We start from the raw sequence: 251,357 nt of genomic DNA, 5'->3' as shown, positions 1-251,357 counted from the left end.
CGCTCGAGAAAAGGCAAAACAGCCAAAGCTGCTGCTGCAGCCACTGCCCCCCCAACCGCGGCGTCACAGGCTGAAGCTACAGCTCCTCCGCAGAGCTCCTCTGCCAAGGTCGCTGCAGATAACGTTACCTCTCCAGCCTCCAAGGCTAACAAGGCAGCCCCCCCGTCTTCACACACTGGGCACTGTTGCTGCTGTAAACACAGCAATCACTGTGACAGTCATTCAGACTCTGAAAATGAATCAAATGATGGTGAACCCATATCAGCATCAGTTGCTGGCTGTAAGAAAGTCACTAGAAAGACTACCCGTGCAGCAGGTGATGGCACAGGGCCAACATCAACCCAAGACGCATCATCAGGACAGGGTGGAGATGAAGTGACCACCACTCGGTCCTTTTCTCCAGGTGAGCTGAGAGATCTGCGAAAAGACTTTAGTCGTCGTGAAGGCGAGAATATTTTAACCTGGCTGCTGCGATGCTGGGACAATGGGGCAGAAACAATTGAATTAGAAGGTGGTGAAGCCAGGCAGCTGGGATCTCTGTCAAAAGATTCCACCATTGATAGGGCAATTTCAAGAGAGTCTAATGCCGCTACTCTCTGGACCCGACTCCTGGCAGCTATGAAAGTCAGATTTCCCTACAAGGAAGATTGTATATCCAAGTTAGGGAAATGGAATACTATGGAGAGAGGTATCCAGTTCCTGAGAGAATTAGCTGTGCGAGAGATCATCTATCTAGGACCAAACAGCCAAGAGGGGACAGACCCAGATAGAATCAATTGTACAAAATCTATGTGGTGCAGATTTGTACAAAGTGCACCACCTGCATATGCTAAGTCATTGGCAGGAATGGTCTGGTCAGCTAGAGGTATACAAGAAATTAATGAAGTGATTGAGCAGCTCCGGTACTTTGAGGACAGCCTTGCTGGTTCTCTACGGGCTTGTGTCTCCGCTGTGGAGAAACTGTGTGAAAAATCTGATGACCGGTTTGAAAAGCTGTTGCAAGAAATCAAAGAGCTCAGAGAAGACTCATACCGTTCACGACCTGCACAAACCTATGTTTCAGCTGTTAGGAGAAGGCGTTTCCAATCTCGAGAGAGAGGGCAGAGACAGCCCACAAAAAGAGGTTCACTGTGGTTCTTTCTGCATGAGCAGGGAGAAAACATGAATAAGTGGCATGGAAGGCCTACCTCAGAACTTCAAGAACGAGTACGTGAGATAAAAGGAAAAACTCCTAGGAAGGTGGCTGCTCCAGTTTACAAAAGGAGCAGAAGAGATTCTGATGCTCTTGAAGGAACCTCTAATTCACACCCAGAGACTGTGCAAAACAGGAATTAGAGGTGCCCTGCCTCCAACCAGGTGGAGGAAAGGGATAACAGAGTTTATTGGACTGTACAAATACTATGGCCTGGTACAACACAACCCCAGGAGTACAAAGCTTTAGTGGACACTGGTGCTCAGTGCACAATAATTCCTTCTAATTATAAAGGAACACAATCCATCAATATTGTTGGAGTGACTGGGGGATCCCAGGAACTGACTGTTGTAGAGGCTGAAATGAGCCTAACTGGAAAAAACTGGCAAAAGCATCCCATTGTGACTGGTCCAGATGCTCCATGCATCCTTGGTATAGACTACCTCAGGAGAGGGTATTTTAAGGACCCAAAAGGGTATAGGTGGGCATTTGGTATAGCAGCTGTGGACACTGAGAAAATTGAACAGCTGTCTGATTTGCCTGGTCTTTCAGATGACCCTTCTGTTGTAGGACTGCTGAGGGTTGACGATCAGCAGGTGCCAATTGCTACCACGACGGTGCATCGCCGGCAGTATCGCACCAATCGAGACTCTTTGATTCCTATCCAGAAGCTGATCCGTCAATTGGAAAGCCAGGGTGTGATCAGTAAGACTCGCTCACCTTTTAACAGCCCAATCTGGCCAGTGCGTAAGTCTAGTGACGAGTGGAGACTAACTGCAGACTATCGTGGCCTGAATGAAGTTACACCACCACTGAGTGCTGCTGTGCCTGACATGCTAGACCTGCAATTTGAACTGGAGTCAAAGGCAGCCAAGTGGTATGCTACAATTGACATTGCTAATGCATTTTTCTCTATTCCTGTAGCAGCAGAGTGCAGGCCGCAGTTTGCTTTCACCTGGAGGGGCATCCAGTATACATGGAATCGCTTGCCCCAGGGGTGGAAACACAGTCCTACCATCTGCCATGGACTGATCCAGACCACGCTGGAGCAAGGTGAAGCTCCAGAACACTTGCAATATATTGATGACATCATCGTATGGGGCGACACAGCAAAAGAAGTCTTCGAGAAAGGTGAGAGAATAATTCATATTCTTTTGGATGCTGGTTTTGCCATAAAACGAAGCAAGGTCAAGGGACCTGCACGAGAGATCCAGTTTTTAGGAATAAAATGGCAAGATGGCCGTCGTCAAATCCCAATGGAGGTGATCAACAAAATTGCAGCAATGTCTCCACCTACTAATAAAAAGGAGACACAGACTTTCTTGGGCGTTGTAGGTTTTTGGAGAATGCATATTCCTGACTACAGCCACATTGTGAGCCCTCTCTATCGAGTGACTCGTAAAAAGAACCAATTTGAGTGGGGCCCTGAACAACGACAAGCCTTTGAACAAATTAAGCGTGAGATAACTCATGCGGTGGCCCTTGGACCAGTCCGAACTGGACTAGATGTTAAAAATGTGCTCTACACCGCAGCCGGAGATAATGGACTTACCTGGAGCCTCTGGCAGAAAGCACCAGGAGAAACCCGAGGTCGACCCTTAGGTTTTTGGAGCCGAGGATACAAAGGATCTGAGGCCAACTATACTCCAACTGAAAAGGAGATACTAGCAGCATATGAAGGAGTTCGAGCTGCTTCAGAAGTGATCGGCACTGAAGCACAGCTCCTCCTGGCACCTCGACTGCCGGTGCTGAGCTGGATGTTCAAAGGGACGGTTCCCTCTCCACATCATGCAACCGAAGTTACATGGAGTAAATGGATTGCACTGATCACACAACGAGCTCGAATTGGAAGTCCCAACCGTCCAGGGATATTAGAAGTGATTACAGACTGGCCAGAAAGCAAAGATTTTGGGATGTCTCCAGATGAGGAGGAAGTAAAACGTGCTGAAGAAGCAACACCATATAATACGCTTTCAGAGACTGATAAGCAGTATGCACTGTTCACAGATGGATCCTGTCGTCTTGTAGGAAAACATCGAAGGTGGAAAGCTGCTGTGTGGAGTCCCACACGACAAGTTACAGAAGCCACTGAAGGACAAGGTGAATCCAGTCAGTTTGCAGAAGTGAAAGCCATCCAGCTGGCTTTGGACATTGCTGAACGAGAGAAGTGGCCAATACTTTATGTCTATACTGACTCATGGATGGTAGCAAATGCCTTGTGGGGGTGGCTACAGCAATGGAAGAAAAGCAACTGGCAACGCAGAGGTAAACCCATTTGGGCTGCCACACTGTGGCAAGACATTGCTGCTCGGCTAGAGAGCCTGCCTGTGAAAGTTCGTCATGTAGATGCTCATGTGCCTAAAAGTCGAGCCACCGAGGAACATCTAAACAACCAACAAGCAGATCAAGCTGCTAAGATTAAAGTAGCTGAGGTGGACTTGGACTGGCAACATAAAGGTGAACTTTTCCTAGCTCGGTGGGCCCATGATGCTTCAGGGCATCAAGGTAGAGATGCAACATACAAAAGGGCTCGTGATCGAGGGGTGGATTTAACTATGGACACTATTTCACAGGTTATTCATGAATGTGAAACTTGCGCCGAAATCAAACAAGCGAAACGGTTAAAACCTGTATGGTATGGGGGGCGATGGTTAAAGTATAAGTATGGAGAAGCTTGGCAGATTGATTATATTACACTTCCACAAACACGTCAAGGTAAGCGTTATGTACTTACAATGGTGGAAGCAACCACTGGATGGTTGGAAACATATGCCGTACCTCATGCTACAGCCCGAAATACTATCTTGGGCCTTGAGAAGCAAGTCCTTTGGCGGCACGGTACGCCAGAAAGAATTGAATCAGACAATGGTACTCATTTCAAAAACAGTATTATAGACAATTGGGCCAAAGAACATGGTATTGAGTGGGTATATCATATTCCATATCATGCACCAGCCTCTGGGAAAATTGAAAGGTACAATGGTTTGTTAAAAACTACATTAAAGGCACTTGGTGGTGGAACCTTTAAAAACTGGGATTCACATTTAGCAAAAGCCACTTGGTTGGTCAACACTAGGGGATCAACCAATCGAGCCGGGCCTGCCCAATCAGAAATTCTACGGACTGTAGAAGGAGATAAAGTCCCTGTAGTACACATGAAAAATATCTTAGGAAAGGCAGTCTGGGTTACTCCTGCCTCAGGCAAAGGCAAACCTATTCGTGGGATTGTTTTTGCCCAGGGACCTGGCAGCACCTGGTGGGTGATGCTTAAGGATGGAGAAGTTCGGTGTGTACCTCAAGGGGATTTGATTTTAGGTGAAAATATGCAATGCTGAACTGTATGATGTGAATTGCTGCACTAACAATGTTTAATAAGTGTCTTTCAGATCAAGACAATGGTGATGAAACTAGAGCTAGCTTCTTCGAGTGGCGCCCGACACCTTCTTGGAAGTTGGTGTCCTTAACCCACAAACAGTGGTCATGAGATGCACTTGTACGATTTTTCCTGCCCTGGGAGACTGTTGTGACAAAATGAACTTAATGAACTTTTCAAAGGATGGTCCACTGATTAATTACTCCTGTGTATATATGTACATATATATATATATATAGTAGTAGTGATTAATTAGATTGTATTGATAGATTGTATTGATAAGGTTTAAGTATTCAGTGAATGTCATATTATAAGGGGTGGAATGTCCTGGTTTTGTTAAAAACAAGTTTCTCTTTTAGCGAATTTTTGCCTGTCAGCTAAAGCCTTCATATTAGCTGCATTTTCCTGGAGAACCCGACACATGTTTTGGTTAAACCTAGCAATGGAATGCAAACTTGTTGATAAGCACGGATGGACATCTCGCGAGAGGGGCAACGAGAAACTGGTGATCGAGAGACTGACCAACGGTGTGTAACATTCCATTCACATGAATACTTCATACAAAAGTGGGAGATCACGAGGATCTCATCCCTTTGCCTTTTTGTCTTTTTTCCCTTTTTCCTCATGGCTGACATTAGGAGAGGACCTTGCTGGTCGTCCCTGCGAACTGAGGCCTAGTGAGAGACTGAATCCAGCTCCGGTTGGCTACAGAGTCTAATCCAGGACTTTGGGTGCTGGCTCTGCAGTTGCTGAGACTTACAAGATTGGTTTTGTATATTTTGTATTATTTTCTCTATTCTTATTAGTAGCATTAGTAAAACATCTTTAACTTTTCCAACTCTCTTCTCTCTGTCCTTCTTTCCCTCCCGATCGCCTGTCCTGAGTGGGAAGGGGGGAGAGGGAGGGGCAAAAGGGGGAAGTGGGGGGGAGAGGAGGTTAACAGTACATCTGCCAGGGTTTTATTGTCACCCCGCAATCCTAACCCTCGACACAGTGTTGGGTTAATGATTGGACTCGATGATCCTGAGGGTCCCTTCCAACCAAAATGATTCCATGATTCTATGATTATTAGTTATCAGGGTCTTTTCCAGGTCTGTGGTTAGCTGCTCACCCTGCATACTAGTTGCATTCTCTATTACCAGTTGCTGAATGCTTGCCTGAGGGACAGCTGTATAAACTAGCAAATATTAATGCAGTAGGCAGCCACTTCCCAAAGCATTCAGGAAGTCTGCTCCTGACTTGCTGTATTTTCTCCAACACAAAGAGAAGAGCAGCAGGATGTGCCTCATCGCTGTCACCAAAATGGGCTGGATTCCCTGGAGATGCCCAAAGTCATGATCTAGTCCCTGCCCTGCACTTCGGGGTCTGCCGTGATGTGCCCCGAGCCCTGCTGTCCCACGCTACCCAGCGGATATCCCTCTAGAAGTGCAGCCTCATGCTGCCAGGAAACACAATTCGTGCTGACCTCTGCTGAGCCGGGACATTGCCCCAGTGAGCGGCAGCAGGGACAGCTTTCATTATGTGCCTTCCTTTATTTGCTGCGCCTCTCAGCTCAGGAAAGGAGGGTGGCGAGATTGCATCTCTTTCCTGCCCAGGTGCTGCTGGCCTTCTGCCATCCCCTGGCCATGCACCTCTGGTTTGTGGCTCTGAGACCTTGTCCTACAGGGAGAGGGGCTCCCCTCGCATGGGGTGCTCATTTTCCAGTTTTCCTCCCAGGCTGCAAGTCCCTCTGGGAGCTGCAGCCTCCCTCCCTGGGATGTGCTGGAGGGAAGAAGAGTACGTGCGTGCTGTCCTGGCCCGTGGAGCAGGCCTTGAGCAAGGGCTGGAGCTCCTCCTTGAGTCCGCCTTGCTTCCTCACAGCACATCAGCTGAGCCCCTCTGTTGTTTTATCAAAGCACCTTCCAGGCAGGGGTTAGTCTGGCTGCAAAATACACAAGAACACAAACCTCTGCTGTGGGAGCCAGCACCCTGCACTGCAAACCAGCCCACCCTGCGCTGCTGTCAGGCTGCATCCCCAGGCTCCAGGTGCCCTTCATCTTCCTGTTCGGACAAAGAGCCCTTTCACACACAGACTCTTCCCCATTTGCTGCTCCTGCCTCCTGGTTTGGACCTGTCCATTTAACTTAACCATTCACACCCTGCTGCAAGGGCCTTTTTTTATTTATTCCCTCTGAACTTTCTGTGGTTTGGCAGTGAGATCCTGGATGCCACTCCAGTGTGATGCTCTGCCCCAAAAACTGGAGGTGATAATGTCACAGTTCAGGAGAGCTTCACATTTTGTCTATCATCCCACCCATCCCCTTCCCCTGGTGACCCTGAAGAAAGATGGAGCTGGGAGAAGCTCCAAGAGACCAGGCACAGTGGAGCTGCTGGCAGAGGGTTCAACTTGGAGACAGGTCTCCCACATGCATCAATCAGACCCATGCTGAAGATGTCTGAGCCTGTCCCCTCCTCTCTCCCTCCCCTTGCACATCTCCCGTTGAATTTCAACCTCTGGATTTGTTTTTCTTGGCCTGACAGACTGAAGATCTCCCCAATGAGCTTTTAGCTCTGGCGTGGGCTGCTGCCCCATTGATAAACCACATTAACCTCCAGCAGCCTCTCACCTCTGCTCTCTTCTCCAGCTTTCTCATCATTCTGGTATCTCATCTCCAAATCCTTCCTGTTCAATGCCCTTAAGCTACATGTTTGAGAGGAAGGACCACACAAAGATCATGGCAGAGATACCTCGATGAGACAGGCACAGACCACCACCATGCTGCAGTCTCTGCCTGCATTTACAGTCCCATACATTTGGGTGGGGATGGGAAGAGCCACTTTGCCCATCTGTGTGGGTTTTACAGGGCTCTGGGTGATTTCAGAAGAGGTCAGGCCACCTAAAGTCAAGTGCTGCACAAAGCTCCCAGTCTCCAAATCAGTATTACTGATGTGTCCATCCCACCAGAGAACAAGGCAGCTGGAGGAAAATGTGCATGGTCATAAACACGTGGTGCTGCCTCATTTCTGCACAAGTTACATAAACAGCCCCTCGTGCTGTGCCTCACATCAGGGTTGCGCTACCTGAGCTAGGAGTGCAGAGCAGACACTGCAAGGGTGTGGGGCAAGGGGGTCAGGGGAAACGAGGCCCTCTGCAGTGACACAAACCACTGGTGGGGTGACAGGCAGCTGGGGACCCTCAGAGATGGCCACCACATCGAATCACAGAATAGTTTGGGTTGGAAAGGACCTTCAAAGTTCATCTACTCCAACCCCCCTGCAATGAGCAGGGACACCTTCAATCAGATCAGGTTGCTCAGAGCCCCATCCAGCCTGGTCTTGAATGTCTCCATGGATGGGGCATAGACTGCCGCTCTGGGCAATCTGGGCCAGTGTGTCACCACCATCAGTGTAAAAAATGTCTTCCTAATGTCTACACTGAATTTCCCCTCTTTTAGTTTAAAACCATCATCCCTCATCCTACCACAACAGGCCCTGCTAAAAAGTCTGTTCCCATCTTTCTTATAGGCCCCTTTTAAGCACTAATAGGCCACAATAAGGTCTCCCTGGAGCCCTTTCTTCTCCATGCTGAACAACCCCCACTCTCTCAGCCTGTCCTCACAGCAGAGCTGTTCCAGCCCTCGGATCAATTCTGTGGCTCCTCTGGCCCCTCTCCAACAGGTCCATGTCTGTCCTGTGCTGAGGGCTCCGGAGCTGGACACAGGACTCCAGGTGGGGTCTCACCAGAGCGGAGCAGAGGGGCAGAATCACCTCCCTCCACCTGCTGGACACGCTCCTTGTGACGCAGCCCAAGATACCATTGGCTTTTGGGTTGTGAGTGCACATTGCTGGCTCATGTCCAGTACTTCATCCACCAGCACCCACAAGTCTTTCTCAGCAGGGCAGGTCTCCATCCCTTCATCCCCCAGCCTGTGTTGATACCGGGGGTTGCCCTGATGCAGGTGCAGGACCCTGCACTTGAGTCTCGCCCGAGCCTCGGCAGCCTCACCTGGCCCACGCCCCATCCGGGCAGCAGCAGCAGCGCCGGGCTCCCGGCAGCGCAGGCTGCGCTCCCTCGCTGCAGGGCTCACACCCCGGCTGAGGGCACCAGCCGGACCCGCCCGCCACACGCCCCACCCCCTCGCTGGCCACGCCCCCTCCGCGACACACCCTACCCCGCCCCGCCCCCGCCCATCGCGCCACTTCCGGCGGCGCGCGCAGGCGGCTCGTGACGTCAGGCGGCCCCGGAAGGGCGGGGAGGGGGAGGGGGGACGCGGGACCGGTCCGGCCGAGTCTGTGGGTCCCGTGCCCGCTCCCGTGTCCCGGGCCCCGCCGCCATGACGCTCGCCGTCTTCTTCGGGTGCACCTTCATCGCCTTCGGGCCGGCCTTCGGCCTCTTCGTCTTCACTATCGCCCGCGACCCCCTCCGCATCATCATCCTCATCGCCGGGTCGGTCCCGCGCCGGCACCGAGAGGGGCATGGGTGTGGGCGTGGAGGGGGTACCGGGACTGGTATCGGTGCTGTTGTTGCGCCAGTATGGCTGCTTGTACCAGTATGGCCGTGACAGGCGCTGGTACCAGCTTCAGTACTGGTACCAGTATGGGTGGGACAAAGGCACTGGTACCAGTGCTGGTACTGGTACCAGTATGGGCGTGGTGGGACTCTGGTACCAGGGCTGGTGGTGATACCAGTATGAACACGATGGGGACACTGGTACCAGTGGTGGGGGTGTGGGTGTGACAGGAGCACTGGTAGCAGCTTCAGTACTGGTACCAGTGTGGGTGTGATCAGGTGCTGGTACCGGTGCTGGTGGTGGTACCAGTGTGGGTGTGACAGGAGTGCTGGTAGCAGCTTCAGTACTGGTACCAATATGGACATGATGGGGCGCTGGTACCGGTACTGGTACCAGTATGGGTGTGACAGGGTGCTGGTACCAGCTTCAATACTGGTACCTTTATGGGTATGATGGGGCACTGGTACCAGCTTCAGTAATGGTACCAGTATGGGCGTGATGGGGCACTGGTACTAGGCCCAGTACTGGTACCAGTATGTGTATGATGGGGGCTTTGGTACCAGCTTCAGTATTTGTATCGTTATGGGTGTGATAGGGCTCTAGCACCAGTGCTGGTACTGGTGCCAGTATGGACGTGATTGGGGCACTAGTACCAGTGCTGGTACCAGTATGGGTGTGACAGGGGCACTGGTACCAGTGTTGGTGCTGGTACCAGTAAGGGTGCGACGAAGGCACTGGTACGTGTGGTGGTACCAGTATGGGTGTGACGACCCTGGTGCCAGCATGGGTGTCACAGGGACATTACTGGTGCTGGCAGAGGCACGATGGTGGGACCAGTACCGGTGCTGCTGTGTGTATGGCAGCAGGACCAGTACCCATACCAGTACTCACACTGGTGGCTGTGGTTATGACAGCAGCACCAGTACTGGTGCTCACACCTTGTTGAGTGTGGCAGGGGAACTGGTACCCATACTTGTACTGGTACCATTGTGGACACTACAAGGGTACCACTACTGGGGTAATTCTTTACACTGGTGTCATTATGGTCGCTGCACGATGTGGGCACAAGAGAGAGGACACTGATATCAGAAATGGCGTGGGATCAGTGGATCACTGGTACCAGTACAGAACTTGTGCATGCATACAGGAGGGGCACTGGTACCAGTACCAGTGTGGGATCAGTAGAGTATGGTACCAAAACTGGGGCGCTGCCATAGTATGATGGGCATGGTACCAGTACCAGTCCTGGCACAGCACTGGTGCCAGCAGCGCTCTCTCACTTGCAGGGCTTTCTTCTGGCTTGTGTCGCTGCTGCTCTCCTCCCTCATCTGGTTCATCGCAGTCAAAGCCAGTGACCCACGGGATGAGTCCTTGCAGAAGGGGCTCCTGATATTCGGGGTGATGTTCTCTGTGCTGCTGCAGGAGGCCTTCCGCTTCCTCTACTACAAGCTCCTCAGGTAAGGGCATCTCCCACCCTGCTCCAGCACTGCCAGATGGTCCTCCAGGCTGTGGTGGGTGCTGGATTTTGGCTGGGAGCCCCTGGGCTTTGGGGGATGCCAGGTGTGGCACCAAGCCACCTCAGGCCTCACTAGGAGCACACGGGTGGTACCTGTGTTGGAATGTTGACCTCGAGTGGATCCTAGGTGGTGGAGCAGAAGGACTGGAAGACCCATGGCTGAAGTGGGTGGTAGTGTCTCCCTGAATTTGGGACGGGTAGACTGTGGGTTTGGGCTGCTGCAGGACATGCCACATCCTGTCTGCCATGGTAAATAGCACCAGCAGTGCCCCCACAGTTTGGGGGGACACCAGGGGGATGCCGGGCACTGGGAAATGCCCACTTTGCTGCATGTGGGACAGAGAAGGGTTAAGGATCTGCCCTTGCCTCTTGGCAGGTCTTGTTCGTTTCTGAGGGAGGGCTTTGTGTGAATGGGGACAGCCTGAAGGAGGTTTTGGCACTCCCAGGGCTGGCACATCACTGCTGGCGCCATGCTTGGTGCCCTGGCCAGCCCAGGGCAAAGTCTGGGCGCAGCCTCTACAGCTCCCGGTCTCTCTGGCACTGCCAGCCTGGAGCGTGGGGCTTGTGCCGCCTGCAGGTGAGCACACGCTGCACGCTGTCCTACGATCGGACAGACAGACAGACACTGTGCCGGGGCTGGGCAGTGCAGGCAAATGAGGGAAGGTGATGCAGGGGTCGGCCTCCCTCATACCACCAAACTGGGCTGGCAAGGGGCTGGAGGGAGACTGGATGGCCAGGTCCAGGGCTCGCACCGCTCCCTGCGGCTGGGCACTGCTCGGGGCAGGCAGGCAGGGGGTAGCAGAGCTCCATGGAGCAGCCTCTAACAGCAGCCACTGAGTTTCCTTTCACCCTGTGGATGTCTGGCTGCAAGCTCTGCTCTCCTCCCCAGGCCCAGGAGCCATCTGGTGTCCTCCTCACCTACCACAACTCTAGCGGATAAGAATTATCAAGCCTACCTCTCTCAGTTTCTGCAGGCAAATAATTTTTCTAGCTCTTTGAGCTCTTCTCTGCACTTTCTCCATTTTTCTTCTGACATCTTCTGAGAGTATAAATGTGAAGATCATGTACGCCCTCATGTCACACACCTCCCACACTGGTGCTGGGGCTGTTTTCACTGCAAGGGTGCTGCTATTTTTGCTCCTGATGTCCCGTTCGCCCCAGCGAGGGGCTGGCTGGCACTCATGTCTCTTTGTGGAAAATCTGTCTATGTGGCTTTGTGTGGTTTTCACGTGCACGGTTTGTCTGGTGGTGCAGGCCAGTTGTGGTTTCATGATGGGGTGGTTACCAGGAGGGTGGGATGGTGCAGAGACCTCAGTTCCTGTCTGCTGGATCCCAGTGCTGTGCCGTGCCCTGGGAGGTGGCCAGGCTGTGTCAGGCTCCAGCATGCTCTCACCCCACAGGAAGGCTATCGAGGGGCTGGTGGCCCTCAGCGAGGATGGCTGCTCCCCCATTTCCATCCAGCAAATGGCGTATGGTGAGTTCCTTGCAGAGCAGGACACCCGAACTGCAGGGTTGGGGTGATCCTGGGCAGGCCTGGGCATGGTGCTGTGGGGAAGGGGAGGTTTCTCACCCTGAAGCTGTCTGGGAGGTGCCTGGGGTGTCCCTGGGTGGCTCATGGCCTGACGGTGTGCCTCTCCTGGCAGTGGCTGGTGTGGGCTTTGGGCTCATGAGTGGCGCCTTCTCAATGATCAATCTCCTGGCTGATGCGTTGGGGCCCGGCACTGTGGGGATCTATGGGGACTCGCAGCTCTACTTCCTTACCTCAGGTGAGTGACCGGCACCCTCTGCCCCACCAAGGAAGCACACCTGAGAGGCTGTGGTCTCCTCTCCATGCAATTCCCTCCATGCTGCACTTGTACCCATCCAAGCCTCTTACAGTCCCCTGTCACAAGCCTCTGTGCCAAGTCCTTCTCTCTGTCCCCTGTGACTCTACCTGCTCCTCTCCCACACCCATCACACACTTGGGGTTTGCCCCAGTGCCTCCCAGTCCGGCCCAGCAGTGTTCCTACTCCCCCAGCTCCTCTGCATCCCTCCCTGAGCCTCTGGGCCAGGTCAGGGCAGGTGGTTCTCTGGTGACACTCCTCTGCCACTCCCTGTAGCTTTTATGACCATGGTGCTGATTTTCCTTCACACCTTCTGGGGGATCCTCTTCTTCCATGGCTGTGAGCATCGGCGCTGGTGGGAGATCACAGCAGTTGTTGTCATGCACCTTGCTGTTTCGGGGTCGGTGAGTATCTGGGAGCAGAGCTCTGCACTGGGACCTATATTTGGGGACAGCAGTGGTGTGTGCTGGTCCGTGTGCTGGGTTTAGGGAAACAGCCTTCAGCACTAGCAAAGCAGTTGGGTTTGGAAGTCTTGCACCTGGCCCTTTACAAACTGAATCCCAGAGCTGGTGTCCCCTCTCTGGCTCCACTTGTCGAGCTAGTGACGCTGCCACCCATCCTGTCCCTGTCCTCTCCTTCCTCTCTCTCCAGACATTTTTCAACCCCCTATACGTGGGCAGCCTGGTGCCCTCCTACCTGCTGATGGCCGCTGCTGCCACCTGGGCTTACATGCTCTCAGGGGGATCTGCCCAGAACCTGCGACGCTTCCTGCTCTGTAAGTCCTGCTGCATAAAAGGGATGGGGGATGCTCTGGGTTCTTCTGGGTACCAGGACTGTTGACAGGGTGGGGTGAGGGTGTCCCTGGGTCTGGAGCATGGGCATCATCCCCTTTGCTGCCAGACTGGAGGTGAAACTGGGTTTTGGGGCTGTGGTCAGGTTGTTGCCTCTCCTGGGAGAAGTGGGTGGAGTAAGGAGTCTAGTGAAAACTAACACGCTCTCCTCTTGGTTTCTACAGGTCTACGTAGTGGAGCCAGCCCCCAGCCAGGATCCTGAGGGATCCCTGTGGGATGCTCTTGTCCCCATCACCCCTGCCCTCCCATCCATCCTGGCGGCAAGAGTGGCTGTCACCTTCTCTGCAATATCTTTTCTCCTGCACCGGGGGACCCTGGCCAGCACATACTGGGGTCTGGCTGTGGCAGCCAGCTGACCAGTGTAACTGGGGCTGGCTCGCTCTGACGTCCCTTTGGGAGCCCCCAGAAAACAACCCAGTTTTGGGGGACTTGGCTTTGCTGGCCTCACTGTGAGCGGAGCCCCAGTTTTCCTGCCTGGGAAGGAGGCTACCTTGGACTGCTGGAGGCCTGAGCCCAAAGAAACCCATCGCTTCTCCCCCCGCTGCATAAGATGCACCATCCCCTGTGCTGGGGAGGGGAACCCGCATTGCCTCCTCACCGCAGGTGGAGGAATCAGCTTTGCAAAGTGCCTGCCATGCTCTGAGTGAGGGCTGACCGCTGTGATGTTACTTTCACCACCTCTTTGCCCAGCCTGGCTGCTCTGGGAACTGTAGTCCCAGTGCTGGACTGTGGTGGCTGCAGCAAGCTGGTACCCTGATGCAGGGACGATGGTGCTGGGGAACTGGGATGGGAGGAGGGTGGGCCCTAAGGGCCAAGCAGATGTGGATGGTGGTGGAGGGCTCAGGAGATGCAACCTTGCAGCAGATGCCAGCACAGCTTGGGGAGGAGGTTCAAGGGACCATTCCAGGGGATTATTGCTCTTTCCTGCACTCAGATGGGGATTTTTAGGCAGGCACTAGCCCTGATGCCCAGCCACATGGCTTAAAGGGAGAAGCTGCCATTGGGCTCAGGGCTGAGAAGGCTGTTTTATCCGCAGCGGGCTTTTATACCAATAAAAAGTACCACAGACAAGTGTGGCTGTGTGCAGCCAGAGCACTGCCATCATGGTGAGGGTGTGAGCACCCCTCAGCGGTGGTGACAGTGGCTTGTGCTGGTGTGACTGGGGAAGGGTCTGGCAGTTGTAGACCCCAGCTGCCTGTAGGCCTTGCTCCTGCTTTGTCCATCCTAGCAAAGGCTGGGCTCTAGTGTTACTACTTTGGGGTGGAGGCTGCTGGGAGCTGGAGAACTCTGGGTTATTCCACTCTCTCAGACCTGGTATGTTTCTCTCTGTTTTCATGTGGCCATAGAGCTCCCTGGGGCTTGTCTCCAGTAGCACAGGCACCACCAGGAAAGGTGGGAGGCAGCTGTGGGTCTGGGACTGCTCCTGCTGTGGGAGAAGTGGAAGGGTGCTGGGTGGGGGGCATCCAGCGAGGCAGCAATGACTCTGCCATCTTTAGTTCTGCCTTTCTCAAGCCCTGCCAAGCCACAGCTTATGTTTTTCCAACACTTTGCACAAATAAGAGGAGGAAGAAGTCCCAGGGTGATTGAGGGCAGGGCTGGGCTGTGTGAGGAGCCCTGTGCTGCTTGCTCTGGAGCTCTGCCCAACACATGGAGGCCAATTCTGTATCTATGAGTTGGGTAGGGGTCCCCGTGCAACCCGCTCCACTGTGAGTCCAGCTCTACTGGTGCCCTTTCCTGCCCCACAGCTTTGTACATGGATGGCAGAGAGGGCTGGCACCATGGAAGGCTTTTGCTTTTACTTTTTTTTTAAAAAAAAAATTATTTTTTTTTAAATACATTTTTAACCATTTTTTATAACAAAAATACCTGCCCCAGGCAAACAGTCCATGTGGGCAGCCCATGCAGTCGAGGGATGCTGGAGCTGCTGGCCGTCCCTCGGCCCAGGGTGGGAGTGAGGGGAGAGGGGGTGACAGGCTGAGCCATTGAGGCTGGGACCACCACAGAGGCATGGGGCTCAGGCAGTGTTCTCAGTGGCAGCTGCTGTATAGATGACCTTGGATTTGGTTGGCGAGTCCAGCCTGGTCAGGGAAGAAGAGGGCAGAGTGTTAGAGCAGGCGGGGGAACCTACTAACCCATCTTGCTGCCCAAAAGACGCCCCTTAACTCTCATTCTTATGCCCCAGACCTGTATTACTCCTGCATCACTCACCGTGCGTTCTGGCTGCGGTGCTTGTAGATGTACAGCAGGAAGGCCAGTGCCGTGGCAGCAAAGAGCACTCCGAAGAGTACAGCCAGCACATCCCCTGCAAGCCAAACACAGGCACGTTACACTGGAGATTGTCCCCATGGCTACTGGGCAAGGCTGGAGCAGGCCTATAGCCCAGAGACAGAGGGGACATGAAGGCAGCAGCCTTGTGTGAGCATGCTTACCTGGGTGAAATGAAGAGTGTCCTGCAACAGAGACAAAGAGGAGAGGATGAGAGCTGGCTGCAGGGATGCTAAGGCAGCACTGCAGACCCACCATGGCTACCAGCCCCCCAGCTCAGCACACAGCTGTTGGGACCCTCTTTCCCAGGGAGGAACAGCCCCCCAGCCACCTTGCCCTCCCCCAGGTGAGCCCTTCACCTACCTGCTGCTGCAGAGTCGTCACTATCTGGAAGAGAGACAGCACAGTCAAGAGGTTGCCCGAGGTTTTTGGGAAGTGTCCAACATACAGGGATTCAAGCCACAGCCCACAAGAATCCCCATCAGCAGGCATGAGAGACCTGCCTGCTTGATACCCAGCAGCTCACAACGTCTTGCTGCAGGAAGACCAGCCCTGACACCCTGCCATAAGCATCGAGGGAAGGGGTAAAAACATAATTTTATAAAAGGACCCCTAAAACACAGCTCAGTCAGAAACTCCCTCATTGCTGCTGCCACCACTGGGGAAGCAGGCAGGCAAGGTGCCAAGCACTGTAGCACCCCACGACTGCACCAAGCCCCACAGGAGACCCCGGAGAGGGGCATGGGGTGAGCCCAGCAGGCAGCGATGGTGGGGACAGCTGCCTGCAGGGAGATGGTGAGCAGCTCCTCAGGAGGCCATTGCTGGCAGGGCACCCTGCACGGGGATGGCTTGGCAGCCCTATATGCTGGGAAGGGGCTGTACCAGGCAAATATTTACCAGGTGTGACAGCATTGCTTTTAAACAGCTGCATTATCATCTGTACATGGTTCAGTTATTGCTCACAGAGTGGCACTATCGGCAGACCATACCCAACTGCATGGCTGCTGCAGGGAAGTTGCCGCCTTCAGCCAGCAGCCGGGGTCAGGAATGGCCCTCCTGAACTGGGGGTGACTGGGGAAAGATCAACAAGTGTGGGAACAAGAGGTGCAGGTGCAAGCAAAGCGAGAGGTGACCCCAAAACACTCCATCTCAGCTGCCCCAGGGCTAAATACGCCCTTATCAGCATCAAGGTGGGGAGAAAACCCCAACAAGCCCAGGCACACAAGTCAGGGGACCAGTAACCACATCTGGGAGTCCTGGGACGTGGTCCTGGCTCTCCAGGAACAAGGGCTTCATGGCTTTGTTAGAGTGGGGGTTGTTGAAAAGAAATAGCAAATAGAATAAAAAGGTGAGCTGGGTAACTCCCCCCTCACCCCAGCCTCAGCAACTGGAGGCTTTGGAACAGCTTCTGCAAGAAAGTGGTAAAAGAAAAGCTTAGAGATAAGTGGAAAATATGATAAAGTATCTAACAGGTTTACCAAAGATAGAGCATGCCAGCCTAACCTGATATCCTTCTTTGATAAGTGATATTCTAGACAAAGAAAATGTGGTAGATTTTATCTCTCCTGACTTCAGCAAAGCATTTGATGTGGTGCCTCATGGGAAAGTGCTAGCCAGGTTGAAGACCATGGTGATTAAAAGCTTGCAGCTGCTAACAGACTGACTGCAGGTGGGATGGTGAAGGGAAGTGCCTTGCACCGTGGTGTGTAGTTACTAAGGCATTGCCCAAGGGCCTGGGAACAAGCCCATGTGCTGTCTCTGTTAGTCACCTTGACAAAAGGTGTAACGCATGCCATCAAAATAGAAAAGGAACAGGATGTTGGACAGAAAAACCCCAGTGATCTCAGAGAGCAGCAACAGGCAAGAATTCCATGATGCAGAGTGATAGTCACACCTGAGAATTAACAGGAATTTCTACTCATCACTGGAAGCCACCAATGCAAGAAAGGTTTTCAAGGACAAACTGAGGACGGACAGGTAGGGATGTGCTGGGCAGGGGACCATGCACCCGGCCACAATGGCAGTACAGCCCCACTGGCTGAGCACAGCCTTGGGGAGGGGGTTTGTCAGTGGGGTGCTCACTGCAGCTTCTACTGATTTTAACTATTATGTTTGGGGACAAAGAGGCTATTTGGGGTGCTAGTACCTGGCTGTTTGCCCTTGAACATATATTCCCTAGTCCCACTACTGTTATCTCTGCAAGACGAAGGATAAAATAGTTCCTAGAAACTAATATTCCCCATGTAAGGCAAAGCAAGTACAGAAATGGTGGAGAGCAGGACCCCAAGACCAGCATTGCTGGGCAGGGCTAGCCCATGCAATTGCTGCATTTCCAGAAGAGACATGAAGCCATGACTCCTGCTCTTCGTCCCATCCCTGCATCCCCACAGCCGGGTGCAGCCCGAACACGCTCACAAGCGCCTTACCAGAAGGCAGGTGCTTTGTTGAAGGGAGGGTGGTCTGGAAACTCGCCAGCACTTGTCGCCCATGCAGGTCCTGGGCCAGCCGGTAATTGTTCTGCAGAGGTTCGCTGCCATCATATTTCAGGGCTGTCACCAGCATTGACATCTGGAAGGAGAATGGTGTGAGCAGAGGGGTGCATCCGATGTTTGGGAGCCAGATGAGCTCCAGGGAACCAGCACGGATGGTGCAGGCTTGCAGTGAGATGCTGGGCAAGACAGAACACAGAACTCATTGCCTTGACAGACCTGGGCATTAGAGATCATCATGGTCTGGTTGAAGACCGTCCACTTCACCGACTGGTAGCAGGGAGGGGTGGTCAGAGAGCCATTGTAGTGGAAGTAGAGTTTCAGGTTGTCAGGCAGCAGACCTGCAATGTTAAATCCAGGCACCAAGACTTCCTCATCTGGCAGAAAAAAAAAAAAACAAAGCATCACAGGTGTGAGACTGGGCAACCCCTTGGAGAGCAATAGACAGGACTGCCATGGAGATCACGGGCAGCCTGGCACTGTGTGTGCCAGGTTCCACACTGCTGCTGCTGGTGAGCTGGAGACAGAGCAGTGGGTTTGAGCTGGAGAAAGGGCAAAGCATGTGTAAGCAGAAGGCAGCTTAGACAGCTGTTTCCGTACAAGCCATGCAATGCTCCCCTACTCTTGCACATATGGCAAATGCCTACTGCAGCCTCTTTCTGCCATGCAGCGGGTTTCTCTGCTGGGCTGCAGCCTCTGAGAGAAGTACTAGTTGGAAGAGGACCTTACCTTCTCTTTCGATATTGTACAGATGCTCAAGTATTTCTTGATAGTATGGGTTCTCCCTTGGCCCAACCTGCAACACAGAGACTGCACAGTAATGACAAGCACAGGGCTGAACAGAGACTGACCAGCAGAGAGGAATCACTCCCTGTGAGGGCACCCTGTCCCAGTGACACCTTCCTCCAATTGGGCCTGCCCTGCCTTCTCTCTCCCCTTCTCCCCAGGAGCACTTGTGCCTTTGCCTGTCCCCAAAACTTTGTCCAGCTCTGCTCACCCCAAATCCCCCCACCCCCCATGCTCCTATCCCTTCTCACTCAGGGCTGAGCCATGGGACTTACCTCCAGGAAGGCTCCCAGTACAGCCAGGCCATCTGGCTGTTTGATTGCCTCCTGAATGCTGGCATACTTGGTGTTGTAGTGGACAACATGGATCTGGAAGGAAGATATGCAACCTGGATGCAAGAAAGGCACCTCCAGGAGGTACTCAACCCCATGGGGCTCCAGCCTGCTGGAGCAAGCGCTGGGAGAGACATGCACCAGTGCTGAGCACCCCTCCAAGGAGGGGAATCATGGAATCATTTTCACTGAAAGAGACACTAAAGATCATTGAGTTCAACCATAACCTAACACTGGCACCTAAGCATGTCCCTAAGAACCTCATCTCTATGTATTGTAAACACCTGCAGGGATGATTACTCAAGCACTACCATAGGCAGCCTGTTCCAATGCCTGACAACCCTTTCTGTGAAGACATTTTTACCTAATATCCAATCTGAACCTCCCTTGGTACAACCTGAGACAATTTCCTCTCATCCTATCACTTGTTACTGGGGAGAAGAGACCAACACCCTTCATACTACAACCCCCTTTCAGATATCAATAAGGTCTCCCTTCAGCCTCCTTTTCTCCAGGCTGAACAGCCCCAGTTCCCTCAGCTGCTCCTCATCAGACTTGTGCTCCACACCCTTCACCAGCTTCATTCCCTTCTCTGAACTCTCTCCAGCACCTCAATGTCTTTCTTGTAGTGAGGGACCCAACACTGAACACAGGATTCAAGGTGCAGTTTCACCAGCGCCCAGTACAGGGGAACAATCACTGCCCTGGTCCTGCTGATTCCTGATACAAACCAGGATGCTCTTGGCCTTTTTGGCCACCTGGGTACACTGCTGGCTCATGTTCATCATGAACATGTGTTCCACGCTGATGGGACTTAGAAAGCATGATACTGTGAAGTAGGAAGCATGAAGGTGTGCCCACAGGAACTTCCCTGGTCAAGCTCAGCACACCACCACTCTGCCACAGATACCAGGGGTTTGCACTGCAGAGCTGGGCTCGCTTTGAGGACAGCAGCTAGAGAAGGAGAGATAAAACCAGATGGGAGCTGGCAGAGCCAGAGGACGGTGTGTACAGAGTAAACAGTCCCTGCAGCTCCCAAAGCAGGCTGCTCACAGCCACCTAGGGAGCTGGCTCCCCCAACCCAGACACTGCCATGAATCCTGCTCCATCAGCCCAGGACTGGCCTGCAACATGGGGACAGGCTGCACCACTTGCACCTGGCCAGCCTCAGCCCACAGAATAGTTGGGGCTGGAAGGGACCTCTGGAGATCATCTAGTTCAGGTTCACCAGAGCAGATCGCACAGGAATGTGTCCAGACAGGTTCTGAATGCCTCCAGAGAAGGAGACTCCACAACCTCTCTGGGCAGCCTGTTCCAGTGCTCTGGCACCCCCAGAGTAAAGAATTTTCTCCTCATGTTCAGATGGAACCTCCTATATTTCAGTTTGTGTCCATTGCCCCTCATCCTGTCATTGAGCACCACTGAAAAGAGTCTGGTTGCATTCTCTTGACACCCACCCTTGAGATATTTACAAGCATAAATAAGATCCACCTGTGGGCAGAGCATCCTGGAAGGTGGTCTCCTCCTCATCTCTGCACTGCAGGCTGTGGCATGAGCCTGGCTCTTTTTTTAGGTGCTCAGCACGGAAGCATAGGCTCCTGCAGTGAACTCCACTGCTCCAGAGCTCCTTGGGCAATGGGTATCATGGCCAGCATTCATCCAGTGACAACCAAGGCCATGAGTTAGGAGCAAGACAGCACTCCAGCACGTTCCCTGCCCAGGACTGGGAGAAGAGAGGATGCATCCATCATCACGAGGGTCTCCTTACCTCTGCGGCAAAGCGGTGCCCATTGACCGTGTGCTCCGAGCCAGGTCCTGACTGGGACCCCCAGTGCAGGTGCAGCTGTGCGGCTCGATACTGCTGGGCATAACCTCCAGTGATGGCCAGAGACCCAGGCAGATCCAGGAGAACTGCAGGGGCAGAAGGAAGAGGTCAGTCAGTAAAACACAAAGCCCAGTCCATCACGCAGGTACACAGAGGAGGTGTCTCAGTGGAATGAGTCACCCCGGGCTTGTGGAAATGGGCCACTACAAACTTGCTTTCCATCTATAGTGGCACTATGGGTGGGTCGATGCCCAGAGTTATGCCAACGCAGCAGGGTTCAACTTCAATTTCAGGTAATAGGACATCCAGCAGATAAGTCAGCTTCAAAAATAGCTGCTATGAAAAGGCTGAAAAGTGAAGACCCCATCTGCAGAGGCTCCCAGGGGCCAGCTCTGAGCTAACTGTTATCCAACAATTTCTTCAGTAAGTGAAAGTAATATAAAGAGGTTGTGGACAAAGTTCATGGAGAAAGATTGGCAGAGTGTTGAATACCTACAAGAGCAGGGCAGCTGGACGGAATGAGCTGCAGCACTTGATGAGGTGGGACCTTTCAAGTAAAGCAACCCGTGAGTGTCTGACAGCACTGGAGCTGGTGGCATGGAAGCATTAAACCTTTTGAAAGCACTTCGAGCTAATATTTTGCCTCTTTGGGTACGGTAAACCCATACTTGGCTTTTCCTTTTACTTTAATGTAGTTTAGCTATCTATCTTGGACTCATGCAGCAGCATGGCAAATCTAAAAGCTGAGTTACCTGGACACATGGCAAAAATTTCAGCAGCAACCCTGGACCCTGAGAAATGCTGTTCTAGCTTCTCAGTAACTTTTCTTAATTTTTAAAATCAACTCTTTTCCTTCCTCCTCCTCTGTAGGTGAAGTGTCCCTTCGCCACATCAGGGAGCTAGTGTACATACCGAAGACTAACCACGTAACAGGGCTGTGATGAGTCATTTGTCCTCTCCTGTGTTCCCTGCCACTGGGTTCAGAGATACAAAACTCAAACATGGGAAGTGGGAGACTGCTCCCTCCCCATCAATTTATCTGCTTTTACGTTTCTTTTGTATATCTTGATATCTATATCTTCTGCTAGCTACCTGAGTAATTTTCAGGACCTTGCAAATGCTTATACAGTGTATACACTTTATACTACAAAAAGGAGTAACCGTACAAATACCTTACTGGACTTGCAACTTTTTATTTATTTATGGCTTGTCATAAAGCAGACCTGTAGTTGCCAGAATAAAAAAAAAAAAGAGTCATCTTATATGCATGTGAGAAACTACCACCCCCCGAAATGAAAATGCTCTGACTGCTTTTCTGAACACCAAGCAACACCAAATGCCAGGGTGTCCAAAATAGCAACTACTGAGCTCAACTAGTTTAACTCTACAGGCATGCTAGGGCAGGAGGCCATAGTATAAAGCTCTGTACATGCCCTGCGTGGTTGTTCTGACCATGCACGGCAAGTCTGACCTGTTGAGTTTGCTGTATACATAGGTCAGCTCCATCTCATTAGCTACCAGGGCAAAGAGGTGCCTTATCACACCGTCAACAAGTTTTAAAGTCCCTTTCTGCACCACCTTTTCTTAACTCAGGGACTGGCAGACACCAGCATGCACAAAACACTTGGCTTGCTCCCAGAAAAAGCTGGTAGCAACCAGGACTCACCATCCCCAGCTGTGGGGTGTTGACCAGGAAGAAAACGGGTTTTTCCTCCATATCTGGCATGGTGAGGCTAATACTAAAATAGTAAGTTGTGTCCAGGCTTTCTAAAAATATTCTAAAATTGGAGAAGGGAAACAAAAGACCTATACAATTTTCTTAAGGTCTTGAGATACCTTGTTTCCCCCAAAATAAGACAGGGTCTTATATTAATTTTTGCTCCAAAACGTATTACTTTTTTTACACATTAGCTGCATGGACACTATTTAAATTGACTTTTTAAAAAATGAACTGTAACTAGCGCTTATTTTTTGAGTGGGGCTTGTATTTTGAGCATCCTCAAAAATCCTGAAAAATCATGCTATGGCTTATTTTTGGGGTAGGTCTTGTTTTCTGGGAAACATCTGGTAGCATCCCAAAGCACAGACTTAAAGAAGTCAACCACTGCTTTGTCCTGAAAGACTTGAAGGGTAGGTACCTTAAAGGCTAAGTCACATTGGAGACTGCCTAGTCCTTTGAAAGTAAAATGCAGGAGAGAAACCAGTGGCTGCAAACCTGCATCAGGAATACCAGGGACACACGGATTATAATATATTCGTGGAGCCAGCTACGAAAGGCATTAAGTGTGTAGGAAGTTCTCCATCTCCTGGTTTCTCCCCTCCAGCCACAAAAACCTGTAAAGGCTCAACAGCTCAATGCTTCCCTTTTGGCCTTGAAGGCAACACAACTGCAACCTGCAGGAGAATCCCCTTTCCAGAGCCCAGGGGAAGGGCATCAGAGACTGGTCCTGCTGGGAGAGGCAGATTGGGCTCTGCCTGTGCCTTTGCACCCACCTGTGTGCCCATTGTTCTTCAGCCTGAGCTTCTCGTTGGCGGGCAGGCTGTAGCCAGAGAGCTGGATTGGCCGCAGCTGGGGGCTGAAGATGGTCTTGGATGTGTCAATGTTGATGGGTGACTGTGCAGTGCCATCACAGTTCACGTAGTCCATGCCCCAGTGATCCTTGTCTGGTATGAGGAGGAAGGGATGGAGTGTCAGTGAGACCACCTGGGCTAGGACCCCTCCAGAAAGGAAGTTTGGTGAATGGTGGGGAAGGGGATGGACACGGGCCAGGGAATAAACCATGCATGAAGGGTTAGTTTCCATCATGTTAGCTTGGGAGCAGCTCTGTGCCACCATGTGACCACATGCAGCTGTATCAGGAAAGGTCTTGGAGCGTGGTGAGCTGCCAGGAAAGTCTATTTTTGGGGTGTTTGGGAAGAGTGCAAGAAGATCATTTACAAGTGGACTTGGCAAGCCAAGGAGCTGCTGCTCTGCAGCTCATCAAACGCTTGCTGTCTTGCACAGCCTGGCCTCTGGCAGGTATCAAGCCACCACTTTACCCATGCTGCTCAAGTGAGGTACCACAGTGCTGCTGGGATCCCATGAGACCACAGCCACAGGTCTGACGGGTTCCCAACTGTTAACTGCACCGGTACAGCCCTGCAATGGGCCAGCTTACATGGTTGGGGTCGCGGATTAAACTGCCACCTCTCCCCAAAGCCATTGCTGGGATAAGCATGGCTGATGCCCCAGAAACCTCCCCTTGCAGTGCTTTCGTGCAAACCAAGGTTTGTCCCCAGCTCAGCCCCTCACAGGACTCCTGTAAAGATGGACCTGGGCATTAGCAGGTCCAAAACAGCCCCTGGTCCTGAACAGAGTGGTGATGCTGGGGCTTGGCCCACCACAGCAGCAGGAAGGGATATGTTGGTGCTAGCACTGCAGCGATGCCCATCATGGGTCCTGTGGAGAAGCCGCCCAAGCCATGATGGGAGGGCAGGGCAAGGCAGGATGGGGAGGGAAGGTGACAGAGCACAGGGATGAGAACACAAGCTAATCCCTGGCCAGGCCAAAGTTCCAGCATGGGCTGCAGGTCGAGCCTGGAGAGACCAGCCTGTTTCCCTTGCTTAGCACAGGATAAGGGGACCTCCAACTCAGGGAGGAGCCCTGCCCCCAGGGCATCCCCCCACACCCACGAGGATGGGGGAACCCTCAGCAGAGCTGCTGCTTCCTACTCAAATCAGAACCACCCCCGGCTATTCAGCCCATCCATGCGCAGGTCTGGGCACTGCTGAAGCATCAGGGTCGGGCAGGAGGGAAGGGTGAGCTGAGGAGTGCGCACAGGAGCCCTGTAATCATTAACCACTGCTGGCTCCGGCCCAGGCTCTGCTGGGTGGTAGGAAAGAAAGCAGGAGTAAGTGCAGGGTATTTACCTTCATAGCTCCAGTGGCTGCGGCCAGGACCTTGAAAAAAAGAGAAAAAAAACCTATGTGAATGGAAGGGAAAGGTTGTCAGCAAACACACCTCTGCCAGGCAGCACGCACAGCCCCAGCAGCAGGTCTCTGGGCTCCCCACTGCCTTCAGTCTTTCTCCTTGCCTTTGCTTTCCCACTCCTCCCCCTGCCCTGGTGAAGGGGATGTTCCCAGATGGCACTGCCTCCTCTGAGCAGAGCCAGGTCTCCTGCACACATCGTCCAGAGAGAAAATCCCAGAGCTTGACATTTCGTCATCATCTTTATAATGGAAAAATCAGAGATATTGGCTTCCGTCACTGATCAGCTGTACCAGCGCTCTTGCAGTTACTCTGGCGTAGCCAAAACCTTCCTCTGTCCCAAGACAAAGCACTTAAGGAGCCAGGTCCGCAGCTTCCCTGCTCAGGCTCTGGAAGCAAGAGCAGCCAGGGAAGCAGCTGTCCTGATGGCACTCCTGCAATGCCAAAATACTGGAGGGGATGTGGGGAAGACCAGCTTTGACACCACTAAAATTTTGGGCAGCAAGCGGCGCTGCACAAATGCCCTCCTCCCAGCAGGGAAAGCAGTCCCAGGACTCACAGCAGAAGCAGCAAATGAGCGCCAAAACCTCATCTTCCTCAGTAGCAAGTGCCCCTACCATGGGAGCAGACTGCCACAGAAAAATGTGCCAGATAAACACACACCCCCACTCCCATGCTGGCAGCTCCCTGCCCCAGCTCACCTGACCACCCAAATTTCCATGCAGAGCTGCATAAGAGTCCTACCACACACAAACCCTTTCCCTACGAAAAGTGGGAGAGAGGATGGTAGAGCCCATGCCAGGACCTCTGCATGCCCCATGTCACCCACGGGGCACACATGTCCCCATGACAGGGCAGGGTGCACCATGGTGTGGGACATCTTGTTATGCCCTGAGCCTCCCATGGCTGGGTCCTCAGTCTGCAGACCTAGAGGGAGCAAAGCCCTCCTGGGGCAGGTCCTGAGGGTAAGGCAGTGCTCCACACACCAGCCCTCACACCATCGCTCTCCTCCAGAACTGCCAGCAAAGCCCATGCTCCTGGCACACCACTGGAGCTCGATTTAGAGCTGCTCCAGAGCCTGTTCTCAGATGTCCCCAACCAAACACCTTGTCTATCACCAGCTCTTCTGCATGCAGCCAGCTCCAGGCAAAGGGACGCAGGGCCTGGATTTGCCCCAAGCAGAGAAACATGGCCCACAAGGATTATTCTCCTGCCCTGACTGGTACAACGGGTAATTAGTGGGTTCCTCCTCTGACTTCTCCTTTCTAGTGCGCTTGTCAGTGCAGACAGGCTGTTGACACATCCCAGCCCACAAGGGCAGGAGCAGAGGGTGATGGGGTGCAACAGGCTTGGGTTGAAGGTGCTGCATGCATCCGGCAGTGAGAAGCAGCATCAGCGCTCACTTCCATCAGCTCCACCAGGTGCAAGGACATGGGGAACCATTTAGCAGGTGTTGTCCAGCCCCGAGACCAACTCTGTCCCCTGGCATGGGGAAACACCTGCCAGGCTGACTGGAACACAGGAGGGGCTCAGCAGGCATTGCTCTGGTCTCCATCCCTGCTGCTAACAGCTATCGGCAGACACTTGCTATTAATAGGAGCAGATTCCAGCTCAGGGGTGAGAAAGGAAAAGGCATGATTTCCCAGGCCCAGATGTCCTATGCAAGGTCCCAAGCCCAGCAGGATCCTGCCCTCTTCTCAGTGAGGATCCAAGCATGGGCGCTGCTGGGGACCTTTGGTGCAGCTGCCGCCCTGGCGAGTGGATGATCACGGCAAAACTGGGCTGGGAAGGGCTGGAGGGTGCTTAGGGGCACCAAGAGTCACAGAGATAGGGACAGCCCACAAGGCTTCCTCCAGCATCCCCAGTGACTCATCTCTGCAGTGATTCTGATGCTCAGGAGTCACTTGCCTAGGCATGGAGTACTCCTGAAGGCATATGAAGAAGCAGCAGCAAGCAGAGGGTTAGGCAAGCCAAAAAACATGTGCCCCAGGACAGGCTCCAGTGCCCTCTCCATGCCTGCCTTCATGCCACTACTCTGGGATGCACACAGCTCTGCTGCAGCAAGCTGAGATTCATTCTGCCAGCCTTGCTGACACAAAGGTTACCTGCATCCTGGACACTGATTATGCACCAAAATCAACAGTACACCCACCCTCCTCTGGAAACACCATATATCTTCCCCCACCCTGTCTCTGTTCTCCTGTCCCACCTGACTCTACCATCTGCATGAGATGGTCATGGCTTGCATGTGAGAACCACGTTTGCTGCTTCCAAGGCAGGATTCCCCTCCTGTAGTGTGAGGGTACCTATCTGCATGGGGGTGCCCTGTGAGGGGTACTCGCATTGGGGTAGTCCCGCCACAGCTAAGGGATAGCAGCCCAAGGATGGCACATGGTGCTTCAGTTCGCTGCACATGCCTCAACCAGCATGGCCTGCCCTGGCACCCTGCTTTCTGCTCACCTCCAGGGACTCTGCCTCGACAGAAAGCAACCCAAACATCCTATTGTAGATTGAGAAATAGCACCATGCTGGCACTTGCCCTGCTGTGTCATTACTGTGCCACTCACCCCAGACTCCCATGTCCCCCACACACCCATCTGTTCCCACAGCTCTGGACCCTCCTTGCAGCCTCCTGCCAGATCAGTTCAGCAGCTTTGAACACCCTGAAGGCATCAGCTACATCCAAGAATCAGTCTGATCCATCCCAACACATTCCCTGGGTGTCTTTTGGTATCTGAGCCAAGAGGACACACAAGCACTTATCCACATACTGAAACTGCCTGACTGCATTTCCCTATCCCATGGATCTGGGTGCAGCTGTGGGACAGCTAGGCCACCCACTCGGGGAGGCATCTTGCAAGCCCAGCTGTGCAGGGATGGACTGCAAGCTCACCAGGAGCTGCAAACGAGCACCAAGGTGAGCCCAGCCCGGGCACTAGACCTGGGTCTCGGCATCTGCCCTTGCCTCACAGTGGTTCGGAGGAGCCCTGCAATACTCCGGTCCCTTCCACATGGGGGCATTTGCAATCTCGCAGCCCTTTGCCATGAACATTAACCCACTGCCCTGCCCAAATGTTGATTTGCATAATTTCAGCTCACCTCCCATGCTCCCCGCCAGAGCATGTCTTCTTCTGAAAGCTGTATGGTGCCAGGTCTCCTTTCTGCTGAACTGCTGCCACTCACCACAACAGACGTGGCTGCACCTCAGCAGTGGGTGCTGCAGTTCTTTTTATGCCCTGCCCTAACTCTGAGCACCCACAAAGCACTCCAAAAAAATGTGGGAGGAAACAACTTTGCTGCTGTGATGAGCACACAGGGAGATAACATGCAAGAAGAAGACTCCGTGTAGGGGTCCCTGCAGGGAAGCACAGTAGGATACCAACAGGAGCTGCCTGCCCTTACAGGCATGGAAGCCTCTGTGCTCAGCCACACAGAGCCCCGCCGGTCCAGCTGAGCACTAAGCACCACCCCAGTTCCCCCAGCAGACTCCGATCCAGCAGTTTCCCCCTTTCACTTGCTCCCTCCTTTGTCCTTTCTCCAGGTTGCTCGCTCCCTCTTGGCCCTCCCATTTTGGGTTATTGCCGCTGCTGCAAGCTCCGGCTCCCTTCCCTCCTTGACATCCAACACCATCCAACAACACTTTCCTGCCGAGTTCAGGCAGACACTGCCATTAGCAGCGTGCTGCTCGGCATGTCCCGCAGCCCGCGAGGAAGGGTAGGAGCAGCTTTTGGCAGCACATCCATGCGCTGCTACTAATCCCACATCGGAAAAGCACCATTGCAGGAGGCTGCTCCTAGGAGACCTCACCACAGGCACATAGGGATGGACCATGAACCCGAGGGACTTAGGATCATTTGCACAGAGGAAAAGGCACCGCTCAGCAAAGCCAAGCAACGAGAGAGACCAGAGAGGGCCCTGTGTGTCTGCCCTCTCCATCCTTAGCTTTTAACATTTTAGAGGCTACACAGCCTGAAGCTGCTGCAAGGCACCCAACAACACTGAACTGTGTGCCATTCACAGCACGTATGCTGCCTGGCAGCAACATGGCCATCAGTGCTGCCTGCCTGCCTTGAACTCCAGCAATGAGTTCAATGGCTTGTGTGAGGCAGGCAGGGCAGTGGGCTCGCTTCTAGCTTGGACATCCTGCTCTCTTACCAGCTGGGCACGATGCCCTGTGCTTGGCCACGGGGAGCACTGAGATCCTGCCAGACCCTCCTTTTCCCACTGGGACTCAGCCCTGCGCCACTCCTGGGTCAAAGCCCTCTGGGACATGGCGCATTTTCAGGGCATGCCAGGGCAGGACTACCTCACTGTGGCCTTGAGGAAGAAGCTCCTGCCTGCAGATCAGTCCCAGGCTGTGGGGGGACCAGTGGAGCTCATGGCCCAGGGAAGGGAGGAAGCAGGGTCTTTATCCTGATGCTCAGTGAACCAGGAGGTACCAGGTTGTGCAGAGATCCACAGAGTACAGATCCCAAAGCAGGGACCAGCCACAATAGCCCGGTCCTAGTCTACAAAACACATATGAGCACCATGTTCCCTGAAATCAGTAACCTGACCACGGTGTCCATGCTGTGCCACTGTGCTCATGCTGCCCACAGTCAGCTCCCTAGGCCAGTCTGTGGCAAGCATGGTCTGGGAAGTGGGGCACACAACCCCAGCGTGCTTCTGCCAAGCCCCATGAGGAACCTCTCTACAGGAGGACTGTGCCATTCTAGCCCTACCTCTGCCAGCACAGACCTGGTTTCTCCATCCAGACACAAATCCTGTGCAGCATCCATGTCTTTTCAGCCCAGGACACCACCCCGTGCCCTGCCTATGGGGGCACTGATCCCCCGCCAGCCCAGCTGCATTAAAGCCCCTTTGTGTTTATAAAATCTGACCCACTGCCAGCCTTTGGGATCAGTCTTTAATCTGCAACTGGTAGCACAGGTCACCACAGGGATTGTTCTTTGTGCTCCTGGAGGAGGACTGCTCAGGCCAGCTCCCCCCCGAGAGGGGCAAGGGTTTGGGTGGAGGAAGGCATAGGGCAGGCTTTACTCCAGGGCACATTCCTGCTTCCTGTGAACCCAACTGCTCCAGCAAGTGCTGGGATAAAGAGGAAACAATCGCCGAGTGCTCCAGAGAAAGGGCCATCACAGCAGAAGGGATAAAAATGGGGAAATCCCAGGGGATAAATCAGTGCTTGGAGCTGGGGAATGAGATGAATAAGGGGTATTAAGAAAGAAAAATGGGCTCAGCTGGAAGAAAAGGGCATTAGGGAATGAACAAGAAGAGGACTTGGAGAGCAGGACATGTCTGAATAAGAAGGAGAGACAAAACAGGCTGCAGTGGGAAGGGGAGTTACTGTTTCCCAAAGACACCCATAATACAGCACTCTGGTCTCTGGGCAAACCAGAGGCTTCTCAGAGAACAACCCCATGACAAAGCCTCAGTGACAAATCCTCCAGCTTGTGTCAAGTCCCCAGGCCTGGGGGACCACCAGCCCTACATCAAGCACAGGCCTTGATGAAAAGGGAGCCAGCACATTGCCCAGCAGTGGTGCTGAGACAGATGGCATCCAGCACCTGGCAAGAGCCTTGTTGAGTCCCAGCTGAAACCTGCTCCCTCATGGGACTCCAGCTGCATCTTCATGCAGCATGGATCAGGCTGGCTGCTCCTTACCTACCTCCATGCTACCTCTCACCTCCTTTTCCCATCTCCATCCAAATCTCCCCACCCACTCATCCCAAACCCCAAGCCGTGCCCAGTCGCTTGCTGCCAGCACACCATACCAGTATGCTGAATGCCTGACACCATCCCACCCTGTGGCCTGGGTTACTTCATCTCTGTGGCAAGGACCATGTGTGTCCTCATCTCTGTCCAGTGCTCAGCCCAGCAAGAGCAGCTCTGGTAAAAAATGTGATTCATTGCAATAACAAAGACAGCTCCTGGCACCAAACAATTGCTGGTCCGTACCACAGCGCAGCTGTCCTGGCACAGGTCAGGACAACTCCTTACCAGAGGCAAAAACAAGGACACACTGTGAAGGTGAGCCCAAGAAACAAACCTGTGGGAAAAGCTGGGACAGAAGAGTGTAGCCAGGGGCATGAACATCGCAGTGCAGCAGTCAGCCACATGCAAGAAAATACATGGCACTGCCCCAAAAATCCCTGCTGAGCACTGGCTGCACCACAGTCCCCCGTCAGAAAAGTCACCAAGAGCAAAGACTCAGGACTTTTCCCCCAAAACAGTGAGCCAAAAATCTGAAAGCCACCTTACTACCAGTAAGACAGTTCTTGGGATGGGGGGCACACAACACCACCCAGCCCTGAGTTCAGGCATGTCCCCTGTTTTCCATCATCAGTCATGGGGCAGATGCCCACCAACTCCACAGCAGGGCTGGACCCCATCCTTGCCAGATTGTGAGGGTACAACATGGATGCAGGGTCAGGCACAGCGGACCCTGCTGTGGAGAGACCATGCTGCAGGACAAAGGGGACAGGCCGCCATCCTGCCACGCTGGGGTCCATGGCTGGACCCTCCGTGGGGTCCTAGTAAAGCACTGCTTGTTGCACAGCCCTGGCTACCCCAATATCAGCAGCCGTGAGTGCCTCAAAAGTGACTTAGTAGCGGGAAAAGGGCTGCACATAAAGCAGGGGCCCCCAGCCCGTGGGCAGGGGTCGGGCTGCACAGGAGTTGGCGGGAGCAAGGACAAAGGCAGGGAAGTGCTGGGGAAAGGGGGCGGGGGGCAGTGCCTGCGGCTGGGCGATGCTGGGAGCGGCACAGCCCCATAGGGGCACCCCACACTTGGGAACACTTGGGCGCCTAACAGGGGTGCTGCAGGAGACACAGCAGCCCCCGCAAGCCAAGCAAAGAGAGAGCTCCCCAGCACTGGGGACCCCCAAAACATTAGGCATCCCAAATTCAGCACCCCGTGCATCAGAGTGCCCCATGCATCCAGAATCCCAAGAGCCAAGCGAGGAACCCTGTGCTAACAGAGAGCCCAAACTCAGAGTTGGGGTGCATCATGCATCGGGGTGCCCAGGCACCAGGGACCCCAAACCCAGCACCTGGGTGTACCATGCATCAGAGTGCCCCGTGCACAAGGCATGCCAAACCACGCAGCTGGGTGCCCCATGCATCGGGGACGTTTCACGCACGGGGGACCCCCTGCTCACCTTTCTGCCGGGGGTGCGGGGAGTCCTCGCCACCGTGCTCGTGCTCCTGGTCCTGGTCCTGCTCACTACCGGCGCCGGCGCGGCCCAGGGCGGCCAGGAGCAGGAGGGAGACCCGCAGCACGGCGCGGCTCATCTTCGGCAAGTGCGCGGGTGCGGGACGGCCGGCAGCGGCTCCGTGCCTGCCTGCCTGCCCGCCCGCCCGCCCGGCCGCGCGTACGTGAGAGCGGGCGGGGAGGAGGCGGTGGCTCTGACTCACGCCGCCGTTACCTTTTATAGAGGCGGGAGGCAAAGTCTGCCGCCGCACAGCCCGGCCCGGGCCGGCCAGGTGAGCCGTCCGACGAGGGACTCGAACCCGCTACAACCTCGGGAGCTGCCCGTACCCCATGCCAGCCTCCCGCTGGCACATGCGTGGGGTCCCTGTGCGGGATACAGGGGACCCCGTTGGCTCCTTGTGCCTTTCAGCTATGGGTGTTCTCTCTCCTCAGCAATGGGTGAGGGACCCGTTAGTGGTGGGTGTTTGCTCTCGTCAGTGGTGCATGAGGGACTCTCAACGATGCGTGTCCCCTCTTCTCAGTAGTGGGTGAGGGACCTTGAGTGTCCCCTCAGTGCTGGGTGAGGGACCTCTCAGCAATGGCCGTCCCCTCTCCTCAGTAATGGGTGAAGGATCCCTCACTGGTGGATGTCCTGTCTTCTCAGTGTTGGGTGAGGGACCCCTCAACAGTGGGTGTCCACCCCCCTCAGCAATGGGATGTCCCCTCTCTTCAGAAATGGGGGAAGGATCCCTCAGAGGAGGATGTCACCACTACTCCTCAGTGTTGGGTGAGGGACCTCTCAGCAGTGGGTGTCCCCTTTCCTCAGCAATGGGTGAGGGACCCTCTGTGGTGAGTGTCCCGTCTTCTTAGTAATGTACAGTTAAGAAATGCATTTCTTCCTGCTGATGCTAGAGGATGACACACCTCTACTCTGGGCAGAAGTCTTCCCTTTCTGCTGGTTCTCAGAGGTGGTGGGAAGCGTGTGGGTGCAGCTCAGTATATGTATATAGAATAACTGGACCCCAAAAAGCTTTGAACAAAGTCCTGCACCGAATTTCCTTAGTCCATCTCATGCTAGAAGATGCTGGTCTCCATGATTAAGCAGACAAGCAATGGAAGGTACAATGGCAGGTCAGTTTTCAAGGAAGTGGGGGATACCAGAGATGCCTTCCCCAAAGCTGTACTGGGGCTTGTGGTTTTCAGTGTTTATGCTTTTTGGCATCTTTATAAATGGCCTGGAAAAGCACATAAGCAGTGATGGGACAGAGTTAGCCATGACACTAATTTAGGGCAGTAAAGGATTGAAGCTACCTTGAAGAGTTCAAGGGGGCAATATTGATGCTGAGTGACCGAGCACATCAACAGCAGATTGTGGTTCATATTGGTAGATGCAAAGCAATGCACAGGTGGTGTAAACAAGGATGCACGGCACAAGGTTGGACTTAAATTAGCTAATGCAGTTCGCAGAAGAGATCAGAGAGCTGTGGTGATGTCAGCTCACTTCTTGCCAAGAAAAAAGTGAAGTAAACATCAAGGGTTATCAAGAAAGAAACAAGGAACAAAACAACAAAATCTTGTCCTGCTGTTGTATAAACCTTGGGTCAAATCTCCTATCAAGGTTTTGTTTCTCCTTGCCCATGGTTTTGTTTCTCCCATGACAAAATTGTCAGAATCAGAAACAGCAAGGATGGGGCCTCGGGCTCTTTGGGGGTGGGGGGTTGTTTCTGTGCAAGGAGGGAGCAAAGCAGGCACTGCTGCCCAGCCTGGTGAAGTGAAGTCTGTGCCCACAGCATCCCAGCTTGTACGGGATCATGGAGCAGGGAATGAACATTTACTCTCTCGGGACAGAGCATTTATGGCAGTCAGCTGAAATCATCATTAGGAAGTTTGAGTCCAATCAGCAAAATATTTTTTCATGCGTTGCAGAAGGGAATGGAGGAACTCCTTTCCCCAAACCTGCAATTTGTGCACATGCAAGAAGATACCGGACAGGTTAATGGACTCTTAACTCTGCAGCACTTCCAGAGTCCCAGCTCTGTGCTGTGCCCCATGGGTTCCACACCTCTGCTAAACCAGTTTGCCCAGCTGTTTCCCAGCCCAAATCACTGGCCATCCCAGCACCTTCCTTTTATGAATGCGGTTGGTGTAGCGCATGTGAATACATCCACATCCACAGACTTACCACCCTTGCAAGAGGGCTTGAGACCTCTGAAGACCTGTAGAGGAGTTCCTGCTGAATCTGGGGCTGGATTTTGTGCTGAGCAGAAGCAATGTCTCCCAAAAAGCTGGCAGGTGGGAACACAAGCGGCTGATCCTTTGCAACCTGGCACGGTGGGCCCCTGCTGTTTGCTGTACTAGACACGTTCCCTCACACCTGGCTTCTCTGGAGAGCCCTGTGGTGACCTGCAGGTAGGATCAATGCACTCCCAAACTTCAGACTTGATCCTGATTCACCTTGTTTATCTCAACACCAGATAAACTGAAACATCAGATAAGAAGACATTAGTTTATCAAGGCTCAAGGAAACAGGACTGTAGGGTGAAAACAAACCATAAACCACAATCTCAATGCTCCTTCCTTCTCATGTTCCCGTGGCTTATCTTGTTAATGGTCTTTATCCTGAATGAAGAGGAAGAAGAAGGGTGGATATGGCAGAGGAAGGACAGGTTTAGTCTATCCGCTTTTCAGGAAAAGCCCCATGCTGTTCCCACCTCACACCTGGGTATATTCCTTCAGTTTGCTTCCTCAGAGAGATGATCCTGCATTCCCTGCTTTGACTATGTGCAAATGGAGTAATCGTGGAGCCATCACCTTTGCTGCCCTTTCTTAGGTTTCATTGTGCTCCCTCTTCATTACTCTTCGAGGCTGCATATATCGTATCACAGAAGCTGTAATCACACGTGTCTTCTTTCCACCCATGACCTTTTACACTTTGTCAGCTTTTCTGTAGAGATGATGCCTGGCAGCTCAGGACACAGTTAGAACGAAAGGTGACTCGATCACCATGGCACTTTGTCTGATGAGCCTTCTGAGAATGCCAGGGATTGTGGATCACGAACCTTGCAGGCCAGGTGGAAAAGCACAGCATTTGTCGTCCTTTACAAGGTCGTACCAATGTACTATCCTGTTGGATAGTTCCCTGGGATTCTCTGGTGGACTTAGGTCGGAGGAAATGTGGTCAGCTGGATTCAGGTTCCCGTAAGCAGCTCAGCTCTGTGCCATCTTTGCTATGAGGTGTCTCGAAATACACAACATCAAACCTCTGCTCAGTTCAGCACAGATCCAGTCTGAAGCACAAAGCACTGGTGTACCAGGAACCTCCTCTGATCCTCAGCAGCAGAAGGTGCACTGGGCTGAACTAGAATACATGTACTTCTGGAAACACTGCCTGATCTTGTTTTAACTCCAGTGCTGTGGGGAGGGATAACCTCTAAATGCTTGTAAAAGGGTTTATTCTCAGGGAAAAGACGTCATTCCCAGGAAAATTAACTCATGCTAAGGAAAGGCTTGGACGTCTCAAAGACTTTGGGACTCCGGGGCTGATTCAAATTTGTACCAGTAATCCTTTCCCACGGGATATACTAGTGAATTCCTGAGCTCTTTTGCAGGCTTATTGTCTGTTACTTTTAACGTAACAGCAGCGGGCACTAGTTTGTCAATGCAGTCGTTGTGCATATTCGTGATTTAGAAGTTCCCTAGTTGACTTCCAAATGAAACCAGCCTGATCTATGCTCTTCACCAAGGTGAATCCCATACCCTGGCACCTACACTTTTTATCTCATTACTCGATTTGGTTAGAATTCCCTAAATAATAATCTTCCCTTCAAGGTGATATTAGACTCTGCTTTGCAATTGCCAAAGTTGCATAAAATATCTCCTACCAATTGTTTCTGGTTTTGCCTCTATATCTGTACATTCATTGTGCTGGTACCATTGGACACCCAAGCCCTCCACCACCATAATGCATAGCTTATCTTCAGCAAATGACCACCTTGGTGTGCCTAAGAATAGGATGGCAATTAATTTTGGGAGAGGAGAGTGTAAATTAGCTTGTTTCTATCCCTTGATTTTCTAGGATAATAATTCCTAATTTCATAATAACTCCAGCACTGGTGTTATGGGGCTTTAGACTCAGTCTTGCCAGATCCTCACCTGCTTTTCTCTGTAACCAAACTGTAGGAGATAGGTAGCCAGTGGAACTAGTTGGCCTGGGAGTTCCTGGACCAGGACCACCCCTGTGGAATGGCAGCTGCTTTGGAGCTATGAGTTTTAGCAGGTCTAGTAGGGCTGATTTTGAAATACACATTTTTGTGTTTCTATGTGCAATTATAACGTATAATAGTTATACATCCAGTTTTACCTGTTGATAAACTGAATTTTAATTTAAGAGATTTGCTTCCAAATCTGAGTTTCAAAATACCAAACCTCCTGGGAACTAGAAAGTCTGACTTTAGGCAAGATCTACATAGGAGCCACTGGGTGCCTGTCAGTCTGTTCCAGGTGGGCAAGCAACCTCCCCAGCAGCTGCTGGCAAACACCAGCTATAGTGCTGTCCCAGCAGAATAAAAATGTGGAGAGTCAGAGCTGGCAAAACTTCCAAAGGCACTGAGCTGCACCATGATCTCTCTCAAGCGGTGAATAAGTCAATCTTTTTATTACAGAAAACAGAACAAGATTTTACCCATAGCTATGTGCAAATTAGGACTGACAGCCCTTGCCTGGGCGTCGAGTCTGACCCCTTTGTTAAAAAGCAAATACATGGCTTCCCTCATGACTTGATCAAGCTGTATGTGGAAAGCAGTGGTCCTCCTCCTGCTCTGTATTTCCTTGGGCTTATTATAAAATCACAGTGTTTATGAACCTTCTTTGATTTCTCCATTAAAATGTATTTATTTGTTTCTATGTGAAGTTTGCCCTTTTGGTGGCATTCGTGATGTATTTATAGGCAGCAATTCTATCCCTTCTCAAACTGTATTTTGAAAGGTTAAACAGAAGTTCAAAAGAGCTTAGCTTATCAGAAAATTAATGCCTCTTCTTCTGATCATTTTAACCCTCTGTACCACTTCAAGTTTTAATTAATCTTTTCTGAATGTACACATGCTAAATTATACATTTAACCTATAAGGAAAATACTTCTGCAACAGGTGGAACTGCTCATATTAAGAACACAATCAGGTGTTCGGCCTGCTCTTCTTTTTGTTTTCTTACAGTTCATACCAGGAGTTCTCATTAGCAGCTCATCACGCTGGGATATGAGGTTTCGTGCTGCTACAGTCTTCACAACCCACAGAATCACAGAATCCCAGAATGTCAGGGATTGGAAGGGAGCTGGAAAGCTCATCCAGTCCAATCCCCCTGCTGGAGCAGGAACACCCAGATGAGGTTACACAGGAAGGTGTCCAGGCGGGTTTGAATGTCTCCAGAGAAGGAGACTCCACAACCCCTCTGGCCAGCCGGTTCCAGTGTCTGTCACCCTCACTGTGAAGAAGTTTCTTCTCAAATTTAAGTGGAACCTTTTGTGTTCCAGTTTGTACCCATTGCCCCTTGACCTATCATTGGTTGACACCGAGAAGAGCCTGGCTCCATCCTCCTGACACTCACCCTTTATATATCTGTAAACGTTAATGATGTCACGCCTCAGTCGCCTCTTCTCCAAGCTAAAGAGACCCAGCTCCCTCAGCCTTTCCTCATAAGGGAGATGCTCTACTCCCTGCTGCAATAGCTTGATTTTCAACTACAATAGCAGTGTTTCCCAGCTTCATGTCTTGGGCACATTCTTGCACTTATTGAAGGACCTTAATGACACCATTGATGAAAATGGGTCCTACAACTCGCTTCAATGGGTTTCAGTAACATATTCTTTGCTGCACAGTGCCTCTTTTCTTGAGATGACCTATTCTTTTTCCTTGTTTTATTGAATCTTTACAGTCCTTATCCTGTGCACTTTAATTAATGCTCACATCTGAAATTGCATTAAACAACTTACTGAAAGTAGCCCGAAACACTTCCTTTGTCCAGAGAGATATTAGATTAATTTGGAACAACAACAACAAAAAAAAGCAAGTATGTATTCCATTTTATCCTTCTCCCCACTTTTTCTATAACTTGCCTTCTTCTAAAGATATCTAGATCCCTTTTCTCCACTGAAAGTGAGGTGCATATTTTTTCATCTCTCATGTGGCACCACCTCCAGCTGGACACCAGACCTGCAAGCTGGTTGTTACTTCTTTCAGCTCTCAGGTTGTGAATGCCATTCGAATACCTTTGTCTCTGAGCTTCATTCTGGATGAGGTGGCCTGTCCTTACGCTTGGTTTTTTTGGGTCTTCTGTTCCTGTTCCTATGTCTAGCAACATGGAGGTAAATACTTGCTCAGTTGTGGGGTTACACCTAATGTTTAACTTTGAATTTTTACATAGGAGCCATGTCCCCTCTGTTGTTCCCCCAATCTCCCTCAAATACTATTAAAGACCTTTTTGTGGAGTATTAGAGTTTCATCTTGAGGTTCTCAACTGGAAACAATTCTCAGGTTTTCCACGCACTTCTTCACCTCCAAGACACAGCATCCTTTGCTGATTGACCACTTTTACTACTAACAGATTCTTTGTTCATTCTCAGTATCATTCTGTGTAGCTCTACAGCTACTGAAGGCTGGAGTCACCTCCTGAAGCATTTACACATTATTCAGGATGCAGGTTTCAGGCGGCTTTTGTACTGAGTGAACAAAAAATGCCATGCCACTCTTTATTCCATGCCATGTCCTTGTGCTTCTCAATCCAGGCAACTTCATTAACTAGTTTTTGTAATTTATTTCTGTAACTCCTGACCTTGAAAGTAAGAATAATTATTTGAAACATTTTTAACTTTCTGCATTGTGTAATCAAAATATATCACTCAATATAAGGTTATTTTATGTAACCAGCTTGTGTATAATATATCCCCAGATCTAAGAGACACTGACCATTGACTCAGGCCAGTTCCCTGGATGTTTAAATTGAGCAAGCTGTGGCTGATGCAAGTGGCTCATGCTAGAAGCCACTCGCAAAATCCGATTGTGTTATAGTCACAGGAAACTACGAAGTTACTCCCGTCTGTTGCTGCAGTGTGAACCGGCACTAAGGAAAGAGAAATGACATCTCAATTAACAAGAAACGAGCAGAGTTGAGGATTTTGTCTGTAATTTACAGAAAGTTGTGAAATGCTTCCTGGTAAAGATTTCCGCAGAACTGCAAACTGCATACTCCTGGAAACCAAACATGTTTCACTACTTAGAAGGTATTTGGTGCTGGTTAGAGCTACTCGCACAGATTGTTGGCACAAGGAGTGACCTGCATGATGACTTTTTCTTTCTTAAGAACTTCCCCAAAAAGGGCAATGGACTACCCAAGCCTCTGTTGTGGCCAGAGGACCACAAGCCAGGTATCTGGAGGAAGGGGAATTAATGGGACAGCAAGTTAAAAATAACCATTCTGAATCCTTGTCACCATGTCTTACTGACCTCAAGCGGTCAAAACAAAACAGAAAGTACCTGGAATTGGGGGTAGGATACCCCTGTGGCAGAGGAAGCAGAGGAGTTTGCAATTACGGACTTAGAGCTGTGAAAAGATTCACTAGACCATTCTGCCTGGCTCTGCATCACCTTACCACATCATCCCTGGCATTGAGCCCAGTAGCTTGTGCGTGATTCAGTCTTTGCTTTCTGGGAAACACATGATTTGGCCAGAAACCTTCTAACAGTGGGGTCCAAAAACTTAGGGGGACTTAGGATTTCCCTTAGAAATCTCCTCCAATGGGTGCTGAAAGGACACATTTCGTATCTGTTTTTCCTTAGTCTCACCGTAACCCTGTGCTGCTGGCTCTCATTCTGCTGTGCTGTTAGTCCAAGATGCTGAACAGTCCTCATGTATTTCCCCATATCCTACTCAAAGAATCTTTCAATAGCCACCTTGATAAACTAATCAAGTGAAGACCTTTAACTTTTTATCTGGAAGGCATTTTCCCAGCTTTAGAGCAGTCTCACAGTAAATCCTCACTTTACCAGCCTCTAGGCACAGCTGGGATTTTACCAGAGACCCCTTCTCTGAAGCTCCAAAACAGAGACTAATTACCCCCACCTGGAACCAGTTCCTGCAGGATTCCTGACAGTCAGGCTGGCAGGGAGTTTCGCAAAGGAAGGGAACTATTCATCTGTCAAACATCTTGAGAAACTGACTTCTGGAGCTCAGATGCCCCGAGAATCTCTGGTGCTGCTTGTGTGGAAGACAGCAGACAGAAAACAGGAGGTCTTTTTAATACGTAACAGGCCAGGGTACCACAGTGTTCAGGGAGATCCAGTGCACTCTTTAATCTCTGTTCTCAGTCATCATCCTCTTCAGAGACGAGCTGGTAAAATAGGCTGAAAAAAAGGAAGTTGGATTCACAAATGACACTTGCAGAGTTGTGACACAGGCGAGGAGAGCCAAGAGCAGAGTCAGAAAGCCGCACGGAAATGCTGAGGCTCTGCCGTATGGCAAACAGACATCCTCAGGGCTAGCACAGCCAGCACAGCCAGCGCTCAGCCCCCGAGGTGCTCGGCTCCAGCCCGCCAGCACCCGTCCTCCCCGCGCCTTGGTGCCGGCTGCAGACGCACAGCCACGGGACAGGGGCTGCACCGAGGGAGCAGCCACTGGAAAGCTACATCTTCTTAAATATAGACAAGAACTCACCTTTTAAGGTCCACTTTGCTGAAACCAAGAACGCAGGGTTCCGTCTGTCCAAGGTATATGTATAAGGGTATATCGCTTTCAGTGCACACACAAGTTTCAGTTAAAATAACTAAATAGAAGAAAAAGGAAGGGAGAGATGGAAGCAAAGTAAAATTAAGTTAATGGCTTTAAACTGAAAGCTGGTAGATTTAGATTGGGTGTAAGAAAGAAATTCTTCACCATGAGGGTGGTGAGACACTGGAACAGGCTGCCCAGAGGAGCTGTGGTTGCCCCATCTCTGGAAGTGTTCAAGGCCAGGTTGGATGGGGCTCTGAGCAACTGGTCTAGTGGAAGGTTGGGGGATTGGACTAGACGATCTTCTGAGGTCCCTTCCAACCCCAAACACACTGTGATACTATGTGATTCTGTGAAGGTGTCCCTGCCCATGGCAGGGAGTTTGGAACTAGGTGATCTTTAAGGTCCCTTCCAAACCATTCTGTGATTCTATAATTGTATGATTTTGTGATCTTTCATAGAAGGGCACAGGTCAGATGCAGAGAGATGCAGCACACAAGCAGAAGAGCTTTTACTCATAGCCACCTGGCTTTATTGCCCAAATCAGACTTAAAATTAGTTACTGTGTATTAAGTCCCGTCAGCACATGCTAGCCTTGATCTTTGCCTGGCGGCCAGGCCCTCCTGCATGCAGGGGCAAGCAGCAGGAGAGCAGACAGCCAAGGATCTCAGAAGAGATTTGTAGCCAGAGCTCCCACTGGCAAGATTAACTGCAACACAGTGGTTACTGGGTGAAGCCCACACTCACGACTGGCAGGATAGTGCGGGCATAAAACAGCTGTAGACAAAACAAGCAAAATGGGTCTGTCCAGCCCCATGGAGCTGCTGGGGCAGAGCATGTCACCCATCACAACGGAGTGAAGATTTATTCATCTTGCCAGATTTAGGGGCAGGGAGAAGGGGGAGGTGACTCTGCTGATCTCAACCACAAAGCGTTGCTTTCTTCCATGCAACTCAGTGTGAGCACCACAGGTCTGCCCTGCACGTCTGTGGCCAGGTGCAGCTGGAAACTGCAGCTGGAAACAAAACCACACTGGAGAAGGGCTGGGGAAGTGCTCCCACTAGGCAGCACCCCCAGGGCCAGCCTTGCCTCCAGAGCAGCCTCGGTAATATTGCTGGGTGACAAATGCAGCTGCAAGTGGCCATCACAGAAACTAATTTATTAGAACACAAGCAGTACAGCCATAAAACGCTCTTTTGAGCTGAAAGGACCAGTGCCCTGCTTTGCAAATACTGCACCCTTGCTCATCTCCTCTTCAGACCATTCAAGACTTTACAAACCCCAGGCCAGACCTGACCAAGGCTCTGTGGAAGCCCTATAACACTGTGAAAAGCTCCCAGATGTTTCTGTTTTCTCTGTTTTCTGTCTGTTGCTAACTTCTGACACATGGCAATGCTTTGCCTCTCATCCGAAGTGATGTAGCTCTTCAGAAGACAGGAGAGCCCGGGGGATTTGGACCAGAGGGAGCTTGTGCAAACCATCCCCCCAGCATGAAGGCAGTGGCTGAAGTTTGCTGGGAGCAGAGCAGGGAGCCCAGCACCTCTGGGGTGAAGCCCCTGGCGGGCCAGCAGGACTGCACAGCCAGACCATGTCTGCATCAGTTGCATGACACTGGGGCACTGTTTTAATTTAAAATGGATTAGGCTTTGTTTTCTTTTTAGCACAATAACATTGCACGCATTGTTGGGCGATAAAACCCACAGATAACTATGCCAGCAGAGTGTTGGGGTGGACGTGATCAGCAGCACAGTATGAGCTGAGATGGCGAAGAGCCGGTGGGAAAGCCTATAGAAGTGTGCTGCTGCTTCCAGCGAAGACAGCAGCTCCTGAAGAGGACCTTGCACAACCTCTGACTAGCTGCTTGCTGAAAGAGGGCGGAGGGGCCCGCCACCCAGAATTTGGATGACAGCTGAAGCAGGACACAGGGTGCAAGGCAGCAGGGATGTGTGTGAGCCATCTATGCCTTGTGTCACTCCTACTCACAGCCATGCGACAGTGATGGCACTGATGACTCCTGGGAGGACACTGGGAAGAGGAGGTGAGGATGTCTCAATTCACCACAGCATCTATCAGTAAATTGCTGTTTTTCTCAAACTGGTTCTGCGTGTCCCTGCCTGCTCTCCTCCTGATTTTCCTGGGCTCAGGCTCTGCATTTAGGGCTGACATACACGGGAAGCACTGCCTGACCAAGGTGCTCTGGGCAAAATCATTTTGTTTCCCAGGTTTCTTGGCAGGACCTTGGTATCACATGCACCAGGTTCCTTTGCTACCCTAATCCATGCCTTTTGGCTGCCAGCAGCAGAAGGGTTGTTATTCAGCAGTGCTGACCTTGAGCTGTAGGAAAGCACTCCCTGAGCACCAGGGCTTTGGGGTGTCCCAGGGCCACACAGCTCAGTTTGGGGACACCCACCTTTATGCCACCATTGTGTCAGAGACCAGCCAGTATTTCCACTTCCTGCAGAATCAGAGGACACCTCAACAAATCCTCCTACAGCCTCACTAGCTCACCACACCAGCGTTGTCAACCAAGCCAGCCCTTGCAGGTCTCTGACCCAGTTGTGCCTGGATCTCTTCAGTCACGTTGACTCCTGGCACATGTGATGCCCGAGGAAGCTAATGCTGCCAGCAAAATGCAGTAAGAGTGCTCCTGCAATGCTTACATAGCAGCTGGGGACCTGACCCCATGCAGCTCTCTGCACAGTATTCTCCGAGTACTTTCTCAGCTGAAACACTTCTTAACATCTCATGGCTTTTTTTAGCATTAGTTTTGCTGCTGACGTGCTCCAGACCAGGCATTCCTTGCTCCAAATGCTAACAGAAGGCACCAGGCTCCACTGGGATGCTTTGTCACTGCTAGAGGGACTGCATCTCCATGCGGGCAAAGACAACAGGAGCTCCTGCGGACATGGTGTGGGTTGGGGCTCAGAGCGTGCTGTAACATACTGCAGTACACATAACCAACACTGCTGCCCCAAGCAGGGATGCAAGATGGAGGGAATCAGGAGCAGCATGGTAAAAGCCACATCCCCACACAACACCAGTGTCCATCTGTCCTGACCTGACAGGCAAGTAAAAGCCCAAACCAGCAGCACTTCAAGTCTATGCAGGCACTGTAGAAATATTCTCTCAGGAGAGAGAGGTGCACAGGTGGTATCAGCAGGCAGCTGCAGCTGCTAGGAATACAGCTGACCAGAAGAGCAGAAGTAGGGCATATGCTCTGCACAGAGCACATGGGAGCAATCAGTTCCCACTGCTGCTCAAGGGATGCCAGGACAGCTGAGGGCTACCGAGGCAGGAGACTGTCCCTGAGTGGGGAGGTGGCCCAGGGCACTTGTCATAAGCTGCTGCACCACCGAAGGCTCAAGTGAGCACTGTGAGAAGACAGAAAACGAGCTGGCAAAAGCCATCAGTCAGCAGCAGAGCCAACATTGACCTTGGGACCTCCTGTGCCCCCAAGGAGGCCTTTCAAATTGTGGTGAGGGCTGCATGGAAGTCTTCCCTCAGGCCATTTCAGAGGTCTGGCCAGGTGATCCTGTGGCCTCTTATGGGCTTCATACACTGTGAATCAACAAATCCTTTCCTCGTGGAAATTTTAATAGACCTTCTTGTTATGCAGAGCCTCTTCTCTAGCAGGTATAATTACAACAGGAATGTGGAGAGTACGGTTTTAATTCCATCAGATGCTGGTAATTCCCTCCTCCCACAATCAGTCTTCCAGCATTTTATTTGTATGACACATCAGATCCCATTTTCTTGGAGGGAAAAAGAGTAAGCAAAATATACAGCAAAAACAAATGGTCATTAACTCAAATAATCACAGGGCTGAGACTTAATGCCCTAATGTACCTAGCCCTTCCTGCAGAAGAGCTCCTTGATGCTATACCAGCTGTAACTACTGACAGGCATTATATGCATCCAACACTTCACAGCAATGGAGGCCCTTTGCATTTGATCTGTACTGGCATTTTCCCTTCCAAGAAGCTCCAGACCTTTCAGCTCCTACCAGGACAACAGAGATAGGGCTCCACTAAGCCAAAGCTCATACTAGAAATTCAAACCTAAAGACAGTCCCCAGCTGCCGAAGAAAAACCCTCTGCAAACAGTAGATTCTCCTCTCCTACTCAAGTCCAACTAGATCTGCCATCTCCTTTGGCAGCAGAGAAAGGCACACGGTTTACACAAAGGTGACAAAGGAAGAGCACCCTGGTTGTTTTGACTAGGGAGAGGCAGGGAGGGACTTGTACAAGTGCTAATTCCTCTTACACACAGTATGACAAACCAACCTGACCAGTGAGAAGATACAATTGAACAAAGATGTTAGTTACTGAAACTTAGAACACAGAGTGACTACTTTATGTATATGTATATGTGTATGTATATGAGAAGAGGAAGTAAAAAAGCTGTGCAAAACAAATCATGCTGAGTTTGGCCAGAGCAGTCAGAACACACCAGGTGTTAGGTACAAAACCCAGACGACTGCACACACTGCAGAGAAACTCAGGCCATGTATTATTAAACTGCAGACTGGCCTCTTTCTCAAACTCTACCCTCTGCAGAGGATAAAAATCTGTCTGAGAAAAACTGAGGTTAGCAAACCCCAACAAAACAGTGAAGAAACACCCCACAGAGCCAGGGCTCCGCTGTCCCCTGTGAGCCCTGTGGCAAGGCAGCCTTGCGGGCATTGCTCTCCTTGCTCTGCTGCCACTGCCAGGTTGATGCCTGTGAACAGCTGAGGGGCCCATGGAGCCCCAGCCCAGCGGAGACCCAGCCCCGGCCTCTCGGTCTTGCAGCAGCAGAACCACGAGGGGATAACAGGATCAAAAGAGCAGTAACGAGCTCTGGGAACTTGTCAGACAAATGTGTTTTTAACTGAATCCCGAATGAGCTGCTGAAGGGGAGCATTAGTGCTGTCACATGGAGCACATGATTTTGGAATTCATTAAGCCTTTGATGCAGTGTTAGCACTGCCGTCCCCTGTCCCAGCCGTTAGCCATCTGGCTGAAAAGCGGCCAAGTTTCCTTCACCCCAGGACCGGAGGAATGGCCTGTGATTGCAGCAGGTCACCGGAGCTACAGAGCTACAGGATGGGGACAGGCTTTTTAGCAAGGCCTGTTGCGACAGGACAAGGAGTGACGATTTTCAACTAAAGGAGGTGAGATTCAGGCTAGACATGAGGAAGAAATTTTTTACAATGAAGATGTTGAAACGTTGGCGTGGGTTGCCCAGAGAGGTGGTTGATGTCGCATCCCTTGCAGACATTCAAGGCCACGCTGGATGGGGCTCTGAGCAACCTGATCGAGTTGAAATGTCCCTGCTCATTGCAGGGGGATTGGAACAGATGACCTTTGAAGGTCCTTTCCAACCCAAACTGTTGCATGACTCTGTGATTCTGTGGTTCTCTAAACATGCCACTCCCTGTGTCCTATGAGGCTTCTTCAGAGAAATCAGATGCTTTCCAGAGAGGCTTCCTTTCTTCTTTATCTGAGACAGGTTACAGACCAATGAAAAATATCGTTATGGAGAAGTGAAACTGGAGCTGGAAGTCCTGAATTTAGTTACTGAGAACCAGAACAGAGACACCTTGATTTGGATGAAACCAGAAAAGAACTGCAATTGAAAGCTAAAGGCAAATGTTAGTGAATGTTGCTGGTTACGGCACAGGGTCACGTTTTGCAGCACTATCTCAAATACAAAGTCCCCTCTGAAACTCCAGCGCTATCTTGTTTGAGGGCAGTTTGTAGATTAACCATGTTGTGGATGTGAAGACACAGAAGTACCTCTGTCCATAGGCAAAACATAGTAAACACCTTTATAGTTTGCTTTCCAGGCCAGAAAAAGCTCAGCTGTTTTTCCACAAGACCTGAAGCAAGTGTCTGTGCAATCCTGTCTCAAAACCCTGGGGACTGTGCACCGAAACGCCTGTGCAGCTCCATGCAGAGGCTGTGTGGTGCATGACAGGCCTGGCCGATGTGAGCAGCGTGGTTCAGAGCTGGCTTGGAGCCAGAGCAGCGCCCGTGCTAATGCCCCCACACCTGATGCAACTTTGGGATTAAGGATGACAGTGGGTGCACCAAAACAGCTCTGCAGGAGACAGCTAGTGGTAGGTGTAATAGTTCTGGCTCAGAGGTGACCATACTGGATCTAGCTTTGCTTCTGCAGAAGCATTTCTGTTTCCTTGCACTGACTAATACTTGTCATTACTTGCCATATGGGATAACAGCAAACTTGTAGCCATACAAATACAGAAGTTATCTCTTACAGCCTTAAAATACAGTGATTACTGCCTGCTCCTAAGTGGGACCTGCATAATGTCATGGCCTCAATTCCTCCACAGGAGCCACCATGCTGCTCTTGGGCTGTGCAGAGCTCCTGCAGTACCTGCCACTTTCCTCTGCTCTCCTCCCAGTGCCTGTAGCAGGGCTTGACAGGTCCTCGCTATGTGGTTCCTGTTGTTCCAGCCCAGACAATACTTGGGTGAGATGATGCTTTTTGCAGAGGCTCAGCAGCTGTGCTGGTGCCTGCTACACCAGCCACAGCAGGGCTCAGTTGCTGGCAGACACGTCCGAGGCATGAAAGCAGCAGGAGAAAACCTTCGAAATGCTCTCCCAAGTCTCTTGACACCGTGGGTTTTCTTCCTGATTTTCCAGCATCCCAGTTTGCCAAGTGTTTTTGCTTGACTGGAAGCCAAACACAGCTTATTTTGGGAAAAAAAATCTATATCTATATGTATCTATATATCTGGGGGTTCACCGAGCTGTTAACTGCCAGGATTTGTGAAGCCAAGAGCTCAGTGCACAGACCAAAACACAAGCTGAAAACCCTCCTGCCTGGCCTGCCCTGTCCAGAAAGCTGTGATTCTCAGAAATACTCCACTTCCTCCAGGGACCGTGCTGCAAACCTGCCACTGTAGTCAGCAGCATCCCAAAATGTGATGAGAGTGGGGTCAATAACTGCCCAGAGCCTCATTTGGGTGTGGATGTACCAAAAGAAGGGGCTGAAGGCCCATCAGAACTTGCTGCTGGACTCAGGTCCATGAGGCTGCTTTGGCCTTTAATCCTGCACTTTCTTCGGATGCTTCATTTCCCAGCCTCCTTCAAAGAAGTTCCAAAAGAGCCCAAGGTGAAACTGCTGAAATCTTAGGTGGTGTGTAGCTTTCCCTGTAAAGCTGGCTGTGAGAGGTAGAAAGGTGGCTAACAGGATGAGATTTTCTTGTGGGTTTCCAGGGAACTCCAACTTCTGAAGAATCAAATCAACATGCAAAAAGAGAACATATCCCTTTGTCACATCTCAAAGCCTCCTGCAATTCTCTGAAGGAAAGTAACGTCAACAAATTAAATGCAAAACCATAACAGAGTCAGGTAGAGTGATAGACTGAAAAATAAAAACAAAACAAAACCCCAAGCCCACCAAACTACCCAAAACCAAAAAGAAAAATTCCCACACTGGAAGCTTGCTATAGAGTGAATAGATAACAGAGTTGTGGAAGGCCATTCAGAAAAGACAAGAAGCCCAGCAGAAAAACTCAAGGAGTTGTGCACACTAGCAAGGAACAAAGGGAAATTCCCATGCTGCAACCTCGTTTTGCAGGGACAAATGAAGCAACCTGCTTCGACTGGAAGCGTCAGCGGGGTATGTTTCAAAACCAATTTATAACACGAATAGTAAATTACCTAGATGGCATTTATCCCAGAGCTCTGGTGGAATCCAAACACAAGTCTCTCAGCCTGGTACAGGACATATAACATGTTGCTTAATTTACCGTGAAACCAGAGGAATGTCAGGAGGTAAATGAGATGCCAGGGTTGGGCTTTTGGTTTTTTTAAGAGCTTTGGGTAAACCTTGGGACCTATGACTTCTGAGTTCCACACTGGGAATTAGGAATGGCGTCTCTGAGCATATAGATAAATGGGATTGAAGAGGAAGGAACAACCCCACTGTGGCAGAAGAAAGTCATGTCTCACTTCTTAACTGAGTGAGGAATCCTGTTTCACGGATTTGGCTGGATAGATGGATGTACTTAGATGCCCAAAACACTTTCAGTGAAATCCCAAATGTCCTTAATTGCTCTTCTGTACAATATGTTTTTCCAATGGTTAATAACAAGGCAGGAAATAGCAAATGGAAAATGATCAGTGTTTAAGACAGAGGAATGTCTCAGTGCTGTCCCACCAGGATCTGTGCTAGAGCTTGTGGTTTTTACTGTATTCAGAAATGATACAGGAAAGGGTGTGAGCAGTGATGGGACAGAGTTTGCTGGTGAAGGCTGAGGTCTGCACTGTAGTGAAAATGAGCACTCACTGCAGAGTTCAGGAAAGATCTCACCATGAATGCCTGGATGATAAAAGGACAAATTAAAGTCACTGCTGGTCAATGTCAAGTAATCTATGAGAATATCTACCTGCACAAAGAGACAGCTCAGACCAGTTATCCCCACTCAGGGAAGCGGCCTGGGGGTCAGCTCTGTGTTTTCTCCCTTACAACTCAGAGAAGATACAGTGGAATTAAGAAGAGGTGGAAAAGGGGAAAAGGAAAATCAATTGGTGATTGGACAATTCCCTCAAACACATGGTGTGAATTTTGAGGTTGTCATATGCAGGGGACAGGAGTCAGATTCAATGGTCCCTGTGGGTCACTTCCAAGTCAGGACATTCTATGATTATATGAAATGCATAGCACAGAGAAGACAGCCAAGGGAGAGAAACATATGTATATAACATCATGTGCAGTGAGCAAAGTGTTTTTTGAAACAATTACTCGTGATGTTTGATAGTATAGAAACAAGGGCATATTGATTAAGTAATGACATAGCAGATTAAAAACCAAACAAATCTAAGTACTTCTTCACTAGGCATTATAAGTCTGAGGAATTAATTGCTGAAGGCTGTTAGGGAGGCAAAATATCTAGAATTGACCAAAAGCAATCAGATGCTTTTGTGGAAGAGGAACCCAGCAAAGACTGCTGGACAGGATACTTGTGTCAGAATAAGATTGAACTGAGTATGGTTTGAAACATGTCGCAGAGGAAGCATGGCTTTATACATACACTGCTCTTTAATCTCCCCTAAGCATACACCACTGGCTACCTTCATGGCCAGGATCCTGTGCGGGTTTCACCCCTACATCTCACACAGGAGTTTCTATACACTTGTGACACACCAGGAGGAACAAGCTGAAAAGCAAAGCAAAGTCCCGGTCAAGTAGCCTGTCCTAAATGTTGCTGTAAAGCAGCAGCACATCACACAAGTATTTGGTCTGGACAACAAAGTTAACTAGAAGATAGGAAAGGTGGTATCTCAGAGACGCTGTTACAGTACTCCACAGTCACTTGACATAAACTAGAGTGAGGTTAAGGGCAGCATGGAGAGCCTTGTCCAGGCTGAGGGCCAAATAGGTCTTTAAAACACATTTGGAGAAGGAAACATCAACATGCGCTGTAGCATTGCCCAGGATGAAAGCAAACAACATAAGGGCTGCCAGTTTTGCCAAAAGAGATTAAGAGCTGTACTGGTCCTTGGGTGATGGAATGATGTTCCTAAATCTCAACTGTACACCAAAGATAATGGTCGGACTGAGAAGAGGAAAAAGCAGAGCTGGAAAAATGGGGAACAAGCAGTGTTGAGAATGGAACACAAATGAAAATTTCTAACTTAGCCAGCCTGATAGGGAATTGACAGCCAGATACCTCAAGGGCCAAAGGCAAGCCAAAGCTTTAGTCAGAGCTATAGCCAGAGCTTTAGTCAGTAGGTCTTAGCCTAGAGGTGATTAGTCAAAAGGTAGTTTGCAGCTGAAATCATTCAGATGTAAAGCATGGAGGAAGATAAGAAAGGGACACAGAACTCTTCTGCAAAAACAAGGAGGAAGGTTAGGAAAGTTCTCTAAAGGATGCACTGAAGTACCAGCTGCAGGGATGGATTTGGGGGGATGACTAGGAAGGCACAGGTGATGAAATAAAATTCTTCCCAAGATGTCAATCCCAGAGGTCCCTCTAACACTTCCAGTTTTGCTCCTGTGGATTGCAGATCCTTCTCACTGCCCTTCCTAGATGCCAGCTCTGCCCAACTCCCTGTGCCTGGGCTTCTCTTCCTAGCCTTCCTCTCTGAGCTCAGCCGAAGTTCCAAGGGGCATGGAATGCAGTGCTCAGGGGATCTGCAGTCTGCCAGGCCCTCTTCTAGGTGCTGCCCCTGCTCTCACAACTTGATATAGGCTGATATTTGCCTTTTATGTAAGTGAATCCCATTCAGTTCATCACACGTCAGCTGAACTATAGCATGATATAACATGAACAGCCTTCACACTTAATCTTACACAGTTTGCCCTTTGTTTCTTCTAAAATATGACTTTCCAAGTGCCAGAGGGGAAACTGCTTCTGTAGGAAATGAAGTAGGGCTGCTTGCGCAGCTGCCCATTTTCAATGAGCAAGATCATCTTCAGGGAGAAGATGAAAGAAATCCATAGCACAACTCATGCTCTCACACCGAGCTGAGGTTCCAGTGCCATGAGCTGGAAGCACACAAAGACCACGCTAGAGATGTCACATCTGCACATTGTATTTTAGCAGCATATTGTACTCCTAGCTCTCCTCCCAGCTTCTCCCCAGTGCTGGCACACATTTTTCCCCATGATGGCCCAGCATTAGCCAGACTGCTCTCCAGAAGCTTGGCAAGCCCTTGCATGTAGGCAGAGCACTGAGTGTTTGCTAAAGCTCCTGCAGAGCCTTGCAGAAATCCTGCCAGTGCCTCCAAGTGCTGTATAACCTCCTCAGTCTAGCAGCGTCTCACCCTTCTCTTCCCTCGCATTCTTCTTGCCATGGCACAGATAAAGCAGAAGTAGCAGACATGGAAGAAACCTGACCTGCCAGCCTAGCATGCTGCCCAGGTCTGTGCCAGGCTCCTGGCTGCCCACATTGCGATTCTACTTCCCACCCATCAGATCAGGGGCAAAACAAATCTGCTCTGATTTGGGGAAGCTTGCCAGGAGACGTGCCATGCACAGCCACCAGAGAAGTGTCCTGATGTCGTTCCCCCCCAGCATGACTTGCAAGCTGTGCCAGCAGCAGCACCCAGGAGGTACTGGAGGCAGCTGCTGGGGAAAATCTCTTTACCACCCTCCTTGGTTCAGCATTATCCCTGCCAGGCTACAGGAGTTAACAATGTTTTGCAGCTGGATCTTAGCCCTGGGCTTACACTGTGTTCCATGGCACAGGAACTAGGAAGAAGTTACAGAGTGGCTCCGTTACTGAAATGCATTTCTCTTGAGTGTATCGGTTCTATTCATTAGCAAGTTCTTAGAAATATTTTGGCCATGAAGTGGTTCTACGTGCTACCCAGAAAGCAGGATTTCCAGCTGCCCAGCGCTGGAGAAAGCCAAGGAGAACGTTAGCACAGACACCAAGGCTGCCCAGCAAAACACTGCTGGGCTCAGCCAGGAAGACTCTGCAAACAGCAGCCTTTGACTGCCTGGACTGGTTCTGTCCTGAACAGCCTCAAAGCTGCTGCCAAAACCCAGCAGGAGGAAGAGAAAAGGTGTGTTAATGCTTGCAAGGCAATGCTGAGGAGATCCAGGACGTCAGGCTGCAACAACCAGCGCTTCCCTGTTTGGTCCCCAGCAGCGCTGCCTTGTGACCCAGCACAGCTCAGCACTGCTGGTGGGAGCAGGGGGAGGGAACAGAAACAGCCCCACAGTTAAAGCAGCGCTAAGATACTGCCACAAGCATCCCATATCACATTAGTCAGCTGCCCTGGCCGCAGCAGCTGCCTATGCAAACCTGAACTTGGCTGCACTCATGCAGGGAGGGTGAAGAGGGGTGGGCAGGGCGTCTGTGCTCCAGTGCAGAGGGGTCTGCTGGGAGCGCTGAGCCCCAGGGAGCTGGCACAGGCTGCAGAGGGGAGGTCTCGCCCACAGCATACGTGGGGAGGTGAGGTTGATGTGGGAGGAGAACACTGTGAGAGGTAGCAGTTGTACACCAGGATTACTGGCCTACGAGCCTTCAGCTTCTCCACTGAGACACTCCACACTATCCCGTCTCTACCCTCGGAAGTGTTAGCCGTTCTCTTCCATGTGCAGTCCATGGACAAACTGACTGCAGGCAACAGAAGCAAAATACTGAGCTTCTCCTTATAGAAATAGATTTATTTTAAAAGGTAGAAAATATCTAACAAGGAACATGGTCCTGTATGTTGCAAGCCCTTTACCCTCAGTGTAACAGGATGTTGCTCAGCCCAGACTTGTAGTGATTCCAACCAGGATGAACATGAGGGTTTTGCCAATAATTCCCTGACTTGAATTCTGGCTAAGGAAGCACTGGGGAGCAGTGTGCCAGCACTCTGATGCAAGCACAGGGAATTCCCTGTGCAGAAATATCCTTTTGCCCCCTGTGGAGGCTCCTGTTAAGTGCTCCTGCACTAAACAAAAAGGACATGCCAGTTTCATTCCTTAAAGCCCAAGCCAGGTTTCCCTTGGCAATGGACACACAGGACCAAAACAGAGAGAGAGGACTGGAAGAGAAACAGGTAGGAAATCAGTGCAGGTATCTGAAAGAGAACAGGTTGTTGGGAGATATCCAGTTTGTGACTATTAACAGTGCAAGGCGAGGGGTCTCCAGGCACTTTGAAAGATTGACACGCAGACTGTCAGGCACTGTGGGTCTGTGCAGAGTGGGACTGTTCCCATCCTCTCCCCTCTGTCAGGATGAGACTAGTCCAGGTACTGTAGTCTCAGCCACTGAGACCAGCTGAGTGTTGACAAAAGTTCATTTCTACAGCAGTCCTGTCTAAAGGCACAGAGCCAGCTGGGTGTAGTAGAAAAACCAAACAAACAAACAAAAAAATGCTGCTGTATGTGCTGTATGTCTGGATATGTTCACCCAGTTAGGAAAGGTCTAGCAGCATTGGAAGAGGATAGAGCAAAGCCATCTTGACCTGCAAGAAAATCAAGAAACACGAGTCAGTGGAGAATATGAAAGGAGGGCTCCATTCAGCAATCCCAGTACGACACGCTTGCAGTTACCTGTACAGATCCCACACGTTTTGTCTTTCTTCTGCCTAATCTCAGACACAAGGAGCATCCCCTGGGTACATCAATACCCATGCACATGAATGGAGCAGTTGAATCAAACACTTCAGGGAGAGGATTTTCTCAGCCATTAAGAGGAAGACAAGACAGGCCCTATCTAAAAAGCTTTGCTCCAACATGAATTCCGGGGAGGAAAACCATGCAGGGAACTTGGCAACCCCAGTACAAAGCCACAAGCCCTGCAGTGGGTCTGCAGCCAATAGCATGGTCTTCTGATCCTTCTCCACTCCCAGCTGACACAATCCAGGTTTTTCCAGAGGTGTATAACAGCACCATTACTGCTTCCTCCTGCCTTCATTAACTGAACAAGACAGGGATTTGCCCATTGGCTGCACAGGGGAGCTGTGAATCCTCTAGACCCTTCAGACAATTACTGCATGGTATGTAGCTACCCATGTCAGAAGGCTCCTCCTGGCCCACTCAATATACTCCTATAACCCACCCAGTATATTACAGTCTCAGTAACCAGCTGCGCTTCCAGCTGCTGAGACCTTGTTTAAAGTCCTCGCAGACTGCTGCCTTTTCCTATGTTCTCAGCCTTGCCTTTGGCTCATTGCCTCTGCTACCCCCCGCTTTTCTCCAGGCTCTCTGCCCAGTACTCACTTCTGATACGTGCTTCTCTCCACAACATTAAGCCGCTGCCGCTGTTCATTGTAGCGTGCAGATATGCTTTCTGATAGTACTTGTCCTTCCAGCCCCAAGCCTCTAACAAACTGTGAGCTCCCTCCAGCAGCCTTGTTATTGTACTGCAAGCACGCTGTGCACCACAGGTGCTGGGAACCCAGCCTTATGCTGATTTTTCTCATTTTTCCTGGTCTCTTTGCAGCCCTGGAAGGGAAGCCGGCCACTGCCCTCTGTTTTTCCTTCACTATTTCTAGGCAGTTGGTGGCCAAGAGATGCTCCAGGTGGAGCAGGAAGGGAAGAGCCCCTTTGCTCCTCCATTTCCTGAGGAAGCTGCAATTGCTGTCTGCCCTCCTGCGTTCTGTTCCCTCTTACCATGTCACTTGTGTTCTTCATCCTCAGTGCTGAGAGCTTGACAGCAGATCTGTAGAGAAGTGCTTGAGGAATTGGAGGAGAACTGCAGTGAGAAGCAGAGAGACGCCATTAAGGCAGCAGTGACTGTGACATTGGCCACATCCCAGCCCCTTCTGCTGTGGACTATTCTTTGGGCATCTCAGCGATCCTCTTCCAGGGTCTCCCCCAGCCAACCACTTCCAGTGAACAGAGTCTTGATCTTAAGACCACAACATAAAACTCGTGACCCAGGAGCTAGAAACCTGAGTGCTACTTGTGGGAAAAGGGCAGGGCAGCTCCTTGTGTGCCAGAGCGGCCGTGGGTGGCAAGGCTTGGCAAGAGGATACGCCCCAGCTCACCTGCTGTATTTGCTGCATCGCCAGGCGTATGGAGGAGCGGAGGCGAGGGTAAGGTCGTTGGCTGCGTCTCTCCTTGCCTGAGCTTTGTTTTGTGCTATTCTTGTCCAGGCTCTGCTGGTTTTGGCTCTTCTTGGTCCTCCTGAACCACACTTGTTTGAGAGCAGCGGTTGCTCCCGACTGAAGAGAAGGTCTGCTGGTGGGAGGTCTGGAGGGGCAGGGCTGCTCCTCTGGAGGGGTCTCATCCTTGGCTGCTGGCAGACCTGATGTGAGGCACTCCAGATCTTCATAATCCAAACTCTCACTACTTTTCTGAGGGAGGGAAGAACAGATTGAGCAGCAGCTTGCAGACCTTCCATACACCCCAAACAGTACGACGAAAAGGAATACCCAGCTGTGCCCACTGCTGACATTCTCGGGGGTGTCAAAGGGATGTCATCCACCTGCCAGGGCCTCTCCCCAACCCCAGGACTCCCCAGTGCCCAGCTGGTGCATGCAAAAGAGACCAAGTTGTTTGGCCAGAATGGGACACCCTCAACAGGAACACAAAAAAGAGATACTGCCACAGTGGCTCTGTCTGCTCAGGGCACAGTCCATGTCCCATCCCCTTTTCTGGATGCAGATCCTTGGCATTCACCTGCCCACAGGGAACACTCAGTATCTCCATGAAGGGCTGTATGCCCACAGACTGGTGGTACCGAACCAGTTCGGTGAGTGACGCGTGAGCCCGGTCTTCCCCCAGGATGACATAGCGTGCATTGGGCTGCATCTGGATCATGTAGTGTCTGCAGCGGCCTTCGCCCCTGGGGAGATGGACAGACAGAAACAGTCATAGCATGGGGCCACAGCATCTCTCCAGGATCCAGTCATTGCATTCTGCACTTGTTGTCTTGGGAGACCAGATGTGATCAGGAGCCACAGTAAGGAGTATCACAAAGATGCAGGACATGGTCTATGCTGGTGTGTCACATGCTGAGCCAGCAAGTGCTGGAGAAGTAACATTTTCCCAAAAGTCAGTGACAGAAGAACCCCAGCAGCCAGATCCAAACCCCAGCAGACTGTACGGTCTTGCACATCTGTTGTCCACATTAAAACTCTGTCCTACCACTTGCCTGAGACTGTACAAAGACCATACCCTTGTAGCGCTCTGATTACTTCTCCTCAGGCCCTCCTTCAGACTCATCTTCTTTGCTTCAGTCAATGCTGCTTCCAACCTGATTTGCCCACTCAGCCATATAGCACAGTCTAAGCATGACGGGCAGCCTTGGAGCCGCACCACCCCAACCACAAACAGATTTAGTTTTTGGCAAGTGACCCACAGTCTCCTGTCTGCTACTCTGAACTGTTTGAGGCACCCACAGCAGGAGAGGCTGAGCATCATCCTCACTGAAGTCCTCTGTGGAAGAGGTTAATTCCTCCAGCCATGAATAGCTCATTTTCATAGAATAATTTTGCTTGGAGAAGACCTTCAATATCAACAAGTCCAACCGCTAACCTAGCACTGTCAAGTCCACCTCTAAATCATGATCCTAAGAACCTCATCTACGCGTCTTTTAAACTCCTCCAGGGATGGTGACTCAACTGCTTCCCTGGGCAGCCTGTTCAATGCCCGACAACCCTTTCTGTGAAGAAATTTTTCCTAATATCCAGCCTAAACCTTCCTTGGCACAACTTGAAGCCGCTTCTCTTGTCCTATCATTTGCTACTTGGGAAAAGAAACCAACACCCACTTTGCTACAACCTCCTGTCAGGTAGTTGTAGAGAGTGATGAGATCTCCCCTCAGCCTTCTCTGCAAGGCTCATTACTTACTTGTATGTCAAGATGTAGCCCGGTCGACTCTGGCTGATCCGAACAAGGAAGCAACCCAAAGGCTTGTCAATCAGCAAGTTTTCAGCTTCCCTGGAAGCAGGAAAGAGTTTTTCAGTGGACAGTTAGCAGTTGCCTCTGTGCTGGGATTTCCATGCTATCCCATCTGCTACCATGGTATTGCCCCCAGTCCACAGGGAGTCCAGCATCTATCTGCTCCATGTCTTCCTACCTGCAGCTTCCTGACTCCGGCTTGGTGGTGCAGGGAGGCACCAGCAGGCTGAGGAGGCACAATACTCTCAGCCAAAGCCTCTCCAAGAAGGGCTGCTCCAAATCTGCTCCAGCGATCTAGCTACTGCAATAGCAACAGCTGCCTTCCCGCACAGAGCTCATTACAAAGCACTGCTGAGAGGATGAGGCTGTGCACATGTGCATTTCACAGAATCACAGAATGGTTGGGCCTGGAGGGACCTCTGGAGATCATCCAGTCCAACCCACCTGCTAAAGCAGGTTCACCAGAGCAGATCGCACAGGAAGGTGTCCAGGTGGGTTTGAATGTCTCCAGAGAAGGAGACTCCACAGCCTCTCTGGACAGCCTGTTCCAGGGCTCTGGCACCCTCAAAGTAAGGAAGCTTCTCTTAATATTCAGATCAAACCTCCTATGTTTCAGCCTGTGCCCATTGCTCCTCATCCTATCATTAGACACTGCTGAAAGGAGTCTGGTCCCATCTTCTTGACACCCACCCTTGAGATATTTATAAGCATTGATGAGAACCCATCTCAGCCTTCTCCAGGCTGAACAGACCCAGCTCTCTCAGTCTTTCCTCATAAGAAAGATGCTCCAGACCCCTCAGCATCTTTGAACCCTACTGCTGGACTCCCTCCAGTAATTTATTGTCCTTCTTAAACTGGGGAGCCCAGAACCAGACACAGAACTCCAGATGGAGCCTCCCCAGGGCAGAGGGGGAGGATAACCTCCGTTGACACACTCTTCCTAATGCACCCCAGGATACCATTGGCCTTCTTGGCCACAAGGGTACATTGCTGGCTCATGGCCAACCTGTTGTCCACCAGGACTCCCAGGTCCTTCTCTGCAATGCTGCTTTCCAGCAGGTCAACATTTCCTACGCTCCAGGGCTGATGGAAGAAGCCAGGATGCTGTGGGGCAGTGGTGCTCAGCACAAGGTAAGACCAGTGCCTTGGAAAAACACCAACTTGGATCACACCACTCTGGCTCTCTAAACTTCCTGCAAGAAGGAGGTTTTTCTCTTCTTTCAACAAAGTGTTGCTTTGTGCTTGTCATGTGCCTTGCTCCAGGCTAAAGGCGACTACAAATCACCAGTGCCATTTAGGATTGCTCTGGCTGCTCTGTTACATGAGATGATAAAACTGTTCAAACAACAGGCACGCTTGGCAGCAATGCCCACACACCAGTCCCACCATAGACAGGACACTGGCAGGTAGCAAGCACACAGCACCAGATTAATTTGCACACAGTGGAGACTATAGCCAGAAATTCTGACATCTACCTGCTGACCCCACTGTTTTGCTCCTCTCTGACCACTGGCACGATCAGCATTTCTCTAATTTCCACACTGCTTGGAAAGCAGTGCTTGGCTCAGCCAAGAGAGTGAAATGCGAGGCATGCACAGTATTGAAATTTCAAGCATTTTAATAAAGGTTTTCCTAAAAAAGCTTGAGAGTTTACAATCTCTCAAAATAGTCCATAAGAAAGCAGGACTTTGTGGATGTCTCTCCCAGCCTAAGGGGATGTAAATTCCACCTATGCTGCACCCTCCTTAGGTGGGCAAATGTATCAACAAAAAAACTTCCCTTTCCTCTGTCTGGGGACTTTTGGGGAATCTTGCTATTGAGTACTCACTAAAGCCCCTCTTAATATTTTTTTTAAATAAATGTACACTAAATTCTATATTCGCCTGCTGAAAACTGAGGTCCTCATGACCTAAGCTGAGAGAAACAAGAACAGTCATCACGAGTCAGACCAAAAGTCCACCTTCATTCCATATCATGCCTCTGCAAATGGCCCACAACAGGTTAACTGCATATGTGGATTTCCCCTTCAAGTATTTTCCAAGCCACCCTTCCCTGCACAAGATCAGTATTTAGGAACCCACAGCAGACTTCTTTCCTATGAGTTTCCACAGTCTTTCCCTGGACCCGTGCAAAGTTTGAGCGTTTGCATGCTCTGATGAGGAGCTCCAAGCTTCCCCCTAAGGGTTTGAAGCTCACAGCCTTAAAGTGAAAGGCTAAGAATGTCACTCCCATTTCTTGAGAAGGCAAATCCTGGCAAATCTAACCTGTGCAGTCCTCCAAAGGACACAGCAGCTTTTGCCTGCCTGCTACAGCCCACGCTGTGGCCACTGTGGCCAGTGTACCCACCTCCGGCTGATCATCCCATGCAGCCAGCTTGGAAAGGCCCCATCATCCTGCATGACCTTCTGTGCCTGCGTCTCTTTGAACCAGCGGAGAGTTGCTCCTCTCTTGAGTTTCCTCATTTTTGCCTCTTTTCCAGTTGCTTCCTCTGTCCCCAGAACAGGGCAAGGCACAGAACGGTCCAAGAAGTTATCAAAAGGAGTGGACTGAAAGTGGGGAGAGGGGGAAAGTGAGCATGAAAGCAAGATCAAAGGCAGGGGACCTTTGAAGGGATGCCTTTGGTACTGATCCCATTCATGAGTCCCTTAAGACAAGATCAGTGGCAAACTATCAAATGCTTTTTTCAGTTCCTCAAAGGTCCTGACCCACACTTTTTAATGCATCACAGTAGGAAAGGATGCTCTCACACCTCATAACAAGAACGACAATGTTCTCCTGTGATCACATGCAGAAGAACACCTGCATGCAGAAGGTGGAAGGAGCATGGAACCAGTGCAGCTGGCTAAGGGTCCCCAGGCAGAGCCTGTATCACTACCTCGGTTAGTTTGCTGCGTGGCCGTGGCACTGGTGGCTGTGGTGGCTTATCACGAGGATGGGGACAAGGCTGAGGGCGCCTCTTTCGTGGCATGGGGACTGGAAGAAAGATTCTTTCTGCAACAAGAGGAAAGAAGCAGATGAAATCTAGCATCCCAGATCTACGAGATCCATTCTCCATGAGCCCAGGATAGGGACAGGCTCTGCTGCACGGAGCAGCTGGGTAAAACATATCTTGGCACTCTTCCCAGCACAGCAAGGCAGACAACCTTCACCACACTTTCACATGGCAGAAAAGTTGGCACCTCCCTGCCCACCGCATCGATGGCGCCCCCAGCACGAGGAGGAGACCTGATGGCAGGACATCATCAGCTGGAGCTTACAGCGCTTCACGGTGATCATTGCATGAGTGCACAGGGGCAGTGGGAGTGGGAGCAACTCACTCTGAGCCTCTGCTTCCATTGCCAGCTGCCGGCTTCTTTCTTTCTCTGCTTCCTCCTGTAACCGCTGTGCCTGTGCTCTCAGCTCAGCCACCAGTTTTAGGTAACTCTTCCTGCACCTGAATCCCCTGAAAACTGTGCAAATAAAAGCAGAGGTTAGGGAAAAAAAAAAAAAAAAAGAAAATAAGCTGTTCTTGCCTTTGTAACTCCCTGGGGGAAGCACACTGGGTGATATTCCTTCACTTAGTGCAAAGCTCTCAACACCTGAATTACATTAATAAAGAGCAATGCAAACTCTGTGAGCAGGCAGTCAAAACCACATAAGAACTGTCATCTTCTCTCTAAGCTTCCAGATCATGGATTTAAAAAAATCAAATTACAGATTTAAGCTCTTATCTCTAATGCCAAAGCACTGAAGGGCACTGAAGGGCCTATCCATCTCCCTGGTATCCTTCAGATGCCGTGAAGGAGATGAGATATCCTCAGTATCAATCCATAAGAAAGCCTTTCCCATAAGCAGCCATCACAGGGTTCATCAGGGGCATTACAGACATTGTATTATCCTGCCTATTCTATCAGGTACTAAAGCACATGAACTGCAAGCTGCACCCTCTTATTTGCCACTACCCACACATCTTCCCCACAGATAAGAACAAGGAACAGGGTGTGACAGTCTGGTGTATGGCATACTGTATGGTGCATAGCTGGAAGCTGCTCAGATGCTTCAGCAGTGCAAGAACCCATACAGAAGCACAGCAGAGCAGGACCAGGCACGTTGCACAGTCCTCGTGGAGCCTGTGAAGAGAGAGGTACCAAACTGCCCAGAGCACCTGCTCTGGAGAAACAGGCTGGCAGCGCAGATACTAGCTAGAAAGGAAAGGGAAAAAAACCCAAACCTAAATGAAACCTCATCCCCCTCTGCCTGTCTCCAAAAGTAGGAATAAAATCCGTTTCACTCATCTTTTCTCTCTCTGCAGTGCAGCACCACTCACAAACAAGCCTTTGCTCCAGAAGAAGATTAGCCAGATCTCAGAATGCAGCCAAATCATGTGCTCAACCTGCTCAGCTCAGTTCTCAGGCGCACATCTCTCCCTTTCCAAGGCTCACACTGTCTCATGGCTCTCTCTGACCGGGGATGAGCACAGAGAAGGTTGGCATCTGCAATAAACAACCTGACTCCCCACAGGGCCTTGATGCAGAGTTGGTGCCTGGCCTGACTTTTTTGCCAGCTGCAAAGGTGCAACGGTGGAGCAGGGAGTGGAGGAAAGCTTTTCCTTGCCTTGGTCTGAGATCAGAGTTGAGGGACTCTCCTGCCATGGTGCTCACCTTTCTGTATGAAAACTGCTGCTCTTTCCAGTCGCTCCACATACTTTGCCAGCTGTTCTTGGTGCCAATATTTAAAGAAAAGTCGTGACTTTCTGTGAAGTTGTGGAGAGAAAAAAGCAGTGAGAAACACTGTTGTCTAAACCTGCCTCCATCATCCTTTGGACAGGCCTTTCCTACAGCCCTAAAGTTGTCCCTGAAGGGAACTGGAGAACAGCTTACACATATAAAGTCTCTGCAGTTCAGGTCCCCCATTCCCAGCAACAGCAATCCACACCTACCCACATATCCAGCCTGTCAGCTCTGTACTTTGCAGTATCTCCAAGCAGCTGAAAGAGAGGGGAAAAAGTGAAATAAATAATTTTCCATGCAAAGTGAACACCGTACAGCCAATGGTTTTAGGTGCATAAAGGGGGAGAAAGTGCCTCAACAATTTCACATTACATTCTGTGTCCCCTGTCAACTGATCACATTCAGTAACTGGCTGTCAATCTGTAGTGTGCCTTGAGGTACAGCTAGGATCACATTCAGAAATATCAGCAAAGGAAATCCCAGAGGCAGATTTATTTCAACTCCCTAGAGGGCAATTCTGCAGAAGCCTATTTGATTCTCAGAACTGTTTTTCCTCATTTTGTTTCCAAGCTCTTTGGAGCACATAAGTTGCAAGGTCAGCACAGCAAGACTTCTGGGAGAAAGCCTGTTTTCCAATTCCAGTTTCATTTTGCAGACTTCTGTGATAAGATGTGATCACTCAAAGGTTCCCCAACACCTGGAACTGAAAGCAATACCCTAGCTGCACCACATGGACAGCTTCCTCCCTCTGCCTGAAAATCTAACCTGTGGAACCACAGTGGCACTTTTTGCTAATATGTCACGCAGCAAAGCAGAAGCGTTTTTTCCTTCTACCTCAGACAATTTCCGCTGTGTTAGAATCTAGATCCAAGGTAATTATTTTCTCAAAAGCATCCTATGATTTTTGTGTCTGAAATACACAGAGTTGCCTGTCTACTATGGTCCTTCTCTCATCCATGAGATTCTCTCTTGAACTGGGTCTCAAATGAGTTTGCAATTCTTATTAATTCAGTATCATCAGTAACTTCAAGGAAGGTCTGTGAAGGTTGGAGGAGCTACTGCCAGGAGAAAACTTTTACAGGAAAACATTCAAATCCTTTTCTTAAAAGACAAAAAAAAAGAGAAAAAGAAAACCAGCTGGCTCCCGTACCTGCTTCATTCTCACTATCAGTCACAATTGATCATGACAGGAAAGAGGGACTAGGAAAGTGGAAGAGATAAGGTGGGGGATTTCAGCCTCAGATGCAGGAAGCAAGAAGCTGCCAGGGTAAGACTGCAGAGCTGGAGGGACATTTACGTGTTTAGGGAACAGAAAGGTTCTGAAAGTGCTGGGGGTATATTATGTCTGTACACATAAAAAATTCTTGGACCAGAAACGTCCTCCCCAGTCTGGGAGACATTCAGTCCTGGCTCAGCACTGTCTTTATCTTTTCCTTCTCCCTTGAGGCCACCATGAAAAAGCCTGGAGAAGTACCTGGCAACTGTGCTGAGCCCCTGCCATACTGAGTTCAGGGACACCCTCGATCATTATTGTGACTCCCCAAATAGAGTACATTAGCCAGTTTTTATTCCACAGGATAGCAAGGCTTTAGAGTAATTGAATTGCTACATAGCGATACGAAAAAGATTTAATCCATAATTGTACTAAATGCTTTTTAAACATTAACTGTCCTTGCCTAGGGATTTGTGTTCCACATCACCACAAAAACCCCTCCTCACTTTGTTCCTTTTACTCAGCTTGTTGTGCTACTTTGAGAGCAAAAGTCTCTGACGAACAAACTGGAATTCACATAACAAAGGAAAGGTTCCTACCTTTCTTTTGTAAGGGGAGTGTCTGGTTTAACTAGAAGAATTCCATATCTGTGAAAAACAAACCAAATCAGTAAGATAAGAGCCCCATCCTGGATGTGCTGAGGTGATCCATGCCACCCTCACAGCAAACGATAATAAATCACTGTTTTCCCCACTTGGCCTCCCACAGCAAATGACCCCATGATCTCAGGGACATGGACTTTAAAGAGGCTGTTTCACTCTCTCCCCATATCTGGTTTCCATGGTCACTTCCCTAGCAATATATAACAAAGAACATTCAGAGGTTTTAATAAACCTTTCGGCAAATTCCTCAAACGAGGGTCTCCAGGAGAAACCATCTCTTCGGATACGGATTGTTTCCAGCAGTCCATTGTACCGGAGCTGAAGCAGCACCACAAAGAGCGTCAGAGAAACAAACAAAAACAGGCCATTAGGACATCAGTTAATTCCTCTGCAGCCAGATATTCCTTTATTCAGCCCTGAACTTCCCTAGTTCAAAATGAAAAAGTTTCTTTTTGAATACATTTCCTTGGTTAAAGACTGAATTTACCACTCTGATGAATAACCACACTCCGTTAGAAGCTGGAAACCATAAAAACCAATGACAGAAATAACTTCACCTTCTAGGCATGGGTACTGCTTTGCCTCTGTCCCTTCAAGGATAGACTTTTACTTCCAAATCTGGGCAAAGAAGTACTTTGAGGCACAGATGAACTTCCTTCTTAATCCTATCCATTCCTATATACATAAAACAGGCCACAGAGCTTTCTGAGCTCTTCTAATCATTTTCAGTACTCTTTGAAGCGTCTGGACCTCAGACGTGACACAATATCCAAAGACAGTCATATCGGCACATTTCAGATCCTATCACAGTGATCCCATCTTGGCTCCTATTCAGAGTTCCCCTGGCTGATGGGTGAGAACAGTCTCCTCCGGGAAGCAGCATTTTTTCTGGAGTACTGTCTGTACCAGTCCTCATCCAGGAGATGCAAAGATGAATCCTAGTGCCTGACAAGCAGACCTCATTGCATTCATGAAAAAGAAATGGGAGAGAACTAAGACTGCAAAACCTGGACCTAGCAGTCTGTGTCACAAAAACTACCAAGTACCCAGAACCTTTACATGCATAAAACATATGCCTACTTTTTCTCTTGCAAGGGGAGACTCAGACCAGTCAGTTTCTGGCTATCTCCACATCCTTTCAGTGTGGTCTGCCTTCTTCCCTGAGATGTGGTAGAAGTACCCATGAAAGACACTGCTTTTCCTCACCTGCAGCAGCACTACTTGGCTGTCCACCATGCCTGGCTCCTTCTGGCTGTTGGGCTTTATACAGCGCACAAAGTGCGGACTGGCAGAATACATCCTCTCCATGAGCACCATCAGGGAATGCTGGTGATGGCAGAGAAAGATCAACAGTCCAGCAAGGCAAAGCGCTGCCAGAGCCCAGCATGCAATATCCCACAGCAAGAACTGTTTTCACACCCCACAGCAACTTCCAAGGCTCCCATAACAACTGGGTCACTCTCACCATGATCAGCTGTGCTTGACACCCAGAAAAACCCCTGTCGACATGCTGGATGCTTTAACTATGCTTAGCAGCTTGGAAGCTCTCACTGAAATATCACTGCACTCATCTCAAGGGCACTGCAGAGCAGCAATACTTTACCCGGAACTGAGCTCCAGCAGATTGTTTTCGTGTGCTGTTGAACTTGTCTACTCCTGGTATGATCTGAAACAAAACACAAGCAAAAGATCACCCCTGGAAGAAGTGCTTGATTGCCATCCATAGAGCTCTGCTGGAAGGCAGATGGCAAAAAGAGAGAATGGATTTTGGGGGAGGGAAGACAAGTTAAACATATCAGCAGAAGCAAGCAGAAAACCTGGCGAAAAACAAAGAAGAAATTGTTGCAAGCAGATTGCTGTCTGCTCTTATTTTCAACCAATTCCTGTCTGCTCTCATTTTCAGACAGTTTCTCAAACAATAAATATAAGGTAACTATGCCATCATTTATCAGTTGCCACGTGGACCTGAAATTCAATACCTTGGCTTTCACATGAGGCATCAGTGTCCCCGTCCTGGAGACAGTGGCTGTAAGAACAAAGACAATAGTTAATTTTGTACCTTTGCTTGCAATCAGGCATGTCTAAACATTCAAGCCTCACTACACACACAAGTCTCCTACAAATACTGAATCACAGACATGCATTAGGTTTCATCATGTGGAAACAGAAGGAAAGAGCTACAGAAAGTGGAAGAAAACACAAATACATGAAGCATACAAGGCAGGCAATATTATTTTCTGCCACTGAGAAGACAAGGCAATCAGGTTATTGACCTTCAAAAGAAAAGTCATCAACGGGCATCTAATAACACAGAAAAAAAGTACAGACAGCAAATGGGAAGCTTACCAACAGCAGTCAACACAGGACATTATAGAAAGTCAGAGGGCTTAAAACTAATTCACTGACAAGATGAAAAATTCAGGGAAGCTGAATTTACTGAAGGATCTAATGACAGTCTTGCACAACCTTGATGCAATTGTCTCATGTGAATCATAGAATCACAGATTGGCTGAGGCTGGAAGGGACCTCTGGATGTCATCTGGGCCAAACCCTTTGTTCAGTGGAGCCACCTGGAGCCAGCTGCTCAGGGCTGGACAACCAATCTGAGAACATGTTATCTCTGCTGTTTGTGAACTTTCAGAGTTGGGACTAGACTAAGCATCTTCAGTAACAGTGTGTAAGTGGTAAAGAATAAAGATACTCCTGAGCTGGAAAACACAGTGTAGAATAGGAATAGGAATAGGAATAGGAATAGGAATAGGAATAGGAATAGGAATAGGAATAGGATAGGATAGGATAGGATAGGATAGGATAGGATAGGATAGGATAGAATAGAATAGAATAGAATAGAATAGAATAGAATAGAATAGAATAGAATAGAATAGAATAGAATAGAATAGAATAGAATAGAATAGAATAGAATAGAATAGAATAGAAATTAATCAGCTACTTGTAAGTCCCAGAAAGTGGCATGGACTGTAGAGCACAAAAAAAAAATGTAACTCTGCACCAGAACCACTGTCTTCACCTATATGAATTCCAAGGAATCATCCACCTGACTGTTCTTTAAATGTTTGCTTTCATAGAAGCCTTGGAGACTCTGAGGCTTCATCAATAACTGGAAACAGGGAGTGTACTGGTGGGAAAATAAAAATGCATGACTCAGAGTTTTTTAACAAGTTGCCCCTGAAATACAAAATGTGTTTGAAAATGGTAACCTCCTCACTCATTGCTTGTGGCTTTACAGCACTCTGTTTTCAGCGTGAAGAGCCAGAAGCTATGACCTTGTCCAGCTTCATTTCTAGACAAGAACAGAGCATATGGGAACGGCCATTGGAGACAGTCCTGCACTGGCCCTGGAGAAGATGGGCTATCTGATCTGAGGGAAGACATCTGAGCAGGGAATAATTCTCTAAAAAAGGATACAACCTGCCTTGCTTTCTGGAGGGGAACAAACAGCTCGGACAGCCCAGTATATGCCAGCAGCCCCAGTCCAGGCTGCAGCTTTCCCAGAATCTTTCTGGAGCTGCCGGCTGTGAAACATCCACAGCACATGAGCCTCATCCCCACATGCAGTTCTTGCCAAGGTGGGTCTTGATTCATGTGGGATGCTTTATCATAGCAGAGGGACTTGCCTGTGAACAGGACACTGAGCAAGGGGGTGATGCTGTTGATGAAGAGCCCATGGACGTTGGCTGGCAAGGTGTCTCTGTTCTTCTCTAGAAAGCCCTCAGCAGCATATTGTACCTGGAGGAAAGGGCAGCAAGTCACTAGGGCCAGCAGTGCCCACAGGTTTGCTGTGAAAGCCACCTCCACAGCTTGCCAGGAGCAACTGTTAATACTGAATGTGCACTCGCTAGCACATGAATTTTGTACACTGTCTGCCACATGGATTTTGTAAATGCATATGCACCCCGTTCAGATGAAAATCCTGAGTAACAAAACCCTGCAAATGGCACTGAGGCATCAGAACTGCAGCATAACACTGAGATATCCACCTTTTCTTGTTCTTCTTTTCCAACCTTTTGTCATGCATCCTGTTGTTTCTCTTGCTCCCTTCCTTTCTCACCTCCAGCTTGCCACTCTCCTTGCTATGTTAGGTCTTAATTTTTGTAATAAAGAATGTCACCAGTAATAACTTAGTCCAAAATGGTGAGATTAGATTACTACATTGCATACTACAATGACCTGAACTGTCATGTCATCCCCTGCTCCAAAAATTATATTTAATCAATCCAACATATTTGGGCCAGTGTTTTCAAAATTGGTGGCAGTAAGGTTGCATGCTATAGTCCTACGCCTCAAGCTACTTAGACACCATTGAAAGTATAAATAAGCATCTCCACTTTCAAAACGTTAAGTAACTGTCTGCTCTCACTGTGTTCCCCAGTGTTTGCAATAAAATAGTGACTGCTGTGCCCTGGAACCCTGCAAGTAAAGGTAAAGACTGTCCTTTGGTTCTGCACAGTGGATGCAGGGCTTTTATTTTATAAGGGGCTATTTTAAGACTAGAGCTCCAATAGAATGACAATGAGTACAGCAGAATATTCTAATAACCTATGCTTCCCAAAGGTAGCCCCACTTCCCTCAGGGGTCCTCTTTTCCTATAGCTTCTACAGAAATCCAAGGGAATCCTTTTAGGCAAATCACTGGAAACACATCACTCTGCTACTATCATTGTTGGACCATACACTCCTTAACATCAAGGCCTTATTTATCAAACAACATAAATACCCACTCTTACATACATTACAACAGTTTTCTTCTTGTAAACAGTACATACTTTCCCAGCATAGTGAGCGATGCTGAAGCCCAAAACACGGCCTCGGCCTGGCTGGAAGTGTAAATTCCCTTTGAAGGTGTTGTTTAGTTTATCCACAAATGTCTTATCAGTTGCCTGCAAGAAAGCAGATTTCATATTGAAACAACAAAGCTGCAACAGAGACCTGTTCAGGGCACACAGAAGCAAAATAAAGCATTATAAGTATCCTTGGCTGTGCAACAGTTTAGTACTGTACTCTCTCTTTGACTCTCCACAGGGATGCCAATATCATTAGAGTGTCCCCGATCTGCCTGTCCCATCTCATTAGTCACGCATGGGGACACCTCTGTTCATCCTGCTCTTTAAAGCCACACTCCAACATAAGAGCTCTCTGTGCAGCTCATATTTACTGCTACATTCCCCTCCACTATTTTCTCTGCCCTCTAGTTCATGCATACCTGTGGGAATGCACTCTGTTCATCCAGAAGAGACAGGAGCCCAAGTGGCTTGGCCAGAAGCAGATTCTGTGGGAAAAGGGACTCATTATGCACATACAAAGCAGTACAGGGCATCCACTCCCATCTATGCCCTTTGAAGAAGTTTTTCCCAGACACATCTCCTCCCCATGATAGAAACAGCAAGACTCTTCTCTTGGCTGGGTGGAGCAATTACCTTCTGTCAGCCCTCTCACTCACCAGAACAGGTTCATTATTGTTGAATGTGATAGTCTCCCAAGGCAGCTCCTCTTCCTTATAGGTAGCCTGCTCCAGCTGGAAAATGTGCTGAAACACAGAACAGAGCAATTAGAGAACGCAGCAGACTTGTCTAGACAACCCTGAACATCTTCCTTCCCACCCTGATCAGAGGACAGTGGTGTGGGTCCCTCACTCGTGGCATGAGAGGCCCAAGATTAAACTGCTGTTCTGCATGCTCATCCTAAGCCTGTCAGTCACTGATGCTGGTGCATAAAGTAGGAACATTTACTGGAGTGTAACTGTCCCTGCTCTGCCAACTTTGGTCACTACTTGACCCTTCTACTTCTTCCTTCCCTGCTCCAGTTGCTCCCCTGCCACAGCAGAGAAGGCTGCTGCTCTCTACCCTGCTTCACTAATCACCATTTCTGTCCTTCCAGGCAATAGTTTTTCCCCAAGCTCTCCCTCACATGTCAGGTAGATCAGAGCTCTGTTTTCTCTGCCACACAAGGTGAGATCACTCACAGCAGACTTACATGGTTGAAGAAGTGCTGCAGCTGCTCATTGGCCAAGTTTATGCAAAGCTGTTCAAAACGATTCACTGCGAAGTTTTCAAACCCAAAAATATCCAAGATACCTGAAAGAAGGAAAATGAGCACACCATGGAGACTGCAGACACCCACATAACTCAACACACAACTAGATCTTCCATCACCCAGCTCTTGTGGCACAGGGAAACCCCAGTCAAGTCACCAGTCTGCAATAATTCCCCTTGGAGAACCAGTTAGGAGAAGCCCCACTTCCAGCCCTGAAAGCCAGAGTGCCCCAGAACTACAGCTTTGTGGTTGCTTCAGACCAAAAAACTGCACAGAGTTGGTCAGGTGAAATCCTACAGGCTTCATGCTGCTGACAGGTACCTCCAACATGATCATGTCTTTGAAAATGGATCCCTGCACACAACCTCTGCGAAACCTCATATTGTGCCTTGTCTTCGTTGTGGCTGAGGGGCACACATCTGAGGACAGAACAGGACCAAGGAAGCAGAACTCACCTATCTCCCCCAATTCCACCTCAGGATCCACATTCTCAGCCAGCAGCTCATTGATCTTGCAAACGATCCAGCCAAATACTCGGCCATACGCTACCTTTGCAATGGAATCCCGAGCATCTGCACAGAGAGAACATCAGCAGCTCACTGAAGGGCTACAAAGGAGAGTAGGGAACACAGCACAAAAGCTGGCTCAACACATTCACCTCCTGCAACAATGTCCAGTGGTTTATGAAGCTATTTTAAAGATCAGATAAACATTCGATATCTGCCTGACCATCCCTGCCCTCTGCATGCTCACCGGAGCTTCCATTCCAAAAACCTCACAATATTTCTACAATATTAGATGTGGCATACTAGGGCACTTGTGAGACCATCTAACATTGAAAATTTGATTTCCAAAAAGGTCCAGCTATTTTTTAGAATATTCAGGGACTTTCTTCCCCTCTGCATGTCTACTGAGTATGGATCCCCTCACTGCTAAACCAAGCAAGACGCTCCAAGCTGTACTTTGAAAATCAAATGGTTCTGTTCCTCCTAGTCCAGAGCTGCTAAGTGTTTAAATGCTGTAGGAAAGAGGAGAATGCAGTTGATGGAAAATTTGGTGATATTGAAGAAGAAGGAGACAAACTACTGTGTGATGGGAGGTATATATTTTGTTGTCTAGAGACATGCATGAGAAGACATTTGGGAAACAGAACTAGCTAATTTCCCATTTTCAGTTGTGTTTTTTTTTTTTCATTTATTTTAAGCAATATCCTAGAAATTCTGGGATTTAATGACTTTTATTTATTTTTTTAATATTTTATTCTAACTGAACCTTTTTGTGAAGATTATCTTGGATTCTTATTGAAAGTGAAAATAACACCTTGCACTCACTACTTTAACATACTGCCCTTTCGTCTCATTCCTGGCCCCAATACTGTGCTATCTCATTAATTCTCTCAGTTATTTCTCCATTTACTGCCCAGAGCTCTGCACGCTGCCAGTACTCTGTGACAGGAGCCTTCCCGTCTTTTGTACAAATACCTACAATTTCCTTTTAGGCTGAACTGAGGGAGAAAACAGAGCTAATTCCTTGGTATCTCATTTAATTGCTGCAGCCTCCTGGAGATCAAACAAAAGCAGCATTCAAGGTTCTATGTGTTTGTACGAGACTAAACAGATAAACATTGATATACTTGCCTCTGTGTAAGAGGAATGAAAGGGCACAGACAGACATCCTTGTTCCCAATGAGCTGCACATGTGTGGGGTTACGCTTCCATCAAATATGGGTCAGTCTTTCTAGCCAGCACATCTGCAATTCATTATGTTTCCTACCTTCTGCCTGCTGCTGGGTGTGAAAACGATGAATCTGCTCGCCTCGGGTCACTGACATTGTACAAATAAGGCATTTTAACAGTTCATCTTCTTGGACTCCAAACTGACCCTGGGAGAGAAGAAATAGATGAGGACAGTCAATAGCAAACCCTGATACTACTGGTGGGGATTGTATTTCCCTGTGTCTGTGCGACACCCAGTGTACTGGCGTTATGATTCAGATTAAGGCCTTTGAGCTCTGCTGTAACATAAGCATTAGTTAACATCTTGCAGCACTGAGCCAGATGCGGGCTCTGAGATCTGCGTGATGCCTGCAGTGTCCAAGCTCACTCTTGTGCTCTCTCTCAAATACTTTCTGTTTTGCTCTCCCACTGCTTCCACCTTCCAGCTTCTTGGGGATCCATGCCAGTCCCTGCTGAAGTGTTTTAACGACCTACTGAACAGCACCGCACCGAGATGACTCCAGGTGCTGAGATGTCGGAACTTCAGCAGACATCAGAGTCATACGAACCCACAAGAGACAGGAAACCATGGGAACTCAGACACAACTGAACCCCTCAGTGATCAGTTTAATGGGAATTCTCCCCCTATGGGCAAAAAAAAGGAGCTGACTTTAAGAATTAAGACAAAAAGAAGCTGGCTCTTGAACAGAGTAGTTGGTTGTTTCAGGTATGGCATATTATAGAAGGGAAACAGGGAAAAAGATGGGGTGAAACCAGAAACCAAGGGTGCTGAGATTTCAAATAGGTCAAAATAAACAGATAGAGAAAAGGCAGAAATATGTTACACTTCCCTGTTCTGTGTTGTTAACAAAACAGGGTAATATATCATCCCATATAATAAAAATGGGCTGGCCCTGGAGAATATATACTTCTTGATCTGTGATAAGTTCATGTGAAATACTAGCAAGTTTAATTCCTGATAACCAACAAAAACTGGTAGCAGTTAAGATGGTATCCTTGGACAAGATTTGCCAAAAACACAGAATTAGGGTTCAGATACTGCACACCTGAATTTCTTCAAGGCATCATCACACTTAGTAATATACAACATTTGATTTTAAAAGTATTGCGTTGTATGATATCAACAAGGCACATGTGATATTGCCATGTGCAAGACACTGGTTCTGGACACACAAGAAACAGAAGCTGGGAAGTATCTCTCTGGGCATAGCAGTGAACACGAACACAGTCATGGGGCCACACTGAGCATTTCTGGAAAAACTGCTTGTTCTTCAGGAGCCTTCACACTCTGAAGCAGGAACAGCTCCTGCAGTGGGAACCAGCACCATATCCAGAAGGTTTCTATCAGCTCTTGTCACTCACCGCTGCAGCCTGCAGCCATCCCCGTGAGGCTTCACTCACTTTTACAGACCCACTGCTCTCCTCAGGCTCAAAGGTCACATTGCCCAGAGACAACACACCAGCCAAGATTGCCTGCATGTCCACTTGCTCCTAAAACACACAAGAAGGGTGACTGGAGACCTATCAGCATGTAACATGTACAACAGGAGGTCCCAGAAGTTGGAGAGGTGAGGGAAAGGCACAGGCAGCCTCTGGGAAAACGTTCCACACGAAGTCTGACAGACTCAGGTGGTTTGGAAGCAACATGAAAAATCCAGAGAGGAGACAAATAGGACTGAGCCTCAAAAGAGCAGTCAGAAAGAAACCCTATGCCTGCAGGAAGCACAGATGGAAATTGAACGGCCCCAGAACTGACCTGTTCTTGGAAGCCCACCATGTCAAGGGCATTGCACACCTCTTGGTATTTGTGCTTCCAGCGCTGAGCTACATCCTGTGTACCAAACCGTCCACTTATGTACCTGAGAAAGTGTATATCCCATACAAAACCGTCACACAATCAGCACAGCAAGTCAGTCCTACCCCAAAGGAACAAAGCAGATCAGCAGCAGTGGAGACATGAAAGAGAAATACACTCTTCCAAGGTAATGCATCAAAGAAGAGACTCCAGACCTCCCAGCTTCCAGGATGACCCATAAGATCTTTTCATGTAGCTTCATTAAGATCCCACTCCAGTTTCCATTCATTTGTTGACCTGTGCCAGGCTCCACAGGTAGGGCCACATGGCCTCCATTATGTTGCTTTCTCCTTCCCTCCCCCATCCTGAAGACTGAACTACGGTCTGCCTTTGAAATACCTGTACAGTGAAGGATCCAATAGCCCATACATGTCCTTCTCCTCTGAAGACAGTCCAGCAAACATGTAGTAGAAGATGTGGAAATTCCTCTCCCCTGCATCCTGTTGCACTACCCGTGACTTCTCTAACAGGTACTCGCTCAGCTTTGCACCTCTCACTGCACACAAGAAAGTGACAGGGTAAACTTTGGGGACATGAAGCTGACTGAGCTGTCCTGCATCTCTTATTTGGTGATAGAAGCATGGAATTGTCTAACTTTTTATGTGCAACACCCTCTAGGCTGCCCAGCAATCTAGAGGTGGGCTTCTCCATGCTTCCCATCGTCCTAGATAAGGTGTCTGCTCACTGCTTTTAGCTGCAACCAAGGCTTCTGGCACCACAGAGTATTCCTGATGCTTCCCCTGCACTGTCACTCCCATATCCTTCCTGCACCTCCACAATGTCCAAAACCCAGGCCTTATCCTACAGTGCAAGATTTTACTTAATTGCACACATTCGCATAGGGAGTCAGGTATTAAAAATTCACCCTCCACAAGTTCTGGCTACTCGGTCCACTCCCTGCAGTGCCTAACCACCCCCCAAACTAATAATTTCAAATATTGCTCTTCACTTTACCTGTGTTATTCTGGAAACGCAGCTGTATGTATTTTCCAAAGCGGCTGCTGTTGTCATTCATCACAGTTTGGGCATTGCCAAAAGCTTCAAGCAATGGATTTACCTAAAACAAATAAACAAGTAGAACAAGCACTCCTTAAATTAAGTGATTCAACCTAACTTACCCAGAAAAGTTTAACTTTAGCGTTTACTATTTAGCATTCAGTTGGAATAGGAACCACTCCATGAATACTCAAGAGCACCTATTTTTATCATACCCTGGATAAAGGAGCTGAGAGAGGCAAATATAACAAAGACCAGGCAGCATAAGACTACTGAAAATAAGCACAATCAAACAGATTTGATCTCAGTAAAATCATTTGACTTATTTAAATATAAGGTTGGTATAACAGATTTCCACAAAGCATCTGACATGACCACTAGATAATTTGATAGCTATAATACAACAATAAGCAAGGCAAATATGGCACTCAGTAGCTACTGAAATTTGTAGACAGCATAAGGCTCAGGACAGTGAATTATAAAGAAACTAGGAGAAAAATCAGATCAGCTTGCCAAACTGGATGCAAATAAGGTCAGGTGACAGTTTTTCCATATTTGATCAAAGAATGCCAGCCGACTGGAAGAACGATTATTTAGGGTACGTCCTGGGCAGTCTGCTGAACACAGCTTTACAGCATGACACTGTAACCCCAAAAGGGCTAACTTAGCTCTTGAATGTATCTACAGGAACCAAATAAGATGACTATTATTTCTTTTGTCACCTCTACGTTTTCCAAAGGCAGCTCACCTGAAGGGAACTTTTCACAGAATGTCCTGAGTTGGAAGGGACACACAAGGACCATCAAGTTCAGCTCCTGTCCCTGCACAGGACAAGCCCAAAAATCACACCATGTGTCTGAGGGTGTTGTCCAGTCTCTTCTTCAACACTGTCAGGCTTGAGGCCGTGACACTTCCCTGGGGAGCCTGTTCTAGTGCTCCAGCACCTTCTGGCTGAAGAACCTTTTCCTAATGTCCAACCTGAACCTCCCCTGTCACATCTTCCTGCCATCCCCTCGGGCTCTGTCGTTGGTCACCAGAGAGAAGAGATCATCCCTGCCTCTCCTCCTTGAAACTTCTGTTTCCAGTGAAGGAACTGCAGGCTGGGTACAAACATTGCCAGTCAAATCTTTCAGGGTCCATTAGGCCAGGCACTACACCGAGCAAACACAGCTATCCTGCTTCCTGAACCTGCTCGGGTCGGCCTGACAGTGTGACCCACACCAGCTTCAAGCACAGCCAGCAGGCCTATCAACGCCATGTTCCCACAAGGGAGCATGGGCACTCAGCTCAGATCCACCGTGAATGATATCACACTGAAATAATATGCTATTCCAGAGCCCAAAGCATCCCACAGTGTTTACATGGTAAGGTTTTGGTAGCTGGGGGTGCTACAGGGGTGGTTTCTGTGAGAAGATGCTAGCAGGTCCTCCCACGTCTGACATGGACCCAGTTCCAGCTGGCTCCAAGGCAGAGCTGCCACCTGGCCAAAGCTGAGCCCATGAGGGGCAGTGGTAACGCCTCTGGGATAACAGATTTAAGAAGTGGAAAAAACTGCTGTGCAACAGTAGCCAGAAGATAGGAGAATGTGTGAGAGAAACAACCCTGCAGACACCAAGGTCAGTGGAGAAAGAGGGCAAGGTGCTTCAGGTGCTGGAGCAGAGGTTCCCCAGCAGCCCGTGGTGCAGACCATGGTGAGGCCGGCTGTCTGTCTGCAGGCCGTGGAGGTCCATGGTGGAGCAGATCTCCACCGGCAGCTTGGGGAGGACCCCACAATGGAGCACAGCGATGATCAAAGGAGCTGTGACGCTGTGGACAGCCTGTGCTGGAGCAGGCTCCTGGCAGGAGCTGTGGTCCCATGCAGAGAGGAGCCTGGGCAACAGCAGGTTTGCTGGCAGGACTTGTGACCCCGTGGGGGACCCAGGCTGGAGCAGTCTTTTCCTGAAGAACTACAGCCCGTGAGAAAGACCTACACTGGAGAAGTTCATGGAGGACTGCCTGCCATGGGAGGAACCCCACACTGGAGCAAGGGAAGAGGTGAGGAGGAAGGAACAGCAGAGAGAGCATGTGACAAAGTGACCACAACCTCCATTCCCCATCCAACGCAGCTGCTCGGAGGGAGGAGGTAGAGAAATCGGCAGTGAAGTTGAACACAGGAAGATGGGGGAAGTGGAGGGAAGATATTTTAAGATTTGTTCTTATTTCTCATTATCCTACTCTGTTGGATACTGGCAATAAATTAAATTAATTTTCCCCAAGTTAAGTTTGTTTTGCCTATAATAGTAAATGCTGGGTGATGACCCTGTCCTTATCTCAATCCACAGGCCTTTTGTCATATTTTTCTCCCCCTGTTCAGTTGAAAAAGGGGAGTGGTAGAGCAGCTTGGTGGATGCCTGGTGTCCAGCTTAAATTAACCCACCGCACACAGAAAGATCTCTCTGGTTCTATGGAAAACCTGAAAACACAGAGTTTAAAATGAAGTAGTCCAAGAACTCATTCTGCTTGATCTATTAATGAAATGTTAAGATACGATTTGCTCAAGAAATCCCACAACTCCTTGGGGAGCAATTCAAGTAGAAATAGTTCAAACCAAAGAGACAAATACGTCTCAAAATCAGCTAGCAAAGGTGTATGAAAATAGCAAAGACGAAGTTAGTCAGTTAGCAGGTATGTGCCTGATGGTAAGTGTAAGTAGGCAAGGAAAGATGACTGAAGGCTGTGTGGATTCTCAATCCCTGTGTACCATTAAATTAAGACCCCTTTTTCTAATAAAAGTCCTTGTTTTGTCTCAGACAGGAAATTATTCAGAAAAATGTCCTTAGTCCCTTGTCAAAGAGAACATGATAAATGATCTCAATAGTTTTCTGTCATTTAAGATACCACTACATTCCCAGCAAACAGAATTACTGACCTACCAACCTTCTAATTTGTGGTCAGCTGTTTCACCATCCTTACCCACTATATTCTTATGTATCTCATGTTTTGCTCCCTGAGTTCCAGTGGTGATTCATCAGCAGGCTTTCTGAGCCCACTGCAAGCTGCTTTCTGAGCCCATCTACGAGCACCATCCTGTAAAGACCTACCTGAAGGATCTGCTGCTCCAGCTGTGAGTTGCCTTTGCATAGGTGCATTATGTGCTGCAACAATAGCTTCGTACTCTCTGTTTTCCCTGCGCCGCTCTCTCCACTGCCAACAAAAAGCGAAGGAAATTCCAGCAGCCATAAAGTATATTTGTTCTGCCCCCTATGTCCTAGTGCCCTATTGCTTGAGAGTGCTCTCTTGCCCAAGAGTTTCACAACTTTTTCAGCTGCACTACGTATGCGAATACAAACTTGCACACAGCTTCACACAGTGGGTCCCATGAGGCCCTGGTCCCTTCCCAAGGGGAATATTTCCCCATCTTCAAGGGAGTACAGATACACCCCACGCCGTAACTTCTGGATGGGGTGAACAGGACAGGCCATTTGCTCTGTTTCTTAGGAAAAAAATATATCTAACTTCCGGAACACAACCTCCTTCAAAAGTGATCTGACACACTGATTACACCAAATATGGCAGAGTCAACAGCTTCCTTGTTCTTCAAAGAGACTTTCCCCATCCACCTTATATCCACAATGGAGTACTGATCTTGAGATACTGGGGCAATCACATATTTACGTGCCTCAGCCAGCTGAGAACACGAACACAGTGCCACAGAGCTGCCCGCAAACCCGCAGCGGTGCACGTCACTCTGCCGTCACATGTGCCCGCACCTCCGCCTTCAAGTCAAACAAGCAGCACTTGGAAAGCAGAGTTTCCCCTGCCCTGGGAGGAGGAACGTACAATCAGTGAGACAACGTGTCCTTGACTGACAACATCATACTGGCAGAGAACTTCAGAGCATGCACAGAAACACAAAAATGCAGGAAATGCCAAAGTTGTACTTGAGGGCAGGTCTCTGTTTCCACACCTGACCTTTGAGCATCTGGTGTGGATTTACTGCTTCGTAGCTCCAGGTGGCTTCACGCTTGAATCAAGTATGTGTCACAGGTGGCTAAAGATCTCAAATACTACAACTAGTACCTGATCTGAACTACAGATGAGGCCATCATCATCTTAATAGGCACAAACAAAATAAGATCGTTTTTCCAGTTGAGAACGTGCTGCTCAGACAGCACCCCTGCTCAGTATATAGGATTTTTTTTTCTTTCAGTGATTTCCTTCTTCCACAAAAGCACTATTAGTCAACACTCCCATGATTCAAGCTTGTCCTTGTACCCTCCAACAACAGCTTCACCAGAACTGCAAACACCATACAGTTGCAGATGTGTAATTGCCCCAGGCTGTGAAGAAAAGCAAAGTCATCACCAGGAGACCCAAGTGCTGTACCACAGCATATGCAGGCTGTGACTAATGTCCCCTGGGACAGGGAAGGCAAGAGGAGACAGTGGAATTCGCAGCAGAAGACAACTTGATTGCAATATCACCTGGAGGCAGATGCTGTGTTCAGTGTCAGCCTCTGAAACATGCCATCCAGATATCCCAGACTAACTTGGGGAGACAAAAGAGACCACAAAGAATAATAAAGCCTGTGCCACCCCATGCTGTTCTGATGAACTGTGGTCTAACAGGAATGACTTTCTCCTCTCCCTTCACCCCAACTTTGCTCTTGCCAGGTAATCTTATTAATGAGTGTTTCGCCACTCACAGAGAGCAAAACCATGATGGCCCTGTGACAGCAACACACAGACCAGTTAACAGGGCTGCAAGATGCACAAAAGTAGTTCAGACTCTCATCTCTGAGACCACAAACTGCTGGTGGAAAACACTCAGACTGCTGACTTCTTGGCAAACACCCACAGGTTACTCTTTCTTCTCTTCCATTTCCCAAGACAAATACTATGGCTGTTCTCCATCCCTAAGAGCCCTACCAGCAGCACCTCCTCCACCTGCTAACTCCATGGCTACCATTTCATGAGAGCACTTCAGGTAACACACAGGAACTGATGGCTTGCAGGCTAGAGAAATGAGTAGGGCTGGACGCTGAAGGTCAGCTTGCTGTCCCACCACAGCATCCAGCAATGATTCAGCAAGTTATTTGCACCCTGTGTAGACTGAAAATACTGATAAAATGATCAGAAGCCCAATGTAAAGAAAGAAATATTAAATCAAACAAGCTGGAAATTACAATTTTAACTGAAATTATATTTAAAGTGTTCTCTATGATACCAAGTACAGGCAGTTAGTATTTTGAGGCTTTCTCCTTGATGCTGTTTGAAACCCTCTGCTAGTTGATGCTGTTCGAGGTTTTTCTCTACTAGTTGATGCTATTTGCTATCCTGCACAGCTTCAGCAGAACAACAGTGACATCACGGAGTGAAATGCTCGTGACACGGGTATGCTCCTCAGTCACAAGAGGTGATTTTTTTCCACTTCTAGTGCAAAGAACTGCCCATAACAACAAGATTTTCCCTGATCAGATTCCTAGAGGTCTTAGGGCACAAAACATCTGTTTTTCATTCTCCTGCTCCTTGGTTACGCATGGGAAGTTCCACTTTGGGAAAACAGGTTCTTTTAATTATAGAATCGTAGAATAGTTTGGGTTGGAAGGTACCTTCAAAGGTCATTTAGTCCAACCCCCCTGCAATCAGCAGGGAAATCTTAACCCAGATCAGGTTGCTCTGAGCCCCATCCAGCCTGGCCCTGGATGTCTCCAGGGATGGGGCATCGATGACCTCTCTGGGCAACCTGGGCCAGTGGTTCACCACCCTCAGTGTAAAACATTTTTTCCTCATGCCCAGCCCTAATCTCCTGTTTTAGTTTAAAATCATTACTCCTTATCCTACTGTAACAGGCCATACTAACAAGGCTGTCCCCTTTATTACAGCAGTTGCAGTGGGAGTTGTTTTTCCTAAGAAGAGCACTCTATGGCTTTCCCCAGGGCTGGATAAATCTTTCCAGTGACATATCCCTTCAGCAGCAAACCAGACACATTTAGGTGCGTTACCACCATCGGCAGCTGAGCTGCTCCCCAAAATCCAGCTTTGTTTGTCACATGCCTTTGTTCCCGATGTGCTCGCTGTCCTGTCTGGAAAGCAGACAGGTCGGGCAGAGCAATGCGTTACAAGCACAGCTGGGTTCTGACTCACTGGAGAAAAGCTTCCAACGAAACTTCAGCAGCGAGAGCCTGCTGGCTGCAACCCGGACCCCCCACTTCTGCCCGGCTCCGGGGAGCCCCTAGCCCGCCCTGGCCGTCCCCCCAGCCCTCACCTGATGACGATGCACTGGTTCTGAGGCCCGCCGCCCCGGCGGCCCAGCATGGCGTGGTAGGCCCGGCTGGCCACGGCGAAGATGTGGGGCGGCAGCATGCCCGTCTGGTGGTGCCGGTACCGCTCGGCGACCTGCGGGGGAAGTGGTGGCGGAGGGGTGGGGAAGGGGTCGAGGGGCGGCGGGGCCCGGCCGGCGGGGGCCGCGGGGACTCACCTCTCGCCCGTACAGCGGCAGCGGCTGGAAGGGGTTCATGGCGATGAGGATGTCCCCGATGTCGGTCTGGCGGAGAGGGGAGAGCCCGTCAGCCAAGCTCCCACCGCCGCCCCCCGCCCCGATCCCCGGCACTCACGTAGACCAGCTGCCGCAGGAACCGCTCCCGCAGCCCGCCGAGCAGCGCCGCCTCGTCCAGCTCCGCCAGCGCCGCCAGATCCCCGGCCGCCCCGGTCGGCGGGCGAGGCTCCCCCAGCGACACCATGCCGGACCGCTCCCCTGCAGCAGCACCACCCCGCCTGTCCGCCCCGGTCCAGCCCAGCTCAGCCCAGCCCCGCTCCTGCTCCGCCCCAGGACCGCCCGCCGGGGCGGGGCCGCCGTTTGAACGCGGGGCGGCGGCGGGGACACCAGGTAACGGGCGGCGTGGCCCCACAGGGGCCCGTGGTGGGTCTCGCTGTGGGTCTGGTGGGTGCTGTGAGGTGTGAGGGGGATGCTTTAGCGCCCAGCTCGGGATGCCCGGGGGAAGCGGGTGGGGTGGCTGCGCTCCTGGAGGTCCTGCCCGGGGTCTGGTGGCCCTGGGGGGCGCCCCCGAGCAGCGGCGAGCCGCCCCCAGGTGTGAAGCCGCCCTGCTGCGGGGCTGACCGGCTCACCGCGGGCAGGAGTAAGGGGAGCGGGTCAGAGCCGCCCCGAGCGGTCCGGGGCTGAGCCTGCCCGCGGCCCCCTCCACCGCGGCCACTGGAGCTGTGCGGCTCTTGGAGCTGGCCCGGGAGGCGATTAAGGCTTCTGAGACATCCGGAGTGACGGTGCTGGGGTAATAGAGGAAGGTTTTTGGAGGATTTTCAAAATGGGAAATTTAGAAACGTTTCAGGGAATATTGCTAATGGGCACGATAAGGCCGTTGGCTGTACAGAAAGTGTTTTGGGGTTTCTGTTCCGAGACAACCAAGCCAGAGCACTCCCATCATCTTTAGGTGAAGTATTTTCTATTCTCTGCATGGGCTGCAGACAACTCTTGCCTACCGAACTGAGACAGTGAAATGTAACATATTTTGGAATAATTTGAGTATCTCTGTGTCTGTTTGAGTATCTCTGTGGCTAAGGACTTTAAATTACTGTAGGGAGCACAAGTCTGATGAGCGGTTGATGGAACTGGGGTTGTTTAGCCTGGAGTAAAGGAGGGTGAGGGGAGACTTTATTGCTGTCTACAACTACCTGAAAGGAGGTTGTAGTGAGATGGGGATCAGTCTCTTCTCCCAAGTAGCAAGTGATAGGGTGAGAGGGAATGGCCTCAAGTTGTACCTGGGGAGGTTTAGGTTGGATATTAGGAAAAAAAGGGTTGTCAGGAAGGGTTGTCAGGCACTGGAACAGGCTGCCCAGGGAAGTGGTGGAGTCACCATCCCTGGAGGGGTTTAAACGATGCATAGATGAGGTTCTTAGGACATGGATTATTTGCCAGTGTTAGGTTGTGGTTGGGCTCAATGATCTTGAGGGTCTTTTCCAACCAAAATGATTCTATGGAGCATTTGCACACCTTTATGTGTGCAGGAGAGGGTCAAACATGGTGTAATTTTTTTTTTTTTTTCCGTTATTTGTTAGAAGAAATTGAGCTGCAAAATGACAGTCATGACTGCAACCTACACTGGCTAAAGATTCCATGTGAATTTAGCTTTTTAGTCTATTATTAGTGGGTATTTTGCAGCTGCACACTAATGCTAAGCCCTTGCCTGGTATTATTTCCTGCAGTGCTGCCTCTCCATCCACAGGTGTTTCAGGTCTGCCCTGTCTGCCCAAGACCTGGCCTTGGCTAGGCCTGTTATGTCCTGAGTGAATATGGGGATAAACCTCTGGAGAAGCTCCTGCTGCTATAAAATACTACACATGTTCCTCCACTATCTGTACTTTTGCTAACTCATTGAATAAGTCTTGGTACTTATTGGATGTGAAACTTTTTTTTAGACACTGATTTGGATATTGGAAATGTCTCTGGAAGGCTGTATTTGGCAAATTCACTTCTCTGCAGTGACATATCTTTCTGTATTAGTATAGTTCGCCTGTGTGGGAGCCAGAATTCTTGTGGAACTAGCTGAGCTTCTAGACAAACTACGGCAGATGTGGTCAAAATGCAGAGCAATATTTAACTGGTGTTCCGCTGATATGTGCCTCTTTCTCTGAGAGAGGATGACAAAAGAGGGAGCATTTTCCTCTCTGGCAGAACAATGGTGCTCTTGCAGAAGATAAGAGCAGCAGCGAAGCTCGTTAATAAGTGGACAGTGTGATTCACAGCAGTTGCTCACTCTGTCATCTCTGAAACCACAAACTACTGTTAGAAAGCGATAGTACAAACCGCCTGCTTCTTGTGAACCCCCATGGGAAAACAACCAAGAGTGCTCTCTTTCTCTCTATTCCCACTCACCCCCGTCACCTCGAGACAAATCTTATGGCTGTTTTCTACATCTACCCACAGTACCTCTTCCACCCACTAACTTCCCTGAGTTTATGGAGAATTTTGCATAAAGAATGGGCAAAGCACAGGAAGCAGTGGTTTGTGAGTGGGATTGAGATTTGCTTACAGATGCATCACGATGTACGGCTGCTGCTTTCATGGTCTGGTCTTTCCAACACTGTTTCTCCGGTCTCCTGTACCCACGGGTAGGAATGCAGAAGGAAACTGTTAATAACTGTTCCTGGCAAGCTACTTTCTTTCTTTCATAGTAAAGTGTAGAGTCTGTATGTTGGAATCCTACCCTGTGGCATAAGTTATTCTTTTGTTATGTGTCCATCTCTCTTGGCTCTTCATGACCAGTCACCTTTCTGTGTATCAGCTCTTAGGCTGCCATGAGTGACTCGTCCCCGCTGTTTATGGCTGGAGCAAACACTGTGGAAGAGCAGAGGGCTCGCTGGGAGAGAAAGCGCAGCCGGACAGCCAAGGAGCTGCTGGAAACTGAACACGACTACCTTGAGCAGCTGGATTTGGTGGTCACAGTGAGTATTTCGGTCCCTTTTGTTATGTGGGTGCCTTCAGGCAGCATGTTCTTGTATTGTCATGGGGAAGGGTTAAGAGCAAGGCTTTGATACATCCCTACTGCATGGGACAACTTCTAGGGCTGAAAGGGGTTTTTTTTTGCATTTTTTTCTTTACCTCCTCTACAATACCTGGTAGCTAATGGTTTTGGTCCCTTGGCTTTGTCTGTACGCAGATATAAATCTTTAAGTTTTGATTGTATAACGAGCTCACCTTAAGATGCTTGAGATGCATAAAACACAGGAGCACAGACAAGGCAAAGATTATGAACAAGATGGTGGAAAACAGATGCATCTAGGAATGCTGAAATAGCCTCTATCAGTTGTGTAGAGCTGTTCCATGTGTGTACAGTTATGGTCACAGTTACCAAGAAGGTTTATATCTGATGATAGCTATCTTAGGTAGGCTTTCACAATATTTTATGTCCTTTGGAGCTGGAGAGTGTGTAGGCTGCAATTTCTTGCTTCTGCTGTGTGGCGTGAATAACATTTGAGTGACTCATGAATTTTACCAGTTTGAAATTCTCTCTTTATTTCCTATTTAGTTCTTTGTGACAATTTTAAAGGCCAAAGGGATGCTGAAATCTGCTGTGTTGGAAACCATATTTGGACCCCTGGAACCCATATATTCGGCCAGCCAGTAAGTGAACACATTGATGTGATTCCTGTAATTATGTGAGGAGGATGCTATATTGATGAAAAAGTAAGATTTCAGGAAATACAGCTAGCACCCTGTAAAACAGGTGTTGACTGCTACCCTTGGTGGCACTTGCAGGTGTACCCAGGAAACTACTGATCTGTACCTACATACCCAGGTGCCCAGTTGCTCACTGGATAGTGGTTTAAACCCAGTAAGTCTGCTTCGCGGTACTTTTAATGGATATTTTCTGTAGCTAAGTCTATGACCACCAAGCTTGTATTAGGCACAGAAACTGCATGTGAAATGGAGACTGACAAAGGGAGGTTGGCGTAGGAGCGAAGCAGAAGGAGCTGTGAAAATGCTATCAGTAGTGTAACCCTCATGAGTTTTTCCTCCTTGTGCACAGGGCGTTGTCACTTCACCTGGAGAGAGGGAATTTAGCACTAGGACTGGAAAACTTCTGTCAGAATTTGGAGCTTTATGGCCAATATGCTGAGAATTTGGAGCAGGCAAACAAAACCTTGAAGGTAAATATCTCCTTTATTTTTCATGTTCTTTTTCCCTTTCCTTCTACATTCTTCCCTTTTTCTTCTGTTTCTGGAATGATTAGTTTTCTTCCTTTTTCTGTGCTGCTACTCTTTTCTCAGTCTTTCTCCCATGATAGGATGCCAAAAACTTCTCTGTTTACTTAAATCTTCAAATTTCTGAAGCTTGTTTCAGGTGTTTGTATGCTAAGCACAGCTTTTTCAAACAGAGTTCTTTATTTACTCCCATTCCACCTTGTCTGGCGAGTCTGGAGAGTTTGTGGTGGGGACATTGATCTCTTTCTGGAGAATTATCAGGCCTCCTAGTCATTCCTACTACCACTAATTGTATCTTAATGATGGGATTTCCTTTTTCTTCCCATCTTTTTCCTATAGTAGAAGGAAAAATTTTCCTTCCTGCTTACCTCTCCAAATACAACGTTGTCGAGGGTTTAGATTGCGGGGTGACAATAAAACCCTGGCAGATGTACTGTTAACCTCCTCCCCCCACTTCCTCCTTTCGCCTCTCCCTCCCTCCCCCTTCCCGCTAAGGACAGGCGATCGGGAGGGAAAGAAGGACAGAGAGAAGAAAGTTGGAAAAAAATTAAAGATATTTTACTAATGCTACTAATAAGAATAGAGAAAATAATACAAAATATACAAAACCAATCTTGAAAGTCTCAACAACTGCAGAGCCAGCACCCAAAATCCTGGATTGGACTCTGCAGCCAACCGGAGCTGGATTCAGTCTGTCTCTAGGCCTCAGTTTGCAGGGACAACTAGCAAGGTCCTCTCCTAATGTCGGCCATAAGCAGAAGGGAAAAAAGGTGAAAAGGGATGAGAACCTCTTGATCTCCCACTTTTATATGAAGTATTCACATGAATGGGATGTTACACACCGTTGGTCAGTTTCTTGGTGACTTGTTTCTCCTCTTCCCTCTTGCGAGATGTCCATCCATGCTTATCAATAACTTCGCATTCCATTGCTATGTATGTTTACCAAAACATGTGTCTGGTTCTCCAGGAAAATGCAGCTAATATGAAGGCTTTAGCTGACAGGCAAATTCACTAAAAGAGAAACTTGTTTTTTAACAAAACCAGGACAAACGTGTTTTCCAAGAAATTTCAGAATAATGTATTTTATTTTGACGTTCTGAGAGCTGTATCTGGAATTTGAAAAACCCAGCTTCCAGTTTTTGTCTGTGCTTTTTTTCAGCTGCAGGATGTACTGGGATTCTTCCCTTCTGTTCTGTTTGCATGCATATTTTCACACTTTTAATTTCCTAAAAGAAAAAGCCATTTTGGATACTTGCCTTGAGGTGATAGGAATGAGGGGGCTGCATTGCTTTGTCTTGAACTGAGTGGCAAAAAGCCACAGGTGAACTTCTTGTTTTCCTGAGTCAACCTTCCTTTTTTTCTTCATTTTGATTTGCTGAGTATACTAGCTTTATACCGCTCTGAATGTATAAAGAGGATATATCACTTCCATTACCTGCTAGGAAGTGGTTGTCAGGAGAAAGGGAATTGCCTGCCCATGACAACAAAAGAAGTTGCTGATGCTTGTGTTTAGGACTGGAATCTAAACTCTAAGTTTAAGAGTTTTAAGAGTTTCAAGCTTTGGTGCAGCTTAGAGCATCTATTTCTTTCCCTAGTTTCAAAGCTATATGCCTTTTCTGCTGCCCACAGGAGCAACTGAGGAAAAATAAGTCATTCCGACGTTTTAAGAAACTCCAGGAGTCTCGACCCCAGTTTCAAGGGAGGAAACTAGAGGATCTGCTTCCTTTGCCCCTGCAGAGGCTGCACCAGTAAGTAAGCAATTCTGCATCTTCAAGGTGTTACTAGGAGAGAGGTAAAATGAACATAAGTGTCTTGGGTGCTATGGGAGGTCAATTTGCTTAATGTGTCTCAAAATTGGAGCATATAGGCAGCAATGAAACAGACCTGAAGACATGTCTGTAGGGTGGAATCAATGTATGTGGATGGCAGATGATGTAGAGAGGGAGCTGTGTTTACCCCTGGCTTCTAAGCCCTTCATCTAGCTCTCCAGTAGAACTGGAGGCTTTCCGTTATCTCGGTAGGATACTGAAGTTAGACCCTGAACAAAAGGAAGCTGTCTGAAGTGCTGCAAAAGTGGTGATCTCTGCCAGAGATGGTCTCGCTCTGCTTTTGTGCAGTTTGCTGAGCGAGTGCATTGCATCTCCCCTCTCTTGTATGTGGTTGCTTTTGGAGAGAGATTAACGGGCACAGGGGAGCTTTTCTCCCCTCTCTGGTTATCAGGGCTATATGCTTTCCTCAGGTTTGGTGCCTATCGCAGTTGTCTGAGCCTGGACAGGTCCAGCCTGGATTGCTGCGTGCCCCCTTGAGGCATCACCTCCCCTTTGCAGAGCCAGGCTGGCTGCCCCAGGCGAGTGCCCTTTCTTGCATAGGGTGTGTGTGTAATACCGGGCACGGGCAGTTTGCTGGGAACCCGGCTACTGCTGCTATAGGTCAAGCAGCTGCTCTTCAACCATGTTCTTATCCATGCTAATGCAAATTTGGGAGATTGAGAGCCTCACTTCTTTGAAAATACTTCAGAGTGAGCATACCACAGTCTTTCGGCTGCCTTTATGTAGCCTTTTTAATCAGCTTGACAGGTATAAATGTAAGCTTTCTTTTTACTGTAATTCTTTTAATCATTCGTTTAAATTTGTAAAATAACAGTATATTTGTTGCTGTCCAGCTGCTTGGAAAAATGATGGCTTTTTAACAGAAGGTCTAATTTTTTTCATAAATCAGCTTCTTGTTCAAATTTCTCCAAAACTCTGTTTCATATATTGCAGGTCATATGACTTCTGCCATTTTGTGAATCTACTCAATGCGATGTTTATTCTGTCCTTTCAGAATGAAAATAGTTTGACCTTATTGGTAGAATGCATTTGCAGAGAACTAATCCTTTCCAGAAAGTACTGGAGAGGAAAAAAAGAAAAAAGCAGCTCCTAGGTCTTATGGAAATGCCTTTACTTTCTTGTGTGGGCAGGAAATGTATGGTATGAATGCTACCATTCAGATATTAAAAAAAAAAAATAGTTCAAAGAGAAATTTGTCTATTACTGAATGCATTTTTATGTGAAAGCTAAGAGAGTCTTATGAACTTAAGTAATATGTGAGGTTGCTTTTATCAGATACCCAGAAAATGCCAAAGGCTTGAAAATGTATAAAATACTTGGGTTAACTTAGTTGATAAATTTGAAGATAAAATCGATGTAATTGAAGAATTGTGACCAAAAGCTGCTTGGTTAGGCTTAGGGGTCAGTACTCCCTCTTCTGGTGGGATGTTGTTAATAGTTCTGTCACTAGTAGGAGATATTGCTGTTCGTGGTGTCTTTTTGTGAAATGAATCTTCTCTCTTTGCCTTAGGTACAAGCATTTCTTCAGAGACCTGCTGGAGAACACCAGCCCAGACAGTGCTGAGTGCCAGAAACTTGCAAGTATGATTCTGCCAGTAGATGCTGGTATTTTGATCAATGTTAGCCTACTTGCTAATAATGTTTGTATTCTTGTCTTCTGTCTACTTTGACAGAAAGAAGAATCTCATTTTCCCTCGGGTTCTGATGCATAACTATTTCCCATCAACATCTTGATCAAGATGTGTCGGAGAACACACTGGGAATAAAAATGTAGAGTGACTGACCGGGAAAGTGTCCTTGGGGTTAGGTCAGAGAAATAGCAGCTCTGTTTTTTACGATGAGGGTGGTGAGACACTGGAACAGGTTGACCAGAGTTGTGGATACCCATCCCTGAAGTATTCAAGGTCAGGCTGGACAGGGCTTTGAGCAATCTTATCTAGTAAAAAATATTTCTCCCCATGGTGGGGGGATTTGAACTAGATGATCTTTAAAGGTTCCTTCCAACCCAAACCATACTGTGACTCTATTGGTCGCATGCCTCAGTTTTCTAGGATAATTTATGTCCTTCATTCCATATTTACTAGCAGTTAACGCCACTTGTGGGGCATTTTTCCTGTTTTTGCTTTCAAATACAGGAAATTATTCCTCTAATGTTTTGTTGGCAAATAAAAGTTTTTGAGAACTGCAGAAGTGTTGGTTGGAGAGAGGCCTCTGGAGGCCATCTAGTCCAATCTCCTGCTGAAATTACTGTTGTTGATACCTGTTTTAAAACATTTCCTTCTAATTTCATCTTACATTTTCACAGCAAGATAGATAAGATGTAATATATACTCATTTGTGTTAACCTCAGAACATGCTAATCTAATTTCAGAGGCTGTAAAATCAGTTTCCAAGGTATCTTGGTGGGTCCAAGACATCATTCGTAAGAGAGAGAACTCCTTGCAGCTACTTCGGGTTCAGAAACTGCTCAAAGGACAGAAGACCCAGGTGTTGACTCCAGGTCAGTCTCATTTAATTTAGAATGTTTTAGTGAGGATAAAGAGCAGGTTAATTGCTTGACATTCAGATAGGAGGAGCTGATGACATGTAGTTGGAAAGCTAGTGGTGGGAACCCAAGGAGGTCAGGAGTGTATGTCCTGGGTAAGAAAGAAAGACAATAAATAATTTTGGAACAGCATAAGTAACGGTGTTGTCCCTACTCTATTGCAGAAACCATAGATTTCTGAGTGTCAAGGGCTGAAGGACTGTATTGTTTTTTACCTTAAGCTACAAGCTTCATAGACTTCTGCTCGCACCCTGTACATGAGGAACCTGTAGCAGATAAAACAAAAGCAAACAAAACAAAATCAGGAATTCATTCAGTGCTTCCCATTGTTGGGAAAATGTTTAGAGCCATCTCCAGGAAAGCTGGTCTCCATCACGCACAACAGTTACTTAGGAAGACAAACACCATCACTCCAAACATCCCTTCTTTCTCCTGCCAGCTGAGTGTGATATGATACGGTGTGGAATATCCCTGACCTGGGGTCAGCTGTCCTGGCTGTGCTGCCTCCCATCTTCTTGTGTACTCCCAACCCACTTGCTAGTGGGGTGGTGTGAGAAGCAGAAGAGAATGCTATGTAAGCACTGCTCAGCAGTAACTAAAACATCCCTGTATTGTCAGTGCTGGTTTTGGCACTAATCATAAACATAGCCCCATACCAGCTGCTATGAAGAAAGTTAACTCTTTCCCAGCCAAACCAGCACAGGTAGAAAAAGAGGTTATTTATCAGAGGTTATCATTCTTGAAAATGCTCAGTTAAGGGGCAGATTAATTTACACTTCTCTTTCCCATCCTTAGAATCCTTTCGGTGATGTTAGCAGAAACGGAGCTAACACAGGTGTGCTCTGCTTATATTGAGCATGAGCATGTGTGGGGGTCCCTGGACACATTGGGGTAGTGCATAAGTAAAAAAAGTAAATAGGTTATCCTGAATGACAGAACTAATAAGATAACCCCATGCCAAAGAAAAACCCCAAACAAACAATAGTATAGCGAGACCAGAGGTTGCTGTTGTTTAAAAGTGTAGGGTCCACCTTTTTGTTTATCTCCAAATATTCTGAGACGTGTAGTTGGAAAAGTGTTGCAGGTCTACAGACACCTTTCCATTTTCTAGGACAGAGAATTATGATGGTTGTATTTTCCATTACCTGGAGAAAATAGGTACTACTGCATGTGAGAAGCAGAAAAGTAACAGACAGCTGGGGCTTGCTAGTTTTGGTCCACCTTTCTAGAAATAAGAGAGCTTTTGCAGAACTGTTAAGACTGTGTCCTGTTACTAGAAGGGAGGAGGTGACAAACATAATGCTATAGATTCAGGGAAAATGGGCAGTTTTGGGGTTGGGTATGTCACGTTTGGCAGTGTCTCTGAGATGAGCTGCTCCAAGAGACCCTGCTTTTCTTGTTGCCTTCCATATACAGGGCAAGTGCCATTTTAGCCAGAACTACCTCCTTAACATAGCACACTGTTCTGTCATCTCTATCTTTCCTAGGGATATTTCCTTGCCCTCAAAAAATTTCCTAAATCATATGCCCCACGAAATCCTGAACACAGACCTATATCCCAAGACTTCCAGCATGGTCCAGTTCAAACATTATGCCGGGGAGCCTGATCACAGCTTAGCCTGAGGGAAATAGTTCCCAGTCCAGCCCCATGCTGCTGGCACCTCCCTTCCATTTGTTTTTTAAAGTTGGACTGATTCCTGCACCTCACCTTTCTCTTTCTCAGTTCTTTATTCAGATAAGAGGAGTTGCTCCTGTGGAGTAAGCTAAGCAGGAATTCACTTACCTCTATGTTTTGTGAATGTAGCATACTAAGTAAGACACAATCCGTAATTAAAGTTGTGGTGTTTTTAAAACATACATATTAGCTCAGCAGGAAGCCAGGGCACAAAGAACAGTGGCTGAAATTCTCTGGCAGGTGTTTCTCAGATCAGGCCAGAGGGCAGTACCTTACTATGCCTTTAAATTTATGTAAATAAACTTACTTCAGTTGTCCTCATAATTCCCATGAGTTGATGGCTATCTTGTACAATAATCCTTCTAGTTAGAGGGACTGCTTTAATTATTCCATTTTGTGTAGGTGCCATTTTTTAATTGCTGCTTGCAGCTACGTTTGTCAGATTGTTTTTATTTTTCCCTGCTGATTTCTGTGCCACTTGTTCTGTTGCAATTCACTTCACGGGTAGGTAATACTGGACCCTATTCTGTAAGCAAAGGTTGATAAGGTTGACTATTCAGGCCTTCCTTTTGATATGTTGTTTTATATCTCCTTTGCTATCTTCTCATTAGAACAGTAATCTCCATTCTGTAATCTGTTAACTACTGGAAGTCCATATACTGTTAGATGAACTGTGAAATGTGTGTGTTTGTTTTTCTTAATTGGAACACACAAGCAAATAAAACAGGGGAAAATAATAAACATTCAAAGCTTAGGCTAACTTCTATTCACCACGAATGACAAACAACGCAGCAGCACCATTTAAGATAGTTCATAGTGCATTTTCTGAAGGCTTATATTAATTTAAAGCTATGTATACCATTTTCAAATTGTGCATTTGTTCTGGTCTCTTTAAAAGGACTTGCATATAATAATATCCTCTTAACACAGTAGATCTATAACAACTTCAGCCTGCTCTTCACATACTAAAAGTTTTGGGCTGATTACTGCTTCTGCATGGGCACTATCAGTGCTGGTGAGCTGGACCCAGTTGATACTCAGTGCCTTTTACCCTGTTTCCCCAAAAATAAGACAGGGTCTTATATTAATCTTTGCTTCAAAACTTATTACTTTTTGTATTTATTTACTTATTTACTTTAGTATTACTTTTATATGTATAGCTGCTTGGACACTATTTAAATGGACTTTTAAAATGGACTGTAACTAGGGCTTTTTTTGTTGTAGGGCTTATATTTCGAGCATCCTCAAACATCCTGAAAAATCATGCTAGGGCTTATTTTCAGAGTAGGTGCTATTTTGGGGGGAACAGGGTAGTGGCTGGAGCTGATGTTTTGCCCCCTGGTAACCTACAAGAGTGGCTTGCAGTATTCCTGTTTGTCTCATTATGTCAATTTTGTTGCCAATGATGATCTGACAACTGTCTCTGTTTCCCTTGCATGCCTAGGGCGGTGGTATATCCGGGAAGGCTGGCTTCTGGTGGTGCCTTCAAAGGGAGAAGAACTGAAGCACAGGATGTTCTTCCTCTTTTCTGATATCTTTATTGCCACAAAGCCCTGCCACCCACTGCACCTGCTGAACTCAAAAAAATTGGTGTGCCAGGCTGTCTACCCGCTTCACCAGTGCATAGTGGATAAGGTGTTCGGCCACACAAAGAGCCAGGGAGGGCTCCTCAGTGTAAGTCTTCCTATTCCTGCCAGCAGACACATCAGTGGGGTAAGACTTGTGAAGCAGGTCTCTAGCTGCCTCAGCAGCAGCGGGGCAGAGATGAAGAGAGTGTTGACAACAGTAAAGGCAATGAACTAGTCTGAGTTAAGGCAACCTTTTTCTTCTTGGACTGATGCCTTAGGTAGGGGTTCAAGTTCAGGTCTTCCTAGGCTGCAGCAGCTGTGGGCTGCGTCAGCTCATTCCTGGTGAGCTGTGGCCGGGAAGACTCTTTGGGCAAGCTGTGATCTGTAGATGATGGTAGTGGAAGGACCCCTAGAGGCAGCTTGGAATATGGGAGAAAACTGAATTAGAAGCTGCTGAGAACTCTAATTGCCCACTTCCAAACACCACATTAAGTCCAAGTGAGCTTTCATCTGTGGCTGGAAGGAATGGACAAGACTGTTGCTTGCTCTGTACTGTCCAGCCTCTGGCCTCTCTCAGTACTAATGCTGAATTTTTCTATCTGGGAAAGAAAATGGTGGGAGGCAGCACACAGGGCTGAGTTCAGTTCAGTGGTGGCAGCTCTCCTTTTGTTGGAGTTGCTGTTTTGGTAAGGAATGCCACAGAGTGGACCAGATACTGTTTGCCTTTCAGCTCTCCTTTCCACACAAGACACTGTTGTTGATGTCCAGCGACCAAGAAGATATTGATGACTGGTATCGGAGTCTCACAGCTGCAATCAGGTAGGCATCTATTTTCCAGAGGTAGAAGGGGCTGAAGGAAGAGGGCAAAACATAAAAATTATGATGTGGACCTGTGCATTTCCATGTATTATGTGATTTTAAGGCTGACAGAGAATACCTGACTCTGGCAGCCAGGATACAAGAAAATAGCAAGAGCAGGTTTCTTGGATTAACAGTGAACTTCCCCTTTGTTCTCCTCTACAGGCAGCTGAAAGCCTGACCCACCTGAGTGGCAGGACAACCACCCCTCTTGGTAGCAGCCGACACAATCTTAGGAAATGTTCAAGGACGTGTAGTAGGAGAATTGCATTTAGAGGGACTACACACTGTACTTGTGATATTAGGAATGCTTTGTCAGATGTCCTAATCTTAATACAGATATTGCAAAAAATAGGTATGCACACTAAGGATTTGTATATAAAAAAAGTATGTATCAAGACTTTCCCCAAACTTAGCTTAGAAGTGTCCTGCTTTTCTACATTTTTTTGTTCCTCAGATTATTAATTTAAGGACAAGCAGAAGTGAACCTGACTTGCTTTCCCTCATTAAATAATTGTACCCAACTGTCTTTCTAAATCAGTGTTTCCACATCTACTTGTATACATATATGGGTACCTGTTCTTGCTTCTGGGTCTGTAAATCAAAACAGATGTTTTGGAGTAATATGGTCATAGCACTGTGTTTTAAGCTAGTGCTATGGGGCCACAGTCATCTTCCTGCCTTGACATATATTAACCTTTCATATCCTTGAGTTTTCTACAAAAATAGTTTGACAGTTGTTGTCCCTTTTCTGCTAAGAAAGTGACAGTAGGTAGATCAAGGGATGTGTTTAAAATCCTGCCTCTCTCTTTCTCATCAGTCTCACAGAAAAGTTAATCTACTGAATTATCTGAAATAAACTGGTAGGTAACATAAATTTGTGCTTATCAAACAGCATTCACATTTCTATTCTGAATCCTAAGAGATTATGCAGGTGAAACAGTGCGTGCCTTGGCCTTCAGGGAGTGGGTAGCCTGATTGCTTTGAGATGCTCCAGTGAAAACCTCAGGCAGCACCTCTGCTGCTGAAGCACAGTGAAAATCTCCAGAGGGCTTCAGTCAGCGTTCTGGGTCATCAATCACTGGTAATGCACTAGAGTTCAGTTTACTAGGGTGAAAGACCAGTTTAAGAAGAAATATAGATCAGGTGGTATTCTTGAACATTTAACATTAAAGTCTTAACATCAACATTTAATAATGTGGAAGCTCTACAGCAATAGCGGTTTGGTTTGTCTGTTCAAAGGGAGAAACATCTGTTTGAACAAAATATTATGTCAACTCCAAGGAGGGAAATGACTTTTTAGTAGTTTGATGTTTTTTTCTTTTTCCTTACGTAGTACCATGTCTCTTTATTTTCTAACTGGAATACATTCACAAGTCTATGGGACTGCATGGGATCTACCCAAGGGTACTAAGGGAGCTGGCAGAGGTGATGACCAAGCCACTTCACGTCATTTATCAGCAGTCCTGGCTGACTGGGGAGGTCCCAGTTAACTGGAAGTTGGCAAATGTGGCATCCATCTACGAGAAGGTCCAGAAGGAGGATCCAGGGAATTACAGGCCTGTCAGCCTGACCTTGGTGCCAGGGAAGGTTGTGCAACAGATCATCCTGAGTGCCATCTCACAGCACATATGGGACAACCAAGCAATCAGGTTCAGTCAGCATGGGTTTGTGAAAGGCAGATCCTGCTTGACCAACCTGATCTCCTTCTGCACAAGATGACCTGCTTAGGGGATGAGGGAAAGGTGTCTACCTGGACTTGAGTAGAGCCTTTTACACCGTATCCCACAGCATTCACCTAGAGAAGCTGGCAGCTCAGGGCCTGGATGGGTGTACTCCACTGGATGAAAAACTGGCTGGATGGCCTGGCCCAAACAATTGTGGTGAACAGAGTCAAATCCAGTTGGTGGCCAGTCATGAGTCGTCTTCCCTGGGGATCAGTATTGGGGCCAGTTCTGTAATATCTTTGTAAATTATCTAGATGAAGGGATTGAGTGCACTCTCAATAAGTTTGCAGATGACACCAAGTGGTGTGGGAGTGTTGATCTGCTCAAGGGTAGGAAGGCTCTACAGAGGGATCTGGACCAACTGGATCATTGGGCTGAGGCCAATTGTATGAGGTTCAACAAGGCCAAGGGCTGGATCCTGCACTTGGGTCACGACAACCCCAGGCAGCCCTACAGGCTTGGGGAAGAATGGCTGGAAAATTGCCTGGCAGAGAGGGATCTGGGGGTGTTGAATGACAGGTGGCTGAACGTGAGCCAGTGTGTGCCCAGGTGGCCAAGAAGGCCAACAGCATCCTGGCTTGTATCACACAATATGTTTGGGATTGGAAGGGACTTCAGAAGATCATCTAGTCCAATCCCCGTGCCAGAGCAGGAACACCTAGATGAGGTCACACAGGAAGGTGTCCAGGTGGGTTTTGAATGTCTCCAGGGAAGGAGACTCCGCAACCTCCCTGAGCAGCCTCTTCCAGTGGGCCGTCACGCTCACTGAGAAGAAGTTTCTTCTCAAATTTAAGTGGAACCTCTTGTGTTCCAGCTTGACCCCATTACCCCTTGTCCTATCATTGTTTGCCACCGAGAAAAGCCTGGCTCCATCCTCATGGCACTCACCTTTTATATACTTATGGACATCAATAAGGTCCCCTCTCAGTCTCCTCTTCAAACTAAAGAGCCCCAGCTCCCTCAGCCTTTCTTCATAAGGGAGATGTTCCACTCCCTTAATCATCTTTGTTGGACTCTCTCCAGCAGTTCCCTGTCCTTCTGGAACTAAGAGGCCCAGAACTGGACACAATATTCCAGATGGGGTCTCACCAGAGCGGAGTAGAGGGGAAGGAGAACCTCTCTCGATCTGCTAACCACCCCCTTCTTATACGCCCCAGGATGCCATTGGCCTTCCTGGCCACAAGGGCGCAGTGCTGGCTCATGGTCATCCTGTTGTCCACCAGGACCCGCAGGTGCCTTTCCCCTACACTGCTCTCTAATAGGTCATTTCCCAGCCTATACTGGAACCTGGGGTTGTTCCTGCCCAGATGCAGGACTCTACACTTTCCCTTGTTAAATTTCATCAGGTTATTGCCCCCACAACTCTCCAGCGTGTCCAGGTCCCGCTGGATGGCAGCACAGCCTTCTGGCGTGTCAGCCACTCCTCCCAGCTTAGTGCCATCAGCAAACTTGCTGATAGTACACTCAACTCCCTCGTCTAAATCGTTAATGAATATATTGAATAATATTGGCCCCAGTACTGACCCCTGAGGCACTCCACTAGATACTGGCCTCCAACTAGACTCTGCACCATTGACTACCACTCTCTGGCTGCTCTCCTTAAGCCAGTTTGCAATCCATGTCACTACTCTATTGTCTAGACCACACCTCCTCAACTTAGCAACTAGGATGCTATGGGAGACTGTGTCAAACGCTTTTCTGAAGGTAAGGTAGACCACATCCACCGCTCTGCTATCATCCATCCACCTTGTTACATTCTCATAAAAGGCTATGAGGTTGGTCAAGCATGACTTACCCTTAGTAAAGCCATGCTGACTGCCCTGGCCAGCAGGACCAGGGCAATGATTGTCCCCCTGTACTCAGTGCTGGTGAGGCTGCACCTTGAATCCTATGTTCAGTGTTGGGCCCCTCACTACAAGAAAGACATTGAGGTGCTGGAGAGAGTTCAGAGAAGGGCAATGAAGCTGGTGAGGGGTCTGGAGCACAAGTCTGATGAGGAGCAGCTGAGCGAACTGGGGCTGTTCAGCCTGGAGAAAAGGAGGCTGAGGGGAGACCTTATTGCTCTCTACAACTGCCTAAAAGGAGGTTGTAGCATGGAGGGTGTTGGTCTCTTCTCCACAGAAACAAGTGATAGGATGAGAGGAAATTGTCTCAAGTTGTGCCAGTGGAGGTTTAGATCGGATGTTAGGAAAAATTCCTTCCCAGAAAGGGTTGTCAGACACTGGAAAAGGCTGCCCAGGGAAGCGGTTGAGTCACAACATCTGGAAAGGTTTAAAAGACGTGTAGATGTGCTACTTAGGGACATGGTTTAGTGATGGTCTTGGCAGTGTGAGGCTAATGGTTGGACTTGATAATCTTGAATGTATTTTCCAACCCAAACAATTCTGTGATTCTATTATTAAAACAGAATGGGTACTGTGTGAGGTAAGTGTCCTGAGGAGAGAACTATAAAATTTTAAAGTTAACATTGATTTTTGTTGTTGTTTTGTGTGGTTGGTTTTTTGTATGTGTGCATGTGTGTTTGTTGTTGGTTAATTGGTTGGGTTTGTTTGTTTTTTTTTTTTTTTTTAAATTTCCATACAGCTAATTCACTATATAGTATTACTCATTTGTTTTAACTTTGTGAAACTAGGAAGGAAGGAGTTCAACAGGTTTGGTGTTTCGTTTTGGTTTTGCTTTTTTTCACTCTGAAGCTACAGCTAGGACTTTCCAGTACTAGCAATCAAAGACAAAAACAGCAACTTGAGTTTCATATCTCTGAGTAGTTCAGAGAGTTTCACTCTCTGAAAAAAGTTCTGCTATTATCCCTTCTTGTTCTAATAGGGTCTTGCTATCCTACAGCAGAGGGTGAGATGTCTACCAAGCTCTTGGTAGAGAACTATTATTCATGCCCATGTTGCCACATTGCTTCCTTAACACAAGTCCCTTTGGTACTGCCTCTCTTAAGACTTATCTCAGTGCTGCCATCCTGTTTGCATTCAGCACTTGTGGAACAGCAAAACTAACTTGATTTTTTCATGGAATGTCCTGCCCCGAAAGGCTGCACACTGGCACGGGTGACCCTGGCAACTACAGTCCTGTCAGCCTCACATCTGTGCCTGGCAAAGTCATGGAGATTGTTCTGGGAGTTACTGAAAAAGCTGTATGAGGTGTGGCTAAAGTCACTTGTTTTTTTCAGCCCGGAGGAGACTGAGGGGAGACCTCATTATGGTCTACAGCTTCCTCGCAAGGGGAGGAGGAGCAGGCACTGAACTCTTCTCTTTAGTGACCAATGACAGAATCTGAGGGAATGGCAAGATGTGCCAGGGGAGGTTTAGGCTGGACATTAGGAAAAGGTTCTTCACTGAAGCACTGGAACAGGCTCCCCAAGGTGTCACAGTCCCTAGCCTGACAGTGTTCAAGAAGAGACTGGACAATGCCCTCAGACACATGGTATGAACTGTGGGGTTGTCATATGCAGAGACAGGAGCTGGACTTGGTGATCCTTGTGGGTTCCTTCCAAACCAGGACATTCTATGATCCTAGAAAACACTGTAGCTATGTTACAGTGAAGACACTGCTCCAGAGAGTAGGGCTGTTGGACTAGAAGCTGTAACAAACCCAGTCTTTTCTAAAATGTTACTAACTCATGCACAGGAATATAATCCAAATAAAAGCAAACTCACTTTCTGAACAGTTTATTTACACAGAGAATATCAACCATTAGGGCTCCCAGCTTGATTTCCTTCTCTTGCTGAGTCTCTATTCAAACCACAGGAAAAAGCAAGTAAGCCTTGAGCTTGTGCTCGTGTCATGGCAACTCAAGGTTAGTAATTAACCTTCAGACCTCCTGGGACACCTTCCACTTCTGTGCTACAGCACAGAAACAAGCTGGGGTGTGCATGGGGAGCCCAGACCAAGCCCTGTCCCTGTGCACACACAGGGCCTCCATCAGGGCAGACGGCGCTGCCTAGACAGGGGTGCCCTCTGGGGCCCGTGGGGCTGCTGCTTGCTGCATGTCTTCCCGGTAGCCCTTCAGGAGCTGGTTGAGCAGTGTCTTCTCAGTGTCACGCTGCGGGCGGATGAGCGGTGGGAAAGGGTTCCCCTTCAGCTCGATGACCGCCATCTTGGCGCGGTCGAAGCTATCCCGGTTGGGGATCTGCAGCAGGCGAGTGTAGCTGCCCGGGTGGGGCTGGAACCGGGGCGCCAGCACCTTGAACAGCTTGTGGATGAGGTCCTTCTCCTGCAGGGCAGCACGTTCAGCTCCAGCGCGAGAAGGCAACAAGGGATTTGGTGGGGGGAACTGGGGGTATACTTACCGTCAGCCAGAAATTTGCCATGCGCATTGCGCGCTCATTGGTGTCGCCCAGCTTGGCATACTCGATGAGCTGCAGGGAGGAATCACAGAACAGTTCAGGTTGGAAGTGACCTTCAAAGGTTATCCATTTCAAACCCCCTGCAATAACCAGGGACACCTTCACACAGAATCACACAGAATATCAGGGATTGGAAGGGACCTCGAAAGATCATCCAGTCCAAACCCCTGCCAGAGCAGGAACACCCGGATGAGGTTACATAGCAATGTGTCCAGGCAGGTGCTGAATGTCTCCAGAGAAGGAGACTCCACAACCTCCCTGGGCAGCCTGTTCCAGTGTCTGTCATCCTGTGAACAAGTTTCCTTTCACATTTAGGTTGAACTTCCTGTGTTCCAGTTTGTACCCACTGCTCCTTGTGCTACCATTGGTTGTCACTGAGAAGAGTCTGGCTCCATCCTCGTAACAGTCACCCTTTACATATCTATAAACATTAATAAGGTCACCCCTCAGTCTCCTCTTCTCCAAACTAAAGAGCCCCAGCTCCCTCAGCCTTTCCTCATAAGGGAGATCCTCCACTCAGATAAGGTCGCTCAGAGCCCCGTCCAGCCTGGCCTCGAATGCTTCCAGGGATGGGGCATCTATCACCTCTCCAGAAAACCTGTGCCAGCGTGTCAGCACTCTCAGTGTAAAAAATCCCTTCCTCAGAGCCGTCAGGTTGGCTGGGTGCCCGCTGCCCGCCCCCCCCCCACCCCGGCCAGGCCCGGCGGTCGCTCACCCGCTCGGCGTAGCCCCGCATCTCGTCGGCGCGGGCCCAGGGCGCCTCGATGCGCTCATGTCGCACCAGCGCCGTCACCAGGTTGCGCAGCAGGTCGAGGCGCGAGCGCGGGCCCAGTCCCAGCCGCCGGTGCACGCGCCCGTGCGAGATCGCGGCCGCCACCGACAGCCGCATCGCGCCGCCCGCCGGCCCCGCCGCCGCCGCGGGGCACCATGGGACGCGCCTCCCGGCAGCCCCCGCGCGCCGCGCGGCACGCCGGGAGGTGCGGTTCCCTCCCGCCCGCCAGCACGACGCACGGCGGCTGCAGAAAGCGGAGCAAGGGGCTTCCGCCGGGAGGCCGGAGCAGTGTACCGAGAGGTCTGAACGGAGCAAGGGAGCCGGGTCCGGCCCGGCACGAATGGCCTAACGTGTCCCCTGCCCTGGGGGGTTGCTCGCCACACGGCATTGACGCCACAGTGCGCAGGCGCAGAGGAGCGGGCCTCCCTGCGCGGGGGCTCCTGGGCGCGGAGGGGCCGCGCGGCATGCTGGGAGTTGTAGTTCCGAGCCCCGGCGAGACCGGCAGCCATCTCCCGCCGCCGTGGGGCTCTGCCCCGCCGCGGCCTGCCCGGCGGTGTTACAGCCCTGTCCCGGGGACAGGCCGCGGAGGCGGGCAGGCAGGGTGCGCTCTGAGGGGTGGAAGGAGAGTAGCCGTCCTGGTGCCTCTCAGCGCAGCGGGGGCGGGTTGGTGGGACACCCTCCTCACAGCTGCTCCTGCGGGAGGAGCTCAGGCAGCCTCCAAAGGCAGGAGAGGCCTGCCAAAGGCTTTACCTTGTTGCCTGTTATTTCCCCATGGGGTAGTTGCAAATCCCCTGATGTGATCCGGAGCCTTCAATAGGGCAGTTGATGGCCCTCCAGCACCTTTGTGCCCACTGTGCCTGTCCCCGCTCACACACCTATGGTGGTGCTGACAGTCACATCCTCCCCACCCCAGGGGGTAGGGTGGCTTCACCTCCCTCCGGCTGAGGGTCAGGAGGGGTCGGACCGTCAGTCAGTTGACAGGGTCCTCAACAAAGGAGGTGCCCAGAGAACATTCTGGACCATGTTGTAATGCCCACAGCCAGATCTGAACAAGAAAGGACCACCTTGGAGTGGTCTTCTCATAGCAGCGTGTCTGTGCACTGGAGCCTTCCCCTTAGAGTGGAATGCTGTCTGAGGAGACTTCCCAGGATTGAGAGCGCCTCACCTCCTTGTTTGGTGACCGATTGTCTTTCTCTGCTGGATATACCCTTGAGTGAGCACTCGCCTATCCCAGGCAAGTGATTATTTCTTCTGGGTACCCTTGAGTGAGAGGCCTCTAGCTTTGTTTCTTGTCATTGAATGCGTGCATGCTGTGGATCCTCATTATTCTTGTGTAGTCCTACCCCAATAATCTTGAACTGGTATCTGAATCTGTGCTTTATGTTGTCAGAGTACTAATTTTGTATAAATCCTGTTTCTAGTCGTTTATTGGCTGTACTTTTTACAGCTAGAATAAAGTCTGGTTTGGAACTTGCTGTCTGTCTGAATTAACTTTTGGGATGCCTCTGTGACACCCCGATACCAGTGCTGGGATGCCGGAGGAGCCTTGGATCCCTGTATCACATTCCCTGGGCTCCGTTCGCCGACAAGATGGGGTGAGGCTGCTGGAGCCAGCCCCATATAGTCCTGACCAGTCTCTGGAGCCGCCATCCGAATAGTGGAGGTAGGTCCTGCCTTATTTCTGCAAAGGCAGAAATGCCCCCAGCAAGAGGTGGTGCCCCACAGCCCTCCTAGCAGTGTGTGTAATTCAGCTGCGAGAAAAATGCCAAAAGGCAGCATAAGGAGGTTTCCTGCTACTTGTCTTTTGCAGCCAACATTTCTGTATTTCAGAGTAAGGATGTGTAATAAAAGCAGCTACCAACAGCGTAAGAAAAAATATCTTTGTTATTACGAATACATCATAAAATCACAATCATTTTATACACATTTTTGTATTTCTTATATAAATAAAGTGAACAGTATAGTTACTGGAATGTGTAATAGGAACAAACATACGGATTTTAATGTGTAATTAACAAATTTTTGGATCCCATCCCCATCTTTTGTTACTCCTCTAGGGCTTAGTGTATTAACTCTGAAATAATTCTAGGAAGAAGGTTACTAAAGCTGTGATGCCAACAATAACTCCAGGTGATACCTTAATTCCATTTGTAATAGTATTCCTCTCCTTTTCCTGATTTAGTCTGACTATATAGGAATTATTCTGTGTCAGCATTCCAGCTTTGCAAGAAAGACTAATCCTGTATGTACTTGGCACAGTCTTGAAAGAAAACATTTTCCAAGCTTTTTGATTTTGTTAAACCCATTAACAATCAGCATTTTTACTACACACTCTTGCAAATGTTTCCATTAAATATATTTCTAATATTAATAAAATAACAGACTCTGTATTATACTTCTGCTTATAACTTGATGTCTTAACATCAAAATAATATTTCTTTCTAATAAAATTATACATAGTATTTGTATGAAAAAACTTGTCATGTGCATGAGCTTAGTAATGAAACTAGACATGAGTGTAGATGTTTCTACATTCTTATTTTGGATTCTTGAGGGGGGTGTTATTTTGAGGGCCACATAGTAATAAATAATTTACAAGGTAATGGCTTCCCTGGCTTTCCAGTAATGAAGCTTAAAAGTGGAAATTATTCCTCTGGTCTGGCTTTTTAAAACTTTGGGTGTGCTGGAGAAAATGTCACTTTTGTATCTTCGAGTCTGTGTTTATCCAGAACTCTTAATGAAACATTTCTGATACAATGTGTTATGAATATCATCATACAATTAATAAGAAGTAAACAGAGGAGGGTTCATGCAAAGATCTTTGCTGGGTGCAGAGAAAGCTCAACCTTCCCCACCAGCCATGCTCAGAGGGGCTCTCTGTGCCGGATGAATTCCCGTGTCATCTCAGACGGACTTGTCTTTGCCACAGTGTCCCCTACTTACTGTTGGGACTCAGACAACAGCTTTAGGGCAGGGAGTCTGCAAAGAGGAGGGTGAAGCACAAGGACAAGCCCAAGGAGCACTTTCCTTCACCTTTTTTATGGCTTAAGCACATCTGTTGGAAAACCAGCTCTAGGCTATGAAAACCAGGGATGCAGACTCCAGAAAGGGAAGTTATTGATGTTTCCATTCAGAAAGGCACATAAACTTATGCCATATTTTATGTTTGTGAATCTGTAGGACAGCTTTCAGTACTTGCAGCGAGGCACATATATTATCTGCTTTTCTGGTCCAGTCTCAGAGCTTCTCTTCCCTGGATACTCAGGCACAGCAGGGTAAATTGTCACTTGCCCCTGAATTTCATGGTCAAACTGTACGAACTTCTTGTTTGGCAATTGTCTACACTTGGAATAGCAAAGCTTAGAACTAAAATAAGTGCCTATTTTAGAAGACATCTTGTGGGCAAGGGGACAATAGAATTTAGGTGGTCTGTAGGAAGCAACTCATCTAACTCATTATTCAGTATCTGATGGTCAGAAAACCTGCAGCTACTTATTCTCTAAGGGGGAATCAACCTGATCCAGCAGGTGATGGGGCATGGTGCTAAACATATGAAAGAGTTCCATGATTTGCAGGAGTTACAAATATAACATTTGACATTTAACAAGTTTACTTAAAATTGCATATTCATGACGGATGTTACTTAGACCTAGCTGCCTGCTTGAAATGAAGAAAAATAAGACAGAAATGCCTCAGTTCATGCTGTCTTAGAGGTTTCTTTCAGCCTGCTGCCTTTAAGACCATCCCTCTTTTGGCCACAAGTTCCTTCCGCAGATCTCGGTGATTTCCTTATTACCTATTTCACAAGACTACTTGGATCTGGAGCTGCTGGGGGAGCTTCTTCCAGAGGAGAGCCCAAAGACCACAGAGGGACACCACTATCATTTCTTCTATGCTATCCCTGTGACTTAGTCATTGCTTTGTAAATATTGATATACATATAACGTGAAGAGGAATACAGAATGTTAATGTTCTTAAAGCTAATGCCCTTGCTTGTGGCATAGTGACAGCAAGCAGTTGGGAAACAATTACAGGAATGAACACACCCTGTTAACAAAATGCATAAAAGGCACAAAAGGTCTAGACAGCCAGCTGTTTATACAACATGACCTGTTCTGGTGGTGTAGGGATTATACCAACTATCTTTTGGCCCAGGGAATGTGGAAGGGAATCCAAACATTTACAGGTTATCTGAAAAGGGCCTGCTCATATTTTTACCTGTATTTATTTTATCATAACATGCGAGCCCTGAAATACGTGGCAAAATAAGAAGTTTTTCTTTGCATTTGTAACATGGGCATGACTAAACATACTCTAGAAATAGCAGCTACACTGATACAACATCGAAATTTTGTGCTTAATATACTCCTTTATCTTCTAAGCGTGGCAAAGTCCTCAGCAGCTGCCGTAGCCAAAATAATTGTTAACATACATCATCCATGAGGTATGGTCTAACTTGTGCATCCAATTTTCCAGTGTAAAAAAAGTCACTCCCTTTTATCCCCCATCACAAATATAGGATCCCCATGTGGAGCACCTCACCAACCTCGTACCAGTTAAAATGTTTTGTCACGTGCACTCCTGCACCTACTCATACTCCTCATATACCCAGCCAAATACGCTGCAACTCTGTGTTTCCATTCTGTGATGCCATTTAGGTTGCTCATGCAGCAGAGGAACAAAACAAATGGAAGCTCTTCGCCTCTCTCTGGTCTGAGTTTCACGTGGACTTCAGCATTTCACCAGGGAATACCTGCACCTACCGGAGGCCAGAATCCAACTCTTTCTGCAAGGCTGGGATTGATTTTGTGCTTGCCAGTGAGCCTAGTTGATGCACTTATGTTTGGTTTTCCTGCTTTATATATCCCCATTTCTCTTGCTTGTCTTTGTGTAATGTTTCAGCATGAATCTGTTGAGGAAGGGAACTGGCCTTCACAGTGTGCAGTGGGAGAATGGTAAGGGAAGTTAGTTTAGGACAAACGCATATTTTCCACTCTCTTTGAACCATACTCTAGCAATACAAAGCCAAATAATTTCCAGATCGAGAAACAGCACCCTTGTATCGCTGCTTCACCGTATTTTTTTTTCTATTTTTCTGCCATGGTGGGACATAATAGAAGACGTTTCACTTACAGCTGGCCTCTGCTGTGAAAGAGGGATCCACTTTTCACACTGTCCTAAGCCCGGGGACAGTAGCTGGAGACTTGAGTTCAGTGGTGTAATACATTTACATGTATAAAGTAACTGTGGACCAATGTTTTCACTGTCAATGTCATTCAGGAATGATGTTCAGCCATGCCTCTACCCCTGGCGAAATTTGGGTACTGGACACAGAATGCAAGGTAGGCAGATGAAATGCTGTGGTCTGTGCCATTAGCTAGAGCATGCCGTAATTGTATTACATACTAATAAGGTTTTCTTGATAGTCTGGGTACAACGCACAGTGCAGGCTTGACAGTATGGAATTGCTGCAAGGAGGCTACCAGGAGGCTACCATGAACAAGGAAAGCTACAGTACAGGCAGCATGATTGGGGAAAAGCAGAGAGAAAACGGGAAAAAACATATTTTACATTGTCAGTGCATTTTTATATTGAAGAACTCTAAAGGGGCTCTATTTGTCAGTAGGCATAGCTAAGGATGGGCTGCCTTCTGTATCCTGGAGTCTCTGGGTGCCGCCCGTGGTTTGTATTCTTCTCCAGATCCAAAATCTACTGTGTCATGATAGTTTGTAAATTCCTGAGGTAATGGAAATTCCTCTGTTGATGAATGAGTCCTGTGTCCAAACACTCTCTCTTGCAGCTCAGCGATGTCATTTCTGATGTCTGCCATCATCAGCAACAGGAAATCAAATGAGCCTGGTGGGCCCTGCAGTCACAAGGCATGGTCATTAGTAATAATCCACTTTGCTCCTACACTTTTCAAACAGGCTGATATAATTACTCTTGGAGGGGTACCTTGGTAAAATACTGCTTCATATCAATTGCCAAAAGTTAAACATCTCTCTTTGAATCAAGCTGCTGAAGAAACAATTTTAAAAATGAGCCGAATGTTTTTGCAGACAGAGCCTACATTTACAAGATGCTTAGCTGTTTTGTTGCTTACCAATTTTTTTGATATATCTCCCTCATAGGAGTACCTTCTCACCTCATGGGAACAGGAGAGATAAATGTTGGTTCCCTGTGTTCCTTCTTATTAAATTGATAGAAACTGCATTCTTAGAATAACTAATCAATCAATAATGATTATTTATCTAAAAAAAAAACCCTCAAGAATGCTGATATTCTGAGGGTTTTTTTTCAATATGGTAATCCTGCTCCTGTCCATCACTAAATATACTGGTAATTACAAAGCAGAGATTATCCATCTAGTTTTATCTGATTTTAGAAAACCATAACTTCTTTTTAGCCAACTTCACACAGTAAAGTACACTTTTTAATATCGAGGGCACCCTGCTGGCCACACTCTTACAAATCAATTCCACTAATGAGAAAACACCACAAGAGATAATTTTTTAAACAATGTCATCTGAAAACAGATTGTAAATACTCATCCTTCTCCTGATGACTTGCTCAAATCCTATAGCTTCCAAAATCCCCCAGGGAGATGAGGGGCAGGATTTTTAAAGGTTCCAGGGATCCAACTCCCACCAGGAGTGGTGTCTGAACTGTACTAACTAGCACAGTGTGTGGGATCTCATGCTCTGCCTTCTCAGCCTGTCCCACCACTGTCATGGGGAAGAGGGGCACTGACTGCCTCAGTGTCACACCCAGCAAGGGATGAGGTGTATAGGCAAAAAAACTTGGATGAAAACAGGGAATTATTTTATTTCCAACATTTTCTGTGCATGCAAAGAAGAGGGTTTGTTTGTTGTGTTTGTTGATTTTTGTTGTTGCTGTTTGTTTGGGGTTTTTTTCCTCCTTTTTGGCTGATATGTTGTTAGTAGTCATCATTTTGCTGTGGAAAAGCTTGCTGTGAGCAATACTTACAGGTATCCCCTTTGGTCCTGGTGCACCTCGCTCCCCCTGTAATCAATACAACCTCAGTTAGTTTGCTGTGACTAAAGAAAATAAGCAAAAAAAAGTCACAGTTTGCCTCTGCAGACTTCTTTACTGTCCCCAGATCAAGAATCACCAGCTTAATGCTTGCTTGGGAATAGAAAATTGAAGGATGAACACAAGGAAATTGCTGCTGATTCTAGTGGGATCACAGTTTCATATTCCTGATATATCTCATAGACAGTAATAAGCAAATAAGTTAACAGGAGAGATTAACAAAAAAGCAGTTTAATGAAATGGGCTAAAGCATCAACATTTCTTCATGGAAAAGCCCAAAGAGCTGCAGAGAAAGGAAAGGAGGCGGCTTGACAGTGCTATTTGCAAGACTCAAAGAACTGGCAAGCACAATATTGCGGAAGGAAGACATGGAGAGGTGGGACAGCAGGACATTTTCAGTTTAGCAAAGGAATTAAGCTTAAAGAGTGTGACTACAGGTGTGTAGACAGTCTCTCTAGGAAGCTTGTACTTCTCATGTGCCCATGGTATGGAAAACAAGTACCTCTCCTCACCTTGCTACCATCTCTCCCTGGCGCTCCTGGTGGGCCCTGCAAGAGAAAATAAAATGTTCACGAAGATGTGAGAAGTTGTGTTGCTAAGCCCAGCCATGAAATGCTTGATGAGAGGTGAGAATACTGACCACGGGGCCCCGTCTGCCCTGCTTAATATGTGATATGTCTGGAGATGGGCCCATAGGTCCCATTGATCCACGAGGGCCCGGCTGTCCGGGAGGTCCAGGTGACCCAGGAACTCCTTGACTCCCTTTTGGTCCTGGAGCCCCTGCAATTGACAGCAAAGGTTACCTGCCAGGGAAAGCCTTCGCGACATTTCATCAGTGCAGGCAGTGGGGACTGACCAGTTTTTAACTGCTCAACGGACTGGTTGCCTTAACACACTTGAATCCACAACAACAGAACCAACACGGCAGTCATCTGAGACAACATTACTCCTTGTGACAGTAGCTACAAGAGATGTTCACTAAACAATTAAACTTTGTGTATACAAAGAAGCCAAGACTGCCACTGCCAGGTGGTTATGGACGCAGACTGGGAATGAAAAGTGGAAATGCCTCATTTTCACTCAAAAAAGAAAAGGAAAAAGCAAGTCAAATTTGAGGAACATCTCATAAAAAGAAAGCCTCTGAAAATTCATAGGAGTGTTGGGTCAAAGGCGTCTACATGACTGGCACAGGAGCAAGCCCTTTTCAGTGGTGGGTTGCACCTCTCTTTTGCCCAGTATGGTAGCCAGTGTGTTAGGGGCCAGAAAGGCTTTGTTCTTCCATTTTGCTTTATATTCTTTTCAGTTTCTGCTGGTTCAGCAGAGAATGGTAGTTTTTAGGAAGCACCCAGGCAACAAAGCATGTGTTTATCTCAAGAGAAAACTATGAAAAGCAAAACAGAAAATCAGGCACCTGAAACAACATTTGCACGAAATAAAGAACATTTAAGCGTCACTAGCTGAACTGCTTTATAACTAGAGGGGAAATCACTTTTATTTATACCGTAGGCATGTGAAAGACACAGAAAAGGAAAGGCAGAGAATAAAAAGGGTTCAGCAGGACAGAATACATACACTTAGGGTTTTCAAAAGGAGTAAAACTAAACTCACTGGTGAACCTCTCGGACTCCTCCTGCAGACCCAGCCGCGCTGCTGCTAACGGCAGGGCAGAGGAGGAGGTGAGCAGGGGTGGTTTTCAAGCGGAACAGATAATTCTACGGTACCTTGGACAGCTCAGCCATGGGGAAACCAGATGGAAGACCTGCAGGGTCAGGCCTACGTTAGAGAGATTGCAAGGCGGCACACTGCACAGTTCAGAGTCTGGCGCAGAATCTGTAACCACATTGTCCTTGCACTCATGATATAGTGAAGACTGAAGATACTCATCCTCCAAGAAAATGAGATAAAGGCTCAAAAAGACAAAGCGAGACTTCAAACGTGGGGATAAGTGGGGGGCAGTTCAGCAGGGAGTAAATTGAACCTGGTTAGGAGTATCTGCTAGTCCTCTGTAAGAATCTTGCAGAAACCCAGCACAATGCCAAAATTCCTTGGGTTTATCCCCAGCCCAAAATTAGATCTCCAGTCAACAGGCTTGGCAAAATTTTTAGCATCATTTGCTACAGGTTGCAAGGTGTCTGGCTTAAATTAGAGTTTTAGGAACTTTCTGCTTTTCTAATTGTTTCAAGCTATACCTTAGCAAAGAAGGTGTGAGTGGAGTTTTACTTTTCTTTTCAGATTCCTTTGAATCTGGGACACAACGTAAAACCAACAAATGAATCCTTGCAAAACCAGATGAGGAAAAATAAAACAGTTGGCACAAACCACTGCAAACTGAAAGCACATTTTCTGTTCTAATGACAACAGTGAACTAAAGCAAAAGGTATTCCTGAAATGAAATGGAAGTGTTTTAAGACAGAGTTAAAATACAGGAAATGACAACTGAGGCAGGTGAGATATTCCAGGGAGAGGGAGAAATTTAACACTTAGAGGACAAACACAGCTTGCATGCCAAGAAACACATGGAGACTAAGACACAATGGATTATATTAGACAGTTGACAAAGCCTGACCATAATGACCAGAGAGCTTTTCTTTTTAAATTCAGCACAAATGCAAATATAATAATAACAATCAAACACATGAAATCATATCATACTGAAGGACTGAAGCTTATTAATTTTATCCATGGCACCACTGCACATTCGCATCCGTCTGGTCTGTATCTTACCTGGAGGACCTTGTTGGCCGGGCTGGCCTGGGGGGCCAGGGATATATGCATTTGATGCAAGCACTTTTTCACCAGTGATTTGCTTGCTAAGATCAGCAGCATTATTTGGTAGCAAAGCAACCTGTCAAAACCAAAAATCAATGTAAGCCCTTCATTGTTCAGCTGGATAAATTACATTCGTGGTTAAGCTTTCATATGGACAAATAGCATATATAGATACTTCAGGAAAACATAAAATGTTTAATCATATCCTTCACTGAAATAATCAGAAAAAGATGTTACTGTGTGAAGCTGTTTACTTTTCAAGTCACAATGGAAATACTGCAAGTCAATCCAAATGGAGGGCAGGAGAAAGTCAGGAGAGATACAGCAAGAAGTTGTCAAAAACTTAAGTCTCATAACTATTTGTATCTTCTCAGGGAAACTTTTTTTCCTTATTTGAGGTTTTCTCTATGCATTTACTACTGTTGCTCAGGGCAACGTTTGCTCAGATATTTAGGTTCTCAGTTGCTGCACAAGCCCCTAACTTTTCGTAGGTTTTGATGGGAGCCCCAAATGCTTTGTGGATCCAGCCCTGTAACCATACTCTTTAACCCAACACACGTCTGGATCTGCCCTGTTTAGAGACACAAAGCTCAGGTAAGTGAGAATCGAAGGACAACTGCACACTATAGTTTAAAATGTTATTATCTATTACATCAGATGTTTAATTATCTGTTAAGCATTAATCTGACCAGATTGAATATATTTAGTAATGAAACCTATTTGGAAGCATTCTTCAAATTCTGGGAAGAGTGGCTGACATGCCAGAAGGCTGTGCCGCCATCCAGCAAGACCTGGACAGGCTGGAGAGTTGGGCGGGGAAAATTTAAATGAAATATAACAAAGGAAAGTGTAGAGTCTTGCATCTGGGTAGGAACAACCCCAGGTTCCAGTATAAGTTGGGGAGTCACCTGTTAGAGACCAGTGTAGTGGAAAGGGATCTGCTGGTCCTCGTGGACAGCAGGATGACCATGAGCCAGCACTGTGCCCTTGTGGCCAGGAAGGCCAATGGTACCTGGGGTGTATTAGAAGGGGGGTGGTTAGTAGGTCAAGAGAGGTTCTCCTCCCCCTCTACTCTGCCCTGGTGAGACCACATCTGGAATATTGTGTCCAGTTCTGGGCCTCTCAGTTCCAGAAGGACACGGAACTGCTGGAGAGTCCAGTGTAGGGCAACAAAGATGATTAAGGGAGTGGAGATCCCATGTGAGGAAAGGCTGAAGGAGCTGGGTTTCTTTAGCTTGGAGGAGAGGAGACTGAGGGGTGACCTCATTAATGTTTATAAACATGCAAAGGATGAGTGTCACGAGTATGGAGCCAGGCTCTTCTTAGTGACAACCAATGGTAAGACAAAGGGTAATGGGTATAAACTGAAACACAAGAGGTTCCACCTATATTTGAGAAGAAACTTCTTCTCAGTGAGAGTGACAGACACTGGACCAGGCTGCCCAGGGAGGTTGTGGAGTCTCCTTCTCTGGAGACATTCAAAACCTTCCTGGATGCCTTCCTGTGTAACCTCATCTGGGTGTTCCTTCTCCAGCAGGGGGAATGGACTGGATGAGCTTTTGTGGTCCCTTCCAATCCCTGACATTCTGTGATTCTGTGATTCAAATGTTTAGTCTCTCCAGAGGCAGCTGAAGGGAGAGGATGAGCCAGAAGGCTGGTCTGCAGCGAAGAAATAGGTTTATTAGTGGCAAGTGGCTGCTTGTAGAACTGGGAATTTTCCTCTGCTGCGCAGAACTGGAGAGCTATTTCAGCAACACCAGGGAGATCTATTCCTGGGTCAGCTTTGTTGCTGCCCTGAACTTATTTGGCTCACTTGATAATTTGATGTTGGATTCTGCAACATTTGCATGGGAGAACTGCATTAAATAAAATACATGATGACTCTGGCTATCTGACAATGCTTTTAATCAGCTCTTTGGAATTCCCTGCAGTGAACTGTTCTTGAAGACTACTATTTGTTTCCCCTGTATTATCTGATATGCACCCTCCTGCCCTTACTGCAAACCCAATGTTTGTAAAGCACAGAAAATAAATAATTGTGTGCAGTTGCAGTTCATGTGATAACTGGGCAAACTTCTGGCAAACAAGTTATTAATTATGGAATGCACTTTGAGGGCAGCCAGTGCTGCTTGCCGCTTGGGGTTGGATGCACAGAACAGTTCTGAAGGAAGCAAAAGTGAGAAAAAAAAGTTCAGAAATGCAGAGACAGTTCCTGGTGGCATTTCCGAAATGCTGCTTTGAATTTTCAGACAGGAATTCAAAATGTGATGACAGGAATACAAAGATTTATCAGCCATTTGTGACTCAGGTTTTGGAGAACATTGCTGTTCCAAAGACAAGATGATTGCACTAAAGGCAAATTAAGCGACATGATGTAAGTCTTACAAGAATTCGGTAGATTCACTCCACTCCCACAGAAACCAGTGGCTGGATGAGGTCAGCACTTCACAGAAGCTCCACAGGGTGTTTCTTATGTGCTTACTCCTATGAATCTATTCACATAGAAAGTGGGGATCCAGCATATGTACTAGCGTGTTCTTTGCACTGTTGTCTTCTGTTTTCTGAAGAAAAATGTCTGCTTTGTTTACCAATGACCCTGTAGCTTTCTCAGCAAGCATCCCAGCTACTGAAGCACACAGAGTGTGGGACGGCTGGACATAAACGGCTGCTCCATGGGTCACAGCACCTCACACCTGGGGCTGATGAGGGAAATTCAGTGTCTGGGGGCTCTCATAGCCACATTGGCCAGTGACCAGCATGAGGACATCAAGTGGCTGGCTTTGGTCAGCACATGGCAAAGTTTTATCTCCTGGAGGTGCGTCCACCCTGTCCAGAGCAGTGTCCTGGCTGGATACGAATGGAAGCCTGCAAGGACCGTCATACTGCAAAACTTCCATTATGTGACACAAATCAACTGAGGGCTCTGCAGTGCCAACACCACCATGCTAAAACCTAGACATGGAGTTCAATCCTGCGACTACCTGAGACCGTTATATTTTTCAGGCAGTTTTTGTGAGAGCATTTTCAGTGTCATCAGTGAGTGTTTCTCCTTAGGGGTGGCCACAGTTGAGTGACAGATTATTTGATGTCCTCATTAGAGATTGTACTTAAATTTCTGTCCAGATCTTATTTTAGGCATCTATTGCTACCCCAACTGGCAGTAATAACTTAGTATAGTCCCTGGCATGATTACTCTTCAGGTTATATTGCAAATGGCCATGCTGGAGTAAAAACTTGCAAAGATTCATCATGAGAAGGATTTGGAAGTGCATTCTTTTCTGTTGCTTAAATATTGACTTGTTCCTGCCAGCAAGGCTATTGTAACAACTTCGTAAACAAAAAAAACAAAAAAAAAACCCCGAAAAAACAAAACGCAACAAAACCACACATAGCTGCTGTGAAAGCATCTACACATGCTTCCCCACTGAGTCAGCTGGACTTGAGGCATACACAAGGAGTGCCAAAATACCCAGGCTCTGGTCTAGCTCACTGCTTTTTGATATCTTCTGGCCTGAAAGTGGTTGTTACATACACTGGGGCCAAACCATTTGGTTTTGATGTTGACTCACATCCTCTTAGGGATTAGCTATACTCACTGGCCTAATTTCTATTTCACCTTTTAACTGAACCAGGATTCTGGTCCAGAGCGACCTTGGTTTTCTTCATCCACAGCTCAAAATCTTATTTTTTTTTTCCATGTGATTGAAAATGTTACTGAGGGTAAATTTTAAGTAAAGACAGTACTAGAAACAAGACCCACATATGTTGTGTTGCATGCTGCATCTGGAGTTTTGGGCAGTTGCTAGGAGACCTGTGGTTTAGATGACTTTGACAGTGCTTGATGGGAGTGATGTGGAACATGACTTTCTAATTAAGATGTTTAAATATGTCTGTGCAATACGATCCAGCTTACTTCATTTTTTAAAAATTGTTGGCTGTGTATCAGCATGTTTGGTATCTTTCCACCAGTTTTTCAGCTTTCCACTCTTCTTCCTTCTGACAAGGTCTGAGATGAACCTAGGACTGCCCACACACTCTAGTATCTTGGGACAGTGCATCCCACTGGATGACCACGCAAGGTGACTTTCTGTTCCTGATCCTGGAACTACTCTGTCCTGGATCTGGAATGGATGTTGCAATCCTGTAAAAAGGTATTTGTGCTATCACCAGAGGTAGCAAGACTTGAGTTCACCCCTGCCCTTTTCTAAACAGACACAGAACCACAACTCTCACTTCCAGAAGCACACCCCAGTTCCCAGTTGTAGGGTTTGCTTGATTGGATCCTTCACAGGCTCCTCTGCTAAACATAATTTTACATAAAGGTCAAAAAATCTGAAAGCCTTAACCACAAGACTGAAGACTCATTCCCATAAACTGTCTCTCTGGCAGAGATAAATTAGTTTTTTGTGTAAAACAGAACAGCTTCAACCACAGATATTGAGAGATGTCCTCCCAGAAGAGCTTGACCATTAGGAGTGGCTGATGAAATGCAAGGGTTCATGTCTTCCTGGGCAGAGAAGCAGCAGGAGGCCAGATTTCCTCTCAGCATGGACAAAAGCTCCTTCTCTGGGGGCTAGAAAATACTGAGGGTATTGGGGCCATTGCTTCCAGCTCAGTCTGTACGAGGCACAACCCAGTGAGCCCCTTCTGAGAATGCCAAATAGATCAGATCCTACTAGGAAGATACTTGTGGAAAATTTAGGCTATGGACCATGAGAAGACTCAGCTATGAGGCAAGAGTGGCTTAGTTTGGCTTCTGAACAAGGGCCCACAGCAACAGGTATCGACAGTGTTAGTTTTCCAGGGGTGAGTTTCGACCACAAGCACCTAACAGTGGAATTTGAACACAGAAAACTTTCCATTAATTCAGGCCATTTGTTTCCACCAATTCCTGCAGCAAACAAGTTGGCCAACAGTGTGACCCCAGGCCCCTCCACGGGGATTGTACGAGACTGCTCAGCATCACAGACTGCGGCTGGACAAGCAGCCGCCCAAAAGCATGGATAATTTTTTAACCAGTTTGCCAGCGTTTGAAAACCACAGTTTCCATCAGGCATATGTCGCCATGCTAATTCAGAAGGTAAACATGATATTATGGGATTTTTGTCATAAAGAGTACCTCAAAGCTCGGTGTATTTTGTTTTAGTGGAGCAGATTTTTTTCTTCCTAATATAAATGACATTGAATGAATAGTATTAAATGCAACAAATGAACATTCCAAAGTATGTTTTGACACAATGATGGTAAATGAGCACCCTTGGTGAAATAATTACAGCCTGTCAACATGCATTGCTAATAATATTTCTGCAGAACATTTCCATTTGAGAGAACTTGAATGTTCAAAGGAGATGCAACCAGAAAAAGTATTACACCTGTACCCCTGTACTTGGCTCTCCAAGTCCTGAGCTGGATCTCTGGATTATTTCAATCCTACCTAAGTGGAAAAGGAGGCCACATATTGGAACAATTAACGTTAAAGGCCAGGGGGATTTTTTAAGAACATTATCTTCTACTTATAAGGGGACAGGTGGAAACAAAAAAGGTTGGCGTTGAGGGTTTTTATTTTTAAAAAAGTCAAAGCTAATGTATCTGCTAGTGATGTGTTTGTTTAGCCACACACCTCCTGTTTGGCAAGAATCCTATATCAGCACCCTATTAATGCAAAATCATGTTCTCCCACCTTCCCATGTCTGCAGAATGTCTTGCACTCGCATACACTAAAGGTGGATCAAGTCCAAAATCCTGTGCATTCAGCATGAATGAAAAGCTGAGGCCAGCACAGATTGCCAATAAACCTGAGCTCAGAGTGGGACGGGTGTTTGCCAGACTCTCTTACCACGAGCTTGGTAACCCATCTCCATGAGCTCGGTTAGCAGTCTGTTTAAAGCAATATAGAAGCACAAGGAAGCGATGCCGTTCCTAGAAAATTTTAAAATATGTTGCCATCATCTTTATGGGCACAAGAGCCACATGGCAGTGACAGCTCCAAACACTTCAATTTTACCTCAGTTGTCATAAAACATGCAGGTCTGGTAAAGACATCGCTGATCAGTGTTCATACCTTTTGCTTCAGTTGTAAAACTGTCTGCTTTATTTGATTAAATTCCTTACAAGAGGCACAGCATGTCCCCGGTTTTGCCGCATTTTCAGATTTCTCAGGAAGCCCAGCTGAAAGAAAGCAGTTTCCAAAACAAATATAAATATCCAAAGGAAAGAAATTCATAAAGCGATTGCAAAAGCAACTTGAAGGATGTTACATTTCCTCAGACTGTGAAAAACAGAGAGAATCTTGCCATTATTAATGCTTTGACTGTGCATTGCTATTGAAGGCTTAGAAAAGTTGCAGGGACGGCTCTAAGCTCATTTTAAAAGCAGCTGTTTCCAGTTAACAGTCCCCAAAGAATATATTTTTTTAATACCTGAAAAAGTTTACACCCCTTCTTTTATCTTTGTGTGTAGGATAGAATAACCCTATAGGTCTGAACTGATTTATAGTCCCCCAAAGGGCAAATTTTCATATGCTATAAATTACAGTAAGATCCCTCACAATACAGTCATTTAATTTACTTTGCTCAAACTCCTCCTTATCATTGCCAGTTATTCCTCCATGTAATGGAATCAGCCTGAGCAGAGATGGGGATTGAGATTAATGACAGGGATTTAAATCCACGCAAGAGAAAGGGTCACACCTGTTGATACTACGTATGAATGGAATCTTTTCAGGAATCCATTAAACGATTCAAACTGTAAGAGATATTGCAAATGTTATTTTTTATCCTTTTCCCATTCTTACATGCAGTGAGGCATTTTTGCACTGCAAAAAATCAAGCATTGTTTTAACAGCTGCCTGCCTGAAGAGTAATGTGGTTTCCAAAACACAGGGTGACGCATACTGGCAAACTCCAGGTCAGCTTTTTTCTTTTGCATATAATTCTTAAGAAGCGTCAAGTGTATTGAGACCCTGTATATGATGTGTGGCCTTGCACTATGTTACCTGGAAGGGTTATTGGACGTATTTGACCTTTCAGAGCATATCCCATCATGGAAAAACGCCGCAGGTGCTTCTGGTTAAAGCCAAAATCATCAAAAAGGATCAACTACAATGTGTTTAGCTATTGTATTGTACTTCTCACTTGAACATACACTTCAATGTCCTTCATCTTTCAGAAATGTGTATTGATTTTGAAAACATCTGCATAATTTTAAATAAAAATGGAATTTTCCAATACTAAAGATAATGTGTGATATTTTTCTTGAAATGTTTGCAGGCTCCAATCAGGAACATTGCCATCTGTGGCAATGTTGCACAAATCAGATGGCTGTCTGTGGACCAATGTTGCACAAATTTAGGAAAAACTGGTTTTCAGTACGTTTAGTCCATTGGATATAATGCCACATCAGGTATGCTTGCTTTCAGAAAACAATCCAGGAGTGCAGCACAGGCTGGGATCTACCTGTCTGGGGACTGGCCCTGTGGAAAGAGACCTGGGGGTCCTGATGGACAACAAGCTCAATATGAGTGAACTATGGGCTGCTGCAGCACAAAAAGCCAACAGGATGCTGGGCTGCATCACCAAGGGCATCACCAGCAGAGACAAGGAAGTCGTTGTTCCACTCTACTCAGTACTTGTCAGACCACACTTGGAATACTGTGTTCAGTTTTGGTCCCTGCTATACAAAAAGGATGTGAACATGCTGGAGAGGGTCCAGAGCAGGGCCACAGAGATGATCAAAGGGCTGGGAAGTTGCCATGTGAGGAAAGGCTGAGAGAATTGGGCTTGTTCAGCCTTGAGAAAAGAAGCCTTGGGGACACCTCCTCACCATGTTCCAGTATTTAAAGGGTGGCTACAAAGAAGATGGAAACTCCCTTTTTACAAGGAGTCACATGGAAAAGACAAGGGACAATGGGTATAAGTTGCTCCTGGGGACACTCCAATTGGGCACAAGAGGGAAATTTTATACCATGAGAACAATCAGCCATTGGAATATTCTCCCCAGGGAAGCGGTGGATTCCCTAACATTGGACACTTTTGAGATTCATCTGGACAGAATACGGGGCTGTCTTGTCTAGACCATACTTTTGCCAAGAAATGTTGGACCAGATGATCCTTGAGGTCCCTTTCAACCTGGTATTCTGTGATTCTGTGATTCTGTGAAAAGTTTATACCTCTTATCTCCTAGTCAGGTAGGTGAAGGTTGCAAGGGCAAGATGCTGGAATGACCAGCAGCAATAAGACATTGACATTAGTGCTGAACTGATTGTAACATTAGGAGGCAAAGGCTTTGGGGTTTTCCCCACTCACCAACTCCCTGTTCCTACAGCTGCAGTTCTTTGCACTACAATAACCCATGATATTCCTCTTTACAGTATTTAGCATTTTTATGGCAGCAAGCACTCTGATCTTCCCTGCTGTTTCTGATAGCACTCAGCTTGGTGATACCCAAACACCTTTCTGTGCAATGTTCCGATGGCTCAAATATTTAACGCCAAAAGGTAATAGTTGGGGGTTTCTGATGAACTCAACATAACATATGATAGAATTTCACCAAATTGCAGCTGTGCTGCCTCCAAGACTATTTGTCCACAACACCTCCCAGAGAGACTCCAGCCTTTGTGTGAAGATACTTGACTATGCAGCATCCACTGGTTTCCTCACTACTGTATTTCTAATGCTAATAGTTTAACCTTTGACTTCTTCCAAAGCTTCTTTGCCCACAAGTCTTTCTCTGATAGAACAAAGAATCTGCAGCACAGAGGGTTTTATTTCCCTTAACAAGGAACTGATGTGCTGTAATCAAGACAGCTCTTGATACTTCTGTAAGGTAAGCCTTCTCTTGACCACAAGTAAATATTGTGGCTTCCTTATAGAGTTCTTCCTTTCCGAGCAATTTTTCTGTTTCCTTTAAAAAAACCAGTGTCTTGACATGTCCATTTTTGGATCTGTGTAGGATTTACAGGTGCACATATGTAGAACCATTAGAAAAGATGCCTTTGTCTTTTCAAACTCCAGCAAAGTCTTGGTTTGGTACTAGTCTTAACCAGAATTTCTTTTAATAGATATCTTACCAGATGAATTCCCTCATAACATGCACACATTGTGTTAAGAAATGTTGCTGAAAGCAACATACAGTCATAGTGAGAAACTGTCAGAGCCTCTGCTATTTGAAACCTAATGCTATCCCACTAGAACCAGTGGAATTATGTGAAGATTAAGAAGCAGTGAGTTTGGCCTTGGGTTTCATTATAAAATCCAGTTCATCTTCCAGAAGGATGTGGTACACGGGGCTGACAAGTATAGATGAAACAGGGCTGTAAAAATCCATGGAGATGAATGCTGGGGGGGTCAGCTAATGTTTGGGAAATACCATACCAGTGAGATTTCTGCAAATCCACTTAGATTGACTTGTCAGAGGAAGAAGTCCAACAGTGTCACATAAGCAAGCACGAGCTGTGTCCCAGGAGAGAGGTGGAATCCCCCTAACTCGCACCAGACAGAGGTGATGATTTGCCCAGGGAAGGAGTCATCCATCAAACATTCGCCCTACCCCCATCTGATCCTGTATCAGGACCAAACTGTGAATAAAGCCAGAATAAAGCACGCATAAAGCCAGAAGCCACCTAGGGCAGGCCAGAAGAGACAGGAAGCAATTAGACAGAGCCACCCACACGTGGTGCAGATACGAAGGTCACCTACTAGGGTCAGTTTGGCCAGCCCTGAGCAAGGCACTCACATAGCCTGTTTTCATTGCACAGACCTGCACCAGGAAACTGAAATTATTTCCAAGAAGGCTTAAAGCAGCCCCGTTTTGTGAAGTCTTTCCAAAGCATGAAGTGTAGCTCACGCGTGACGTTGCTGTCCTGAAAAGGGTCCTTTTATCTCAGTGAGATGCCGGTGAGCCCCGCGGTACCTATCGATAAGAGATCTGCTCGGCAGAGCGATGTGTTTTCTTTGCGTGTTCTCTGTGTTGCTGATGCTGGACAAGAAGGCGATGCTGGCAGGGGAGAGCTCTGCGGGGAGCTGTGCCGTGGGCGGTCTTTGCATGGAGACTGTTCAGTTGATCATCTGTGTTGTATTATCTGGGCTCAGCCTGCTGAGATGATTTCATTTGCCTACTTCTGCGCGGGTAGTTGTATTGTCTCCATCAACTGCAACACGACTGCGGATGCAGGAAAAATGCTCCCTATTCTTGTGCCCCCTAATAAACCCGAAGCTCTCGGTCAGGCCCACTTATAGGGCTAAAAAAGAGCCTGGATTACAGCCTTAAGACATGACACAATGAAAACGTGAATAGTATCTCCTAGAAAACATGCAACATGGTTAGAGCTGGTGAATAGTACGTGTGTTTTCGTGACTCTCAGATGGAGTTTTAAAGTAAAATTTAAGCGTTCCAGCTACCATGAGAAGCAAATAATGTCTTTACTGGGAAGCAATTCCAGCATGGAAGTGGTGCTCTCCGGGGCCTGCAGGGCTGGGGCTGACCACGGGGTGGTGCGAAGCTGCAGCCAGTTCCTTGCAGCTGCCGAAAACCTTTATCTTCTTCGAGACCAGTATACGGATGCAAGCCCTGCGAAATAGCAGTGGCCAGCTCCTCTTTCATTTGCACCAGAGGTCTGGCAATTAGTAACATTAACCTGAAGTACAGGTACAGAGAGCAGAAAGTCCTTCCCTGCTTCGTGCAACTGATTTGGGACATGTCTTGAGAGATGGTGGGTATTTCATTCCAGATGAACTACTAAAACTAACGTTTTTATGTGCTGTCTACTTTCAGTGTAAAATTGGTGCTTTTCAAATATTAGAATTATTTCCACAACCTTGAATATTTTGAATGGTTGTTATCCTGAGTACTTTTGGCATTACCCTGTCAGGAAATATGAATTAGCCAGAGGAAAAGTTAACAAAAAAAAACATTTGCAAGGCGATTATATATGTTACATCTCTTTCCTTTACGACCTCTCTCCACTTAAAAGAAAAGAAACAAAAAGGCACTTGAAAACTACAAGGAACAATTAAATTTAATGAAGTGGCTCCAGTTGCATATTTGCAGAGAAAAATCAAAATTATAAATTGCTCTGGCTGTTCAGCAGGCTTTGGAACACCCAATGACACATGTGTCCAGGCATTAACTGATGAACTTATGGTAAGTCACCATTCATCAAAGGAGGGTTTGTTTTGTTTTGTTTTTTTTCCAGAGCACAGGTTGTTCTCTTCTTATTTTCTTTTAAAATTGTCTTATCAGTATTTAATCTGCAGTACTCTAAATGCTGTAATTTAATAACTGGGATGAGGTCAAAAACTTTAAAATAATTTATACACAGCATACATATATACTTTGAAACCAGCAGTGAAAACCAAGAACAAGCCCTCACTTTTACACGTATTATTTTTGTAAAAATACAAAAACCACCTGGCTGCAGTCATGAGACATACAAGCTAATTTCAGATCAGCAGAAGTCAGTGTTACTCAATGTAATCTAGCAACTGCTTTAAGCAATGCCTAAAGAGTGTGTGGAATTCCCAGGCACACAGTTTCTGAGCCTGAGTACCCAGAGGCACTGACCACCTAACCCAGGGCCATTTGCTAAGCTCAAATGTGGGCGTGTAAATACAAACTAAAGTTAATGAAATTAATTTAATTAACAGAATAAATCAATGAAGGATGATAAAGGTCAGCATTTGGGCATTTTTTTTTTTCCTGTGCCTCCTGAGCTCTGGACCACAAACTAGGCATAATCCAGGTTGGTACAGGAACAAAACACAGCTTTTAGCCGATGGATCCAGCAGAAATGGTCTAACTGAAGCTGTAACGGTGAGTTTCACCATTCAGCCACTCTGCCCCTCCAGGGGAAGATGCTTTCAACATCCTCCAGTGCATTTGTGGTCTTTCTTTATAGATGTGACTACTGATTTACTGCTGCGTGTGTGTGGGCTATGAACTGGGGAGGATGAGGGCATGTGGTAGGACACTCGAGTGCCCAGTGAACAACCCGCATTCTCCAGAGGCATCGGCTGCATCCCAGTTTCAGACCCCCAGATCCAAATGTAGCACAGGGAGCATTTTCTCTTTACAACTGATCAACCTTTCAAAAGCCCAAAACCATTACCCACTCACGAGTATGTACCTTTGTCTCCCTTGGTGCATGTCTTGCCGTCCTCCTCCCGGGTGTAGCCTTCGTGACACTCACACCTGTAGCTGCCCATGGTGTTGACACAGATCTGAGAGCACAGTGTCCCATTGCTTGTGGCACACTCATCAATATCTGCAGAGGAGTAAGAGTTCAAAATGCCCTAAAGCCAGACGTTGCAGACCTCAAATATAATAAAAGACTTCCTTTAAAGGTACCAGGAGATTTTGTGGTTAAATAAATAATTGCAGCTCCACTGGTGCTTTGGGCAGGAGCTCTGTGCCATGTGCACTATTATTATTAACACCTGGAATTTTACCAGTGAATGTTGCTTAACCATTTCTTTGCATTGAAAAGCTCACAAGCAAAGATTGATCGTGTGAACCTTGGCTCTCTGGCACAGCAAACACCACAGGGCAGGGCAGGACTAGCCACAAAAGCACCACAGTCCTGAATTACATACTGACAATCTGAATCAAACCTCATGGATTTATTCTCATAATTAGGCCTGGTTATAGTGCTTTGAGTGTTACTGTTAGTATCATGTCCTTCATTTCAGGCCAAACCCCCAAATATGGCTCAAAACCTGCAGGAGGAATTAATAAAGGGGAAATTACATCATCCCAACACTTCAAAGTGTTTGGGTGCATGTGTCTTGTTTTAGGTACTGCCTCCTAATAATTTCAGGGGCATTTAGATCTCTTAGTTCTGGGAACCATTCCTTAACGTATTTAAAAACCACATTTCCTCTGTAACAGTCACAAGAATAAGAAAGGTTTCAGATCTAAACTGACTCCTAGAAGACCTGAGGGAGCAGGATACATCATGAACCAGAGATGAGCTCAGCACACACTTGTACCCACCCAGGCAATAAGGCTTCTCCCTGTTCCTGTGCCTCTCCCGATCATAGCGGTACCCGGGGTAGCAAGTGCATAAGACTCGCCCAAAGTTGTCTGTGCACTGCTGTTCACAAGGAGCTTCCGCACAGACGTCATAGTCTGGGGAGAGAAGAACATGGTTAGGAAAACACCAATGGGAGTAGCTGGATGATACCTTCACAGCAAGTATTTCGCTTCTCTGCTAATTAATGAAGTTCAGTTACACTGTTTTTAAGGACTGAAGGAACCTAGAAATAAAACATTCATAAGACATGAGCAAAGAATTATATTAAAATTGTAATTGCTAATCACATCTTTACAGTAGTTACGCTATTTCTTAAAGTTGGATTTTAAGCAAGGGTCACTTTCCCGGTTTGCAGAATGTAAGAATTCTTGTCACAGAAATATTAAATTCCATAGAAGTTTATTGCTGTTTTGCTGTTTTCTCCCACAAAATTTTAAGTGCTGATAGCAGAAGAGTACTGTGAAACACCGTGAAGCTAACTGCCAAATCTGGGCAGAAAGTATAGCATAAGGAAAAGTTAATTAAAATCGCACAGTAATTGTCCAAAGCCAGATATTACCTGTCTAGCAAAGAACACATTGTTACAAAACTATCAGCACTCTTAATAATAGCAACGTGCAGGTAGGGATGACAAATCACTGGCCAGTGAAATCCCAAAAGGCTGAAGTCCCTTTTTGAAACCCAAAGGAGGGTGAATCTGTTTCTGATTTCACTGCTGTGTGGCAGCAGAGCTGAAGTCCAGGGAATGGACACCAGGGCGAAACAGGTTCTGACCTACATCCCCGCCCTGCCAGGGGCTGGATTTGGCCCCTGGCATGAGGGCTGGGGGGAGATGGGCAGCCCTTGGCCGCAGGTGTAAGTGCTTTGCAGTGCCATGTGGAATATTTTACAGGAGAAGAAAGGAGCTGGAGCAGCATCTAGTCTCAAAACCAGCTCAGGCAAACCCTGCTGTAGGTCGGCTTTTATGTCCAAGCAAGCGGCAGTTTCTGTGATCTTTTCAGAGGAACATCATCCTGCACATAGCATTCACGCGGTTGTCACCGTGACCCTCTGGTAACTGGCTACTTGGGTGCCACAGCAGAAATGTCCTGTCTCTGCTCCAGACCAAATACATCTAAGCCAAACCTAAGCGTCTAGACTGAGTTCCCAGCAAAGTACTGTGTTTCCATATATATACCGTATAAAACAATTAACCCCCAAACTCATTATTGACTCACAGTAATGACTAGCAGACATCTCTGCGTATGATGATTTTTCCAGACAATTAAAATGAACTAATACATGGTAAAGCAAGTGAAACCACATTTGCTGTACAGAGTAGCACTGACCATAAAAGTGACACTGTGCCAGGGTACAGAAAAGTGCCAAGCAAGACTTAACAATCTGCTGTATATCACATGAGAGATGCCAAAAAATACTATTGTAATGGTGCCAAGCATTCCCTCCCTTGTGCTTGTCACCTTTTAAATAGCAGGCATCCCTTCTTTCTTTCCTACTGCACAACTGTGTTGATTTTAACTCTTGAAGTCTTCCCGCAGAGCTGTGGTGGTGAATGACAGTGCCAGGACCCCCAGCAGGAACCTGGGTCAAGAAGCACAGAGCCCTGCACCAGTGTGGAAGAAAAACATGGCCCTTGCCTTCAAACACAGCCAGCCTGGGAGCTAGTTTGGGCTTTTTAGATGATGCTGGGGTTGTAAACTCCTGTTACATTTGGCACTACTAGACAGTCCCAAATATAAAGCATTAGTAGTGTTTTTCCTGAGCACAGTTGCGATTTCCATTTTCCACTGAAATAAAATCAGATGGAGAACAGGCTAGTATGCCCAGCACTGAGGTGAACGTGCCTGCTCCTTATCCAGTGTGCCTACACAAACTGGGCTTGTGCCATGTCCAGCCTCTTCAGAGCAGAGGCAAAATGAGCTCTGTCCTTATGCTTCCATGAATAGATGTACTCCAATAAAATAATAAAAAACAGTGCTGGAAGGGACCATCTTCCATCACAAGCAGGATTAGCTCTGCATAAACCTTTCCCAGTAGACATTCATCTAACTTGTACCTAGAAATCCCTGAGAGATGGAGGTGCCCCACCATCATGCAGTCTATTCCCAACATTAAATATCCTTACAGATACAAAGCTTTTTGCTCATATCTAATCCAAACTCTTCTTATAGCCATTTAAACCCATTATTTTTGTCCTCTTCTTCTTGGCCATGAATAATTGTTTACTTTCCCCCTTGCAGCAAGTTTTCACATACCTAAAAACTGTTATCACATCTCCCCTCAGCCTCCTTTTCTCTAGACTAAACAATGCCAGGCCTTTTTAAATGTCTCTGTTTTGCTATATTTCATGTATCTAGTCTTTAAATATGGTTTTCACATCCACTTTAGCAGATATGGTCATTGCTTCATTTAATTTTATACAGAGCTAGAAGAGTGTCCAGGAGGTGGAAATCTCCCTGCTGGTGTTTCCCACAGAGTCAACCGAAATCACTGTGGGCAGGTCCCACATCACCGACCTGTGCATTCCTGGGGCTTTGGTTCCAACTAGCATGTTCCGTCAGGAACAGTCCTCACAACAGGGATGAAATTGGGCAAAAGTTGCTGCGTGTTCTCTGCGTGCTCTGCAGAACTGAGGAAGGACGAGCACCCCCACATTCAAGACCCCTGTCTGACAGCCCAGCCTAAAAAATGCAGTTTGGAGATGAATCAAAGCAACATGGTGAGGATTGGGCTGTTCCAGACTTTAGGAAAATATGAAAAAATGAAGCAGAATAACAAATGTCTCCATGAGTATTTCAATGCACTCAATAATGACAACACAGCATGGAAAGTTCCGTCAAGGAAATTTCTGAGATAGCATTAGTGAGGATAGAGCAGATCTGATTAGTGTTTGCCTGTCATACAGTATTTTGCTCTGAATTAATCCACAGCCAAGAAAGTCAGGTAAGAAAAAAACAGTGGTAGGGAGGGTACTCTCCAAAATAAGCCATTTCAGATGACAGCGGTTCCTGCTTTACTCTTGATGATGCTCTGAGGCAGGACCCGGTTGGATATGCGAGTCTCCAAAACAAAGAAGGAGCTAATTGAGGAGAAAAGGGTGAGAAGCTCTTTTTTGACCTGCTTTACTGGTCAGGAAGAGATGCTACAGAGGGAATCATACACACAAAGCAAACTACTCTCGAAGTTTCTTCAGGATCATAGCTTGCTGCAGCTGAAACCCGGCGCAAGAAGGTGAGTCCAAAGCAAATGAAAAGTAGAACCTGGGGTATGGACTTACTGGAATGCACTAGTTTCTGTTGCTCTTCAAGGTCAGATGGGAAATAACAGGACAGAAACCAAAGATGGACATGGACAAAGACACAACCCTTTGGGGAAAATGTTTAAAAAATGTCTGTTTGAGAAGGAGATCAGTGTCTTTCTGAGGAAATCATATGAGGGTGGACAAGGGAGGGTCTGTCCCTCTCCCAACCCTCCTCCCTGCAGCCACTGCCAAATCATGGAGAAGACAGGACTTGAACTACTTCTCACGGCTTTGACATGCCAGTACTGGATTAAAAGGTACAGATGTGCTCTAATAACTCACATCTGTAATGTATTTATATGCCTGTGTCCAGATATGCATTTCATACAGCTACTCTGTCAAGATTATGCCAAAACAATGTGTGAAGAGCCAAGTGATGTCTTGCAACAGAGTAAGTGAAACAAACGCTTTGCTGAATCATGTTTCTCGTCCTTACACCAATGGCCCAAAATCATCTCAGATGTTATAACAGTTGCTGTGGCCTCTGAAGGTCAAGGCAAAATATGAAACAAGCTGAAAAAGTGGGAGTGGAGATGCAAAGGGAGAGAAGCCACAGCCAGCAGAGGAATTATATTAGTGACAGAAACTCTCAGGTTACTGAGATATCATTAATAGACAGCATTAAGCAAATTAGGTGGGCATATAATCTGCTTTTGTAATCACCTAAAACCTCAAGAGGTGAAAATTAGGAGCCTAAAATAATATATTGCCATGGCTTTCATTTTATTTGTGCTTCTATTACTTCTCCTGCTGTATCCATTATATTTAGTGAATACCAGTATATAAAATTGTTACAATCCATAGGAAAGCTGTACGCCAGACTGCAAAGTCCTGGTTTCTTTCCATCCTGAAAGGATTCAGGGTTTCTGCCTCCTACACACACAGCAGGCTTATACAACACAGCACAACCTCGTCCTCCAAGTGTCCATCTTGCACTGGAGATGCCATCTCATGCCACACACACCCAGATCTCCTCTCCCTCTCCTCTCCCTCTCCTTCTTTTTATTATTGTTTTATTTTTTTTTTTTTTAAACCAGTCTTCTAGTGTTTCCAGACAGCAACAAAAGAGATATTAATACTTTTTAAAAGCAGCACGATCAGAGTTTGAGTTATAATCCCTGTTGTCTGGAGACTGTAGCTCAAAAACCAGCTGACTCTCTCAAGCATGTTAATTTGTCACTTTTCCTTTCAAAACATCACCATCTCAAACTGGGAAAACTCTCAGGTCAACTTGACACTTTCCATATGTCATCAAATAGAAGGATGTGGTACCATAAACCAACTTTTTAACCTGCCTTTTGGAGAAAACAAGGTTTATTCACTTGTCTCTGGCCATTTACTTTGTCCTGACAGTTCCTCTTCTGTAACTTCAGAGCCAATTTCATCCGAATTGGACAAAGTGTTATTGAAGAGGTCACATTGCTACTGGTCACATGAAGCCATTGGCTGGGCAGACCCTACAGAGGTGTCCACCAGGGTTAAGGCAGGCAGAGCTCAGTTTTTCCTGAATAAGATCTCACTGCAGCAGCCTCTGAGCACTGCGACCCCAATCCTGCCTTTGCAAAGTGTATGGGTGGTTTCCCTCCGCCAGGAGAGGAAAGTTCCATTTTCACTACTGCATGAGGTACCCCAAGTAATTCCTTGTCTCCTCTGCTCCTGGTGACAAGGAAGTTGTGCCCATGATCAGGAGAGATGCTAGAAGAGAGACATCATTTGGTGATGCTCTCCGCTTGCTGACATCTTTGGGAAATATCTACCTAAAGGCAGGACTAACTCACCAAGTTATGCACTCCCCATGCACTTACAAGCCAATCCAGCTGTGCCAGACCCAAGGGGTACATGGCGAAAGTCAGAAGCCTGGAAAAGTGTGCTCCTGGGTGCACAGAGGACTCCTGCATGCCTAGCTGAGAGCAGAGTATGTCCCTTCATTTACAGTGGGTCATGGTACAAGATCAGTGCAGCCACGTGGACTTAGGGTAGGATCAGGGCTTGGCATGCTAAGCAAAACTTTTGGAACACACTGATCTCTTTATTTTCTGAACAGCTTATTGGAAACTGTTCCCTCACTGACACATGAGATACAGCTGAGCCTGTGATTCTATCAGGATGCTCTCCCGACCCAGCAGTGTGGAGAACAGAGCAAATGGAGAAAGAAAAATGCACAGGGGACATGAGGGGTAAGAACAGTGAAATCACATACCTTCAGGGATGCACTGTCCAAGAACAAACTTATAACCCTTACAGCATTTTTTCCTGAAAAACAATAAAATAAATAAATGAATAAATAAATATATTCTCTAAAGGTTGGTGCTGCCTTGAAAAACAGATACAGACAGATCATGGATGTGATGAACCAAACAAGATGACGATCCAGAACTTTGTAGTTGGTATCTCAGCATTAAATAATGCAACATGGAAACCCACCACTCAGTCCATGAAGCATTTTAAATGACAGCATGGCCAGCTGCCTCAGCAGCCTGGGTACCCCAGTGCTGACTCTACATCCCAAGGAGTTTCTTAAAACCCAGCTCCCTTGTGTTGAAAGATGCAGCACACCTCAGGACTGTCCATATACACAACTCAGGTCATAATTTTCATGATACAGTGAAGGGTGCTTTCAAACATCTGTCATTACAATGTAAACTTGCAGAAGGGGCTAAGTCTCAGTGAGGAGTATCACAAGATAAATGTTATCACTCATTTCTCATCTTTTAATAAACCTGGAAGGTGATAAGTGACATATATTGGGTATTTCAACTGGAGCAAAGTTATCTTATATAGGTAGAAGGACAAAACTGCAGTGACGAGTCAACAGGATCAGATACTTTTTAGGTGCCTATGATAAAATATGAACAAAGTCTGAGTGCTGAGAAATTAATGTTTCTTACACACTGGCCTGAAATGACATTTAGGCATTTGGCCACATCTGCTTGTTTGCTTTCTAGGTAGCAAACCACATCAAGTCACCAGGACTCCCAGCAGCACTGAGGAGCCTTTACAAATGACCGTGTGCCTTATCACCCTGAGAGCTACTTGCTGCAGGGACGTGATGACCTTCAAAGGGTTCCATGTTGGTGGCTACTAGGACTGCTGCAAGAGAAGCAAACTGCCGTTCAGTCCACTATTTTATCAAACCTACGTAAATCTGAAGGTGGAAAAATCCTGCATTTTACATATTCACAGTTTCTCATGCCTTGTGGACATGCTGCAGTATCTGCAAAATTGGGAAAACATCCATTTAAGTCTTATCCTTGAATTCAACAACTGACGTAGGAGAGTGCTAAAGCCATGGCAGTCAATGACACAACACTCCTCTAGACAACACACAGCCATCACAAATCATCATTATGTTGAATATAAATCAACTATCAGTTGCAACTGACCACTTAAAACAAACAATGCATTACTGCAAAACAAACTTTGGTTCCATATTTTACCCTCTTCCAAAGATTATCTGAAATATAAATTGTGCTTAATGAAGGTTGAACATCTGAAGAGGAAGCCCTTGCTTTGTTATGCAAACAGTGGTCCCTCATTAAACTTTTCTCCAAACACTGCTGTGAAGTTTTATCTAAAAGACAAACAAATGCAGGAGGAATGAGTTCAAAGGTGCATCGGGGAGGCTGTTCATATGCTGCAAGCATGCTGATGTCTTTCCAAGTGCACATTCATCTCCTCCTGTCTGCAAAAGAAGGGAAGCTGATAAAGGTTTGCTTGTATCTCCTCTTCAGAGTGAGATACAGTTTGGCTTGAGCGGGGGCTGAGAGGTGGGAAAGCAGAGAAAAGCATCCCTGCCATGAGATGCTGACCTGCAGGGTTGTGCCAGCCAGAACTAATGAGAAAGAGGGAGCAGCAGCTTTAATCATTTCTACGCTTCTCTCTGGGAATTCCCACCTGATTTTCAGACTTAGAACCCTTAGAAATCCCACGTGGAGCAGCTTGTGGCAGCAGATGCAAACCTCAGCTGGCACAACCTGCTCACGGGCAAGGGCTCACCTGCTGGGAATGTTGCAGTAGCTCCCTCTCTCTTCTCAATTTGGATGGCAATGGCTTTTGGCTGGACTTGTTGGCTTTCTTGTGAGTAAAAATGACTGTGGTTTTATCTGCCTTCCTGGCTTCACCTGATAGCCAAACTACTTGCCCTGATCAAACCGCCCTCCCACAGCCACACGCTGAGAACCCACCACGTACTAAATCACAGCCATTAAATACACCCTGGCACCCTGAAACAAGCACAGCCTTGCGCAGCCTCACCAGGGGATGCTCCAGTTAAATCAACTGGAAAATCACACTGCCCTGGCAGATACCCAAGCCTGAAATCCCCAGCTTCAACAGCATGTTGCAGCAATGAGTTCCACAAGGGGATGAGATGCTTTTGAGAAAGTATTTCCTTGGTTTCAGGCTCCCTTTTAATTTTTGTTGAATTTTCCTGTCACGAAAGCTTTAAACCACACTTGGAAAAGCGGTTTAGAGGAGAGATGCCTTGCTTTCAGGATCACACTGCAGAAGCCAATTCCCTATGACAATTAGTTCCCAATTCAAGATTACAGATCTCTGTATTAGTGCAGCACATATTCAACCGCGAGCTTCAGCCATCAGCATGATTTTGCCAGGGATATTGCTACTTCAGGGTTAATGCACAGGAAACACAACATGACAATAGCTGTTTCTCTGAACGATACGTGACAACCCTGGGATCCCAGCACACTTTAGCTTTCTACATTCTTAAAGAGAAATCTGTCAAAATGATGGACACATGAGTTGATCATTAGCAAAGGTATTTTAATAGCAATACTCATTTTCAGACATCCAGCTCCAGGCTGACATGTCTAATCAACGTTGCACAGCAGCGATCTCGTTATACATAATGAGAGATAAGAGGGGGTCCCCACTGATAATTTTAGCTACTGAATAACTTTCAGCAAGGCAGTTGCTATGCAGCTGTACATGTGAGCGTGCACCAAACACATCAAACACAAACTAACACGTCTGTGTAGGAAGCCCAGCCACTAAAATCTAGATATATGGGGAGACCGAGTTGATTTGTCAACATTAAATTTGGTTTCCAAAAGGAGAAACTTCTGGCAGACTTATGTGTTGTAGCTTTCCACGGGGTGCTTCAGCTATTAAAAATATAGCAACTTCTGATTCTTGTGCACTCTTTCCTCAGGAACATATGGAAGCCCAAAATCACAGAGGGTTTCAGACACCATGATTTTGATCACAGCCATGTCTAGCTTTTTTGTTACTTGTGAGAAAACCCACAGCCATAGGGACTCTCTCAAAGCAAAGTCACCCTTTTTTTCTGATGGGTAGCTGCAGGAGAAGCAGTGAGATGTTGAGCTACTCACCTCTGCTCTGAAGGTTGATGTGCTACTGGGTCACTGAATGTCAGAAGATGGGATTTCGGGTCAGTAACTTTGATACCAATAAACACATCCATGACTAGGCAAGCAGTGGATCTGCATTTGTTGCAGGCTTTTGTGGCCCTTCAACTTGCAGACTGGGAGGGGAGTTGATCTTCTCAGGAGCGCCCCTATGTCCCATCACCCACAGGTCCCCCCTACACCCAACACATGGATGAGAACCAGCACAGCACGCCTCACCTCTTCTTGCAAAGCAGTGGCTGCTTGATAGCATCGCCCCAGACAGGCAGGACGAAAGGCAAGATGCAAGGAATGTGCCTTAATTAAGCCACCACTTTATTAAGTTAGCTTATCTGGTAGCTATCAGCAGTAACTCATCCAGTGTGGACCCGTTTTTTTTCCCATAATTGTTTCCACCTGGTGCAGAGCTGCCATTGCCCCCAGCCCACCTCCTGCTCTGCACTGGGACACCACAGCCAGCGGTGGTGCCGCAGAGACCATGGCATGCTGAACCGAGAGAATACTTCTGTGGGAGAGGGAAGGGAGTGATTCAGGGTCCTACAGCAGCTGAGATGCTTTGGGAATGCAAACAGTAACAAAATAAACATTTATAGTAGAGAATTAACCTGTATCTGTCTGCAGAAACATGGCAGTGACTTGGGATGTGATGACAGCTAGCTCAGGGTTGCTTGATGCACTATCGGGGTTTTGGTTAACTTCAGCAAAAAGGCAGCTCTGAAACTTGATCATGACAATTGTGTTGAAAAACATACATGATTGGCACTTCATGATTGTAAAAAGGGGATATGCAAAGAGAAGGGGAAAAGAAAAGTTATATACTGGTTTCAGATGAACATATATACCAATGAAGCTCTTGCTAAAGATGCCAGAAGTAGAAACGGAATGGTCCACCCTAGGAAATATTTGACTACAAGGAGCAAAGCAGACACAGAAATCCCTACACTGAGTCAGAAAGTGAGTTCTTGTGATAAAATATTACCCTTATTCTATCCCTAAGATGCTGGGGTTCAGGCAGACAGCCTCGAGGATGGCTCCACCTGGACGAGGGTAATTCAGGCAGAGACACACGGACTCCCATTCATCTGGGGCAGAAGCACAGGCATGGACAGTTTCTACAGCACATCTGATGTCTGAGGTCACTTTGCTGGAAGATGCAGCAGGTCCATAGTTGGTCAGGCAGGTCAAATTCCCCTTCTCCGACGCACTATTTCTGACCCATGAATGTCAGAAGAGTGACATCTTAGTGGTCATAAGAGCTGCTTAAGATTTTATGTGGGCTTAAGTACATCAACACTGTTCTCCAGGTCAGAGCTGGTAGAAGATAATGATAATACAGTTGAGCAAATGTAGTTAATGTAAGAAAAAAGCCAATTTCCTATAGGGAAAAGATAGGAAAAAAAAAAGTTTAACCAGATTTCTTCAGACAACACCGTAACATGAACTCACAAGAACCTGTGCTGTGTCTCAAAGACCTGAGTCAGCAAAGGCCATGGCACGTCTGCGTTTAATTGCACAAAGGGGTCTTTCTTAGGTTGGCTCCTTATCGTGCCTGCCCAGTACATCTTTTTGATCATCCAGACTTTTAGAAATACACAATGCAGCAAAAATGCAAATATAAAATACAGCAATTTAAGGAAAAAAAAAAACAAACTATAGACAAGCATAAAAGAAGCCAACAAGGTAATTTAAAAACAAAACCAACAACAAACCCATAAACACCAAACAAAACCAACTAACCAACCACAACAATAAAACAAAATAATCCTTTTTTTTCAGTCATATTCTATGTAAAATTCAAATGAGGACCAGGTCTGTCTGGCAAAACATGCACAGACAAAACCCATCTGCAGCACAAGTGTATTAAGGAAGCAGTTCAGTAGCTGTGCACAGTTTCGTTGTAATTCACATGGAGAGAAGATTTATGGCAACATGGTGTAAAACAGAATGCACTTTATTTTTGTTTGCCTTTCTGTGGGCTACATACCGAAATCTTGAGTAAGAGAGGATGGCCTCCCTGCAGACACTTGCTCAGCATACACTTTGCCATGATTTCTAGACTTAGTCCTTTTTCACAGTTTTGTAAAGAGATAATTTATGTCCGCACTGGGTGTAATGCAAGGTCCAAGGCCAGCCCGAGCCATTCCAGTCACCGTCACAGCTGAGACTGAATAATACTGAGCATGGTGTGTGTCTTCCACTGCCCAGAAAGTGCTGCAGCACCTATGACCGCAGTGGGTATATGTGCATTTCTATATCTAAATGACTGAATAAAGCAGGATTTAATTGAACAACCACAGGCAGATATAATTCATCAGCAAAGCTGGAACTCAGATCTCTGACAGCAAAACACTGCAACCCAATACTTGATTTTTCTGAAAGTCACGTTTTCAGCGATGAATGTTTTGCCTGAGTCTAAGCTATGTTTCTCATCAGCTACACAAGTCAAATAAATTTACCCACATATAAAGGTTTTCTTAGGGAAAAAAAAAAAAAAAAAAGAAGCTCTGCTATCTGTTCTTTTGCTCAGGTCTGGTTATTAAGACATACCAGGAATGAAATCCCATTCCAGTTAATACTAACAGGAAGGTTTTGGTAAGATTCACTGTTCCTGGGCTCCTCTTCCATGAACACAAGCCAGAGTCCAGATCCTCCCCTGGTAAAAGCCACATACCTCTGTTGACTCTCGGGAACCGTGACAGCAACTTATCCAGGGAGGCTCTGGTCGATGCTCTTCAAAGCTCTCAGACACGCTCCTTGGCTGCTCCTTATTGTTATGTATTGTTAACTGTCTCCTTCTCTCTTCAAAGTGCTGTTTCATGCCATCTTTTTATGGTCAAAGGGAGTTTTATGGCGCTGGAGTGTAAACTGTGGTTCCTCCTTCTGAGAAAGAAACTTCCAAACTGATTCAATGATTTGCAGCCCCTGCAGAGCGCAGTATTTTTGAATGCATGAAGATCATTCCTCTATAAAAGAATAAAAAAAGACCTCAAGGGGTGCTATAAACACCCCACTCTGCGTGGATATTGGTGGGACTTGGAGTTATGATAGGTGCTGACCTGCATGAAGCTGGAAAATGCACAAAAAGCACAACTTCACAGGTCTGGGCAATTTAGCTACCGAAAATATCTGTTGTATGTCCTTTTTGTAGCAGCCCCTGTGCCTCTGTTCTCCACGGACACAGTGCAGGATATCACACCATGATGGGGTTTGTGGTTTCATTTAAGGAAATGAGATGCACACTGAGGTGTTCAAACAAAATCTGGGCAGGCAGGCCTTTTCCCAACACATCTCCCTGTGTTAGCAGATCAGCAGTCGCAGGAGGCAATTGGTTTTGGACGATTTTAGGACTTTGGGCATGCAGACAAAGGGGTTGGTATGAAAACCCTACCGGCAGCCCCACAAGAAAAAAAGAGCTCGTGAAATTTTGCTTGCCACAGGAAGAAGCAGCAATCAAAACTCATCTTTTTGGGTCTCTTCTGGGCAGAATACAGACTTTTAGAAATGTTTCCTGTGATCCTTCCTTGCAATGCATAATGAAAGAAAAAGGTCATATTGGGATTTCCGCATGAATTACACAGACGAGGGCTTCACAGTTTTGGGGAAGCCACTGTGCTACAGGGCCAGAACTAAGGCTGGCCCCCGTCAGACCCCAGTCCAACCAGATCCTCGGTGCTGCAAACACATTGACTGACCACAGACAAATCAGCATTTCTTTCAGTAGCACAGACCTACCAGTGGCACCGGTAACCACCAGAGCTTGTATCTCAGTTAGCTTACCAATGTCCAAAAATGACTGAGTAGAAATCTGCCTGTGCACGTTCTCTGAGCAGGAAACTCTCAGAAGGAAAATGTTACACAACTTCAAAAAGGCAATTACCCTCACTGCCACTGGAAAAGCTGTTTGTTGGATATTTTACATGCATGTGAACATCATCCTCAAAATCACATGTGTGATTTCTTCAGCGCTGGATTGTACTTTCTTCCCCTATTTCTTGGATTTTTATTTAACTTTTTAATTTTTTTTGGTCTTAATGCAAGGGAATGCTCATGTGGTTTATCACTAGGCAGCATGTCAAAAATAGCAGAATGATTAAATAAAAGACTTTTGACTGTTCTCATCTGCTTAGACTCAGCTTTATATACATGCTGTCAGCTTTGTCTTGTTCTCTTTTCTTACAAATTTCTTTTATTTTCTGGCGTTGTGCCAAGAAAATGATTTTGTTTAGTTTCACAGGTGAAGTTACTATGGGTTTTGCAGAATTAAACTCATGTTTGACAGCGTGAAATTTGAGAGGAAGAAAAAAAATACTTTTATACAAAGTACTATTTGCATTTACTACATAGTCTAATCAGCTGGCAAAATATAATGCATCCTCATAAATATGTTGTCATTTCTAAGAACAAGTAGCCTTTTAAACCTCAATTGAACGGTCCAAGATTGAGCCCGTGTTTTAAAATAACTCACTGCTTTGAGATTTAAAGTATGAAAAGCAAGCAAAAGTCTTTTTTTCCACCACCTCTGACTTCCAATTAGAGGACTGCAAGCCAAATTTCCTTCCAAGTCTGTAAACAGTATGTCTTGCTGACGGCACACATTCAACTATTTATCTAACCCAAGGTGAGCCAGAGTACAGGACTAATCACAGCACATCTGTCCTGTCTCTTGGCTTTTTTTTAAACTTCCATGACTCTTCATTTTGCAGCTCCAATTTCCTACCAAATATCCATGCGAGATAGAGAGTAATAAATTCCATTTCTGTAGGGAAGGCAGAGCCAGAGCAGTGCTGCGAGGAGCTGCACTCGCTCGCTGGCTGCTGAGCTGGTGCTCGGTCACTGGAGTCAAACAGCAATAAATTGCTGGCAGGCTCTTAGACTTACTGAATCCAGTCCAATCTAACCCCGTTTATATAGCATCTTTCATCAACAAGATCACAAAAATGCTTCATAAGCAATGTCTAATAAAGTCTTTTCGATAAACAATAAAAGACAAGTGTCATGCGTGCACAGAAAAACACATCATAGAAACTATCCAAGGAAGTCAGATTTCTAAAGTGAGTTCTCCAAACAGGACATAAATCCCAATTAACCTTCTGAGACAAGCTAGTAACTCAGTCTACATTCACTTGGGGGTGAGTTGCCACAGAAAGGCCTGATCCTGACACTGCAGAAATTCCTCCCAGCTTTGCCATGAACACGTGTTAGGTTGGGAACAGGCTTTGGACCAAGACTTGGGATGACGGGTGAGCACATGCTCAGCACTGAGGATGTGCTACAATTGCACTTCTTGGAAAAACAGTTCCAGACAATCACAAGTGACATAAACTTAATTAAGTCTGACATTTGTCATTGCAAACTGTTGCAAACTTCTTCCTAGTTTTGATGGATTCCGAATCTGACATGTAGCCTTGCTCCAGTATTGCCCCCACAGGCACACCATCCATCTATACCCTAGTCACCCATCTACACCTTAGACATACACACAGATATTTAATCCAGATATTTAATGGATATTTTAATTTGTGATGGTTGTTGACATTCAGCTTCAGGAAGAAACCAAACAAATAAGCCCAGTCGGGCTAACACTTCTAATTTAAACAGTCTAGAAGTGGGGAGAGTCAGACTCAAAGCTGTCAGCTTTTAGCAAAGTCAAATAGCATGGAAGAATAATCTATGAAAGATGCAGCTGTGAGCACCTCATTCTCTACACTAACTTCTCACAATGTCCAGATGACACCTGGTTTCCAGCACTGAGCTGTAAACTAACAGGCAGAGTGAGGAAGATGGATTCATTTGAATACTATGCCTCTCTGGGGTGGAAAACTCTTATTGAAAGGACAAGACACCATGCAGTGTATGGAGGTTTATGTGAATTGTCCCAGACTGACTATATACTGTTTACAGACAAGGGGTATGAACTGGCTCCTATTTTGAGAGCACACACTTCATAAGAGTGCAAAAAGAATAGTAATCTAATTTAGTACATTATGAATCACATAAGGGTGCTTAACAGCCACTTACGCCTAAGGATTTTTATCTTTCCGGTGCTGGCTTGGAGTCACCAAGGCACGACCCTGCTTCAGTGCAGCCAAGGGAAATTTTCAAGCCATAGTTTCAGCCATTGTATAAGCAGCAGAAATAAATCCTAGGAAATAAACCCCTTATTATTTCATAAAAAATAGATTAACAGCATATTTCTGGTTGCAAGGGACCTTTGGAAATCATCTGATACGAGTGCACCTGACAGCACAGTTAGCTGCTCAGAGACTTGCCCAGGTGAGTTATGAATGCCTTCAAGGATGGATTGCCCCACTTCTCTGGGACACTCTTACAGTGCTTAACTACTTCACTGTGCCTTCTCCCCCGTTATAGAACTTGTAGAATCATTTTGGTTGGAAAAGACTCTCAGGATCATTGAGTCCAACCAGTTAACCTAACACTGGCACTAAACCATGTCCCTAAAAACCCCATCTACTTAAAATGCCCCTGCTGCAACTCATGGCTCTTATCTCTTGTCCTGTTGCTGCGCACCTCTGGCGAAGGTCTGGCTTTGTCTTTTCTATAACTCCTCATTAGGTAGTTGGAGAGACAAATTAAATTTGTCCCTTAGCTCCTCTTCTCCAGACCAAACAAACACGGCTCCCTCGGGCTTCAGCTCCAGAGCGTCTTAGCTCCAGTTTGTTGATAGGTGTACAAAACTGTAGGTAACTGAATCAAAAAGTATCACTAACAGATATTATTTAAAAATTTTAAAGAAATGGGAAAAAATCCCACAGAGAACAAAATAGAAATAAAAATAAGAAAAGAAAATAAGAAAAATAAAACAAAAAAGAAAAATAAAATGAAAAAGGAAAAGAGAAAAAGAAAAAGAAAAAGAAAAAGAAAAAGAAAAAGAAAAAGAAAAAGAAAAAGAAAAAGAAAAAGAAGAAATAGAAAAAGAACAAGAAAAAGAAAAAGAAAAAGAAGAAAAAGAAAGTTATTTGTTAAATTGTAATGAAATTGCAGCTTTAGTCCCCTCCCACTATTTTCTCTCCCCTCTTTTCTCCATTTGAACAATAGAAGTTTAAAAGAAGAAAAACTGAAAAAAAAGTAGTAAATCTTGAATGAAATATAAACAATGCTATTTATCATGACAATATTTTCAAACAAAATAGTTGGCCAGCTCTGATTGCTATCTAAGCAACAAGACCAAGTTAAAATTGTGCTTCTAATATATTTTCAACATCAATAGCAGCAATGGAATTAACTTCTTAACGTAATCCCTTGGAAATCTCTGTAAAGAGAATAAAAAAGATATCATTTCAAGAGCGTTTCACTGATCCAGATGTTTCTCTCCTTTTCCCCTCTGTTTTATTGTTCCCAGAGAAGCCCTTGTAAAGGCTGAAACTGCTTATTAAGTATACAGACTTAATGAATTGGACAAGGAAAGAAATAATTCTTAACATAGCATGTTCACAAGCCAGAATCATGTTTATTGTCCACAGAGATGATAGCAAATACTCTCTATGTACAGAGCAGTTTCTCCTAGGACAGAACTGTCTCTGTGAACTCCTTCCAGCATACAGAAAAGATTCATTTACAAAACAACGCGATACAAAATTTTGCTGAATTATGTAGTGATGCTGTACCATGGCCCCAATGCCAAGGATTATTTTTAGAGCCACACATCTGCAGGTTATTTGTTGCAGGGTAGCGTGGATGGAGTAAATCCTGAAACAATTCACTAAGCAGACAAGCACTACTGGAACGAGCTGTTATTTATATGGTGACACCAGAAGGCTTGGTATCCGGGATGTGGCAGTGGTACTGGTGCTGCCTGTGTAGCTGCTGCAATCGGCAGATGATGGGAAGTTCATGAAGCAGCTTTTGATGTGGCAATTAGCTCCTCTGTTGAAAATGGCAGGAGGAGGAACACAATCCAGCCTATGAATGGGCTACAGTGATTTTAGCACAGAGTGCGCTAAACTGGTGGTGCCCGCCTAAATGCAATGTATCTTGTTCCTCTTTAATTTAATGGGTGGCATGAGGCCATTTTTAAAAATAAAAAGCAAAGCTGTTTTCAGAAACTTCCTTCCATTTTCCCACTGCTCCGTGTCCCACACAGGGCTCAGCTTTCAAGCCAGACAGACCCTGAACTTGGTGTCAATCGCCTGTTAGCCAAGTTCTAATTGCAGGAGTGACCGTGCTGTGCCCTAACCGAGCAAACCACAGCCCATGGAGAGCACATTTCCTATTGCCTCATTTAACCGAGCCGGCACTTGCTGCCGTCCCTCTCTCCTCACCCTGCTGCTGAAAGACGGGTTTAGCCCTGAATAACCTACTGAGGTTGAACACAAGACTTTCATGAGATGCTGAAGTGCTATTAAGTCAACTCACCCCTCATTTCAGTCCACGTGCTTGCTATTTGCAACCACGCTCCAGCTGAAAGAAAGCCTCTCCTCTGCCCCCAACCCATCTCTAATCCACTGCCCCCAAACCCTAGATCACCTCTGCTACCCAGCATGATGACTGGACAGCCTGAGGTGGTGATGCATCAGGCTTTTCCCAGCTATGAAACACTTCTTCCCTAAAGAAGGAAAATTGCATAGTCAGGATCTGTGACTTTGCCAAGATGCTGCTGCCTGGGAATAAAAAACCAGTTTTAGCGGGTGTAGCACCTTAATCAGAGAAACTAAGCCACATGACTTTGGACCAAAGCACAGCTTTGAAGGTATATACTTCACCCAGAAAAATGAAATTTTTTATTCCTTGATAAACTTTCTTCTCAATTTACCTATTGAGAAATGAACCATTGATGTGCTGGGGTGTGCCGGGGTGCTGCCGAGCTGTACTTCAGAAGTGTGTGAATGTACTGACAGAGTAAATACCTGAGAAAACACCCATCATGTCCATTTGTAAAGCAGTTTGGGATGAAGGTGTTTTCATCTAGAAGACATTAGTAACATGTAACTGGCGGGTTTATGGAGGCTCAGGTGACCCATACAAAAGCACGTTTAAATCTTTTGCATAATAGTGTGCTTCATCTCAGGTAGTTGCTTTGTTATGGGCCATTTCACTTCATCTAAAAAGAGAAGTTCTATTCTTCTGTAGTGCTTGTTTTTCTCTTGTAATTTGACTGATTTTACTGTTTTACTGAGGTTTTTGCAAAGGGGCAAGTGATGCTTCTAGCTAATCTCTTTTCTTCCTTTCTTTTCCTTTCCTCTCTTTCCTTCCTTTCTTTCTCTTTTATTTTCTCTTTTCTTCCTTTACTTTTCTCTTTTCTTTCTCTTTTCTTTTCTTTTCTTTTCTTTTCTTTTCTTTTCTTTTCTTTTCTTTTCTTTTCTTTTCTTTTCTTTTCTTTTCTTTTCTTTTCTTTTCTTTTCTTTTCTTTTCTTTTTTCTCCTTTTCTTTCCTTTTCCTCTTTCTCTTTCCTCTTTCTCTTTCTTCTTTCTCTTTCTCTCTCTTTTTCTTTCTCTCTCTTTTTCTTTCTCTTTTCTCTTTCTCTCTTTCTCTTTCTTCCTTGCTGACTTGAGATATTGTGTAATTAGCCTTGTATTAATTACACATCGCAACTGAAGCAGGGTTGTGTTTTCAGATACTAGTGCCTGCAGGCACATATCAAATTTTTATTACTACATGCCTTCCTAAAACCAATGCAAAGAGGGGATGACTGCCGAAGCTGGTGGAGCCATTCTAGGTACAGGCAGCAATTCAAAGCTCTGATCATTGAGTGACTTTGGCATTTGAAGAATCCAAATGGACTCAAAGTTTGGGGTCAGAAGCAAAAAACAAGTGATGCCAGAGTGAGATCAGAATCAGGGTTACTGATGAATTTGCCCAGAAGATGGGGTAGGATGTTGTTTAGGGCTAACATCACTCCTGGAAGGCATGGATGGAGGATTTCTTGCTTCAGACCTTTCCAGCCTGCTTTGCAGGCACTCTTTGTACAGGATCAGAGCTTTTCTTTGCATCAGATGCTTGTTTTCTTTGTGAACAGCCCTCAGTTTTCCTCATTTCATCAGCTTTCTTCTCTCTACAGATCAATCTGGACACCCTTCCTGTGCACCAGCCCAGTCATGGCATTCAGTGGTTTTGTCTGCTGCTGCAGGGTCTTTTGAATACACCTGTAAATGCTTGTTTTCTTCTGGTGATTGGTCTTGCTCTGTCTTATTTCCATGAGCCACGATGAAGGTGGGCAAACTGCTGGGCGTCAGTTTTAAGACACACTCACTGCTGGCCACGTGCCTGTTTGCTCATGGGGACCCATCTCTTTTCATCCTTCTACCATGGGTTTTTGGCATTTCATTCACAATGCTGCTTTTTTTGTAGGCTAATTTTTAGGTGCCTCGGCAAAACCTCTTTCTGAACAGGTCAGGCTGCTGTTTCTTGACAACACGCAGCACCACATTTCTTTTTCTTCCTTTACCATTAGCACATTTAAAGTATTACAGTATAAATGTCTCATCACCATAACACCTTCCAATACCTAGGAAATATGGAGAAGGCTGGATCCTCGTGGAGGGACATGAGCCTGCCTGCAGAGTCCTGGCTGAAACTGTATCACAAACCTGACAAACTTGGTGTTGTTAACACGAAGGTTAAATGACTGCTACATTGTGCATCCCTACTGGTGCTTTATTCTTTATATAGTGTTTAAACAGCATTTTTATACCACAGCATTGGTAGCTAAGAGGAGCCTGTCTCCCTCTAGGGCATCCTCAGAGGCACAGAGAGCATCTTCTCATGCTGTGGGGAAGAGGCTGGGTCATTTGAAAAGGAAAAACCTCTTGCCTTCAGTGCAAGGTGAAGAGAAGCTGGGCTGATGCAGGTACACAGGTGCACTGCAAGGGGTGCCCGACGGTTGCTGCCTACAGTGTTCACCTCAGCACGAGGTTGCTCTGCGAGACCCACCACGCCGGGCAGTGATGCCACCAGCCTCAGGGTACGTGGGGTGGGATGGGCTGGCTGGGACATCTCCCACCTTGCGCCTCTTCTCAGGAGCCCCAAGCACCAAAATAAATACAAACCCACAGTCCCATTTGTGGTGCAGCCACAGCAACTGCACCAGCATCTTCCTCTGGTCACCCACAGTTTTAAAAACCTCTTTTTCTGAGATTAACTATGGCAGAAGTGTCAACAGAAGGCAATATACTTTTGGCTCTTAAAATCTCTTTTTCAAATAGGATGAACAGCAACACTAAGAGATTTTTGCAGTGGGGAAGCTACATCCATGGCCTCAGCCTACAGCAGGACAGGCCCCATCACCTGAAGGAAGCATTGACAAGCAATGGCAGATACCACACCGATCAATTGCCCAGGATGAACCACAACCCTGATCATAGGCAAGAGATGCCACCTTCATCTAAAGCAAACAATTGGGGAAAGTTTGGATGATTTCTCCCTATTAACTTTTGGTCGTGTAATGTGTTTCATGCTATGACCATCATTACTAAACTTCCAGACATTTTCAAATTTATGCTGTACTTAAGTAAGTATAGTATAGAGTGAGCATTAAGGAAGTGTGGAAGAAAAGGGAGTAGTTTATTTTTTTCTGACTGGTATGACCATGGCTGACAGCCACTTTGGCTCTCCCTGAGTTAATTTTAGCTCTCCATGGAGAATGCATATTTCCTCAAAAAAGTGGTATCACAGGTAAACACATTGCACACTTAAGCACCAGTCTGTGCTAGCCTGTAGAGACAATGCTAAATTTAGATTTGAGGCTAAGCCCGTATCAGCAAAGATGAGATTAGCATTGTAAGATTCATACCTCTTTTCCTCTCAGAACATACATTTAGTGTCAATTGGGACTGCTTATACATTACCACCAATTTATCTACATGTAATATTTGTGCATTGTCTTTGAGACCTCTCCACAGTTTGAGCCCACTCCACTTTGAGCCCACACCACTATACTTGTATGGAGGTAATCTTTTATACAGAATAAAAGAAAAAGTTGTTTTCTTCCTTACTCTGTTCAGCCCAATGAAAAAAAAATTAACTACAAAGTTGTTTGAAAGCACTATATTATATCTGGTGCACTCTAATATGTTTGGAATAAAGGTCTGGCATGCAGTGTAAAGCTGACTCCCCCAAACACATGCATTCAAACTCTAAGCCAAAATGAATATCACACACATTCCTTGAGAAATTTCACCTCTTAGTTTAGTTATATTTTCCCTACTTCCCTACCTAATGAAGTGCTTGTTCATCACTGTTATAACCTGATGGGCACACTGTGTATTATAATCTCACCATATGCATCATTTACATTCCCAAATGTGGAATCTCGGCCAGATGTCTGATTTATCTCCAAGGCGCTGACTTTGAGCATATGGTTTCTATTTAAATAAATCACAATACTAACAGAAATCCAATATCTATTATCTATCACAACTGCAGATAATAACTCAGAATACATTTGTCCAGAGCTTTTTATTGTCGCCTGTACAGACACTTCTGTGGATGAGTCTCCTAAAATGCAACAAAAAAAAAAATGAAAAGTAAGGTAGGACGATAAGCAGAGTACTCCATTACAGATGAAGTTTGCAGATTGCATTATGAGCAGAAGAAAAACATGCAGCCCTTAGTAACATGGAGATATCGACACAATCCAAGTTATAGTGATCCTGAGAAATTGGGGGTGGCAGTAGGTCACCCTGAGCCCATATTTCTGTTTGTTCTGTGAAGGATTGAGAAAAACCCATAGCACCAGTGTTCAGCAGTAATAAATATCATCACGTACATTGGGGTCCATGATCTGAAAACAACACTACTCTCTCCAACTTGCACATAGAGCTTGCGGCTTCTGCTGAGAAGTCATGTGGTGTTTGCTGGCACAAAACTGCCCACTTTTCCTTTAAATAAAAAGTACACCTTCATTTAGAAATGTGTCGTATTACATGTTTTTTTTTTCCTGACTTGGATTTCTGGACCTTTCCACACTCCTAATTAGTACTGGTAGTAGTAATAGTATGTTTTTACTTCCATGATTTCAACCACTAGAGTGCGAGTGCTGCAAATAGAAACTAAGTTCAACATAAAGAGACCTCCAAGAAAACCAATAATTCCTTACTTAGATTTCCTAGACTTCTCACTTTAAATAAATCCTTAGATTTACTACCAAATATATTTTCAGCTATGACAGGCACAGAAGGCAGATATGTGTGGACCAGGACAGTGTTCCCTATGTTAGTGCATTGTGAGTGTAGGATAATCAATGCCATCACATCCCTTGTTATAACTATACCTGGTATTCTGTGAAGTATCTGGATACTGTGTCCGTGTGCACAGTGAAGGGCCTGGCTAAGCACAAGTCCCTTTGTATTCAACAGAGAGGGACAGACACTTCTGGAGAGTGGCTGAGCCTGGCAATGACATGGTAAGTCCCCTAATTCTGGTGCTTTTTTTAAATAATAAAGGTAGGTATGAGAAACACGGGCTTTAATGTCCCTATTTTCAGCACGGTTACTCAATTTTTTAAAAACTCTTTCACAGCTTCACTGCTATGGGAGGTAGTCAAAGGACACAAAACGGAGAAATCTGCACCAAAACAAACGGGAGGAGGTTGCCTCCTTGCTCACTCTGCTGATGGTCTCCGGACACAGCCTGCAGTCCTCCTCCTGCCATGGGCTGGGCAGACCCTGTGGAGGTACCTCCTTGAGGAATCATAGAATCGAACCACAGAATGTCCTGAGTTGGAATGGACCCACAGGAATCATCGAGTCCAACTCCTGTCCCTGCATATGACAACCTCACAGTGCACCCCATGTGTCTGAGGGTGTTGTCCAGTCTCTTCTTGAACACTGTCAGGCTTGGGGCTGTGACACCTCCCTGGGAAGCCTGTTCCAGTGCTCCAGCACCCTCTGGGTGAAGAACCTTTTCCTAATGTCCAACCTAAACCTCCCTGGCACATCTTCCTGCCATTCCCTCGGGTCCTATCGTCGGTTGCCAGAGAGAAGATCAGCCCCTGCCCCTCGTCTCCTTTTGAGGGAGCTGTAGCCATGATGAGGTCTCCCTCAGTCTCCTCCAGGAACCCACGCCTCCACACAGAGACCAGGAGACAACCCCAGCAACCCACGCACAAATGCGTCTCCCCATGTGGGAGGTAGGGTGTGCGCCTGTGGTTTGGCAGCCAGATGTGGTGAACCGAGAGCTCCTAGAGAGAGGGGTCGGTCTTGAGGGAGCTATTGGGGGAACACTGTTTGCAGAGCTGCAGACAAGGGCAGCCTCCCCCTCAGCTGCACAGCTCTAGTGACCTTCCCTGTGGATTAAGTTGTTTTGTAAACCAGGAAGATGTTGCAATACTAAAACGTGGTTGCATTTGGACCTCTCAGGAAACCCTTCCAGAAACAGAACTAGAAAAAAACAAAACAAAACAAAACCAGACTACAATCATGTAATTAGATGCTGAATCATAACAGAGAACCACAGAAGTCCACTGAAAATTATGCTAGCATGTGGCTGACACCGGCTTTTCTTAATTTGTGACTGCTAAACCCTTTGCACATTCACAAGGTTGCTGTAGTATGCAACACTGACTGTATTTGATCCCTGTTTCAAGTAAAACAAATTCCCTTTTAGCACTCCTTGAAGGAATCAGAGATTATATTTGTCCCCCTGTACTTTTCCAGTTACTGTCCAACTTCTACTTTATCTGCCAGAATGGTTTAATGGATGTGGTCCTCCAGAAGATGCAGTCAGAACATCATAGTTTGACACTGTGGGCTGCCACAGTGACTCCATGTCAGCCCAGGGACTATGCACCACACAGGAGCACCACTGGAAGTCTAAGGTGGGACAACTGTAAAATACAGTCTGGGGTGAAAATTCGTAGGAATGGGCACTTCAGCTGCTAGGCTCAGATATTTTCTGGACCAGTGTGCAGTTCAAACACCTGTGTCAGGGCCCATGACTTAACCTCCTTGAGGAACCAACTGAGGGTGGTCAGGGTGGGCATGGGTGGGCCCCAACTTGTGGGATGGTACTCCAACAGCTTGTGCCAGGAAGCTGTGAGCACTCCTCATGTTCATCACCAGATAGCATGGGTCCTGTTCTCTCTGACACACAGCCTGAATCTCTGAATTTTAAATAATTCAATTCACTGTTCACATTTGGTGTCATGCAGTAGTGTTCAAAGATGTCCAAGTCAGTTTTTTCATGTTCTAGCATGAGTTTGGCAGAGGGCTAGCTGCCTGCATCCATTGCTCTATGTTGATATATTCCTCAGTCCTATGGCTTTGGGGAAAAAACAGTGACAACTGAACTTCTATTGCCCAGCGGATGTCACCAAAATTACAGTAAAGCAGCCACTGTGAGTGGTTCTTTTCAGGAGATGATCTTTGAAGTAAACGCTGCTGGCGGTTGATAAAGATCATAGAATCACAGAATTCCAGGTTGGAAGGGATCTCAAGGATCATCTGGTCCAAGCTTTTGCAGCAAAAGTATGGTCTAGACAAGATGGCCCAGCACCCTGTCCAGATGAACCTTAAAAGTGTCTAGTGTTGGGGAACCCATCACTTCCCTGGGGAGATTATTCCAATGGCTGATTGTTCTCATGGTATAAAATTTCCCTCTTGTGTCCAATTGGAGTGTCCCCAGGAGCAACTTGTACCCATTGTCCCTTGTCTTTTCCATGTGACTCCTTGTAAAAAGGGAGTTTCCATCTTCTTTGTACCCACCCTTTAAATACTGGAACATGGTGAGGAGGTGTCCCCAAGCCTTCTTTTCTCAAGGCTGAACAAGCTCAGTTCTCTCAGCCTTTCCTCACGTGGCAACTTCCCGGCCCTTTGATCATCTCTGGCCCTTCTCTGGACCCTCTCCAGCATGTTCACATCTTTTTTATACAGCAAGGACCAAAACTGAACACAGTATTCCAAGTGTGGCCTCACAAGCACCAAGTAGAATGGAATGATAACTTCTTTGTCTGTCCTGGTGATGCCATTGGTGATGGCTGCCCATCATCCTGTTGGCCTTCAGTGCCACAGCAAGAAAACAACTGATAACTGTGCTTGAGGAACAAGCTTAGTGGCTTTAGATCATCACCTTTTACCTGTGCAATGCAAAACTAGCAGGGAGTCCAACAGGAGCCTCCCACCCTTGGAGGAATCACAGAATCACAGAATGTTTGGGACTGGAAGGGACTTCAAAAGATCATCCAGTCCAATCCCCGTGCCGGAGCAGGAACACCTAGCACCTCGGTGAGGCTACACAGGAACGTGTCTAGGCAGGTTTTGAATGTCTGCAGAGAAGGAGACTCCACAACCTCCCTGGGCAGCCTGGTCCAGTGTCTGTCACCCTCACTGTGAAGAAGTTTTTTCTCAAATTTAAGTGGAACCTCCTGTGTTCCAGTTTGCATCCATTGTCGCTTGTCCTATCACTGGTTGTCACCAAGAAGAGCCTGGCTCCATCCTCCTGACACTCATCCTTTACATGTTTATAAACACTGGTGAGGTCACCCCTCAGTCTCCTCTTCTCCAAGCTAAAGAGACCCAGCTCCCTCAGCCTTTTCTCGTAAGAGAGATGCTCCACTCCCTTCATCATCTCTGTTGCCCTGTGCTGGACTCTCTCCAGCAGTTCCCTGTCCTTCTGGAACAGACTGGCCCAGAACTGGACACAATATTCCAGATGTGGTCTCATCAGGGCAGAGTAGAGGGACAGGAGAACCTCTCTTGACCTACTAACCACCCCCCTTCTAATACACCCCAGGATGCCATTGGCCTTCCTGGCCACAAGGGCACAGTGCTGGCTCATGGTCATCCTGCTGTCCACCAGGACCCTCAGGTCCCTTTCCCCTACACTGCTCTCTAACAGGTCGTTCCCCAACTTATACTGGAACCTGGGGTTGTTCCTGCCCAGATGTAAGAGTCTACACTTGCCCTTGTTATATTTCATTAAATTTCTCCCCACCCAACTCTCCAGCCTGTCCAGGTCTCTGGATGGCAGCACAGCCTTCTGGAGTGTCAGCCACTCCTCCCAGCTTCGTGTCATCAGCAAACTTGCTGACAGTGCACTCTATTCCCTTATCCTAGTAACTGATGAATATATTGAATAGTACTGATACCCACACAACTGTCAAGGTGCTACTTGATCCCACCAAAATTGTACTCTACGGAAGGATGAGCAGGGCCTCTCTGCCTCTCCACAAGCAATTAAGGAGTTACAGGAACATCTGAAATCTTATAAAAAATGTTGAATTAATTTTCCATAGAAGCTCTATGCTGCTACTGACAAAAATGTCAACTGCACAGTTTCTGACTGGGATTTAGCTGTTGCTGTGGGGGACTACAGGGGGTCCGTGGATTCCCTGTAGTCCCCCACAGTTGCATTTTGACAGCAATGGCAAAGAATAGAAAAATGATCAAGACAGCTCTTGTTAGAGCTGGGCAGTAAATTACATGCTCTGCTTCATCCACAAAGAAATGTTTATCATCTCTTGCCAAAACCCACAGTGCCCTGGTGTTTCCTCAGGCTTGCTTTCCATTTCTACAGCCACTGATGACTCTGTTACCCTTGGGAAGTCTCATTTAGAATAAACAGTCCTTTATGATCATTATCAGATTTCCCAGAGAAAGGGCTGGAGGTAGCTAATTAGCAATTAAGCATGACTGATCAGGCAGCTTGGAAGCTCCAGGCTGGACCCAGTCAACCTGTGAGTGCATCTTCCAGGCTGAAGAGACACAGCAAAACTTGTTACTTTTCCTCCGACCTCGAGGGCATCTGGGCTTTGAACTGGGGAATTTCTTCTCTTTTTGGGGTGACAAACAGTTCACTGGACGGGAGGGGAAAAACCTAACAACAGTCCTGTTTTAGGAAATGACTAAGGAAAAAATAAGAACCCGTAGTGGACACCAAAGAGTTTCAGTTCCTCACTAAGTAGTGGCGTTTGCAGATCAGAAGTGGCTGATTGCTTCTCAAAGGCAAAATGGACACTTCAAACCCCCAAGCATGAGTGTTTTGGGAGAAGCCTAAATTGTATTACCTGGTTTTTTTTTTTGCCTTTTTTTTTTTTCCCAGTTCAGCTTTTGAACCTCAGTTCACCCCACTTTGATCTCATCCCCGTGGTGATGGCACAGCCAGCTGGGCTCAGTAAACTTGGAACTGGTCACCAGCACCGCTTGGCCAGGAGCACCCAATGGTGCTCATGGCCTCCCCAGTTGCACCAACCGAGACTTTGGGAGCAAAACTACATTTTGGCTCAGGATCAGCTGCCAGAGCTGGGGACTCGCACCCACCATCTCCTGGCTCATCCCTCTCCTCCCAGCACACTGGGGGGTCCTGGGCACAACGGCTGCAGTCCATCATTCAACCAGTGAGGGGAAAACAGGTCTGATAAGCAACCTCCTAAGAGCAGGTCTGTTTTAAATCCAAGCAAGATTAAGCATTTTGCCAGTTAGGAAGTTACTCATGGACTTTGCCAGTGGCACAGGGTTTTGGTTCAGCTTAGTGCCTTCAACATAGATTTAGCTCAACTCCTAATAATAGGGGTTAATCTCCTCTCATCAACATGGCTTATTACAAGATCACAGTGGTCCCACTATGGGTTCAAAATGTACAAGTTAAAAATGTACTAACATACTCGAAGTGATGGCAGGTTAAAAGGAATGATCCTCACGCTGTGGCCTATCTGTAAGCTAGAGGCTGGATTTTGTTCTGCTGGTCGTACTACCTAAAATAGCTGTTTGCTAACATACAACTTGATTACTGTCTGATGTTTTGCAACAGGCACAGATATTGTCTCACTTTTGAAATGTCTAAGATTTCAAAGTCCCACAAAGACAGTCTTCCAATTCCCACTGGCCTGCAGGAAATGCTTGTAACCCATGAGTTTGAATCAAAACAGTGCATTTTTATCAAATCTTGTTCAAGTTATTTTTTCCATTTCCAATTTCTCGCCCCAAATCATTATTTACTTATACATTCTTTGCTACTTAGAAACACAAGAGGAGAGAACAAATGCATCAGCCAGCAATGCACTGAGGATCATCTCTGGAAACACTAGTGGCTTCTCACTCAGCAAACAGATTTTGATGCAGGCACATCTAGTGCAGGGGATAAAGCCAAGAGAATGGCACTATTTCACATGAAAACACACAGAGATGGCCAAACCCCTTATATAACACAATGGGATCATCAATGCGGTTAAAAACAAAACCATCACTGTGGTGCTGAACTGCACTGTATGTACGGTGCCCTAGAGACCTGCCTGTCCTGGATTCAGCAGGGCATTCAAATAGTTCAGCTATTTAAATAGACGAGGAATCACATCCAAATTTCCCCCACATCTGCAGAGCCTGAGTTAGCCAACTTGCATTGGACACAGCAGGAGACCATTGCAACTACGCCATACTGAGTATGCGCTGAACCGTCCTTTCTGCCTTGCTCACCTCAGCCTGCCTTTATTTGTCCCTGTGGGCCAAGAGATGGAAAGGAAAGCAAAGGAATAAGGTCTGGCATGGCATTCACACAGAAGAGGTGAAAAAAACTTTAAAAAAAGCAACATTTAAGCTTCCTGTTGAATTGAAAACAGGGGAGCACATGCAGGATAAGCTGAAAAGGCAGATCTTGATCTGCATGGAAACTCAGCATCTCCCTGCTGCATGACCGCACAAGAGCCCTGGAGGGCATTAACCTACTTTCTTTGCTCCAGCGTTCCCAAAGGATCTGGAAATGTGTGGCACTGCCTTGTGAAAGCAGGACAGCAATGAGGCAGCCCTGCGGCTGGGGTGACACCACAGAGCTGCTCCCTTTCTGCAGTGACCTTCCTGCCTTGCCACCAAGGTGTTTGGTGCCAGTAGTCCTGCTCCCAGCCAGTTCAAAGGGCTGTTGTACGGGGATGCCCAAAGAGCCGAGCAGAGCCTGGGTATCCCTTCTTTGCCCCTTGGCTGAATGCTGCTGCATGCCCAGAACCCAGCATCACCTGGCAACCTCAACCTCCAGCTGTGGCCACCAAATATGTTGTGGCGTCAACCACTCTGTAATGCACCAGTTTGCAGGCAGGTGAAAGGGGGTCCCAGGATCTACAGCGCTGGGACAAAACTCCTGAAGGCAACTCTAGACATAAAGCAAATTGCACCCCCAGGTCCCAAGGACACCCATACAGGCACATTTGTAGGGGACTTTCAAATGCAAAAGGTCCAGAGAAAAGAGACAGAGCATGCAACAGCATGGCACAGGAAACTTGGAAATAAGGCAAGGTCTTTTCAGTGGAAAGAAAAAAGGGACAATGAAAGCGAGGTAGAACAGAGGGCTGACACTCAAGAACAGTGGGGAGCTGGTGGATAAGGAGCAGTGCTGTGCTGTGTCTCGCTTTGTAAAATCCAGGGAGGACCCAAGGAAATGATGAGGCAGCAGACTTAAATAAACCAGATAACAAGTACTTTTTCATGCAACACTGAACCGCAATATTTGGGGTGAAGTAGAGGTTAGAACCTTGAGGAGGTTCACAGAGGCCTCAGACGAATTCATGAGGACTGGCTCTGGGTGGGCACCACAGGCAAAATCTGGCCTGTCCCTGTCAGCACAGTCGGGAGCAGAGATGCTGAAGATGGGAGGTACACACAGCAAAAGTTCTCCCCAGTGCTGCTTTTGTGCTGCCATCTGCCACTGTTTTATCTAAGCTCACACCAAGTCACACACTGCAACACTATCTTCGCCCCTTGTTAACTGCTATCAGCTGAACACCGGTGGCCCAAGGCTGCATGGTCTGATTTGCTCTGAAGCCCTTGCTGCAAATGGGAATGTCAAGCTAGAGCAGCTTGCTTTCAGCCTCCCCAGCTACCTGGACCCATCTGAAGGCAAGATAAAACAGCCCTCTGAGTGTTATGACAAGAAGCTTTTTAGCAAAAATGAAGCAGAGAGACTCTGTTTACAAGAACTGCTTGTAAATGGAAACCAAAACCTGAATTTGAAAGGAAAACCACATGGCCATAATCTCTCTCCTGTGAAAGGAGTAGTAATTCCAATGTCATCCTGCAAGCTAAATGGTCTGCTCTAACCAAACGAGGATTACAACAGCATTCCTGGATCATACCTGACCTGGAAGAGTGCTCTGAAGTGCAGGGAGGAGAAAAGGCCTCCCCCCTACTGCATTACATGCCCCTGGCACAGCCGGACAAAAGGTTATGGATCAGCTCATTTAGTTTACAGAACAACTCAAATGATTTTCCTGGAATGAAAGCTTGACATGGATGTTTCCAGTGGGGATTGATACCAGCTTGCTTCTATTTCATCATCAACAAGAAACGTGCAAAGTATGCGACGGAGTTACTTCTTAATGCTGCATTTCATGATTTAAATTAAAGGTGCAAAGTAAATAATGGATTTAGGAGGCTGTTGCAGTATTTATTTTGCTAGCAGGTGTTCCATGCAAAGGCTGGACTTTGGCTTGTACTTCATGCCAGCTGAACGATGGTTTAGGTTTGGATTTGCTCTGAATGACTCCACAGGATGAGGTTCACAGTGGGCCAGTATATGCCTACATACACGTATATGGACAGGTAGATACCTGAACCAGCACATCGACAGGCAACAAGCCTTTAAACCAGGGGTTTTAATGCCTTAGAGCTGCAGCAAGGAGATTTCCACCAAGGGTTTCTAAACCTCCATTCTAGCCATGGCAATGCAAACCAAATCCAGCGGTGGACCTCTTTCAAAACTCCATCTACCTCTGGCATGGAACCTTGTGGAAATGTAGAGCTGGCAGAAAGTTTAAAAACCAGCCAGTGCTGACAATGCAGCTGGTGAAAAATACGGGGTATTGTCTTTGCTAGCACTGTGTAGCATCAACAGGGAGTAAGAGATGGCATGGAAAGACCAGAACCAAAAGCTAAGTCCGGTTAGAAGGTCTTTCTCAGGATCTCTCCAAGGGAGGCAGCAGTTTGCACTAACATACGCTATTAAGTCTGGCATAGACATGTTAAAGAAAACAGGGAAGTCCTTGTTCTCCTTGAGAAAACTCAGGAGACAGAGATTCTTGTATCCACATGGTTAAGCATCCCACTACACAGCAACATGATTCTCACGAGTTTTCACAAAGTGGGCATGACAAAAAGGCTCACTGCAAAGCAATCACATCAGCAGGGACCTCCTGTACTCCAGCTCACTCCATGCAAAAAAAGCAGATGCTTGCACAAAGTCTTTACCCTCCAGCACAGCCATCGTCTCCTGACACCCCCTGTCACCAGTCTTGGTACTGGGGGAAACAAAACAGCACAGCAAATCAGTAACTATACACTGCTGAGCATTGCGAGGGAGGCAGAGGCAGCGGTGCCGGTATTTCACAGTACTCTCTCTGACCAGCACTTGGTGTGGCAAATGTGCCTGAAAAACCACGGCAATCAGTGCTTGCCCAACCTCAAATCCCAGTCAGCTCAGATCCCCAAGCTCCTGCTGTTTTTCCCAAATAATTTGCAACTTTCAGCTTTTGCTTGAGAATATGACATGCTGTAAATTCCAAGAAAATTGCTGATATTTTTAGCAGAATTATGCTCGTAAACCAAAATTAAGGAACAATCCTTAAAGCATCACCCAAAAGCAAATCATTCAGACATGAGAGGAACTGGTGGCTGTACTGACACTCTTTTCTAGTTGAGCTATGGTTATGGTTCAGTATACTTCTGCCAATTCAACAGAGGCACGTTGTTAGTAACAGAATCAATTTTACAAGATGTTCCCTTCTGGAACAGGTGCAAAATTGATTCATCCTTTGCATATCGTGTTTTACCTAATAAGGGATTTGAGTAAACTCTTATCTTACCAACCTAGCATTTATCTTAGCCCAAATATGCCTAGAATGAGAAGAAATATATACAGTATCTCTGGAAATTAAGCTAGTCAGCAGTTACGCAATTATAGAGTAGTGCACATCTGCAGTACGCAAAGGTGAAAAGGACAGAAGTGATGAAGACTACTTACTTCATCCTGAAGACCCCCTGAAAAACCACCAGAGGATGCTGCGCATGATCAAAGTAGTTCCAAGGTGTTGCAATCGATGTTGCAATAAATGTTGAGTAACTATTACATATTCTAATGATCCTAATGAATATATGAATATGTATGTGAATGGACTGTATAAATACTGTGCAACTTAAACTGACCGCTGAAGCCAGCTTTGGGTGCGAACCCCTGTTTTCCCAGCGCTGAAATAAAGCACCGCATATAACTACGCCCGTGGTTATGTGTCCTGATTGCTAACATTTTGGTGACCCAGATGGGACCTCATGAGCACTGAGGCGGATCGCGTCTCGATCCTGCTCCGGCTAGCACCAAGGTATTCTTGGGCAGTGCATCGGACGCGACTGACCCTCTGCTGCTCACGACGGACCTCTGACTGGTAAGAAGGTGCTTTATCTGTTGCTTTATCAGGATTATTGGGTACCCATCTGGTCTGGTTCTGGGCTGGCAGCCTGCTGGTCAGGCATCTGGTAGCCTGCCGGTCAGACGTGGCAAAACCCACTCTAAGTTGGGCAGGGAGCTCCCGGGTATTGCCTAGACAGAGGGAAACCTCTGCAGGTTCGGCACCTGGTCTGGTTATTTAAGCCGCAGGCTAGGCACCTGGTCTGGTCTGGTTATTTGCGTGCACCTGGTCTGGTTATCTGTGCTGTTCAGGCTCAGCACCTGGTCTGGTTATTTATGCTGTTAAGCACCTGGTAATCTGATCTGTATTTACTGTTGTAACTGGTGATTTGATCCATATTTACTGTTGTTCTGGTAAACTTATCTGTGTGTTATCTTTCTGTGTTAATCATCTGTGTGTTACTCTTTTGTGTTGATATGTGTGGTACAAAGATGTCACCATTAGATTGTTTGTTGAAACATTGGAAGGAGGCTGGATTTGGACAATCAATGAGTAAAAAGAAATTAATTGAATATTGTACTCACTGGTGGCCTGAATATGACTTGCCTAACGAAGTATGTTGGCCACCGGAGGGTACTTTAGAACATGGAACTATTGTTGAATTAATGAGGTTTTGTCAAAGGGAGGGTAAATGGGATGAGGTACAGTACGTGGATCTCTTTTTCTATCTTGAACAAAAACAGGACTGGAGGAAGGAATGTGGGTTAATGTTAGTCCGGAGGAGCGGTACTAATGATAAATGTATGGGATGTATGGCAGAAAAGAAATGCATGATGTGTTTGGCTATAGAAAATAGTAGTGGTAACGCTTTAAAATTAGATCTGCCGTGTCTTGATGTTGCGCCTTCAGAAACTGAACCCTCTGCACCTAAACCCCTTAAACCCTTGGCACCTGTGCGTCTTACTGAAAGTGATATCCATTCCAGTGGGGATGAGGGGGCAGCAACCGGTGTAAAAGGAGTAACAACTACACCAATATCCCACAGGACTAGGAACAGAGAAAAGGAAGCCCAAAAGGGGGGTGGACCGTCAAATGTAATAGCACCCCTAAGACAAGCGGTAGGAGTGTGGGGGGGAGCCAGTTTACGTAAAAGTCCCATTTTCACCAGGAGATTTAGTGATCTGGAAACAATCTGCTGGGCCTTACCGGGAAAACCCAGACAAGGTTGCAAGGGTAATTAAAATTATAATTAAAACGCAGAATCCTGATTGGGATGATTTGCAAGTGATTCTTGACACATTAATGGATTCTACAGAAAAAGATACGGTTATACGGGTAGCAAGAGGTAAAGTAAGGGAGGATATTCGGAATGGGACAGTGGGCAGTAACGTTGATGAAAATTTTCCAAAAGAGGATCCCCAGTGGGATTATAATACTGGAGGTGGTCAGCTTCGCCTTCAGAGGTATCAGGACTGGTTATTAATCGGTGTTCAGACTGCTATGCCAAAACAAATGAATTGGTCAAAATTGTATAGTGTTAAGCAGGAAAAGAACGAATCCCCTTCAGCCTTTTTAGAAAGATTAAAAGAAACTGCAAAAAGATATACGGATTTAGATATTGAAACAGAACAAGCAAGGTTTCAGTTGGCTTTAATCTTTTTGGGACAGTCTCAGGATGATATTCGAAAGAAATTACAGAAACTGGAGGGGGCGCAATTACGAGATCTGGATGTTATGTTAGAAACAGACTGGAAATTTTATAATAATAGAGAAAAGGAACAGTCGAGGCGTCATCAGCAAGACTTGTTGGCCCTGGTCCAAGGACAAGGCAGGGGAGTAGGAATGGGAGTCCGTGGTAGAGGAACTAGAGACGGCCGAGGGCGCGGTTTTCGGAATGTTCAGGGAACTCCTTTGAGGCCTGTTGTAAAGCTTGGCTTAAATCAATGTGCTTACTGTAGAGAGGAAGGACACTGGAAAAATGAATGCCCAAACCGTCCAGGTCCCATGAGTTGGGTACCAAATGCAGTAGGAAATGCAGTACAAACTATGGTGTTGGGAGAGTATAGTAACAACAGCTGACTATATGGCAGCACGAAAACGGATGCCCAGAATAAGGAGCCCCTGGTGACAATACAAGTGGGGGACCAGGATGTGAGATTTTTAGTGGATACAGGGGCTACGTATTCTGTGCTAAATTCTTTACAGGGAACAGTAGGTCATAAAACGACAACGATTGTTGGTGCCACAGGAAAGGAAGAAGTACGGCCATTCCTACAACCCTTAGATCTGTGTTTTGGAGAAAAGGAATTAACCCATGAGTTCTCACATGTTTCAGACTGTCCAGTTTCCCTTTTAGGACGGGATTTATTGACCAAATTGGATGCCGTAATAACATTTGAGGACGGAAACCTGGTAATGAAAATTCCAGAATCTAAGGTAGGACAAGTTCTGCTATTAAAAGAAAACCCGGTAGCGGAGGTACCACAAGCTGTGGAGGAGGCTGTGATCCCTACGGTATGGGAGACTGACATACCTGGGAAATCGAAAACAGCCCAGCCCGTAAAAGTGGAACTGAAGGAAGACGCCAAGCCAGTACAGTTGAGGCAGTACCCACTGAAACTAGAAGCTAGGTTAGGAATAGTGTCTCTAATTGAAAAATTCTTGAGGTATGGAATTCTAGAGGAATGTGAATCAGAATATAATACTCCAATTTTTCCAGTAAAGAAGCCTGATGGTAATTATCGACTAGTCCAAGATTTGCGGGCTGTAAACCAGATCACTAAGGACATTTATCCGGTAGTTGCAAATCCATATACCTTGTTAACATCTGTGAAAGAGAAATATAAATGGTTTACTGTACTTGATTTAAAAGATGCCTTCTTCTGCATACCTCTCGACCAGGAAAGCAAAAAGCTATTTGCTTTTCAATGGGAAAATCCACACAATGGAAGGAAAACTCAATTAACCTGGATACACCTTCTGCAAGGATTCAAGAATAGCTCAACCATCTTCGGAAATCAATTAGCCAAGGAGCTCGAGGAATGGACTACGAAAGGTCACATCATGATCTCTCGACAACGGTACTTGTTGCTGCAATACGTGGATGACATTTTGATTGCAACTGAGACACGAGAACTCTGCATCCAGGTAACGACTGAAATACTGAACCAATTGGGAATGAATGGGTACAAAGTACTGAAAAATAAAGCTCAGATTGCATCCAAGACTGTGATCTATTTAGGTTGCTAGCTCTCTCAAGGACAGCGAAAATTAGGCACAAACCGTGTGCATGCTATCTGTGCTATCTCAGAACCATGAAACTTACATGAATTAAGATCTTTTTTAGGAATGACAGGATGGTGCAGGCTCTGGATCATGGACTACGGACTCATTGCCAAACCTTTATATGAGGCACAGAAGAATAAGACCTTAGTGTGGGGAAAGCCACAACAAGAGGCTTTCCAAAAACTGAAACAAGCTTTGATGCAGGCACCTGCTTTGGGCCTGCTGGACTTGAGCAAAGATTTCCAGTTGTTTGTCCATGAGCGACAAAGACTTGCCTTGGGAGTATTAACCCAATGACTGGGATCTTGGAAAAGACCTGTTGGCTATTTTTCTAAACAGCCAGATCCGGTAAGTGCTGGGTGGCCGGCGTGCTTACGGGCGGTAGCTGCTACAGTAATACCGATCCAGGAAGTCCGAAAATTAACTATGGGAAAAAGGATAGAAGTGTTTGTATCTCATATGGTGACAACAGTACTGGAATGAAAGTGGGGCCATTGGCTTTCCCCAAGAAGAATGATGAAATGCCAGGTAATTCTGACAGAACAAGATGATGTTGTTCTAAAAACTACTAACTTAATGAATCCTGCTGAGTTTTTGGGTGCAGGTACGGAAGAAGGAGATCTGGAACATGATTGTGTGGAAGTCATCAAATACATCCATGCAAGTCGTCCTGATTTGAAAGATACCCCACTGGCAGAAACTGACTGGGAACTTTTTACTGACGGCAGTAGCTTTGTGGAAAGTGGAATACGGTATGCAGGTTATGCGATCACTACTGTCAAGACAGTAATTGAGGCTAAGCCCTTACCACCAAACACCTCAGCACAAAAAGCGGAACTAATCGCCTTAACCAGGGCATTGGAACTCAGCGAGAACAAGAAAGTTAACATATGGACTGACTCAAAATATGCTTTCGGAGTCGTTCATGTGCATGGAGCCCTTTGGAAGGAGCGGGGACTGCTCTCTTCACAAGGAACAAACATTAAATACCAGAAGGAAATACTGAACTTGATTAATGCCATTCAGAAACCATCGCAAGTTGCTATAATGCACTGTAAAGCTCATCAAACCGGAACATCGAAAATTATTGGGGGAAATCGGCTTGCTGATCAAACAGCTCGATCGGTGGCAAGGCAAGTGAGAACAATGGTGGGTCTTGTCTCTCAGAAGGTAAGAGCAATTGATTTATTACCTTCAGAGCCACCTAAATATTCTGTAGAAGATGAAAAATTGGCAAGTCTAGTAAGAGCCAGCAAGAATAATTCTGGGTGGTATGTAACCACCAATGGACAAGTTGTGGTGCCAACCACTATTATGAGAGGAATACTTCAGACGAAACACCAGAAGTGTCACTGGGGTGCAGAAGCATTGGTAACTTATTTAAGAAAACAAATTATCTCGGTCCAGATGTTAACAATGGCAAAGTCTATTACAGCTAAGTGCAAAATTTGCTTGAAAAATAATCCTTTAGTAAAAAGAAAAATAGAAATGGGGAAAATTAAGACAGGCATACAACCTGGGGATTATTGGCAAATAGATTATGCGGAACTCCCCAGAACTCGAGGATTTAGATATATACTAGTTGGGGTGGATACCTTTTCAGGATGGCCGGAAGCTTTTCCTTGTCGCACCAACCAGGAAAAAGAAACTGTAAAATGGTTACTAAAGGAAATAATCCCTAGATTTGGGGTACCACTGGGGATATCATCTGACAGGGGACCACACTTAGTTGCACAATTGGTAAAGGAAGTCAGCAGATGTTTGGGAATTAAGTGGGAGTTACATACCCCATGGAGACCCCAGTCTAGTGGACAAGTGGAGAAAATGAATCAAACCCTAAAAGGGTAACTTAGCAAGATCTGTCAGGAAGCAAAAATTCAATGGCCTCAGGTTTTGCCAATAGTATTGTTGCATATTAGGATTAAACATAGGAGTGGAATGTCAGTAAGTCCACACGAGATTCTGTATGGCAAACCATATCAAGCACCAAACCCAAACCCAGAGGTACATGTAAAAGGTAATCAGGACTTGTACAATTACGTGTTGTCTCTTGGCAGGACATTGAATTGACTCACATCCGCACTAGTGTGGAATCGCCCACTAGCGCTTAAGAATCCGGTACATGATATAGAGCCTGGAGACACGGTGTATGTAAGAACTTGGAGTGAAGAACCCTTAAAAGAGCGTTGGGACGGACCCTATCAAGTACTCTTAACTACATTTACCGCAGTCAAAGTTGCTGGAACAGACTCCTGGATACACTACACCCAAGTGAAAAGAGTCCCAAGGCTGTGGCAATCGCAAATAGTGGGTCCTACCACGCTCAAGATTACATCGCAGTAATGTCTGGTTTGCATTACTGAATTGTGATTTTGGTTAGAGTGTTTGTACTTTTGAAAATTGGAGGGGGAATTGCCACTCTATTCCACAAGGCCTCTGATAAACAGTGGGAAAATGAGACTATTCAAACGGAATTGCAAATTAGGCCACAAAGAGCAGCAAATAATAACGAAAGTACCCAGATACCACAGGTGGTGCAAAGTGTACAGAATCAGGCAGAGAATCTGATGATAGGACTAATTCGAGATTTCGCATTGACTCAGAATACCAGTAGCATGACTGCTTGCCTTCCCATTCCAAAATCAGCTTGTCTTCCCATTCCAAAATCAGCCGAAGACCCAATAGAGTGGGGAATAATATCTACCACTCTACCAGAAATAAAAAGAACAGGTAAAATAGCATGCGAATCCCACACTAGAATAGAAGAAGTCCCAACAGAACAAAGGATGAAGAATGAGAAAAATGGAAAACACCAGGACGCAAGGCAGATTGCTTAAAATTACCTGGGGCAAAATATGAGACTGGCTGGTGGCTTGGCTCAGCCATTGAAAATATAGGTTGGTGCACCTATGACAAGAGGACTACCAAAATAGTGAATCAAAAGGTTGAACAGACCTACTGGGAATGCAAAGATCAGGATAACAAAAATATAATTGAATCATGGAGTAACACGTGGACATTGAGTATTGTACAACAATATCAATATAGTGAAACAATTCCATGATGTGTACGGTGGTCCAATGTAACAGGAGGGACGACAGTACCATGGTGGAATTGTTCACGAGTAATAACTTGCCAGACAGATATGAGAGAGGTACCTATATCCATTGTTAAAGTTGCAGTAATTGCAGGTTGCATTAGTCAGAAACAATTGGATCCAAAGGAAGCAACCAAGATAGGCATCGATGGAGATAGAATTGATTGTAGAGGCGTTATAGGTAGTTTGGGACATCTAGTTTGGGCCTTAAGTGATGGAACCTGGGCAACACATTTACCAATAGCAGGACCAGTAAGGGAAATTACTTTGGGACTGCCAACCCTATGTCCTATTTGGAAAAAGTCACCCTTGAAAAACAGGCAAGAACTTCTACATGTTAGGCACAAACGAGAGACAGATGAAGACGATGTGTGGCACGAACCATCAAGCAGTGTTAAATTCGGCTTGGCACTAGAATCTTTCTTTGCACCAACTGCGGCATACAGAAACAGAGAAATGATTGATAAATTGATCGGGCAAATGGATTGATTGGCTAGAATAACTAAGAAAGGTTTTCAGGAACTTAATTTACAATTACAGGCTACAACTAAAATGACCTTGCAGAATAGAATGGCACTCAACATAATGTTACTGAAAGAAAATGGTGTCTGTGGATATTTGAAAGACAGAATTGATCATTGCTGCATCTATATTCCAAACTTAACTTCAGAGGTTGAGAAGGACATTTCCCAACTGACCCAAACAGAGATGGAGCTGCAAAAAGAAAAGCAGGATGCAGAACAGAGCTGGATAGGAGCTCTGTTGAATACATTTGGTTTAAATTTGGGAGAATGGGTACATTCACTACTAGAAAGTGTAATTGTACTTGCAATTGTGATTGTACTTCTTTGCTTATTGTATGTAGGTATTAAGTGTGTAATTAGTCAAACAAAGTGCTAGGAATGATCGCATTTTCAGTGTCCTGAGTAGGAATTATGTTAATCCTATATTTGATAACCCTCCAGCTTATGAAGAAGTGCGACTCGAACTGTCACATCTGCCTAATTACCAATCAAATCATAGTAAATGAATCAATAATCGAAGTAGCTGATTGAGGTGAAAATGCATTGTCTAAGAATAGAAAAGCATTTTCAAAGGTGGGAAATGTTCGTAACAGAATCAATTTTACAAGATGTTCCCTTCCGGAACAGGTGCAAAACTGATTCATCCTTTGCATATCGTGTTTTACCTAATAAGGGATTTGAGTATATTTTTATCAACCTAGCATTTATCTTAGCCCAAATATGCCTAGAATGAGAAGAAATATATACAGTATCTCTGGAAATTAAGCTAGTCAGCAGTTATGCAATTACAGAGTAGTACACATCTGCAGTACGCAAAGGTGAAAAGGACAGAAGCGATGAAGACTACTTACTTCATCCTGAAGACCCCCTGAAAGACCACCAGAGGACGCTGCGCATGATCAAAGTAGTTCCAAGGTGTTGCAATCGATGTTGCAATAAATGTTGAGTAACTATTACATATTCTAATGATCCTAATGAATATATGAATATGTATGTGAATGGACTGTATAAATACTGTGCAACTTAAACTGACCGCTGAAGCCAGCTTTGGGTGCGAACCCCTGTTTTCCCAGCGCTGAAATAAAGCACCGCATATAACTATGCCCGTGGTTATGTGTCCTGATTGCTAACAATGTGGCAAGCTTTCCCTACATAATAAATACAACAGTCATTTTTCAAGAGCTGAAATTTCACCAGTGGCCTTTGGTCGCTGTGCTAACCATCATGATAGGCTGGCTTGTTGCAAAAGGGAGTTGTTTTTTCAGTCAATTATGCCATTATTTCAAAAAACATGCTTTACATGACAGGATATAAATCTTGACTGGCCTCTCTTGAGCACACTCTGCCCCACATAAATATCAGCAGTGGAGAACCATTTAGTAAAAGCATTAAACTCAAAAGATGAACAGGGCTGGATCATGGGAGAAAGCTGGCAAGAAGCACAGCCTTGCGATAGCATGGCAGCCAAAGAAAACAAGTCTGCTCTGGGGTTGTCCTTCGCGCAGATAAAAAAGTAGAGATTAAAAACGTTAACCTCATAGGTAGCAGGGGTGACACGACTAGCACATTTCTAATTCCAGGTGTTGTTTATTATTCCTCTTCTTCTAAGTTCTTAAGCATTTTTAGGTAATTCTAGCAGCTTGCAGGAGACACAGTGACATCCACACCGCAACAAGTACCGAATGGGACAGGGAGAGGAACACTGATGTTTCCTCCTCAAAACTGAAAATATTTTTTCAAGATTGTGCTATAGGCCCTACAATATGAAAGTAAATCTCAGACAGGGACAGGACAAACAAGACAGGATTGATCTGCACGAGGAAAGAGGGAGCTAGGAGCGCTGTTGGGCACTGCCAGGTGCTTGGACAGGCAACTGCTTCACTGCTGCACCTACATGACAAATACAGCCTCAGAAAGGGGATGGGGAAAGCCTGCAAAAAATAACCCTGTCCAGGAGAGTGAACAGAAGAGAAATACCCCAGATGTGACTAGATAATGTGTCCACTGAGCTCAAACAATTAATTAACTTGTGCAGTTAAATAATCTGCATTGTATGTGTAGACTACTCTGTAGCATCTGACTGGAGATCTGTGTTTTTGCATTTTTAGAAAAGCCATTTCACCTTTTGCAATAAATTCTTGACCAATGCAAGCACGAAGAGATTAAAGGAAACACTGGAGGAGATCTTGCCTATGGGCTAAGAAAACACTTCAAAAACACATGTCAGCTAAGGACAGATTCATGTGCAGCACGTCCTTATCTGTGCTACAGAGTTTTTTGAAAGTATTACTCCTATGAGAGATAAAGAAAATTTACTAGCATGCATACATTTCCAGCAACATGCCTACATTTTCAAAAAGCATTTTATAGGATTCAGATTGGAGATCAGCAACCAAAGCCAAAAGGAAAGATTATAGGATTAAAAGCACTGCATTGAGCACAAAAGACAAAACATAACTACTCAGTCAGAATCAGGGTTTTACCAGTGGGAAAAGAAAGATGAATGAGTTGTCTGAGAGCTGTTTTCTAATGACTAGGTATTTCTTCTTATATAGCAAATTTTATGTGGTGATCTAGGTACACATTCTTCTAGATACACACAGAAATAAGGAGCTTCTGTGAAGTTAGTGGACAGTTTTCTCCTTTCTTTGCCAGGTAGGGAGCTGAAACATGGGCAGATTAGGATAAAAAAAGTCTCCAGTTACTGTGGAGCAATTTGTGACCACAATGGGACGATTTTTCAGAGGTTTTGCATCATTCATGTTCCTTCTGAGCCTGGTTCTCACTGGCTCTGGGTGCAGCTGTGAGTGCTCACTACTACTGCAAATACAAACCAAGGTCCCCATCCAGGTATCGCCTGAGAAAAGCCCATGAAACATTTTTTCTGCACCAGAAGGAAATGAGATGCAGCTCTCCCCAGCCTTCCCTTTATGCAGCACTTGCTTCATTTTCACATGTCGTCCTCCAGCATTCCCAGAAGAAAAGGGCTGTACAGTTAAAAACCTCTTGATTTCAGCCTCAAGAGGAAGGAGGGGGCCAAGGAGGCGGCCAAGGAAGAAAGGAGATGTTGAGGGTGCAGATTAAAGGGCATTTCATCTTCCACCCTGCCTTGTCCTCAGGGCAGACACCCCTCCCTGTGATGGTGGCTGGGGGCAGAGATGTCCTGGCATGGCCTCATTCACCCTCTACCACTGCAAAGGGCTTTCCTGCGCAACCATCGAGTGTGGGGACGGCAACACTGGGTACCTCTTTGTGCACCGCAGAACATAACGGGCTGCCTTTACCTCTCTTCCTCACACACCTGCATGTAGAGGACAGCCAGGCATTGCTCTCCAACTCCTTTCTTTCAATGCTTTTGGACACAGGGGAACCATAAGCCATGGGACAGTAACTTCTTGTGTCAGTGGAATGTTTTGCAAGGCAACAGCTGACTACGTTGTTCATTTTTGCTTTAAAAGCTCAATAAAATGGGCACTACACCAAAGTGAATTTAAATAAGGCCATGCTTTGAAACCCAGCAGTTGACTCTGTGCTAGAATATTATTTAATTTCATACTTTTTGAATCTTTGGCAGACCCAGAAAGCCAGCCCTACTATAAGGTTTCTCTTCAGTTTTCTTTTTAAACACATCCCCACAATGCTAAGCAAATCCAGTGACTGTAATGAACTCCATTTCAAATGCAAAACATGTTTTGTAGCCCTTAAAAATGAATCAAGCTGCCAGAGATTGCTAAAATAGCATGAATTCCCTGCCATTTTCTACATGTGAAGGTCAAGCCTGGGAGATGAGCAGGCACTCTGAGTTTGCAGACTGGCTCCATCTGTTATACATAAAGTTTGGTTTTGGCAGTGAAAACACTAGAGGGGAGAGAAAAAAAAAGTCCTATTGTCTGTGTTTACTAACTGTAGGGCATTATCATGCAGGGAGCTCAGTGTCTCACATCCCAGCGGGGTGGAGGGGACATGCTGGTGCTCTGCCATTTTTGGGGACCTACGCAGAGCTCACTCTCTGCTTGTTTTTATTAAGTCACAAAAACCTGCGTCTTCATTGCAAAATCCCAGCTCTGACACTGCAGAGACACATAAAGTACTGACACCTTTTGCTTTTCTATTCGAAGCTTTTACCTCAGCTTTTTCATCACCCATTGCACTGGTTGGGATACCCATGACGGCTCTGGTGCAGGACACATGGTTCTGTCTGTGGAACCACTTACGGGCTTATCCTCTGCACCCACAAAAGAAGAACAGGGGTAAAGAAAGGCTGAGGTTGTTTGCACCTCCAGGAGCCTGGTGCTGCTGACCACAGCTGTACCCTGTCTGCAGACAGTGATAAAGAGGGTCATGTTTTTAATACCAGAATGTGAGAAGACCTTGTATCAGCAAGGACATGAGAGAGGGAACTGCACAACAACTCCCTCCTCGGCATTCCTCCCGAGCGATGATTAATGAATGCAAACCGTCAGCTGCGTGGCTCTAATTGAGGATGACACGCCAGCGAGATGTTTGTGTAAGGAAGGAGGCAGCCGGCAGCTGCTCGCTGCAGAAGAGCGAAGGGGAGCCCTGGGCTGGCCGGAGGGCACGGGCCATCGCCCGTCCTTGGGATGCTCGGTGCTCCCTGGCGCTGCCGCACTGCCTGCTTCGGCTGGTTTAGGTCACTACCATGCAAATGCGAGATGAAAACCATCTCTGCTCTTCTTCATTTCTACTTTACTTCCAGATCCAAAAGGTTAGGTGTCCCTCCAGCACTGCAGGTATTTTTCTCCTAACGTTCAAAACCAAAATATCAATATACCAGGTGAACCCCGAGTCCCAGGGAGGCTGCAGAGTGTCATGAGCAGAGGGGAGGAGGGAGGGGGCAAAAATACACCTTGCAATGAAAACCACTGCACGTATGTGGTAAAGCTACACTTAGAACATTCTTCTGAGGTGAGTCACAGCACGGACCCAGAGCACCAGCCTGCATTACCAACTAAGCAACAACCAAAAACAACCCAATAAAGAGGACAATGTTACTGCATCTTGGAATTACACTTGCGGTGAAATGAAAACCTTTGCAAGAAACACAAAAGTCTGCCGGAGGAGAGGAGAGGGGAGGAGGAGGAGGGCTATTAAAATGGAAGCCAGATCTGAGTTTCTTGTTGGGCTGAATTCTTTGCTGTGAATAATAAGCTTTTACCACAAAGAGAAAAGAAAGTTTGTTCACTAACTGGGATTTTTCCAAAACCCGCACAACATCTAAAATCCTACAGGCTTTCTTATCCCAATGAAAAATAATTACTCTAAATAATATTCTTCAATGAACCCTTAGGGGACAAATCATGATACTTCTCTGAAAACACGCTGTTCTTTTCCCCTCACAAAAAATGTTCTCGTGCTTGTTTCCAGGAGGTAGGCAGGCGAACACCACAGCCAGCAGAAAGGCTTTTTGGTAATCCATTTAATATCACGTGCTAGCTCTGTGGCAGCTTTCTTGCACCATTCATGATGGAGCTACTTACATTTTGTAAAATCCAGAAACTTGATCAGAAGTCTCATATAGCACCATCCCTGCAGAAATCCTCAGCAAGGGTACTTTACTATTGAGGTTCGACCACTACAGGCAGTTAAGAGACGTGCATGCACATTAACCTGTGTTTGTCAGAATAATCTTCCTCTAAGCACTGGGGAACACTGGCCGGCAAATTCAGTTTCAAATGTCCAGGAAATATGGCTTGTATGCAACAAAATAGCTATTTTAAACAGGATGCAATAAGCTTTTCATGTAGGATATTTATGTTGTTGTGATGTTTTATAAATAATGGAGGAAAAATAGTAAATAAAAAAGGATTGGACTTTTTGTGAACACACAGACTGCTTCAATCATGTCAGAGGTTGCCAGAAATGCTTCTTTGTCATCCTGTCAGCCATCCAGGGTTTCATATACACCTCAAAGACTAAGTGTGATATAGATCAATGCTGCTGTGTACAATCTTTGTTTTCAAAGATGGCACGGTGTGTTTTTGGCATCTATCCCTATGTCATCTGAAGGACTCCTGACACAGGTGTCAGAACCACAACTGCTTCCAAACATATATTACCACCAAAAAAAAAGGTGGGGGGAAAGCTCCTACAAACACTCTGGAAGCTCACAATCCAGCAGGATGTTCAAGGACTGATTAATGCCCCATTTGCTATAAAACAGTTAAAAGAAAAAGCTAAACTTTTGATTTTTGATTTAACTTGACTGACTAGAAAAATACCAGAGCCGGTCCACACCGAGGGAAAAACCCAAACCAGAGTGTTTTTAAAAAGCAGCATTCCACGGATTGAGTATTTTAAAATAGCTACAATAGGAGTTATTTTATTTACTTTTCCTTTCATTATGTAGAACAATGGTGTGTTCCAGGCTCCCAGGAAAATTATTAATAGCACTTTGTTGATGCTGAGATTGTGGAATATGCTGTGTGGGGCAGGCAGGGTGCATTCACAGGCTCCTGCCCCTGCTGCTTGACAGTGATGCTGCACACCCTGCTTTATTCCAAACTACCCTCTCCTACCGTCTCCCAGAGCCTTTCCTCGCTGTCATGTTTATCTCTTACTCAATCCCAACATAATTAATGCCCACAATGTGAGGGGTACATAGTCACTCATGTCACCGGAGGGCTCACAGTCAACAACTGAGAAGATAGCGTTACCTGAAATATTTGCTGCAATTTTGTTCCACAAAGAAGCGAGACTTTACACTGCAAAACAAATTAACTCGGCTCTATTAATTGTTGAATTAATATGACCCAAGTGTCATCTAAATAGATCCATGCATGTGTGCATCCATTGAAATGGTTAAATGATTAACTGTGAACAACTTATCAGATGAATTTGGTCTTCATATTGTCATGTTAAGCTATGTGATTTGAAAAGAAAATCCCACTTTTTTTAACTACCTCTGAGGAGCTCCCTGTTAAGTGGCTTGTCTGTCAGTGGAACAGGCCAGGTCAAAAACTCTAGGCAGACACTACCAGTGGAAAATGCCAATTAATCATAATTCAAGTGTTTTCTATGACTGTGTACATTTTGGTGATATCTACAAAGGAAAAAATTGCAGGTAATTTGAAGAGTGTTTCAAGTTTTCTAATCCAAAAAAGTTCCAAGCAATAAAATGTTTTAAAATTCTCATTTCATACCTCACTTCAGGAGAAAATATGCATGAAGTATCGTTATTTCCTGTTTTCTGACACATTTGTTTGCTAAATCCTTGGCATAATTGGTCTCTGCTCCTGACCTTTGGTGCACAACGAACTTGAAGTCCCTTGGTTTTGGTCCCAGCAGGATGAATGAGAAGTCTTACTCTCCAAAGCACTGAGAACACACAACTGCTACCAATCACAGCCAGGTTCATGGTGCTCCCAAATATCTCGGATAGCATTCGTGGCAATGGATAAGAGATTAATTTATGGTTGAATGCCAAATCTTTCAACTTAAAAGTTAGTGTATTTCATTCTACTTGCAAGAAGAACATGAATAAAGAATGTGCTTGTATTTTAGAAACACTTCATTTAACTGTGTTTTCTTGCTGTGTGCAGTACTTGTAATTTAGCCGTGAGCTCACCTACTGATTTTAGCAGAAAAAACGTCTGTGCATTCTCCAGCACCAACTTGGCCCTTTCTTCTGCTATGATTTACTTTTATGTACACTGTAAATAACAGTGTCCTGTTTCCGTGGGTTATTTTTGACTTAGCAATGCTTCATTTACACACCACAAGCACCCATTTTTCTCCAAGCTCCTACTTCTGGTTGAGTTTTCAAACGTTGCAGAACAGCAACAGTTAATCACCAAAAATTGCTACTCATTGTGTACATCAACTAGATAAAACATGTCTTCAGCTCTTCACTCTTGCTTATGAAAGGACAATATAATTTTGTGAAGTTCGTATGGAAATAGTTCAGGCCACCCCAGGCTTTTGGATGTAATATGGACAGATACCATATGTTCAGTTTGAGACTTGCAATCAAATACTTCTGTAAGCACATTTGCATTTAAAAAGCATTAAGCAGCTCAGTGCCACCAGCTGCTGGTGCAGTTCAGCAGCGAGCTGCCCCATCGTCGCTGTGCATCTAACCACATTCGGCTCCGCGGGCAGCACAGGGCAGCACAGATTTGCTCTCCAAACAGCGGGCAGTGACTCATGGAGCAAATAAACCAATTAATCCCTGGGTAAACGAGCACAGAATCCAAATATTAGAAAGAGGGCTCTGTAACTTAATAATGAATAAAGACACCTGGCAAGCCCTGCCATGATCTTGTTACAGCAGCAGTCAGAAGCAGTTTAACTCTCCAAGCCACGCCAGTCAGTGGTTTGATCAGATGTTGGACTATCTCTTTTCTGAATAAGACAATACCAAAGTACCCAGCTGTTGCTGGGAGGGGGGTTTTCTTCCTGGCCTCTCTGAAAAAAACAGGAGTCCCAGGTGCCCCAAATCCTATAAAAAGTCCCCAGTCTGCCCTTAGGAGGGACAGTGCTTTATAGCCAGGGTCACACAGAGTCACACAATGGTTGTGGTTGGAAGGAACCTCTGGATATCACCTCGTCTACCTCCCCGCTAAAGCAGGTACACTAAAGCAGGGTTGCTATATTGTTTTATTCTGTTTTTGTTATAATAAACCACAGCATCCAATCTGCATGGAAGAGGTTTTACCCTTTATTTCCAAAGGAGCATTTAGGTCCAAAAAGCTCTCTCTTCTCCTCAATTATCATTCATACAAGGAATAGATCAGGCAATGCAGAGCTGGCAACACTATTTTCAAGATGTCCAGGAGCTCAGGACAGACTTTTCTTCCCTGAATTATATTTTCTTCTGAAACCATGTATACTTTATTAGCCTTGAACCTACCACCTGATAATTTTATTAGACATGTAATAAAATGCATCTAGATTTTGCATTATGAAAAGCAGCACATGATTCACTCCTGACTTCAGAGACCTCTATCACTCCTCTGTTGCTTCCTTTCCAAAATAAATCCTTAGCTGTTCAGTCCCCCCCCCAGTATGGAAACTGCTCCACACGTCTGATCAGCGCTGTTGTCCCTGTGAGCAATCCAGCCATGGCTGAGGTTTGTTATAGTCTTGACTGCCTGCAGATGTGGTGGTTTCTGATGCTGGAGCTGCAGGACAGTGTTTGGACACTGATCTTTTAACTCCTTGGCATGATGTAGGAAGAGAAGATGTCCCCTGTAAATGGGAGATTGCTACTCTCAAAATACCTGCAAGAAGAAGAATGCCTTCACATGTAGGAAGAGAAAATCACATTCTTCTCTAAACACACAGTACAAACATCATTTAAGGAAATTAATGGCAAACATTGAGCTTGAGAAATCAGGTCAGGCAAGGGGAAGAGAAATTGTGTGTGAGTCATGTCGCAGCCTGGAAAATGATCCTTCAAGATTGACTAAAAGCAGCTGATGCAGAGCATGAACTTCATGGGCTGCGGAAAAGCCCAGCAGTGTGGACATGCCTTGCTGTTTGCAAGTCTTTTGTAATGAAGTAGTCAGTGATCATCCTCTTCCGGAGCCACTCTAAGTACAAATGTGTGCCACACAAGGAACCTGCTGCATACCTTACTTTCTTTCTAATTTTCAACTGGTTATTAAGCAAACACATAATGATAAAATAGACATCTGCCTTGGATCTGGAAGACAGCAGCAAGTTCTTGCCTTTTGATGCAGAAGCTGCGAAGCATGTGGCAAGATCTACAGAATGCAAGTTATAATTGAGATGTAAGGGTGAAACTCAAACTTGTCTTATCATTGCAGCTGTGGTGCAGCCAAGTATGGGGCTGTGCCGGTGTGCACACCCACCACTCTTAGTCATTAATTCCCTGGGTGGTCCAGGAGCTCACCAGCCTGGTGGGGGAAGAGGCAGGTGTGAGACTCAGGGATGGACCCACCTCCTAGCCAGCTTCACACCACAGCATTTGACTCTGCTGCAGGGGGTTTCCAGGTGGGGATTTTGGACAGCCCAGACATTCCCCCACCCTGGCCCCATTGTGCATAGACCAACTGACAGACCCTACTTGTACCCTTCAATGTGCTGATTAACATCAGGGTGGAGAATCCCAGAGGCTTCTCAGTGCAGCCAAAGCTGAGCATAGGAAAGATAGTTGCAAATGACCAGTAGAAATAGCTCTTGCAGATGCAAATTTAGTCATGAAGGACAGTCTTTTGTATGTTTTTAAGACAAGAAGGAGGTGTCTTGTATGTAGTTTTAAGATAATCGGTAGCAAAGGATCGTGCATGGAATGGAGCATGGCCAGCAGGACTGTAAGAACTGGGCAGCCCAGCAGTTTGGGGAATCCTACCTCACCCTTCTGACAGGCCGCTGCAAGGACTCCTGCAATGGAGGCTCCTTGTCACCATTTAGGCAGTGATTGACTGTTCTGTTTGAGAGGTTTGACTCCTTGTGCAAACATTACCCTGTGCCAAGATCCCAATAAATTTGTGCTGTGTGATTACGTCCTAAAATGTCTGTGAAGAAGAATAATGGAAATTTTGCATACTATGGAGAGAGATAGGGTTTGAATATGCAAATTCACATAAACCACAATGCGGTCTGGAACAACTCTCTTATGAGGAAAGGTTGAGGAAGTTGGAGCTGTTCAGCCTGGAGAAGAGAAGCCTCTGGGGAGACCTTATTGCAGCCTTTCAGTGCTTAAAAGGGGCCTGTCAGAAAGATGAGAACAGACTTGTTAGTATGGCCTATAGTGACAGGACAAGGGGTGATAGTTTTAAACTAATGGAGGGGAGATTCAGGCCAGACATGAGGAAGAAATTTTTTACTATGAGGATGGTGAAACACTGGCCCAGGTTGCCCAGAGAGGTGATCAATGCCGCATCACTGGAAACATTCAAGGCCAGGCTGGATGGGACTCTGAGCAACCTGATCTGGTTGCAGATGTCTCTGCTCATTGCAGGGGCATTGGACTAGATGACCTTTGAAGGTCCCTTCCAATCCAAACAATTCTATGATTCTGTGAAATTATTTCCTAGATAAATGATCTATGGTGATGACAAAAAGGTGTCATATAGACACATATGTTTAGTATCAAACAAGGTGTCATACAGACACAGATGCAAGAGCTGATGATTCTCACTAGCATGACCTTGCAGAGCCTTTGTTTAAATCTCCATGTCTGACCCTCGAAAGGCAGCGACTGCTGCCAGTCCCTCCATCGCTTCCTTTGCTGTTGTGTGCTCCAAAGGCTTTGGAAGTGTTCGCTGCTGATGTGCCACCAACACATCACGTAGCTTTCTTGCACTGACCCTGGTGTTCTGCATCTGCATCTTGCTGCCTCTCCATCTGGACTCCAAAACACAAATGTTTTGGCACAGAGGCTGTTCTTCCTGCTCTGTGTTTGTGCGGTAACTCATGCAACAGTGTCCCCTGCCAGGGTTGGCAATGCGGGGCTCTGGGGCAGCGTGAATAACAGCAATCCAGACCTTGCTTTTTATTTTCTCAGCCTGTGTAAGCACAGGCAAGCACAAGTTGATGAAGAAGGGAGAATAATCAGCCTCTTGCTCATGGATTTGGACATTTTCTTATTTTTACTGACTTTGGTGTTCGTAACCAAAAAGTAACAGAGCACCACTACATATTGACAAAGTCATTTCCATTGCTGTTTTTTTGTTGTTTTGAGTTGTGGTGGCTTTTTTGTTGTTGTTTTTGGTTTGTTGTGGTTTTGGTGGGGTTTTTTTGTGCTTGTTTGTTTGTTTGCTTGTTTGTGGGTTTGTATGTTTGTTTGTTTTTCCCAACATTAAATCAGACTCATGATTAGAGCATTGCTGTCTACAGTCCGGCAGAGGCAGTATTATTGTAGCTGTTGAGAATTAGACAGGTTTTAGAAGCTGGAACCAATTGCCAGTTACAATGAAAGAGGAACCTCTACATAAATGGCTCAGGATTTCCTGTTATTGCAGATTGATTTTTGTGATGCAAGGCAAGATTCATTTTTTTCCCCCAATAATTAAACACATGTGAAGTAGCATTCTTTCCAGTCCACAACAATGACTTTCCTGAAGATTGTTTTGACAGTGTTTTCAACTGAAATATTTTTTATTAATATAAATAAGTTTGTTTCTCAAAGTCATGACTCCACAATGATATCACAGCACACCAATCTACTTTTTGAGGAAAGACATTATTTTAAGAATGGTCACAACACAGTTTCTTGAAAAAGTCAATCCATTCCTTTTGCTTGATCTTTTGGGGGGGCTTGCTTACAAATGTGAGGCTGTTGTAAAATGTTTCAGCATAATGAAAAATATTTTGCAAGATAAGCTTTAAAAGTATGTTACTGTATTATACAAGAAAATTTAAAACATGACTGTGATTCAAGTTTTTTTTCCTATATGGCATTACAAAGGTAATCTTCTCAGCCAGTTTATCACAGTTCATCTGTTTAATAATTCCTTTTGATAGAAAAATGTGCAGTGCTTATTACTGCCTGGAAGTGGACTATGGCCCCAGTCCAAAGCTTGTTGATGTTAGTGGGGATTCTTCCATGGAATTTAATATCTTGGTTAGCAGGAAATGCACTGTAAAGAAACTTGTTTTTCCAGATAACATGATCTAATCACTGGAGATAAACACAACAGTTTCAAATGAGGATTGAAAATACTAGCAGGATAAGCAAAAATTACCACCAGATTGTACTATTCCTACTCCACAGGAACAGAAACTCACTCCACAATAGCTCTGCTGAGTGCTTTTCACTACAAAGCCAGTGGTCACAGAATCACAGAACGGGTCCTCACAGTCCTGCGAAGCACCCCACTTCTGCTGCAGGCTGTGTGTGCTCTGCATCTCACTCAGCGCAACCTCTGCCTCACCCCGCATCCCCCTTCCCACCTACAGCCTGCGGTGAAGCGCTCCCCCAGTTTGCCCTGTCCTCAGCGCTCATCTGGGGGCTCATCCAGAAGCCTGCCTGTCCTCTCCCCTCTGCACAAAAATGAGTGGACCATATTAAGCAGATTTAGCCATAAAATTGAGGATGGGCAACCGACCACACAAGCCTACACTTCAAAGGGCAATACACTTCTTGGGTCTCTGTCCCAGTAGAAAGAGCTGTGTGCAATAAACATCCAATAACTGAAGGCTGAAATGAGTTCTTTGTATTTTCACTGTTGCTTTTTATTAAATGTGGGATAACATATCTTTTATTATCCCCACTGAAGCAATTCATTTGTACCCACAATGGATTTGGGTAAAGAACCAACTTCGTTTTCACCTTGACTAAGCCTTTCCACCCCTTGCCCCCCTCTTTGCTGTTGGTTTTTGTGCCAAATGAATGAATGCTCACTCAGGCTTCAAAGTACATGGCAGTTTAAAAGGACTTGTTTGTTAAGATCTCCCAGCTGTCTGCTGGGGAATTCCTCACAAAAGCAGATCTCCCCTTAGGGATTATTTCGCTACCTTTGAAGACCGTTTGCCAGCATGGCTGCTTTTTACTTCAAGAGCTATTTCAGCCTTGTGAAATGACAGAGTGTATTACATGTTATGGACAGTTTTTTTTTTTTTAAAACAGCTTTACAGGCCACATACCTAAATGTTGATTTACCAATACCTAGCTTCCATGTAGCTTTTTTCATCCAGCTCAGTGGTTTGCAAAGCAGTTGGAGAGAAGAACCAATTTTCCTCTGAAGCTGAGATAAATTTAAGGACTAAGCATGCAAGTCCAGTGCCACTTCTGACATTGTTAACCTTACTGCTTGCCCCTGCACCCCTAACCCTTCTACTGGGGCACGCAACAGAAAGGCACCAGCACCTTGCTCCTGCCATCACCAAGCGCCCATGCACCCAGCACCTGGGGCAAACATCCCACTGTCACGCAGGGCTCACCACAAAGATCTCTCTGCTTTCCCCATTAAAAAATAATTTTTAAAAAGTGCCTGCAGTGCCTTAAGCACCCAGCTCCAGGAGAGGGCTCCCAGCAGCCAGTGCTCACTGAACAACATCTTACCATAAATCCCCACCGGTTTACTCACGCAGCACCCCCCATCTCGTGGTCTTTCACGGTGCTCCCTCTTGCAGGCCCTTTGTTTTCCTGGGATGTGTCTGGATGTCTGACTTTGGGATCTGGATTTCATTAGGTGGCCTGGTGCCTAGAAGTCAGCCACTGCAATACCAAAATCCCCTTGGGCTTAGCCCTGAGCAACACGCCTAATGACACCCAGCAGCTGTAGCAAAGCCAAGAAAGATCCAAGATCATCAAACATGATTGAAGGACCCAGTCATGAGCCAAACAGTGTCCTTTCTAAAGACGTATGCAGCACTTTCCTGAACAAGACACAGATGCATCCTATCTAAACACTGAGCACACACATGTATTTCTGACTCCAAACTGGGATTTAGGAGTGCTGAGAAGTTCTGAAAATTGAAATGCAAAGTCTGAGTCTGAAAAAGGTCCAAGCTGACTGCTTTAAAGCTCATGATCCGATAGCTGGGTGCCAGCACAGCACAACAAGGTGAGATAAAAGATGGAGACAGGGGACAGCCCAAGGCACATCCTCTGTAAGCAGGCAAGGCAAGCAGCTCATGCCTCCCTTTGCTGATTTGCTTTATCTGTTAGAGTGGATAAATGATCTCCATAACAAACATCACACTCTCCTCCAGGAAGAACAGACAGGAGGAGGGAAAAAAAGAGAAGGAAGATACACTAAAAACCCCCACTTTAAAAAGTTAAGTTTGACTGTGAACACAAGGTCTATATTTATTTTTAAATCAGTAACATTAAGAATTAGTTCTGGGCATGTGCTGCAAACCAACAGACAATTTAAAAAAATAATAAAAAAAAAATCTATTTTTTTATCCCACAGCTAGGATATTGAAAAAGCTGCACAGAACAGCTATAACTGGACCAGTGTTCATTAATCATTTATATAAACCACTGCCCTAGTTGTCTTAACTTCATTTTTAGAAATCCACCAGCTAAACCAAAACATATTTCTGAGGCCAAACTGGAGCATATTGTAGGACTTCTCCCATGAGGTAATCCCATATCGGAAGACTGCTTTGTCCCATGTGCGGAGCTATTAACCAAATATTGCCAAGCTGAAGTTTCAAGCTCAAATTGTTTGCGTATGTTCAACTGGAGAAGCGTATGAGGAACGGCATGCATTAGCTGTGCTTGCTGTTATTCATGAGGCAGTGCAGACACGTCAGGCCTGTTGCAGCACAGATGACAGCTACTTGTCTTCAAAAAGCTGTAGCCTGAAGAGGAGAACTACCAAACAGACCCCGAGTGACAGCAATATACTTATGCCTCCAAAAATCCTAGGCCTCCATATAGCAAAACTGAAAGACTAAGAATCAGGAAGCCCCTTTTCCCCTCATTGTTATTTCACATGCACTATGATGCAAAAACTAGTGATTCACTATTATTACTGGATGTGACATTACAGGTGAGAAGTTCAAAAACAGAGAGAAACATTCAGCATGAAAAAATCTGGCAGTTCCCAGAATGAACAAAGTGAAATAGCAGGATCAAGACCTGTCTTGGCTGTTATGATGTCTTGAGGTTATGAATGGAGAAGATTAGAAGGGCCAAAGCCCAACTAGAGCTTAATCTGGCCATAAAAGACAATGAAAATAACTCTGTAAATACATTAGCAACAAAAGGAGTGCTAAGGAGAGTCTCTCATCCTTTAGTGGATGCAGGTGGAAACATAGTAACAGAGGACAAGGAAAAGGCTGAGGTACTAAATGCCTTCTTTGCTTCAGTCTTTAATAGTCAGACCAGTTGTATTCCAGGTACCCAGCTCCCTGAGCTGGAAGACAGGGATAGGGAGCAGAATGAAGTCCCAATAATCCAAGGGGAAATGGTCAGTGACCTGCTACACCATTTAGATGCTACAAGTCCATGGGACCAGATGGGATCCACACAAGGGTGCTGAGGGAGCTGGTGGAGGTGCTCATCAAGACACTTTCCATCATTTATCAGCAGTCCTGGCTAACTGGGGAGGTCCCAGTTGACTGGAAGCCGGCAAATGTGACACCCATCTACAAGAAGGGCCAGAAGGAGGATCTAGGGAATTCCAGGCCTGTCAATCTCACCTCAGTGCCAGGGAAGGTTTGCAACAGATCATCCTGAGTGCTATCATGTGGCACATACAGTACAACCAATCAGGCCCAGTCAGCACGGGTTTATCAAAGGCAAGTCCTCCTTGACTGACTTGATCTTCTATGACAAGGTGACCTGCTCAGTGCATGAGGGAAAGGCTGTGGGTGGTGTCTACCTAGATTTTAGTAAACCCTTCAACGCCATTTCCCACAGCATCCTACTGGAGAAACTGGCAGCTCATGGCCTGGATGGGTGTACTCTTCACTGGGTAAAGAAGTGGCTGAATTGCCAGGTTCAAAGAGTTGTGGTGAACAGAGTCAAATCCAGTTGGTGGGCAGTCATGAGTGGTGTTCCCCAGGGATCAGTAATGGGGCCAGTTCTGTTTAACGTCTTTATCAATGATCTAGATGGGTGGATTGAGTGCACCCTCAGTATGTTTGCAGATCATACCAGGTTGTGTGGGAACGTTGATGTGCTCAAGGGTAGGAAGGCTCTACAGAGGCGTCTGGATCAGCTGCATCAATGGGCTGAGGCCAATTGTACGAGGTTCAACAAGGTCAAGTGCCAGATCCTGGACTTGGGTCACAACTACCTGAAAGGACGTTGTAGCATGGAGGGTGTTGGTCTCTTCTCCAAAGCAGGAAGTGATAGGATGAGAGGAAATGGCCTCAAGTTGTTCCAGGGGAACTTTAGATTGGATATTAGGAAAAACTTATTCGCAGCAAGGGTTGTCAGGCTTGGAACAGGCTGCTCAGGGAAGTGGTTGAGTTACCATCCCTGGACGTGTTCAAAAGACCTCTAGATGTGGTGCTTAGTGACACAGTTTAGTGATGGATTCGGCAATGATAGATAAGGGCTGGACTTGATGTTCCTGAAGATCTTTACCAAGTTAAATGATTCTATGATTCTAATAACAGTTAAGGTTAAATATCAGCTGCATAAGGTGGTAAGATGCTTAGCTGACATAGCTTTCTTGAGAGTTACATTCACACAAGTCTGAGAGACACCAGAAAGGCAACAGACATCCCAGCACACTGGGAAACTCGCTGGGAAGAAATGCAGTACATCCCAGAAGGAGCTTCTACACATTCATAAATTCTAACTGAATGTAAAATATCCAGGAAAGAGACCTCAGAGATGCGAAGAATCCAGGGAAAACATCTGTTCACTGCACAGTAAGATGGGTTACATAGCCAAGAAAATATTATACTGCCTCAAGAAAGATAAACTAGTAGCATTAATGTTCTAGCAATAGGCTTGACCCTCTAGAAATAATAAAAGTGAACTTCTATTCAGGGAAAAACATGTTTCAGCTGTATTCACTGGGACCTGTTCCTGAACCTATCAGAAATCCTGGTCTGCAGAGGGATTATTTTTCTTTTATAATCACAAGAGAGGATGGCCATAAAGAGAGAGAAATTCGTGATAACTGGTCACTTGGTGAGACTTGCTCTGCAGGTCCCTGTTGGCACACCAGCCCATGTCTGTGGCGCTTGTGATAAGAGGGTTAACAACCCACCAGCAAGGTCATTATTAGACTTCAGTAGTATTTAAGAGATGTTGTAAAGAGCTTAAAAAATATGCAATTTGTGCCTGTGGTGTCACACACTCATAAGAAAGTGAGTGGCTCTGTAAGAGCAAAACTGATTTAAATTTTAGAAGAGACAAAGAAAAATATTCCCACAAAGAGTGAAGGAGCTTTGGTACCAGATTGTAGGTATCCATAGCCTTAAAACCACTCAGCCTGGCAACACAGCATCCATGCTGACAGTGCGAAAATAATAGAATCATAGAATCATTTTGGTTGGAAGAGACCCTCAGGATCATCGAGTCCAACCATAACCTAATTCTAGCACTAAACCATGTCCCTAAGAACCTCGTCTAAATACTTTTTAAACACCTCCAGGGATGGTGACTCCACCACTTCCCTGAGCAGCCTGTTAACAGTGCCTGACAACTCTTTATGTGAAGATTTTGTTCCTAACATCCAATCTAAACCTCCCCTGGAGCAACTTGAGGCCATTTCCTCTTGTCCTATCATTTCCTACTTGGGAGAAGAGGCCAACACCCTCCATGCTACAACCTCCTTTCAGGTAGTTGTAGACAGTGATAAGGTCTCCCCTCAGCCTCCTTTTCTCCAAGCTAAAAAACTGCAGTTCCCTCAGTCACTCCTCATCAGACTTGTGCTCCAAGCCTATAGAGTCATTCACAGCAGCTGCTGGACTCATTAGCATCCAGATTTTGTCACCTCTCACAGCCATCCCAGGACATCCCAGAAAGCACAGAAATAAGTCCTTCTTTCAGTCTTTCACCTCTCCCACCAAAATAATGCCCACAGTTTACAGATACTCAAGCTAAGTAGTTACCTGAGGAGTCATTTGCTGGCAGTTTGGTTAAAAAGCACACAGCTGCTTAGCATGCTTCACAGGCTTTACCTTTACTTTTCAGGAATGGTCTCTCCATTAGCAGTTGGTGAAAACTGTAATTTATATCCTGGGTTGCATGCCACATCATGCAGAGATAAGAAGCCCTCATTTCACCAACTCTCCCTTTTCCTACAGTTTATCAGTAAATCCCATGATCCCTGTTCTGTGTAAATAAGTCACCTAGGAAATGCCTGTGGCCACAGCACTCCCAGGCTCACCTCCTCTCTCCAAGCCCCAGTGTGCTTCCATCTGGGCAGGGGGGCAGGGGTTATTGCACAGCCAACCCAGCAACCAGCAGCTGCTTTGCTGGGTTATCACCTCTCCAAGAAGCTGACAAAGGCCAGAAGCCTCCACATTCTCTACTCATCCCAACAGGGTGATACACCAGCCTTAGTATCAGCAACATCAGGACCATCAGTGGGGATGAGAACCAGGCAAACTTGCAGGTTACCTGTGGGCCACTTTTTGGGTAAAGGAGAAGCGAGAATGAGATTGTTGCATGAGTCAAGTGATGAAACAGTTTCCTGAGGCCTCTGAAAAGAGCATGACCAGAAGGTCCTTGCCTTCAGGGCTAGACACATGCAGGGAGCTCATCCCTGCCATGACAACACAGGCAACGCTGTCCCAGGGCTAGCGACCAAGCCCTGGCGCTGGGCTGTTGGCACACTAGAGCCTTTCACATGTCAATCCAAAGCAGGTCAGCCACTTTGGAAATCAAGGACAGGTTACAGCTTTTGCACAGAAACCACCAGCAGAGCTGGAGAACCAGCTGTAGAAGAGAACTGCATCATCTTAGCCTTGTCAGGTGGTCAGAGCAAGCCTGGAAATCTATCACAAATCGATAACAATGCCATAGCACACAGCTAAGGAGGGTTTGGGGAGCCAAAGCAGTGGTCAACCATTGCTGTGCCAGCAGACACAGGCCTCAAGCTTTGCAGGTGCAGATCTGCATATGCTAAATCTGGCAACTGTTCCTCTCTTTTTCTACAAATGAGCCATCTAATGAGTAGAATTGAGTCCCTCAATGATTTATTTCCTAATTGACTACAAATGAAAAACTTCTTACTTAATAGAAAATACATTTTAAGAAATGTTTTTCCAAGAAATCAGATTTAAGCAATATGAGGGATCAGAAGGAGGACTTTTTGTGCTGGAATAACTTTTACCAAATAAATGTCCATAAAACATATTGGAGTCTATGAAGCTGAAAACCTTCAAAATGCATGACTACACTTTACCATCCAATACTACATCACTGGCACTTTACAAGAAGCAGGGAGCATAAGATGAAGCTAGTAAGAATCAAATACAAATAAAATAAAGTTTTACCCACACAATGGCTGTTTGAACTGTGGAGATACTTGCCAAGGGATGATAAAGTTTTCGTCTGTCAAAGAGAAAACGGAACAAAGTTGCAGAAGATAAATCCATTATTTTGACTAAATATATAGAAACTGTCTCCTGCTCTGTGAGTCCTTGAGTTGAAAGTGATTGAAGATTGGGGTTAAACTACAGGAGCATATCAAGCAGCCTGACTTTGGCTACTCATGAAGATGACATACTGGGACTGGTGGATCATCAACACCACCAGACTCAATGACTGTGGAGTTTTGAGGTGGTGCTTTAGGCAATGGCATTGCAGCTTAGTAGAGAGGAGGTGCCAGAAGTGGTGAGTTAGTATTATCATTGCACAGGGCTGCATGGAGCAGCTGCAGCCCACTCACCTCATCCCTCTGACTGATCACATCACATGCACGTTCACCTGGGACAGGGGAGGATTCACCAGCAAACAAGCACGGACCACTTCTGCGTATAGGAACCAAACAATCTGCTCCAGTTAAACAGGCAAAAACTTCTTAGCCCAACATCATCGTTCTCACTGATCCAACAGCTGAAGCCCATGTCCACACCAAGTGGTTTCTTCTACTCTTGTTGCTGTCACTTCTGCTGCTCTCATTGGGGTTAAATACAGCAAGCCTCTGCTGTTGCAACTTGCAAAGGCTTGGCTTTCTTGTGGTTAAAGTCTCAATATTGACATACCTTTTGGCAATGGTTTGCACTGCGGTTCTGTTTTGTTTCATCAAGTGACTTGTAAAAAGCAAATAATCCTCTAACAGGCATCCCTGGAAAAGGCGTGGACATAGGATTACAACGCTTGGCCTTGCATGGCCGAATTACAGAGGGTGATTAAACACAGGACTTAGACTGATCCCAGGGACCAGATGAAGTTGCAGGTATGAAAGATTTCCAGCTGGCACAATGACAATAGCATTATTGGGGAAAAGAACAGAAATCACATTATGTAGAAAAGAAACACCATAATGAGTTGACACAGGACTTGCAGGGAGACAACTGATATTTTTTGCTTCTCTGCACAGATGCTGCCACAGCATAACTCATCCCTTTATCACTTCCATACCAATCTGACCACAATTCTGACTATTTCCCCAATACATGTTACAGGTTTCAGTGATCATAACCCTTGAGCTACGGACATTTGGCAAAACAAGAAGAATGTAGTTAGCTAAAAAAAGCTGAATGGTACACAAACTCACGAAACTACAAAGTACAGTTCTTAGTTGTGGGTCAGATCTATGTTGTTTTAATCTTAAAATAACAGAGCATCTAAGGTCTTGCATTTTTTTCAGCACCACAGGGAGCATATGGAGGCTGTTTGAACTGTGAGCTAAAATGGAGGGGATAGGTGACAAACAACAGTCTCAACAAATCCAAGACTAAATGTTGCCTTTTCTTCCCTCCCCACCAGAATGTGATATTTTGACAGCTGAATGTGTCTTGCTCTCCCAAGAGATGCAAAGATACAGACTGGGATTTGACATCACCAATTGCATCAACAAATAGCAATAAACAGCTGCACACAAAGTCTGCTGTGGCTATTGCAAATGAAAAGCTCCTTCACAGAACACAGCGAAACTCCTGAAGTATAGTACATAATCTCAGTAGAAATGGAGGCTGCAGATTTCAGTCTATGGAGAGACTCAGTTCCCAATTGCACAGCCTGGTGTGCAAGGTCCGCACTTGGCAGAGGAACCCTGCATCCCACTCTCTCCCAAGGTATTGCAACTTTCCCATTATCTCTCAAAAAAAGCTTAATACAGGCTTCACCCCAGCAGGAGTGCTCAGCCCCCGGCAGCCCAGGAGTAGAACTGTGTGACTTGCCAGCAGCCCAGCAAAGGCAGCTTTTCTGAGCCTCGAAGAGATGTTGTTGTGGAGAAATCTACTCCCTTGGAGAAGAGGAGGAATTTGGAGATAACACCAGCAGAGGATATAAACAATGGACACCCAGCAGACTTGGACACACAGAGGGAAATGCCCTTACACAATAGAAAAATGTAGAAGGCACATTAAAATGCCCACCCAGGTTTGACAACACTGCAGACAGTCTCCTGTTCTTTATCCTCTAGAGTCAAAGACAAAACAAAGGCCTATTTTTTTAAGATTAAGACCAGAGACAGTGGGATTATATGAAAGATTTGACAAAGTGTATAATGGACAGACTCAGCATGCAAACGGGTTTGGGTGGGTGCCAAAGGCTCAGGTCACAAAAACTACATTGTTTCTTCTTTTTTTTTCCCCTTTTAAAGCCCTTATAAATAAGCATTATTGGAAATAAGCTATTTTTCTTCTTACTTTTTGATATTACAAATTTTTAAACTTGGGAATTACTTTAGAATCAGCTTTTGCACCACAATCAGAAGTTTGAAATTAAAGATGCTTCTGATCATAAAAATGAATGAAATAAATATACACTTGTGTTATTTGGGATGAAAGGAGAATATTTCTCGGTATTAACTTTAATGACAAGAAAAGAAGCAAATTCATCCAGCTTCCAGAATGCCTTCTGGCATTAGCATATGACGTGCTACATGTATATACACGCACATATATATCTTCCCTAAATGCATATTAGTAACCTTGGTAGCTCTTTCAATGACATATGCTTGTTACTTTGCCACCCCAAAGGTAATGTTCATGTTTTATGCTAATAATTGGAATTAACTCAGTTGTCTCACACTGTTCATGTCAGGATGGGGATAAGGAGGGTAGAATTGGACATGCATAATTTAGAGGAAAATTCACAAAGCTCCAGTACTTGGTTGCAGTCAGCAAATTTTTGGTGTGCTCCCTGCAACATACTGATTACAAGAAACACTGCACTCTCAGGTGATGTTGGAAGTGTGGGTTTGCTTGTGAACAGACTGGGAAAAAAAAAGAAAAAAAAATTCAGGAGTCCTTTTTCCATTTTGAAGGCACAAACATACGACTCCAGGGTAAATGGCAGCAATGATGCTGGGGGCACAGCGTCCTGGGCAGCCCTGCTCCTTGCAGGGGATTCCCTGCACCCCTTGTGGTGTCTCCCCAGCCCAGACAAAAGCCACTCCATTAGCCACATCAGGGATCTCTCTGCCTTAAAAATTAAAATAATAAAATAAAATAAAATAAAATAAAATAAAATAAAATAAAATAAAATAAAATAAAATAAAATAAAATAAAATAAAATAAAATAAAATAAAATAAAATAAAATAAAGTCAAACCCTCTGTCCAGGCAGAACTGCGGCAGTGTGGTGTGGGGATGAGGAGACATGAGAAAAAGGGGGATCCTTTGAAAATGTAGGACCCCTAAGTATTCTGTATCATGAATCTGCAGATGAAACTCTGCTTGAAAAACACCAGTTTGTACAAAGAGAATAACAAACACAGCATTTCCAATGGGACACTCATGATGATGCCACCCATGATCGAGTAATCTTTTTTCCCAGCAACAAGTGAAGCCATTCTGTACATCATGTCAAGCAGGTTCAAGAAGAGCTATAGAGAGGGATGTGATCTTCGACCACCGTTTCTCTTTGGATCCTAAAGCTGCAAGGGTTGGCCTGGGCTCACAAGGACATGGTAGCACCTGAGCTGGCAAAGCCCCACAGGTTTGACATGCCTCCAGAAATCTACAAGCACTGAGCAGAGTGCGCAGCCTCTTGTGATTTTAAGTTTCCTCGTTGATCTGGGATAAGAGCAGCTCATTCACACCCTCACAAGAGGAACCACAGAACTACCTTGATTGTTGCAAAAACAGTGGCTTTAAGGTGCTGCAACCCCTGGGGGATGTGGGGTGCTACAGGACCAAAGTGGGATCGCACTGGTGTGAAGTGCTGAGGAAGGCAGCCTGCAGCAGGCCCAGGGACGCTGCACAGCAGGAGCGTTGCTTCACTTGATATTTTTGGCTTTTGGGTTAATTTTCTTGAGCCTCTCAGCAGACAACAGCTTAAAAATAACTAACAATAACAACAAAAATATCAACCTCTCCTTTTCTAAGCAGAACTTTTTCACAGGACAGCTGGGCATCGGCAGCTCAGGTGGTAAGCAGAGCCTCAAACGTAAGATTCTCAATGAAGCTGCAAGGTTGAGCAACTCTGCCATAGCAGCCAAGAGTTCCCATTGATATCTGCACAGGTTGAAAATACTCTGCTGGCCTTTCTCTAACCAGCAAATTTTCCAGCTGTTTGATTCAAAGCTTCCCTCATCCTCCAGGAATCCAGATGCAGCTTTCAGCATGATCCCAGCTCAAATTATTTTTAAAACCCCTCTGTGCACTTAAAATTACATGATAATTAAGATTAGAAAACAACAATCAATCCAGAATTTGATAATAACACTGAAAGCCTAAGAAAGAAAAATAAGATTGGTTTTAATTGTGCAACCCATATGTAGGATGAATTTGTTAGAGACAATCTGGATAGGAATCTTTTAAGTAAGCCAAGAAGTTTAGGAAGGATAAAAGGAATGTATGAGTGAATCCAAACTGTTAAAGCAAATTTCAGAGCATTTTGCCATTTTTAAGTGTATCATTTTGGCTCTTGAAATATTTCAAGATTTTTTAAGAGGTATATTTTCTTTTCAAGTTACTGGGAAACTAAATCAGACTGTCACCTCACAAGTACACGCATGTGTTCTCCAAATGACCAGAAAGATGAAATCCTGTAAAGCAAGACTACTCTGGAAACTAACAGACAAAGGAGCAGCATAAATAACCAGTGACGATACAACCAGAAAACTGCCATAGATAGGTCCATCTCTCCCAGGCCTATCTCCAACAACAGCTTAGGGAAAGAGTACTGAAAATCAGCAAGTACCACATGGCTTTCCTCCTGCATTCCTTTCCTCTTTCAGCAATTGGGAGACAGCGTCCCAAGGAGGTGACATCCACAATGTGGAGTCTAACAGCCACCACCAGAGCTGTCTTATGCCATGTGGGTGTTTTAAGATGACAAAAGGTGTAGAGTTGGGACATTGCAGTGGGCTTTGCTCCTGTCCAACATGCAGCCCCTAGACACTGTGCTCAGGGTCAGTGTTGCTCCCAGGGAGCTGCATCTCTGTCTGCCTAAAACACCCTAAGCTGCCTTTATGGTCTATGGAAATCCAACCCAGGTAGAACTATAAAAATCATAGAATACCTGGGGTTGGAAGGGACCTTCAAGGTCAACTAGTCCAACCACCCCACAATGAGCAGGGACATCTTCACCCAGATCAGGCTGCTCAGAGTCCCATCCAGCCTGGCCTTGAATGTCTTCAGGGATGAGGCATCTGCCACCTCTTTGGGCAACCTGTGCCAGCGTTTTATCACTTCATTGTAAAATACGTCTTTGTCCGTCCTGGATCACCCCTCCTTTAGTCTAAAACCATTACCCCTTGTCCCATTGTAAAAGGCCCTGATAAAAAGTCTGTCCCCATGTCCACATGACCAGCAATAAACCTGTTGTCCATGCCTGATCAAGTAGGAAAGCTAACCCTCAGGAGGTCTAGCACCCAGCCAGCTCTTCGCCTTCTTGGGTGAAGTGTCTGGCTGGGGACCTGAGACATCTTTGTGTCCTGGCTGCTGCAGTCAGGGTTTCAAAATGTTCCCCACTCTATCCCAGCAGAGTCAGACTCCTGGCAGTCATCACAAACCCAAAAACTAAGTAAAGAGCACCAGTGTCCTTTGAAAATCTTCATTTCACCAAAGCAAGTGAGACTCATCTCCTTTTACTCTCCCCACTCATCCCTTCAAATGTCCTATAGCTTCCTCTGGCACAGGATTTATTCAATGTCTGAACTGACCAACACAATAAAGTAGACAATATCTTTTTTTAAAGCTCTTACTTATGCAAACATCTCAACTATTTTTGGTAAATGACTGCTGGTTTTAAAATTGTGAAAAATAAATCACATAGCAATTATTATTCTTATAATTATTCATACATTATTATTTTTGATTAAACAATGCTGTGCTAAGGAATTACAGGAAAAGGTCAAACAAAGGCTTGGGTGCATTAACAAAGCCACTCTGAAATCTTGGAAAGACCTCAAGTTTCTTAATAATTTTGTCCAGGATTTGGGACTAAAGTGCAACTGCAAAGGTATGCTGTGTCAGGGAGCAAAGTGCCTTTTGCGGGGTTGCCTCTCCTGAGCAGAGAATTTTTATTTCCTGCTACCTATTCTCCCATCTCTTACACTTTACATTGTCCTCCTTTTCTATGCTGTGTCCCCAGTGGTATAATAGGACTGTAGCCCTCTTACTCTGCATCCTCCTTTGTAGAGAGCTACCTGAATTGTATACTGGCACATGTAAAATTGCTGCAGCATGTCTGGGGTGAGAGGACACACTTGGCTCAGAGTGCATTAATTCAGGCTGGACAAGAGACTTCTCATCACTGGGGACTAAACACAGCTCAGGGTTCAGGGGAATGAAGGTGATAGTCCATTAAGCCAGTGACAGGGACCAGCAGGAGCATCACATGGTGCTCTGGTCCACAGGGCAGATGAGGAATGCCCAGCCCAATGGCACTGCTCCTCATCTGTGCCAGGGGAAGTGGACCCGGCACAATGAGAGGTGCACTCTGCAGTAATGTGGTTTTTTATAAATACAGAATGTTTCCTTGGGCAATTTTTTTTCTTTTTCTTTCATTTTTTATTTTTTCAGCCCTTTGAAACATCAAATTGTGTTCTAATGTTTGGCACACTTAAAGCTGTTGTTATAGAAGCCTATAACAAGTTACCCTCAGATAAATTAGCCAACATTCTTTATTCCTCAGTGATGTACCTCATCTTCAGATCTGGCTATACATTTTGTTTCTTTCAGATCCAGCTCTACAGGATATCAACAGGATAACAAAGAGAACCTGAGTAAAGAGAACTAAAGTCCATGCGCCACTGACTGCTTCAGGTTCAGGAGTCAGACCTTTTTATTTCTATTTTCTTTTTTTTTAAATGTATAACTTATTAAATATCTTGTCTTCACAGAAAAATGTTGTAGGTGCAGAAATGGAGCAAAATAGTTCCCCTCTCTTACAGACTGCAAATTTAAAAATATCTTGATGTATCCCTCTGTTTTAAGGAAGGGTGAAACTGTGAAGATGCTAGAAGCAGAACACCTGACATCTGCTGTGACCACTTGGGAAATCTCTCTATGCAGTGCAGCTCTGAATTGCCAAACCACTGCTGCTGGGGGGCCCTTCTGCCCCAGGCTTTGCTGACAAGCTTTGCCTTCCTCAATCCTAACCATGGTGATCATCATCTCATGGAGATCGCTCTTACTCTCTGAGGTTTGCTACAGAGCTGCAGTCAGGTCAGAGACCCCGCGTCTGTGTCAGCATCAGCTCCGGTGGTGTAACAAACCCCCAAAGGGGTTGCAGACAACAGACATCTCACAATCTCTAGTGCAGAGCCTGTGCACTATAAACCAAAAACCTGCAGCCTCTATTAAGCATGGTTCATTAGTTTCCTTCTGCAGTCCTCACATCAGCAGCAGAGAGGAGCAGACTGCACTGCTGTGCAAGCATAGACGGGACAGCACACCTTGCTTGGGCTTTTGCTTGGCCTCCCAAGAAATCTTACAAAAACAAAATGGAAAGAAGTTGCCCAACATCAGCCCACACAACTCAAGTCCTTCCCCATTTAGTGCTCCTACTCTCCACAGTGAGGCTTCAGTTGGACTTCTAGATATCTACATTATTTGCCATCGACTTGGAGGACTATAGGACAAAAGAAAGTATTTAAATAGGAGAATAAAAAATATCAGAGCGACATGATGGATGAGTGAAATCAAGCACAGTGGAATCGAGACGTATTTACAAAGCATTGCTCCAATACCTGTGTCAGGGTTTACATACCTCTGCTCCTAGGCAGTCTGGTGACTCAACTGAGCTTAAAGTAGGGTGAGAAACACACCCAGATGGGGAGGTTTAAGCTTCCTTTAAAGGAATTTAGCCATAGAAAATACAGCAGTGCTACACTTTTCTCTGGCGATCTGGCCTCCGGCTCCAAACCAGTTCTTGATACAGAGGAAACAGCGTTTGCACAGCGCAGTCACCCATTAAAGATTTCAGGCAAAACACGCAAGCCATTAGTATGCATGAGAGCCCCTTTATTTATGTGTTGCTGTTCAACACAGAAAGTACTTTGGAAATTCTGCAACTGAGTTTTAAAGGGGGAAAAACAAGGGATAACTGCAGACAAATGAACCCTGACAAATGTTGTTCCACAGCACCACTAGATGTGAACAGACTACATATCCGCTTACAGGAAAATGCAGGTTTGCTATTACACTTCAGAAGGCATCTCCATTAATAATTCAAGTATTTGGAAAAGTTCATGCACTCTGGCTGAGCTATTGTTAAGCAATTTTTGATTGGGTAAAAGGATTTGATTATTTCCTGAGCCAAGTATGTAGATTTGGCAGAATCACACTCACCCAGTATAATACCAAAACTGTACAGATTTTGGGGCAATATGTCCCCAGTTTTTCAACAACAGACAAGAACACAGAAGAGAAATGGCATTGTTTCAAGGGAAGAAAATAAACGTTTCCATGAAGAGGATAAAGCGTGTCGCTGTCCCAGCGGAGAAGGTCATAGGGCAACAGGTGGAATGAAAGCCTCCAGCAAAAACCTCTTCAGAGGTTTCTTCAGACAGGTTTAAATCACACTGATTTCCATCACGCTGGCCTTTGACTCCTGCTATCGCCTGCCCTGGGGCACTTGGCCACACAAGTTTTCTCAGACCGGGTTATGAGACGTCTAAAGCATCTTGCTGAACAGGGAGTTTGGCAGCCGGGCTTTGTGGCACGGAAGGGCTGATTAACTGGCTGGATGAAAAGCCTGATTAGCAAAACACGCATCAAAAAGGCAACACAGATCAAGCTATGCCAGAGGAGTCTTGTGGAAGATATATGATTTAAATAAGGAATGGAGCTAATTAGGCTTTCAGAGAATAATTACGGATCATATGACTTATTGAGGAGTGAAATGCTTGTCAACCATAGCTGGGATTTATTTAATCTTTTACGATTAAATCCCTTTTATAATTCTAAGCTTTGGAATGACTCCCTGAGCACCAAGGCACAAATTAAACCCTCTAAATGGAGTTTAATTATACTCTGATGGCTGTCCCCACTCCCACTAAATGCTGATAAAAGCCTTTGGTGTAAATACTACTACTAAACCATAACCAAAGTGAGGCCTCTAATTCATGGCAACTACTGACTTACTGTAATTTTGATGCATTTTATTTTCATTGAGTATAAAGCATCAAAAAAGTCCACAGCAGCAAGGATGCTGCACGCACAGCTCTCTTCTGGCGGCAGACTGCAACCTCCACACCGATGCCACCAAATACAAAGTCCTGTGGTAAACCAGCACCCAAAAGATACTAAAACTCTGCTGAGGTCAAACACACTGTGCTGTCCCACTATACAAGCTAAAAATCTGGCCTGAACTTCATACTGAGCCTTACTCTCAGCATCACCGAAAGCCTTGAGGAACTAGTTAAATTTGGAAGTGCAAATATTCACCATCTCTGAGAAACACAAAATGATCACAGCGTGCATGATAGTTGATGCCTCTCTTAGAGCTTTGAACTCCCATGAGGTCAGTAACCAAGTACCAATCTTGTCCTCAATTAAAGAAGGAAAAAATTCCACTGTTGTTCCTGATAACCCAGCCATAGTACTGCTGCCTGATTTCTTGAGTGCTGAAAGCATATGGGTTTTATTTTCCATTTACATGTGCGATGGCTTTCGTAACTGAATTATCAAAGCTTAAGATAATTATCTCAGAAAATAATGGATCAATTAACTCATAGACCAAAGATACGCCACAGATGAGAAAAATACGTGTGAAAACAGCTTGTAGACATTGCTGCTGGCTTAGGGTCAGCACTGAATGGGCTGTTTTCCTCACTGCAGTGTCATTTTACCACACAACATCAGCATTGGAGGCTAAAAATGTCTTTAAATACATAATCTGAATTTGCATGAGAAATAACACCCAAGAGATCAGTAGTGTACGAGGATTTGCCTCCCGTAGGAAAAGTATTAATAGACTGTGTAATGGACATGATCTTATCCAAAAATGGAAACACTAACATCATTCACTTCGGCAAAATTTTAAAAAGCAGCACTTCTGACAGGAGGATTATGGATCTATTTGTAGCCTCAATTAATTGTGTGGTATTAGCAAGTCCTTTGGGTAACAACAGAGCAGCCAAAAGTTGATGTCGTAACTTCCATTGTGACCAAAGGCATCACAAAACAGTTTTTTACCCAGCATTGACTAACATTTTCAGTGCAGGGAGTCTCTTCAGTTTTCAGTTTGTATACACATCTGCTCTAATCCATTAATGACTACTTCATTTCCCGCGGCTATATTTAAAGCCACACAGTTCTTGTTCACACAAGAATCTCCTAGTCAAGAACTTAACTCTGTATTAATTCGGCATTACCAAGAAAAGTGCAGACCCTTGGTTATGTCCAAGGAGAGGATGTCCTGGCTTGTCTGGAACACAACTGTATTTCCTGCCTTGCATGTCTGTCAGGCAGCCATTTATCACCACCAAACCAAAAACAGGTGTTACAAAACACCTGCAAGGCTTTGGTCACAAATAAATAATCAAATCACACACCCTTTAAACACCTATATTCAAAATAACATGTGGACTATGAAAACACTGGGCCCCGACCCTAAAAAAAAAATACCATGCCATAGAAAATCTTATGTATAGCAAAGCATATTTCTAATCTGGAGAAAATGTGGTTGTGCTATTAACACCTAAAACACACACAACATATTAGACCTGTACTAATTCTCAGTCTCATTTGATTTACAGCCCAGGACAGTGCTTGGCTGCCTGGGGATGTCCTGAGGATGTGCGTGGTGCAAGTGAAGAAACAGATTTTATCCCCCATTTCTGGACATCGCATCCCACGGAAATAGGAAATTACCCTAAACAAGTCTTCACTTTAAAACACTTAGAAATTGCATAACTTCAAATCATGATAGTTAAATAGTCTATGCTTTCTTATTGATCGAAGCTGAAAAATTCTATCTACCTTTCTGAGGTTTGGGATTTCCCGCCCCGTCTCCTCCCCCCCACCTTTTTATTTGGTTGGTTGGTTTGTTTGTTTTTCTAGTAACTAATGTTTTGGTATATAACATACATGGTTTAGAACTGGATACTATACCAGCATTATAAGCAATCATGTAGAAATAGCTCCGTTAAGATGGGTAAAACACAGACTACCGTGTAGTAACTGCAAAAGGACCTATTCACACCTCGCTGTAAACATGATACAAGTAATGCCTGATTTCTGTGACCTGGTTGATGCTGTTTCTATCTAATTTGATATCCCAACATTTTTCACAGTGCAGATGTAAACTAACAGAAACTTCTAACAGAGCTCTTACACTCCCCGTCATAGCTACATGACCAAGTTCCTCTGTCTGATGGCTGTGCAGACTCCGGTCCTAGAGGATTTGAAAATGGAAAAACAAGTTCTGTGTTCATGCTCTAGGAGAGTGAGAGCAGTGAACTCCAAGAAGTTTTAATTCACTGAATTGTGACTTTGACAAAAAACATTCCTGTAGTTTTGTGTTGTTTGGAGCAGAATTTTCCTTTAGTCAGATTTTAAGTGGTTGCGTGCACATTCATTCAGTATCTCATTTGTTCTTGATAAAAGCTTGTAGTTTGGGAAATCTCTTCCCAAGCACAAAACTTTGGAACAATTTCTTCTCTGCTGGCCAGTTATTTTAACTCCCTAAAAAAGAGGCCAAGCACTCTTGAAAGGTAATTATCTCCTGCTGGGCATCTGCCATTAGCACAGAAATTACACCACCAGCCTCTCAGCATTACCTGGAGGCTCCTATGGAAACAAACTGAAAAAAAAGCCCCAAACAGTAACATATTTCCTCTCTCTATATTTGAAAATACATTTTAACAGTATGAAGTATTGGCATTTGTTAACAACTTTTTTTTTTTTTACAGTCTGTTACACATAACTACTCCTTTTCTTTGGGAAGGATCTCAGACGCAGGAGGACATGGTGGCAGTAGAAAAATAACATGGTTATCACCCATCTGTAAGCCACACTGGTTTCCCAGAGGATGCGGAAATCTCATTAAGCTGTGTAATGAAAGACAGCGTACATGGATACTTGTGGCTTCCCAACTGCAGGGCAATTCACACTGAGCTGCAGATGCACAGCTAGACCGTGGGTATGGAAAATAGCTTAATGCCATCAATGAGCGGGTTGCTTTAACACTTTAGGATACACATCGTTTGAAGACCATGACACTGTTAAATCCAAGCAGAGCCTTGAAGCCAGCTCCAGTTCACAGCTTATCTCACATTTACTCGATTAAATGGTCATTAGGATTTCAAAAGCAGCTGCCGATGAGCCAAGACCCTCTCATGAGGCTATGGGCCATTGACAAGAAGTGCATGTTATGGTCATTTTGAGGAATAAATCATACGCTAAGCAGAGAAAATGTGAGTCATGGGTTTTACTGAGAAAACCACCACCCTCACAGAGCCCAGCTGTGACACCTCCCTTATAGGAGGAGAGGATGGTTTTAAGGCAGTCCACCACGCCACAAGCCACAGTGACCACAGAAATTTGATGTGCTGTGTGTAGATGAGGCATTCAACTCCCCATCACTCTAAGTTTTGTGAAGAAGTCATCCAAAATGTGATGCCAACAAGCAGATCTGGTGCTCAGCAGAAGGGAGCAGATGGAAAAGGTCCCCTTGATCCGCAAGTATTTGTCTCTCCAAAATCAACGCGTGACTGTTCTTGGATGTTCTTCTATGTCATGCGACATACAGTGTTGTTAAAAACTGCCAATGATACAGGTGTTAAAGCTGTTAAAAAGAGGCATCCCAAAACATACTCTCCTCCAAGTGTGCGATCTGTTATTTACTAAGCGTTTACTGAAACTGCTGATGTGAATTAAGTGCAAGGTCCCAACCACAGCACACTCCTGGGGCTGAGTGAACGAAGACGGGCAAAGTCAGCCAAAAGAAAAAACAGAACAAAACCAATAAAAACAGTGTTCCCAACCTCTCGGCAAGACCCATCTGCACGCACGCAGAAAGCTGCATAAATCTGCCTTGAAGCTGCCCCCTGGACAAGCACCTTCCAGATTAGTTTCCAGCAAAGGCCTCGTAGACATCTCTGCGGTTTCTGGATCAGCAGAATTTATGTTCACAAACGAACAAAGATGTAGAAGTAAGGCCTTGATTGAGAAACATTCACATGTTATAACAGTATAGCAGTAGGGATAATAGCAGTAGGGATAATAATTTTGGCAGTAGTTGCCATCAATAAGCCAATTTTCTAAGTATTCTTTTTTTTCAGATGAGTGCTTTAACGAAAGAACATATCCCTACTTCCCTTATTACTAAAAAAAAAAATTTTTTTTTAATAAACATGCATTTAAAATGCTATATAAACATAAAGGGGCAAAACAGCACAAGCAAAACTTCTTACAAAGTCAATGAAACTTATCTGAAATTTTCAGTTGTAATTGCATTTTTAGTTTCTTCTCTCTTTTCCCAGATTCTTTCTCCAGGATATAGACATATTGAAATGGAGTAAGCTGGGAAAAATCCTTGACTTCAACCTTAGCCAAAACCTAAAAATAATAAATCTTTCTGAAAGGAAGCTAAAAAAAAATAATTTAATTTTCTTTCTTGAGCCAATGAAGATGTAAAATAAGATACAACTAGAATACAGAAATCTCTGTTTCATCTACAACAAAACAGGTCTTCCAGGTTTTACAGACAAGCACTAAATATCTGGACTTCTGTCATCCAAGATATGACAATTTCAACTACATACCTTGAAATCTGAATTAAAAAGTAATTTTCAAGATGCTGCAGACTTCAAACCGTAATCTTACCTAGAGCAACCTTTGCTGGACTCACACAAATACAATGCTATAAAATGGTGCCTTAAAGAATGATAGATATTTATATATAAAAATAATATATATAAACCATATGATGTATAAGTTTGTATGTGTATTATTTAAAGTTTATTTTCTATATTATAAAGTTCATACCATATCTTTTAGTATAGAGTAATATATTTATGTTAAAAGTGAAGCTCGTCTAAGGAGCTAAAACCAAACCTCTGTAGTAGTTCATAATGCAAGCTTTCACATCTGAATGTGTAAAGTCCCACTGGGTACAGTGATGCTATCAATATTCCTATCAGTTTCCCAGTAAACTCTATTTGCCCAGACATTTATGTGGACCATTAATGATGAAAAGCCCATTAAAAACCCCTTTGATCATCCTTTCCAAGCAGAGTTTAAAATCATGCCATACCAACATTTCCAACAATATCTGACATATTTTTGATTTTCTTTCTCTTGATGAACTGCATGAATCATTTGGATTTGTTCAGCTGTTTATGCTCCACAAGCATGCTAATCATATAAGTGATAAATGTGATCACTTGGGAACGTTGCGTTTTCAATTGACTCTCAGTAACTCTTGCAATTACAAACATTAGGTCATGGTCTCAGCGTCTCTCTTTAAGGAGGCAATATATCCCGGAACACCATTTTCCTTGTGTGGTCTGAGCTCTAAAACACCACTGGCAAAATGTCAGTGAAAACGCAAGCAATTTAGGTTTTTATCCCACAGCAAATATCACTTTGTTCCTCAACGCAGATCCCTGTGAGTGCTTTGCGGGCACTTAACGTAACCTCCTACCCACATCTTCCCCACACAGAGAGTTTCAAAAACAGATGATAGGAGACACCGATAGTAACAGGAGCTGGCTAATACCAGGCACAGATATGCTTTAGACTTGTTGCTTGAGAAATAAGAAATAATGTCCTCAATGAGATGCATCCAGTCCCCCCTGCTCAACCTCACTGCCACCCCATGGCACCTTCCAGTGGGAAACATGCAGGATGTGGGGACAACGGGGTCTCTGCACACCCAGACCAGAGGTTTTACGTAAGGAGCCTCAGACTACAAGTTACTGTGTTCCAAGTGTTCTTCTTACAGGATTTACAGCTCCTACATCTTCCCCAGAATACGAAACACCAGTTGTGTCCTCAAGGTCCCTGTGGTGTTTCCTTTATTTTGCCAGTGCTATGTGCCAGAGATTAAAAATAACAGCCCAGTTTGGGGAAAAAAAAACACAACCCAAGAGAAGAAGAAATGCCACGTGAGCGCCTAAAAATCTTTTACATGGTGAGATGGTAAAAACTAATCTAGTTTGGAGGAAAAAAATATATTTTTTTGTACCAGTTAGCAACACGGTGATCTCTTTTCCCCCACATTCCACGTTGCTTGGGGTGTGATTTAAGACAACGTACCTAGTTTCTGTTTAGAGCACAGAGTTTCCTGTGCTGATTTCATTCTGCAGCATGCATTGAGATCACACTCAAGACAAGTGGAAGAGAGATCCCAAAACCTACTAAAATTACGGCTCTTTCCTCACTTTGCCTATTCTTAAAAATTACAGCAAGCTTACAGCTGTCACGGCTTAAAATACTGTTTTACATTTACCCCTAACCCAGGTATAAATTACAGCTTTTGGGGATTGTCCGATAATACAAAGTGCCTCCCAGCCCTGACTTCATATTTGGATTTTCATTTCAGCTGATAGATACAAGACACCAGATATTGCCTGATAAAACCTTACTTCTGATACCTCTCAAGAGATTAGAGATAATTTATGTTCTTCCAATCTTTCCCATAATATTTGGTCAATTTAGACTTTTCCAAGAAGGAGAATGTTTCTTGAGGTCTCCACCCATTTTTGCTAATTGTACCCCCTATGGAGATCCTTGCCAAAATAACAGCGTGAGATACAGCTTTTGGCTTTAGGACTGGAACTATATTTTCAAATCCTGAATTAGACACAGCAACTGCTCTTAGCCTGTGACAACTAAGAAAAGAAAGCAGAAAGGTTTGGCTTATTTCTAGCTTTCTTTGGTAGGTAAACACATATTCATATTCCCCTCTCTACTGGGAAACAAAATAATAAATAAATAAATTTTAAAAAAGGTAAAATTGATAAATAGGAGGATCAGATAGGATAAAGTTGTGGAAAGTGTTCCCAGCCACCAGATCCATCTTGAAGAGGTGGCCTGGCTCCTTGGTATCACTGAGGGTGTCAGCTGCTGCTGGCTTATGACCCCATGACTTCCAGGGGCAGCAGTCCTGGTAAAACTCAGGGAATTTAGGCATGGGATTTGATTTAGTTAAAAAGTGCAGTTGGGAACACATTGACCCAAAGCAAGTAACTTCATCATGACAGCTGATTTTACCTCCTGGCCTTGGACTTTTTGGTTTATTAAATCCTAACAATTCCATCAGGATCTGGAAGACATAATTGGTATTGTTTACTTGTGTTTTTTCCATTCTGTTTGTTATAGATATAAAGTTGCAGAACCACCATCATGTGGCACATGCCTGAGCCAAGTATCCATGCAACCACATTACTCTAAAATTATCTTTCAGTACCGCTGAGCCATGCTCGTAATTACTCACCAACTCATGTGGTGACAATTTCTGAAGAGCTGCTTTTGACCATACCTAGCATTAAACATGTCAGCAATGCTGAAATATCTGCCAAGCTTGGGCTCTTTCCATCAAATGATCAGAATGCCTTCGGAGGTGGTCTGCTGCTGTAACTCATGACTGAGCTGTCCTTCACTCATGTCCCAAGAACTTCAAAAATAATAAAAAAGACAGAATCTACCCTGAACACTCTGGTATTTGTGGTAATGACCCTTAAATACAAAAGGTTGGTGGAAAACAGCTCTAAATATTGGGTTGGAAGTTAACTGGGCAGCTGGAACAGGTTTGCCTTGATTTCATCCTGTAAATCCTCATTCCATAGTAAGATCCTACTCATAGTAAAAATTATCTACACACAGCAGAAAGTACAGCCACAGCCTCTCTCTTTCTGGCCACTGAGTCATTTCAAACTTGCTGCAAGTAATTTTTTCAAAGACCCTACTGTTCTTCTTGGCTGAGAAATACACAAGTTCCATGAAGCAGAGAGCTCATTCTAATAATGTTAATTATCCTGTTTCATATCCCTGTTTACAGTAGTATAGAAAGGATGTATTTTTTCTTCATGTGCTCTTAAGCAAACCCAGGGTCTGACCTTGCAGCCTCTGTGACACAGTCATGTCTGTTGGGGAGATAAGATCACTCGTGTCGCTGCTGTATCAGCTTTCTGTTGGCATCGGTTCAGTTCTTCTTATAGGCAACAGTCTCCCTTTTCTAAATCCTCAGGTCATTTGAAGCTTTTATTAGTGTAACTGCTGCTTTCTCAGTTTTTCCAACTTTAAGGGTCACTGGAGAGTCAACCTTCAGGTCAAGTCTTTGCCCTATTACTATTCAGTATCAAGCATCTGTGAAAGTCACCTAAACAAGACAACCAACCTCTTCTCTCTACTAATGAAAGAAAGCAACACTGAACTATCCCAGGCTGTATACCAGCAGACACTGGATTGCATGTGAGCAGGCAGCACACATATAAAAATTTCTCTTTTTACATGTGTCTCAAGACATCTAATTCCAAAACTGCCACTTGGAATAACTTCGTGAAGAGCAGAAGTTCTGTTCTTTGAACAACACTAGAACTGTATCACTAGAGATACTACATGATTGATGCTCAGGGCTGTGGATCAGGTACTGAGAGAAGTATACTCAAATATTTCTTTCCACCTTCAAAAAACAACTACAATAAAATAGTGTTAACTAACTGAAAATTTGATTTTTCAATAATTCATATAGATTCATGACATTGAGGCTCTAACTCCATTTCATCTTTTAAATCATTCTGTACAAAAGACTTATCATGATTTAGGTCCATGAAAGAGACTGTGGCATTTAAAAAAGACCACATTATCCTGCTAGGATTCAGAAGGAAAGTCAATATTCAGGGCTAAACAAAGCATGCCTTGCTCTAAGTGCGTATTAGTAAGCTCTTTAAGAAGACCTTCAATTTAAACGCAATTCCGTTTTATAGCAAATATTTTCTATATTTCCTTGTTTTGTTTGTTTCCAGGGATATTTGTTCCGTGTTAACAATGACAAGGGAGGTGTTCATAAAGAGACAGCACCATCACAGGATGTTGAGCACAGCCATGGAAGTCATTCAGACAAGAGATAAGATTTCCCACGTTCACTGCTTTCAATAACAAAGCTAAAAGCCCAGCCAAAATGCCAGAGAGGAAGGAGCATCCAATACTAAGGCATCTAGCCACGGTTTGTGAGACCAAGGATTTCCAGTTTGCAGAAGCTGGCAGTGGTAAAACCACAGGTACTAGTGTGAGTGCCAGTGCTGGTGTTCCTAAAAGCTGGCTCATGCTGACCCCAAACACCTCCAGGCTGGAATAATCACGACCACGGCCTGGGGATTGCTGGTTTGTTAGATTTGAGGGTGGCACTAGCGCTTCCCACACAAGCTGGGAATACTCTGGCTCAGCTTAGCCATCTAGACAGGTGGTTACATGACACAAGCAAGGAAGAAAATGACTCTGCATGCAGTTTTGCAAGCTGGTGAAAGCATCTGAGCTATGCAGCAGAAGGAAGACAACTTCTCCAGTTCAGGTGCTTGCATGTAGATGCCTATAAGGCCCCATCGCCATGTCCAAACTTCCCTGTACAAACCAGTGCCAAATCCAAAAGCTGTGTTTTCACACGAATATGACACTACACCTAACAAGGCCAATGTCTTAAAGCTTTGTACTTCGGACTCATCTTCCTTCAAATAGTTATACAACTTTCAAACTAGGACTGAATTGTATCTTTCCAAAAGGGATGTGGCTTCTTTCCATTTCTCAGCTACTTTCCCTTTCTGATCACATGGGCTGCCCATGTCCCTGAAAGCTTTGACACCTCCTCATTTTTGTGTCCTGATCCTTGCAATTTAACAACCAGAACTGCACAGGCTATTCCAGCTGAGGTCTCACCAATGGTTTGCACAGTAGTCTTAATATTTTCTCACCACTGCTGAAAATACTTCACTGCCTACACTGCAGCACCATGTTCACCTTTCTCATTTCCAGTTCCTGGCTGTCTCTTAACCAGACATTTTCTCCTGTGCCTTTGCCAGATGATGAGCCTCTCATTTCCAGCATCATCTCCTGATAGAGACAATTAACCCAATAATCTCGCTGAGCCAGCTACATTTATTTTACCTACAACAAGCTGCCCCTCTAAATGACACATGGAACAGTGAAGGGCTTAGGTAATCCCTGTTGGGGACCAATTCCTGCCAAGTTTTGACGACTGTTTATTTTCTCTCATTCCCAAACATCGAAGTACCAGAGGTGACGATCTGCCATGCAAGACTATTAGAAAAGCACAAACATTCCAGTGATTGCATATATATTCCTCTAGGAAAACACTAGAGAAAGCCTGACCAGAGTGACATTTCTAAAGCAGACAGAAAATGCCATTTTCTCCCCTGAGGTGCACACCCCTTGGCTCCTCTCAGACCACTGAACAAGGGGCATTTCAGAGTTCTCATAGTTCTGGATGCCCCAGGCAAAAGCCTGCCTCTGTTTCTCTCTGAATTATAGCAAATAGTCCAGAGTTTTCAAAGACATTGTTTATCCCTCATTTATTCAAGTTAATGAGCTTTTTCCTCTTTGCCACCATGCTTCGGCAGACTGGGGATGCTCATTCTGAATCTCTGAGCTTCCAACTCCACATGCCTTAGCATGGAAATGACCCGGGATTAATTTTCCATTTGAAATCTGTTCATCTTTACTTATGTGATCAGATCCATCTCTTTAATTTCCTCTCAGACTTGCCCCACGGTACTGTGTCACACAGCACGTTTCAAAGGACTGTGTGGAGGGCAGAGTAACCTGCACCACGCTGGTGCGGGCTTCTCCCTTCAGAGCATATCCAGTTCCTGCTTTAGCAGACTTGTATGTTCTCCCCAGACTCCTGATAAGGCTGAAGCGTTTGTCGCCTCTGTGCTTACGTGCAGCACTGGTTAATTAAATTAAAATATTTGAAAGAAAACAGAAATGAAAAATACTTTCAGGCAACTTTGCTGCTGTCTGTACAGAAATCTGTAAGAGTTGAAGTCACACATCTAGGAAGGAAAAATACAGCCCTGTAATCAAAACCACTGCTGAGACCCTTGGATAATTAACAAAGTAAAGGAGAGAGTGTGTTCTGCCCTGGCATTTGGAAGCAGCACACATAACCTTAAAATTAAGTGTTTTTTTCTGCTCTTTGCAATTCAGGAATGCTAATAAATGCAAGAGAATTCAGAGAAGAACTGGGATGGTGATGTGAGGGTGAGGGAATACAGAGGATCACCCTAGTCAGCTTTGAGAGATATGGAACACAGACTCGATCATGTTCTAAAATGAGATTTGTAATCTGATGTTTTGGTTTTTTTTTTTTTTTTTATTGTGTTGCTGTTGGGGGGTGTTTGCTTGTTTGTTTCACATCGGTAACTTATGAAGTGCTACCATATACAGGAATTGAATGATCTTCACTAATCTTATATTCCATATACCGTCTGCTTGAGCACAGGTCCTCAGATGATACACGGGCATCTAACTCTTACCATTGATGGAGTAACACATCCAAATTGTTTGATGATTCATACCTTAGAGCATCACAGGGCTGGGAATAAACTTATGCTGATCTTGTAAAACAGGGCTACGAAAAGAAAGGCCTGCTTAGAGTCTCTAGTGAAGACATAACACTTCATTTAACACTACCAACTTTTTTAAAAAATTCCTTATATTTTATTTATTTACTTACAAGTAACCCAGAACTGCTGACTATCAAATCATGCAAGAAACAAGCTGGAATTGTTTTGGAGGGATGTTGGGTTTCTTTTTTTTTTTTTTTTTTGGGGGGGGGGAAGGTGCAGTTTGTGGGGTTTTTTGTTTGTTGTCTGTTTGGTTTTTTAGCTCCTGTATTACCTGCAATAAAAAATAACTCTATAAATCCATGGTGAGGCAGATAAATGCTAAAACCTCAGAACTTCTTTGCTCATATGCAACAACTGCTGAGTTAGATGATTCCTCGTAAAATACAATGAAATTACTTCACCCTGAAGGGAACTGGGAGGCATTTCACAAAAGCAGAATTCCAGGGACTAAATCTCATTTTCACCATAACTTAAAGCAGCTTAAATTTAGAGAAGCTCAACCAAAGCTAATGGAGCTACATCAAATTTGCACTGATGCTGCAAACCAGGTTTTAACTCTAGATCACTTTTTTGTTCAAAGGCACTAGGAAACAAACACAAGGCATTCTTGCTGTCTTGGATGAGATGGTAATTTATGTAGCATTTTTATATGCATATGCTGTCATATCTCAACCTAAATTTTTTCCAAGATAATTCATGGTCTGCAATTACAGACAGCTCAGACATTGCCAGAACCTCCCTAACTTCAACAGTTGAGATGCTAAGTTTAGAAATAATTTCTCTTTGTTATGATTTTCAGCTACATGCTGTAAAAGGAAAAATTAAGGGCTCTATGGCTAATCCTCCATCTAAACATTGACCTCATGAATGGAATGACTGGCCATCCAACTTTAGACTGTGAACTACCTCAGAGCATTTAATAGAAAAGTACACCATGGAAAATTTTAAGAAGGAAATTTAAAAAAATAATATTTGCAAACAGAAGCAATGAAGGCTTACTATAAACAATGCAAACAAAAAGCAGTAGCTGTCTGTGCCTCACAAATTCTTTTAAAGAGTGCACTGAGTCTGAGTAAAGCAGGCAAATAAGCTGCCATGATCTACATTTTATTATTTTTACAGCTCCTACTAAATAATAAAATCTTGCATTTTCTTGTAAAACTCATGCTTCAGTAAGAAGGGGTGCCAAAAAAAAAAAAACTTCTCTACGAGAGACTAACAGTAACACTTCATAAAGATATCACGAAAGGCTTCAGGGAGTATTCCGAATCACAGAATCATAGAATGTCTTCATGCTATGGGGTAAAATATGGAAAAGTATCGTCAAAGAAAAACAATGTCATTTTGTCTCTAGTAATAGGGAAGAGCTTAAAATTATTTAAAGTCTGCAGTTCAGCCATTCTTAAAAATAAAAACTATTCAAACAGAAGCCAGCATCTACTTCTGTATTTATCAAGTACCTGCTCCTTCAAAGAAGCCTTCTACATAAACAGACTATTTTCATGCTGTATAAATGGGCTTAGAAACTACAGCATTGCTAAATTATACATACATATATATGTGTATATATATAGTTTTTCATTCAGTTATTGATATCCAGCTGCAGAACACACACACACCCAGCTGACAGCTTGAATTACAGACCCCAAATCTGCTTCTCCCTGCCATTATCACTGGGCAGCTTGGGATGATGTGAGGGTTCATGGTCCAGGTCTTCCCCACAGCAGCCCCATGTAGCTAACAGGACAACTCAGGGATGGAAGGACCACGTCTGAAACTCATATTTTGAAGCATTTCCTGCAAAAATCAATTGCGTGACTCCAGAGCAAGACACAAAGACTTTTCCAGTTCTTTGATGGTGCTTTGCAGCTTTTTTCCATATACATCCCACTGTAGCAGGCAGGATACTAAATATTTTGAAACAGCTAATCTGCTTGCAACTGAAACTGGATTTCAGTAATAAACACTTTCTGTAATTTTTCATCCTCTGGGCCAAGAAGCTTCCAAGAAGCACAGTCAAGATGGCATTTAATAAAAGGATTGCTGTATTTGTTTGGTTCTTTCTTCCAAAAGAGAAGCCCTACAGACCAAAGCACCGAATCGGACAATATGGAATACAGCCAGGGTCTTCAGTCCTAAGATACAACTAAGAGGAGTCTGAACGCAGAAATTTTCTTCTCTAGTTCCATCCTGAAGATATATTTGTCCTGCATTAAATCTTTGTCATAGCCTTAAAGAAAATTTCTTGGAACAATTTTCTTTTAATTGGAACAACTTATAACTGTAATGGCTGTAAGGTCAATGGAAATGTTTGAAGTCTCTTTTTCCTGGTACTTAAAAATATCCAGCAGTCCATATTGCAAACAAGGATGTGTAAATAAATACATGTTAGCCATTCTTGCTCCCAACTACTTGTTTTCTGCTGTTCTTTTCACTCTGCCACGGCTATTTTCACTGGAAATCTTCCAGTGATGTACCATTAGCTTACTCCCACTGTGGAAATACTCTGGATATTTTTGCAACATAAGAAAACATAACGAAAATCCAATTTGTCTCTCAGCGGATACGAAAAAATATATTTCAAAAAAGGAGCATTTTTTTCTTCTTATCTAAAACAGTAGCATTTTGTTGAACTGGAATGACAGCAAATCACCATAAATAAAGTCCAGCAAATTGTTTGAAGATCGAATTTATGGTGACCTTCTTTGCTGTAACAGGAACACTACATCTTCAGTGTAAGCTATCAAGTTATTTTTTATGTAAGACATAAATTAGGATTTTTCCTCTGGTTTATAGCGGGAGAAGTAGCTAATACTGACATCCCATAGTAAACCTTGGTGGGTAACTGAAGGCAAAATTTGGCATGGTAGTAGCACTCCTTCAGGAACATAGAAATTTAGCCCAGGATCTAGAACTCAATTCCTGGCAAGTCCATCCTATGGTTAACCAACACTGCTTCCCAGCATTGCTGTGCTCGCACTGGCGTAAATCTGGAGGGGCACCATCATCGACCCTTCCAGACATGTGCCATAAAACTGCAACTCAAATATGGGTCAGTGTGAGGACAACAAACAGCACAAACAAGACTCTGGTCAATAAACTCAGCTTGGAAAGTCAAGTAGACATCTCGCTTACTTGGTAAGATGCATTCAATCTGCTTTAACAACTTCTTGCTTTCTTTTCTTTTCATGGAATGCTAAGAAGAATTATGAAGAAGAATTCCCAAACTGATGCACTTTGGTATAGGTCCAGGGAAGTTAGTAGAGCTATGGAAATGCAACCTTCTGCAAATCTTTTAATATATCATATTTAGTGCCCCTGCAGGGGACCAAAAGAGCCATTCTTTAACACAGGTGAGGTTCTAAGGATAATCAAGAAAGGACCAGTCCTGCAAGGACATTCATGCATGCCAAGTAGTTTTTCTTGAGCTCCTGTGACACACAGAGAAACTTCTGCAGGAAAAGGACATAATTTCAGATCAGATACAAGGACAAGGTTTGAATGTATTCTTAATCTACTTCAAACCCACAGGCGATGCCAGGAACACAGATCTGTCATTATATAAAAACTTCTGTGGGTAAAGTTCTTCACTGAGGTCATATCACAATGGAATTTTCATTTCTCTTCAAGAAGTTTTAAAATGAAGAGGAAATAGGACATGTTAACTTGGCCTCAAGAAAAGCTCTTTCTCCCTGTTGACCATACACAGAGAGAAAAGACTGAGCCTGGACTCCTAACGTAGACTCTTCACAGAAAGGTATGAAAAATGGGAAGTGTCAGGTCATCCCCTCTTTCCGTTCCTCATCCCTAATTTACTGGGTTTTGTCTGGAGAAATAGATGTTGGGAACTGAAGAGTGAAAGCGGACAGGGAAACACACTGAGACATAATATTTTTAATATCTTGTGTTTTGCTATTAAACAAGCTCTAAGGCAAGCAGAACAAGGTAGATAAAAAATTATCCCACGTTCTCAATTTTTAATCATGTTCTATTTTGTGTTTCTTCATTTTAAAATCAGAAAAGCTTGAAATTAAAAATTTTTCCATGAAAATTGAAAATATAAAAGGATTGACCCATTTTCTATAGGCTTCTCATCTCTCAATTTTGAAATTTAAAGCTGTTTCACCAACTGCTCTCTGCATATGCCTTTGTAGCCTCCAGGGAGTATAAAGTGCAGTGGAGTAGACACATACTTTTTTCAGGAAAAAACAAACAAACAAACCAAAGCAGAAAAACCTAATACATTTTTAAAATCCAAGTAAACATTGAAACAGCCTTTCTATATCTAAGCAAATATACTATTTCCCATATAAGCAGCATATTGTGTTATTTATTGAGAAGCCAACATCTGAGGCACCACAAGAGTCACAGTCTGAGACAAGACTTGGCCATGGACTGTCTGGGCCGTCGTGCAGACCAACAGCCCAACCACAGTTGGGTTCATCATGCTGCTGATTTCCAAGCGGCAGGCAGAGGTCAGCTCAGACTGCCAGCATGCCTGTCTGGCCCCGCTCCTTGCTCTTGCTTCTGGAAGCCCCAGTTAAAAGCACACATCCCCAGGAGGATCAAGCATTTACCAAACAGTAGCTCAAGTGACCCCCTGGTCCCTCAAGTCTCTCTCTCACTCTCTGCTTCTCAACCACTAAGATCTACCAAAGACCCTCAACTCCATTTTCACCCAGTTTTCTCTTCCCACAAACGCTATTATAAAGATTAAATAATTTTCCCTTTGGCTATTTTTGTTTGAATTATAACTCATTTTAACTCTCAAAGGCAATAATCACTAAACTAAAGGGTTTTGTCAGAATTCCAGAGAGCAATGTTTAGGAAACGACACCACTTTATTGGTGCAGCTCTGATGATAAACTCTGTAATGAAAATTGAGTATGATAATAACATCTTGTTGAACAGGCAAGATGTCAGATTTACAACATGTATTAAATGTGTTGAATGTGATCATGGAGATATTAACATTCCACTGAGACATCAGAGCTCTGGGCAGGAAATTATTTACAGTGAAGTAACGCATCCAATAAAAGTTATTTGCTCTCTCTTATATAAAGAACTCTGAGCAAGCTTTTTTGTGTGTTTTTACAAATTTCTAAATTGTTGGTGTTTTACCATTACTTGTAAAATATTATGATAATACTTCATGTATTTCTTCATCCATGTTGCCTCATCTAGCCTCTCGGACTTAACGCGTCCTGTTACAGAGAATTAGGTGGTCAGCCTTCTGCCTCCAGGGAAGGTAATGAGACTGTGAAGCAGACATGAACACTGCTGTTTTACATTGGAATCTACGCACCACTAATTTCTCTATAGAAAGACTATTGTTTGTCATAGACTTAGTAGCCCAGATGAACATTGTACTATATTTTTTTCCAGATTCTCTCTCTAGTGTAACTTGTCTTTGACTTATAATAAGCCTATTCACTCTCCAAGAACAATCTCTTTAAAAAGTCACATTATAGCTTTGATTTTGCCTCTCTTGCCCACTGAAAGCATTGTGTATGGGTTTCTTCAGCTCCCAGCGCATTTGAAAAGGGTTTGATGTGCGTTTACTACTGAATGGCTGCTAATATTAATACAGTGAATACAGTCACTGTATGCTTCACCTTATTTAAATTCCAGCACAGACCATCAATTAAAATGGATGTGGTTAGAACATAAGTTTAACAAATAACCCAGGAGTACATGCTTTTAATAGCTGGATGTACCCTAAATGCTTTACAGTCTCGTACTCCATTTTTTGAACCAGGATCAACAATGAAATCAACACAACATGATGGAAAACACTCTTCAAGACAGAAGGATTTTCCAAACACAGCTAAGATCTGAGATTAGTGTCTGCAGCTGAAATTAGTTTTCTGCTTTGACTGCTCAACAGAGCTACCCTCAAGGAGATTCAAGCGAATGGCTTTCTCTTCCTGGGCCAAGAAGAAACTGAGTCAGCGCTGTATGGATTCTGATCTCCATTGTTTCTGCTTACAATTGGAACAACATAGAAGAAATGACAAAGTAGAACAGTAGAGTGACATTTGCTACTGTTAGTTTACAAAAGAAGCCACCACTAGTTTGAAAACTGAAACTGAGCAAACAGAAAATGGACAAGAGAGAGAAAAAATTCTGAACAGATTTTGGGGAAAGGTTTGGGTTTGGTTTTTGTTTTGTTTGTTTGTTTTTTAACTGTAAATCAAATGTCAGATCTGCTTATTTGGATGGTAGGCACAAGTCTTAGCCTCCTAATAAGCGTGAGTGTTAAAGAAAGGAGCCTTGGAGTGATCCAAATGGATCTGTATTAGACATAAGCAACACAAATGGAAGTCTCAGAGCTGATCTTCTCACTGTCACTGACTTGGCACAAAGCAAACCCACTGTCATCCCCAGCAGCTCCAGCTGAAGCGACACTGATATTGAACACCCAGCAATGACTCACACACTGAAATAAAATAAATCTCAAGGGGTAGAAACAAAAGATGAAACGCAAGGTTGTGAAAATTCAGCACAATCTCAACAAAAACCCCAAAACACACGCACTGCAAATGAGCAGCATTGCACAAGCATGAGCACAATCTGAAATGTGATATGTCCCAGGTGAAATTTCTCTGCACATTGATAAATCAGCAGTACAGGCCACACCAGGTATCTTGCACATACCTGCTTCATGTGACCTTGTTCCACACACACAGTCACGGCTCTCCCAACATGAAATGACATAGAAATAGGCAGGAACAGCAGAAGCCTCAGAAAACATGTCACCTGTGTGCGCTTTATACTGGGCAGTGGCTTTCACAGAAGATAATGGGCAATCCCATTTTATCTGGGATGTCTAGCAAGCTTGATCTATTTTTCTAAGCATAGTTTAAATACTTCAGGTTCAACTACTTCCTGGTAATTCTGTGTTATGACAATGACTGAAGGCAATGTGAACTGAGCAAAGACTGGATGGGTAATTTAACTATCTGCCTGTAAAGTGTTCCTCCTGTCCCCATACGGACCTGTAGTTTACAGAGAGATTTTCCAAGCTGAAGACGGAGAGAAGGGGAGAGGCTGTCAAGGGAAGATGCAGCAGCTCCTGTAGCTTAGCTCCAAGTCTATCTGGGAGAACAGGCAACCTCCCATGGCGTGTGTGCGTGTGTGTTTTTGTTTGGTTTTGGCTGATGTTTTGTTTTCCTGGGTTCTACTAATATAGAAGCCTGGATGTATTTAAATTATACTTCGTTGGGAAGTGTTTGCCTCCCTTCTCTCACACACGTATCTGTCACACAAAACCACCAGCAAGATGGAATTTTGTCTTTTTGTGTCTTTGTTCATTTGTTTCCTACCTGCTCCAAGCCCTTGCTTTTTTTTTTTTCCCTTTCTCTTCCTTGCTGCTCCATATCTTTACCCTTCTATTCCTCCCTTTTCTGCCTTGCCTATTTTGAATGCAATCAGCATAGAACAACCCAGTTCAACAGGTCTCCATCACAATGGGAGCAGTAATACAAGTATTAATAATGTCCTGCTGTTCACAAGAGAGACTGCAATCTCTTTTTTAAGGACAAAGCAGCCTGACCTTAGGGAGTATGTACAATACTTAGGATAATTACAAAAGTCATATTCCCTTTGGCGGCCTATTTTTATTACATATTTCGTATCAGCCACGGGAGGCCCTGGGGCTGCTATTTTGTTTGTCTGGAGTCTCTGTGCTAGACGACATGCCCGGGAGAGTCAGTTCATATTTAACCCTATATTCTGTAGATGAAAACCACAATGCAATACACCTGGATTTCATTATTGATGAAACCACTAAACAGGGCACTTATCGTAAAGCTCTTGGACTGCCAGGTTTAAAACTCTCTGAACTGCTTTGATGTGAACATCAAAATCTTCTGGACTACATGAACAACCATTTGTCAGACCTCATCCTTTAACTGTAGCATGTCCTACCTCAGTGTACCACTGACAACAATTATGCAATGTTTGGAAATATCATTAATTATATTGGTTCATTTTGGAGTGAACTGGTGGTACTGAGGAGGCACCACAGAGTAGACCCCCAGCAGCACCGCGTTTTGCTGCAGGAGGCTCTGCTCCATCCACATCTGCTGAAATCACAAGTATCCTTAACCTCACCAAAATTCAGTAGGAATTCAGATCTGCAGCCTTAGGACATGAGACAGCAAAGAGACCCAGAAAGTCATGGCCACCCAAATGCTGTATGGAAACCTACAGACACGTGTGTGGCATTGGTTTTACTCTTAACCAGCAGGTACTCACAACATATCACAGAAAACAAGAGCAATCTGTTCCCTTGGCAATCACAGTGAAGGAAATCAAATGAAACTAAGGACTAACTGCGTTCAGATCCATGACGCTTAAAAGTGCTACTTAAGCAGCAGTAGTGAGAAAAAAATTCTAGGAAAGCCAGGAAAATGTCTTAGCATCATTGTAACTTAGACTGTTTTGTGGAAAAAAAAAGCAGCGTACTGAAACTAAATTTTATTCATTCATATGCAAGAAAGTTTACCTGTGATAGTAATTTCCAGGAAGATTTTTGCATACATATTTCTATCTACATAAAACAGACAACAAAAACTTCTGAATTAGGAGAACACTTATGTTTATTCTATCTCTTCATAGATAGTATGTTTATGAATGAATTAGTAGAAATACTGCTAGTGAGACTCAGAGAGCAGCACATCACGGAGTTGCTGAATACATAATTTTCATTGTGATGGTTTGATATGGCCTTAGAAGGCCAATATTACATGTATATCACAGGTTTCTTTGTGGGATGAATAAGTTAATACATTTTGGCTCTCCTCATTTTCAGTCCCATCACCAAGGAGCATCACGGCAGCTCTTTTCAGTTGCACTCACAATCTATGTAAGCATGTTTCAGATGCTGATGCTACCCTGAGTGATGCACAGACTGAGCAGCTCCTGGCATTTCGCCACTGAACTACATGCGAAAGAATTGCTAGTTTATTGAAACCTGAAGAAACTCTTTTGGCAGGCATGGAATTACAGCTGTTTTGTGTGTTTAGCTTTCTAAAACCAAAACAAAATTTGAAATCATATCCTCTCTTGAATTTTCAGCAAAATTCCACGATGGACTACATTTCCCTGTAAGATAAATGGAGATGAAGCAGTACTTTGCTTTAATCGGATAGATTTGTTGTTTTTACTGTTATATCAATTGGAGCCCTTTCAATTCTATTAAAATTGAAGTGGTCAGCAAAACTTCAGAGAAGAAACATGGCAGCAAAAATAATAAAAGAAACCTCTAAAAAGAAAATCTGAAGATGACAAAACGTCATCTTTGCTTACTCCAGCCGAAAGATTAAAAATTGTACATAGCATTTTTTTTTTCCTGTTGGAAAGCTCCACAACATGCTCATTGAATATCTGGGAACCGGGAATTGCATGTGGTCCCCAGGGGCATATTCGTGAAGTGCTGCTCTCTGTGAAACAGCTACAATCCAACTTACTTGCAATTACTTTTATCTTTTAAGAATGTGCAAAATGATACAGTCTATAAAAATAGTAGGCTCCACCAGCAATATCAGTATTCAAGAGAGTAAAAAGAAATGCGATCTCTGGTTAGCATCAGAATTAAGCAGGATCTAAGTATACACACATTCTCTTCTGCAGTACTTTTGAATTGTCTTTTTGTTATGAAGTTTAGAGCAATCGTTCACAGCAAAATATAAAGCCTGAAAAGTAGGAAAAGCCTCTGTAAAATACTTGTAGCTGCTAATTATCAGATGAAGAAGCTGACAACCTACACTGAAATGTGTTCATCCTATTTAAAAGACCTTTTTCTTGTGAAATACTACCAAAGAATGTTGCTGATTAAGTTCTAAGCCAAGATTTAAGCCTCACAACATGGGGTTTATTTTCAGATATAACATGTAAAGATTTCTCTCATCCTTACGAACATTTTGCCATCATTATCTAGGACTATTCTGCCAAGCACTCTTATTCTAAACCTCCTACTCCCTGCTGGTCCCACAGAAGGAGCAGGAGCTGACTCTATCACTACACGCACTGAATTAGGGTATAATGTTCCTTGACGAATCTCCCCACTTCGTTTTCAGCAAAAATTTCAGGAAATAGAGAGTGCTCACCATGATGTCAGAGAAAGATGGGTAATTTCTCTTACCAAGTCAATAGTCTATTTGTTTAGAAAAAAATCAGTTTTATCAACCAATCTAACCAATTCTATTTGTAAGTTGAGAGGCAATTAGACTAATAGTTTCAGCTGAATAAAAGAAAAAGAACCCTTATCTTTGGCCATGAAGGCAATGGCTAAAGTGTTCTTTCAGGCTATGCAGATCCAGGTTCATGTTTTCATCTGCCTTATTCAAACATGCTGGTTTCCTTAATTTAGCCTCTTATTTTTATCAACATTTCTGAAAATGAGCAAAACCATTGCTTTCAAGTCAATTTGCAACAACATTTAAGTGTCTAACAGACAAAGAGATTTGTATAGTCAGGGGATAAAAATATTCTCATTTTCTCATCTCTTTCATGCTTGAATCTTTCTACAACTGGTCATAGGCAAACAGCTTCCCACTAGCAAATGTTTCTGTTCAGTCTGTGTACTGTTTTTCTGAATGATTTTCACTACACTTGCTGAATTTTAACTTAATATAATATTTCGCTTTCTAATATACACCAGTTAATAAAGTGATGAAGTTTTGCTGTTTTTTTAAAAAAGGGAGCAAGTCCAGTTAATTAGTTGTACCAGTTTAGATGCTGAGCCTCCTTAACTTGGAAGTGACATGACCAGTGCCATCTTCTGATGGGAACACAACTACACGACCTGGATAAAGCAAGGGGTTGCCTATTCCAGATGCTGCTTTTCCTTCTGGACCACAGAAACAATGTACAGTAGCATTGTCGATGGACAGGACTGCTACTAAGACAAACAAAATGAATTGTCACAAGTGATAACACTTGGAAACAGCGAAGAAAACTGCAGCAACAGTCATGTAATTTAACATGCCAATGAATTGTTTAAATGTCTATCTGAGAGCAAAACGCATTAACATCACATTCAAACAGCAGGAGAAGACAGTAACGTGATTGGGGCCTCATATTCTCATGTTGTCCAAGTTTCATCAGATTTGATGAATTTTGCATGCAGTAGAAATTCAAAGTCTTACTGCACTCTTATGTTATCAACAAATGCAGGTCTGGTTGTTCATACTTAAATGATGGGGCCATTAGTAGCAGGTACTTTGTGGAGTTGCGCACTAGAGTTTAAATGAGATTTGCCCTGAAAATATACTGTACAAGTTCCCACTGCCTCTGTATTTTTATGAAAATAAATACACAGAACATCCAAAAAAAAAAATACAAATCAAACTAAGCCAAGGGCCAGACTGCACACATTCAAAAAGGAAAAATACATCTAATTATGTACAAGGTTGCTATGACCACAGGGAAAAATGCCAATATATTCTCGGTGCTTGGCCCCACATTTGGCTTGGCCCTCTATTTGGCTCATCTTTGTTCAGGAGTAAATCTGGTTTAAAAAAAAGTTTCAATAAATATTTTTTCGTGATGAAAAGATGCTATTTTTATTGAAATGCTCTACAAACATGCTGATATTCATGAAAAATTCCAGGAGGAGGAATAAAAGGATGAAATTGCTTTCAGTCAAGAATTTATGCTTTGGAAAACTAATTTTGCTCAGGAATTTCGACATCTGACTTCAAATGTAATTCTTTTTTTAATTTAACTAATTGCACAAAAGATCATTAGTAGGAGTACATGTTGCCTTATGTCTGACGTGTTATGACATGAGATAAATTTTATGTCAGTTTGTTTAAGTTCTACACAAAAGGTACTTTGACCTAGAAAACAAATTAGGTAAATTGGGTATGTACGCTAATAGTAAAGAGCAGCTGACATTAACTATCCTTCTAAACTACCTCTGACAATGTATATAAATTACTATATTATTCATAACTATTGTCATTATGAAATATCATGGAAAAGCTATATAGGAAGAATTTTAAAGGTGAAATTTTATAAGAATAAATATTAGAACACAAAAATCAATTTTCTCAGAAACTTGGACTGATAGTTCTCCAAAGCCACAGCTGAGTTTCTGCCCAGCTGAAGATTTTTAAATGTTTGCTGTGACTTCAGACGTGAAAACTGAATCCTAACGTACCTCGGCCTCACACAAAACAAAACCCACCCTGAAGCACCCCCGGTTTAATCAAAATTTGCAAGTTTCCTGTCATCTCATTAACAGCCACAACCACAACATATGAAAAAATCCCAAATTAAAACACGGTCTGCTGACATTAATCCCATGTGCCTGCTGGAAGCACACACAGTGACCAGGAGCAATGGGGATATTGCTCTCCCGCTGAGGTTCACCATCACAAGCGGGTGATGCTGCTGGTCACCTCTGAGGGGCAGGACCAGCAGCGCACCCCGGCACAGGGGTGTCCTGCATGCGAGGCTGCTCTGCTGAGCCGCACGCCTCTGTTTCAGAGATGCTGCCCTGTTCTTGTGTATGTGGACAGCACGGAAGAGAGCTTGCAGAGCAGGAGGATGGAGCCCTCCTCACCCAACCCTAAAGGCTAGACTTTGAAGACACACATTTACATGGAAATTGATTTTTTTCTTTTTAAAGAGCAAGGCAGCCCTAGCAATCATAGATATAGAAAATACTTGAAAAATGAACCAAAACAACCTGAGGTGCAATGCAGCGATTTGGATATGCTCACTCACAGTCTGTGCTGGTTCAGGATGGTGAATACCAGTCGGGATTGTGAACGGGGAAGAGCTGGAGACAGGGGGGAGAGCTGGGGAGCGGGGAAGGGGGAGAGCTCAACACAACCAGAGCCTAAAGGTCAGAATACCACGGCAAGGATGAAAGAAAGTACAAGTGGGACTTGGCAGTTGGACAAAGTCCTGCTTTCTTTGCATGGTGGCCGAGAGCAGCCGGTGGAGCCTGTGAAGTCCCCATCCATTACACAAAGCACATCCTCATCCATTACACAAAGCAGACCCACTTTGCTCAGATGGATTTTGGGACAAGTAGTAGCAACAGCCTAATGAGCAGAACAGTCATTTGTGTGCCTTTTCATGCAGCTCCTACTCCTTTCTCCTGCAGTAACTCCCCACTCTCTCAAGCACACCCTTGTTCACCTCAGTGTTTTGCTCCCAAACCAGTGTAATGCTACAGGTTCAGCAAAGTACTCCCCTTCCCTTCAAAACTACACTCTGCCTCTCTCCAAAAATTGCTGCGTACTGCTGCGTGCTACAGACCTGCTTAAAAGTGGTCTCTGACTCACCTTCACAGGGAAAAGAGAAAGAGGACAAGGGAAGCAGTGAAGGGTGGTCTCCAATCCCACACAACTCTTCCCAGGAGCTGTAAGGATGCTAACACTGCTGAGAACTGGGCAGTGGTCTGAGACTTTCCCAGGTGGCTGTGGCTGCCAGACAGCACAAATCAGCCCCGAGCTTGTGAGTGAGAGACAACACTGCTGTACCATGCATCTGCAGTTCTCTGGTATTTACATGATACAGAAAAGACTCTGTGAAGAAATGGAAGGTCTCTGTAATGCTTTTCACTAGCATCAATGTGCTTTATCCTATTTTTGGTGTACACAGGCATACACACACAGTCAAAGCACAGTCACATCCACAAAGTAGCCTCTTCAAAAGAGGCAGCTTTCATAGGTGAAACATCTCATCTGTGGGGATGCGACTAATCAGAGAACATGACTGTGTGCTCATAGTTTCTGTATATTTCTCTAAAAGCATATGTATTGTCAGCTGTTCTGGACATTTGTCATCATCAAAACAGCTTTAAAATTCTTCTGAAAGACAGGTGATGTTTCTCAAATACACAGCTGAAAAATGAAAACTCAGGGTTGGATTAATCTTACTTAATTTGAGAGGCCTCTGCTGAAGTGTCCCCCAGAGCTGGTTGCTGAAGAAGTTACTCATTCTGAGGGTATGATTCATCTACCTAAATGTAAACATCTTTCAGGTGGCATGAATCCAGTTGATCTCATTGATCATTCTGCAACTGATGCTGCTGTAGCACCAATGCACTCTCAGACATCCAGTTCGGAGGAAGCCCTTCTTACTGTATCAGTGACTGACAGCCAGGGTATGACAACCAAAACCACACACACCCTCTCCAGCAATGCCTTTGGGGTGACATTTGCAGTGAGTTACTAAAACCTTTCACTTGGGCAACAGCGGGACTTGCCAACGGAGATGCTGAATGTGAGACGGACTCATCTGAGTTGTCTGCTCCCCGGTGCACGGGGAGTAGAAATGCCGGGGTAGGTCAGCGTGGAGCAGAGAGGAGGCAAACAAATGCCGCTGCTGAGGCCCCCATGCCTACCATCAACACGTGTGTGTCCCACGCACTCCCCGCCAGGGCAGTGAGCCCCGATCCGCGGCCACGCGTGTGCCGCCGGCTCCACGCTCACCCCCCCCCGCCCCGCTCCACGGCTGCGGCGCTCACCTGAAGCAGGTGGTGAGCTCGCCCGTGGGCTTTAGGCAAGGGTACCGCGTGGTGGCGATTTTGTTCTCGGAGCAAACCTCCCTGCAAGGCGAGGAGTCGGATTATTAAAAAGAAAAAGGGGGAGAAAAAAGAAAAAGAAGGTGGTGGATGGAGTGGGCGAGAATGCACAGAAACAGGTCCACGGGGTTCCGCGCCGTGGCGGGGGACACTCACCTGTCGCCGTCCTGTGGCTCCTCCCGGTAGGTCCAGGCGTGCCCCAGCGCCAGGAGCAGCAGCAGCCGGAGCGGGGCCAGGCTGCCGGCCGGCTGCCCCATCGGGCCGCCTCTCCCCTGCGCGCCGCGCCGGCTCTGCCCGCCCCGGCCGGCAGCGGGGCTGCGCCGACCCGCCGCTCCTCCCGCCCCGGCGGAGGGCCGCCCCCCGCCGCCGCCAGATGTGCCCGCGGGGAGGGGCCGCGCCCGCCCAGATGTGCCGGCAGATGCAGCCCCGTGGCGGGACGGGGCGCTCGCCCAGATGTGACGGGGTCGCAGCAGATGTGCGGTGGGAGTGAGGGGACATCACCCCCTTCCCCCGGCCTCCCCCTGGACCCCGGCTGCAGGGAGCAAGGGGAAAGGTGCGGGGGGTGCCCGCCCCAGGGTGAGCGGGGCAGGAAATGACGGACAGGTCCGAAAACGTGGGGGTGATAAGCAGCTCTCAGTGCACCATCACTGATGCTTTCCAGACTCGGCTTTATCTCAAATCTCTTTCCCAAAGGAACACAGCAGTTCAAAGCATCTCTGCTGCGACGGTTGTTTATCCTTGTGTACGGCTGCCTCTTCCCTGCCATTCATAAAAAGGACATTAACAACAACAGACTTTGATAAAGTAGCACATCAGGTCTGGCCCGTTTTCATGATTAAACTGCCTGGCACCAGCGAAACAAATCTGCAAAACGACGATGCCTTTGGCCAGTGTATTGTCTTTGACCACCACGTAACTTTCTACAAGCATGAAAGGCTCCAGGGAAATGAGGGTGTGCAAATCAGCCTGACTAGTGCTTTCACCTGTAGCATAAATAACCTCATTTTACAGCCAGAAAAATCAAGGATATGTTAGCAACCGATTGTACTCATACTGTCTTACAGCCAGAAAAGTCAGGGATATGCAAGTAGCAAACTGTAATTCCTGTTGAACTAGCTCAGAAGTAATAAAGGGGACTCAAACAACTCCCTTTCTATTTTTTGCTCTGCCACAGGCAACAGTTGAACAAGTCACTTCAACGCTCTGCCCCTCAGTTTCCCCTGTCTGTAACAGGAAGAACCTAACAGTAAAATAAATGGCTAAATAATGCAGATCCCATGTATGAATCAGCTATGATTAAGCTGTTAATCCCTTTGGTACGTTGTCCAGTACCCAGAAGAAAGCTGATGATAGATGGACTCTTGGCAAACTTCGGGTTTGTCAGAAGTTTTCCCTGACTTACGCAGCATCCTCCGTCACCATGGTCTGCTGTACATGTTGTGAACTGCCAACTTCAAGGCATTTCTCTGCTTTAGGTGCTGCTGCACATATTCTCTGTTCCTGTGCTCAGTTAAGCAAGGGAGCTCTGCATGTCAGATTTTTGTTTGTTTCTGCAGTTGAGAGGATGTTTTAGATGTTTATTCATTGTAATTACTTCTTTTCCTTTATACAAATAATGAGTTAAGTAAAGACAGGACTGGCTGCTTTGAAGCCAGTGAAAGCTGGGTGTTTCTCACAGGGCTAAGCCCTCATCTCTCTCACACAGCCGCTCCTGATCTGAAGATAACAGGAACAAAAGCGAGACCTGGGTGCTTGGACCCAAGCTCTCAGGAGACACCTGTCTCCACATCATGTTCTTTGCCCTCCCACCCCAAGTGGAAAGTATCCAGTGACAAGGTCTGGAATGAAGAGAGGTTTGCATTGCTGTAACCCCTGTGATGTCTGTCTATAGATAACAAAGGATTTAATTTACCACATTCCAGAAGTGGTCACAGTCCCTCCAAAAAGCTCAATTTTTAAAAGAAATTTAATCATGCCTGAGCACAGAGCCGCAATCCTCTGGATGGTTTCCAACCCGGACCCAAGTGTCATGACTTTGGAAGCACTCTCTCTGATTTTAAAAGGATCCTTACATAGGCCTGGCATAACTATGCTCCCAAACATGTTTTTTTCCAGAACTTTTGCCATTCAATGAAGATCTCATTCACTACCTAAACTGCATAATTGAGCTCTCCATCTTTTCTTTAATTCCTGCCACCCACACAGCAGTGTATCAGTGGATTGCACTATCTTTTTAATAAAAAATACTGTAATAGTTTACATATGTTTTCATTTAACTCATGAAAATAGCTTTGTTAATTTAAACAAGGTAACCTACACATAAGGCTAATCCTGTATTAAACTCTTTGCCAAGGCAGGCCTCAAAGTTGTAGATATGAAAGAAATTAACTGTGATCAATAGTAGATAGAATAGAGAGTTTAAACAGCACCATGCAACAACATCCATACTTTGCAGTTGGTAACCCTGTTACCGCTGAGTACATTAGAATTGAGGGTTCTGTCATTTTGCTTCATCAGCTTCATCTCAGCTTTAATGACCATGAGGCCGGGGCCATCCTGGGAACACAGCTTGCTTCCCGGGAAGTGTTGAAGGGTGGCAGTGGTTAAGGAAACACTGACATGATCCTCTTGCCTCAAGGAAGCAATGATCTGAGAGTGTTTTCATACATAGTAAATAAGCAGAATGTGATTTCTCGTGCAAGGGATGCTTTTCCTTGTGCAGGGTCATGTTAGTTTTGACTTGCCCAACTCAAGCACATATAAAGTTGATTAAACTGCACACTACATTTTGGAATGCTCTCAGAGAAAAGAATGAGGAATTCAATGTACTAAAGTGCCCATCAGAAGTTTTATTTATACTTTTTATGTGCGAAGATGTATTGTTCCCTGCAATTCATTCATAATAACGTTAATAGTACAAATACAAGTTTATTTCCTGGATTTTGCTGGTAACTGGAATACCTCAGAAGCAAACTTTGGTGACTCCTCTGAAGAGGCTCTTCCAGAAGCTCATATCCATAGTGTAACAGCAGAACCTCTGCAAACTGCAGAGCATGAGGAGAAGGGCATGCAGGACACTGCTGTCTCTTTAGAAACACACTGAGGTCACTTGCATCTGTGAAGAGCTCACAAGATCTTGAGCAGTGACTATTCTGTCCTGCTACTCGTAGACCTCCATCAGACCTGTCGTATTAGGCTGAGTATAAACACTCACAGAGCTTTGAAAGTTTAATGGAGATCCTGAACATGGAAGATTGGTTTTCCCTGCTTCTCAAATCTACCTTTAAAAACACTATTAACATCACAGGATAGAGGTGAGCGGACTGAGAGGTTTTTTTACTTGAGCTGTTTCACTGAAGCCTTCAGAGGTCTGTTCTGTGATTTTTCTTCATCCGTTTACAACTGACATTTTCATCAGTGTATTCTCTGTCTGTTTCAATTTAAAAAGTAAGCAACTAGTTATTGTAAATAGTCTTAATCCCACTACAGCTTTATGTTTGCATCCAGTGTCTTGGTGGCAATTCCACCAGATCTCCAGCTGTCTGCACTGACAAATTTGGGGAGATCAGAGCAAGGCTGAAGGTGTAACCAAAGAGAAAACCGAAGTTTTTAACGACATATTGGGTCTATGACACTTCTTGGATTTGAAAGGTGTAGCTTTGGTCATTTATGAACTAGGGTCTGTTCCAGGTGAATGCCCAGACTGAACCTATCCAGATCCAAAAAATACACCCTGAATAATGATATCTAGTTCCCTGGGAAAAGTGGAGTTTCTTCCTAACTTTTCTGTAATTAACATTTTCCTGGTCTGTAAAAAGCTGCAGGAAGCAAGAAGTAAATAGGCAGAGCAAAGACAAAAAGTGAAAGCAAGAGCTGCCAGAGATAATTCATGGGCCCACAGGAAGCAGATCTGGAACAATAAGAAAGAAAGGGGAAGGACAGAAAAGGGAGAAGAAAAACATAACAAAGCAAAACAAACAAACAAAAAAAGGAAGATGCAGAGGAAAACCAGAGAAGAAAAAAGAGCTCAAGAAATGTCAGGGAACCTTGCAGCAGCGGCTGAGGTCTGCCTGGGTTTAAACATGTATTACAACCTGAAAGAGGATGGTTGATGTCTGCCAGGAGAGCATGTGTCAGAGCAGGAAAGTGATGGGAAGGGGTGCTGAGAAGACAGTGATATTGTCACGGCAGCACGCAGTTATGTTTGGGTGACAAAGAGCAAAGAGCGAGGAGAAGAAGTGCAAAGAAAACTGAGGGAAGGTGGTTACGCCTCTTACCTCTGTTTTAGCTATCCCACATCATATCTTGAAAATATAAGAAATAGTGAAAGTGAAAATATTTTATTCATTTTTCCTAGTAGGTACAAAACATGCATTAAATAAAAATACTGAGGTAGAGAGAAGATGCTTCTCATGATGAATACCATTATAGCCCTTAATTCATCTAGGAGATAAAAGGTCTCTGATTTCTGTCAGAGGCATTTTTAGTAAAACATGTCAATGCAGCACCAAGGTAGCTGAAATGTGATGCAACTGTTTTTAAAACAGTCATGGAAAAGGTCCCCTTGGAAAACATGCAATAGTGATCATCAGGCATTGCCTCCGAAGAGCATCACAGCTATAGAAAGGAATTGCCTTAGACTGCTTCCTCCATTTCACAGATAATTACAGGGCTCATCTTAGATTAGCAGCAAAAATAAACACTTTTGGAAAATATCAGCTAAAACAATAGCTCTGCTGAGCAAGCGAAAATACGTAAATGATAGCTCTAATCCACCAAAAGCAAATCCTGACCAATACATGGGACGTGGCATGACACTGACCAGAGCTGACTTATTTTCTCAAGGTTCAGGTTTGAATTCCATTTTGTTATAAGAGATTAGAGGTGAAGAATGCAAGTTCTTCCATGGCATCCCAGATATCAAACACCATCAGCCTCTGAGGTGCATATGTGCTTCTTGTCAGCCTGGGCTCCTTTGACAAGGCTTGGCCATCACTGTAAGGGCATGGACAGCAAGATAAACAGATCCCTTCTACCCAGTCTTTGTAATTGTTAGAACAACATCCCTGTGCTTCTGAGGTTTGTAAGGTTTTCCACCGAAAGTGTCAGTTAGTCCTGTGATGATCAGACCATGGCAGTGCCATGCTCTTGAAGCCCCGGATGGTGAGGAAGACTTTGGAAGGTCACTGGCTGATAAATCACTTTTAAACCACAGACAGACACAAATACCCTCACAGTGCCCACATGTGCATACAAGGGACAGAACAGGTGAGAAAGTAGATCTGATGATACGAATTGAACTAAGATTTGAGCTCTCTTTTTTTTGTTTGCAGATGCAGATCATGGTCGCAGCAGGGAAGAGGTGGTCCTTAGACTGAAAAAGCTGTGGAAGCACTGTTTTAGTATGCAAGTTGCTGGCAAAGGAAGTGCAACACTCAGGTTGTTGCATGTGCATGCCACCAAAACAGCTCGTAAATGGCCAGAGGCTAACAGGTCGTCTTTGAAAACTGCACATTGAAAATTGCAGAGACTAGACATAAAGGCTTGAGAAAGAGGGAACCTTAGTGAAAGATCTGTGTTAGCTGAAAATTTACAACTAAATGGTGTTTTGATTCGTTGTTTGTTTTTAATCACATATGGCTAATCAACAAGCCTTTATTGTGGAATATGGAATACTGCTCACAGAAGAATGCAGATGTACCAGTTTCAGTCTATGGCTTGCAAATGCTAAGAAAAATGTTTCAGTGAGTAACGCATAAAGCCACATATATGGAACACATCAGAAGAGAATGGATGAAGCAGCTGTCCAAAAATGTGCTTTTCAACATGCTCACAAACATGCACACATGTAATTCCCATGCATACAAGCAAGCAAAACACTAGAGAAAATGCTTTCAATTACTTCCTCTGCCTCAAACTGCTTGCATGACCTTGGATAAATGATGCAAGCCCAGACCTTCTACAATCTAAATACCTCTACGCATTTGGGTCCTAATCTCTGAGACTCAGCACGCCATCTACAACATTACCTAATCTCTTCTTTCCTACCTTTGGTCAGTTTTGCTTACGTAATGCCCAAGGTATTTATTTGAGGGGCAAAATTTAACCCTGGCGATGGTATCAAAATATAAATTACACATCTTTAAAAGTGCAAAGTATACCTGTTATATATAAACACAGCTATTTCTCACTACAAAGTACATAACTGTAGTTTTCTACTTATTCCTGATGCGGATTTCTTTGAGGAGCGTTGCATGCTGCAGTGTTAATTTCACTGTGTTCTTCCAGAGCTGCTAAACCAAAATTTCACCACTATGGACCCGTCCACAGCAAATTCCAGTAAGCTCAAGTAGCTGCCATGGTCTGGTCCCTGCAGACAGAGCCTCCTGCAGCCCGTGATACCACGTGCAAAATTAACTCCCTTGCTCTGCAGCTGGTTTACAGCTGCAGCTTGACAGAGCCCAAGGCAGCTCAGGTAGCTGTGGTTACACCCGTAAAAAAGCTGCTTTTCCATAGCTCACCTCAGCATCACTTTAAAGCACTGTCTGCATCCAAAGCTATGCAGGGAAGCTGAGGAAGGTCTCTGACACCGGGGGAAAAGCAAAGCAGTCCTCACGCTGCTCTGCTCACAGCAATCCTTGGAGCCTGCGCCAAAGCAAATGCAGCCTGAAGACTGTACACGTGCCCCTGCTGTGGCATCTCCCCGCAGCTGTATTTTCTTTGGCTCGAGCTCCTGCAGAGCCCTGGGCACTCTCCAGTGACAGATGCATTAACGCGGATGCGACTGGATGGAAGTCTCAAAGTCTTCAAGCCTCCTTGGAGAGTACAGGTTTCTTGTTCCTGTAGTTATGGGCCAAGCTGGGTGCAGGGAGGCTTAGAAGGTTGTAGGGTTACAGCACAGACTTTGAAATCTGCTTCTCCAGGGGTGCTAAATGCACCTGTCCTCCTTGGAAAAGCTGGGACACACATGTGTGCATGCACACACCCCCTGATGCTTACATCTAAATCTACTGATGAAGGAATGCATGTTTTTACTTGCATGTAATTTATAAGTAGGCAAATGGAATTTACCCAGACATAAAACCCCTCAACTCACAGACTTAGGCAGGTTATTTAAACTGAAAATCAACCTGGCATGACAGCAAAAGCAACAGCTTTGCACTGACAGTGTACAGTTTTCCACACCATGGAAATAACAGTATGTTTTGTGCTTTTCATCTCTTACACACAGTTTTTGTCACCTTATTAGTATCGACAAGTTTTTCTCCCTCCGATTTCCTTCTAAAATGAAGCAGCTTTTACTGGAGTTTCACTCTGCTCTTTGGTGCAACACATGTAACTCATCACAGAAATGAGCTCAATTCAGACCTGTCACCCATTTCACTGAAGTTAATCTGGCAAAACACAAGTGAAAAAAAGAAGAATACGACCTTCACTCCACAGCTTGTGACAGCTCACTCACTGCTTATTTATTCTGCACTCCTTGCAAAAACACTCCACACATTCAATCACATCTCAAAGAAAGGGGTCAAAAGGCAAGTGTTTTTAAACTGTCTTGGTTAAAGAGTCCCTTCCCATTAAAGCCATGCTGGTTGTGTCAGAGATAAAAGACTGTTTTCTATGAGGACTGATCACTCTGACAAACCAACGATAATTTGCTTAGAAATAGGCTCTGGCACATTCATTGCAAAAAAATGAATCTCTGGGCACCCTCCATGTTCAGCAGTGAATGCTGTGTAATTCTGCTGATGGCTGTGTGAAAAGCAGAAGAAATCACTTGAATCTTTTAGTGTGTATTCCAAGATCAACTGTATTGCTTCTGGCTTGATGCCTATGGTGGATGGCTGAGGATGAAGAAGTTTAAGGCAGTGGCATGGCACACTTTTAGAGAACACAATCAAGTGATGGGGAGGGAAGAAGAGGAAAATCTATTTTTTGAGCTTGGAAAATTCTGACTTTCAGTGATCAGTGATAGATGTGGGAGACTTCAAAGACTGTTGAGCACAGTCAGGAAGCTAACGGAGCATGTTGGGAAAGATAATTTTCCTGCCAAAAAGGGGTAAAATCCACATTCAAATGTCCGTTTACTGAAGTGTTAATTGTTAGAATAAATACAGAATTTTGCCTTAAGAATGGCCTTTCTCTCCAAAACAAGCAACTTACATCTGGTTTGACTTCAGGCTAAAAGTGTTCTAATCCTTGTCTATCACCAAAAGGCTGATTGGCCTCAGAAAGAAATTATAGGTGCTTTACACCATTGAATCTGAGACTCATTCCTTTTCACATTTACCTCTTTGCAGGTCCTCTAATATTAAAAGCTGTCAGGACTTGATATTCTGCATGCCTTGTGTCTCGTTAGAAGATTTTTCAAAACTCATCACGCTACTCTATAGACACTCACCTGAGTACCAAGGCTGACTTTTGCCTTCTACTGCCTTTTGGCTGCCTTTTGGCTTCTACTCCTGTTGTCATCTGTGCTAATTACACAACTTTATTCCAACGGTTAGATTAAACGGAGAAAGGTATTTCTACAGACAAACCCCACAGTTCTGTTCCCACTCTACATCCAAGTACCTCCATTGCCACCCAAGGATGTGACAGCAGCTCAGAAGGGTGTCTGTGCTAGCTCAAAACACAGTTAACTGAAAACTCATGATCTCCTGTCTGACCTTCACTGCCCAGCGTGACAATGGGACACAGCAAGAGCCTGCAGAGGGCTAGCAGCAGATGTAAAGGGCTTTCCCCTGCTCCATCCAGAGCCTGGCTCCCATACCTTCTGCATTGCCTTTTGCAGGTGTTTGCACAGGACACAGCTGCAAACACAGGCTGAAAACAGACATCTTTCTTCCCCCTATGGCTCTTTGGAAATGGAGGCCGTGCTGAGCAGTCCTGAAGTTATCAGTGCTGCCCTCACTGATCACTGTGAGTTTCCAGCTGTGATGCTCACAGCTGGGGTGGTCGCTTTAAAATGAAAGCAGATAGTTCAGCTGAGGCACTCATCAGCAACACGAATGCACAGGGTGCCAGTCTCCATACAGTCCCAGGAATGAAGAAATCTGAGTTCAGGTACCTGCTTCCTCCCAGCCCATGGGTGAGCAACTGGGATGCAGAGCCTCAAAGCCACAGAGGCTCCACATTGCCAGGGAAGACAGCAGGCATCAGACGTGACAAGACCTTCTAGGATCTGGGCTTCAGTCTCTTCAGACTCTATTAGAATCCACAGGGGACTGACAGTGCCTGGTGGTTAATGATGTACATCTTCCAGGTGTCTTCAAGAAATTTCAGAGCGAGGTCTTTAAGACCTCAGGACACTGTGATAACAGGGATCCAAATACTTGTGAAAGACAAAATAAGAAGTCAGTCACCCCTTCTAAAGTGCTTAACAACGTCCAGCATCTCCAGCAGAGCTCTGGAAGGACCAAAACAGTGGAGAATTAAGTTACTTTGTTCCTGTAATTTCAAATGGTCCTTTGTAGCCAGTGAACTGATTTTTTGCTAAGTATCAAGTAGCAGCTTTTCCAGGTCTATGCTTCAGCCAAAACAAACAAACAAACCAAAAAAAAAACAAATCAAGAAGACAAGTATCTGTTGAATTATATTTACTTTTATTTCTTGGACAGGTGAGGGGGATTTCACTTCTCCAGAAAATCAAATTGTTTAATGTTATGACTCCGCACCTATTACTACTTACCAAAGTTAGGTCAATTTTTCTGCCTAAAAAGTAATAGTCAGAAAAAATGAGCAAACAAGGGAACAATCCTAACAGCAACTCATTTCTATTGAACAAGAAGGCAAATTAGCCATGCATACCTTGGCACTTAGTTGAACCAAGCTGACTTTTTCTTACTGACTCTTCCTTCAGGCAGCATGTCCAAATATTTCCTTGGAATATGTTCCTGGTGTCTGCAGGAGCTATTTATAATCTACAACACTTATTTTTGGATTAGATACATCTAGGTGGCTAGCTGCCACAAGAGCAAAGGGGGTTTCAATGAATTACAAGAATATGTATGAAATATTACACTTGGGATAAGGCATTTCGAAGCCAAGCAGCCTGTACAAGCAAACACGCTGTCAGATGTGGTGTGAGCAGGCACAGCACAGAAACCAGCTGAGTGATGTATCAACACGGCCTGGCTGCCCTGGCAACCTCTGCCTGTTTTGGTGAGGGATCCCTCCAGATCCTCTTCCAGCGCTCAGACTGGTACTAAAGGGCAGCCAAGGAACAGCTCAGAAGGGCTTTTCTATTTATTCAATACCTGCCCTGATTTTAGAGAGTGTGTCCATTGGCTGAAGTCAGTCCTATCGCCAGCCAGCTGCTTCCCCAGAGGAAAAAAATGTCTGAGAAGTGTCCGTCCGATGCGTCTTGTCAGCCACTGGAGTCTCCCAGTTTCTCTTAGATTTCCGGTTTGTATGTGGCACCCCTGACCTCTAAACCATTGATCCCAGGCTTGCAACCTTCTCCCCTAAGCCATTTTCCTCTCCATCCATCCACCCATCCATCCATCCATCCATCCATCCATCCATCCATCCATCCATCCATCCCAGCCTTCCAAGCTCCATGTCTGTGTTGGCGTTGGTGCCTCCTTGCCTTCAGCAGCACTGGCCTGGAGCTGGGGTGACAATTTTTCAGTACAGCATCCTATCCCTGACATGGGCAGTGCTCTTACTCCAGAGATTGATGGCATCAGCCACCCCACAGTGGACACAATTAATGTATAACTCAAATGACACCTTCTCCTGTTAGCAATTCAGTCTGAACAGAAGCGAATGCATTTGTTAGCTAATGGTTAGATACACTAGCTATGCTGCTTGTGCTGCTCCATAATGAAGGATGGGTAATCATTAATACCGCAATAAACTGGTAAACTAATTCATACATGTTTGTGCTTCTGTCGCTCCTGATTTACTGTAATCTTTGCCCACCTCAGTAAAATAATTTGGACATTCAGCATGTATCGTGCAACCCTGTCTTGTGCTGACAAATACTGTGGTATATTTAGCAACCACATGCTGCCAAAGCTCCAGTTAGCCCTTCACAATTGAAACACAGAGTGACAAGCATGCTTTTCCTGACGTGAAACCCTTTTACTTCCAAAACACGCACTTTGGTGATGAATTATATATACATATATATATACTTACCTATGTATACACACACATCGCTATCTATCCTGCTAGCCTAGCTATAATCACAGCTGTGTATGATCCAGGTTGTACCAATCTGAAGTTTTCATGAGAAACGTGTCACCTTCTGCTCCATGGACAGTTACATGCATAGCCAGCAAACCGTGGTCTTCACGATACCAGTGCTTGGATCTTGTGGCCCACTTGAGGCCACATCTGCTTGTAATGGAAAGATTTCTTGAACATTTCCAGTGAGAAGTGCCTTGGGAGGTATGTTACTAACAAGGTGGCAAATGCCAGGGCATGTTTCTGGCATTATGGAAATCAATGGCACAGCTCTTACTCAGGCTTCTACCAAAGAAGAATCAGGTTGACTTTTAACTGGATGTTTGCCACAGACTATTAAACCTGTTATTTTAAATGGCTAATAGAGCATGTATGGAGTAGCTTCAGCTGCCTGTTGCTCTAACAAGAGCCTGCAATTAGAAAGATTTTTCCCCTGCTTTATAATTCCCAGGAGAGGACTACATTAAAATAGCCCACAGACCTTCCTGCCTTCAGTTGCAGTTACCCAGTTTGTGGCTGCTACATGCGCATTCTTCTCCTTTTCCTGGTCAGTTATACAAATTATCTGCAACCATTCAGGAAAATGAGCAAAAAAGAATTAATCTGCGTAACATGAATAAAAGCCACATTGATGAAGTACCACCACAACTACTCGGAGAGAAAGTATGACTTCTCATATGTGGACAACAAAGCCAGGTTGTCAGTCTGAGTGAGCAACATTACACTAAGGCAAACAGCAAAACACAGACCAAGCCAGAACGTCTTGGCACTGCAGAGCAAAGAGACAAAACGTCCTCTAACACAGTCTAAGCAATGCAGTTTTGAAGGCCAGATCTACACTACCAAGGGGATGTCCCAGTCAGAGCCCAGACTTATTCATGTCTACATTTGTAGACTGCAAGCGAGCACCTAGTGTCAGATTTGTGATAACCTTTGCTCCAATAGGTAGTTGGTTGTGTGGATATCTCAGAAATACACTGTATCTCACATAAAACGGTCAACATTAGCACAGCAAGATAACAATAATTCATAAGTATTAATAAACCAGACCTGGCTGAATATCACTTTTCTCCTTCAGTATTTCTGTGTTAAAAGCACTGAGACTGAATAAGGTCAAAATACAGCAAGAAGAACCATAAGCAGGAAATGTCCAGCAGCAATTTTACTCATGCAAGGAAGACACTACAGAATTTTGTTGCTCTGAAAAATTAAGGCTTTGAACTAAGTCACAATTGAATAGAATAAGGGCTAAAACATGAAATTATAATTTTCAGTGTTACCAGCTGCCTGCTGGAGGCTCTGGGAAGCTGCCTGATCCTGTGGCTGTGGGGATATCACACCAGTGAGAACCTAAACCCCTGGTTGGTCACAGCCAAGCCAAGAAGGCTAAGGGAGGGGTAAGACAAAAAGGAAGAACTTCCAAGCTGTACGTTGAACTATATAATAATATGAAGCATATATAACAACCTACCCCATGGCAGGAGTGCTTTACAAGAACGCAACCAGGATGAGTTTTCCAGTGTTATTTTGTAAGGAAATTACGAGGATATGTAACCCAAAACTTTGTTATTCAAAATATTTGGAGCCATGTAAATTCCCAGGATGTGTATATCTCACTAAGCTTCAGAGAATGCAGCTGGAGATGCAACAGACCTGCACATGATGAAATTTCTGTGTGAGGGTGAAACACACAGACTGAAGTGGGAACAATGCCAGTGGAAAACAGTTCATTATATTCCAGCATCTTAAAGGAAAATAAGGCATGTAGATATGGGGAAATATGTATGTCTTCAAAGTCTTTTATCTTACCCCAGCAAATAAAAAAAAAATGGAAACAGAGACAAAAGCAATAAATTAGAACTGAATACAACACAGATGATTTTTTTTTTTCCTGCACAACTCTATGAAAAAGTCAAAATTAAACAACTGTGACTTCTTTGGGCACATCCTTCCAGCACCCTGCCCACTCCTGTGGGATTCCATGTATGAAAGTCTCTACAGCAATGTGCTCTCTTCTTTTGTCCCTTCAGCCTGAGCTGGGGGTTGCCAATAAGCTGCTGGTGGCATCTACTCTCTTGCATAGGTGGAGCCCTGAAGAAGCAAGCATTTGCTTGGGATGGTAAGGGATCTTGCTCTGTAATCCCACAACAAAGAAACCACAAAAGCCCAGCATCTTCTCCTCTGCTCCAAAGTGATTGCTTGCAGCTAGAAAACAGCAATAGGAGCAGGCTTCCCCCACAACACGGTCCAAACCAGCAGATCCCAGCAGCCCAGCTTTCCACCTAAGCCCCTTCCAATCCTCCACCCATCACAATAAACCACTGCAGTCCTTGAGCTGCAATGGTGGGAAGGAGAGATCTACTTTCAGCAGCATTCACAGCCCCTCAGCTTCAAAGTCCGAAACTGAACTAAAAGCTCCGCCAGCTTTCTGACCCAGCTTGCTTTCTGGCTGTGAGATGTGGCTGGCTCTGCTTTAGAAAGGCTTCAATGGCAAAAATCGTAAGGTCTTTCCCACAGTGCCTCCATTATACCCAGAGGCATTTCAGGTTTTGCAGAAATTCGCCTCATGTTTTCCTTGCACTCACACGTTTTTATCAACCTATCCCATCAGCACACCACTGTGAAGGACCAGCTGCCAGAACAAACAGCTGAGAAAAAGACAGTGACTTAATTTCATCATGTGTGGATTTGCACAGCACTCAAACAGCATTTGCATATGTAAATGCAATGGAAAGGAAGGGGATAGGAATGAGAAACAGAGACCCTGTTACAGGGATTCCAGGCACAAACCACAGTGCAGTGGTAGCTCAGATAATGTGGAGAACATGGTCAAGGTAAGTTGAGCAAACAGATGGGCTGGATGAACAGATTTGTTTCTAAAGTGAACACATATTAAACTGATGTGAGCTTAGCTTTAAACCAGCTGCCTGAGGAAAAGCACTCTCCATTCCAAGAACTGCTGATGTCCATGCTTGGGACACCAACCTAGTGAAGAAGTCACTTATAATTAAACTGCTAGCTCAGAACATCAGTATTGTAGGATTTAGCAAGTGCCCTTTGCTGACATTTCAGTGTGGGTGTGGGTGAGAAGCACGAGCACAGGACACTGTAAGAGCCAGCAGCCATGCCTAGGTCCAGGAGAGGTTGTGAACAACTGAGTGTTTTAGGTTGTAAGCAGAAGTGTTGATGACTTTTGCTGAATGGACGTTTTCCTGTCCGTTTTTAATGTTTCCATTATTCAGAAAGGGTTTCTGTCTGCAGTGACTGTCACACCTGGTCTCTTGAGTGAGAAAGTGGCTTTGAGTGAATGCGAGCACTAAGCCTCATTACAGAAGAGGTTTTTCTATTGTCCAAGGAAACGCACTGTCGGATAGAAAAAGCAAGGCAAAATACACCATGGATCAAGAGCATTCACAGGTAGGAAAACAGAGTTGTTAACTCTATTGCATTAAATCAGGATTGGGTTCAAATCAATGAAGGTTAAAGCTAGGTAAAAATGAGCTGCTAAGCTGTGGAAACAGCAGGTTTTACTGGTTGATATCACATTTTTTTTATTTAAGACAAAGACTTTCAAAATAATTCCTGCTGCCTCATCTCTAATGGAAACAGAAAAGCCATTTCTCCTATATTTCCTGGTCTCTTCTGTAATAGAAATATCCCCTTGCATAAAACATTGCTCTTCATCCCGAACTAGCTAACCATTTCACTAACTGCTGTTGCACTGTGCAAACATTTTTTGATAGACTTTAAAAACTAATTACTAAAACAGCTACTGTATTTGAACAGCAGCACTGTGCTTGCTAGAGTCAGCTCAGAGGAAGGCCAACCTAAAAGCGATTTAAGATCCTGTTTTAAAGTTCAGCTTGGGCCAAATGCATTAAACCCTAACTGATAGCTTCCTTTACAAACAATCCGTTTAAATTACTTCCTTTGACCTCCTGTTGGCAGCTGACATTTTGCTCAAAATGATCAAAGTTACATGAGATTTAACAGAACTTCAGCCCTCATGGAATTTCAGTGTCCAAATGAAAAATTGAATTTCCCAGTTGTGCACGCACCACCTTACACTGCAATAGAGAACTCACTTGGGTGTAGGAGGATAAATCACTCTTATAACAACACTGTGACCATTGGGTATGCAGGGCCTAAGCCAAAGTGACCTTGGGTGCAAATCAATTATGAGCAGGGGTGATCCAAGGCAAAGATTACCCAACTGCAAGCTTGAAGAAGCTGGAAGGAAAAATGTACATGCAATGCACCAGAAGCCTCTTGTCCTAGGGTTCAGCCTTAGGTTCAGGCATGCAGGCTGGCAGAAGGAGGTTATGCATGAATAGCCTCAGCTTTACTGGAAACCTTGCACACATAACTCTAGTCTGCATAACCCCTTCGTATGCAACTTCCTTACACCCAGGGCAGAAAACAGTTTACTTTACTATGTATAACTTCCTTGTGCATATTTCCAGAGAGACTTTTCTACGTAAGCAGTTACTTCTTTGAAGGCTGCACAGGATTTCATTTGCTCAGAGGATCAAGTTCATAGTGCTGATCAATCAGGGGACTATAGCATTAACTAGGGATGCACTCCATTGAGCACTGACAGAAAGATTTTCCTGTGCTAATGAGAGTTTTAGTCATTTAATTCAGCTCATTTGCACACACAGAAGACATCGTTATGTATAGGTAACTTAAGCATAAAGGTTAACTGTTTATGTCAGAGAATTTGAATGCAAATTTAACTCTTCGAATCTGAAGGGAATTAAGAATTCTAATCTCATAGCTAGAACTGTTACCCAGTTGGGCCTTTTAAAACATGGCTATTTCTATAACTGTTGCATTTTATGCAGCCATACTTTTCCCACCTCCAGGCTTCCTTTGGTTAAGCTTGAGATGTGAATCATAACAGATGAGGTACACACTGTTTTTCAAAAGCACCTTCAATTTATGCATTCTGAATATCAGACATGCACACAAGACTGCTACTAACAAAATGTAGCAGGAAGGTGAAGTTAACATTCTCCAGTCCTCCTGGGGTCACTGAGAGGACTTCAAGGGGATTAGGGATCTGTTTGCAATGCTGCTGCTTGGACTATTGCACTGTGCCATGCACTTAGTACTGTGAGTGATCCTTCAAGGGGTGGCTTAACAAATTATAATCAGTTTAAACTGATCAAAGAACAATTGTGAAAGTGGGGCCATTCCCTGAGCAGCGCAGAGTTGGAGAAAAGATGCTCTGGAGCACCACTTCAGCCACAGGGCTGCCTCTCCAAGATCTCTCTTTGTGCACAGCCAACCACACACCCATGGGTCCCTGTGTCCTTTGGATGCTCCTGGAATGGTGCAGCAGCAGCAAAGCAGCATCCAGAGCATGGCTTGGGTCAGGCACACAGGGACTGAGTAAGATGTTTATAAATATGTAAAGGGTGAGTGTCAGGAGGATGGAGCCAGGGTCTTCTCAGTGACAACCAATGATAAGACAAGGGGCAATGAATGCAAACTGGAACACAGGAGGTTCCACTTATGTATGAGAAAAAACTTGTTCACAGTGAGGGTAACAGACACTGGACCAGGCTGCCCAGGGGGGTTGTGGAGTCTCCTTCTCTGGAGACATTCAAACCCACCTGGACACATTCCTGTGTAACCTCATCTGGGTGTTCCTGCTCCAGCAGGGGGATTGGACTGGATGACCTTTCAAGGTCCCTTCCAATCCCTGACATTCTGTGATTCTGTGTGATTCTGTGAAGATGCTGTGAGGAGCCAAATACAGGTCCACTGAGAGAAACCAGGTGTGCATGTGTGTTCAGAGGATGTCCACAGCATGGTGGACAGTGCAGGAACAGAGTTGGAGCTGGGGTGGTGGAGGCAAGGGAAGACATTTCCACACTGTTAATCATTCACTATTTTTTTTCCCCATTTGACTGCAGGAGTAACAACCCTGCTCTTGTACAAGGCGCAGGCAGAAGCATGGTGCCCTCTCTGCAGGATTTCCCACGCACAGCTCCTCGTGCACCAGCCATTCTGCCAACTCTGGCCAGCAGCTTGGGGCTGTCAAGGCTCAGGCTCCAAAGTGGCCAAGTCATCTGGCAGCAAAAAGGAGCTTGCTTGCCCAGCAGAAATATTCAAAGCCTTGCTGGGAGCTGATATTGTTTCTGTGCTTAGAATAAATTATGGCAAAATGCACCACAAAGGCTGCTTTTGAGGAGTTTTGCAACAGAGGAGGTAAGAGATTTTCCTAACAAACTTTTTTTTTTTTTCTGAATGCCACAAGCTGCACTCATCTACTGTCTTTCAATATTAAGAGAGGTCAAGCCACAGCCAGAGGAAGGCTTCTCTAAATCTGTAATTCAAAAATGTTGTTGAACTTTTGTTTTAAGGAGCACCATGAAGTTTAATGACACAGGCCAAGAATTCTTCAAGTTACATATCAGTAAAATAAAAATGTGTCGCTGTACTTGCTTATGGACTTCTATAACAGAGCAAAGTAGTGATGCAAAAGACTGCTGCAGCTCAATCAAAAAGAAGCTAAGTCTGTGCACATTCTCTTCAGAAATGTACTTTAAATATAGTTTTCCATATTGTAACCAAAAAACGGTAAGTTTTTCTTTCCGAAGTTAATATAACCCAAGATTGTCAGCAAAGCCATTAGATGGCAGTTAGCGAGCCCTATTATTAGCAAAACCATTAGATGGCAGTACATCCTAAATTATTCTTAGCAGTGGCAAGCTATTTTGGTGGTGCTATGAATAAATATTAATATATTTCATCATGTGTTGACAGTGTAATTATGAACATCATAAATGTTTACCATGAAACATAGTTTCTACTTATGTAAATAACTAGAATAGAATATGAATGAAAAAATATAAAACACAAAAAGAAATGAAAGAGAATAAACTAAATATTTCATCAGAGCAGCGCATTTGTTCTGCTATGATAGGAACCAAGTGTCTTTCACTCTCCAACTGGAATGCATGAAAGATCCAAACTAAAAAAGAAAAAAAAATAATAACAGTCAAGCCAAGTAAATCTAAAATAGCCCAGTTGTCAGAGATATTTATTAATACTGCCAGAGTCTCAGAGCACCAGTTACAGACTAGGGTACCTGTTGCAGGAAGGGTTTTATCAACACTGGACGAGGAAACAAGCAAAAGGGATCAGGTCCTGCCCTGCAGTTGGAGCCAGGCTCCATGCAGATGGCAGCACTGTTTGTGATGCCACTGATACTGGAGTTGATTGCAAAACTATTAAGTGTAGAAGAGGAAAGGGAGAAGGGAAAGTAGACAGGGCCCTTCTGAGGACAGAGGTATTTTTGCTACTTTTGGACAAGACGCACACAAGCATTTCTTTGATAAGCTGTTTGGTCAGTGAAAGCTGCAATTTTATTTCATCTGAAACTATTCCTAAATTTAAGCTGAATTTGCCAAGTACTTCATATACACAGATATAAAGAATATATATGTGAATATATATATATATATACAAAAATATATATATGTGAAGTATCAATATTGAAAACACAAAATACTAGAATTCACTGAACCAGACAAAGAAAATTTGTCAATAGGAGATTGGAGTGTTAGGGCTTGTAAGTCTCATTCTTACTTTTATTAAAAATGCCCTCCTGTCCCAAATCCCAGCTTCAGACTTAGCACTTCTAAAACCTACTTAGTAGAGTACCTATTGTTTCTAATATCTCTACTTATATTAATCTGAATGCAGACTGCAAAACCTCCCTTATACCAACTGACACACTGATGCCTTAGCCATGTAACTGTCCACCAGTGACAGGACGTGACCCAAGGTCTTTACTGCCACCGTGTGATGGCAGAGTTTCCGGTATGAGCTGTCCCTGATAGTTCTTCCCCAGGTGCACAGGAGACAGGGCCTGCTCTCACACATATAGAAACAATCAGTGTGAACGTTGCGTAGATATGCTAAGGCACAAGCTTTGTGTAGTTTGCTTTATTATTGCTTGAGTTACTATAAGGACATAGGGAGTCCTTGCATTTGAGACTACAACAACAGAACAGTTAACAGAACATTAGCAGACAATGTGTCACATATTAGATCGTGTATTATTGTAAGAGTATCTATTGTATATCATACAGGAGGCATTTAATAATGGTCTCCTTCAGTGTTGCTTCAGTAAGACTTTTGAAAGTCCATCCACTCAGCATCATGCCATAACACCTAAGTACAGCACTATGTACATGCATGTCCATTGGGAGTTTATTGTCATCATTTATTCAACAATTCCTTCTCAATTTTGAATAACAAATTATTTTATAGGATCTCTGGGAAGAAGTTGTATGACAAGCAGGCTGAGATGCAATGTAAAGCCAGGAAAGTATCTTGCATTGGCTTCTAGGGAAAGATGCACTGAAAGGCAGATTTTGTAGAGACAAACCAAAAGGACTGCTTACACTTTGATCCTTTCATGCTTTCAACCAGACACTGTCATAAATAACCTCATTACTTAACATTGGAAGGAGTGAAAAGTCTCAGGGGATAAGACACTGTGGCAGAGACACAGAACGAGGTGTGGGAATTAAATACAATTAAACAAACACCACAACAGGTGATGATTGGGAGGAAGAGGCAGCTGATCAGAAGAGGCTGCTGATTCCTGTGAAACCTTTGAAATTCAATGCCATTTTGTGGCACCGTTTCTGCTCTGTAGAGAGCAAAGAGCCCTCCTTTGGGCTGTCACAGGGAGGCTGTGGTGGCTAATGCCATGAAGGAGGAGAACAGACCTGACTGGAAGAGGCTGCATGAGAAATCTCTGTTGAATCTTTACTAAAGAGAAGTCCTGGGGAGAGAACTGGGCCCAGACCAATATCTGGGGTATGGTGTCACACTCCCAGGTGGGTGCCCAGCTGCTCGTAGCATCCCGCTTGGCAGCTCCATGCCAGGAACCATGCTGTATGAGCTTTAGCACCAAGTCAGGTTGAGGAGCATTGTCCCACAGCCAGCCTGACATACACTTACATCACAGCCAAGACTGACACAGTTTGTATGCCTTGCTATTGCTGAATCACCAGGCTGAAATCTTGTCTCATCAGTTGTCCCATGGGTGCTGTACACCAGGAAAACCCTGGTACTGCCCTGTACCAGGCCAGCACATAGAAAATTTGGTAAAGCAACCACTGCCAGATCAGTCTAATTTTTCATAGGTCATAGATTATGGAACATCCTGAATTGGAAGAGATCAACAGGGATCATCAAGCCCAACTCCTGTCCCTGCATATGACAGACCCACAGTTCACACCATGTGTCTGAGGGCATTGTCCAGTCTCTTCTTGAACACTGTCAGGCTTGGAGTTGTGACACCTCCATGGGGAGCCTGTTCCAGTGCTCCAACACCCCCTGGGTGAAGAACCTTTTCCTAATGTCCAGCCTAAACCTCCCCTGGTACATCTTCCTGCCATTCCCTTGGTTTCTGTTGTTGGTTGCCAGAGAGAAGAGTTCGGTGCCTGCTCCTCCTCCCCTTGTGAGGAAGCTGTAGCCCCTTAGCCTTTTCCAGGCTCCAAATGACTTTAGCTGCTCCTCACACGGCTTCCTCTCCAAACCCTTCACCAACTTCGCAGCCTCTTCTGGACACTCTTCGGTAGCTTTGTATCTTTTTTATCCTGTGGCACCCAGACCTGCACACAGTGCTCCAGGTGAGGCCGCACCAGTTCAGAGCAGAGCAGGACAATCTCCTCCCTGCCCGGCTGGCAATGCTGTGCTGGATGCACCCAGGACACTGTTGCCCTCTTGGCTGCCAGGACAAACTGTTGACTCATGGTCAACTTGCCATCGACCTTTCAGTCTTAAGCCATCTCCAAACACAGAGCACCAGAAGGAAGCTGGAGGGATTTGCATTTCCCATGGCAGGACACTGGTCCCCTCATCTCCTTGCAGCACAGCATTTTACATGTGGGGCTTAACACAGGCACCAGCCCTGGGGAGCACAGCAGCAAGAGCATGCATTTAACCAGAAGCCTCCTGAAACATCCAATTCAGCTGAAATATTACTGCCCAGAAAGCTGGCAGGACAGTGCACAGAAACAAAGAACCAGATTTTCTTTTTCACCCAGGCAGGAAAACATTTCATTCTGAGACTGAAGCATAACCTGGCTGGGCAGTTTGTCAGTCCTCTGCAGGCAGACCATATGGCCTTAAGCAAGTATCATACACCATGTACTGATGGCAAACTCACCCTGCCAACATTCTCTTCAAGGCCATCAGCAAGAGCTGGATTTGGGCTCCTGACAACCAATGCTTAAACAAGACAAATGGCAAAACCACTTTTGGGAGAAGTGATTGATTTTCCTTTGCTGGACACTAGAGCAGACAGACCTTGCCTGCTCCGAACCCCTTCTCTCCAGCCTTCCAGGAACTATATGTGTCCAACACAGTCCTGGGATGGTTTTCCCACTTCCCAACCCCATGTGTGAGATGCAGCCAGTTGGCTCATTTTCAGAGGTGCTGATAGTGATTGTGGAACGGGAGGGAAGCCAGAGCCTGCTGCAAAAGCAGGGACATTTCATGCCCTACTCAGGCACAGCTTTGTCCCACAGCTCCTCTCTGGCCACTCAGCTTGGTCCATCTCTCTTTGAGGGAAAAGGCAGCACTGAAACCTGTCACAGAGCCTTGAGTCGCATGACATCCTGGAAATGCTGGCAGTCCAGGTAGGGAGGCCAGGAGTTGGTCGTATTTGGCACCTCCCCTGATCAAGCACTGCCAAGAATGCTCCTAAGGACTTTCTGCTGGAAATCAAAGCTGTTAATTCACGCTGAGAAACTACCTGTGGAAATATGGCATGAAGCCCATCTGTTCCTGAAAAGTAAATGCCCTGTCTAGCAAGGGTCTCTTTGGCAAAAGCAGATACTACTGACCTACATGGAACAAAGCTAGGCTCAGATTTAAGCCCTACTTAAAAAAAATATAATAATAATAATAGCAATTCAAATATATGCACCCATTCTGCAAGTGTCAAGTTTAACACACAACTAAGTTTTCTGAGATATATAAACAATTTACATCCGGGCACTCAGGACAGAGTCACACCTTATGAATAGTGTTGAAATTGATTCCTCTAATATAACATACCAAGTCACTGCTTATAGCACTAACAAGACAAAGGGAATGTGTTGTTTTAGTTGCTAGTGATTTTATCCTTAAGCTTGTCTAATGCTTTTGAAACAAGATGAATCTCACAGATCCCTTTACATCGAAGGGAACAGTGATTACGTGTTCCCCTGTTTATTGCCAGGAAGTAGCTGAATAACAAACACATAGAAACTATGCGCAAAAAAGTAAATATTGCATTAATAGCAATCACCGTATTACTTGAGAATGGACAATAGGATATTCAGTCACAGCACCTTCCAATAATAACATAAAGCTGAGGTCAAGCTTTTTGGATGTCAGCTGTATTGGCATTTGTTCCTACGAAGAAGGAGGAGAAAAAAAAAGTTAAGTGAGGTTCCCACAGACCTTAAAAAGCAGAAACATCTGTTGCTGCTACGAAGAGCTCGGGCGCTGAGTTCAGCAGGAGAAAGTCCAGCAGCTAGGCCAGGCCTCCGCTTACCACCACATGCCTCTGTGCTCAATGGGAAACCAGAGACAGTTTCAAGGGACGTATTAATAATTCAAACCAGCCAAAACTAGCATAAACAAGTAAGAATTAGTGTTCTCTTGCTTCTCCTGCCAGCAAGACTGGAAGATGTTACAGATGCCTTAATGTGTAGTCTTGAGCATCGTTGTCAGAACTGTCCCCAGCTGATGAGCTGCTCCACATTGTGCATTTGTTTCATTTTTTAACAAAGACTTTTGAGCTGAAACACTGAACAGAAATTCCGAAGAAGTGAGTCTTGTCCTCAGCAATACAATCTTCCGTGAGGTTGGGGGAAATGGCACGTTCTCAGGGGGCTCTATTTTTCTGTTAGAGAAATGAACCCCTATTTCAGTGATCCACTATTTACTCGTTTGCCAACAGTTGCTTATGCCTTGGGTTTGAGATTTTTAACAAACTGTGCTTGGTGAAACTCTATTAGAACGTCTTTTCTCAGCAAAACCTGTTGTCAAACCAGAAGTCATTGACAGGGAGTGAGCTGCAATTGCTTTGTGGATAGCGTGGGTAAATGTCCAGAAAGAAAGTCCTGCTTCTACTTTGAAAGAATCAAAGCTGTAGCAACCATGAGTCCAGAAAGAAAATGCTGATCACTTGGCATTTTGTACTGCTTAATCTCTTCAGTATTGTATGCAAAAAGAATTGACAGAAGTAGAGTCTTGTCAAAGGAAAGAACCTCTCTACACCATATTTCTGTGTAAAAACACATTCCCAGATACAGAGTTTTATTTTACTTCACATTCTTACACAAAAAAACCCCCACAACCCTTCCAATGCTGTGCAGAGCTAAAAAGTGAAGAGAAATTAAGTCAAGACCTCTGGACTTGAAGGAGTGAATCTCGGCCCTACTTTCTCCTCACTCATGTGCTGGCATCAGTCTGGAGTCACTCCTCAGCCTCTTCACATAGAGCAGTGCGAGGAGACCCTGGTCCATTTTCCAGGAGGAAGTGACTGAGGAGACTGGTACCGAGGGAGTTTAGAGGAGCATCGTCTTTGGAGCTTTGATTTATTACTTAATTTACTTATTACTGTTATGAAAATATACTGGCCTGTAAGCAAACAGATTTTCTTATTTTATTAGCACACTGAAGGAATGGACTTAAAGATAAGAACATGATGACCTGCAGTTTAGATCTGTACCATAGTATTTATGAAGACATGGTGTTAAGCACAAATATGCCAAGAAATAGTGCTACGAGATATGCATAGACAGTTTGACACATACTTCTTTTAGCAGCAATGCCACTGTAAGAAACATCCCCTTCTCCCCTCCCTCCCTCTTTTTTTTCCTAGTTTAAGAGTTGCTTGCACGAACACTAGTTCACACACAGTACAACATGCTGCACTTTATGTAGTATAGCACAGTACCAATATAACTAAGGACATCAGAAGCAAGGAAGCAACAGTAGGCAAGGGCTGCTCAGGCACTGTTGCCAAAAAGTAAGGTTTATCAAAATTGGTTGAGGCTTCACTTTTAGGTCTTTTTCAGAAAGAAACTTCTGTGCTATACTGACTCAAAGGTAATTGAAAGAAAATATGTCCTACGCCTTCCTGTAGACCTGACCTCTTGACAACATCATCTCTTGCAGGACCCTCTATCTCCACCTGGTCCAAATCTGGAAAAGGTAGGTGCAGTTCAGCAGAACAGCTGCAAGGGACACTCCAAGAGATCAATTCCCCCTATGGTCCTGTGTTCAGCAGTTTGACAACTCTGTCTTTGCAAAGCTTAGTAAGCAAGTAAAGGACACGGGCACTGCCAGGTTGTCCAGAGCCATTTACTTTCACACAGCTTGGAGTATACCCTCTCTAAAGCAGACTGACACATGGATCTTCATAGTAGTTGCTCTCCTTTGGGAAACATATGCTGTTTCCATTGAGCTAAAACAACTGGTTGGAGTAGTTTGGAGCAGGAAGGGAAAGAGGGGTAGAAACAAGGGTCACTTAAGCATCTGAACTGATGCAAGGGCTGTGTTGTAGCCCAAAGTGCTGTTTTTATTGTAAGAAGTTAGGATTGCATGTTGCACACATGGCTAGCAGTACTGTGCAGGGCAGTAGAAGGCCCCCACAGCCCTGAGCAGGTGGGTGTCAAAAGGGCAGAAGAAATTAACAGTAGACTAAGAGGCAACTTCAAAGTGAACAAAAGGAGATATACCTTCACACAAAGTCTATATAAACTGAAAATTCTCTGGTATGGGATCCTTCGATGTTTTGCACAGATTCAGAAATCTGCTTGAAGGATCTATGGAATAAAAATCCATCAGAAGGTTCTCAAGACAAAGATGCTATCTCTGGCTCTGGACGTCACTGTATACCAAATTATTTGAACCACAAAATATATCAGAAGATTGCTGACTCTAGGCTTACCTTACTTATTATTTCCTAAAGCATCTGTTACTGGTCATTGTTAAAAGAGTAGGTGGCTGGATAGACATTTATCCTGACCCATTACAGCTGTTGTTCTTGGTGCATATGTGTTGCTAAGTGTAACATTTTCTTTACACATGTGCGAATCCTGGAATAGAATTGATGAAGAAACGAAAGGCCAAGGCCTAGAGATCTCCATCCCATATCAGCACAAGGTTCCCAGGAAAAAAACCTCTATTCTAGGAAACAACTTCAGTCAGAGACTAAAGCGGAAAGCAAAACTATCCCGCCCTTTCCCCAAATCCCATTCCACCAAGGAGCCATGCCTTGTCCAAATTTAGCAACACGTAGAGTCAGAAGGCCTGGATAAGTTCAGAGTTTTTACTTAATGTAATGTAACTATACTGACAGTGCCCTCTCTGAGAGCGTCTCCACAGTCTGAACAATCCAGAATCTTCTGTTCTTTCCCTTTCAGTGGGGAATAGCGACATGGCGGTGCAGGGTACCTTCCACCTTGCTGTTCTTTAATACATGGATGACAGCCACATTTACAGGCTGTAAAAAAAAAAAAAACAAGAAGCAAGCACACTGGAAGTGGCATCTTAACTGTTCCTGAGTTGGTCATAGGAGAATCATTGCAACAAAGCTGTTAAAAACTGCTATAGATGAAGGAGATGAAACTAACGGAGCTTCTCAGGGCTCTCTCACTCAGTACTGCCATCTTTCACATTTTCTTGCCCATCTTACCAGATTTAGTGTTTCTCAAAGTCCCAACTCCTGAAGGCAAACTATTAGAAATGAGAAGAGCAGGATGAAATGCTCTCACAGTTTCCATCTGTTTTCATTTCAGAGAAATGCCAGATACTGTAGTCTGAGCAGTACCAGATGGGAGCTCTCTGAAAAAAAAAGTACTTTTTTCCTGTTAGGAAATGCTGACTTGTTAAAATTTAAACCCATCACAGAACTGTAACAGTTTAGACAGAAGTTCGCAGATCCAGACTAGATTAATTGGTCACCAGATAAAAGGGATCCCAAAAGCAAGTAGTTTTGAATAATTGCTTTGAGCCACATACCTACAGATATGTGGTAATAGAACCAACAAGACAAAGATCTACCAGGACATGTCATTTACCTGAGGTCATCAGAAGAGGCAAAGGGAGAACTCAAACCTGTTCATCTAGCTGGGATGGGGCTATTTTCCTATGCCATGGTTTTGGGGAAGCTGATATCGTCTATTTTTGAACAGTCTAACACACTGGGTCTGTGGCTGGAACTCAACAGGAGAGCAATAAAGTTATCATAGGCACCTCTGCCTAACTAGTTTAAGTTCAAAAAAGCTTCTGGTATTTCCATCCTTCCCTTCCTCTAAAGTTCTACCACTGCCAAAAATTCTGTTTCCAACAAGTGTCAAAACACTTTTAAGTCAAACTTGCTGACATACAAGTTGTGCTCCATTTTGGATTCCTCTGGCTGTTTGTTTTAATATAGATGATTTGACTTGACCTAGACCTCTTTCTTTAGCTAATTCTGACTCCTGTGAAAATGCATAGCCTGAATTTCTCTGTCCAAACAAAGGTCACCAGAAAAAGAGGGGAAAACAAAACCAAAACCAGCGAAGTGGGGAGAGGACACTTCAGAAATTATCCACTTCCCATCATTTGACACAAACTTCACTGCCAAGCTAGAAAGTGGCCAAAAATTAGAGTATGGGCAGAAGATGGAAAAGGGATATTTCTTCCCCTTCTTGGGCTTTATGTTCTAACACCACTATGATTCAGCTGTTTAATCCTTGCTGCTTAGCAGAATTACTCAGAGTAATAGCGTTGCAGGAATGTGTCAAAACAACATTCTTAGAACTGTTAAATATTTGCCAAATACTGTAGGAGAGATGTGTTTCTGTAGTAGAAAGTAGAATTGAGAGTCACATTTCTGAACAGATTGTAATAATTGTTCTGGTTGCTGTTGTTATCTCAGAGATAGAAGTAGTCATTTTGGTGAAAACATCCCCTGTTAAGTCCCAGCTTGCCAAAAGAGTCTTCAACCAAACCCAAAAACACATATTGACATCACTGGGAGTACACACACTCTCACACCAAGGTTGTCAGCAGTAGTCAGCACTTGTATAGCACTAGTCTCTAGATCACCTGACGGACAAAAGAAGTTTAGCATCAATTTAAATGGCATCAGCGTTATTGTCCCCTCAAGTATTGCTTAGAAAACTCAGGTAAAAAGCACAATTTAATGGCCAGAACATAGGCTGAAATTTGAAATTTTGGCAGGTAGTTGAAGTGGAATAAAGAAAATTAGAATTTCGTCTTTTTGTGCCTGAAAGCATCAGGGGGAAAAAAGGTGGCTCTCATGAGATCAGTATCTATTCAGTGTAGAGTCATGCCTTTTTGGCCAACTGAAGAAATTAATAATGCCATATTTGTTCAGCACAAGAGAAAGCCTCAGAGAGTGGAAGTGCTGGTACAAAGCATCAGGCAGATACAACAAGGAACACTTGGCTAAAGAAAGTCTTAGGAGTATTTGTGGAACTGGGAAGAAAGGAGCCAAAGATCAAGTAGATATGCACTCCTAGTTTTATTTACAGTACAGAAAATGCTCATCGAAATTGAGCCAGCCTTGTGCCTGGGTTGCCAAGAAAGCCAGCAGTATCCTGGGGTGCATTATGAAGAGCATGACCTGCAGATCAAGGGAGATTGTCCTCCCCCTCTACTCTGCCCTGGTGAGGCCAAATCTGGAGTTCTGTGTCCAGTTCTAGGCTCCCCAGTTTAAGCAGGACAAGGAACTACTGGAGGGAGTCCAGTGACAGGCTATGGAAATGATGAAGGGTCTAGAGCATCTTTGTTATGACTAGAGACTGACAGAGCTTGGTCTGTTCAGCCTGAACAAGAGAAGGCTGAGAGTGGACCTTATTTATACTTATAAACATCTCAAGGGTGTGTGTCAAGGGCATCTCAAGGATGCTCTGGATGAACCTGTTTTCGCAGGTTGGTTGGAGTAGATGATCTCCAGAGCTCCCTTCAAACCCCAATCATTTGGTGATTCTGCAATCTCCCACCACCCAAAAAAAGATAACTTCTCTGCAGGTTGACGTATAGATCTCCAGAAGACCTTTATTCACTGAACAGACTTAAGCATACAACACACATATAGCTGCAACACTACAGTTAGTCATACAAGTTCTTCAAATCCACAACACCTACTATAAACAAGCCTACTATAAACAATTCTTAAAAATAAGCCATTATTCCCCTGAAACACAGTCAAATGAACACAGTTGTCATGGGAGTGTTCTTGTCTTGTAAGCAAGACTGATCTCATTTCATTCTCATGTATTTGATTTTTACATTAAAATAGTTTTTACATACACATGTAAAGCTCTGAACAGTTTCATAACGATCTCTCATTTTAAACAATTTCTTCTGTATTCATACAGTAGAACGGCTACTGTACTTTTAAAAGTGATTATGAAAGCTTTCAACGTCAAGTATGTTAATCTGCAACATATACTATGCAGGATATCACTGACATTAGAATGAAACATTTTATTCACATAAATAAGGCAATTACTGTCATGGAGATGACAGATATAGTGAAGGAAACAGATGTCACTCATTAAATACACTTCCTTTCCCAGAACTTCATTATTGCTGTGTATGCTGCAGACAAGTTTGGCATAATTTCCCAGCCAATGGGGTTTGCCCATGCACAAAAACTGTGAAGAATTTGCTATTGCAGATCATCTCATCGTGTAGATCTTTAACATTAGAACAAAACCGAACAACCAAAATGCTCTTAGGTTATAACTGCTGCAGAATATGGGAAAGATTTCTTGATATAAATCCATTAAAATTTTTCTCTCTCACTCATTTATGTTTGCTCTTATCTCTGGCACTAAGCTTGATCCATGCCCAAACTACTGAGCAAGCCCAAATGATGGAATCAAAATTGACTCTCTCCTTCTGAAGGGAGCATAAACCGTTTAAGGAGTTACCTAACCTCCAAAGGCTCTCCCCTTTTATACCTGGATCAAATCACTCCAAGAACCTTCCATCTGCAATTGATTGTGCTTGTAATGGCCATCAAATCAGCACCAGAGTGCTCAACAATGACTCCAAGTCAATTTCTGAGTCTATTTACAAGCACAAATTATTACTATTATTATTACGAAAAAAGCTATTGGGGAAGAGTGCTAAAGTCCACAAAACACCACTCCCTCCAAACAAATAAACAAACAAACAACAACAACCCAGATCAAATATTTATAGCCTCCTTCCTAAAGCTACATGTATATAATTTAGCATCACAATAACTTGATGACACAAGGAATAATTGAAGGTGTAAATTAAAAAAATTGCTTAAATGATTCAACAAGTGCCATGGAAGGATTCTATGGCAGAGCCAGGCATTGGATGTCTTCCTAGCCCTTGTTCAGGACTGTAAGATTGTTTCTGAAGAGGAATAAACATTACAAAAACTCAAAATGTTTCACTGAGTTTTGAGAACCTTTTCAGATTTAAAGTACTGAGAAAAAAAATCATAGCAGTCCAAGTTATTTTATGTAGGAGTGTGGTTTTGCATTTGGGTATACCTAAGATACTACTTTGAAGAGCAGAGATATTTAATACGAAGTGAGTTTTCCATAGGCAGGGGAAGGAAGAACAAACAAGCAAATAAACAAACAAGAGAGTTAACACGTTTTCATGGAGAAGCCACATTGCACAGGGCTGAAAGTGTTACCCCTCACATGATGGAAAGACTCTCTCCCCAAAAATCAGTTGTGACAGGTTTATTCATTTTTCCTATCTGCTTTCCATGGTATTTCAGATTTAAATCACACAGCAGCCTTTTTGTTTACTACTTCACTGAAACAAACAAACAAACAAACAAACACACACAAACACCCACCCACCCCACCCCCAAATACAATTATGCTTCTTTAATTCTAATACAGGGTGATAAAAGGCTTTGTGAAAAGAGAAAGTGGGAGCCTTATATTTCTGGTAGTTCCAGTCCTCCCATCTGAAGTTCAGCTTCCCCATTGTGAACACGGGCACAGGACAGGGGATGGGCAGGATGTACCCACAGCATCTTCTAAGGCACAGGCTCACTTTCAGTCAATCCTGTCTGCAGAAGAGCAGAAAGCCCTTTGCATGGTAAGAAAAATAAGCGACAAGCACGAGTGGCTGGAGGTGCTTCAAGTCCATCACGCATCCCACCGAAAGTCCTCTGAGAATGTCCCACAGAGCTATTCACACAGATATTCAGAATACCCATCAGGTGGATGAGTAAACTACTAGTATCCACCTCTTGGTAAGAAAGTTCAGGCTTTTTGCTGTGAAATGTTTCTTGGCTTTCTGAATCACTGTACAGATTGGACGATTTGTCACCACAGCATGAAATACAGGAAGCAGCTTACATGATGGTTTCCACAGCTCTCTCTTGCACTCATAAATAGACACATTTGTAAGCTGATGGTTAACTAAGAGGTCAACATCTCTGCATTCCAGATGTGCGTCTCGAAACACAGCCTGACCAGACAGCTGAGGCTCTGGAAGTGTTTGGTACAGAGGTTTTGGAAGCTGTTCTTTGTGCTTGTGAAAGCATGAGAAGACAGTGTGGGAACTACTCAGAAAACTCAGATTTATTACAACCTGATATCCCCCATTTGGTGAATGTCCTCTAGGAAATGCACGTGTTCCTGTTTTGTATTCACCAAGGCCTCCTACGCAAGCAGAAATGAAGACAGAACAATGCAATACGCTTTCTACTGAAGCCACAACCTTACTGTGTTACCACAAATATATCCTATAATTAAATTCCCCATCACGATTTCCTCAAAAAGATTATTGCAACACCAGGAAAAAAGTGTGGACCATTTAATTCCACAGTTCCATGCATAAACCACAAGATCATCTCCCTCACTCTACGAGACCCAAGCTGTGATGTAGGTCGAGACTACCCTGTAGGAACCACACTTGTTTTGTCCTCACCAACAACCCTCTACGCAAGCAGAAAAGGAAATAAAAGACACAAATGAGAAACAGATGTTAAAGAAAATAAAGAAAGAAAAGGGGACCACAACGGATACTCCTATAATTCATCTACTAGTTCAATCAATGACCCAAGATCAACCTCCTGAAAGAGCCACACAACAGCACACAAAACACCCCACCCTTCACCCGTGTGCTTGAAATGAAAACACGTGGCGGAAGAGTCATTAAACCTGAATGAACTGTGTGGAGAGTTTCTGGCTGTGTGCTGTGAACAAGCCAGAGATTGATGCGGTTGTGTTACACGGAAGGATTTCCCTGAAACACCAAAGACAGAAGAAAAGTAAACAGGAGCTGCTCTGCCCTCGACCCAGGCTGCAGGAGGGGCGTTGCCGCTGCGCATGAACAGTCTGTGAACAGTGCCCTGCAGCCAATCACCATAGTGGGGGGGCATGAGTGACCGTAAGTGTAACCAATTGTAGCCTGCACTTGACACATGGCCTTTTGGTATAGAGTATATAAGGCTTGGAAAAACGTGGTCTCGGGGACATTGGTATTCAGTGTTGTTAGGAGTTCAATGAAGAGTGCGGATGGTAAATTCACATTGAATTAGACTCCTTACTCTCGCCCGGCCCGGCCCGCCCGTCCGATCAAAGAGCTTATGCCGGCGTCTACATTCATCGAATTTATTTTTACTACAGAACTGACCCAGAGATCAATAGACAAGCTATAAAACATTAATGATAAGAAGTGGAAACATCCAGTATAAACGAGAATATCACTGCACAGCAAGAACCCCAAGCTACATGCAAGCTCCCTAGCACACAGAGAAACACAGCAACATGGTCTTCCAAACATTTGCTGTTTATTTCCATCTATCTCTTGTTCAGGTACAACACACCTATGTCACAGGGACTGGCTGACACACACATTTGCTCTTTGGCTTGTTTCTGCTCACAAGGATTTTGATTACAGACGTACAACTGCTGTATTCCAGTCAAGCCCTCTGACTAACTCCTGTTAGTATTAATCAGAGCTGCACATCATTAAGTAGAGAGCAAATCTAGCACATTTCCAACTCCTACCTCCTGAAGGAAACACAGGCTTGTACGGCAGATGCTTTCTAGGAGGTCTAATGGTTGTGAACGCACAGCAACATCCACAGGTCAGGTGCTGGATGGACACAGACCAGAAGAGGCAGCGCAGAGACACAGGCAGAGCAAACCACAGATGAGCAGCAGAGATAAGACAGAGCACTTGCAGGGACATGTGGGTGATGGGGCTCCCTGCTCAGGCTCCTGGACCTACATTTTGACCCTTCATCTTTCTCTTTTTCCTTTGTCATTCATTGCTCTTCCTGGACTTAGTTTTTCTTCAGCTTTGGGAGGGAAGAGATTTCCTGGAGGATGACCCAGGCAAAACTGCAAGAATAAGGGATACTTCTGCTCTAAAGTATACACACAAGTTGGACAACATAGTGGGCACTGGCACCTGCTAACACTAAACTGGAGGCACAAAAATTAGGTGTGCAATGTGTCTTCCACAGCTCAGCCTGTTCCTGGGTAATCTTTCCAATTCATTTACCAAATACCTTGTGCAGTCATTCAGTAAGGCTGGTGTTTGCAGGGAGAGAGGAGAAACAGCATTTCAGACCCCCCTTTGCAGGTTTTCACAATTGGCCTGTATTTGTGAGCTGGCAGGGCAAGGAGGACAATGCAGAAAGCACGGCCAGTGCCTCAGATGGTCTCTGAAGCATCTCATGGCCAGAGAGGAACAGTGGTAGAGCGTGGCTACCTTGATGCTTCACCTAATAACTTGAGAGAGGAACTTCCCAACAGCCAAGACGGTGCCTTGAACTTCACACTGTTACCTCAAGTCATTCCTAAAGGACCCCTCTAAAGCTGAATTTGAAGTCTCTTGTTTATGAAAATCTCATTGTCCCAACAGTGGCTGGGGACAATTACAGCCCCAAAGGACAGAATCCAGCACATGTCAGGTGTCTGCTAAGCTGGACAAAAATGCTGAGATATTTGCAGGAGGAGAAGCTCGCTGCAGACCTTTTCACTGCCACAATGCCAGGACTGCCACGGGAAGAAGGAGTCTCAAAAGGAGGGGACAGAGAGGGGACAACAATGTTTCTGGCCGGACCACCAGTTCTTCTCTAATCCACCTGCGCAACACCTAAATATTATTGCTGTGCCAGTCTAGATGTGATATGTCTAGGTCTGACTAGGTTAACGTCCCATTTGACACATGCCTTTGTAGAGACCAAGGCAGACACAACCTAAGAGGGTTTCAGCTACATATTGATGGCACTCATTTCCATGCTAAGGATCTCCTCACTCTCTCCCACTATTTTTCCCTTTACTTTTGAGATCCTACCTGCTTCTATTTCCTTATTTATGTTTCTCTCAAGCAGCAGCTCTTTGGCTGCCACCTTGCAGAGAGTGTGATGGGCTGTTTGCCCTTCAGAGCCCAGCCCAGCATTATCTGCCACCTCTCTACAATCTTGTTTTCTCTCTGATATCTCACAAGGGGAATGACTGTCATTTCCTTCCTCCTCTTCTTTCTTCCCCTCCCTCCAGACGCATATTTTTGTATTGAGTTTTATTGCTTTCGTGGGCTCTGCCCACCAGCACCACGTGTACTGTTACACTAAGGTAACCCTTCAGCACCGTATTATGTGGGAAAAGCAAAGAGAGCCCTTAGCTCTCCCCCTGCTTCCTAGCTCATCCCAAACACCACCGAAGAGATCGAGATCCACATTATTATCTCCTTTTCCTTGCGGTAAGAGCACCACCTTTTGGCTCCCGGCATGATGCTGGGATTTCACATCAGCAGTTCAGCAATGTCTCTGCAGAGAGCTGACATTTCCCAAAATAAGCCGTAGCTGTGCTCGTTTCATCTGCAATACTGTTGCCTGGAGAAAAGAGGCTTCCACAAGCCCCTAAAGTGACAGGTCATCCTCTCAACCAACAACACGTCACCCGAGTGCTTCTTCTCCTAACTCAAT

The 251,357-nt window shown here is 45.3% G+C and overlaps 6 protein-coding genes across 10 annotated transcripts; 2 read left to right on the top strand and 4 right to left on the bottom strand.

Annotated features, from left to right (window-relative positions):
• The first annotated feature begins 8,768 nt into the window (after nucleotides 1-8,768).
• Nucleotides 8,769-14,316, top strand: LOC136114928 (gamma-secretase subunit Aph-1b-like). The gene is made up of 7 exons (XM_065860654.2): nucleotides 8,769-8,991; nucleotides 10,342-10,512; nucleotides 11,972-12,045; nucleotides 12,215-12,337; nucleotides 12,671-12,798; nucleotides 13,046-13,169; nucleotides 13,410-14,316. Exons 1-7 carry the CDS (start codon nucleotides 8,879-8,881, stop codon nucleotides 13,445-13,447), a joined length of 771 nt encoding a protein of 256 aa, XP_065716726.1. The 5' UTR covers nucleotides 8,769-8,878; the 3' UTR covers nucleotides 13,448-14,316.
• Nucleotides 14,317-15,020: 704 nt separating this feature from the next.
• On the bottom strand, nucleotides 15,021-32,289 carry CA9 (carbonic anhydrase 9). Its single transcript, XM_065861016.2, has 12 exons — nucleotides 32,067-32,289; nucleotides 24,852-24,881; nucleotides 23,436-23,606; nucleotides 20,886-21,028; nucleotides 19,061-19,153; nucleotides 18,729-18,795; nucleotides 18,219-18,376; nucleotides 17,937-18,078; nucleotides 15,874-15,897; nucleotides 15,675-15,695; nucleotides 15,454-15,547; nucleotides 15,021-15,323 (listed from the first exon to the last, which is right to left on the bottom strand). The coding sequence occupies exons 1-12, from the start codon at nucleotides 32,197-32,199 to the stop codon at nucleotides 15,260-15,262; spliced, it is 1,140 nt and encodes a 379-aa protein (XP_065717088.1). The 5' UTR covers nucleotides 32,200-32,289; the 3' UTR covers nucleotides 15,021-15,259.
• Nucleotides 32,290-52,963: 20,674 nt separating this feature from the next.
• LOC136115017 (myosin-IIIb-like) lies at nucleotides 52,964-81,133 on the bottom strand. The gene is made up of 30 exons (XM_065860821.2): nucleotides 80,974-81,133; nucleotides 80,838-80,903; nucleotides 80,625-80,755; nucleotides 77,459-77,561; nucleotides 74,337-74,439; nucleotides 73,722-73,878; nucleotides 73,284-73,386; nucleotides 72,890-73,018; nucleotides 71,565-71,673; nucleotides 70,247-70,363; nucleotides 69,732-69,832; nucleotides 69,199-69,285; nucleotides 68,962-69,027; nucleotides 68,525-68,638; nucleotides 67,377-67,488; nucleotides 65,721-65,767; nucleotides 65,345-65,407; nucleotides 64,948-65,067; nucleotides 63,974-64,059; nucleotides 63,679-63,726; nucleotides 62,076-62,123; nucleotides 61,798-61,889; nucleotides 60,475-60,606; nucleotides 60,033-60,148; nucleotides 59,504-59,703; nucleotides 57,107-57,196; nucleotides 55,934-56,099; nucleotides 55,300-55,608; nucleotides 54,923-55,004; nucleotides 52,964-53,772 (listed from the first exon to the last, which is right to left on the bottom strand). The coding sequence occupies exons 1-29, from the start codon at nucleotides 81,097-81,099 to the stop codon at nucleotides 54,927-54,929; spliced, it is 3,219 nt and encodes a 1,072-aa protein (XP_065716893.1). The 5' UTR covers nucleotides 81,100-81,133; the 3' UTR covers nucleotides 52,964-53,772; nucleotides 54,923-54,926.
• Nucleotides 81,134-81,185: 52 nt separating this feature from the next.
• On the top strand, nucleotides 81,186-94,427 carry ARHGEF39 (Rho guanine nucleotide exchange factor 39). Of its 5 annotated transcripts, XM_065861145.2 has the most exons (10): nucleotides 81,186-81,245; nucleotides 83,656-83,815; nucleotides 84,400-84,494; nucleotides 84,901-85,021; nucleotides 86,705-86,823; nucleotides 88,415-88,485; nucleotides 89,276-89,404; nucleotides 92,569-92,798; nucleotides 93,423-93,511; nucleotides 93,716-94,427. In XM_065861145.2, the coding sequence occupies exons 2-10, from the start codon at nucleotides 83,669-83,671 to the stop codon at nucleotides 93,729-93,731; spliced, it is 1,017 nt and encodes a 338-aa protein (XP_065717217.1). In that variant the 5' UTR covers nucleotides 81,186-81,245; nucleotides 83,656-83,668; the 3' UTR covers nucleotides 93,732-94,427. The 5 variants fall into 5 exon arrangements, with proteins under 5 accessions (XP_065717217.1, XP_065717214.1, XP_071658737.1 ...); XM_065861142.2 differs by lacking the exons at nucleotides 93,423-93,511; nucleotides 93,716-94,427 and having other exon boundaries at nucleotides 92,569-92,985; XM_071802636.1 differs by lacking the exons at nucleotides 81,186-81,245; nucleotides 93,423-93,511; nucleotides 93,716-94,427 and adding an exon at nucleotides 81,276-81,299 and having other exon boundaries at nucleotides 92,569-92,986.
• Nucleotides 94,428-98,938: 4,511 nt separating this feature from the next.
• On the bottom strand, nucleotides 98,939-100,559 carry MRPL17 (mitochondrial ribosomal protein L17). Its single transcript, XM_065860997.2, has 3 exons — nucleotides 100,348-100,559; nucleotides 99,576-99,644; nucleotides 98,939-99,499 (listed from the first exon to the last, which is right to left on the bottom strand). Exons 1-3 carry the CDS (start codon nucleotides 100,519-100,521, stop codon nucleotides 99,227-99,229), a joined length of 516 nt encoding a protein of 171 aa, XP_065717069.1. The 5' UTR covers nucleotides 100,522-100,559; the 3' UTR covers nucleotides 98,939-99,226.
• A 1,711-nt stretch (nucleotides 100,560-102,270) lies between these two features.
• Nucleotides 102,271-217,480, bottom strand: CCBE1 (collagen and calcium binding EGF domains 1). The gene is made up of 11 exons (XM_065861636.2): nucleotides 217,331-217,480; nucleotides 217,118-217,198; nucleotides 128,755-128,807; nucleotides 123,214-123,348; nucleotides 122,348-122,485; nucleotides 116,288-116,394; nucleotides 110,182-110,302; nucleotides 108,098-108,237; nucleotides 107,970-108,005; nucleotides 107,392-107,427; nucleotides 102,271-106,270 (listed from the first exon to the last, which is right to left on the bottom strand). Exons 1-11 carry the CDS (start codon nucleotides 217,429-217,431, stop codon nucleotides 106,037-106,039), a joined length of 1,182 nt encoding a protein of 393 aa, XP_065717708.1. The 5' UTR covers nucleotides 217,432-217,480; the 3' UTR covers nucleotides 102,271-106,036.
• Nucleotides 217,481-251,357: the final 33,877 nt, after the last annotated feature.

The sequence above is a fragment of the Patagioenas fasciata genome, chromosome Z (genome assembly GCF_037038585.1).
Source record: "Patagioenas fasciata isolate bPatFas1 chromosome Z, bPatFas1.hap1, whole genome shotgun sequence".
Taxonomy (NCBI): domain Eukaryota; kingdom Metazoa; phylum Chordata; class Aves; order Columbiformes; family Columbidae; genus Patagioenas; species Patagioenas fasciata.
Note: the sequence above shows the minus strand (reverse complement) of the source record. Positions and strands in the feature narration are given on the sequence as shown.

What these genes read in the sequence shown, in the direction of transcription:
- LOC136114928 (XM_065860654.2), top strand. Translation starts at nt 8,879, where the DNA reads ATGACGCTCGCCGTCTTCTTCGGGTGCACCTTCATCGCCTTCGGGCCG. An exon ending in ACCTTGCTGTTTCGGGGTCG is followed by an intron (nt 12,799 to 13,045) that starts GTGAGTATCTGG and finishes CTCTCTCTCCAG; the next exon opens with ACATTTTTCAACCCCCTATA. An exon ending in CCTGCGACGCTTCCTGCTCT is followed by an intron (nt 13,170 to 13,409) that starts GTAAGTCCTGCT and finishes TGGTTTCTACAG; the next exon opens with GTCTACGTAGTGGAGCCAGC.
- CA9 (XM_065861016.2), bottom strand. Translation starts at nt 32,199, where the DNA reads ATGAGCCGCGCCGTGCTGCGGGTCTCCCTCCTGCTCCTGGCCGCCCTG. An exon ending in TACTGGGAGCCTTCCTGGAG is followed by an intron (nt 18,796 to 19,060) that starts GTAAGTCCCATG and finishes TCTGTGTTGCAG; the next exon opens with GTTGGGCCAAGGGAGAACCC. An exon ending in GTACAATATCGAAAGAGAAG is followed by an intron (nt 18,377 to 18,728) that starts GTAAGGTCCTCT and finishes TTTTTCTGCCAG; the next exon opens with ATGAGGAAGTCTTGGTGCCT.
- LOC136115017 (XM_065860821.2), bottom strand. Translation starts at nt 81,099, where the DNA reads ATGGTGTCGCTGGGGGAGCCTCGCCCGCCGACCGGGGCGGCCGGGGAT. An exon ending in TTTGAGGAATTTGCCGAAAG is followed by an intron (nt 63,727 to 63,973) that starts GTTTATTAAAAC and finishes TGTTTTTCACAG; the next exon opens with ATATGGAATTCTTCTAGTTA. An exon ending in CGATGCAGCAAATACAGCAG is followed by an intron (nt 55,005 to 55,299) that starts GTGAGCTGGGGC and finishes TTCTCACTGCAG; the next exon opens with TTCTCCTCCAATTCCTCAAG.
- ARHGEF39 (XM_071802636.1), top strand. Translation starts at nt 83,669, where the DNA reads ATGAGTGACTCGTCCCCGCTGTTTATGGCTGGAGCAAACACTGTGGAA. An exon ending in AGCTGGATTTGGTGGTCACA is followed by an intron (nt 83,816 to 84,399) that starts GTGAGTATTTCG and finishes TTTCCTATTTAG; the next exon opens with TTCTTTGTGACAATTTTAAA. An exon ending in AGGCAAACAAAACCTTGAAG is followed by an intron (nt 85,022 to 86,704) that starts GTAAATATCTCC and finishes TGCTGCCCACAG; the next exon opens with GAGCAACTGAGGAAAAATAA.
- MRPL17 (XM_065860997.2), bottom strand. Translation starts at nt 100,521, where the DNA reads ATGCGGCTGTCGGTGGCGGCCGCGATCTCGCACGGGCGCGTGCACCGG. An exon ending in TGCGGGGCTACGCCGAGCGG is followed by an intron (nt 99,645 to 100,347) that starts GTGAGCGACCGC and finishes TCCTCCCTGCAG; the next exon opens with CTCATCGAGTATGCCAAGCT. An exon ending in TGGCAAATTTCTGGCTGACG is followed by an intron (nt 99,500 to 99,575) that starts GTAAGTATACCC and finishes GCTGCCCTGCAG; the next exon opens with GAGAAGGACCTCATCCACAA.
- CCBE1 (XM_065861636.2), bottom strand. Translation starts at nt 217,431, where the DNA reads ATGGGGCAGCCGGCCGGCAGCCTGGCCCCGCTCCGGCTGCTGCTGCTC. An exon ending in TGGACAGTGCATCCCTGAAG is followed by an intron (nt 123,349 to 128,754) that starts GTATGTGATTTC and finishes TTCTCTCCCCAG; the next exon opens with ACTATGACGTCTGTGCGGAA. An exon ending in CAGGGAGAGATGGTAGCAAG is followed by an intron (nt 107,428 to 107,969) that starts GTGAGGAGAGGT and finishes TATTGATTACAG; the next exon opens with GGGGAGCGAGGTGCACCAGG.